The sequence below is a fragment of the Dipodomys merriami genome, unplaced genomic scaffold, assembly GCF_024711535.1.
Source record: "Dipodomys merriami isolate MVZ:Mamm:240054 unplaced genomic scaffold, mDipMer1.0.p SCAF_200, whole genome shotgun sequence".
Classification (NCBI taxonomy): Eukaryota; Metazoa; Chordata; class Mammalia; order Rodentia; family Heteromyidae; genus Dipodomys; species Dipodomys merriami.
Genome location: NW_027203383.1, coordinates 143,986 through 432,343, shown reverse-complemented (window position 1 = coordinate 432,343; position 288,358 = coordinate 143,986). Strand labels below are relative to the sequence as shown.

Sequence of the window (288,358 nt, the reverse complement as noted above, 5' to 3'; positions counted from 1 at the left end):
AAAGTCAAGGTTAAGTGAAGAAGTGGCTAAGCCACAGTCCTGCATAGAGGCTGCCCCAGGAGACCTTCTCCTGATGCCTACTCCCATAAGAAAGCTTTCAAAAAGTGAGCCAACACTGTTAGCTCATGCCTAGAATCCCAGCTACACTACTCGGGGGACTGAGATCTGAGGATCATGGTTTAGGACTAACCCAAGAAGACAAATCTTTGTGATTCCAACTCCAGCCAGACTTGGGGAGAGCCAGGGCTCCTTTCAACAGCCCAGTGTCACCAGAGGCCACAGGCCCAGGAACACACAGTTCCCAGGTACACATAGTGCTCAGGTACACGCAGGATTCCAGGTGTACACAGGGACTAAGTACATTCAGGACCTGGGTGTACACAGGACCCAAGTATACATAGGGCCTGGGTATACACAGGACCCGGGTACACACAGGATGCAGGTGCACATAGGTGCACACAGGACCCAGGTACATACTGAGTCTGGGTACATGTAGTACTTGGGTACACACTGGGCCTAGGTATACACTGAGCCCAGGTGCGCACAGAGCCCAGGTACACACAGGACCCAGTGGGTGCGCTAAGGGTCTGTGCTTCCCCTGCAGGAGAAGCAGGAACAGCTGGTACCCAGCATGGTACAGCATTGTAGCAGATGAGCAGAGGCCAGGAAGGAGCTGGAGCTTGGCGCATCCTAGCATGGTGCTGGCCTTGCGCCCCAGCAGGTCATCTTTCCTTGGCCCAGTCTCTGTGACCTGCAGAGGACATGGAAATGACCCTTGCACCTGGCTTGAGGAGCTCAGCTCAGCTCCACCTGTATAGGGCAGCAGGTTTGAATCCAAGCCCCAAGACCAGATGTGGTACTTGAGAGCAAGCGCACTGGGGAGGCAGCGGTCCGGAGGTGCAGAGGATCTGGAGCCTTCTTCTCAGGATGTCAGCCTGGAGCTGCCTCGGAGCACTGTTTAAAGTCCGCTAACCTCGGACGCCTTGCTGGTGATTTGTTGACCATCACAACATCCTCTCGGGTCCTTCCTAGGCTCCGAGTGAATTACCTGCATGGTGATGGTACCTCTCTCCATCTCTGCAGAGAGGGTCTGGCATTCTAGCTTGTCTTTGGGACTCATGTGGACTCCACAAGTTCAGTGACACACATAGGGCCAGGGACATACAAGTTCTGGGTACACACAGGGTCCGGGTACACACAGGCACCTTCCTCCTATAATCCAGGGCATAGAGGCACACGGGGTTCGGTGGTATGACCGAGGCTGCACCGTAGCAGCTGGCAGGCCAGGGACTTGGGCCCGTGCTCTGAGAAATCCCATCCCAGGAGCTGATGGAGATGAAGAGATGGGATTGTGGTGCTCACAGCTCTGTGAGGGTCAAAGGACTCAAGTCAGAGGAGTTCCTGGGGGGTAATTTCCTGGGGGCACATAAACCCCAGTGACATCTTGTGACCAAGCTGGCCAGGGGCTGTCCCCTCTGCCCAAGGATCCTTGTCCTACTCAAAAATCTTCCACCACGAAGCCTGTGACTGGTCCCACCATGGCCTGAGAACACCAAATACATTGGGGCAAGTGTGGCTGATGCCCAGATCCTGGGCTCCAACAGAGCAGCTCTATCTAAGCCGGTGTCAGCATGTGGTTTATGTTGCACTGAACTAAGATTCTGGGGCCTCGAGGAGAAAGGGTAAAGTTTCTTCAGGGCCACAGCCAACCTTGAGCCTCTGTTTTTTCCCTGAGGATTCAGGCGCAGCAAAGATAACGCTTGGGGTTTTGCCAGGTGGCCTCACCCAACATGACACAGCCTACTGGCTGCTCCCCAGCTCATGGATACTCAGGCCTGCTTCAGCCTAGGGCTCCATAGCTGCAGAAGCTGGGGAGTCAGGGGCCAGGGTGCACAGAAGGCTGAACATGGGAGCTCGGGGTCCTGGGAGGGACCAGCAGCAGTGACCCCAGGAAATGGATTCCTATTTTCCCTGACTGCTTAGCTGCCTGGACAATGTAGAGCACCGTAATTTCAAGAAACTCCCTGGATCTGTGAGCTGAATCACCACTCAGAAATGGGCAAGTTTTGATCCTCAGAACCTGTGACTAGGAGAGGTCATATGTAAGAGAGATGTTCCAGATGTGATTTAGTCAAACCTCTTGAGATGGGAGACTGGCCTGGGTGACCCAATGGGCCCAGCATACGCACAAGGATCTTATGAGCCTTGTGGGAGAGGAGGAGATGTGGAGACAGACAAGGTGTCCTGCTGACTTCAAAAACAGGATGGGGCCACTAGCCAAGAAATGCTAGAGACCAACCAAATGGGCAAAGAGATGGGCCCTGCCCCAAAGCCACCAGAAGGAACTTGTCCTCGACCTGAGGACTTCTTGGAAGAGGAAGACTGTGTTGAATGTGTGTGGTTAGGGTAATGTGTCACCACATCATGAATTTATATAACGACACCGAGTTCAACTCTAGCTGCCTGCAGCTCCTACCATCCGTCCTGACCAGGCACTTCTGTCCCAGGGCCACCAGAGCAAACGTAAACTCGTCTATGATCAGGACTGGAGGAGTGTCAGGCCTCAATCACCACAGACCAACTAAGGTTTTATTCAGAGAGCCTTCTACTGGCTTTCATGCATGAATCTCTTTCTTTCCTTCCTACCTTCCTTCCCCACTTCCTTCCTTCCTTCTCATTTCTTTCTTTCTTCCCTTCTTTCCTTCCTTCCTTCTTCCTTTCTTCCTTTTCTTCCTCCTTCTTTCCTCCCTTTCTTCCTTCTTTCCTTCCTTCCTTCTCCTTCCTTCTTTTCTTCCTTCCTCCTTCATTTTTTCTCTTTAATTCCTTCCTTCCTTTACTTTCTTCTTTTCTTTTTTCCTTCTTTTTTCTCCTTCCTTCTTTCCTCCCTTCCTTTTTCTTCTATCATTACTTCCTCCCTCTCTTCTCTTTACTTCCTGCCTTCTCCTTCCTTCTTCATCATTTCTTTCCTTTCTTACTTGCTTTTTCCTTCTTCCTTCCTTCCTTTCCTCACACCCTTCTTCCACTCCCAATCCTCTTTCCCAGCCCCTTTTTCTGCTTCTCTTTTTCTTTCCCTTCTTCTCCTGCACCAGATATGCCACATTCCAGCTGCAGAATTCAGCAGAACTAAGTCAAAGCCTAGGCCCCGACTCCCCCTATGAGCCCCTAGATGTGGGTAGCAAACCCAGGGCTCAGGCAGCATCACAAAGGTCAAAGACCCTAAACATGGAAGTTCCAGTTTGTGATGGTCTCACCACACAAGCATGGGGCCTGTGCAGCCACACTCACTGCCAATACCACACATTTGCCCCTTACCATGCACCATGCTAGTTCTAAGTCTGTCAAGGACCTTCTAGAAGCTTCTACAGATGAAGTTATTATAAATAAATATGACTTTGGAATAACAGAGTGACACAAAAATTGCACAGAAAAAATTGTAGAGAACATTCCACCCCCAGGTCCCCCATCAGCATATTACATTACCCAGAACAAGACTCAGAAAGCCGCATGGCTGGCTGGTCTCCTGGCTTCCTCCAGATTCTCCTGGGTCCCCATGAATGTTCCTTTCTCCTCCAGAAAAACCACACTCTGCATCTGCCAGGCCTCCCAAGGCCCCTAGGGTCTGTGCCCATGGCTCGGGCTTCCACGGGACCCTCATGAGGACCCCTGCAGGGCCTCTCCCAGAACCCCTCAATTTGGGTTAGTTGGAGACGTTACTCAGAGTAAGCAGATGATGCTCTTGGGGATGATTACCACAGAACAAAGTGCCCCTGTCACATGCAATCAAGATCTGGGCCACTAACATTCAGAACCACCAAGGGCTCAGGCACCACGCCTGGCCCAGGGCCTGTCGGGAAGCTCTCTTCCCACATCCAGGCTTCACATTTGGGAAGTAGGCAAAGGCTGGTGGGGAGTGACCCTCTCTCCTGCCTCTGGCATGGGCTAGACTCACTGCCTTCTTACCGTAGACCTTCCCTCCCTCCCTTCCTCCCTCCCTCCCTCCCTCCCTCCCTCACTTCCTCCCTCCCTCCCTTCCTTCCTCCCTCCCTCCCTCCCTCTCTCTTTCTCTCTCTCTCTCCCTCCCCCCTTCCCTCTCCCTCTCCCTCTCCTGCTCCCCCCTCCTCTCTTTCTCCTATCCTGCTTGCTTATTCAATGATCTCTATCAGTCTAGACTCTTGTGTACCTCTTTTATCCTTTGGGCTTTAATACAATGGTAGATGCATTGAAGGATTTATCCAATCCAATCCATTTAATGATTAAATGAATTCTGTTGCTCAGCTTGCTCCAGCTCTGGCACTGCTCAGGTCTGTTCCAAGAGGTATGGTTTTGGTGAAGGATTACATAGGGGGACTGACCATCTCTACAGTGCACATCCTGAGGAGGGTAGACTTGGGCACTAACAAGCTGTACTCAGCTTTCTTACCTGTTATCTACCACTTAAGCCATACCTCCAGTTTGATATTTTGCTGGTTAATTGGAGATGGAATCTCACAGATTTTTCTGCCCAGGCTGACTGTGAATCACAATCCTTCAGGTCACAGTTTCCGGAATATCAGGTATTACAGGCATGAGGTACCAGGACCTGGCATCTCTCAAATCAGCTCTATTCAATAGAGCAGAGGGGTTGACCAGATGGCCTTTGAATTCTTCTTGAGTCTTTCCCATTTATAGTTCTATGTATGATATCGGTATATTAACATTTAATAGTAGAAATAAGACATGCCTTCATATAGAAACATTTTGTCTTTCTTGTGGCAACCTCACCATCTCTCTAGAAAGGCTGGCATGACTGCATCATCTCTACCCCATGGTGCAAGATTCCCACACACTATCTATCACACTTAGTACCTGACATTTCTACATCTAGAGTCCTGCTCACCACCAGAGGTAGATCCTGCTGTCTTCCCATAAGGCACAGGAGCACCAGGCTTGCCCCAAGCTCACCCCACACACCCCCAGAGCAGGAGCTGGTGGATCACTGTTTAACAGTCTTCTCATTTCTATGTACCTCTTGGCCATGGGATCTGTACCCCCTCTCCCCCTCCCCGATTCAGCACAGGCTGGTGTTCAACACAATCCAGATGGACTAATAGACAGCAGAGAAGAAAGCTGTCTAAAATTAACCAAAGATCCAAATGTGTACAAAGAGTACAGGAAGGGAAATGGAGGCAGCTGGCATAGAGGGAGAAGCTGTCCCCTACTGTGCAAATTCTGCTTCTGAGGTCATCTTGACCCTGCCTGGCCTCTGTGACCCTCAGTCCCCTCCTCCATAAAAATCACATGCCCTGTCCCCTATCAGGGAGCTGTGAGCAATAGAGGGAAGGGACACTACGGTCAGTCTGTGTCTAGCTCCTCACAGGCGCCAGGCTATTGTGAGATTGAGCTGTCCTTGTTGCCCTGGCTTTTAGCAAGGGAGGTGAGCAAGTGTCCATGGATTCATTCAGAAAGACAGACAGATCCGACCTCCATCAGTCCTGGCCCCTGCTAGGATTCTAGCCACACCTGTCTGTGATCTCTTCACTCTCAACACACCCTCACATCGATGTCAAAACTTCCAGCAGCCAGTTCAATCCATCACATCTCTTGTGCCAAAGACACAACAGCACAATGTTTTAACTCAGCAGCCCGCCATCAGACTCTGTTAGGATGGGCTTAGTTGTAGACCCTAGGTTGTGGCAGTGCCCAGCCCCCGCAAACTGGACAGGGTGTTCCTTTTCTAGCCTCAGTGTCACCTGCCACTCTCCCTTCCCACCCTCCTTCCCGAAGCTGCACTTCACCTGACTCTTGAATAAGAGGGAGCGGATCCACTCTCTGAGTGTGTGTGTGTGTGTGTGTGTGTGTGTGTGTGTGTGTGTGTGTGTGTGTGTGCCGTAGTGGAGCTTAACCTCAGAGCCTGGACACTGTACCTTAGCTTTTTTGCTCAAGGGTAGTGCTGTCCCATTTGAGCTACACATCCACTTCTGACTTTATTTTAGTGGTTAATTTGAGATAAGAGTCTCCTCACAGACTTTCTATCCAGGTTGCTTTTGAACCACCATCCTCAAACCTCAGCCTACTGAGTAACTAGGATTACAGGCTGAGCTACCAGTGCCAGGCTCCTTCTCTGATTGGTGTTGAACCGAGTCAAGAACTCTCAGACACTGGGGTTGCAGACAAACCTGGGTGCTTTTCCAGCATCTGCCACTCACTGGCTGTGTGGACTTGGGTGGTTACATAACCTCTCTGTGTTTCCTTTTCCTATGTGTCCAATGATTCAAGCTCTCCAGAAGCTTGATGAGCAGATGACATGAGCTGCCAGGAAGGTGTTGTCACCACCACTTCCTCAAGGGTGCTGTGAACAGGGCTAGGGACGTGGCCCTGGCAAGGTAGGTGCTCACACAATGAGTTTGAGATGAACACGGGTCCATGTGAAGGAATGCATGAGTGAATGAATGATGTTCACAGCTTCCCTCCTTCTGAGGACCTCGGGCCCATGGATCTCAGAAGGCCCCACCACACCCCTTGCCCTCTTACTCACCCATCCTGAGCACAGACCGCTGCTCGGTGTCCCTGCGGTGCTGTCTGAGCCTTGCCCCGTCTCCCCCCAGCGCCTTCCCCAGTGGCTATGCTGATCCAGGGCAGGACTCCTCCCAGCCCGTCCCCATGCCCCTGCTGGGGGCCTGGAGATCACCTCAGGGTTGAACTGGAAGGCAAGGGAGGTATTCAACACTGTCACGTGGGCTGGAGATACGGCCTCGGATCGTGGCTGGAGCACGAGGAAACGGGGCCGTGACAGGGAGGCGCTTCCTGCCAGACGGATGTCCAGACGTGTCCGCGACGGGTGTGGTGACAGGCAGAAGGCTGGGCGAGGCGGCCCTGCTTATGCACTGCAGGCTGCGCAGAGTGCGGCTGAGGAGGCTGTCGGGGGAGGCAGATAACCGGGAGCCGGCCCGGGCACTCACAGCCGTGCCCACCCTGTGGAGGCCAGCAGGGACGCCCTGCCACCAGGGACCAGTATTCTGGGGGTGGGGGGGGCTCTCTGAAGCTCTTCAGCCTACTCTGCCCTCCCCTTACCAGGAACAACTCAGGGGGCTTCCAAAGTCCAAGGCCAGTGGAGCCTTTCTGGAAACCTCTGGGCTCTGAGCCATGGTCTCTCACCAAATGCCAACCTCCTCACCGAGTCAGCAACCATCCATTTGTGCAAGAAATTTCTCAGGACATAGGCTCCATTTCCCCCAGGGATCTTGGCACTCCAGAAGATTCCAGAGACCATCTCACAGCTCTGAGGTCAGGCCCTGCAGCCTTTCAACCGTGAGCCAGCCGAACTTCTCCTATGGTCAGTGTTTTGCAGGAACAAAAAGCTAGGTTTCCTAGATATTTCCAAATGCAAACACCATTGAATACATTTCCAATTTCTTTTCTTTTCTTTTCTTTTCTTGGTCAGTCATGGGGCCTGAACCCTGGGCCTGGGCTCTGTCTCTCAGCTCTTCAGCTCAAGGCGAGTGCTCTACCACTTGAGCCACAGCACCACTTCCAGTTTTCTGGTTGTTTATTGGAGATGAGAGTCTCACAGACTTTCCTGCCTGGGCTGTCTTTGAACTGAGATCCTCAGATCTCAGCTTCCTGAGTAGCTAAGATGACAGGCTTGAGCCACTGGAACCTGGCCATTTCCTTTTTTTTTTTCCACAAAGAAGATTATTGAGATGTATTTTGGCCCCATTTCTTAGCCATATAATAATGTTCATGTATATATATATTTATATGCATAAATATATGATGTGTGTACAATTTATATCTATAATATATAACACATGCACACTATATGCACACACACAGGCAGTACTGGGATCAAATGAACCCAGGCCTTGCACTCTCCCTAGGCAGGCACTCTACCACCTGAGCCATGCTTCTGGTCCTTTTTGCTCTGGTTATTTTTTAGATAAGTTTGTGCTTTTTCTCTAGGCCCTCCTGGACTGTGATTCTCCTATTTACACTTCCCACATGTGTCCAGGATTCCGGACACATGTCACCAACCCAGTTTTCTACTGGTTGAGATGGAGTCTTGAGAACTTTTTGCCTTGGCTGGCCTTGAACCTCAATCTTTCTGACCTGGGTCCCTGAAGTCACTGGAATTACAAACCTGAGCCACCACACCCAGCTACCTTGTCTATTTCTTTATCTCATGGGGTAACTGAGCACCCAGCAGGTATGCTCGGTCCACAGAGTCTGTGATCGTATCCAGATTGAGTGAGTACCTTGTCTAAGGCTGAGTCTTAGTATCCCCAAGCCTGAGCTCTCCAAGCTGGAAATGTGTTCTTGCTTCTGTCTCTCTCTCTCTTGACACATTGTGGATAAAACAGGGCGTAGGGAGTCGGGCCAGGATTCCCATCCCCCCTCCTCCTCCAACCTTGCAGAGTGACTGAGGGGCAGGCATCCAACTTCAGCAAGCCTCAACTTTTCTACCTGGATGTCAGGAGCTTCAGACCTACTATGTGTCATCAGGAGAAGGAAATGATCTGCCCCTTCTCCAATTCCTGCATCTGAGTATTCTGAGCCCTACTTATACTACACTTTGTGCAAAGGGCTGGGACTATGAGAGTAGCCGGGGCACACAGCCCCATGTTGCCGGGTTCAGAGCTGCCAGCCCGCCACCTGCTACTGCCCCTGCAGGAGAGCTTGGAAACCCCCAACAGAGTTTTCCACATCTTTTGCAGGAAAGAGCGAGGCTGGGGCCCAGCTCTGGGTTTGGGGCCAGAGCGCTCCTGTAGCCCCTAGGGAAGAGCATCTGGGCTCACCCATTTCTCTCTGTATTTCCTGGGGTTAAACACACCTCTCAGAGCAGAGGCTCTTATAAACACATGGGGCAGAGAGAGCAAGTCCCTAGCCCACTGGGATTGGCTGGAACTCAGCATATGCTTTGCCAAGCGAGATTTTCACCATCCATCTTGGAGCCATCACCTCCATGCATTTTGGGTTCGCAGATACCTGACCCAGCTAAACATGGCAGGGAAGCAGGTGGGCCCCCAGCAGCTTCTGCACCCTAGGAACCAAGGGGTTCCTAGGTGTGCCCAGGGCCCTGGCAGAGTGGGTAAGGGTGCTGGACCCCACACGGGCTGTGCTTTGTCACAGGGTACTGCAGACAACAGCTGTGTCCACTGACCCCAATCGCCCAGGGTGGCCCTACATCGCCTGTGTCTGCCTGTCTGTCAGGCTCCAGGAGATCTTCAGGGAGCTCCGCAGAGGCTGAAAGAAACAGACAGCCTGGCACCAAGCGTTCAAGGTCACACTCCAAACTGTTAATGCTGTGCAGCCAGCAATAACACCAAAACAAGAAGCTGATTGGTGTATCTTTCATTCTGACATCTTTGGGGCTTGGAATTTTTGTTGTTGGTGGTGGTGGTGGTACAGGTTGTAGGGTTTGAACTTAGGGCCTGGGATGCTGTCCCTTTGCTATTTCTCTCAAGGATGGCACTCTACCACTTGAGCCACAGCTCCCTGTCCATCTTTTTGGCTGTTAATTGGAGATAAAAGTCTCGTGGACTTTTCTGCCTAGGCTGGCTTCAAACCATGATCCTCAGATTTCAGCCTTCTGAGTAGCTAGGATTACAGGTGGGAGCCATCGGTGACCAGCCTGCAGTTTGGATATGAGAGAAGTTACTGTTTACTAGGTTCATACTCGTGAAATTAAACAAAAATAAAATATACTAAATGAGTCAAGTCACAATCACAAGATGGCTGCCATAGCTCCTGTGGCCGTATCCTCCATCGACATGGATATCTAACGGAGTAGGAAAGGGGAGAAGTCAGTATCTTCCCCTTTTCCCCAAAATGGCCGCCTTCTCTAAGGCCCAGCGTTGAGCTAGCTGTGAGAGTCCCAGACTTGACTCAAGTATGTGAACAGCTCCACCATGGAGCGGCAATTACATCAAACATTCTTTCCTGAATCAAGAATGTTTGCTTCATTAGTTGCCAGGGGCACAGGGGCCCCAAGCAGAGTATGTCAGGAATTCTGCATTTTCACCTTGGCCCAAGCTTCCCAATCTATCTTGTAATTTCATTAAGTCCTGTGTCACCTCTGCAGACCGACTTCTCATCTAGTCACACACGGGGGACGTGGACGCTGCAAACTCGGTCTATCCTAGTTTCCTTTCTTCAAATCAAAGACCGGCCCAGCCCCGCCCCCGAGTCTCACACGGTTCACTTGGATTAATAGCATTTGAGGTTCTGCCTCTTGAGCGAGTGGGGGTCTTGCAGCCAATTCAATTCCAATTCCAGAGTCTGCGTGGAAACTATTCTTGCCTCCCCTCCACCGCCAGCAGCCAGCTCTGCTCCAACAGCTTAATTAGGATTCAAGATTGCACCCAGGGGCCCCAGCCTCAGAAGGAGCCTGGATGCCTGCACACCAGCCCAGGTCAGCGTCTTCCTGCTCAGGAGAGGAAGAGGAAGACAGACAGACAGACAGACAGACAGACAGACAGACAGACAGACAGACAGACAGACAGACAGACAGACAGATGGCTGCAGGCTTGCAGACAGGAGGGAAACACCCAATCACCTTGCAGATGGAGGTGAGCAGGCAGCCAGGTAGCAGAGGGGATGGGGGAAGGGAGGGCAGAGAGGCAGAACAGGGAAACAGCTGGAAGGGTTCAGGCAGAAGCTTCTGGTACCACAGGGTCCCACATCTGCCCCCCTCTGACACTCCTGCCGGCTTGCGTATGAACTCACATTAATCCTGCTCTTTGCTGTCTAGCTGTGTGTGTGTGTGTGTGTGTGTGTGTGTGTGTGTGTGTGTGTGTGTGTGTGTGTGTGTGTGTGTGTGTGTGTGTGTGTGTGTGTGTGTGTGTGTGTGTGTGTGTGTGTGTGTGTGTGTGTGTGTGTGTGTGTGTGTGTGTGTGTGTGTGTGTACACAGCCCATGGCCTCTCTACCTGAGGGGATCCAAGCCCTTTGGTAAAACCATGGTGGGGTTTATAAAAGAAGCACCAGAAAGCATTGGTAGTGGGGCACTAGTGGCTCACACCTGTAATCCTAGCTAGTCAGGAGGCTGAGATCTGAGGATTGAGGTTCAAAGCTAGCCAAGGCAGGAAAGTCAGTGAGACTCTTATCTCCAATAAACCACTAGAAAACTGGAAGTGGTGCTGTGGCTCAAGTGGTAGAGCACTAGCCTTGAGCTGAAGAGTGCAGGGACAGCGCCTAAGCCCAGAGTTCAAGCCCCAAGACCAAAAGAAAGAAAGAAAGAAAGAAGGAAAGAAAGAAAGAAAGAAAGAAAGAAAGAAAGAAAGAAAGAAAGGAAGGAAGGAAGGAAGGAAGGAAGGAAGGAAGGAAGGAAGAAAGGAAGGAAGGAAGGAAGGAAGGAAGGAAGGAAGCAAGCATTTGGAGATGGCAAAGCATTTGGTGATGTTAAGCAGGGCTGAGCTGATCCAAACCAGGACTCTGTCTCCCAGAGACACAGTCCAAACCTTCCAGCTGGGAGGCAGCCTCTAAAGACAAGCTCTCCAGGCCTTAGTCTTCTTGTCTGTAGAATGGGTTGATAGCCCTGTGGATTTAAAGGCAGATACATCTACTGCTCTCACTCAGTGCCCAGCATGTGGTAGGTGGGCCACCTGGCCCCTGAGATGAGCAGTGCGGTCTGGTCAAAGCCCCGCCTTGGCTGGTTGGGGAGTCTGAGCCCCCCAGGGGAAGGTCTGAATGCCTGCCTGGCCAGTTCATTTCCTCTACCAAGTTGACTTCAGGTACATCGGAGACTGATGGAAGTCAGAGTAGGCCCCAAGTCCAGAAAGCCAGCAGACAGCTGGTGAGACCCAGTGAGATTCAAAGTACACAATACACAAAGAGGAGGCACCAGGAGAGCAATCCTCTCTCCCCGGGCCTCCACTCCCCATCAGTCTTATTACAGGTTGGGTTTGTCATTTGTATCTTTTTCCTAATCAGTATCTGAAAATGTCACTTTACACCTGACCTAGCAGATCTCTCCAGCCAGAGCAGCAAGCGTCTATCCTGGGTATCGCTTACAGTACAGGTCATTCATTGTTGAAGGACACCGCAAGCAGGTGAGCTGGCCGGGTCAAGTGTCATGATCCAAAGGCTCATATCCCAGGCAGCTCCGAAAGCGGAACTGAGGAAGCCTTTGTAATGAAACCGAAGAAATGCTTGTGAGACAACCGTATACCCGTAATCACGTCGACTGTGTGGTGTGAGCACATGTGCATGTGTGTGAGCATGGGTGGAGCACTGGCCGCTTTACCTATCCCAGATAATAGAATGAGACGGGTCCCTTGTCCTATTTACAGTGCTCTCAGTGAGCATAAGCTACTTGGCACCGAGAGAATGCCCTGGAAGCGTTAGGTCATGTTAAGGAAGCACAGCAAAGCCCCAGCCCTTGGGAGACCACCACCACACGGGCAGCCTCTCCAGCCTAATCAGAGACTTGCCCCTGTAAGAGCTCAGATCTTCTTCTCCATGTGTATTCATGTCCAAAAAAGGCTCAGAGACGGATGCTGTAAAGGAAGGAAGGGGACCTCTTCGCCCCTTTGAGTCAAGCTTTGGATGGATTGAGCAGGAGAAGTCAATCCAGCCTCTCTGGTCCTCAGTTCCCCACCTGTAAAACGGGCACAATCACATCTGCTTCTTAGGTTACTTGTGAGATTTACATGAAAGCAAGGTGCCAATAAATGACTTGCTCTTCCTCCTCCTCTTTATTCTGACGGTAAGATTGGGTCAGTAGGAAAAAGAGTCTTTCTGTGTTTGGATGTCTAGGATCACAGGGGTTTGGAGCACACACAAGGTGGAAATGAAGGTGCAAAGGAAGGTGCAACTTTCTTATCTTTCTTCTCCCCCCAGGCAGGGTGGGCATGTGACCAAGGCCTGACCAATCACAGTGCTTCTTCTCTTTGAGCCCAATGATTGGCTCAAAAGAGCACATGGGACTCCAGTGCAACCAATCAGAGTGCTGCCCTGAGATTTCTGAGTCTGTTGCTAGGGAAGGAGTAGCCCTGTTTTCTGGAGTCCAAGAATTAGAAGAACAGATGTTAGGGCTGCTGTCTACTGTCCCTGACTGTCTCTGTTGCCAAGGAATAATAAAGCTGAGAAGAGGGAAAGTCAAAGAAGGAGAGATAAAGAGAAAGAGAGATAGACAAACAGACAGAGAGAGACAGAGGAGTCATAGTGGTCTAATTCCAGTGGCAGCCTCTGCTTCAGGGCTGGGTGTCAGACATCTGCTCCCAGAAGCCTGACCAATTCAATGCTCAAGACAAGGACCCAGCCAGGCGCTGGTGGCTCATGTGTGTAATCCTAGCTACTCAAGAGGCTGAACTCTGAGGATCACAGTTCAAAACCAGCGTGGTTTTGAAAGAAAATCTGTGAGACTCTTATATTAACCACTACAAACAAACAAATAAAAACTGGAAGTGGAGGTATGGATCAAGTAGTAGAACACCACCCTTGACTGAAAAGAAAAAAACTCAGGCCCTGAATTATAGCCCCATGACTGGCAAAACAAACAAACAAAGACAAAGACACCAGTCCAGTGGTGGCACATGCACAGAGAGGAAGAGGAGGGAGCAGCTGGAATTGATGGCACCTGGGCTCAGCCGGATCAGAGCACAGACCAGGGGTTGCTGCTGCTCGCCCTCACTTGTGCTGGAAAACACACATTTTTCACTGTTGGAGACAAAAGCAGGACTGCACATCATATGTAGCATTACCTGGAAACGTGGAAAATAAACAGGTCAAATGCAGCCAGCATCCGCAGTGCTAATTCCACTGGCCTTCCGACCAGCATCTGAAAGTGCAGGGCACTGGAGGCCTTGCAGCCTTTCATCAGATCCCTAACCGGTCATTTCGCCCTTGTAATCACTGTGAAGTTATACATTCTAAAGAGGCAGGGCTCAGACTGGTGCCTGCACCCCCAAGCCTCTTCCTTTGATCTAGGTGTGCTCTGCTGTTGTCTTTTAAAGGGCATGTGTATTTCTCTCTTCCCACAAGGAGGCAAGTGAATGGGGTCTTGTAGACACGCGGGCACCCTGTGCCCCCAAATATTAGGGAAGAAGCAGTATCCTACAGGAAGTAGGGGAACTGGCCGGATTCCATGATGTTAGGGTTCTAGCCAGTGAGGAATACAATATAAGAAACAAGAGGAAATGCAAAACTCCTGGAAATTATCCAACTCTTCCACAGACGCATGCTCAGTATGTGTAGGATGGTGGGGAAGTGTGTAGACAGAGCAGCAAGCTCTTGTGAGGCCATCTTTTATCCTTACACCCATCTATGTCCCACGAAGATTACCAAGCCCCAGGTGATCACTCGTTACCAGAAGCTGAGATTGTAAAAAATAAAAAACGCCATTATGGAAATTGGGGCTGCCCTCCACGAAGGGCCACAGTCCAGTATTGTTGTCCCTGTCTTAGAAATGAGGAATCTGTGGCTCCCGACTTCTGGCCTGGACTTGGGAAGTAGTAGAGGAATCAAGTGGCCTGTACTGCTGATGTTCTGGTGTGGCCCTGGCCCACAGGTGGCTCCTAGAACATCTGAGGCTCCATGCCACTGTATTCTGCTCATTGGTAAGATGGCTCGTTGTATTCTATGCCTGGCTAGGGTGACTGAATCCTTAATGCAGCTACTGTAGAATGTATGAAGTGGGATTAGGACGTAGCCGCCAGTCACACACTACCCCGCATGTAGGTATAATTATTTTGTGTCCAAGACAAAGTGGGCCAAGCACATACCAATGATCTCAACTTTCTGGAGATGAAGATAGAAAGACGGTGAGTTCAAGGCCAGCCAAGGTTGGAAGTAGAGATCAGTGCTAGAGAGCTTGTTTAGACATGCACAAAGTCCTGGGATTCAATCCCCGGTACCACAGAACGAATAATCAAGCAGGGTGCCAGTGGGTCACATCTGTAATCCTAGCTATGCAGGAGGCTGAGATCTAGGGGATTGAGATTTGAAGCCAGCCCAGGCAGAAAAGTCTCGATTTACAAAATAACCAGCAAAAATAACCTGGGTTAGAGGCATGGCTCAAATGATGAGTGCCAACCAAGTAAGCGTGAGGTCCCAAGTTTAAACCCTAGTACCACCAAACAATAAAATGGAACATTTAAAAAAATCAGCAATCAAACAAAATCCAGTAGAAGAGAAAGAAAAAAATAATATAAAAATCCAGGGATTGGCAAAATAGACTAAGTGTTTGCAGATAATTACAAAGTAATTATTTAAAATGTTAAGAATAACTGAATTATTGCCAGTAATAAGAAATAATGACACAGGAAGATCTCTGATGTCGGGTCTTCATCCGTCCCACGAAAGACCGACGAGGTCCCAGGAAAGGTAAGCGCTCGCCCGTTCCCCAGCCTCCCTCAGCCCAGGAGACGATCAGACACAGCAGGGAGCCAAATCCAGCAGGTAGAAAACTCATTTATTAACAGAGAGCAGCCCTTTTTAAAGCCAAAAAGGGCAGGTGGCATGGCAAGGGAGGAAGAGGAACCAATCACTGTCAAAGTCACCCTGTCATGCACCTAAGCCTTCACGGGCTGGTTAGGCAATGATCATAAGGCAAATTGGGCTCTACCCACTCTACTCTCTCCCAACGCCATCTTTGCTGCCCATGTGCTCTGCACTCTAGGGCAGAGAGTATAGAATAATAAACAAAACCCAAAGCACCCCAGCATCCACGTGGAGAGCTGAGGTGTACAGTGCCCTGGTGGCGTGAACTCACGGACAAGCCGATTAGAGCTTTCTCTGGGGAGAAGGACCAGGGCCTGGGCGGCAGCTAGAGATACTCAGGATAGACTTCAGTCTGCTCTACAGCTTGTCCATAGCCACAGGGGCCTCATGTTATTTGTGTAATTAATAACATTCACCTAAAGGAACCACCATGAACAGCCCTGGGGATTGAGACGATGTAACTTGGGGCTCACAGACTCCACATCTTTAACTTCTGAAGAAAGACTCAGAGAGAAGCGGCAGTTCCTACCTGAACTGGAGGCAGGGAAGAGGAGGGAGAGGGAAGTTCGAATCTATCCCCAGGAATTCTACTCAACACCTTGACTGTGGTGAACACATCCTGACACCTCAGCCCCAGTGCAAGTGTTCAGAGAAAGGACATTTAGAAGTGGTTAGAAGGGGGATTAATGCTATTATCACTGGAATGGGTCAATTATCATGAGAGGGGGTTCTTTTTTATTTTTACTTTTACTTTTTTAATGCTGTTCACAGGACTTGAATTCAGGCACTGAGACTGGCCCTGTGCATTTTTGTTGGTTTGGTTTGGTTTTTGCTCAAAGCTAATGCTCTATTAATTGAGCCACAGCTCCACTTTTGGTTTTTTGCTGATTAACTGGTGATAAAAGTCTCACAGACGTCTGCCTCAGCTGACTTTGAACCACAATCCTCAGATCTCAGCCTTCTGAGTAGCTAGGATTGATTCCAGGCGTGAGCCACCAGCACCTGGCTAGAGAGTGGATACTTGACTAAATGATGTTTTTCTTCCTCTCTGTCTCTTCTCTTTCCCTTTCCTTCTTTTCTTCCTTTTTCTTTCCTCTTTCTTTTCTTTTCTCTTTCCTCTTTCCTTCCTTTTTCTTTCCTCTTTCTTTTCTTTTCTCTTTCCTCTTTCCTTTTTTCTTTGTCTTCCACATGCAGCCTCTCTGTCTTAGACTTCTCAGACTCCAGTACTTGGAGCCAAACAAAACGCTATGAGAAGTGGCCGGTGCACAGACTTACTTCGTAACCTGAAGAAACAGACCCGTGTGCCCACCACAGTACTGGACTCTGCCAAGCTGCAGTCTGGGTGTTGGAGCCACGCGTGGAGATGGGAGCCCAGGCCACAGTGTCTGCACCTCAGCTTTGTGGCCATGGTGGCTGTCATGGACCTCCTTCCTATGTGGTCGCCCGGCCTTCCTTTCAGCTGGGGGCGGGGCAGAGCTGCGGAGCTGTCCCCCTGTGTGCATCCGCATACAACGTACCCTCCGCCTGACCCTGGAGTTTCCTCCTGTTCACAATTAGAGACCCACGTGAGCCTCGTGCATCCACAGGGCGGTGCAATCTCTTTTTTCATTATGTCAACTATTTTGGCCTCATTCTCTAAGGTTTTCTTTTTTTCGTTCTTTCTTTCTCTCCCCCCCACCCCGCCCATAAAAAGAATGGCTAATATTTCATGGGTAGAGATAAGATCTGACTTTTAATATAGTTAGCTTCAATTGACCTTGAACTGAATCTACAAATTTCTTAGAGGTGACCTCTTCATCGACGCTTGATACACAGTCACCACGCAATGAACTGGGAAGATGGTGATTTAGATAACTTCGCCAATAGAGGATCCAAAATAGAGGCAGATGTCGAGGGTGGGAGGGCAGAGGTGGAGTCATAGAATCTTAGACTAATCTTAGAATAACACCTACTTTGAACAGGACAGCGCTACGGAATCTTAGAGTTGCCCAATCTGAATCTAGACAACTCCCCCCAAAAAAACAAAATGTGAGCCACAACTTCCCCCTTGGGTCCTCAGGGAAGGGGCTCGGTCTTGGCCACCCTAGGACCCGGGCTGCACATGGAAGGGACCTTATAAATACTTCCCAATAGGTAAATGAGTGGGTAACTAAGTGACACACAGTCCAGAGAAGGCCTCGTTCATCCATCCATTTCCTCTTCCCAGCACCTGCTGTGTGTCAGGGCCTCTATCCCCTGATGGTGACTGGAAGACCAAGGAGGATGCTGGGAAGAGATCTTTCTGTCTTTCCTCTTCCCAGGCCCCAGCTGCTTCTTGGGAGGAGGGGCAGGGGGAGGACATGGTCCCCTGGCCTTTGACCTGGCAGCAGAGGCTGCCCCAAGGTGAGCTGTACACATTGGTTTGTCACTAAGATACCAGCTAAGCTTTCAGCAGCAATGGGGTAGAAAGAAAAACCTCAGAGGAAACAGTCCATCCGTGAGCAGTCCATATCGAGTTCCTTCCATGTCTCGTTTGGGTCGGAGGAAAAATTAGCGTCAATATTTGCTACTCAGGATGGTCTAGATGTTTGGGGTTGTTTTATGATGGTACTTCTAACAATTGGTTATTTATTTATTTATTTTTGGTTCTGGTCCTAACACTTGACCTCATGGCCAGCATTGTCCCAGAGCTTCTGAGCTCAAGGCTAGCCCTGTACCACATTGAGCTAAAGCTCCATTTCTGGCTTTTTGGTAGTTAATTGGAGATTAGAGTCTTGAAGGCTTTCCTGCCTGGCCTGGCTTTAAATCAGGATCCTCAGATCTCAGCCTCCTGAATAGTTAGGATTACAGGTGTGAGCCACCCAGCTAACAGTTAAAATCTAAAACAGAGTTGCGGTTAGCAGGGTTCCAGCCCCACCACCACACTGAGGGGCTTGCAGTGAGAGAGATGGTGACAGAGACAGACAGACAGAGATAGAGACAGACTCTGAGAGAGACCAATAGACACAGAAAGAGACAGAGACAGACATTGTATTGAGAGAGCCAGAGACAGGCACAGAGAGAGAGAGAGAAAGGGAAAGAGACAGTGAGGGAGAAAGACATTAAGAGACACTGGCACAGCCTGTGGATGGCGCCCGAGGTGTTCTTTCCTGATCTCATGTGTCTTCCAAGACAGTCAAGTTAGAGTCAAGGACAACCTTCAGAGCTACTATCCCCACAATTTCAGACATGATGCTCTTCAGGTCTCCCAGCTTATTTCCTGCTGTGTGTCCTCTTTTTTCACATTTCCCTTTACCTCCTTGAGTTTATAATGGCTGCTATAAAAACCCCGGTCTGCCACATTGGGACTATGCTTTGTCCTGTTCCCCTGTTTGTGTGTGTGTCAAGTAATTTTGGACTGTATTCTAGACAGCATGCCTGTCATGTGTTATAACTGAACTCTGTGCTGATTTCCTGTTTGGCTTATCAGGTCATTTTCACAGAGTCAGATACAAACTGAAAACTGTCTTTTAGGCGGCAGCTCAAGTCTCAGTTCATTTCTTTTATCTTTTAGCAAGACTCTGGCAGCCAGGCCTGTGCAGAAATGGCCCAGTGGCCCATGAGAGATTTCAGATAACAGATTTGAGCCTCCTTCTTTCTAAGTTACCTCATTCTAAGGTCCCTCCCTTCACTTCCCAGCAACCAGGGATTCTGTAAACTCTGTGCTCTGGTCTTCAGGACAGAGCTGTTGTGCTGCTGGCATTTCTGTGCCTCTGTGGTAAATTCTGAGGCTTCAGTGCCTGTCTTCAGGTTAAAGACACAATACCTACATGCATCAGATCATATAAAATAATATTGATCATTGGGTACCAGTGGCTCATACCTGTAATCCTAACTATTCAGGAGGCTGAGATCTGAGGACTGGGGTTCCAAGCCAGCCCAGGCAGAAAACTCCCCGTGAGATGCTTACCTCCAATTAACCACTCAAAGACCAGGAGTGGAGCTGTGGCTCAAAGTGGTAGAGCGCTAGCCTTGAGCTAAAGAGTTCAGGGACAGCACCCAGGACCTGAGTTCAAGCCCCACAACCATTATTATTTTTTTTTTTTATCAAAATGAACCTCAGGAAATGGAAACAAGAGGTTTTTTCTTTGTTGCTGTTTTTGTGTTAGTTTTGTCTTTGTTTTTCTGACTTTGGGAGGGCCAGGGGGAACACAGAAATGAAGGGACAAAGGGTGAACAAATGAAGCAGTGGGACTCATTAGGCACTATGTTGAAAATAAACCATACAACGTGTGGGTGGGGACGGGAGGGAGAAACTGGGAGAGAATGAGGGAAGGAGTGACTGTCCAAAAAGAAATGTACTCTTCACCTGGATTACGTAACTGTAACCCCTCTGTATACCACTTTTATAATAATTTTAAATAGTAAAAATAAAGATTCAAATGTCTTAGCTTGACACCAATGGCTCATGCCTATATTCCTAGCTTCTCAGGAGGTTGAATATCTAGTTCAAAACCAGACTAGGCAGAAATGTCTATGAGACTCTCATCTCCAATTAACCACAAAAAGTCAAAAATAGAGGTGTAGCTCAAGTGGTAGAGTACTAGCCTTAAGTACAAAAGCTCAGAGGAGCACCAGAGCCCAGGCCCTGAGACCAAACCCCAGGACTGGCAGAAAGGAAGGAAGGAAGGAAGGGAGGGAGGGAGGGATGGAAGGACATTTAAATGTCTTGTTTGTTTCAGGGAGATGTGGGGGCTGGTTGGGTCAGTCCTGGGGCCTCAACTCAGGGCCTGTGTGCTGCCTGTCCCTCAGGTTTTTACTCAAGGCTGGTGCTCTACCACTTGAGCCATACCTCCACTTTTGGCTTTTTGATAATTAAATGGGGATAAGAGACTCACAGATTTTCCTACCCTGGCTGTCTTTGAACTGTAATTCTCAGGCCTCTACCTCCTAGGATTATAGGTAGATCTACATTTTTTAAATCCAAGGGATATTCATACTTGTCATTAAAGTCCCTTCTAGCCAGAATTTTCTATGATCTATTGATTTATTCAGCATTTATGTACTGGTCACGTGGCTTGAATTCAGGTCCCAGGTGCAGTTTACTCTACCACTTTAAGCCACAACACCACTTCCAGCTTTTTCTGAGTGGTTTATTGGCGATAAGAATCGCACAGACTTTCCCTCCCAGGCTGGCTACAAACAGCAATCCTCAGATCTCAGCCTCCTGAGTAGCTAGAATTACAGATGTGAACCACCAGTGCACCTGGCTAGAATGTATTTATTGAGCGCCTACTGCATACCAACCCCTCTGCTAGGCACTCAGAAGTCAGCAGTGACTGGGGATCCTAGAATTCACAGCTTACCGCATAGCGGGGAGCAGAACACTGCGTACTCATGGCTACAACTCCACTGCTTGGCTCTGTGCCTTGAACACTGGCCAGTAGTGAGTATAATGACTTGGCTCAAAAGCAAAGCAGAGTAAGAAGGGGAAACATGGAGGGGATGCCAGGTGTCCAGAAGGGAAATGGGAGTGAGGGGTATGGCCTGCCCTCCTCTCCGCCAGGCTAGCATCTTCCTGTGGTGCCCAAGGGGCCCCAAGGAGACCAGAGGAGGTGAAGGAATCAGGCCTGTCCCTGTCACCTGTGTGGCAGTCTCTGACTTACCGTGAGGGTCAGGGACTAAAGGAGTCACTGCGGAGGCTCCTTCCACCAGCAGAGGCCTTCCCTGGCCCCCCTGACTCCACTGTGGTGCCTGGCAAGGGGAAGACTCGCACCCCTTAATTAACAACCGGAGCCCAATTGGAAACAGCTGTAAATAATTAGACAATTACAAGCACTGTGAAGGTGGAATAATTTCTGTAGCCTTCGTCATAAATCTTATGCTGTCTCAGTCCCTACACTGGACTTGAACTTTTGCTTTTTTTTTCTTTTTCAGGGCTGAGTTAGTACATTACTCATAAAAGAAACAGTGTCCCTTTTGTTTGGGGCTGGCCTGTTTAATAACAAAGAGCCCATGGCAATTACAGGGGAGAGTGACAGCAAGTGCCCTCCTCCTCCTCCATCCTCCCCTCCTCCTCCTCTTCCTCCTCCTCCTCTGCCAGGCTCGCTGGTCTGTGAGGTGGCCAGCAGTTCCTGGATGGCTGCTCTGTCCAGTGCACCCCAAGATCTGCCCTCTACCATCTGTGCTTTTGATCGGCTCCAGATTCAGAAGACTGGTGGGTGTCTGCCCTGTTCACATCAAGGAGCTAGAGTCCATGCCAGGCCCAGTTCCTGAATGCTCCAGGAGGCTGGGTCTTACCCCACCATATTCTTACAGATCTGGAAGAGAATAGGGGGAGAGGAAAGACTACTTGTATAGAGGGAAATCAAGGCCTACCAAGAGGACCTGACTTGACTGAAGCTACTGTTAACTCTGCAGCCAAATTAGAGACAGAATCAGACAGCCTGGGTTAGATACCACACAGCAGTTCCCCGCTGAATATACGTAAGAATGTAAGAATCGCGTTTGAGCTCCCTAAACAGGCCTGCAGCAGTCATCAGAGTATCCTAGAAGGATTAAAGGTACGCTTTGGGGCCAGTCTTGGCTTCTGCTCCTGGATGCCCTGCTTTCTAACCATGATCCTGGATAAGCTATTTCCCTCTGTGAAATGGGAATTCGCTTCTATAGTCTGTCACCAGGACAGATGACACATGCATATTAAGATTTCATGAACTGTAACCGCCTATGACACACAGACAGGCACTTGTGTGTTGGCTGAGTCCATGACCCCAGCCCTCAGGCAGGCTCCTTTGCCACCCTGCTATCGCTCCTTTCTTCAATTCTCCTATCCCGGAAGGCCTTTCTGTCACTCCCATCTCCTCAAACACCCCCTCCCTCTCCCTCTCCTCCCTGATTGCTGTTCTTAGCGTGCAAATGTTCCCACCCCTCCCCTCCCCCTCGGGCCCTCCCCCGACCCACATGAAATCCACTAACCTACCCAGGGCCCACAGTCTCTGCATTTCCTTTGGGAAATCACACACATGCCCCACCATCATACTTATGCTATATCTCACCTTGTGCTGGCTCATAGTTCAGAGAGGCTAAATAATTTCTGCAAAGTCACCAGCATGGAGCCAGATGCTGGCCACTCATACTTGTAATCCTAGCTGCTACTCAGGAGGCTGGGATCAGAGGATCACAGTTCACAGCCAGTCTGGATAGGAAAGTCCATGAAATTCTTATCTCCCATTAACCAATTCTTATCTCCAATTAAACTAGAAGTGGCTCAAGTGGTAGAGTACCAGCCTTGTGCATAAAAGCTAAGGGATAGTCTTCTGGTTTTGGGTTCAAGCCCTAATACTGGAATACTGGGGCATAGGGGCAAACACACACACACACACACACACACACACACACACACACTCACACTCCTAGTACAAAAGCAAACAAACTTTCAAAGAGCATGTGCAGAAATGACAGCAATCAGGAATGCAGGGCAGACCTATAAATGATGACTTCTGTGAGAGATTCATTTGCAATTAAAAAAATTACAAAGCCCGTGAACAGACATGCCTCCTTGAAGAGTTCTCAAGAGAACTATGTCCACCCTGACCCACGGGGGTCGCTGCACATCTGCACAACTTCTATTGGTTAGCTGTGCTTGGTGTAAAATGTCTTCCTCTAAAATTTGACATTAACTTTTTAAAACAGTTTTTGCAGCATCATTTATTCCTGTGCAAGTTTCCCACAAATAGCATTCATTATTCACTTACTCTAGAAGTTCCCTCCTTTTAAAATTTGTGGCACTCGGCTCCACTTCTGGCTTTAAACCACGATCCTCAGATCTCAGCCTTCTGAGTGGCTAGGATGACAGGCGTGAGCCACCAGTGCCAGGCTATTTATTGCCATTTGCAAAATACTTGTCCATGGACTAAAAAAAAAAAAAAAAAAAAAACTCGTATCCCACTAGCATGGCATAACCAAATGTTGGAAAGCACTAGACTGGAGCAACTGCTCATCTCAAGTATAAGAAAAACCAGACTTGGCCTTCTTGGAGATCAAGTGTGTGGCAGAGCTGTGTCTGGAACCCAGACATGGCGTCTTGTGCTGTTTGCAGCCCTGCCCTGGCACCTCCCCACTGCTTCACGTTTTCCCCGCATGAGTATTCAATCTTGTTTGCAAAAGTCAGAACTCCTCAGGCATTGTCCAATACCAGCGCCTATCAACAGCCTTCCACAGAGCTCTGCTTCCCCAGCCATTCACCCTCTCCCTGGAAATGAAACCCATGTTTCTGCACACCAATGGGGAGGAGTGAACCACACACACACACACACACACACACACACACACACACACACACACACACACACACACACACCAGGGCATGGTGAGCATGCCTCAAGGTGGCATCTGACGTGAGCCATGGCTCCACTTCCAGCTTTTTGGTAGTTAATTGGAGATAAGAGTCTCATAGATTTTCCTGCCCTGGCTGGCTTTGAACCATGATCCTCCTCAGTAGCTAGGAATATAGGTGTGAGCTCCTAGTGACCAGTGTGTTTTGTTTTGGCTTTGTTTTAATTCAGCATTGAATGTCTTGCCCCCAGGTGACTGTCATGCGTGCAGTGTGCTGGCTGGATGCCACCCTGTGTGACAGGTGTCCGTGTGTCTGGGTCTCCAGGGTCCCTTCTGCCTAACGGCGGTCACTGTGAACCCTCTTTCCCCCTCAGAGTCTCTGCTGTGCCCTGCAGTGTCAGGGTGGGTGGTGAGCCTCTCCCCACAATCCTTGGAAACAAGGGAAGTACTGGTTTTGTTGAATTATACCAGGTTTCCTGGTAATTCTTTGATGATAGGTTTGCGCAGATCAACAGTAGGAATAACTGTGTGTGGGGACAGGGAGATGAGGGGCAGGGAGCGGGGAGGGAGCGGGGAGGGAGGAGGGCAGGGAGACAGCTAGGTCTGCCTGTCACACTGGCATAGCCCACATGGTGGGAGGGGCGTGGGGGGACAGAGGAAGGGATGGAGGGAGGGAGGGAGGGGGATGGGGGATGGAAGAAGGGGTATGGGGAACGGTAGGAGGGATGTGGGAGAACGGTGGTCTGGCAGTGAAGCAATGAAATTCAGAAGAGACCTCATTGAAGCCCAGCAGCAAATTTTGGGGCCACAGACACAGAGCTGGGGACCCCGTAGTCATGGGCTTCATTTCCTAGGACTGCTGTGTAGCACAGGACAGCAAACTTGGCATCTTAAAACCACACCGGTGGCTCACGACTATCATCCTAGCTACTCAGGAGGCTGAGATCTGAGGATAGAGGTTCAGATCAGCTTGGTCCCTGCCTCCTTAGTAGCCTGGCCTCCTCTGTCCCCACCTTCTCTCCTGTCCCGGGCCTTATAAACATGCTGGTCACTGGACTTGGGGGTCACCCAGGCTGACACAATGTAGTATTCTTAATTATACCAGCAGGTGACCCCTTTTCCAAATAAGCTCTCATCCATAGGGCCTAGAGTCAGCGCAGCCCTAGGATGGAGACCACGGTCTGCCAGACTGACGTTCACACAGTCATGGGCCGATCACAGTCTTCATACTCTGCCACACCCAGCTGGGACTTCCAATGCCCTGCTTAGGAGGGAGGGACCATGAAGAGCCAGAAGGAGGAAACCAGATCCTGCGGGGCAGAAGGTGCATCGGGTTCCCCACACAATAAAATCCCAGAGACTCCAGGCTGCTGACCCCGCCCTTGCCCCTTTCAGGAGACTCCACCCATGGCCTTTGACCTTGCACCTGCTCTCTGGGTGGCCCCTCCCCAGCACTGACTGGCGTCCATTGCTCCTTCTTCCTAGGAAGCATCCTGGAAGAAGCCTGCCGCTGGGACCTCCCGCCCCCCCCCCCAGCTGAGTTGGTTGTTTCCTGTCCTAGTCCCCAGAGTTCTCCATTGCAGGGAGGTGGGGTTGGCATGCAGGAAATTGGGGGTAGGAAACCAAAGGCCCAAGATGACATTTCGGAAGTGGCTCCACCTACTGAAACATCCCTAGCAACTTTGTAAGATGACTGCTCGGGAGAGAGGCCGGTTTCCAAGCCCTCTTCTAGAAGCCTTCCAATCCACGTGCTCCTGCGCAGTCTCCTCCGTGGGAGAGGCCAAGGAAAACATCACACACCCCAAGGGCTCTTTCCTTTTCCTTTCTAATAAGCAAGCAATGCCCTCTGCAAGCCATTGAAGTTAGTGATTATATAAAACCACGACAATGCCGTTTCTATACATGCTTAAGTCACAGCTCTGACGTCTGAAGCCGCTCAGTACCCGGCTGTGAGGCAGAGGCCCCCGACTTGCAGTGAGGCACAGCCCAAGGCTCAGTAGCTGCAACCATTGGCTCAAGTGGTAGAGTGGCAGCCCTGAGCAAAAAAAGCCAAGGGATAGCATCCAGGTTCCAAGTTCAAGCCCCAGTACCAGCACACATGCACGCATACGCATGTGCACACATATAAACACACACACACACACACACACACACACACACACACACACACACACACACACATCTCAAGATTCTATACAGAGCTCCGAGGAAGCGGCCATCAGACCTCTGCCTTCAGTTTCCATAATCTAAGGCAGAGACTTTGTGGCTTTGTTATGACACCTAGGAAAGCAGCTTGCATGCCCACTGCAGCTGGAGTACTTGGCTTAGCACCCCACTCTGCTGTGGACTTTCTGACTTTTCCAATTTCTCTGAGCCTCTCTGTTCTCATCTTACAAATACCAGTAACAGTAGAACATATATCTGAAAAGCTTTAACCAGAGTCTGGTACTCAGAATGCAATGATATCTGTTATTCTGTTATTAAACGCATGTAGATGCATTGTATTTTTTTTGCCAGTCGTGGGATTTGAACTCAGGGCCTGGGCACTGCCCCTGAGCTTCTTGTACTCAAGGATATCACTCTAGCTCTTGAACTACAGTGTCACTTCCAGCTTTTTCTGTTTATGTGGTACTGAGGAATTGAACCCAGGTTTCATGCATGCTAGGCAAGCACTCTATCACTAAGCCACTATCCCAGCCTGATGTATTGTATTTATTTGTAATAGCATGTATAATTGTAAAAGGGGAGTTTAATCTTGACATTTCCAACCTCATCTATCACTTTACACTAGTCTACTCCCCATTCTTAAAGCAATTCTAACAGGCTTCATTGTACAAATAGATATGTTAGAACAAGAGATAATAGAACAAGAGATAATCCTCAAATTCAGGAAGATACCAGGCAAGCCTTGAAAAAAAGCCTTTAGAGATGGGGCACTGTTGGCTCTCACCTATAATACCAGCTACTAGGGGGGGCTGAGACCCAGAGAATTACAGTTTCAGACCAGCCTGGTCTGGGGGGGGGGGAGGAGAGGGGGAAGGGCTTCAAGGCCCCATCTCAAAACAGAGGAAACAAGAAGCTGGGTGTTGGAGCGTGTAGCAAGGAGGATCTTAATCCAGGCAAGGCTGGGCAAAGATCAAGACCCTATCTCAAAATAACCAGAGCCAACGGGGCCAGGGGTGTGGCTAACTGGTAACTGACTGTCCCTATGGGGCCTGTGGAGCTCAGGATAGAGGGGAAGAGTAGACATCTTTTCACACAAGCTCTGTAATCTTCAACCTATGAGTTCTGAGCAAGTAGAAGGCACATGTTTGAGAGCATACTCTTTGGGTTTTCTAGGCCTGTGAGGGTTGTTTTCCACTCTGGCTCATGAGACAAGTGTTCCCTGTCCACTGTGGTGTTCTAGAAAGGAAATTCAGTTGAGAGAAAACTGGATATGTCTCTGAGTCCTGCCACTTCTGAACATGTGTGTGTGTGTGTGTGTGTATGTGTGTGTGTGTGTGTGTGTGTGTGTGTGTGTGTGTGTGTGTGTGTGTGTGTGTGTGTGTGTGTGTTGGTACTAGAGCATAAACTCAAGGCCTGGGTAATGTCTCTGAGCTTTTTCACTCAAGGCTGGTTCTTTACCACTTGAGCCACAGCTTCACTTCTGGCTTCTTAGAGGTTAACCGGAGATAAGAGTCTCATAGACTTTCTTACCTAGGCTGGTTTTGAACCATGATCCTCAGAGCTCAGCCTTCTGAGTAACTAGAATTACAGGCATGAGCCACTGGAGCCGGGCTCTGACTTCCTTTTTAAATGAAGTTCTAGAGACTGAAAAGCCAACAGTGTGGATTGCTGGGACCATGACTACACAAATGTGCACCGCAATTGCTATTTCTCCCAGTATTTCCTATGGATAAGTAAGCAGGCTTTTTTTTTCCCCCCTGGTCCTTCAGCTTGAACTCAGGACCTGGGCTCTGTCCCTGAGCCTCTTTGTGCTCAAGGCTAGAGCTCTACCACTTGAACCACAGCACCACTTCCAGCTTTTTCTGAGTAGGTTTATTGAAGATAAAAGTCTCATTTACATTTCTGCCCAGGCTGGCATCAAGCCACAATCCTTAGATCTCAGCCTCCTGAGTAGCTAGGATTAGAGGCGTGAGCCACCAGCACCCAGCTAGTAGGCTTACTTTTAAATCTGTTTTTGTTACAGTGAAAATAGAAGTTGGCTTTTGCTTCTGTAAAAGGAATCCTTTGGATTCCAAATAGAGAAGCTCTGGAATTCAGGGACTTGCTTGAAATTGGCAGACCCCACGAGCCTCAAACTATTGCCAGCACAAGGAGTCAGGAAGCCTCCCAGTGACTGGGGTTCCTTCCCCCAACAATGGCCAGGAGCGTCAGCTGACCCCCAGGGCAGCGGCCAAGAAGCCAGGGACAACCAGTTGTAGGAGTTGACTAACCTCACACATTCCCATAGATAAGCAGCCCCATACTAAAACTTGACTGACTGAGTGCTGGTGGCTCATGCCTGTAATTCTAGCTACTCGAGCGGCTGAGATCTGAGGATCACAGTTCAAAGCCAGCCTGGGCAAGAAAGGCCATGAGATTCTTATCTCCAAGAAACCAACCAAAAAAGCCAGGAGTGGATGCTCAAGTGGTAGATCATCAGCCTTGAGGCAGAAAAACCAAAGGGAGAGTGCAGGCCCTGAGTTCAAGACCCAGTAACTGGCAAGAAAGAAAGAAAGAAAAAGGAAGGAAGGAAGGAAGGAAGGAAGGAAGGAAGGAAGGAAGGAAGGAAGGAAGGAAGGAAGGAAGGAAGGAAGAGAAAAGAAAGAAAGAGAGAGAGAGAGAAAAGCTTTAAGGATTTTGTCACCTAGAATTTCAACTTCAGCTACCAAGGCAGTAGTGGCATGATTCCCAGTTCATAGATGAGACCAATGAGGCTCAGACAAGTTAAGTGATAGGTCCAAAGTCACACAGCAGGGTGTCAGGATTAGAACTCAGTTCTTCTTGAGCCCTCTCATAGTACCACCACCATGGGAAGGGACAGGAGGTCTAGGGACAGCCCCACCATGCCTCCCTGCTTCTGAACACATGGAACCCAATGACCAATTTGCCTGGAATGAAGAGGTCCTGATAAAATGCTCCTGTGACCTCTCTCAAGCATCATGGCGGCCCATTTCTCCATGTGGGTCCGTAGAATGCCAGGCAGCTTCCTCAGGAAGCAAGAGACATAGAAGCAGCACTGTGAGGGAGTTTGGGAAACTGCACGTGCCACACCTGTGTTCAGGAAACTGGTGGCACACACTAGTGTCAAGACTCTAAGAAGGTCTGCAGACTTAAAGCAACATGCCCCCATCTCATCCCAACCAGGGTCCCCGAAGCCAGGTCCCTGGGGAGCCACCAGCTCAAGCCACTGCCCAAACCCTTCCTGAGTCACAGAGGAGGTGGCCCCCACACATCCAGCGCTCTGGGGTAATCCAGAAGGACTAGGGGAGCTGGCTGTAGAAGTGGGGTGAGCCAGACACCATCTAGCCTCAGAGTCCATGAGCTACACATGGGAATAGCTGTGATTTCTCAGCAGCAGGTCCCTGTGCTGACAAGTTACATCACATCTCTCCCTTGTCACAGCATGGTTGCAATGATGATAATTTATTCATAGGGGGGAAATTGCAAGAGCCAGATGCCAGCGGCTCACGCCTGTCATCCTAGCTACTCAGGAGGCTGAGACCTGAGGATCTAGGCTCAAAGCCAGCCCCGGCGGAAAGTCTGAGATTCTTACCTCCAATTAATCACAGAAAAAGGCAGAAGTGTCACTGTAGCTCAAGTGGTAGAGCACTAACCTTGAACAAAAAGGAGCTCAGGCATAGTACCTAGGCCCTGAGTTCAAGCTCCAGGAATGAAAAAATAATTGTGTGTGTACCAGTACTAAAGCTTGAACTCAAGAGCCTTAAGCGGTTGCCTAACTTTTTCACTTAAGGCTGATGCTCTACCACTTCAACCACAGCTCCACTTCCAGATTTTTAATGGTTAATTGGAAATAAGAGTCTCACAGACTTTCCTGCCTGGACTGGCTTCAAACTGCAATCCTCAGACCTCAGCCTCCTGAGTAGCTAGGATGACAGGTGTGAGTCATCAGTGCCTGGCAGGTCTTGGATTTTTCTTCTCTTGAAAACATGAAGGTGGGCTGGGCATTTTGTTTATTAATGTATGGATTTAGTTATTCATTCATGATTGATGGCACTGGGGTTTGAAGACTTGCTTATTGTGCTGATGTTCTACCACTTGAGCCACACCTCCAGTACTACTCTTGGCTGGTAATTTTAGAGATGGAGTCTCATGGAATTTTCTGCCTGAGTTGGCCGTGAACTACAATCCTCCAAATCTCGGCCTCCTGATTTGCTAGGATTACAAGCATGAGCCACTAGTGCCCAGCTGTGCATAACCAGCCATTCTTACTTTATTTTATTGCTGTGCGGAACACTGATACTTCCTAGCCACACAGAAAACCATTTCTTCCTGTCACTCCAGCTGGGCTCGTGGAACAGCGCCCCCTGGAGTCAGAGTGGAGTGAGTCATGGGCTTGACTAGCAACTCCATTCACAATTATGTGAGCACAACTCACCGAGCATCCAGCCACCTCGAAGCTCTGCTGGCTTCCAGAGACTAAAAGAGAATAGAACAGGATTGCCTGCACTTTACAACTGCCCTAGTGAGCGCTGTGCACACACCTAGGTTTCAGAGCCCCGCTGCCCTGCAGGAAAGACTGCAGATGGACACTCACATGGCCTGAGAATCTGCCTGTCTGCCAGGATCCACCTCTCCCCTGCCTGGTGCACTCCCCGAGCTCCTATCAAAGAGACAGAATGATTTTGCTTCTGTGAAACTCAGAAGGAACAGGGAAAGTAGCTCCTGAAATGACACGGTCAACCAAGGACCTTCTGCTCTAAGCTGAGGGTCTAAGAAAGGCTGCAGGAACACAGGTAATAAAGACCATGTGGTTCTGGGTGGGTCCTGGGATAACTGCCCCCCTGGGGGACGCTGCTCCTATACTAACCTGGCCTGTGCTCCCCGGGTCCTGATGATACCTGTAAGATACAGGTGAGCAGGTCCATCACCGAAAGACTGAAGGTGGCCAGGCTCTCAATCTCTCTCCCTCCCCCTCCCCTCTCCTCCCACCCCTACTTCTGACCTTGGAAATGGCAAGAGAGAAAGAAGGCTGCGAGTCAGGAATTAACGCAGAAGGCTGTTTCAAGAGAAATCTGGAAATACTGAAGCCAGAAATAGATCAAAGCCAGGCCCAGGCTGGGTCTCTGGGGAGTCCAGGATTGGGCAATCAAACCCCAGGACCACGGTGACATGAGGGTGACAGGGTCTCCAAGGCCCTGCTCAGCTCTGTCATCACGGTTCTCTGGTCCTGACTCTTCGTGGGGTTCTGGGAGCGCAGTTATGGGACAAGGACACCAAGGTTTCTCTTCTGCACTTCCACTGCCATCACTGTAGCTGCTCAACTTTTCCAGAGTCGTTGCCTGGCTGGTGCCAGACTCTGGTTTCTTTCCTCTGATGCTTGCCCGCAGGGTGAGGAGTTGGGATCATATCAGAGCCAGTGGGGCCAGCCCGAGGTTCAGGAAGCCACAAAGAAGGGCCCTCAAGAACTCAAGTGGGGACCATGCTTCTGCCCATGCTGGTCCACATGGCTTCTGCCCCAAGCAGGGAGCTCAGCTCAGTCTCACAGATGAGTATATTCACAGAACTCCAGCTCTGCAGCGCAAGTGGAAAAGCAGGAAAGAAAAGAGAAGAAATCCACCTACATCTCCTCCTTCAAGTCTACATTCTTTCAGTTGCTTTTAATGGGAGGCACCATTAATAAATAGAGCTAACTGCCAGCGAAGATTTGTCTTTGCTTTTCAATTTTTCCTCTCTCTCTTTCTTTCTCTCTCTCTCTCTCTTTTTTTTTTTGTTAAATCTGGTGTTTATAATTCCAATTGGTGTAAAATTTCCTGATGGTTAACACATCACATTACCGACACTTTTGAATGAATGACTCATTCCTGAGTAATTGACTAGCTTTGTAATTTGGGAAGTAAAATCACATTTATGAGTCTCTGGAGTGCAGGGTCTATATTGTCGTGCATAAAAAGTAGATAAATCATAAAAGCAAAGTCTGCAAACATTCCCATTAGCCTTCATCCCGCCACGAAAGCAGTGCTTCTTAAAAGCACACAGCTGCCTAGAATCACCCCATTGCTTTCAGATCGCACCCCGGTCCTCTTGATGGTAAAATTACATGTTAGCTGCTTTAATCCTGTCTGCATCCAATGGGCGGGCATGCTCCTCGCCACCCCCTAGCTTTTTTTTTTTTTAATTCCCAGCCCAGCTTCTCATTCCATCTCAAACCATCCAGACCACATTGGCTCAATATGGGAACCCCATCAAGAAGAAAGAACCCCCCAATTAAGACAGATTCGATTACAGGCAGCATCCACAAATAATAAATAGGCGTGTTGCCGATTTAAGGTTCAACAAACCCACAACGTGATCTTAATAAGACTTGACAAGGTTTTTTTTGTTTTGTTTTGTTTTGTTTTTCCCCAAGTGGTTAGGAGTCAACTATTATCACTATATTCTAACTACTTGCACGCATGCATTTTGGGGGCTTTAAAAAAAAGCATATCTATTTTTAAGGGCAAAAAAAAAAAGTACACACACAAAACCCAAAGTGTAGTAGTAGTCCTCCTGTGTGCTATTTTGTCCCAATCTCTAATTGTATTTTTATGTGCTATGGATTTGAAATCTAGAAGTCCCGGGATTTTTTTTTCTTTCTTTTTCTTTTCCCTCTTCTTCTTCTTTTTTTTTTTTTTTTAAAGCCCCGGGTCCTTTTCCCACTTTTGCAGAGTACTGTAAATTAGTTTAGTATGCTTGAAAGAATCCCTAATTGTAACTATTCCTGTGGACGTAGCAACTCGAGGCCTTGCAGAGCTGGCTTCAGGCGTACTGCCCTTGGTATTAGAGTTTCAGTGTGTTTCAAGGGCCTGACAGGTCCAGTGCTAAGATGTTCTGAATTAGATTTGAATTACAACCGCTAAATGCCCTTGTCAAAGGTTGTTAGTCCTGACACTAGCCATGTACCTTGAGTTGACTATTCCCAGGCAGGGCCCACGGCTTAAACAAAGACATGCCCCCAAGTTTCATTCCGAATTGTCAAAACGTAATTGAGTTAAAAAGAGCAACTACAGCAGAAGAATTGCAATCGTGGCTGCTTCTTTTTTTTTTTTTTTGCTTTGAAAGAAATCCAGCAGACAATTTAGCCATACCAAAGACACAAAATGAGAAGAGCACATTTTCCACTAAGATGTGATATTCTTAAATATATTAACAATTAAAATTTAAAAAGATACCCAAGACCTGATCCTGTAGTTCAGGATTAGAATCATCAAAGATCTTCAGTTTGAGGCTTTGTCCAAGTGAAAGAAGTTTAAAAAAAAAAAATCACCAGCTAGGTAACTGACCCAGAACAGCAACATGGAGGGCGCCCGGCAAATATTGCTCATGGAAATAAACAAGGTTATTTTAAGTCAGACTCCTGGTGGGTAGAAAGATGAGACACTGGAGCCAGGCGACCTGGCTCAGAGCACTGCAGCCAGATCTGTGATCCCACCAATTGCTCATCTTTCCTGGACCTCCTTGACCTCAGCAGAAAAGGTGGGGATGGCCACACCTACTTCCCAGGTGCTGGGATGGAATGGTGTGTGTGTGTGTGTGTGTGTGTGTGTGTGTGTGTGTGTGTGTGTGTGTGTGTGTGTGTGTGTGTGTGTGTGTGTGTGTGTGTGTGTGTGTGTGTGTGTGTGTGTGTGTGTGTGTGTGTGTGTGTGTGTGTGTGTGTGTGTGTGTGTGTGTGTGTGCCTTGCAGGTAGAGGTGTGTGTGTGTGTGTGGTGTGTGTGTGTGTGTGTGTGTGTTTTCAAGTCCTGGGGTTTGAACTCATGGCAGGGCACTGTCCCTGGGCTTCTTTTCTTTTTTTTTTTTTTTTTGTGCTCAAGGCTAGTGCTCTACCACTGGAGCCACAGCTCCACTTTCAGCTTTTTGGGTAGATGATTGGAGGTAAGCTTCACAGACTTTCCTCCTCTACCTGGCTTTGAATTACAATCCTCAGATCTCAGCCTCCTGAGTAGCTAAGATTACAAACATGAGTGTCACCAGCACCTGGTTTATCCCTGAGCTTTTATGCTCAGGGCTAGTGCTCTACCACTTGAGCCACAGCTCCACTTCCAACTTTTTGGTGGCTCATTGGAGATAAGAATGTCATGGCCTTTCCTGCCTGGGCTGGCTTTCTCCAGCCTCCTGAGTAGCTAGAATCATAGGCATGAGCCACTGGCGCTGACTTTACAGTGTCGTCCTGGCCACATTTTCTTTGCTTCTTCAAGAGCTCACTGACAACAGGGCTTCAGGAAACTTCTACGGGATCATCCAGCCCTAGTCCACTGGGGAACAACATTCACCATAGTGACCCAGGAGGGTTCACAACTCAGAGGCTGGGGGGTAGGAGGCGAGGGAAGACCCGGCAGTCACCCTCGAAGCCACCAGCATCATATATGGAGTGGCAGGGGCCATGGAGGCCGCAGAGCGCATGCTCCGTTAAAAAAAATCCCCCAATTCAAATTCCAAGCCCATCATCCAAAACAAACTTTGCTGCTGGCGGATTGAGCCAGAGCCGCCAGTTTGTACCTGGAGGATTTACACCTTGATGAAGCCGGATAAGCTACAGGAGGCCCAGTTAAATTTGAATTTCAGACAGACACAACGCTTTTATTTTTTAGTATACGTGTGCCCCAAATATTGTGCAGATATTCTTAACAATTACTCTTTTGTGCCTCTACATTTAAATGTTAACTAAGTCCCCCCACCCCAATAGATCTGGCTATCCTCACGGGAAGAAATCTTGAGCGGGGAGTCAAGAGAGTCCCAAGGGAGAACCCCAGCCATGTGCTGGGCCTTCCTGAGCCCACTCCAGCCCTATGACCCCTCCTCAGGGAAGGTGGTGACCCCTGGTGACCCTGCATTGCCCACTGCAAAGGCACGGTCACCCGAGGCAAACAACGCTCCGTCGCGCTCCACCAAAGACCCGTGCCTCGGTCTCCTCGGCGGCCAGCACTTCTGCTCGGGATGGAAATCGCAAGGAATCAAATTGCAGCCTTGGATTCTTGGACTTTGGAACAAGGAGCACAAAATCCAGGCAGCTTAACATGAAAAAGCACCCAGAGAAGACTTTCCAATGGCTTGTTTGGGGGGAATCCCTGCTCAGGGCCGAAGGGGCCAGGATGAAAGATGAAGCGCTGGGCCACATCTGGAAAGGTGATCTCCAGCCCCATTTGGGAAAAGCCTGAAGAATGTGCGCCCTAGCAGAAGCGGAGAGTGGAGAGAAGGGGCAGGTAGCAGACAGAGACGCAGGGAGAAGTCACTGCAGCTGGGGAAATTTTCAGCTTGGGCCTGGAGGGCCGAGAGCAGCTATTTCCCCTTCCAGACAGTACAAAGTCGTTTCCATGCTCTCAAACAAAATGTGAGAGGAAAAACAACAAAAATGCTGTGGGGTGTACATTGGATAGAGCCCAAAGCAAAATGTCAGCAAAATATCATCCTAGCTACTCAGGAGGTGGAGATCTGAGGATCATGGTACAAAGCCAGCCTGGGCAGGAAAGTCCACAAGACTCTTAACTCCAATTAATCAGCAAAAAGCTGGACGTGGAGCTGTGGGTCAAGTTGTAGAGCCCTAAGCTTGAGTAAAAAAAGCTAAGGCACAGTGCCCGGGCTCTGAGTTCAAACCCCAGTACTAGCCCAGAAAAAAACAAAACACCACAGGTTGTAGAGTTGAATTCCAAGTCTCATTTTCTCTACCAGGGCACCCGAGACAAACAGGATTTGCCGAAGAACATTAGAAGATTCAAGATGATTGTCTCCTGGCCTATCATTTCCAGCATATGAGCCACAGGTTGGGGGAAAAGCAGGGCGGGGAGATTAGCTCCACCACGCCCCTTCACCCCCCACAGCCCTCCATCGCATTGATTTCCGATTCCATTAAACCCCCACAGCTCCTGGCGGCCCCTCTCTCCTCTGCCTGATTCCTATGCAAAGCACAGCCTGGGCATTTGAGCCGCTGCTGTGTGTAAGGGAGCCGATTTTGACACAGTAATTACAGGGCTTGAACGATGCTTTACATTAGAGTATAAAACACTCATTAAATTAAAATTCTTCCATGAAATCATGAAAATAAACAGTCTGTCCAAATGGCATCAAGAAATTCACAGGGCGCCTCTGCGTTTCCTCAGGCCCCGGCCAGCTCTGGCGGCCCTGCCTTTAACCACGAAGTGTGAACGGCTCACATCCCTTTGAAGGTCTCACTCTGCTTCTTTTTAAGATTATTGCTCTAATTGTTTTTACAACTTGTAAGATTTTAAGGCTATTAAGCTTCAAAAGTTGGAGGGGTGGGAGAATTTGAAATGGGGACCCTTGTACCCTGCCCAGGTTAGGGGTGAAGAAGGTTTGCACTCCCAGGCCCTAGACCCTTCTGAGACAATTAAAATGCGGGGGCAAGAGGGGATGGGCAATTCTGTGCGAGACAGAAAATAAACCCGCCCTTCCCAAGGTTCAGGCTGGAAAGGGATAGCTTGGCTTCCTGAGAAGTAGTTTAGAGGCTCACACCTGTAATCCTGGAGACTCTAGAGACTGAGATCTGAGGATCGAGGTTCAAAGACAGCTGGGCAGGAAAAAAATCAATGACGCTTTTTATCTCTAATTACACACACACACACACACACACACACACACACACACACACAGCCAGAAGTACAGCTGTGGCTTAAGTGGTAGAGCACCAGCCTTGAGCACAAAAGTTCAGGGTCAGTGCCCAGGCCCTGAGTTCAAGCCCCAGGACCAGCCCTCCCCCCCAAAAATATATATATAAATAAACCACACCCATAATAATGTGTAGGAAGTGACTGCATGACTTCTCTGTGCTCAGTTCCTCCAAGATCACAGCAAGAAGCACCAGCTAGCAGCGGTGCCCCTTACCTGTGGGGTCCCCTCTACGGAGCTCCCTGGAGAGACAGGTTAGCTTCCTCTGCTCACAGTTTTGCTGAAGAGTCAGTAGGCAATCTGGTTTTAGGGGAGCTCCTGCTTCCAGACACTTTATTGAAAATGTGCCGTGGCTTTATCCATGTAAGAGGCAACGGAAAAGATGCTTTCGCTGGGCCCTGTGAATAAACTAAACGTTTCCCTTCCGGTCAGACGATCTGAGCCGTTCTCTGCTACCTTCCCTGTACAACCAGCTCGGGCTCCAGGAAAGACCAGGTTCCTATGGTCATCTCGTGTGGGCGCGCCTCGTGTGGACGGCCCCTCCAATGGGCAAGGCTCTCTTCTTCTCATCTTTAAGGAAACAGCCAAAGCCTCAGGAGACTAGTTCGTTCCTGTTCTGTTCAGTAATACAGTGAGAACAGCTCTTCAGAACTCCTCCAAGGACAGGCCTCACCTGTGATGCTGTTCTAACTCTGCCTGTTTGCAGCCCGTCCCCAGCTCTCCCTGTTTAACCGGAACCCAATGTCTGCACCCCTGAACACAGCTGAAGATGCACTCAAACACTGCTTTCCCATGGCTGCCCTGTTCAGACACAGCACACTAGCCAGCATCTCAGCACTGTGCTGTGGGGGAGGGGGAGGGCTGGGGGGGCGTCTGGATGTGGGTGTGTGCTAGTTTTGAACTCAGGGCTTTGTGCTTCCACTCAGCTCTTTTGCACTCACAGGCTAATGTTCTTCCACTTGAGCCATGCCTTTACTTCAGGCTTTTTGCTAACTAATTAGAGAGGGAGTCCCACAGACTTCCATGCCCAAGCCGCTTTCCTCACTCAGAGCTCAGCCTCCTGAGTAGTGAGGATTACAGGTGTGAGCCACCAGTACCCCCATGCGTGGCATATTTTAAAATGGTAACATCATCCACAAAATGAAAAAAAAAATGAAGCCAGGCACAGTGGCTCACATCTGTAATCTAGCTTCTCTGGAAGCAATGATCGGGAGAATTGGTCAAAGCTAGCCTGGGCAAAAAGTTCATGAAGCCTCATCTCAATCTCAAAGGCTTAGCATGGCACATGTGCCTGTCATTCCAGCCAGGTGGAAGGTGTAAATAGGAGGATCACAATCCAGGCTGGGCCAACGATAAATTTGAGACCCTACTTGGAAAAAGGGATGGAGGTATGGCTCAAGTGGAAAAGTACCTGCTTAGGAATTGAAAGGCTCTGAGTTTCAACCCTAGTAAAGAAAAAGGGAGGTAGGAAGGGGAAAGAAGGGAGGCAGGGAAAAGGAGGGAGGCAGGAAGGGAGAGAGGGAGAGAGAGAGGGAGGGAGGGAGGCAGGGAGAGGCACATACACTGTGCCAGCTGAGGGAAAATAAATGACCTGAAAGATGGGTCTTGGGAAACTCTAGAAGGTGAATCCTTGGGCTCATGTTAGCTACTGGGATGAGTCAAGCGCTCAGCACGTTGAGTGCTCCATGATTGGTCCTGTGATGGATAGGAGTGTTCTCATGACAACGTGTGTTTCCACTAATTCTCACTGCAGGCAGACTCGTCAGAACAGGAGCTGATTTATCCACCTTAGGTCCCCAGCACCCAGAACAAAGCCTCGCACAGAGTGGGGTCCCCAGAAGAAGAGAGCAAGCATGGATTCAGTGACATCAGCCACCTGCCTTCTGTTTCAGGATTTGAACTCAGGACCTGACACTAGGCCCTTCCCTGCACTCTCCTTCCTTCTTCCCTCCTTCCCTCCTTCTTTCCTTCCTTCTTTCATCCCCTCCTCCCTTTCTTCTTCTTTCCTTCCTCCTCCTATCCTCTTTCCTTCCTCTCCTTCCTACCCCCTGACATTTGCTTTTCTTCCTTTTTGTTCTCCTTCCTTCTCCCTTCTTTCCTCTTCCTCCTTCTTTCCTTCCTTTTTCCTTCCTTCTCTTCCTTTCATCATTTCTGCTAGCCTGTATGTATGGGAGGGCTTCACAGTGCTGTTTCCCAAGAGCATCAGGGTCCCTCATCCTCTCCTGTTCTTGAGGGAGGGAAGGAAGGGAGAGAAGACAGACAGACAGACAGACAGAGTCAGACAGACAGACAGACAGAGAGCTCTGACCACACTGGCCCTCCCTCCCCTCGCTGCCCTCCCCCCCATCTGCCCTCCCCCGGCCCAGCCTGTTGTACCTTCCTGTCATCCATTGCCTTCCGTGTGTGATCATTGTAGAAAGGGGGTGCACCCTGTTTTCCCCAGATGAGCCCCTCCCCTGCTTTGTCTCCCTCACTGCGCCATTATTCAACAGCTCTCAGTGACCGCCCTTCTGTCATCCTCACACACAGACACGAGGCATTGTAATACTGCTCACTCTCTGCCATTCTCTGTCCCCTCTTCCCTCCACAACCCCCCACAGTAGTCTCACAGTTACAGTCATGTGTTATATAGTCACATGTATATACATGTGTAAATATCCACATATATGCATGAGTGTATGGACGTGTACTTATGTGTATTCATTTGCACGTATAGATCTGTGTATGTATTTTTTTAGGACAAGATTTCACATGAGGAAAAAGATGTGCCCTCTGATGGAATTTGCTTAATATGATGATATCCCGTTCCATCCATTTCCCTGCAAAGAACAAAGTTTCGTTCTTCTTTATGGCTGAGTACTATTCCGCTGTACACAGGCACCCATTTTCATCATCAGCAGGGCGTCGGGCTGCTTCGATCGCTTGGCTCCTGTGGATACTGCTGCAGTGTGCCTCTATCGCATCTTGATTGCATTCCTTCAGATACATGTCCCAGAAGGCTGGTACTGGGGATTGAACCCGGAATGTTACCACTGTGCTGCATGCTGGCCCTAGTTTCAGTTTCTCGAGGAGCCTCTGCACTGACTTCCAGGGCGTGAGCACCAGCTTCCAATCCCATCAGCAGCACAAGCACCAGCATCTCTTGTTTGTGTTCTGCCTGCATTCCCCTGATAGACAGGATTGCTGAATTCTCTTCCTGAGTTACTTAGCCAGGGTTCTTTTTTGTTGTTGTTGTTGTCAGTCATAGAGCTTGAACTCTGGGCCAAGGCCCTGTCCCTGAGCTCTTCAGCTCTACCACTTCAGCCCTAGCACCACTTCCAGTTTTCGGGTGGGTAATTGGAGATGAGAGTCTCACTGACTTTCCTGCCCGGGCTGGCTTTGAACTGTGATCCTCAGATCTCAGCCTCCTAAGTAGCTAGGATGACAGGCGTGAGCCACCGGTGCCTGGCTTGAAACAATCACAGAGCTTTTGGTTGAAGAGATCAGGACTTGAGCCCTAGCCCTGAAGCTTAACACCCAGAAAACCTGGGGACACCGTGGGGGCTTCCCACACCCCACTCCCTGATCTACAAAGTGATGAGAACAATGTCTACCATGGAGATGCCCGGCACAGGTGCCACAGGGGATTTACAGACTGGATCATTTAGACACAACTCAGGTTTCTACTTCACAGTCCTGGAAGCTGAGAAGTCCAAGTCAGAACCTTCCAGAAGCTTCTTCCCCAGACATGGGGCCCTGGCAGAGTTGATGTCTGGGAGGGCTCATGCTGTGCATCCCACCAGATGCCTTTTAGCTTCCCCTCCTAGGGTGGGAAGGTAAACAGCTTCCCCAGGGCTCTGAGCTGGTTCACAAGGGTTCTGCTCTTCCTGAAGTCCCACCACACAGGAGTCTTGGGTCAAGTTGGAGAAAGCCCAAACACATTCAGCCACAGCCACAGGGCGCCAGGCACCTGACGCAACTGTGAGGGAGGCTCAGCATGGCCGTGCCCTCCCCAGAGCAGCCTCCAGGCTCCTCTCCCTCTGGGAAACAGAAGGGTTATGATATGCTGCTCTAGAAGAGCTTAAAGAAGAGCGGACTACATAGAGATATTCCAGGAACCCAGAGGTCCCGGGCTGGCGTGCAGCCCCAAGATGACCTCAGTGACGCAGTGCTCTCTGTTTTTCCAGGCCCTGCTCTCAAGCTCACTCCTTTGGAAATCTGCAAGCAGCAGTTTTCCTGGTCCTAGAGTTACAGGCGCTGTTGGCTTCTCCAACCACAGGGAGATGTGGGAAGGTAACTTTAAACTAAGGACGCCCCTCCTCTGGAGTCTGAGGAAGAAGAGAGCAACTGTGTCTGTCTCCTGGGAATTGGAGGCTTTCTACCAGGAATGTAACTCTGGGATTCTGCTATAAAGAAGTACACCGACAAGACTTTCTGTGTAAAACATAACAGCGAGAAATGGAAAGCAGCACAAGCAGACAAAAATAAGGTGTAGTCAATAAGCCATAGGTATGTAGTACATCCATTCACTCTGTGAAATATTATACAGCCATCAAAAGTATTCTTAAGAAGGCTGAGGCGCCGGGCGCCAGTGGCTCACGCCTGTCATCCTAGCTACTCAGGAGGCTGAGATCTGAGGATCACCGTTCAAAGCCATCCCGGGCAGGAAAGTCCATGAGACTCTTATCTCCAATAAACCACTAGAAAACAGGAAGTGGCACTGTGGCTCAAGCAGTAGAGCACTCACCTTGAGCTGAAGAGTTCAGGGACAGCGCCCAAGCCCAGAGTTCAAGCTCCACAACTGACCAAAAAAAAAAAAAAAAAAGAAGGCTGAGGCAGTGTGGGAAATGCTTGTGCTAGTATGTTAAGGGAAAAGTAGACTGAGAAGTCATTTCTGCTTGTGAGTAAACTATAGTAAAATATATAAGCTGTTGGAAAAAACAATGAAAGGGACTAACAAAAAATAATAGCTCTGATGGGGGGGGGCGGTGTATATGAACCTTTTTTTCCTTCTTCCAGTATTTTCTACAATGTTGAATATGACCTAACAGGATGATTTCTTCCAATTAAAAAAAAAAAAAAGCTGTGCACAAACAAATTAAAAGATCCGTCAAAGCTTAGTTTAAAAAAAATAGAACTAAATATCTGAGAAGGCGATTATTTTTAAAACTTTGAAGCCAAAGAGAAAATTTCAAAATAAAAGGCATTCAAGCCTGATAAAATACAAACATGGCAGCCAAATGCGATCCGCGGCCGCTCTGCTGCACGTAGCAAGAGAAACTGTGTTAACAGCAGATGCGGTAGAAGCACTCACAGCGGAATAGGTGCGCTAAGGACAATCCAACAGCAGATAGAGCCGTGTGCACACACATGTCACCTTCAGGGAATCCATTGGACGGATCCTCCTCACCAGCCTACGGCTGAGCAGAGCAGGCTCCCCTCCCCAGGGACAGCTGCTCAGCCTCTAGGTAATGCTACCAGCATTGATTAAGTCACCACTCAGTCAAGACTATTGAGCATTGACTCCAGCAGGTAATGCTACAAACTGGAAACATGTAGCTTGCTCTGTTTCTTAGTGTGTGTGCTTGTTTGGGACGGCATTGGAGTCTGAACTCAAAGCCTTATGATCACCTGGTTTACCTATTCTGCTGGTGCTCTACCACTTGAGCCATGCTGCCAGGATAACTTTTCACTGGTGAATTGGAGATAAGGGCCGAGAAACTTTCTTTCCAGCCTGGCCTCAAATGATGATCATCCAGATCTCAGACTCCTGACTCTGAGGATTACAGGCATGCACCACGGGTGCCAGTTGCATATGCTACTTTTATGCCTAGTGTATTGGAGTTTGAATACCGCTGCCCCCAGAGGCTTAAACGGAGGAAATGTCTTGCTTTGTTTTGTTCTTCTCATGGTCCTGGGGAGAGAAGGCTCCCAGTTTGCTCCTGGTGAGGCCTTGTGTCCTGTAACCCCAACAATCTCCTCCAAGGCCCCGTTCCCAAGTACCATCCCACTGGAAGTCACAGGAAGGGGGACCGCGGGGGCGGGGCACACACAATGGGGACTGCGCATGTGGCCCCCTGCTCAACTGTTCATTCTGATGAACTCAGACATCCTGCCATCAAGGATGCCATGTGTAGATAACCGTGCTCCTGTTTCTGCCTTCCCGATAGTTCCAATCTCTAGTTCTTTTTCTTACATTCTTGTCCAGGATCTCCAGTTAAATGGAAACTAGAAGCCCTGGCAGCAAACATTTTTGTCATATTATTGATTGTATGTGTGGGTGTGTATGCATGTACATACCACTCCTGGGATTTGAACTCAGGGCTTGGGTGCAGTCCCTGAGTTTTTCGTGCTCAAGGCTAGCACTCTACCCCTTGAGCCACAGCTCTACATCCAGCTTTTTGTGGTTAGAGATAAGAGCCTCACAGACTTTCCTGCCTGGACTGGCTTCAAACTGTGATCCTTGGATCTCAGCCTCCTCAATAGCTCTGATTACATTTTTAACATTTTTAACACTTGATCAGAAAATTCAGTGCCAGGTTTAGCAAGGCTCTTCATCAACTTCAGGAAATTCCCTTCAGAGTTGCCAGGGGCTTCTGCCGCGCCTGGAACTTAACACAGGGATTTTCTCTGTAAGTACTAGACTTCCCTTCTCCACACAGATGTATTCCAAAACCCCCAAAGACACACTTGCCCTGGTCAGTGCTGACCCCTTCCCACGGATACTGCTACCTGACCTCTACACACATATGTGTGTGACGAAGTTAATTTATCAATCCACCCAGTCGAGAGATTACCAACAGCAGCAGGCAGGAAACGAGAGCAATTTTACCCACATACAGTCATACAGTTACATGGATGCTTTCTCTCTCCTCCTGTTGGAAAATAATCTTGTTGGGTGCTGAGGAGGGCAGTTCACACCTGTAACGAAAGCTACTCTTGAGGGCTTGGTGAGACCCTCCGTGTGATGGGCCACACCTGTGTAATTCTGACGACAATGGAGACATGGGTAGGAGGACTGAGGTCCCAGGCCCACTCTGGGAAAAAAGTACAAGGCCCTATCAGAAAAATGACTGAAAGCAAAGAGGTTGGGGGGATCACTGTGTCTCCTTCTCTTCTCTTCCTCTTAGTGCTTACTAAGTGGGAGTTTAAAGACCTATACCACACACAAACACACACACACACACACACACACACACACACACAGTGATGTAAATATCCTGCTGTAGTATTATACTACTATTCACTTTTTTTTTTTCAGTAATGGGTTTGAACTTAGGGTCTTGTCCCTGAGCGCTTTTATACTCTACCACTTTGAGCCACAGCTCCACTTCCAGATTTTTGGTGATTAATTGGAGATAACAGTCTCAGGGACTTTCCTGCCCAGGCTGGCATCAAACCACAATCCTTAGATCTCAGCTTCCTGAGTAGCTGGGATTACAGGTGTGAATCACTGGCACAGCTACTATTGACATTTTGAGGAAAGAGGATCATCTTCTTGGGGCTCCTGGATCACCCCTTTGGGGCCATAGTGAAATAAAATAAGGGGTATGTGCACACAACCACAGTAGTACTAGTAACAAGAAAGACTACAGAGTGATGACTACTAACTGATTAGAACTAAGTGATGAGCACTGAGTAATGATCACTAAGTGATGAGTACCACGTGATTACAACCAAGTGATGAGCACTGAGTGATGACTACTGAGCGATTACAGGGTGGGTACTACATACTTTATGGACACACTGACAAATTTGCTTCTCAGGAGGAACAGAGCAGGGCGATACAAGGTATCATCACACTTCCCAGAAATAAAATTTTACTTAACACTTCTGAACTGGTTCTTTCTGGATTTTTCTGTTTCACAGTTGGGACCTCATTTGCCACAGGTACTTGGCCCCGTAACCAGCCTCTCCAAGGCTAAGGGCAGCAGTACTGATTGCACCATTATTTGTCTCCTTCAAGCTATTAATAGGGCACATTTTCCTAGTAGACTCTCTTCTCAGGTTTGAACTTGGGACCTTGGCTTGCTAGGCAGGCAATCTACCATTTGAACCATGCTTCTAATCCTTTGTGCTTTGCTTATGATTCAGGTAAGGCCTTGTTCTGTTTTTTTGTTGTTGTTGGTCCTGGGGTCTCAACTTGGGGCCTCGGTGCTGTCCCTCAGCTCTTCAGCTCAAGGCTAGCACTCTACCACTTGAGCCACAGTGCCACTTCCAGCTTTTTCTGCTGATTTGTTGCTGAGGAATTGAACCCAGGGCTTCATGCATATGAGGCAAGCACTCTACCACTGAGCCACCTTCCCAGCCCCAAGGCCTAGTTCTTATGCTTGGGCTAGCCTAGAACACAGGCCTTCTATTTCTTCTTTCCAAAGATCTGGGATGACAGGCATGTGCCACTGCACTTAGGTGTTTGTTGATTGAGATGGATTCTTGCATATATTTCTCCCAGGACCCCTCAAACCTCCATCTTTGCCTTCTGAGTAGCTCTGGTTACAAGGCATGAGCCACCACACCCGGACTTCCCAGAACATTTCCTAATGTTGACTCTGCCCTAGATATCTGGAATCCATCTACATTTAATCATGTATTAATATATTTCTGGATTTCACTACCATTTTGTTTAGTATGTCTACAGTTCAGCTTCTGAACTGCAGAAACTGGCCTACAATTAAAAAAAAATCTCTAGCATGTTAGAGTAAACATTTATTGCATCAGTTTTTGTAGTCAGGAATCCACACGTGACCACAGTTGCTGTCCTGTGTGGAGGCTCAAATGTGGGGGGCGGGGCATCACTGGCAAAGCCCCCATGCAGGCTGGGCTCTCCCTGGTCTCTTAATTCTCAGCCTCTGCACAGAGAAGTCATACAACATGGCAGCCAGCTTTCCTGATCCGAAAGAGCAAGGGAGAGCGTGTCTAGGCTGGGACGGAAGCCAGGCCTTCTGTAAGAGTCTGGTTTCAGTGCTGGCAGTGTTCTAGCCCCACTTGGGGAAGGAAGTTTACTACAGCATCGACACCAGCCAGTACTGGACGCATTTGAGGGGACTGGAGACACAACCCACTCTCCACTAACTGGTTTCCCCCAACAGGGAGCCCGCCTCCCCGTCAGACATCACCACAAAGCCGGGCACCTGGGCTCGGGTACCCTGGTGGCATTCACAAGCCACGTGACTGGAAAACTCACTGAAACCCACTCTCTTTCCCAGGGGCAAACCACTATAAAGTACTTGGAAGAAAGTTCTTGAATGTTTCCCTAGCCCCTCCACCCAGAACGGGTGTGTTCCCCAAGCTTTGTCACAAGAGTGAAACCCTGCAGACAATGAACTCATTGCATGTTTTGTTTAGCTCTTGTTTCTGGAGCTTCCTTCCCAGATTGAGCGGCCTCTATGCCTTAGGCCTCTGGGGAATTGGGGGGGGGGGGAAACAAATGGTAACCAAAGCACTTAAGTCAGGGGCCAGGAAGCAGAGGGAGAATAAAAAATAAAGGGTGAACAAATGCTGCAGTGGTACTCATGAACACTGAATTGAAAAATTAACTATACAACTTACAAATGAGGTGGGAGGGAAAAACTGGGAAAGAGCGAGGGAAGGGGTGACATTGCCAACAAGAAGCGCACTCATTACCTGACTTATGTAACTGCAATTCCTCTGCACATCACCTTTCTTTATTTTTTTAATTTATTTATTTTTTGTCTGTCGTGGGGCTTGAACTCTGGGCCTGGGCACTGTCCCTGAGCTCTTCCGCTCAAGGCTGGAGCGCTACCACTTGAGCCACAGCACTACTTCTGGCTTTCTAGTGATTTCTTGGAGATAAGAGTCTCACAGACTTTCCTGCCTAGGCTGGCTTTGAACCAGGATCCTCAGATCTCAGCCTCCTGAGAAGCTAGGATTACAGGCTGAGCCACTGGCGCCTGAATTGCTTATCACCTTTATGATCACACAGCTCAGCCATCCTCTGGGAGGCCACGCCCCCAATGACCTTCACTCCTCCCAGGCCCCGCCTCCCTGGCCCGCCTCCCCCAGGCCCCGCCTCCCCCAGGTGCCAGCCTGGAACCAAGCCCCTAACACGTGCACCACAGAAGGTCTGGAAAGAAAGCGCAGAGCCAATGGACACGCCGTGGCTGCATAAAGAAAGAAGCGGCAGAGAGGACGAGGAGGGAACAATTCATACGTAATTTTCATGCATAACTGCTATCTGATAAAGTCGGACATGAAGAGTGTGTGTGCATGTGTACATTGCGTGCAATGCACGTGTGCATGCATGTACATGCGTTTGTGCACGTGCATGTATGAATGAGCATGCGTGTGTGCATTCATGCATATGTTCGTGTGTGCATGTGTGTGTGTGTGCACGTGCGTGCATGTGGAGGAACAGAGCTGAGGTCTATGAGGGCTCTCGGAGGTCTGTGACAATCACAGAGACGTCTTCACCCGCGGGTCAGGTCTACCCGGACGCAGCGCAGCGGGATGCAAGCGTAGGGCCAGGCGGGCGCGGGGTCGGCCTCCACGCCGGCGCAGGCGCCCCTCTCCGGGCGCGCCTCGGTGGGTGATGACGGAGGCGGAGGGGCAGGCACCCGGGGCAGCCCAGGGAGCGCGCCCTCCCCGGGGAGCCGCACCCAGCAGCACCCAGGGGGGGCCCCAGTCCCCCAACTCCACGCCCGCCGCTGGCGCCTCCTCTCCTCTCTCCAGCCCCGGCCGCGTGAGGGGGGGCAGGGACACCCCTGTGCTGGCCCACGGGCCGAGCTCTGGATGCCAGCTGCCTGGGCAATCACCGCCCCGCGGCAGGAAGCCGGGCCAGGCCCGTGGCCAGGGCTGATGCAACCCCTGCGGTCCAGAACATTCCTTGGCTCTGCTCTGCCGGTCCACAGTGGCGGCGGCCGGGCCGTCTGAAGCCGCTCCAGGATGTGGCCTGCCTCGGTCACCACACCATGAAGCAGTGGGGCCTGAGCCGCGCCACCCACAGCACAGCTTCCACCCGCGCAGAACAAATCCGAGCGCACGCGCGTGCGTGCACCCGAGCCTGGGACCCGGCATGTGTCTGAGCCACCCCAGGCCTGCCTACCAGCTGTGGGAGGGCCTCAAGTTTAGGATTGGGGGTTCCCTCTGCCGGGGGGGGGGACACTTGTCCTGGGGTCACAGCCGGCGGGTCCCAGCACAAGGCTCGCCCAATCCCAGGACACTCAACAAGCTCCATTTCCGTGCCAGGCCCGGCGCGCACCAGTGGGCAGTGCAGGGTTCAGGGAGCCATCCTGTCCTCCAGAAACTTCCAAGGAAGAGAGTGGGACAGACCCACAGCAATCCCCCCACCAGCGCACCCCAGGTGCCTAACACTGCGTCTGGGTCTCAGGGTGGTGTTGGGCACCACGACTTCATTCTGTCTGGATCCTGCATGCCCCTTGATGCACAAGGGCACCGCCATGCAGAAGTGAGCATGGAAGCTCACAGCCAGGTATGTTGTAGAACTGTGTGTGTGTGTCTGTGTCTGTCTTTCTCTGACTCTCTCCCTCCTCCCTCCACAGCACTACCAAAGCTATTCCACATTGCAACAGGCGCCAGCATGTCATTCCTTTTGGCTACCTACTAATATTCCTGTGTGGCTAGAACACATTTTCTTCATCCATGCATGGGTTGACGGGTGCTTTTTGGCTACTTGGGGTCATTATGCTTTACCATGTGTAAGTTTCTAAATAGGGCACATGTCTTCATTCTTTGTGCCAGTCCTGGGGCTTGAATTCTGGGCCTGGGTGCTGTCCTTGAGTACTTTTGTGAAGGCTAGCACTCTACCACTTGAGCCACAGCTACACTTCTGGATTTTGGGGGGGATAGTTTATTGAGATAAGAGTCTCAAGGACCTTCCTGCTCAGGCTGACTTTGAACAGCGATCCTCAAATCTCAGTCTCCTGAGTATCTAGGATTACAGGCAGGAGCCACCCATGCCTAGTGAAGACACCTGTTTTTCTCCTCTCGGGATTACCAGTGACTCTGTGGGTAACTGTTTAACCACATGTTGCCAGGCTGTTTCCAAAGGGCCAGGCACGAAGGCTTCCCTGGGAAGCACTGGGATTCTGCTTCCCGTTTTCCAGAAGAGAAGTAGGCTCAGCACCTTCCACACACCTACTGACTGCAGATGCATGTATCTTCTTTGGAGCGATGTATTTAAATTCTTCATTTAAAAAAACGATTTGTCTTTTGTTATTGTGTTTATTACAAGCAAATCCTCTGTATACTTTAAATTGTTTCTCCATTACTAAGAATACCTACACAGACAAGCACTGGCTCTCACACCTGTAATCCTAGCTACTCAGGAGGCTAAGAACTGAGGATCACAGTTCAAAGCCTGCCTGAGCAGGAAAGTCTCCAACTAACCACCAAAAAATAAACAAACAAACAAAAAGCTAGGAGTGAAGCTGTGACTCAAATGGTAGTGTTAGCCTTGAACAACAAAGCTAAGAGACAACTTTGAGACAACTTGAACTCAGGCCCTGAGTTCAAGCCTTCCAACCAGTAGAAGAAAAAAGAATAATGTAATGCAAATGAGATTCTAGGTAAATACTGTACTAGTTTGCTTGGAATAATGACAAGAAAGAAATCTGTGCATGTTCAGAACAAATGCAAATGTTTTAAATACTTTCGATCTGCGGTTGGTTGAGTCTATGAATGTAAAACCCGCAGACAAGGACAGATGACTGTAGACAGACCTACACATAGACCTAGTCAGGAATGTAGATGCATAGTTGGTTCTAGAAAATTCTAACCAGCAAGATTAAAGGTCAGTCTTGTTTGGGGATGAGCGAGTGTTTGGAATGCAGGAGCAATCCCCATCTCCCCTGTCTCTGTGTGTGTCCCATCCCCTAGTGACGTTTGAGACACTGGAAGGCCTACAGGATCCCTAGGGATTTCTCTTGGCCTCCTGCACTCTCCTCCCTTTCCCAGGGGGCACCAGAGGGAGTGTGTGTGTTGGGGGAGAAGGGGGAGGGAACCTATCTGTGCCCCAGGTTTCCAATCTGTTTCCTTTAAAAATCAATGAAGTTTATATTCTAACAGTGAGCTTTATCCTATTGAAATTGAGTCTGTAAATGCAAACATTAAAAAAAAACGAATTGGTATTTGATATTCCTATATTTCAATATTCCTTTGATATTCCAATATGAAACTTAAACTGCTGGGGTTTTATGCATTCTTCGTCTTCTCTTTGATTTGGCTGAACGCATTGCTTTGAATAGGCTTGCTTTAATCAATGGGCATGGAGCAGGAGGGACCCACATCTTGCTGGGGGAGGGGATCTGGGGTGTAGCCATCTGGGCCAGAAAATGACTGCCTTCTGCGAATCTCTGGCTCTTCCCGAGGGGACCTGCCTGCTGGTGGGATGGCCCGGCCCCCAGGGAGGAGCTGCCTCTCCTGGACTTGCTCCCGAGGGGACACTGGAGCCTCCACCTCCCAGTTCAAAGACAGAAAAGCAGCTGCAGCCGCAGGGGCCCCTGGCAGGTGTGAGGGACTGAGGACAGATTCTCAAGACATCTGATGGGCAGCTGATTGGGGACATGAATATACAGAGCGCCTGCTGGCCACGTTCTGAGCAGGAGAAGCAGAGGGACGGATGGATAAGATCTGGCATCCAGTGAGGCCCTAAAGGGAAGACACAACCTTGATCATGATGACCTGCCTGGGCGAGGACCACGCTAATGGGGACTTCTGTGTCAGGGAGGCTGCTAAACTCTTTAGAGGGACTGTCTAGTTTTACCCTCCAGATTCTATTTACATTCCTCCAAACTGACTCTTGGGTGTAGAATTTGGGTGCAATCGTTTATTTAGATTGCCCCCAGGAAGAATAAGGAGACTGGGGAGCTAATGCTAATGAGCTGGTCAACTCTGCAGGCAGCTGAGCTCTGCCTGGAGGAGGCGCTCTGGAGGGGCAGGGCACTCTGGGAAACTTGCAAGGAATTCAACATTGACCCAATACAGACTTCTGCCTTTCTCACTGATGGGGGAGCGGGATGCCATGGGCCCCCTGCGATGGGGCTTTGCCCCAGGTAGGAACAAGTCTGTAGTCCTGAGTGGCGATTACCAGCTGGGAACAACATCTCAAAATAACCTCAGGCAGAGCAGCAGAGCTACCAGGGCCTGAGACGGACCCTGGCCCACTGAGGCTACAGGTGGAGCTCAGGTAGGAAGACAACAGTAGGGGAGGAAGACAACAGGTAGGAAGACAATGTGGGAGTGTTTCTGTGAACCGCATTGGCCACAGGTGAAACTAGGGGTACAGGGAAAGGACAATGGATCTGCCATGGTACCAGTGTGGGCAGCTGGAGGGGCGGAGACAGAAATAACTACACAGTCTCTGTCCCTGGGGGAGTTATGACTTCATAAGTATGCATGCTCCCAGCACACGATATCAACAGTACGTAGAACTGAGCACAGGAATATGGGGCGGGATGGGGGGAGACCCCTGAGGCAACCTGGAGGATCAGGAAATGCTCCCTGGTGGAGGTGGCAGCCCTATAGACTGAGATGGGGGAGGGGGTGGGGGCAGGTTCTCCAAAGGAACTCCTGATGCCAGGAGGGGACAAAGGTATGCTCCTCAAGGCCCTCGGCCCTCGCAGGGAGGTAAGCCAAGGCAGCCTGGGTTCTGAGGGACAGAAACCAACACGAGGCTTTACTATGTTGTAGGATAGATTTCCAACTATGGTAGGAAAGAGAATACCAAGTCACAAGAATTTTCTCATTTCACAGGACATACACAATTCGTTAGCACTATACTATAGTCTGTTAGATATGCATAACATCTGACAGACAGACCTTAATTTATTTTTGTGATTTTATTATTGCTATTACAAAGGTGATGTACAGAGGGGTTACAGTTAGACAGGTCAGGTAATGAGTCCATTTCTTTTTGTACAATGACAGATCTTAATTTACAAATATGTTATGGTCATCCAGGCACTGGTAGCTAAGCCTGTAATCTCAGTTACTCAGGAAGCTGAGATCTGAGGATCACAATTCCAAGCCAGCCCAGACAGACAAGTCTGAAAGACTTATCTCTAGTTAATCAGCAAAAAGCTAGAAGTGATGGTGTGGGTTAAGTGGTAGAACAACATTTTAAGCCAAGCAAAAGCCCTGAGTTCAAGTCCCAGTACTGGCACAAAGAAAGAAGAAGAAAAAAAGAACTTTAAGGCAAGAGAAAAGCTGGTTCTGGCCTGAGCCTTCATTGAGTGGAACTACTGGTTTTGCTGGGGTAGGGCTGGCCTAGATGCTGTCTGGTTAGAGGTGGTAGCTGCTCAAGGTTGCTGTGTAGTTTCCTAAAATAAGAATAAAGTTTGCCTGCTGGCTGATTTCCTTTCTGACTGCACTTGTGATGCAGTCTCATAGCATCTTCCCTGCAGTAGAATGTTCCGTGCTGGAGTCCCGCTCAGCTTGCCGACAGCCCAAGTCCTTTGTGTCTTTCCACAGACTCCCGCACTGGGAACAGGCGCTATCTCAAGAGGCCGTGTTCCTTGTCCTGCCATCCAGGCAGGTGTTCTCAGGAACGAGAACCAGGTCCTTGACTTCACCTCTAATTCTCCATCTGCCAATTCTGCCATCTCTACAATGGCTTCCTCTGCTGAAGGCTGCCCCCCACCTCCAAACTCCACCCCCTTCTCCAAACTCCACCCCTTCCCCAAACTCTACCCCCTTCCCTGAACTTCACCCCTTCCCCACCCCCACCTCCCAGCTCCACCCCTTAGCCAACCCCCACCCCCACCTCCAAGCCCCACCCATTCTCCAAACCCCATCACCTTCCCTAAGCCCCACCCTCACCTCCAAACCTCACCCCTTCCTGAAACTCCACCCCCTTCCCCAAACCCCACCCCTTCCCCAAGCCCCACCCTCACCTCCAAACCCCACCCCTTCCCCAAGCCCCACCCTCACCTCCAAACCCCACCCCTTCTCCAAACCCCACCCCTTCCCCAAACTCCACCCCTTCTCCAAACTCCACCCCTTCCCCAAACTCCACCCCTTCTCCAAACTGCACCCCTTCCCCAAACTCCACCCCTTCTCCAAACTGCACCCCTTCCCCAAACTGCACCCCTTCCCCAAACTCCACCCCTTCCCCAAACTCCACCCCTTCCCCAAACTCCACCCCTTCTCCAAACTGCACCCCTTCCCCAAGCTCCACCCCTTCCCCAAACTCCACCCCTTCCCCAAACTCCACCCCTTCTCCAAACTGCACCCCTTCCCCAAGCTCCACCCCTTCCCCAAACTGCACCCCTTCCCCAAACTCTACCCCTTCCCCCAAGCCCCACCCCTTTCCCAAGCCCCACCCCTTCCCCAAACTCCGCCCCTTCCCAAACCTCACCCCCCCCCCCAGGATTCATAAATGTTTTTAGTGGAATCTAGAACAGGGAAACCTTTCCATAAAGTTCTCAAATTGCTTTGCCCAGATCCACCGAGGAAAGCACCGCCTACGGCAGCTGTCAGCGCGTGGATCTCTCCTGGAGCCTGGCTGCAGCGCGGGGCTGCGTCTCTGGTCCCTCGTCCTCCAGGGGTCCTGGTCCCTGGGGGCAGCCTCCCACGGAAGCCTTGTTCTGAGCAGTCGGTCTCAACACGGACATTAACATGTCAGTAACCAGGCTGTGCACAGACGTGCGGTCGCCAGGCTGCTTTTCCGTCCACAGGACACCAGCAAAGCCCAGGACCTTCCGAACTGTAAGCGCGCACTTGCTCCGCTTCAAGTCCCCGGACGCCCTGGCCCTGGCCTTGACTTCGGCATGGTCAGCCGCAGATGCTGCGTCCTCCTCACCTGTGACCTTAGCTGGAGTCTCGGGTAAGTTGTCACGCTTCTCCATCTGCTCCTCTTTTTCCATGTGTACCTCCTGTTCCTCCTGAACTTTCGTGCTAGGGAGTCGGCGTCTAGTCTTAAAATTCATGAGTCAATCTCTGCTGACTTCACACTTTTTCTGTAGCTGCATTGCCTCTTCCAGACTTCCAGGATTGAAAACAGCTAGAGTCTTGGTCTTGGTAAGCTTTGGGCTAAAGGAGTTGTGGTGGGTTTCATCTCTCAAAATCACTAACTTTCTCCATATCCACAGGAAGGCTCTTCCATTTTCTTGTCATTTGTGTTTACTGGGATGACACTTCCAAGTTCCTTTAAGAACCTTCCCTTTGCATTCACAGATTAGCTAACTATTTGCAACAAGAGGCCTAGCTTTGGGGGGTGGGGGGGAGTAGCCCAGTAGAATTATTCAACAAAGGTTGCTGCAAGCCTTCCATCTGTAGAAAACACTATATCTGCAAAGTGCAGACTGGCTCAAGTAGTAGAGCACCAGCTGTCAGCAAGACAGTAATCTAAGCATAGATGGCTTGATTAGGGAAAAATGGCTTTGGCAACTCTGGAGGCTAGGAAGACCTACCATTTGCAATCTGCAGTCTGGAGAGCAAGTAGAGTCTGTGCTATAATTCAGCCCAAGGACCTAAGTCCTGGAAACAGAAGCAGAGGCACCAAGGTAAGTCCTGAAGTGTGAAGGCTTAAGGACCAGGTACTGCAATGTCAGAGCATGAGAAGGAAGGTATCCTGGCCCACGGAGAGAGACAATTCTCCTTTCTTCTGCCTTTTTGTACTGTCTTGGCCCTCCATATATTGGGCAGTGCCCACATACCTGTGGGAGAGTGGATCTTCTTAGTCAGTCTGCTGACCCAAATGCCAATCTCTTCCTGAAACAATGTTTGACCAACAACCTGGGCACCCCCTAACCCAGTTAAGTCAGCACATAAAATTAACTGTCACAGATGCCCACACTTCCAGGAAAGAAAAAAGTGTTAGCGAAGGTGTGTGTGTGTGTGTGTGTGTGTGTGTGTGTGTGTGTGTGTGTGTGTGTGTGTGTGTGTGTGTGTGTGTGTGTGTGTGTGTGTGTGTGTGTGTGTGTGTGTGTGTGTGTGTGTGTGTGTGTGTGTGTGTGTGTGTGTGTGTGTGTGTGTGTGTGTGTGTGTGTGTGTGTGTCTGTCACAGATGCCCACACTTCCAGGAAAGAAAAAAGTGTTAGCGAAGGTGTGTGTGTGTGTGTGTGTGTGTGTGTGTGTGTGTGTGTGTGTGTGTGTTCATGCAAGTGCACACAAGTACTGAAACTGTGCTTGGGTGGCCTGGGATGTGTGGATACGATATATGTCCAGACATATATCGTTGGTATGGTTGGTATGGGCACATGAATACCTACCAGAAGGAAACATGGGAGAGGATCTGGTTTGGAGCTCAAGGTCATGTCTAGTAGACAGGATCCAGCAGAGACGTAGACACATGCAGGCAAGTTCTACTTCTGTCCCCACCTTTCCCTGATACCCCTGAGAGGTCTTGGGAGGGAGAGCAGTGTGGGGACCAACAGGCCAACCAAGGGCCCTCTCCTTAAACACTGCATCCAGGAAGGAGCTGTGGGCTGCTTGGGGAAGCACAGGTCCACTCCTGCCTTTTGCCACCACATCCTGGGAAGGAGAAGGGGCTGTCCAGCATCCTTAGGAGAATCCTGGGTGCAGAGCTGGGTCTCCGGCCTGCACTCAGCGCCCCCTCATCAACTGCACCATCACTCTGCTAAGCCCAGCCCTGCCTTTCCTCCAAGGGCAATAGACTCTGTCAGGAAAACAATCCCCAGCCTAAATCTCCAGTTCTCAGAACAAACTCTTTGCTTCTCTCTAGATGGTGCCTTCCATGTCCCACGGCTCCTCCAGTGTTTACAGGGCAAAGTTAAAAATCAAACAAACATTCTAAGAAAGAAAATCTGGCCCAGCCTGGGGCAGGAATTCAGAAGGGGGGGGAGGGTAAGAACAAGGATGTACAGTGGGTGGGGCATTGCCTGGGATGGTGTGTGGTCAGGACACAGGACAGAATTTAGCATGAAGGGCCACGGAGGACATGGGGCAGGGAGAAGATGGAGGTTACCCCACCCTATGTCTACCTGGCCCTAGTTCTTGCAACCTGGGGCCTGTACACTGCACACCGAGTGACAGAGGGAAGGCACAACCACTGGGTGTGAGTTAGGCAATCGATTTACCCTGCCTGGCTTAAAATCAGAGAGGATCAGGGGGTGTGAAAATACATAGAAAATGTAATCCACAAACACCAGCCAGAGGGCACACAGAGAGTAGCAAGATGAAGCCTGAAGCCAGGGCAGGTGAGCAGATAGTGGCCAACACTGTCCTGTCAGTGTCAATACCATGGGAGCAGCCAACGGGACCATGGGATGGAAAACAGATGAAAATGGGCTACAGGGAGGAGCGCCCACCGCCTGCGTGCCATTCCCCCAGAACCCCCACCCTGTGGCCGTCCCAAGCTGCCTTTCAGACCCCAGGCTCCTGACTCCAGAGTCTACAACCCTGCATGCACAGTCTGGAAGGCTCTCCACTGCACAGTTCAATGCCTTGTGTGCTGACAGCAATCCCAGCAGGGCCTGAGGAAGCTAAGCTCTGCTGAGGCCGGGGCAGAAGTCCTTGTCCTGGGTTCTCACAGAATAAGCAGCAATGTAGCAGACAGTGTCTCTCAGACCCTGACTACCTGTACCCAGCGTTCCTTTCCTGTCCTGTGGGTCTGCATGGGGCTGGGTTCCCCAGCACCTGTGTCCTCCATGTTAGCTCTCAACTCCACCCCAGGACAATGTCCTGAGGTCAATGCAGGTCCCAGAGGAGAGCACAGAGAAGGACAGCCCGGGACACAGACCCACATCGGGCCCTGCTGTCCTTGGGGAAAAGAAAGGGCTAGTGTCCCCAACCACAAACACAAGGCCAGGGCATCAGCACATGGTGAGTTCGTGGCTACTTGGGGTATGCCACACAGCTGACCTGAGTGGCACATGGAGGGGTCCAGACGGGAGGCCCCCACCCACCCCAAACCCTCCATGCTAGTCAAAGTGCTGATCACTCGACGAGCACTCAGTCCTGTTCTCTGCATTCTTGTTTTCCCTTTATTTCTTTTGTTTCTTGTGCCAGTACTAGGGCTTGAACTCGGGACCTGGTGCTGTCTCTTTGTGTTTTCACTCAAGGCTACAACTCTATCCCTTGAGCCACAGCTCTACTTCCATGTTTTGGTGATTGTTTGGAAGATAAGAGACTTGCAGGTTTCCTTGCCAGGCTGCCTTGGAACCATGATCCTCAGATCTTAGCCTCCTCCATAGCCAGGGTTACAGGTGCGAGCCACCAGCACTAGGCTTTGGCACTCTTTAAGAGTGTTGTCAGGCTGGGTACCAGTGGCTCATGCCTGTAATCCTAGCTACTCAGGAGGCTGAGATCTGAGGATCGTGGTTCAAAGCCAGCCTAGGCAAGAAAGTCTATGAGACTCTTAAATCCAATGAACCATCAGAAAAGAAGACGTGGAACTGTGGCTCAATGTGGTATAGCACTAGTCTTGAGTGAAAAAGCTCAGGGACCATACTTGGGCCCTGATTTCAAACCCCATGACCAACAACAAAAAAAAGTGCTCTCAGTCACCAGCCTACCTGTGAGCACTCCTAGACCTACTAGTGCCTGGAACAGCGACCGGAAGTGACCGTGGCCACAGCAAGGTGGGGGGACATGCCTCCCTTGGACATCTCACTTCTGCCTCCTTTCCACCATCCACAGCCTTGATTACAACGCACATGCTGGCTGAGTGATTTGCCTTGTCAGAGGATAATATCTGACGTGCAATGAATGTCTGAGTTCACCAGTAATCACCCCCCACGGGGCCGCGCAGAGGAAGTTACACGCTACCAAATAATAAAATACCTCCACCTACTTTCAGAAGCTCTGGACTGCCAAGAAAGACCACAGGGAACCCCAGGAACCCTCAGACAGCCTGGCTCATCCAACCTCATCCACCATGACTTAATCCATCACAGCCCAAGACTGACGGGGACCAGAAGCCGGGGACCGGAAACCGGGGCAGCCAGCTTCTCCTAGGGACAAAAACACCATCAATCGAACGATTTAACAACAGCTTTTGGAGCCAAAGCCTAGGCTGCCAAAATACACGCAGATGGACTACGTTGCTTGACTTTGACAATGTTAATGGGCAGAAGGAAAAGAGAAAGAATGTCCAACTCAAAGGAAGGGCATAGGTAGGTCTCTGCTCCTGGAGGGCTCAGAGTCATCTGTTCCAACCCCCTTCTTTGGAGATCCCTCCTTTTAACTTTCCAAAGTAAACTCTGAGAATCCGGTCCCAGCAAATCTACAGGCCCTGGGAGCATCTCAGCATGAACCACCCCACAGCACAGCCATCACCCTGCGCCATTGGCCACACCTTACAACACAGCCCCACAGTTACCCAGCCCCACCACATAGCTCTAGGAAACTCCATGACATCCAAAGGAAGAACTTCACAAGCCTGCTCAGAGCACCAACCCTGTGCCTGGTGCTGGTTTGACCAAGCTAGATAAAACTCCGTTCACCCCCCATGAGAGGACTCAGATGCTGTGAACATCAAGCCCTCAGTGTCCTCTTAGGTCCCTGCGGCTCTCCCCCAGGTCCTGAGGAAGAAGCAAAGTGGGGTGAAGCTGGGTAGAGTCAGAACTTGAACTCAGCTTTCTCCCCAGAGTCTGGGCCCTGGTGATTTACTCCTATAACCCTAGCTGCTCTGAAGGCTTGAGAATCTGAGGATGATGGTTCAAAGCCAGCCTAGGCAAGAAAGTCTGTAGGACTCTTATCTCCAATTAACTACCAAGAAGCCGGAAGTGGTAGAGCACCAGCCTTGAGTGAAAAAAAGCTCAGGGACAGTGCCCAGGCCCTGCCGTCAAGTACTTGTACTGGCACACATGTACATGTGCACGCACACATACGCATACGTGCACACACACATACACATACGCACACACACACACACACACACACACACACACACAGACAGAGAACAAACCATGGATTTGTGTAGCCACGTGAATGAATAGCGAGGAAATTCCACCAATGGACTAACTCGATGTCAAGGGGTGACTTTGAGTTTTTCCATTTATTTAACATTATCCAACTCACCCAGTTTTAGCACTGGAGAAAAGCTAAGCAGTTCAGGGTTAGGCCTGAGGGCAGGGAGTGACCGGGTGGAGGAGCACTCTGAGCCCTCATCTTGACCAGAGGGTCTGTGTCTTGGTGGTGGTGGTTACCCAAATCTATACATGGGATAGAATGTCAGAGAACGATACACAAAGATGCACAAACATGAAACCACATGGACGCGTGTAGAAACTGCTGAAATCCAAGTCAAGGCTGCAGTCGGTTAATTACAGGCTATGGCACTGGATAAGGCTCTGATTTAGGGGATATGCTGGGTTACATAAGGTGTCACCCCTGGGAGATGCTGGGGGGGGAGGGGAGGACACACAGCTCTGCCCTGTGCTATTTTTGCAACTCCTTCTGAGCCTATCATTATTTCAAAAGAACCAGCAAGGCAGAATCCACATGCCACCCAGGCTCAGCCCATCTGCCTCCCCCTTCCCTTCCTCCATCAGTGCTGCACCAGGCAATGTCTGCTCGACCCTCTGCAGTGTCTCTCAGCCTTGCCCCAGGTGACCACTTCGATGGCCAGAGCCTCCATCCAGTCCCATAAACTCCTGGAGACAGGAGTCTCCTGCACCAGATTTTGAGGGGGAAAACTTGTATGCAAGAAGAGAAAAATCTTCCTGTGATCAGGTGCGATTCACACCCCAGGCCTGGCACCCCGGCTCTCGGTCTCCAGAGGTACTAGGGAAAGGACCAGATGGGAATCTCTCCTTGCAGACCCACCCCAGTCACCCTGGGGATGAAGAACCTTCCATTGAACCACTTTGTCCCAGAGAGGCTGAGCTTTTCACCCATCAATAGGGCCGCAGGCCACAGCAATGCTGGCTCTTGTTGCAGGTGGAAACGTTGCCAGCCGGGGCTTGCGTTAGACCAGTTCAATGCACAGGATGCCTGTTTGGTTTCGGGGCTCCGGGATAAGATGGCAAGTCTGGCTTGGGTCTGGGCCAGGTTCTGGCTCGGCAAACAAAAAAGAAGAAAATCCCTCCCAGCCTGTGGCCACACAGCGAGCAGCAACTGTCTACACTCCAGCAGGCTCCGTGTTGTTTTAACCCTTGGCTAGACCCTGAGAACCAGCTGCCTACACTGGCCAGGGCTGGCAGACAAAGGGGGACATCCAGAGTGAACTGCGTAATTGATCACCAATTGGTAATTCATCATCAATAATCAATACAGAGGAACAAGTGCTGGATGAGGAGTCAGTAGAGTACTAGTCTGGGCTCTGACCTGGATTCATTGTGTGATTCTAAGGTTCCTTTGCTCGGCCTCAGTTTCCCTGACTTCATAAGTGCCCTGACCTCTGATGACACCCGGCCCTCTGACCTTGACATTAACCACTACAGACACTTCCAGCCAGAGAATGCTCTCATGTAGTGTCGGTGCTGTGTTCTGTAGGACATTTATCAGCCAACCCCAGCCATGCCCTGAGCAATGGCCCCCTTACCCCATAGCAAGCTTGCCCAAGGTCTCCACCCTGATGGGTGGGAAGATAAAAAGACCCCCAGACTCCCAGACCCTCCAGCCCTGGCCCGGCGGCAGAGGCCATCACCCTACCTTCCCTTTCAGACGTCTCCCGAGGCCTCCTGCATTCGCTGCTCTTGACCAGTCCTTCCTCCAGGGCACGGCTCCTGCTCCGAAGGTCTGTCTGGGTTGAGTTGAGGTTCACTTTGCTGTTGGGACCTACCAGAAGCCATCTGCGCCCCCACCCCTCCCTGCCCTGTGCCCCAGGCCAGCAGCCACAAGACCCTTCTCTTCTCCAAGTGCACTCTGGGTAAGGCCAGGTATAAGCCTGAGAGAAGGGAGGCCCCTCCCCTCCCCACACCTGCCCAGAGCCCAGGCCTGGCCCGTGGAAGGCGCTGCACCTGGAGCATCTCCCAACTCTGGGCTCAGTGTCTTCAGCTGTGCGGTGCCCTGCGGCCCTCACAGCCACGGCAGGAGGCCCAGGTGCAGTGGTAATAAACACAAGGCTGAGGTTGGGGTGATGCCCTCAGGTCTGCTGTTCATCTCATACACATTTTGTATTGGAGGTACAAAATGATTGTAAGTCTCCAGGATGGAGGCCCAGGAACTTCCAGGTTGGAGGCTGAGGAAGTGTCCCCCTTTCCCTCCAGTGGGGGGAGGAGGGGAATGCCGTCCCAGGAAAGGGGCCCTGCACAGCCTGCATGGAGGAAGCACTCTTGCTGCCCTACTTCCTCCATGGCTCATGATCACAGGTAATGTCTGCCAACCACACATCGCTCTCTCTTTATTCAGTCTGTCTCTTTCCACACGGGGCTGGCTCTGTTCCCAGCTGTGGACATAGCAACTCACAGGGCTGCCCTCAGAGGGCAGAGATGAAAAGCAAATCTTCACTTCAGTGTTGGGAGACAGCAAAGTTAAAGTGTATGGAGGTGGGGGGAGGGGTATGAGAAGGGGGAGAGAGGAGCCAGCTGGGCGCAGCTGGCTCACGAGTATAACCCTAGCTAATCAGGAGGCTGAGACTTGACAGTTTCCATCTGAAGCCAGCCTGGGCAGACAAATCTGAGAGACTCTTATCTCTTAGCACCAAAAAGGCAGAAGTGATGCTGTGGCTCAATGGTAGAGCACCAGACTTGAGCAAAAAAAGCTAAGCAAAAGCACAAGGCCCTGTGTTCAAGTCCCAGTACTGGCACAAAGAAAGGAGGGCAGGGAGCCATCCTCTGAAGCTGAGAATGCCATGACTGACGACATGAGGATAGAGGGGAATAGAGCAGGAGTTCAGAGCTCTGCTTGGGACTTGAGACCACAGGGCGGGAGGACAGCACCCCCAAAGCTGGACTTGGCCGTGAACTTAGAGGTCACATCAGCCAGGCTTGCTCAGGAAGCATCAACACTATATTTATCAACACCTATGGAAAAGGAAGTTAGCTATTAATTGACTAGTCTAAAACTATGTAATGTGTTCTTGTTTTTGTGTATGTGTATGTGTGTTTGTGTGTCCACACACAAGATGATATTAATTGCTGTTGAAAATGTCTTAGTAAGGGCTGGGAAGGTGGCTCACTGGTAGAGCGCTTGCCCTGCATGCATGAGGCCTTGGGTTCGATTCCTCAGTACCACATAAGCAAAAAGAAAAAAAAGCCGGAAGTGGCGCAGTTGCTCAAGTGGTAGAGCGCTAGCCTTGAGCTGAAGAGCTGAGGGACAGCGCCCAGGCCCAGAGTTTAGGCCCCACGACTGGACCCTCCCCCCCCAAAAAAAAAGAAAAGATAATGTCTTAGTAAGCCAGGTGCCAGTGGCTCATGCTTGTGATTTTAGCTTCTGAGGTGGTTTGAAGCCAGCTTAGGCAAGAATGTCCCCATGAGACTCATCTCCAATTAATCACAGAAAAAAGCTGGAAATGGTGCTGTAAATCAAGTGGCAGAGCACTCCCCTTCAATATAAGAAGCTCAGGGACAGCACCCAGGCCAAGAGTTCAAGCCCCAGGTCTCCACATCACTTTGCCACATGGAAATAAGAACACCAACTGGAAAGGAACTCAGCAAGGCAAAGTTTATTTCTGCAGAAGGACATGCCACTGACAAGAAGCCCAGTAAGCAAGTGCTGCTGGCCAGGTGATCCACCAGGTTTTATCCCTAACACGGTACTGCCCTTTGTTCTGATTGGTCAGAACTTGGCTTCACAATCTTGTGTGATTGGCTAGTTTGAATAGTTTATCTGAGCAATCAGCCACTACCCACACCCAGCCGAAGCAGGAAATGGTCAGAAATGGGGCACTTACTCAGCAGGTACTACCACTTGAGCCATCCCCAGGCCCTAGAAAAACCATGAATTAAAGCGGTTTTCTTACAAAATGGTGTCCACCTTTAAAATGAAGGTGCTGATGGCAAGCAACCACTTCGACAGGAACAATTCTAACTTCTAAATTGACTAACAAGCCCTTCGTTTTTAACGAGTTCCCAGTAGAAGTTTGGTTTTTGATTTTTTTTGTTGTTGCCATTTCTAGGTGATCCTAGGACATGGCTGATACGCGTGTCACTGCCACGCTGCCAGAGCCAGAATCTGCTGTGGGAACCACAGACTCTCCCAGCTTCCCTTGCCTGGAGAGCCATCGGAGTCTAGGGACATAAACAAACCACATCCCACCAGGACACACAGGTCTCCATGGAGCAGCCTGTGCTGTGAGAGAAGGGGGACTGTGAGGCCCACCACCAGGAAACTGCCATCGAATCCAAAAGAACAGGGGGGACTGAGAAGGAGCTTTCCCCAATCATCTAGCCCTCAGTGAAACGAATGACCCAGGTGGTCCCCTCCCCCACCCCAGAGGTGAAAGCCAAGGAAGGGTCAGGGGGGGAGAGGTGGGGGGGGAGAGGTGGGGGGGGGGCTGTTGCTCAGGGTGCCCAGGAGCTGAAGAACCAGGGACAATTTACATCTGGCTTCTCTAAAACCCACCCAGGCCCCTGCCTGGAAGAACAGAAGCACTAGACAGAAAACCCATTGCTCCTGGCAGGAGCCTTCTCGTTAGTTCGTGTCTACCCATAGTCTGGATCCCAGAGCACTGGAAGGAGGTTGGCAGCAGAGCCTGGCATTCTGGGGTTGAAGGCAGAGGCTCCCCCAATGGACAGGAGCATAGGGCCATACCCCAAGCCCCACCGGTCCAAGCTGTCTGCTCCCATCAGGACAGGGCCTTTGACGTACAAACCCCAGGCCCTGGCTGGGGCTGGTTTCGAGTTTCCACAGCACAGTAAATGGAAGTGTTTTTACTTCTCCATCCGTAAACATCTCTCCATCTAATATGGTAACTGCTGTTTATACAGAGCTATAAAAACAGAGGTCAGAGCACAATACGATTATAGTCTTACTTCAATACACCCAACCCATAATAAAATAAAATCTTACAAACGATCCAGAGGTCCCGTTTAGGGGTTCTTTAAGAATTAATGTCTGTCATATGTAAGGATTCTATTTGGGCATAATATTTTCCACGGCTGTCAGGACCTATTTAAAAGGCAATCCCCTTTCCCTGGCACTTGATTGAGACTGTTTATACCATGCGGAGGGCTGTTAATTCTGCCATGTCTGACTCAGAAGTGTTGGATTACAGGAGGCTACCACCAGCAGGGTGACACACGATGTGGCTGGGGCCGGGTCTCGGAACAGGCCCCTGTCACGGAGAAGGTGCCTGCGGGGATTGGAGCTCACACCAAGAAAGGAAAATGCTCTGTTTTCCAGGCTGATGGAGAGGAGCGTTTGGGGCTGAGATGGAGCGTGAGCCCGCCATGCACTGAGAGGTGACTAAGTTAGTAAGTGGAGACCGAGTTCTGTGTGTTATCTGTCGCATTGCCTCCCTCATCCTTGCATGTGGAAGGCTACCTGGCTCCTTAGAATGTGACAGTTACAGGGTGACTTGTGTAAGCCGAGGTCATTAGGGTGGGCTCCTAATCCAGTGGAACTAGTGTCCTTCTAAGGAGAGCAGACTTGGGGGTGTGGGAGTTCTGCACTCAGGAGGCTGAGGTAGGAGGATCACAGTGTCTACTGTATCTCTGTCTCACAAAGAGGATGTGTGTGTGTGGAAGGGGGGGGAGTAAGAACTATGGTACAAACACACACAGAGAAGACCACAGGAAAATGGGGAGAGGAGACAGCTTCCCACGAGCCAAGGATAGACACTCAGAGAAAACCAGGCTTGCCAATAACCTTGATCTTGGACTTACAAACTCACACCTGTGCTGTTTGAGTCACGCAGCCTGTGGTGCTTGTGAAGGACAGCCTCACACATTGGGGGGTAGGAGGAGGGATGTGGGAGCTCACAGCACCACAGATGGCCACATGGTGGATGCTCAAGAGAACATCCCCCCATTCCTGGGAGCAGGGACCTCCCATTCTCCTCAGAGACTTTTGGATTTCCATCCTCATCTCCCCCTGTGCCTCCATGCCTCCCCCCCCCACCCCCCTGAGGTCCCTGAAACATCTGACTCCAGCCAGGCCCTCTCCCTGCATCGGGTCCCTCTGCCTGAAGCCCCCACCATGGTCCCAAGGCCCATGTCCATGTCCCCAGGGGCTGGCCAGCGGGGAGAAAGCAGCATTTTGCCTGTGAAAACATTTTGGTGTCTGACCTTCTGAGTGGCAAAGATAATTTGTCACAGTGAGCATGCCCATGCACCTTGGAGCTGCTCCATCTCACCGGCCGGTTTAGCCACTCAGAGCCGCTCCCCCTCCCCCCTCCCAGCAAAGACCCCACTCCCACCCACTAGGATGGCAGGACCTAAACCAGGGGGCAATCACCACCTCAGAGCCTACAGCTCCTGCCCACCTCCTGCAGAGGAGGGAGGGAAGGCCACACCAGGCCTGCAGAGGAGGGAGGGAAGGCCACACCAGGCCTGCCTTTCATTGCTCACTCTCTAGTGATATTTATTAAGAATGCATTAATCTTCATGGAGCCTGTCCCATCCCCTTGGAGGGGAGAAAGCCGGGATTAGGTCTGGAGAAGTTGCTGGATGTACTGGAGTCGTCCAGGCCCCGTTCCTCCTCTGACTCGGAGGTCCTCCCCCTTCTAGCTCTATTCTCCAATCAGCTGGTGGCGGGAACTAAACAAGCCTGGCTTGCTGGAGTCACCGTTTAATATGCACGCAACCCTGGACATGTCCATCATCCACTGCTGTCCTCTGTAAGATGACAGGTCCGGGTGATGGAAGAGGAGCCCTACCTGGTACCTTCTGAGGCTCTCATGGACCTCATACAGAGAAAGAATGACATCAGGCAGAGGAGCACCTCTGAGAGAGTCCACTTCTGTGCAGCTCGAGAATGGGCAAAAGTCTTGGGGTGACAGAGGCCGGGGGGCGGCTGCCCTGGGTGGGATGGGGGCTAGGAGGAGTCACTGGGGGGCTGGAAACATCCGGCATCTCAAGCTGGTCATGGTTACCTGAGTGTTTACAGATGTAAAAATTCATCCAGCTGTCTCTCAAAGATGCGTGAACCTTAATATCTGTAATGATCATAACAAGTAATTGTAATAAAATAAAGCAACAGAGAGAAAGTGGCTGTATTACAGAGGAGTGGACATGCTGAAATTCAGAAAGCACCAAAGTCAGGCACCAGTGGCTCACTTCTGTAATCTCTGCTACTCAGGAAACTGAGACCTGAGGATCACAGTTTGACACCAGCCCTAGCAGGAAAGTCTATAAGAACCTTTTCTCCAATAAACCACCAGAAGTAGAGCTGTAGCTCAAGTGGTAGAACACCAGCCTTGAGTGAAAAAGCTAAGGGACAGCACTCAGGCCCTGAGTTCATGCCCCAGTACTGGCACAAAGAAAAAAGAAAAGAACAGTAACACTTGTATTGTCTTTATCAGCATGCAAAACCACACCTCTTGAACCCATAAAGACTGACTGGTAAGTGGCATTTGTCCCTGTAGACAGAGAGACCAGCAGATACTTCAACAGCAGCCTTCTGGCCAGAGAGCAGAAAACAAGCTTGGGAATGGTCACCGATGCACACAGATAAGGCTGCAGTTCACCCACCAGAAGTTCCACAGAAGGCCACACTGGTCGGTGCTCAGAGATGTCCACTCACGGAGACATCACACCGCCTGAGACCTCCACCCTCAGGTCTTCCCAGCCCTAGGCCTTCCTTCTGGGCCTCCAGATGTGTGAACATTTGGATGAACCACAAAGACAATTCTGGGACACGGGGCCCTGGCTCACGGCCTGTCTGGCCCTCACCAGGCACAGCCTCAGAAAAGAACAGAGGTGGAGGGGTGGGTGGAGAACAGGGAAGGCATCTTGGTGGGTAGGGAGGGGTTCCAATCTCACTCCAGGACATCACGGAGAGGAACAGTGAAGGATCAAGCAGAAGCTGAGATGGTGAGAGCTGAGAAGATGGAGTTCTGCCTCTGGTGGGCAGTAGGAGCCCGTGTGAAGCTTCCGGTGTGATAAGAGGACAGGGGAGGGTGGGGGGCTTTGTCCTTCTCTGGTGGCGGTCCCTGGGGCTTGGTAACCGGAATCAAGAGAGAAGGGTTCAAGAGGGTATCACAGCTTTTGCGCGGCATGGCTGGCTGCAATGGAAACAGTGCAGGAGAATGAGCTTTGGGCCTCCCAAAGCCCCCGTGTCCTCTCCTCTTACTTAACACAAAACGCCCACACACCTGCTCAGACACCCAGCTCCTGTGGAAACCCCAGCTGAGGGCCCGAGGTGTAGAAGAAGCAGGTCCTGAGTGACAGGTGCCAGTCCTGTAGTGGCAAGGAACAAGCCCCGCCCTCAGCTGTTTCCCCCTGGCTGCCTCCACCTGGGGGGTGAGGCAGCTTTCCTCTCCCAGCCGCTCATCACCAGGTCTCTGGATCACCAGGCATGTCTACCTACCCTGGTCCCACGGGATGGGAACGTGGAATCTTCTAGGCCATCAGGTCCCCACAGGAGCTCACAGACCCTGCACCAGTGATGAGGGGGAGTCCCAGAGGGACATTCAGGTGGCAGGGAATACGGGGGTGAGTAGGGTGTGGCTGGAGAGCCCTGGGTGAGATGTGAACCACCCCATCCAGGTACAGCCCCGGGCTAGAAGAAGCACCGTGGTGCTCACCATCCTGGAGAATAGAAGTTTAACCTGCAGCCGTGTGCTGGACCAGGCCAGTCCCGAGGGAGGGGCTCTGTCCTCTTCTCACTTCTTCAGGCCTCAAACCAAGGCACTGTTTAGCTGGGTCTTTCTCCTCCTGTCTAGGTTCTGTCTGCATCTTCTTGCTGTGTCTCTGCCTAAGTGTGCCTTTGTGTGTGTGTGTGAGTGTGCGTGCATGCATGCGTGTATGTGCACACATGCAGGCCCAACTACCTGCCTGCCAGTACTGGGGCTTGAACTCAGGGCCTACACACTGTCCCTGAGTTTTTTTGCTCAAGAATGGCACTCTACCCCTTGAGCCAAAGGTCCACTTCCAGCTTTTTGGTGGTTAACTGGAGAGAAGAGTTTCATAAACTTTCCAGCCCAGGCTGGCTTCAAACCCCAATCATCAGATCTTACCCTTCTAAGTAGCTAGGATTCCAAGTGTGAGCCACCGGTGCTCAGCTTCAAGGGCCTTTTAATAAGGACACCAGCCCGACACAGTTGAGTTTCGGCTTGATGAGGGGCTGATCTCATATGAATTGACTGTATCTGAAAGAACCTCACTCCAAATTCATACTCTCAGGGGTCCAGGGTGAGGACTTGGCATAGTTTTTGTGAGGGGAGATAATCCAACTCACCATGGAACGGCCCCAAGGAAGGGCCAGCACCCCCCCACACATCCCACCACCCCCGAGTGACTACAGGCTGCCAGGGGGCCAGCCTCCCTGCGGCCTCAGGCCCATCCAGGGTGAATTCCCGGCCTGTAAACCATGGTCCATTGGCTGTAAACTGTTTGTAAGGTTTTAAATAAACACTCGAAGCCTTCTGAAGTCTGGTGACTCACCACTTACCCGGGACTTTGGCAGTTCTCAGCAAACCCACAGCCCCAGACCCTAAAAACAAAGCCGTGGGCTGAGCCACCCACAGCGGCTAGAGAGAATTCCTACAGCGGCGGCCTGGCTGAGCCCCCCAGGACACGGCCGGAGCCAGGACGGGGTAGGCACCGGCTGAGGTAGTGGGCAGGGGTGTGTTCTCTTCTGGTTCGGACACTGTCTGTGGAGGAGGAGGACCCTGGCATCCTGCCCTTGTCGGCCTCAGTTTCCCCACATTGCACAAGGAGGTACATACAACCCTAACAGGGTCACTCCCTGAGCACTTTAATCTTGCTGTAATGGAAGCTACAGCATCTCAGATTTCCAGTCAGAAAGACAACAATAAATCCATCCTTAAAGCTTCTGGCTTAGCTGAACACTGGTGGATCACTCTTGTCATCCTAGCTACTCAGGAGGCTCAGATCTGAGGATCGCGGTTCAAAGCCAGCCTGAGCAGGAAAGTCTGTGAAATTCTTGTCTCCAATAAATCACCAGAAAACTGGCACTGTGGCTCAAGTGGTAGAGCACTAGCCTTGAGCTGATGAACTCAGGGACAGCACCCAGGCCCAGAGTTCAAACCCCATGACCGACAAGGTTTCTGCTGGTTTTCCTTACAGCCAGTTAGCAAATGGACACCTGTGGGGGGGAAAAATCCAGCCTCCCAATGGATTTTTTAAATATATACATGTATATGCATATACACACAAATATGGTGCTGCTACTGGGACTTGAACACAGGGCCTGGGCACTGTCTCTTAGCTTTTATGTCACAGCTCTACTTCCAGCTTCGTGCTGGTGGAAGGGAGATAAGTTTCACAGACTTTCCTACCTGGGCTGGCTTCCAAATGTAATCCTCAGATCTCAGCCCCCTGAGCAGCTAGGGTTACAGGCATGAGCCTCTGGCACACGCCAATAATCAATATTTTAAAATGGAATACTTTATGTAAAGTCTAGATTGTAAGCTTTCCTTATAAGCTCTGATCTGGTCATGGAGTACATTCATTGTCTCCTGGAAGACCACAGTAGCCAAGCCGAGTTTGGTATTGCTTCACTGTGGGGGGTGATCTGGCCCCCTCCCCAGGTGACCCCTTGTCCTGGGACAAGGACCATTTAGGCTCCTCCTTGAGTTTCTGCTCTGTTTCTTATCAGCTGAGGAGGGGCTGGAGTGGAGCCCTGCATCTTGCAAGTGAGAAGACACAAGATCAGCTGTTTGGGCAGAGTGCTTTCTAAACAGCGGTGGGATGAGGGAACCAAGCTGACACCCACGATGCCTTAGCAGCCCCAGCCACGGACGCCAGGGCGGCAGCCTGCCCTGTGCTTTTCCTCTCCCTGTGCTAAAGCAGCTGATTTGCTGAGCGGTCCCTCGGGAGCTGGCACACAGCCTGCACCCTGGTTGGCTGCAAGGCCGCCAACAAATGGTGGAACCTCTCTCCACCTCCATCCTCCATCATCTGTAAATTTCTCCTGCTGTTTGGGGGAAGTGATGGGATGGGAGAAGACAAAGCATGAAAAATGATTCGTGTGCCGTGCTGGGCTGATGGGCAGCTATTTTTATTTTTTTATTGTCATCATGTTTGTTTTCCCTGTTGCTTCTGGCTTCTGATGGTTCAGCCCCTGCTTTTGACCCTCCAGGAGCTGACTTTAAAACCAGGCTTTGGTGTGAACAAGTTGGGGAGGGGCAGGGTCCCAGGAAATGCCATCAAGGGTGCAGGGAGGCCAATCAGGGAAGAGCAAGTAGCATAGGCCCTATCTTGAGCCTGGCCTTTCCATCTAGCATGGGTGCAGGTGGACACCTGAAGCCAGAGGAAACGCTGCTGCTACTGCTGCTGCTGCTGCTACATCTGAGAACCAGCTCTAAGTCCCAGAGGCTCATTGTAAGGAGACTCTGCAGGGTCCCCAGGCTCACGTTCATCGGTGCCAAATCTGCACTCCATTCCTACGTCCACACATGGGCCTTCCCTCCCCACTGAGAGAGAGGATGGCCTAGGAAGCAGCCTCGGATCTCTGTCCTTCCTACCCCCTGCCGTTCACATCTTTGTCCCTGCAGGGAGCACCCTCCCCCATGCGTGTCCCCTGGAGGGAGCCAGCCGGAGCGCCAGGGACGTCCTGGGAGTGAGGCGCTGACCTGCATCTTGGAAAGATGTCTAGCAGCTGAGTGAGGCAGGCGCTGGAGTGAAAGCGCCCCAGTGAAAGGAAGAAAAGCACCCCAGGTGTGAGCCCAGGTGCCAGCCCAGGTGTGAGCCCAGGTGAGCTGGGAGGAAGCAGACCCAACCAGAGCTCAGAGGGTGAGGAATGAGAAAGAACCTGATGGAAGAGGAAGGGAAGATGAGTGGGGAAACAAGCACAGCCTTCCGGCCTTTGGCTTTGCACTCAAGGCTGGTGCTCTGTCTATCACCAGAATCACAGCTCTACTTCCAAGGCGCAGCTTTAAGCTGGCTTTGGAGAACACAAGGCTCTAAAAGCCTTTGGGAACCAGGCACCGGTGGCTCACACCTGTCATCCTAGCTACTTGGGAGGCTGCCATCTGAGGATCACAGTTCACAGCCAACCCAGGCAGCAAAGTCCATGAGACTCTTCTCTCCAATTAACCACCAAATAGCTGGAAGTAGAGCTGTGGCTCAAGTGATAGAGTGAAAAAGCTCAGTGATACCACCCAGGCCCTGAGTTCAACCCCATAATGAACACACACACACACACACACACACACACACACACACACACACACACACACACACACGACTCTCAATCAGAAAAATGCATGAATGTGTTGCATTTTCTTAATGCTTTGCTGCCTGCAAAGTCATATCATAATGACCGTCCATTTGATTCCTGCCCCAGCTAGGCAAAAATCTCATTCAGAAGCTGTAGCAGACGGTGTAGTCTGAACTTGTAGTGCTGTGCAGCATAATTTCTCTGGCCCTAATCCTGCCCCAACAGTTGGGGTCTCCCCCAGGTCCCCACTGCTCTGTCTGGCTCTAGGAGCCAAACAGGGCAACTAATTGGTGCCCCCAAGGTTAAGCTCTTTCCCAGAGCCCTGCTCTGCCCCTCCCACAGTGCCCACCCCCTCCACACCCGCTGGTCCTGACCTGATGGTGCTGGGCCTCTCCTTAGCACCTTCTCATCCTCCAGGGGCCTGGAAACCTGATACTTAATGATTTGCTCCCGACCCTTGGGGGGGGGGGAGGTTCAAGGAGCAAATTCTGGGTGGAGCCAGGCTAGATGTGATTAGCAGGTGAGAGTTCCCAGGCTGGAAGTCAGGGCTGTGGAAGAAGGCAGACTCACTCCACCCATGGCTGCTGAGGGACAGAAAGGAGAGAGACTGTCAGGAGGTGGCAGGTGTCCCCACGGCCACCGCCTTCTCTGTCATGGCCCCCAATGCTCCTCTGACCCAGGATTGAATCAGCTTTTCCTTTCTGCCCATGTGTCTCAACGCACCATGTCCCTGCTTTACCTGTACCACTCTGATCCTTTCTCTGGCTGTAGAAGAGTGAAGAGATGAAAACCTTTTTAGTCTACAAATGAAGAAACTGATGGGGTGAAAATAAAGCGTTTGGGCTGGGAAGGTGGCTCAGTGGTAGAGCGCTTGCCTTGATGCATGAGGCCCTGGTTCCATTCCTCAGCACCACATAAGCAGAAAAAGCCGGAAGTGGCGCTGTGGCTCAAGCGGTAGAGTGCTAGCCTTGAGCTGAAGAACTGAGGGACTGCGCTCAGGCCCAGAGTTCAAGCCCCACAACTGACCAAAAAGCAAAAAAGAAAAGAAAGGGCTTCTTCAAGGCCACACCATAAGTTAACATGATGATGTTATGCTACTTTCACCATGGTATTACCATTACCACCATGATCACCACCACCAGCACCATCTTAATTACCAATATCACCAACATCATCATCACCAACACCACCTCCAGCTCCATAATCACCACCATCATTACTACAGTAATCACCGCCACCACCACACCATCACTTACATCTCTATGATCACCACCACCTCCATCAGCACCATTAACATCACCATGATCACCATACCACTGTCATCATGATCACTATCACCACCACAGCCAACCTCATCATCATCATCATCATCATCATCATCATCATCATCATCATCATCATTTATTTGTTTGTATCATTCTTCTGTTTGTTTTGAAAAGATTTAGGTCACCCAAGCCACTACAAGACCACAGATCTCAGGTTCTTAGAGACTTCCTTTCTTGTCCTCCCCTGTAGACTCCCTCTCTTTATGCTCCCTTCTCCACCACACAGGCTATCTCCCACCACTAATCACCTCTCATGCACACACACTGCATTTCTTATATCCTTTGGAGCCAGTAGCAGAGCTTGAACTCAGAGCCTTGTGTTCTTGCTTGGCTTTTTTCCTCAGAGATGATCCTCGACACTTGAGCCACACTTCCAGTCCAGCTTTTTTGGCTGGCTAATTGAAGACAGAGTCTTGTGGACTTTTTGTCTGGTGTGGCTTCGAACCTCGATCCTCAGACCTCAGCCTCCTAAGTAGCTAGGGTTACACAGGCCATGGGTGCACAGTTGTCACAGCTTTTCAATTCCCCTCTGTCCTTACTTCATTTTGCTTGGAGGATGATTTCAGTGAAGTTCCTGGAGAAGAAAACTATGGATGTGGAAGGTGAGGAGAAAGTGGACAGGGGGAAGATCTCAGGGTCTGCGGTGGGCCTGGGTGGGTAGCTGCTATCCCATCCCTGCCACCAGGGGGTACACAGCCGGCGTCCCCTCTCTGGGCCTCAGTCTCCAGGTGGGCCCAATGGCCTGGGAGGGCAGGATGGCTTTGTGCAGGATCATTCCCAGTCTTGAGTAAGAGGCAGGCGGTGACCCTCGGGAGGGGGGGTGGAAAGGGGGACTGGCAGGTAAGGTCCTTCCTGAAGTCTAGCCTGCATCCCCATCCACTGTAGGAGGAGGGCTCTGCCCCTGACTGGCCTGATAGTTACTCCCTTTTCTATATGCTTCTCTGGAAAAGCTGAGGGCGGGGTGTGTGCACGGGGTGCACTAAGACCTGATGCCTGCAGGGACAGACCCAACACAGGGCCCCCCACAGCCCTACCCCTGTTCACACACCCCTGTACCCCACTTATCTCTTTCCCAGCCAGCTCCCTGCCCCCTACACACCCAGGGTGGCAGAGGTGCAGGGGTAACCCAAAGAACCCCACTTCCCAGCATGTGGGAGCAGCTGGAAATTCAGACCTGCTCCTCAGCAAGCTTCCCAACAGGAAGGAAGACCTGTCCCTCCTTCCCTCCTCTCCAGGGTGAGGAGGTAGGAAGATGACCTCCAGCCACCAAAGGGCCTGGGTTTGGGTCCCAGGCCCCCACCCAGCCAGCCCTTCTTCCCCCTGAGGCCCAGTGAAGCTGTGTGGAGCCCCTGGGGGGAAGGTGGGCCAAAGGTGGGGCGGCCAGCAGCCCGGTGCAGTCATGGAGTGAGTGGCCCAGCCAGGCCTCGGCCCAGCTGTCATTTCCCAGCCTGCCTGGTGGCTTGGGGGCTGCCTGGTGGCCTGGTTCCCTAGGGTAGGCTTTCAGGAAGAGCTCATCCAAGGCTGACCCCAATAAAAGGGGGGTACAGCCTGAGATGCACCCTTCATCTCGCTTTGGGCTGAGGCACAGCTGGCGGGGCCACATGCACACTGCCCCTCTTGGGGTCTTCTTTGTGATCAGGACCCCCCAAAACCCAGGCACAGGCCCCCACTCATGCTCACTCGCACAGTCAGATCCCAGGCCAGTTTTCCATCTCCAAAGCTTGGTGCACCTGCGTCGGGTACATGCCTGCCACCCTGTCCTTCTGCCCACAAAGTTCCTCAGCCGCTCAAGAACAAAGGGCCCTGAGGCCATGACGCAGGGATCACCCAGGAGCCCCGGGCAGCAGACCGGGGCTGTCTGCACAGGCTCTTGTGCACAAGCCCTGACAGCTGGACAGAGGGAGGGGCAGCCTGACCGGCCATGGAGCCACCACGCAAGACCCCAGGAAAGGCTCAGGTGGCTACAGGAAGGGCAGAAGCCACACAGGGCTGCGGGGCAAGCGGGGAGCCATTGCTGAGCGATGGGAGGGGGCGTGAGGTTGGCTGGGATGTGAGGGCAGGGCGGGACGCGTGGGCTTAGGATGAGCTTCGTGCATTGCCAAGCCCCATCATTCCATACTTAACATCCGCCATCTCCTCTCAGGTCCTGGGCCTGGCCAAGGGGGAGGGGAAGAGCACTTTATAAGGGTCCCTGTGCCATGGGCATCCTGATGGCTCTGGACAGCCAGGAACACTGCAAGTCTTCATGTCCTTCCTCTCATAAAAAATACCCAAATCCAAGTGCCGGTGGCTCACGCCTGTCATCCTAGCTACCCAGGAGGCCGAGATCTGAGGATCGAGGTTCAAAACCAGCCAGGGCAGGAAAGTCTGTGAGAGTTGTATCTCCAGTAAACCACCAGAAAACCAGAAGTGGCACCGTGGCAACGGTGAGGCAGTTCCAAGCATCAAACAAATCACTTCCCCGGTGTCCACACACCTCTGTGGTGCTGTCATTCAGTCAGTCAGCCATCCTGGGTAATGCTGAGCAAGCGCTGGCCCAGAACCTGCCTCAGTGGCTCACCCCGGGAACATGAAAAAATGCCTGAGAAGACCAACATGCAGAATCCAGGAGGGCTTCCCAGGAAGGCACTGGACAGCCAAGAGGAAGGAGGAGGCCATCTGGAGATAAGAGGCAGAGCCCAAAGCCATGATCTTGGGAGGATTTGCTCATTTCTGGGTTTTGTTTTATATGCAGACAGGGTCTTAAACTCAGGGCCTGAATGCTTTCCGGTTTTCTTTGCTTGTTTGTTTCTGCTCAAGACTGGCATTCTACCACTTGAACCACAGTTCCACTTTTGCCTTTTTTCTTGGTCTGAGATCCAGACTTGAACTCGATACCTGACGCTTTCACTCATTGGCTAGAGGGCTATCAACTGAGCCATGCCTCCACCCCCCATTTCTGGCTTTTTTGGTGGTTCATTGTAGAGAAGAGTCTCATGGGCTCTGGCTAGCTTTGAACTGTGATCCTCAGATCTCAGCCTCCAGAGTAGAGTAGCTAGGGACTGCTGCACAGACGTGAGCTACGGATGTTCGGCTTCATTTCCAGGTTTGAACCATCTGCCCACCATGGGCACCGTGGGACCTGGGCGAGGCTGTTAGGCTGAGGGGAGCTGGCTGAGCCTCCCTGTCCCAAAGCAGCAGTGCTGGGCAACATGCCCAGCCCTTACACCATCCATCTCCCCCAGTACTGGGCTGGATTCCAGAGTCTGAGCTCTGCATGGAACAGCCCGAGGGTCCTGCCCACCTCCGTGTCCACCTGCCTCTCCACTGCCGCCCCCCCCCCCTTCAGAATCATCACTCTCCATCAATGACTTTCTTGGGATTCAGCTGTGTTCTGGAGGCCATGCAGAATAGCCAAGCATCGCTTTGCAGATGAATGAGAGCGGGGTTCTGAGATCAGAATGTCTAAGGGATTGCGGGGAGATGGGAGGAGGAAGAACTGGAAAACTTCCTGGAGGAGGAGACCAAACAGAATCTTAAAGGATGGATAGGGAGGAGTTGGAAGCAAGGAAGTACTATGATGTGGTCATGTTTGGATAACGGTGAGAAACTGGGTGAGCTGGGAGAGTCAGTGGTGCCGCATCAAGCAAGAAGGAGAGAGGACACAGTCTCTCCCCAGCCCTAGCACCGAGCTCACATCAGGATCCCCAGCAAACACTGGCTGCCCCGGTCACCTAGATGACACCCCTCCTGCAGCCTGCTCAGTCCTCCAAAGACAATGGTCTCCTGGGAAGTTTCCTAACTGAGCCTAACAGTGGGGAACTTTGTGGCCAGACTCAGCTTCACCCTCCTCCTTTCGGGGGCTCAAGTCTGTGATCCTATCTGCTTTTTATTTTTCATTCACTCGCTCGCTGATCATTATCCACCAACCCTTCGGCCGCTTCAGACAGGCTGTCCATTGGATTTTTGTAAAACTAAACAGCACGCTCAGCTCTCTCAGGATATACTCGAGCATGCTGGGTTCTGCAGAATGTTTGTCTGAGCAGTGAAAAATTTAATTTTTCCCCCCAGCATCAAGATGTGTCAAACATAATTTATGCCTGGACATAATTCATCCCTAAAGATAAATATTGAAACCCAAGAGAGGGTAGACGGCTGCAGATTCCAGGGGTGGAGAGGTGGAGTGGGGGTAGGAGAGGGGGTCTCCCTCTTGATCCACCCCTGAAGGGGTGAAAAACAGAAAGGAAAGGAAAGTAGTTCAGCGCAGGCCCGTCTATGGCTCCTTCTAGAACTGCCATGGAATTTTCTTTTTTTTGAAACAAGCCTTTTTTTTTTTTTTTTGCCCACTAGACCGTTAGTCTGTCTTGCATAAAATCTCTTGCCATAGAAGTCCGCAATTAAAGTCACCTGCTGGTCTTTGTCACTGAGCCTCGATGCTGTCAAATCCTACTGAGTTCCTTAAGCCAATACAAGTCATTACGGCCGAGGTGAATTAGAGACTCGACATAGCAGGCAGGAGCCATCCATAATCGATTGATATCTTCCTCTGGGAAGGGGGTGGAGCAGAGTCCCAGGAAGCCTGCTTCTCCACCCCCCCTCATCCCATCCCACCCCTGGATCCAATTAAGCTGCAGCTCGGCAGGTCTGAGCGAGTGCTGATAGGCCATCAGTAGGCGAGCCCATTAATAACTCGCCAGTGCCCTGTGTATTGTAATTGTCAGGCTGCAATTTACAGTAATCCTCCAATGCAAACGCTTAAATCGCTGCAGCTGATTGGAAATTCATACGGCCGTTTGAAAGAGGTTGGGGGAGAAAAAGAGGGAAAAAAAAGAAAAGAAAAAAAACCCCTAAGCTGAGTGGGTTAAGAGGCCAGAGCCTGCAAGTGTGTGTGTTGAGTGACAGACATTTTAGTACTAGCCTGGGACCATATTTTAAAAGGTCACTGAAAACTCTTGGCTTGGGCCCTCTGACAAACAATGAACCTTCCATATATTTATTTGCCATCTCTTTGTTTTTACAGCATTCAGAATAAATGAGTTAAATGACGTTGTGCGGGGTCTGCAGATTGTCAGCACAGGTTATAAGTCATTATTAAACTCCATCAAATCAAACCAAACCCGGTCAAGGCAATGAGACCAAAAGTTATTTGCATTCCTTCTGTCATAAAAAATCATATCCCCTTACTCAAGACTTTCGTTTCTTTATTAAATGCAGCCACAAGAGTATTGCAGGTCTGGCAATATAAGCTCAGGAAAAACCTGCTTGCTCTAACTCAGTGTAACAGCTTAGACCTGATTTCGGTAAAAAAAAAAAAAAAAAAAAAAAAGAAGAAGAAGAAGAAGAAAAAAAAAGAAAGAAAGAAAAAAAAAGGGGGGGAAGTCCCAATTGAGTGTATCTGGGCACTCAATCAAGACATACATATTACTTTTAAATAAGATTAGCCTCTATATTTTGCTGCTTAAGTTAAAACTTTTCATGTCATTTCTCTACTTTTATATAAACTCCAACATAATTCTGTTTTAGCAAAATACTTCAAACAAATTAAAAACCTCAAGTTGAATGTGTCCTTCCTCCCCCAAACTTGCTTCAGGACAGCACAATGTGTTTGGTGACGCTAAAACACTTTTAAATAAGATGGATTCCCCCCCACCCCCACCCCCACATTATGACCACCACCCCCCTTCTCTGCATTTGTAATCAGGACGGTGCGCTCACCAGGTTCGCCTACAGTCGCAATGGCAAAAGCAGCTATCTGGGCTCCAAGTGCTGTTTGACCAATAAACTTCTCAGTGACCTGCAGCATCTGTTTAAAAAATTGTCCCTGTCTGTCTGCACGGAGGCTCTGTATTAATTGTGAAATGGGAGGGAACCACTGGGGAATCACTGAGGGAGGGAGGAGAGAGAAAACTCCCTTCCCCCAGAGTGGAACTCCTCATATGGCAGGGGGCAAGCAGGGTGTGTGTGTGGCTTCTCTGGTCTTTGTGATCCTGAAGGACAGAGGAAGAAATAAGCAAGGTCAAAGGTCAGACGCAGTGTGTCCTGCTCCCCTGCTAAAGCATGGGCCCATGGAGAAGCCATTACCCTGAAAAGTCTCCTGGAAGTGACTTTGACTGTGGGATGGATGGAGAATTGGGCCTTGCACGCGCCATATAGTCTGTGGGAGGCCCTCGCATCTTACTCATCCATCCAGATGCAGCCTGCCTGCCCAGGACACATACCACATCTCCCAGGTGCAGACTTCTAACCACAACCACAACCCTCTCAGACAGGCCGCAATTAGAATGGTCATCAAGAGTAATGTTTGTCCAGTGCTGGTGGCTCATGCCTATAATCCAAGCTACTTAGGTGACTGAGATCTGAGAATTGCCAGGGCCGGAAAGTGCATGAGACACTTATCTCCAATTAATCAGCAAGAAAGCCAGACATGGAGCTGTGGTTCAAGAGCTAGAGTGGCAGCCTTGAGTGGAAAAATAAAGAGGCAGTGCCAAGGTCCTGAGTTCAAGCCCCAGGACCTACATTAAAAAAAAAAAAAAGTGAAGCAGGCAGATCCTAAAAATGCCTCAGTCACAGACACAGTGCAAAACACTCTGCCCTTGAGTTGAATGCAACCTGGGGCTGGGCACACACCCAGGCTTTCTCCCTGGGCAAAGGTGGGAGGAGTCAGCAGACCGTGCATTCATGGGGGTGAGGAGAGAGTGAGCATTGCAGGGAGCTCTTGAGCAGGCCTGGAAACTGCAGGCTTGGGGAGGGGGTCCTTCCCCACAGGACCCCCAAGCCCCATGAAGTTTCAGCCCTGGGGACACTTGCAGGGAAGACCCCCGCAAGGCTGCGCCCAGACTCAACATCCCATAGAGGCTCGGCAAGCCCACGCATGTGTGTTCTAAGCCGTTACTGGTGCTAGATCATTACAGAACAACAGCAACTGAATTCCCCCGCCAGCAATGGAGTTGCATCCCTTGACTCCCCAAATAAACGTACCCCAATATCCACATGGTAACGATTTCTCAGCCAGGTGCGTGGAGTCTTTCCGAAGGCGGATGGTTTAAACATCACATCCAAGCTCGCTTTTATCCAGCCTCTCTCTCTCTCATCCTCAAAGTTATTCTTGGAGTCTGCCCGCTCACGTGTCGGCTGTCAGGGTCACGTCTGCGTTTCAGGATGGGACACGCACTTTTGTAAAGTCCCCAAGCAGAAGGGGTGCTCCAGCAGCCTGACTTTCTCTCCTTAAGCCTGTCAAAATTAGCACCTTAGGAGAAAAGCTGAACCTTTCAAAACACCTGACTAAATACTTCGCCCGTGCAACGCCCAGCGAATTCCTGCAGTAGATTCACTGGATTTACAACCATCAAATTATATTAAATGTACACGACCAAGATTTATCCCCTATGAAATGGAGCCTCGTTTGAGTCATAGCTCATATTTGATTCCAGAGGCTCTCAAATACCAGGGCACCCCGTCATAATTCACAACGAGGTTCTCAAAACCTTGGCTGGAATGAGTCCCTTAAGAGGGAGGGGAGCCGGGCTGGGCCTGGCTTGGGGGTGTGGCCCCGGCTGGCTCCTGGCCCAGCTGTTTCAAATGTGTCTTGGTGGCCAAGCTCTATGGCCCAACACAGGGCCATCTGAAAGCTCATGGAAGATGGGGACCCTCTCTCCCTGGCCACCGTGGTATGTGCTGCCCAGCTGGGGGGTGCTGCTTCCACCAGGGGTCCCCAGCCGGGGCCCCATCCTCTACTCCCATGAATGACAGCTCTAAAAGGCACAGCCCCCATTCTTACCTTAGAGATCCTGCTCCATTGTGACTCACTGATAACTGAACCCCTCTTCCCTTCCAGGCAGCCAGATGCCAAAAGCTAATACTGTAAAAGCTTCATGGAAGAATAATGCACTATTCTTATGCATCTGGGCCTGACTCTTTCGCCTAACCCTTCGTTTCTTCTTTCCTTCAGGGATAATCAGATCAATTCAACATCTGCTGACCCAGGACCGTGAGTCACCAAGTGACTACTAGAGTGCGAGCTCCCGTAAGAACTCCTACTTGTCACACGAAACCCAGCTCAACTCATCCCTCGTGCAAAGGCTCCTTTCATGTTCTAACCTCCCGCTTGTGTGTGGTCAAGTCCTTACGGTCATCCAGTGGCGTCTCCCTGGTGTATTGTCTTGACAGCACGTATCCATCTCCAAACCCCAGTCTTGCTGATGGAGGTCTGCCTCTCGGGGAACACAGGTGCCCTGAACCAAATCTCACCCCCTCCACGCCCCCCCGGGGAGAGGCCTTGCCAGAGCAGGTGAGTGGGTGAACACTGCGAACCCAGCTTTAGGACGCGAAGCCTTGGCCAGACACAGTCCGCACGGCCGTGACTTCCACCCTCACTTGTCACGTGCTGTGGCGTGGTGAGTTATCCGTGTTCGTGGATCCTCGGGGTCAACTCCACTGTGGGTACGGACGCTGAGCAGGTTATGGGGGTGAAGAGCGAGCAGCTCTCCCAAACATGCGGGATCGCCCTGGGGACATGCCTGGGACTCCCCCCCCCCCGGGGACCCGCTGTCCCCAGGGCCTGGGCCAATCCCTGGGGCCCAGTGGTCCCGACGCCCGAGGAGGCCTTGACAAAGCCTCCCTTCTGTCAACAAAACTGCTCTCTTTCAGCTTCCGCTGTGCCAAGTAGAGAGGTTCTATCTGTAACACAGCCTCCAGCTGGCCCCGTGGCCCGTCTGGTGGACGTAGGCCCGACCCTTCCCTCCACGGGGAGGGAATATAAGCTCCAAAGAAAAACGCATCCAAGATCTAACCCGGCACACCAAACCCAACGCGCAGGCCTTGCAGCCCTTGCTCAGGACACTCAGCCCCACCACTGACCCGCAGCGCAGCCTTCGCCGCTGGCCCCTGCACGCCCGCCCCGGGCCCGGCCCGAACGAACCCAGGGAAGCAGGCTGCTGTCTCGGTGCTCAGCACAAGGCGGTGTGTGACCCGGGCTGGACCCCCGTGTCCCCCTCCTGCCTGGAGCAGCCAAATCAAGGGCAAAGAGCAGCGCGGCTGTGCGTGCACCCAGGCCTTGGGCAGCCTTCTGGAGCAACATAGCTGCTGTTTCCTAAGCACCTTCTGGACCGAGGAACAGTGCTGAGCTGGTCTGAGGTCTACCCCATGTTTCCAAGGAGCCTGTTGGGGAGAGGGCGAAGTCACGGGACAGCACAAGGTGAAAACTCCTCCTGCTATAAAACTTGGTTTTAATCTCGTGATCGGGCCGAGGCCTGACTTCCCCGTGGGATACTGTCTGCCTATAAAGATCAGGATCATGTGTTATTCACCTGGTGTCCCCAGCACCCACAGGGCCTGCACACAGAGGTGGAAGACGGACTGAGCTGCCTAGCAGCCAAAGCAAAAAGGGGAACTGTCAACTACAAGATGTAGAATCTATTCTAACCAAATCTCTAAGAAAGACTTTGCTGCACTAGGTCCTCTCAATTCTGCTCATCATGTCCCAGTGGTGTCAGACTTGCCGTGCACCCCCACCTCTCCCCCCAAATCTGAAACACCCTAATATTCAGAAGAGGGGCTCCACCCCCACTCCCCTTATAGAATCCACTGGGATTTTTCTTAAAGCAAAATCGGGACTTGATTTGCCCACCAGTCTGTTGGCTGTCCTGGCCCTCCCCCAGCCCTCCCCGCCCCCCCCACCCCCTCAGGAGCCATCAGCACCAGACGCATCAGGGTCCACACAGAGCACTGAGGTCAATGCAGGCCGAGGCTCTGGTGCAGCCACTTCTACCGGGGTCCTGGACACACAAAGATGGTGGTGAGGGAGACACATCCTTCCCGTCCCAGCTGCTCAGACGTAGAAAGGCACAGCGGTGGCGGCCAGGTGAGCTGTTGAGAAGGCTGGGTGTCTGCCGTCTGCCGTGGCGGGGCCACACATCGCAGCAGATGCTGCATGTTGCGTGGAGGTAAAGGCTTTGGCTTTTCCTTCCACGGGGGCTGTGGGAGCAGGAAGCGGGAGCAGATATTAAAGAGAACGCTTGCTTTTTGCTGAACCCAGCAGGGTGTTTAGTCTAGGCTTACCTTAGCAAGACCGGCCTTGAGCTGGCGGCTCTGAGTGGCCACTGGGTGCACCCTACCTTTCCAGACCGGGGTGAGCTGGGTGCTGAGACCGTGGGTTCCACCTCCAGCTCTCCTGTAGTGAAGAACTGAGAAGTGGCCTTCAGCAGAAAAGCTCAGGAACACTGCCCAGGCCCTGCGTTCAAGTCCCATGACAGACAACAACAATCATCATAAAATAAAAATAAAACCCTCAAACTTCAGAGTAGTGGCCTGGAGGTCAGGCCCCGCCCCGCCCCGCTTTGTGGTCTCCACCTGCCACGCCCCTTCTCCCTGCCTCCCACAACCTCCCCCAAAGTGAGCACCTGGAGCCAGTCTACTGGAGAGATCCTTAGAGGGGTGCCATTGTGCCCAGCCTTTCTTCCCCCAACTGACTTGAACACCTCCCCCACCCCCGCCCTCCAGAAGCAACCAGTCTGTACTGCGCACGAGAGTCAATGACATGTGACACAAGGACCACAGACCTGGCTCCTCCCCCACGAAGAAGTCTGGACTATCCGTGGCCCACAGGTGCACGCCTGCGATCCTTGAGGCCAGGGTTTTCCAGGCCCGATTTCCAAGTTCTACTGCCGCCATGTGTCCCACTCATAGGCAGCCCGGGCAGGACTGGTGTGAGCAGGCGCAGTTCAGTTGAGGTCTGGTTTTGTGTCAATAAAGCTCCAGAAAAACTGACTTTTCAGTGTTGTTGCAACCTGAGAATTCACACCTGTGCCCCAGGCAGAGGGCAAGGACTGCAAGCATGCCTTCGATTCTGATACCCAATAATGGAACAACACAAACACCTGATGGGGGCCGCTGGGATGCCGTGACCACGCCTGTAATCTCAGCTACTCGGAAGGCTGAGATCTGAGGATTACGCCAGTTCAAGTCTGCTCCAATTAACTAGCAAAAAGCTAGACATGGAGCTGTGGCTCAAGTGGCAGCTAGCCTTGAGCAAAAGATGCTCAGAGCCAGTGCCCAGGCCAGGATCAGATCAGTGGGCATGTGCGCACACACACAACCACACACACATACACACACACACACACACACACACACACAGAGTTTACTTCCTGAACTATGGAGATTGAGCTTTAATTCTTCAAGTCCTTTCTCCCTGCCTCAGGAACATACAAGGTTGATTTGAACAGTGCAAAGGTTGGGACTGCTCCCCAAGGGGCAAGAGACATGGGTTTGGGAACATGCAGAAAGAGCCAAGGAGTCATTGGCTCACGACTAGCTAATAACTACTCAGGAGGCTGAGATCTGAGGATCACAGTTCAAAGCCAGCAGGAAAGTCCATGAGATTCTCATCTCTAATTAACCACCAGAAAGCTAGAAGTGTTGCTGTGGCTCAAAATGGTAGAGTGTTAGTTTTGAGCAAAAGAGCTCAGAGACAGCACTCGGCCCTAGTTCAAGCCCCATCACACACACACACACACACACACACACACACACACACACACAAACACACACACACAGAGAGCTGAGGATGCAGATCTGCTAACCACATTCAAGGCCCTGGGTTCTAGTTCCGGCCCCCAAAAGACAAAAACCTAATGCACAGGGAAGCATCCAGACAGGACCATGAGGACCGGAGTGCGAGGCACAGAGGGTCATCCAACGTGACCACAGGCACCGCCTGGGCCAGGGAGTGTGTCAGGCAGAAGAGAGCTCAGCTATGTTTTGGAGAAATGTGTAAAAGGGACGATGGGCACATGAGCACCCCAAAAGTGAATGCTGACTCTCGGCCGACACCCACCCTTGGCTGGGTCAGGTCCCAGGCACACACGGAACCCACAGGAATGCTTTTCAGCCTCTTGCTCCAGGCCGGCTTGGCCATGGCGGACAAACATCTGAAATGTGACCGGGGCCCAGAGCCCCGACTCACAGCAGGAGCCAGGCCCAGGTCCGCAGCCAGAGCATTCCTCCAGCCTGGGTAAACGCCATACACAGCGTGCTAGCGCTGAGGCCACAGACGCTGACCGCTAAGGGTGGTGCTCAGAGGTCACCAGCAAGGAACCTTGCATGCCAGGCCCAAGCTCGACGCCCTCCCTCATTCCCTCAGACCGTCCTCACGGCCCCAGGACTGCCACTCTCCCGACGGCAAGTCACGCTCAGGGGCAAGGCAGTGATGAGCAGACTTTGGGTGCAGAAGAGTCCGCAGCGTGAACCCCGAGCTGAGGAGCCTCCAGCACACGAGGAAGGCCGGGGGACATGTGGGCCAAGACCACACCTATGAGATCTATTTTACAGATCATTCTGGCTACAGAGTACAGACCAAGCAAGGACAGACTGGCAGCAGGAAAGCCCGGAGGCCGTGACATGGCCCCATAGGGGTGCACCGCTTCCCCCATCTGGGTGGTAGCAGCCATGATGGCTGATCACACCCAATGTTGACCCTGAGGAAGCTGTTTGCTTGGGTAGAGGCTGTTGAACAGGAGAATGTTATAAAGATGAGAAGGTCTAGCTGGGCACCAGTGGCTCACGTCTGTAATCCTAGAGGCTGAGATTGGAGAGCCATGGCTCAAAGCCAGAATGGGCAGGAAAGTATATGAGACTCTTATCTCCAATTAATCACCATTTTTTAAAAAAAGCCATAAGAGGAGTTGTGGCTCAAGTGGTAGAGCACTGGCCTTGAGTAAAAAGACCTCAGGGACACTCATGCCCAGGCTCTGAGTTCCAACCCAAGTCTAGCACAGAAAAAAAAAAAAAAAAATGGCCCAAAAACTAGTTTAGGGAGAACGGGATACTGAAGTTTAAAGAATGAGTATTGGGCTGTTAGCTTTTCCCATACACAAAATCAACTCCAAATGAATTAGTGGCCCAAAAGAAGTGGAAACTAACTCTCAGAAGAAAACATTGGAAAAGTTTCAAAACACTGGATGTAGCAATGATTTCTGGGGGGGGAAATACAGATAAAATGATAAGCGAGTCTTTATCAAAATTAAAACTTGTGGACGTCAAATGTCATTATCAAGAGACTATGAAGGCTAGCGGGGCACAGGTGGTTAACTGCTGTAACCCTAGCTACTCAGGAGGCTGAGATCTGAGGATCATGGTTCAAAGCCAGCCTGGGCAGGTAAACCCATGAGACTCATCTCCAATCAACCACCCAAAAATAAAACCCCACACAAACAAAAACAAAAACAGAAGTAGAGCCATGGCTTAAGTGGCAGTGGCTGAGTGCCAGTCTTGGATGAAAAAGCTAAAGGGCAGTACCAGTCCTTGAGTTCAAGCCCCAGTACTGGCACCAAAAAATAAATTATTAAAGGCTACCCAAAGAATGAGAAAATACTTACAAATGATGCATCTGATAAATGTTTATCTAGAACAGTAAATATAAGACCATATAAAGAACTCTTAAAACTAGCCAGGCATGGTGGTGCACACCTGTAATCCCTGCACTCCAGAAGCTGAAATACGAGGATTGCAGGTGCAAGGTCAGTTAGGGCTACAGAATGAGTTCCAGTTCAGCTGGAGTGCCAAATAAGATCTTACATTCAATTCAGAAATGAGTAAAAGACTAGGCAGTTTTCAAAACAAAAAACAACAACAAAAAAAGACTCATGTTTGGAAAGGAGAAACCCTCAGCATTCCTCATCCTTAGAGAATGCGAATCGAAGTCAGCAAGATGGGACACAACATCTATTAGGATGCTGCCACCAAAGCCTCGCAGTGCACGTGAAGTCAGCGGAAGTGTTACATTGTGCAGCAGAAGGAAAATTATATGGCAGCCCCTCTAAAAATCAAAGACAGCCAGTTGCTGGTAGCTCACGCCTGTAATCCTAGCTACTAAGAAGGCTGAGATCTGAGGATCATGGTTCAAAGCCAGCAGGAAAGTCTGTGAGACTCTTATCTCTAATTAACTGGAAGTGGTGCTGTGGCTCAAGTGGTAGAGCTCTTGCTTTGACTGAAGAGCTCAGAGACAGTGGCCAGGCCCAGAGTTCAAGCCCAGGACTGCAAAAAAAGAAAAAGAAAAGAAAAGAAAATCAAAGGCAACTGGGTACCGGTGGTTCACACCTATAATCCTACTCAGGAATCTGAGAGCTGAGCATCACAATTCAAAGCCAGCCCAAAAGTCTGTGAGACTCTTATTTCCAATTAACTACCAAAAAGCTGTGAGTTGTGGTTCAAGTGGTAGAGCAGTAGCCTTGAACAAAAAAGCTCAGGAATAGCACTTCAGGCCCTGAGTTCGCACACGTGCGCATGCACGTGTACACACACAAATCAAAGGTGGAATCATCATGTGACCCAGCAATTCGACTTCTGGCTGGGCAGACAGGCCCAAGAACTGAAAGCAGGGAATGGGACAGCTTCTGCACATGGAAGCCCAGAGCAGCGTCCAACTCAATGGTCAAAATGCAGAAGCAACCTTAACATCCGGGGACAGATGGACAAACAGATGGATCCTCCTACAGTGGAATATCACTCAGCCTTGAAAAGTGAACTCTGACAAAAGCTACAACATGGGTGAACCTTGAAGATGGTTGTATGAAAGAAACCAGACATGAAGAAATAGACGCGGACGGGCCGCACGTCCACAGGTACACGGGGAAGCGGAAGAGACACCAGCGGGGGGGGGGGGGGGGGGGAAGGGGGGGTGGAGAGGGAATGACAGAGGGCGGGCAGGGATGAGCAGTTCAGAGTTTAAGACCACTGAGTTTCAGCTTAAGATACAGATCCTGGAGCTGGAGGGTAGCAACGTTGTACAATAATGCAAGTATACTTAATTTGCTGCAGAATGGTTAAATCGGTCATTTTTATGTACATCTACCACAAACCAAAATAGAAAGAGATCTACAAGTCACTGGTAGCAGCGCAGAGGTCAGAACTTCTGCGGCCGTCTCTGCAGAGACCACTGACAGCACACACCTGAGCTGGCATTAATTATCACAAGCCGTAGCTTGCTGCATTTGTGGAACTTTCCAGTTCCGTCTGGACTCTTCAGGTATACCCCAAGCCAATCTGAAAACTGATTCCAGACCAGGCTACGCTGGTCACTGCTGGCCTTGGAGGTGGGGGTCAATGGTAGTATCAAGAGGCCATGGCCCCAAGGCCTGGCCTAGACTAGGCAGTGACACAAAGGCATGCAGCCCTTGCCCAGATATGCAGTATTAAAAGGCATGCCCATTTCCCCACTTTCATTAGAAACAACCGCGGGGAAAGGAAGGGATTTGCTCTCACTTACGAAGAATTAGCATTTCTTTCCTTCTAAAAGTTCAGTGGAGTGATTCCTCTGAGTGCTCTGTTGAAAAGAAGGGTGGATGAAAAACTTGAAAGAGTAGAATTCTTTCTTAAGCAGCAATACTGGAACTGTGTCCTGAAAGTCTTCAAACAAACGTTCTGTCCACAGATTCAAAATAAGCACATCATCCACCGCCCAGGGAGCTGGCGCCCGGCGCTGGGCCGCGGTGGCACCCTGGTGCTGCCTGAGTCTGGAGAAAGATGGCTGCTCCCGTGCGACTCCACAGGTGGACGGGAGGCAGAACTGGGGAACAAAATGTTATTAAAATAATGCGCTGGTGGCTCACACCTGGAATCCTAGCTACTCAGGAAGCAGAGACTTGAGGATCTCCATCAGAACCAGCCAAGGCAGGCAAGTCTGTGAGATTCTTAGCCCCAATTAACTACCAAAAGGTTGGAAGTGGAGCTAAGGTTCTAGTGGTAGAGAGCCAAAAAAGCTCAGGGGAAAAAAAGCATTCAGCCAAAAAGCACTCATGCTACATCCAGACACCAATACCAGCCCCTCCCCTCCCCCCACACAAAACATCCATTCTCACACACCTCCCCGCGGAATGAAAGCATTGTAGAGACAGTTCTTGCTGTCATGATTTAAATGTTACCGCCCACTTGGTTAAAGACAAAACAAGATAAAAGTACATATCAAGTGAACAGACCATACTTTATTGGAGATTTGCTTGGCTACAGTTATTACAAAACAAAAACCAAAACCCAAGAAGCCCCCCAGCTTAGGGGGCTGAGACCCCTAAGGTGCAGGCTGCAGCTTGCCCGTGTGCTGGCTGGGTGAGCTGCGGCCGTGACAATGAGGGAGCAGTGCTGCGCGGGTTTCGTGATCTGAGTCACTTTCCTTCCCCGCGCAGAGCAGAGCAGAGCAGAGCAGGGCAGAGCAGAGCAGAGCAGAGCAGAGCAGAGCAGAGAGCCCCTCCTCCCTGCCCATCTCCATCTGCACTTTTGCTGTGCAACCTGCGACCGCCCCGAACCAAGTGCATCTGCAGAATTTCAATCGTCAAGAACAAACAGTGGTTAGAAAATACTCACAAGCTAGCTTGGGAAAAAAAATCACCTTCACGGCTGGTGGACAAGACAATGGCCCCAATGCAAATTCCTACATCTTATTACTCGCAGAAAAATCATCTCACTATTCTTGGTCTTAAACGTATCTTTAAAACTTCTCATGTACAATAGAAAATAAAGGAATTTATTTAGAAATAATTCAACTCCAGAAAAGCAGTTGGAAAAATATACCTAAGTAGATGTCATTAAAATAACCAGAGGTGACACTCGCGGCCTGAGTTCCTCCTCCACAGACAACGCCAGCTGGCCTAGGACTCAAACACAGCTTTAGCTACATGAGGATGCCGAAGTCCTGGCTTGCTGGCTCAAGTTCTATGCAGAAGGATTAGATGCCCTAGCCCAGCAAGGGGAGTTTAAATCAACAAGGCCCGGAGGAGAGCCGTGGCTGGGCTGGTCGTCCTCACCGCTGACCTCCCTTGACTTTCAGGCAGCCAGGGGAGTGGTTGTTAGAAAGGAACCAACGGAACGAAGGGGCGGCCCTCACATCACCACTCAGGGCAGGGCGTCTGCCGTCTGCCCGTCTCTGAGGACAAGCTATTGTTGAGAAAGTAAAAGGATCAGTATTTAGAGGATAATTACAGGAGTGTGAGAGGTCATTCTAAATTTAATCACTTCACATAAAGTAAAAGAAATGTTAACATTTTAAAAACATAATTAAGAATTCAGTTAACAAATCTCTGCCATATTTTCACAAACAGTATAAATGCCACAGACAAAAATGACCTACTTAAGTTGTGCAAGTATATGACACACATTGCAGGCATGACAATTATCTTTTTCAAATTCGGTAAATCAAAACAGCAGCAAGGCCAAACCACATTTTTCCCCTCTCTCAGGTATAAGAATTTTTTTTTTCTTGAAATGAGGTAAAGCGTGGTACAAGTGCAACAATGCCGACCTGTGCTACATGAACAGAACAGAGGGGAAAGGCGGTTTCAAATGCAGCATAGTTAGGACTGCGGAAAAGTAGGTTATCAAAGAAACAAAAGACATTTACAATGAAGGTTCATGCCAAGTAAGCTGCACACGACCATCACAAGGAATTTCTGCAATTGCTTTTCCACGTTGTGCCTCACCAGTCCTTACACACCGGCGGGGGCTCAGCCACGCCACCAGCTGGCCCCCGTGTTACATTCTGCCTCACACTGGGAAAGCGGGCAAGCCGAGCAGGAGAGGGAGAGGGTCACACACAGTCCTAAAGGAGGGCTACAGAGAAGGGCATTTTTTTTCTTGACAGATGCAAAACATTGCAACAAACAAACCCAGGGAAAACTCCACAGCATTAACACTCAGCACGACCGACCGACGTGCTCAGAACCATTTCCTATGTCTAACTGCAACTTGTTATTTTTTAACTTGGTCACTAGGGGATCAGAGAATGTTTCAAACTGTGAGTCAAATTAGTATCAGCTATTTTTCTCTGACAAAATAAAAACAACGAAATAACTAAAACGTGAGGCTGATAAGACATTGTGAATGGTTGCAAGAAATTTGCACCACTGAGAATGGATAATCTAACCATATCCAAGTCTGAACTTCTTAATATTAACAACAACAACAACAACAACAAAATACATCTTCTTAAAGGTTACAAAATATATTGAGGCATTTTCCTCATGCTGGAAATCATAATTGTGAAACAATCTGATTTTGGTGCCAAGAAGCAAGAGACTCCCTAACCAGTGAGATAAACGTATGGACACAATGCCAAGCCCTTGGCTCCTGGCCTCCAGGGGCTTCTAAATCGAGACCTGTGATGGGACCACAAGCCCCCCCTCAGCAGCAAAACCAAGGATGTCCGGCCACTGTGCAATTAGACAGTTATGCAGGTTAAGAATCGCTTGGTTTTCACTTGCTGTGATCTCTCATGTTAATGTTGCTTAAAAAAATTTCAGACAGACATCTAAAGTTCAAAATTAGAGTATTTTAAAAATGAGTCACTTATTAATTTGCTTAAAAAATCATTCAGTAATTGAGATCTCCAAACAACCAGCGAGAAGCTCCATCTCCCCCTCCTTCAGGGTGCGGGGGAGGGGGGTGTGTATGGGGGGAGGGTGGAGCTGGCAGCCTCGAGTCTGCATCCACATAGGCATTTCTCTGCAGGTGCACAGAGGCCACTTGTAGATGAAAACAGAAATGCAGCATTCATCTCAACTCCAGAAGGACATGCAGGCAAAGAAGGCCTCGTGTGCTCAGCCCCTGCACTCGCTCCTGGGCTCAGCTTTCTTACACTTCAAGCATAATTAACCGGGCAAATTGCAGCAAACCTCCACTGGTATGCTGGGAGTGCAAGACCAACCCATAGCTTTTTAAAAGGTAAATTAAGAGGTATTATAGTTACAGTGCAAAAAATAAAATAAAATTTCAAGCATAATACATAAACATAGCACCAAACAGGGGGAAAAAATGCATGCAAAAAGGAAAGAAAAACTGAGGTATTTAAGTGAAGAGTGCCTATGAGTCTAATTAAAGAAACTTAGGCAAAAGCCTAATTTTTGTTTCCTTTTTCCCAAGATGGAAATAATGAGCTAGTTTAAGTTAGTGACTAAAATCACAGATGTATCAAAACGATGGCAGTTTATGGCAAAGGTTAAAGTTTGTGTCGCTGACAGCATGGCCTGGCTAGGGGAGGTACGCATGCAACCTGGCGGGAGCCTGGGGAGGGGCTCCCAGAGCAGGCAGGAGCAGGCTCCCTGCTTCCAAGTGAGCAGCGGTCCATAGAAAGTCTGCAGCATTCTGAGGGGTCATATGTCTACGGGTACTTGTTAGAGCAACAGCCTACAGGCAAAATTCTTTGCCACAGAAATTCCACCAGTGGAATTCTCTAGCAGGAGGGTTTTATTTTATTTTTTTGTAAAATAGAATATTTACCCCAGATTAATTTTTTATTACGCTATCTGCTTTTTAAAATGTCTTCGGTACACGTGACAGATTCTAGCATGATCCTGCAATATGTTACAAGTGTACGGTGAGCTGTCCATCTCGGTCTCAGCATCTCACACCTAATCAAATCAAGGAGATACAAAACAACTGGTTCCAAAGATAATAAGAATTAAAGAAGAATAGCCATGAAGTTTTCACTTTTAAGGCAAGAACCTTTTTAGGACTATGTGGCATCGGAAACAGCGTTGATTCACCAACGCGCCAGCCAATGGTGGCTAAACTGTCCCTTATTATTACTAAGTGCCACAGCAACCGGCCGAGCACAGCTGGTGGACAGAGGCGGCCCGGGCACGGTCTTGCTCCTGATGGTTCAGTGGCCACCGCTGCACAAGCTCAGCATGGTTGGGGCTCTGTGGGACTGGAGGATAGAGGAGCGTTGAGCTCCATGGTCTTCTAACACTAAGCAAAGCTGACAGAAACAGATGCAACACACACACACACACACAAAAACACACAAAAAAAAAACCCAACCCAAAACAACGAAAAAAAAACAACAACAACAAAGAAACCTGTCTATCAGTACTTAGAACACTAGCTAAATGTCATCATTAAAGCACTCTTGTGATTTAAACAAAGCAGAAGTGAGGAAAGAAGACAAGATTGTGTTTGCGCAAAAAACTAAAACTACAATTAGTTCCAAAAATTTTATACATTACGTTAAATGTTTTTATTCTGTTATCTATCTTGTTATCAAACAAACTTTAGATTCTGCCTTCGATTCATTCTGCTCAGGACCAATGCGCAATCATCCCTGGGGTGCGGACCCCTCCCCTCAGTCCTGCTTCTTGCTCCGAAGCTCACGACGGGTCAGCTGCCGGGAAGCTGGGGCTGGCTAGCTTTGAGGCTGCGGAGGGCTCTTCTCGCTGCAGCAGATTTGGCGATCCTGTAACTCCGGCCGACACCTTTAAATTTCCCCTTTCCTACGACTTCCACGGTGACTCTGACCTTCCCGTCGTAAGTTCTCTCCGCCGGGCTGTAAAAAGTCCAGACAGCTTGAATTAGCAGGCAGAAGTATTTATTATTATTGTCAGTCAGCGTGGTGCGGGCACTCTTGGGCCGAGAGTCCCAAGTTTGAGCAGACACGGCACAAAGGAAGCGGGCCTTGGGACTAAAGCACGTTGCCCACAGGGCCGCCGTTTCGTCCCAAACTCAGCTTTCCTTTATGAAAACAAAACGAAGAAAAAGAGCAGTCAATCTGACTGAGGGGTGGAAATTGGATAAGAGTGCACCCCAGTGTAAATATTTCTCAGGATAACTGCTTGGTGGTACCTTTGAGAATTTCTTGCTTTTAGGTAGCTCGTCCCTCCCCTCCCCCACATTTTCTCCTTACCTAAATTTGGCGGTTTCTGGTTCCATTTCAAGCAATTCTCTCACCGGAGAACGAGGCACATTTGCAGAAAACTTTTCTGTAATCAAAATGGAAGAGGGACTTGAGTCACAGGCTTGGGGTATTTTTGCAGGCTGGTCTGGCCTCACCCGAGCAGAGCCGGCCATACCTATGAGCGGGCGCATCATGGGATAGTACACCTGCCACACGGTCTCCAGAGACATGCCGCTGTCCATGTAGATGGCGCCAGCGAGGGATTCGAAGATATCCCCCATGGCCTTTGGAACTTCAATGTCTTCTTCTTTCTCCTCGTCCTCCTCGGACCTCCTGAGCTGTTACAGAGAGCGTGACATGTAAGCACAGAGCCCATTTGTAATGATTTTTTAAAAGAATCATTTCTTCAACAAGAGCAACAACACAAAGAATCCAGGGCATATCTGCTATTCACAAAGAAGAAAAAATCTCCACCTCCATTTAGTAGTCTACATCTAGCAAAGGGGAAAAAATTTGCTACTAAATTAAAACATAAGCCAGTACAACACCATTGGAGATAGTCAATGTGTGGAAAACCACTTCTTCAAATGTACTCGACACGGGGGCAGAGGCTCCCCAGAACAGCACGGCACTGTTCTGTCACTTTGACAGGGAAGTTCGTTCTGGAAGGGTTTCCCTCCAGGCTTCCTTTTCATTAAATCACTTAACACAAGTTCACTATAATAAAGTTCCTGATGCACAGGCTAAAATCTTATGTGTTTATCTATATATATGAAAACACTTTTTTAAATCCACAATTCTTTGATACTGAAATTCTGTCCCTAGAAACTTCTCTTAGAAAGGTAACTGGGTATATCAATCTATTCAGCGCACCTATATTTACTAAAAGCCCTAATCAAAGACATCCATAAAGGGCATTTACAGAAACGAGGCCCACGATACTAGCGACCGTATGCCAGCAGTCATGCCTGTCGGCCCAGCACACACAGGAAGAGGACAGACCCACCGTCTGACACAACAGTTCCCCTCCATGCCTCACAGTGGTACGGTGCATCGCAAATGCTCACTGTGCTTATTTCTGAGGAAGCATAATTTGACAACTTCAATTAATGTTCTGGTTTACCTGTATTTTCTAATTTAATAAGCAGTCTTTGGGAAAAAGGATACCAAACATAGAGGGACATATTAACTTTAAATGAATTGCTTAGCCACACCAAGCTCTATAGATTTGCAATACTGACTTAGTGCTCGCATCTCACGGTTGGGGAACAGAAAGGAATTCTAGAACTTAGCAAGTGTTATTCTTACTTCACAGCTGAGGACATGAAGGCCTGCAAGAGAGAGAGAGACTTCCTCAAGATCAAATACTGAACTAGAAAAGCCAGACCACGACATTCCCATACGTTTTTGTAACTTCTACACATATGTTTATACAAACAAAGAGAAGAAATGAACAAAAGCTAGCAGGATCAGTATGCTCCCTGGTATCCAAAGAGAACTTAAATTGTAACACGTCCCTCCCATCTAGAGCTTGGGTGTCTGTGTCCCAAAGCCTGACCCCAGGAGTGGAAGACGTGTAGGTGGAGTTTCCCCGGGGCTTGACCGCTGGCTGTGGAGAAGAGCACAAGACAAGTGGGAACATGAGCTGTGCACAGACTTCCTTCAGTGTTATCTGCCCCACAGCTGAAGTCCCAGACCCACAAAAGCCAAAGGACTCTACTACTCCCAACAACACTTGGAGATAATTAGAGAGACGGTACAAAGGAAAGCAAGAACAATCAGGAACAAATCCTTTGACTCTTTGAAAAAAATCTACAGAAACAAGCAAACAACATGAGTGCTCTCCTAGTGCCTCCAAGGCAGATGAGCGCTGAGGTGGAGGAGATGAGGGCCTGAGCAACACCTTCCCTGTGAAGCTGGGGGCACACATGTCGGCACTCGCTGGTCACCAGAGAACCTCCGGCCAAAGTCTCAAGAGATGCCTCTCGAGTGCCAGTGTCTAGAAGAAGTTTGGTTTCAAAACGAGATCTCCCCACTTCAATTAAAGCAGAACACACTCTTGTGAGGCTTACCTGTGACACCAGCCAGTGTTCGAACCCACTAAAACACACAGAGATGGAGGAGTGACCTATCCAGGGGTGGAAAGGAGGTGCACTTGTGTGGCTTGCTGACTCAACCCTAGGATCTTACCAAGGGCCAAGAACAGGAAGTAACTGGAAAGCCCACTCCTCCTCCTGCCTGAAGGGCCTCGTGGTCATGGAGAGGGCAGGCAGGTCTCAGGGCCACCTGAGTTCCTGAAGGGCCTTTCTGTTCTCTAGAGAAAGCGTGTGACTTGCAGCCACCTGGCCCTGGCCTTCAGTGGTCCCTCGGGTCAGTCATGAAGCCAGAGCTCAAGTGACTGGGACTTCTGGCTGGATGGCTTCCTTGATGTATTTTCAAACAGTACTAACCTCAGAATCCATGCCCTGCATCTCATTCTTCTCCAACTGGAACTGCACGAAGTCATCGATGACGTGGAAGAGCTCGGGGGAGACAGCTTTGAAGTACTTGTGGTAGTCATACTTCACAGCCAGCGACGCGAAGATGGTGTTGTTGACCAGAGCGGAGCGCAGGTCAGTCAGGACCCCTGGGGAGTGCTGTCGAGGGTCTTCATAAAGGTGCTTGGTTATGAGGTAGTCCAAAATCGCATCTCCCAGGAATTCTAAGCGCTGGTAACAATCTGCACGAGGAGCAGAGAGGAAGCAGCGGCTGCGTGACACCACTCACCCTCGGCACCCTGGCCTCACTCTAGAGACGCTGCCTCGGGTCATCATCAAACACCCCATCTTCCTCCATGAGATTACACTCAACGGCTTACTAAAGCCTCTGGAAATTAGGTTTTAATGTCAACTTAAGGCACATACACACATATTATACACATACACATGCGTACAAACGAGGGTCAAAAGTTTCAAATGCCTGTCAGGAAAAAAATGATTTTCCAGGTGCCATCTCGAGCACACTGTCTCTGGTCACTGCTGGCCGGGCAGGCTCTGGGCCCCATGGGCACTGTCACCTGAGTTACGCCATGTGTGGCACACACTGCTCTGCTGCCCTCACTGCACACTGTCATACTCTGGAATGTGTGGATAAGTGACACCTCTTCTCACCACACCTGGCCACACAGGTTACACAGTGACAGCTGGAAAAAGAGGACCCTCTTCTCAACATAAGCTGGAAATACTGACTCTGATCCAAGCCAAGACACTGAGAAAGAAGAGTTGCAGAACTGAACAAGGACCTCGGCAAAAATGGCTGTCAAGATGTGAGAGACTCTCAGAGCTAGGCAACATCTTAGTTTTCTCACCATGATTAGAAGAGGAAACTGAGGCAGACAGGCAGGCAGAGGCTGGCCTTCAGGGCTCCAGCAGAGGGTATAAAGCAGTATGGAAGCCGGGTGCCTGTTCACTTCCCCACAAAGAAAGGCAGCCTTTACTCAGTAAGCCAGTTTCCTAACCAGAATCAGTCATTCTCTTTTGGTTTTAAACTTTACAGATCGTCTTAGCCTACACTGCTTTTATTCCAGAAACTACAACTCTGGACTTGTTTGGGCACTCTAGATTCAAGCATGTACCATCCATGTAGAGAAAACAAAACTGAGTCACAAGGTGAAGCTAATCTTCTTGCAATCCTTATGGGTTAAGAGCATACTAAATAAAAGAATTGAACAGAGCACAACAAACACCTAAACATGACAGCAGAGCCAGCTTTCCTGTGAAACCGTGTCTACTAACTTTCCTGTCTTTAGGTTTAAAAAACTCAAGAGGGCCTCTGACACATCTAGGAGGGAAAGGAAAGCCGAGGATCAATTAAGATCCCTACGCAGCACTGAATGTGCAGGAAGAAAGCATGAGTGGAAGCAGACGGTAAATACACGAAATGCTATAGCTTAAATCTCTCCATGCAGCACATAAAATGAAATCAGGGAAAGTGTGCAAGATCACCACTGTCCAAGTTTCTAAGCAGTTCTTCCTCCCCCAAAAGATAGGAAAACAAAGATCTTTCTCTTTTCTCTAGCTCTCGCCCAACCGCACATATTAAGCACTCAGACTGCCCGTGCATAGATCATTTTTTATAAGACCCAAATTATGCACCAGGCAGCGTTTCCGGGTCAGGGCCGGCATGGTGTGGGCTCCTTACCTGTGATGGTGTTGTAGTGGTAGGAGGCGTGTGTGAAGGCCTGCAGAAGGTAAGCCTTGTTCTTGAATCTGTAGCTGATCTTCTTCTCGAAGTTCTCAAAGCCCGATATCAGGTGGTTGAGGGTTTTATCTGCATCTGGGTGGTCAAACATACACCTGGGTGGGATCTTCAGGGAGCCGTATTCCAGGCCGGTCCGTCCTGCAGAGCGGGGGCCGGCCGCTGGGGCTGTGGCGGAGCTCCCTAAAGGGCTCCTTTGTTGGCTGCCGCCGAGGTCCCGGGCAGTCCTTTTCATTAGCGGGAGCACCTTCAGCCCCAGCGAGCAGAGGAAAAGCTGTGCTGCCCTCTCCCCGCAGCTGGTCAGGTAGCAGCCCAGCAGGGCCTCCACGCAGTCTGCTATGCTCTTGTCGGCAATGCACTGCTCTGTGTGCAGGTCGTAGGAGAGTGACTGCTTCCCCGTGTCAACCCCACAGTTCTCTTCGGACGGATTCCAGAACCCCACCACGAAGTCGTCCTCTTCAACAACTTTGCTGGGGTCCAGATAGCACATTGCATCCCAGGAGCTATAGTCGAAATCCTCCAAGTCCGGTGCAAATGGCATATTACCTAAGGAGGATTTTTTGGGCATTTTCCATTCATATGCAGAATCAGTGGTGGAAAAGGGAGAGAGAGAAATTTTCTTTACAAAAGCTCCTGACCCCATCAACATGTTGTCTATAAACTGAATGTGCTCTTGATCGTACTCCAGGAAGTCATCTTCATACTCGGCCTCTTCCTTGGGAGCCCTCCAAGGCAAATCCTCCTCCTCCTCCTCTTCTTCTTCCTCCTCCTCTTCTTCCTCCTCCTCACAGTCCTCATCCAGTTTGCCATTTGCCAGCAGGCGGTCTTTTGTCTGAAACGGGGGATGAAGAAGGAGGGGAAACATAGCTGCTGTTTTTAAAAGGGTTTGAAACTCAATAAAAGCAAGGGTTATGGATAATTTCAAATGACAACCACAAATACTGAAAGGCAACTTTAAAATCATGGCCATTTGTTTTCAATTAACATAAAATAAGTTATTTAATCATATAAACAAAGTAAAACATGTTCTTTGAATGTTCATTTTCTAGGTTATAAAATGACCTTTACGCAATAGAAAGCTGTAAGTTACGAGTCCTGAACAAGGACATAAAGTTCAAATGAACGTCCACGAGGGCAAGTCTCCGGGGAAGGCTGACTGAGGGCCTTGCACCGAGGGCCGCACAAGCCCCCACCCACGATCTCTAAAACACGTGAACTGACTTCCAAAAAGATTTCCAAGTGAATAGAATGAAATTCCAGGTAAAAGAGCATTGTATTTTCAATTAAGAATATAATATAAAAACAGATGAAATTATCTTCAAAACTTTATAACACTAAGATTGTGCAGAAGGATTTTATGATGCTTTATCTCTCTATTTCCATTGCAAATCACAAGACATTTGCTACAACCTAAGATTAAACTGTTTTGCTTAAAAATAAAAATGAGCATTGAACTGAGAAATCACTCTTTCCCTCTGCTTTGAGCTGTAGTGATCAGGGTAACACATTACAGCATAACTGACAAAAATAGCAGAAAACTTACACTAACATGAAACACAACAACTCAATTTCTGTCAAAAGATCTTTGCTAATTCCAATTACTTTGGCAAAAGCTTATTTGTGAATGACAACCTTAATAATGGAGGAAGTTACAATAAAGGTAGAATTTTTGTGCAATGCTAAAAGAAGCCCAATTCCTGTTACACAGTAAACATATCAGCACACATGGGTACACACACACACACACACACACACACACACACACACACACACACACACACACACACATACACACACACAAACAGAACACACAATACCACTTTACTTTTGGAGCAAAGCAGGAGGGTATGCTTCAATTTTAACTGTATATAACAACTTTCTGGAGTACTCAGAAAAAAATATTTTCAAACTTTTTGTCAAGCATTTTAAAAGTAGAAAAACAGCTAATTTTAAACCAGATTCAAAAGAGATTGAAACACTGTATTTGTTTAAAAAGGAAAAGAAATCACAGCAGAGAGGCTAAACATATAACTGTATTGCTCACTGTTTTTTAATTAAAAAATGAAACTTTTGACAAATAAGGAGGAATACTAAAAAAAAACTCCAGTGGCAGACCTCAAGGAACTATTTCCTGTCAACCTCTGTATTTTTCCAAGGTAACATGAGATGGTTTTGACTATTGTTTGGTTCTTAAGACCAAACAGGACAAGTTGCAATTTAAAACCTCAGGCTGAATAATTTATAAAAATTTGTTTTAAATCCTTGTAAAAAAATCTCTAGTAAGGTGCTACCAAAAGCTAATGCTAACACAAAAGAATAGTTATATCACAAATAAACAGCCTGACGATGAGCAAAAAGACTAATAAAGCCTGATTTTCAGCATCTTCATCCACCAAGGAGTAGGTTCAATCTCACAAAATGAGGTTCTATGGAGTTACCACCACCCTTTCTCCCAGGAGACCTTCACATGCCAAGGTGCCACCACCGATACCAGTCTGCTAAAGGGACAAGCCAGGTGGGAGAACAGGAAGGGCAGATCAAAAGCACCATGGCAGGGGCTGGGAAGGTGGCTCAGTGGTAGAGTGCTTGCCTCGCATGCATGAGGTTTGATTCCTCAGCACCATCATAAACAGAAAAGCTAAAAGTGGTGCTGTGGCTCAAGTGGTAGAGCGCTAGCCTTTAGTACAGAGAGGCTCAGAGACAGTGCCCAGGCTGAGTTCAAGCCCCAGGACCAACAACAACAACAAAAAGTCATCATGGTTTCAAACAGAATGCAAATGGCTACTGCAGAACCTGTGACTCCCTAAGTTAAAGTCTGAGCAGTGTTTTCAATGTGTCCCAAGAACCAAAGTGCCAAGCTGCAGGAACACTAAGGAAAACAAGAACTCTTTACAAATCCAAACCAAATCAACATGGTAATATCACTTTTATGTGATATTTTTGAAGAGTCAATAATATCATGAAACGACATTAATAGAGGATTATTTTTTTTTCTTTTTTATTCTTTGCCAGTCCTGGGGCTGGAACTCAGAGCCTAGGCACTGTCCCTGAGCTTCCTTTGACTCAAGGCTAGCACTCTACCACTTGAGCCACACCGCCACTTATGGCTTTGTTTATGTGGTACCGAGGAATTGAGCTAGGGGTTCATGCATGCTGGGCAAGCACTCTACCACTAGACCACTTTCCCAGCCAGGATTATTATTATTGTTATTGGAGCTTTTCTTCAGAAAAAATACAGCATGTTTCCTAATGTTCAAAATTGACCTGCTTTCGGAGATTCTATGTATTCTAAATCAGTAGGTAATGTCAGTTTTCCAACCTAACTTGCCTTTAACTGTTATCTTAATGTTTTTCCAGGTAAGTTCCATTTATGTGATAAGTCAAATGCTATAAGAATTATATGTCCAACAAGCCAGGAGTGGTAGAGCACAACTATAATCCACTCAGGAGACTGAGGCAGGAGGATCTCGAGTTCAACATCAGTCAGAGTTACACGATAGAACTCAGTCTCAAATAACAACAACAGAAAAGGACTAGAGGTAAGGCTCAAGTAGTACAGGCCCCCAAGTTCAAACCCAAGCACTGTCAAACAAGTACAAAAAAGCAAAGACACAAAACAAACAAGAACAAGGGAAAACACTCGACAAGCAGAAATCAGCATAGTTGTGGAGTAAGTTAACCCTGTAAATATTTAAGATTTATCTAGGATAGGCATGTCAGAAACAAAAGAAATACTATTTTGAAAATACAACATTTCTTTGGAAATGAAGTATCACAAGCCAGTTACTCATGAGTGAGAAGTGAGCCCAGGAAAGAAAGCTGCCAGGATAGCTGTGGCGGTGAGGAGGGAGGGGCTCAGGAGCTCGCAGCCTCAGCCAGAGTTGGTCAGCTATGCTGAGGCCTCCCAGCTGCCCCCTGGTGGCCTCCAAACAAGACAAAGGGAAGCAGGGCTGCTAATACTCGAAGTCTTCCAAAGCCATTATTAGCAAGGCTGAAGTTATTTCCACCAGATTACAACCTTAGGGACGGTGGCATTTCTTTAGATCACAGGAGAAGAAAACAGTCCTGAGAAAGCCCTGAGCTAGCAAAGCTAGCTGGTACTGAAATGAATTATTTCACCCATGGCATGGCAATCACAGGTCAAGGAAAGTCATTTTGTTCAAAAGAATAGGAAAAAGAAAGGAAACTGGGAGAGGTTAGTTAGCTTTTCTTTTTAAATCAAAACATAAAATCTTCTGCCTCTGAAAAAGGAAGGTAACAAAATCATCCTCTAAATACAAAGAAAAGATAGTCAATTTAAAGAAATTATTCAATATATCAACTATCTTCTGTATTGTAAACATACCATGGAAGGGAAACAAACCACCACCAACAACAACAACAAAAAACCAACCAAAATTCTTCAGCTCCCCCAAAAACCTACCATTTCATCTTTCCCCCACTTATCTGTATTCCTTTTGTCTTGACTTACAAGGCAACCAGGGAAAACCTACCATTTCATCTCTCCCCCACTTATCGGAGTTGCTTCTGTCTTGATTTACCACATAGCCAGGGGGAAGCCAATTCACGGGGGGGTCAAATATGGATACCACCATGCGGCTGGGCAGGCCCTTCTTCTTGCCAAGGCGATACAGGTTACAGTTGCTGACCTTCAGCAGAAAAAAATGCACAAGACACTTAGCCATAAATGGTCTAGCAAACCACGCATGGGCCACTTAGCACAGTCTAAATGTTCTTCATTATAACGGCCATGCATGATGGGATAAGAATTTCAAATTCCCGTGTTCTATATTCTCTGGTGTTTCTGAATATAAAATGCAGTCTATTAAAATCTATTATACACAAACATACAATAAATGAGTTAAAAGGAACAATTCCATTTCAGAGCTTGCAAACAACTTGATGATGTATGATACAAACTGCTAACTAGAACTATCAAAGAAGACAAGAAGAGTCCACACCAATAAAATCGAGATGTCACAATATTCTCAATGAAAGGGATAATCTCTACTTACAAATTTCTAGTTATAAATGCTATCAATGCTAGTTACAGATTTTCTAGTAAAAATTGGCAATGCACAGAGCTAAAACAATTTTGATTTCCCTAGAATCTAAGACAGAAATGTAATTTAATTATAACATTCTCTCAAAAATTATCTTTTGTTTTGGATAACTTTTTATGACATTGTTGTCCAACCATTTTTAAATGGAACAAAAGCTAACAAAAAGCATTTGTTTATTCACATCAATGAAACAGTCTTATTATTTACCCTCTGGTCAATTTCAATTTTCTTTTCTATCCCCTCCCTAATTTGCTCCAATCTTTGTAGTTCTCTCTAGTTTTTTTCTTGGAGACTCTGGTCTAGAACTGTTGACCTCAATTCCATTTTCTCAGACTTGCTATTGAAGAATTCATGAGCTCTGTCCCTGTGACTCAGCAGCTACAGACCAAGTACCTGCCTGGGGGAGGCCCTTGGCTAGGAAGCCCAGCAGGAACCAGTCCGAGGCCAGAAGAACAGTTCTCGTGGAGTACATAGTAGACTGTTGGAAAAAGAGCCTGTAGGAACCAGCATTCAGGGTTAAAGCAATCTCCTAGCTGCCTACAGAGGAACCGATACAAGTAAGTGCTGGGCTCCCTTGTGCTATGAGAACAAAGTACCCTAAGGAAGGAAAGCATGTCCAGAGCTGGTGGAAATGGAGCAGAACAGAGTGAAGGGTCTTGGTAACAGGCAGAGAGGGTCTTGGTAACAGGCAAAACTCACAGGAGGCAGAAAGAATCCAACAGGTGAGCAGGTGAGAGAAGAGTATCAGCGGAGGCAGAGGGATGAGTGTGGACAGGGCTGGGCAAGGGCAAAGCATGGAGTAAGGGAAGCAGGCAGCGTGTGGCCAGAGCCCTCCAAGGAGGAGCCCTCTGAACAGGCCTTCTCAGCAATGAAGGCAGGGACAGGTGTTCTGCAGAAACACAGGGGGGGCTGATCCGATGAGTGGACACACTTTGCCAGTGGAAGTTACTGCCTTTCTAACCAAATGGGCTATTCTTACTGAACAGTGCTGCTTCTTTCTTTGTACTCCTGCTCAGCCTTGTACTTCCTTCCTGCAACCATCCCTGTGAAAACTCATTTACTTAAGTTAAGGAGACCTATCTTCCAAAACCAAACTGGACTCCTAAATTCACAATTACCTGAACTTCTCCACATGATATTCCCAGAGGTCTACAACCCCCAACCTTAAATAACTCCCTGCATTCCCACTCCTGCTGCGGTCCCCAGCCTTCCAGCCCACACAGATTCGTGGGCATTCCCAGTCTGTCTCAGGTTCTCTGGGATGAGAGCGCCTGCCCTCCCACGGGCTGAGCACACTTAGTGCAAAATGGGACTGTGGTAGCTGCCCCACAGAGCCCAGCGGGGAGAAAGACTTGAGAGGACATTTGTACAGGGCCCGAGCTATGCCTGGGGCTGGGCAGAATCAGAAGGGAACAGTGAAAACCAAGTTCCTCAAAGCAGCTCTGTGTGGGCTCAATCTCAGCTCTGCCCCTGGCTTGCCACGTGCCCTGGGGCAAGGCAAGGCCAGCCTCCACCCTGGTGCCCTATCTCTGCTCTGGGATAATGAAAGCATACACCTCTCCAAACAGTTAGCTCAAGGGTGTCTGCTGCGGTCACACACAGAACTCACATTCAGCTTCTGCCTTTGGTTGGGGTGTTCTGATGGCTAGTCTGCTACCAGACTAGTATTTTAAGAGATCATCTCACTAATATTTACAGTTCTGTGCTCAAACATCCTTCAAGAGTTCCAGAGCATTCGCACTAGGTGCAAGTCCTCAGCCTGGCTCCGGCTCAGCCCCACCGGCACAAGCCTCTGCCCAGCTATCTTCTATCTCCACACGGCCCTGTGTGGCCCCACTCAGAGCCTATGTTCAGCTCCCTTTGCTCAGTTCCAGTGGGGTGGGGGGTAGGGGACACAGAAGACTCTAAGCTTCCTTCCTTCATGAGCGCCCTCTCTGACTCTCGGGTGATGCTCCTTCCTCTGTGTGCTGGGAGGGTAGTGTTGGCTAAGGGAGCTCCAGCACCTCTTTTATTCATTATTCTCCCACACAAGGTATAGGAGCACACCCTTCCTTGGAACCATCAGCAACTGCTCTCAATGTGGCTTCTTCTGCTCAACACTGGAGGGTACCTGTAGTCTCTGAAGCCCGGGACTCTGCCCTGCAGGAATCCTGGAATGTGGCAGAGTTCTGCCAGAAAAGATGGCATCTCACTACTGTGTCTACCTGTTCCTCCTCCTTGCTCCCCCAATTAACTTCTGTGCCTAGGATTTGGGCCACAAGTGCTTGTACCATGAGGTTTATTCGAACTTATCTGTTGATAAGTAAGCTGAAAATAAACATTCACAAATACTTACAGTGAGACAAGAATACTTGTAAATATATCAGCTAACCCCCAAACCTGAGCTGTCATCAGCAGAAAGCACCTGACCCCTGCTGGCGGCTTAATTCTAGCTGGTCTGGTAGAAGGGTGGGGCAGCCCGAGTGGCCTGAGCAATCTCTGTCCAGAGCGGCACTTGCCCCCCATCTTCTGAAGTTTCTCCACCCTTCCAACCACTTTCAGGCCCACGGACCAATTCCCTGCTCAAGCAGAGAGCATTGCATCTTACCTTTTTGCTTCTCATGTATGAAAGGCGGCCCTCGTGAGCGTCAGGGTAAGTGCAAAAGAGATAGGTGGTGATGGCGTGCTTTAAGAAGGAGTCACCAAGCATTTCAAGCCGCTCCAGGTTGAATCCATCACTGGCATTTGACAGAGTCAAAGCCTGAAGAATGAGCCCAGGATTAGGGCCAAGCGTCCTCGAGGACAGCCCAGCAGGTGGGCCCTGCTCTCGGTCCATCCTGTCCTTGAGTGTATCAACAGCACTGGCCGTAGCAGTGCCAGGCCTCGTGGCCACTGCGGGACTTCCATCTGAGGTAGATTTGTTAGCATTTCCACCAAGGTATTTATTACTCAGTAGAGGACATTCATCGCTGGGCTTGGGCTGGTTCTCATAATTGTATAAATTCTGAATGGGATATGAGGTAGTTGGTTGTACAGGTATTTCCTGCTTGTAGTAATTCAGCTGATTTCCTTGGCAAAAGTCTCTGTTAGCTAAATCGTAACTGCCATTGGCAAGGTTTTTATTGTAAGAAAGACCATTAATTGCTGTCAGATCTGTGGAGACTTCAATCTGGAGCTTACCAGGGGACCCGCCGAGTAGCGTTCTGCAGGGCACAGACATTTGGTCGTGGTTTTCTAAGGAGGTTCTATTAGCACCTTGATGTGCAGCATTTCCAGGGACTATAATTGTGCTGTGCTTACAGTAATGATCATTTTCAGCCGAAGAGGAGTTAGAAATTGAGATGAAGGATTTGCTGTCGATCGATTTTTTCCACCCAAAATCTAAGTTGGGATACCTGCAAAGACATTTTTTTACAATTTTGCAAAAGGACTAGTGATAGCATTTTGAACTAAAAAGCAACGATATGAGAAATACTCCCTAGTTTAGAAGAGAAACAAGTTCTAAGTCAGAATAGGACATAATGTGAAATTCTACACTAGGTCAATTATAATAAGCAGGATGTTGCTGCTTTAATGACTGCCCCAGAGCACAGCACAGTGGTTCAGCAGATCAGGCACGAAAGTGGCCTGCAGGACTCGGAGGCACAGACTTTATGGTGGAACCCAGACCTCTGATCAATCAGCCAAGCAATTCTGGACAACTTTCATTGCTGCTTGGCCTCAGCCTCTGCTTTTGTAATGCAGCCAACAGCAACTACCACACCAGAGTATCCTGAGAAGTAATGAGTTAATACAGGAATATCACTGGAATATCATTTGAACTGATGTTTCACACTGTATTAAGTACAAATAACAGTATTCACATTGTGCTTAAAGTCCTTTCAATCCTGAGAGCCATCTGGTTTTTCTATTGGGTAAATGAAATTAATTTCAATGGATGAGCAAAAAAACTTCCCAGAATAGTCTACTAATGGGAAGAAAACAGTGAAGACAAAAGTACACACAATATACTTTTATGTTTTTTTAACTTTTTTTTTTTTTTGCTTTTTCTTTTTTGGTACTTGGAATCGAACCCAGGATGTTGTATTTGCTAAGCAAGTGCATTGCCACTGAGCTATATCCCAGCCTGCCCTGCCCTGGGTTTGATTCCTCAATATCACATACACAGAAAAAGCCAGAAGTGGCTCTGTGGCTCAAGTGGTAGAGTGTTAGGTTTGAACAAAAGAAACTCAGGGACAGTGCCCAGGCCTTGAGTTCAAGCCCCAGGACTAGCAAAAAAAAAAAAAAAGAAGAGAAAGGCAGTCTTAACTGTTTGCACTCCCATTTCAATGTCACCACTGAAAAAAGGACATTAATTCTGCCTACCTCTCACCTTCAAGAACGGAGGGCCTGGTGACCCAGAGTGCTGGTGATTTACCTACCATGCCAGACAATGCATTAAACATCTATGTTTTCCTTCAGTCATTTAAGTCAACAGAAAAATAAAATTTTAAGTTGATTCCATTCTGTTGCACGTAGGACTTCACAACCTATGCTCTTTCTGACTACAGCATCTGGCATACCTAAAATCCGCAGGAAGGGATCTGACACCCACGCCAGCATCGCTGGCTGTCTGCGCTCTTAGCTCCTCTGCAGTCAGAAGGCAGTGAAGGCGGTAAAGGATGCTGGGGAGACAAACTGCTTTTCTCCACAGTGATGCTGGAATTGGATGTATAGCACAGAGTTCTGGAACCAGGATCTGTTAGTAAGGAAACAACTGAGTAGATCAATACAAAATGTAAACATACATGATCAAGTGTGCAGGCACAGAATAAAAAAAAAGAAAATTAAGGTTATTTCACACTCATGGATGAGGATAAAAATAAAAAATGCTATAAAAGCTAATTTTAGAAAGTATTTGAAAACAGTAATCTTTCAAGTCTAAGTGGAATCCTTCAAGTCTAAATAGGATTTATGAGGAAGATTTCACAATGTAATTACAACAATGGTCCACAGATAAAGCAAAACTCTCAAAATTTACTGAAGATGGCATGAAATAAAGTCTAAGGGCTGGGTGGCTTCCCCAAAATTATAAATCACCCAGATAATCTGATAATGTATCATTGAAACAGTCTTCAATTAATAAGTAAGCTGAGCACCAGTGGCTCTCACTATAATCCTAGCTACTTGGGAAGCTGACATGGAGAGGATCATAGTTCGAGGCTAACCTAGGCAGAGAAGTTTCTGAGACCCTTCCTCAACCAAGCACTGGGCCCAATGGCATGCATCTTTTGTTCTAGCTATGGAAAGCAGCTGAAAATAGATCACCACCACCTAGCCTGCATTGGACATAAAAATAACCAGCACAAAAAGGGCTGGACATGTGGCTCAGCAGGACAGTGCCTGAGCCCCAGTACCAGCACCAAAAAAAAAAAAAAAAGTATGCCAGTAATAATTCATTACCTGTTTATTCTGCAGACTTTCCCATTTGGCTTTCCTCTTTTCAGCACTGCTTAGAGGAAGTGCTTTTCCCTTCTGATTCAAATGTCGAGGTGTCAAAAGATTAAGTCTACAAAATTCAAAAGGAATTCATCAAACAGATGGAAATATATATGTCATGGTAGTTTTCCAGCTGTGCCTACAAATCACATCTATGGTACTGGCTGACTCCCTCGGCTAGGTTTTGTGCCAATGCCTTCTAATGTCACTGGTGCACAGGGGCACAGAGTAACACTTCTGCAAAGAACACTTCAAGTACAGTGGAAATGGCACTCCTGGAGCTCTTACCTGGAAGATGTGTGGTCTACATCTAGCAGTGGCTGGTTGAGATTGGTCAGGTCAAGGTTATACTTTGTTTTATAATATTCTGCAAATGTTTCATATTCAGGGGAAGGAAATTTACTGAGAGGGGTAAGATCAGTGTAGACATCAGCTACATAAAATCGGTGAGGCTGATCAAAATTGCGGTATCTGAAAGAGAAAATCAATTGGTTGCTTTTTCCTTTAAATCAGCTATTCCTAAAACAACTGGTTTAAAATGGAAATACAAATTATGATTGAGAATTTAACAAGAGGTTAAATATAAATAGCATTAATAAAAACTTTAATTCCAAAGGTGGTATTTTAAATGTATCTGAGACAATAAAAATTGTATTTATCAGGTAAAAACTAACTCACCATTCTCCCCTACTCTGTTATTCTTCTAAAAACTTACACTTTACTAACACATGAAAGCTAATTAGTATTTTAACATGTCTGATCATCAAAACAATACAGAAGACCAGGAATTTCCAAATATTTGAATAAACACTTTGAATGTTACTAATGCAAAACACGAGATGCTGAATACTTGCCACGTAAAATATGTTAAAGCATCTGTGACAATGATAGTCTAGTGATAAATAATGTCTGAAATAACTGAAGAAATATCTAACTGTACCCAGCACTCTAATTCTTGGAAAAGTGCTTTATTTTTTATGGCTCAAAACTCAATAATTTTATTGTGTATTTTTTTCAAAATAAAAAAGTATTATTATCCCCATTGAGCTCAATAACATTATTCCTTATAGAAACTTCAAGAAACAAAATTATTATTCATGAGTGAATTCTGTAATAATATTTTGGGGATTAAAAGGAAGAGATTTTAAGAGGAAAGACTGAGTATAATTTAGCTGATCTGACCTTTATCTTCAGGGTGCTGGGTCTGTTTCTTAGGTGAGTGAACCGCAGAGAACAGCCCAATGGAAAAGACACCTATGTTTCCTATCCACACTATCAACGCTGACATCACTGCTCATACGGCCCCACATCAACAAAGTAGCTTTGAAAACAGAATGTCAGCACCATGTTCCTTCCTATTTAAATGCCTACCTGGAGTGGGTGGCTAGAGGTGTGGCTCAAGTGGTAGAGCACCTGTCTAGCAAGCACTGAAGCCTCAATAGCACCAACATAATCTTGGTAATCATGGTAATAAATACTTACCTTGGAATGATAACTGCATCTTGGTAATCTTCCAATTTAAAAACAAAAGGTGTCTCTTTTGAATACTTTGTACTGGGAATGCCTATTCGAGCTTCAGATTTCTCAATATCTTCCATGAATTTAAAGTCAATATCCAAAGTGCTGGAGTCATTAACTTAGGGGGGAAAAAAAGACTCTTTAACTTGTTAAAATATAATACAGATAAGATTCCTATTTGGGGTACATTGACACATGTCTGATTTAGTTATCATAGTTGGAGGCTTTCCTAGTAAACACCGTAAAATGACTTCTGCTCTGTAGCTACTGTGAAGGGACATTGTACTGCCAGATCCTTCTTACCGACATTGAGAGGTAGAACACAGTATGCTGAGTCGGCATCTGTAGGCTTAAATTCGAGTGCAGGTTTTTCAAGCCGAAGAATATGTGAGAATATATACTGGTGAAGTCTTGTGATAAGCTCAAGCATTTGGAGAGACAGAGTGAAACCAGACTTCTTCAGCTCGATTGATATGGTCACCTCTCCAGAGCGTGTATACACAGGAAAGTGAGGAATCTGGGTCAAAAGAAAAATAAAGCAGATGTCAGTCAACAGGCATCTTATTCCAACACAGTAAACTTCAGAAGACAAGGATGATCACTCCTTGGCCTTTTGGCTGAGATCAAATGCACAGAGTAAGCTGTTTTCTACTACTGATTCAGGTGACAGACTAAGGTGAGAGGCCCCTGTGAGCAGGCAAGGCCTACCTGAGGTATAGGCTTGGCAGTCAGTATCCCAAAACATCTTGTGGTGTCTTCCGGAGGGTAGAGCTTCCGCCTTCTGAAGTTGAGCTCATCGGGTAACGGGGTAGTTAACACCATTCCAATCACATACAGATAGCAGGGCTCATCAGGTTTAGGGTAACTATCCCTCAAACACTCAGGAATCTAGAGTTGGAAAGAAACAATGAAGCATTGTGCTCAAATACAAATAGCCTCGATATATTCCCAGGCACATAAAAGGTTAGAAAGTACTCAGGGAAGAACTCTCGATTACATCACTCTGCCACCTGCTGCTGAAGTCAGAGTTTCTCACCTTCACTTCACCTATTTCTTCTGACTAGGAAATTCTTCTGCTTGGACTTCTAACTTACTTACTCACTATAAAATAACAGACTTTATATAAAGATAGACAATTTAAAAAATCACAGCACTCAAAGAGAACCTCACTATCATTTGTAATATATTGTATAATCTCTTCACCTTTTCATATATGTGGACATTACATATATTTTCCAGCACATACACAATCCCACCAGACAGACTGGTGTGTGTCTGTGCATGTCTCTGTATCTGGGATAAGTGGAATTTTATCTCTGGTTACTTCAATGAAACTATCTTTCATTGAACCGAAACCATCAGTATTACTGTCTCATTATCTGAGTAGTTAAATGGTCTTGAATGGTTTCTAAGCTCTCAATACTAATACACCCTACAGATTAGGGACTTGCAGTTTCTGAAAGGCAATGATAAATCACAGCATCCAGAACTCTGGGCCTGAGGCAGCTTTGATTAGCAGTCTACCAGCACAGCCAGAATGCATGAGCAGGAGGTGGGCAGAGTGGGCTTCTCCCAACACTGGCTAGCATCAGTGGTGCTGGTCCCTTAAAAATCAGTCTAATAGGAACCCTGGATAGGAAGGAAACAAGCATTTCACACAAAAATTAATACATATATATTTTTAACAAAGAGCTTGGGACTCAGCTCAAATGGTAGAGCACCTGGCCAAGCAGGTACAAGGTCATAAATTCAAACCCAACACTGCAATGAGAGAGAGAGAGAGAGAGAGACAGACAGACAGACAGACAGACAGAAAGGAAGAAAGGAAGGAGGGAAAGAGGGAATGAGGGTGGGAGGGAGGGAGGGAGGGAGGGAGGGAAGGGAAGGGAAGGTGAGAGAGAAAGAGAGAAGGATTTGAATACTGAAAATGCTTGGCCTGGTGCATTATTTTAAAAGAGAAACTGAAAAAGACAAAAACTCCACATTTATGCTAAGTACACAGCAAAATCTTGCCTTTGGGGTTCTTATTGGTAGAAAATATTAACAAATAATTTAAAAATAAATTCTTTAGCCAAGCATGACTGGAACTGAAGTGAGATTCAGAGGTGTTGTTCTGACCTGCAGCCCATGCCTATCTCCTGCTGAAGGGGGATGGTGCGTGCTCTACCTACCATGCCCACCACCCGGGGCACCTTCCACACCCACACAAGTGCTCCTGCCCTAGCCACTGCTAAAATGAATGGAAGAAGGAATATCTGCTCAAGTGAAATAAATCTATTTTGTGTAGAACTGATACACGAGTCCAAGACTCCCTTTGCCAGGCTGGGGGTTGGGGAGAGATTTGACATGTGAGTAAAAGGGCAGATGTGGGAGGGGCTGTGAACTGGAGAGCTGACTGAGGGCCCAGGCAGGAATCTGGAAAGCACCAGGCAGAAAGAAAGGCTGGACTTGCACTCAGTTCTAAGCAATACTAACGGCTTTGGGGTAGCACTGTCTCCGCTTGGTGGAGCCTGGTCTTCCAGGAACACTCGTTTCTTCCTCATCGTGCAAATCGAGCTCTTCTTCATACTTAACAGTCTCTTTCCCAACTGGCATTAAATGTTCATCCAGCTCGCCTAACAAACATAGAATGACAATTAACATAAACAACCCTATTTTGCCTTTCAGATTAGTAAGTACTCTACAGAGCATCAAGTTATGAAGCAGGGAAGAGTCATGCAAGCTACAGCACCTCTGCCTGCAATACTGCAAACACATTCACAATGCAACACCACACACTCTTCTCTGGCATTCATATTGTCAATAGGAGCAAGAATGCAATTTTTTTTTCTTCTTTTTGTCAGTCATGGGGCTTGAACTCAGGGCTTGAGTACTGTCCCTGAGGTCTTTTTGCTCAACACTGGTGCTCTGCCACTTTGAACCACAGCACCAATTCCAGTTTTCTGGTGGTTAATTGGAGTCTCACAGACTTTCCTGCCTGAGCTGGCTTCAAACCACGATCCTTAGATCTTAGCCTCCTGAGTAGCTAGATTATAAGCGCGAGCTACCAGTGCCCAGTGGAATGCAAATTCTAAGATTCAAAAATTAAAAAAAAAACAAAACAAACAACTGGAGAGCATATCAGCATACATCCCTTCTAAATAGGAGGTCAGAAAAAAAGCCACACACACACACACACACACACACTACACACACACTACACACACTACACACACTACACACAAATACACTGAAGGGAAATGGAAATATTTAAGACCTGACCCAACACTTATACAGCAACAACAGCAGTTCCCAGGTCCACAAAACCCCTTAGAACCTGGGAAGTCCTTGAGATACTTTTTGTTTTACATTTCCAATTTAGTTCTATCACAAATGTTTCCCAAACCCATTTACTTACCAATTTTGTGAAGTTTTTCACAGCAGATCAGAGCCACAACTCTTTCAGCCAATCGTACACAGCTCATTGGTGGGCCCTGAAAACGACAAAGCCTTCCATCACATACCTGCAGCTTATGACCACAGCATGCACTCTCTGAGCCTCTACTTCTGAGTTTTTAAAGCTCAATTTACTAAGACCAAGATTCTGATTTTGAAAAATGACAGCAGCAAAGGGTTTTAAAAAGCCTAACTTCCATATCTGAAATAGTCTTCCTTCTTTTTTGTGGTGGTGCTGGGGTGGAAGTCAGGTTTCAAACCTGCTAGGTAAGTGTTCAATCAATGAGCTATATCCTCAGCCCTGAGATATCATCTTTAAAAATCCTGCCCAGAAGCTGGGCATCAGTGGCTCATGCTGCTGAAATCTGAGGATCAAGGTTCAAAACCAGTCCAGGCAAGAAAGTCATGAGAATCTTATCTCTAATTAACCACCAAAAAGATAAAGTGAAGGTATGGCTCAATGGGAGAGCATTAGCCTTGAGCAAAAGAAGTGCAGGGATAGTGTGCCCAGGCCCTGAGCTCAAGCCACAGGTCCAGCATACACACACAAAAATCCAGCCCAGTAAAGAACTAAACTATAAACAAGAGTTTACAATTTTGATAAATATTTCAGTACGATTTTAAAGAATTTTATTCTCATGAATCCACAGACATACAACAAAAGATGATGCTACACTGATATGTAATTATAACTCAGACTCAAGTACTGAGCAGCTTTCTATGAACAGAAACTGCTCATCTATAGAACCTGCAGGTTGGTGCTGGGATCAAAGAAAGGATAAGAGCTACAAAAAGAATGTTATTTGAGTTGTCAGTAACACAGTGAGAACAGTTCAACTACATGTAATGATTTTATGTCACTGTATGTGTTAAAGCCACAACTCAGTAAGGGAAGGTCAGAGGTCATGCAGCCCCATTCCAAGAGGGGGACAACTATATAGTTCATTAAAAATCTGAACATGGGGGCTGGGAAGGTGGCTCAGTGGCAGAGCGCTTGCCTTGCATGCTCAAGGCCCTGGGTTCGATTCCTCAGCACCACATAAGAAAAAAGCCGGAAGTGGCGCTGTGGCTCAAGTGGTAGAGTGCTAGCCTTGAGCTGAAGAGCTGAGGGACAGCGCCCAGGCCCAGAGTTCAGGCTCCACGACTGGACCCCCCCCCAAAAAAAAAAAAATCTGAACATGTAGCTGATTACAAGATAAAAATCTAGTTTTCAAAGTGGATGTCACAATCAATTTTATAACTTGCATGTACTAGAAAAATGAGAACAAGCTAGAAGTGACAAACTAAGATGCACAACTGTTTCTTTTCCACACTTACAACAATGGAGGCGCGAAGGGGCGAGTTAATGGGCAGATAAAGGGTTGAGCAGAATGTACCATCGAGCAACTCCTGGGTTCTACATTTGGGAGCTAGGTGAGTGAATGGATCACTTGGTAGTCTAGCACAGTATCTATGAAGAAAAAAAAGAAAAATATGGGATCCAAGTGAAGGGGAGACAGTGTCCAAAAAAAATAAATGTACTCATTACTTAACGATTGAAATGGTAACCCCTTTGTACAACACCTTAATAATTATATATACACACATATATATATACATATACATACATACATACATATATATATATATATATATATATATATATATAGAATAGTCATCAGTTAGGTAAGAACCACCAAACCACCAATGGCTACATGGCCAGCGAGTCACCCTGGGAAACAATAAATCTTATACAGTCCCAGTCTTTGCTTAAAGCGTAAGGAAATGGTCACTTCACAACAGCATATTTTTGGACCTCACTTAAGTGACATGTAAGGGCGTAAGTCCCACGGTAAGACAGGATAAGAACACAGCATCACTCAGCCAGGTAATGGCCCAAACTATACAACCTGGACTTACATAATGTGGACAACATCCTATAGACTCCAGTGGAGAGGCAGACTACAAAATAACTAGACCACAGCCAAGTTTCAAGTCAGAGCCAAATGAGTCTGGTGATTCATTCTTGTGAACTTGGCACTCAGGAGGAGGTAGGAAGATCACAAGTTTGAGGCCAGCTTGGTCCACATAGCAAGATTCCATCTCAAAATAACCAATTAAAACAAACAATTAAAAAAAAAAAACTTTCAAGGTCAAGGCTGAAGAGTGGCTCCTGGCTAAAGGAAACCAGGGAGATGGAAAGCAAGGAGCCCTGGTTTTAGATTGGCTGCACTGGCTACAAAAAATGTGCCTGTGAAAGCTGAATGGCAACTCTGGGTAAGGGGAGACAAGGTTAAAGAAAATCCATGAGTTTGCCCATGAATGAAATCCATCCTGATAGGGAAACTAAATAGGTAAACGTACTTTCTTATGTCTGAGAAATGTTACGTTAGAACAAAATAAATTAGAACATAATCAAAAATACAAAATAATTTATAATAAGAGTATTTCTAATAAAAGACCAAAAGTTCATTTGCTAATGAAAATTGTAGTATTATCTAAATTTTATGGAGCAAATAAAAAAACTAACATGGGGGTGGGAAATCAGAAAAAAAGTTATTTATAAAAATAACTCTAAAAGGAGGAGGAGTACATTGTGTCAGCTTTGTCAGTACTGACAAAGTACTGTACATACTGAACACTGGCTATACACAAAGGCTGTGTTTCATAAAAAATGCCACTTTTCTTTCATCAAAATACTGTGAGCCATAAATGAAAAGACTGGTGACAGTGTAATGTAAGCAACAATGACAAATTTTGCAATACCAGTATTTCCACACCAATTCCAGCTACCTTACCTATTGATATGCCCAATGGCTGTATTGATTGTGACCCTTGGGCCCCCATCATCAGGCCTCAGCACATATGGTGGGAAAATGTCATCATCATCCACAATGGGGTCCACGTCATTCTCGCCAGTATCCACTGACTTGGAACACTTGTTTCTCAAAATCTGGAAGTGTGAAAACAGAACTTTGGATGGGAATAAATCCCTGCTTTGCCATACATTAGCTGTACCTATTTTTAAAAATCTCTTTCAGCTAGGGGTGGTGGTGCACACCTGTAATCTCAGCACTGGGAAGACTGAGGCAGGAGGATGGTAAGTTCAAGTCTACATGGTGAGACCAGCCCCACAAAAATGAAGGTTCTTTTGATATGACATATCAACCTCTCCTGAACACACTTTTGGAACTCCAAAGTCACCTGCTGCAGAAAACTGCAACCACAGAATCCTCCCAGCTCCCATCATGTGGAGACACCTCCCATACAGTCCAAGGTCTACAATGCCACACACACACACACACACACACACACACACACACACACACACACACACACACACACACACACACACACACACATATACACCTCAAGTATAACGACATCACCATACTCCCTCTACAATACAATCCCACCAACAGACACTCTACTGTCCACACTTGAGGGTCCCTTCCCCAGCAATCTCTCTGTGCACTAGTGTTCCAATGGTGTAAGCACTTTGCTAACTGGTGCTGGGCTCTGTGACATACTTCAGTGTCCTGATAAAAGTCTGTGATGCACACTTGTTGGGATTCCTTTGTAGGGAAAGTGCTCCTATCTATTTCCGTGCACACAAACAACAATGAAGATCTTACCTTTTCAATTGCTTTGTAGGTTTTCAGGTCTTCTTCAAAACTTTTGATTTTGTCTGTGTCTGCTAACATTATGTAATTAGAGATTGGGGCCCTTGCCCTTCCTTTAGACTGAACATAGGATCGATACTCTGTGGGCAAATCAAAACGAACCACCAAGTTGCATTTTGGTATATCAACACCCTCTTCTACAATACTTGTTGCAATAAGCAGGTTGGTCTCATGTGCTCGAAACTTCCTAAGTACCTGAAAAATATTAATCAAGAATAGCAATCCTAAAAAAATCTGCCAAAGAAAACAAATCATTATAAAAATTATTAACAATGGTCATTTCTGGCTCATACCCTGGGCTGTATTTCTAAGGTCAGCCTAGAGAAGATTGAGAGCATCACCAAAACACAGGCGCATAGCCACAAGGGCAAAGAAACTGATGTAATGACAGCAATCTTCAACTCAACAGGTGTGGGAAACCCTAGTACCTCTACTTTACAGAGCAATCATGTCCCACCCCACATCACAGAAAGCCACATGCCTCAAAGGGCTGTACAACATCCAACCAACTAAGTGAGCAAACAGCCACTCACTCCTGGGGGTCTGTTCCCCAGTGATGCCAAACTCTGTCACTAGCATCCCGAAGGCACGTGGAATTAAAAATAAAAAAATAAGCTTTGCTTACTCCTGGAACCTTGGGAAATTCTCAAGGAGCCAGAATTCAAACAAAATGAAAGCTTTTACACAAAATTGTGGAGTAATGTCCCATTACTCCACAATACAGAATACTTCTTCAGATAGTCAGATCTATTAGAGCAGTTCACCCCAAATCTGGGCTATTATCAAAACACTGTGGAAAATTCCTTTACCAAGAATTAATTTTGCCAATTTTAAGGTAAATAACAAACTTTCAGTGAAAGTTTTTATTTGCAAGTAAGAACATTATTTTACCTTTCAGCATCTTTATAATGCTATGATGTATAAAACCTTAAAAAGCCAATGGCAAAATAAGGCTAGGTGTTGTGGCACACACCTTTAATCCTAGCCACTTGGGAGGCAGAGATTGGGAATATTGAAGGTCAACACTAGCCTAATACAAAAAGAAAAAGAAAAACTCAACCAATAAGCCAGGTGTGGGGTACACATCTATAATCTCAGCTACTTAGAAGACAAGGACAGAAGGACTAAACAAAAATATGAGACACCTCATTGGAAAAATAAAGAAAAAAAAGGCTGATGGCATGGCGCAAGTGGTAGAGTATCTGTCTAGGAAGAACAGGACTCTGAGTTTCAATTCTAATTCTGCTACCTGACCCCCTGGGGCAAAAAACAAAGACAATACATAGTATTTTTAAAAAGTACCCAACCAATGAGGACCTTTAAAGAAAAAGAAAAGAATACTCTAAGAGATTTCAGCTTGTTGATCTGTAGCCACAAAGTCCTGTTTTTTTCCATGAGATATAGTTGTGTGTGACACAGGGAAATCAATTGTTTACACACCAAATTCATTTACTTAATAGCCACTTTAATTCTGAGCTAATATAACTGCAGTCACCTCATGAGACAGTCAATCTATACATGAACAAGTACCTTATATGGAGGGAGGAAAGGATGAAGGGAGGGAGAGGGGAGGGACAGGAGGAAAAGAAAGAAGGGAGGGGAGGGGAGGAGAGAGGAGGGCTGAGGAGGAGATTAACTGCTAGGGCCCTGGGAGTAGAGTCCAGTCCCTCTGGGCAGCTAGTCAGTTCATGTTCAGAAGACTGATATCCCAGTCGCTGCGAATTGAGTTACCTCTTCCTGTTTTCTGAACTCTGCTTCCATCTGTTTGTTACGAGGCTGATTCTTTCCAATGCCATGTCCAGTTATAAAGTTGCTGCTGATATAAGCCAGCTCTGGATCCTGTTTGCCAGCTTCCTTTATCAATCTAAGAAAATCATACACATTGGGAAGTTAAATACTGTGAAGGGAAACACATTTAAACTTCTGTTTTTAAGGTCTCTATTAAAATTCAAATACATGTACAGTGTAGGGTTTTTTTTATTGGTTTTATTTTGATTTTACCTATATCTACATACCTAACAAAAGTCTTGGTCTTTTTTTTTTTTTTTTTTCCGGTTGTTGGGCTTGATTCTGGGCCTGGCCACTGTCCCTGAGTGCTTCAGCTCAAGGCAAGCACTCTACCGCTTGAGCCACAGCACCACTTCTGGTTTTCTAGTAATTTATTAGAGATAAGAGTCTCACAGACTTTCCTGCCAGGGCTGGCTTAGAACTGTAATCCTCAGACCTCAGCCTCCTGAGTAGCTAGGATTAGTGGTGTGAGCCACTGGAGCCTGGCTCTTTTTTATTTTTTTATTTTAATCCTATCACGCTCCACCAGAAATTGCAGCCCTGTTTTGGCAAACAGATCTTACCCTGCCAAATATAAGGCTGACTGACACTGAGCAGTGAAATGTTTGCATTATCTCCAACTCTTGAGGTGGCAATGGTGACCTAGGAATGTGGCCCAAGATGGGACCATGTTATGAGCTAAAAGCACAGTCCTCACTCGCCTTGGCCTCGGCAGCTACCACAATCTCTCACATGGTCACAGTGACACAGAGAAAGGAGGGATGATCCTGATACTCCAGAGAACAACTCCCACCCTCCACAGGGAAGAAAGCAGGCCAGCTGCTTCCAACAAAAAACAGCTGTTTCTCTCATCTCACCCAGCACCTTGTATCATGGGATACAAACAGAGCTCTTGGGAAAGAAGTGCAGTACTAATACTTTCTGCTCCCCAGGCTGCTAACCAGAGTTCAGCAGAGTATAGATTTCAGCACAACAGTGTCACAAAATTCCCACCAATCCAGTCATGAGAAAAGCTACCCAGGGCTGCAGCCCCTTCCTGCCTGCTCCTCTGTATTAACCCAGGGTGCCAGAAAACCAAACATGGCCTTCTGGCTGAGACATGGAAAAGAGCTACAGGACAGGATCACATTACACGGAGGCCGAAGGGTAACAGTTAGTGCTGCCATTACAGCTATTTTGGAAAGCCCCTCAGTGGAGAACTCAGCACACAGGATAAATGGTTCCACACCTGACTTAAATGATCCCACATGGTTTCTCTGAAGTCACGCCACACCGTATAAATTCCTAATGGAAAATTGCATTCTTAAGTCAAACCACTTTTTCCTTTTGAATACATGAAACAGGCTAATATCAAAGCACCAGGTCTCTGCTGCCCTTAATCGGTAGAACACTGGTGTGTCCAGGCTAGCTGGCGAGTACTCACCCTGTCAGAATCAGAAAGTTCCTCATGTCCCAGGTCTGTTTCATTATCACAGTGGATGTGTGGTGTCAATAGCAGATGACAGAATTATGTGCAAACAAATAATATACCCTAATGCTTAAAACCTGTAACACATCACCTTAGAAACATCATGGACTTCCAAATTTGAATGTAACAGAGGTTCTTTTGGTTGTTTTGGTTGTTTTTTTTTTTTAAACAGATTTCAAATTACTTGTAACTGAAGCAAAGACTTCACCAAAATGTTCAATCTTGTCATTCCAACTAGCTGAGAAATGGAAGGGCGCTCTAGTGCTGGCGTGTCTCTCCTGAACAACACGGGTCCCGCGTGAAAACTGCAGGACTGAAGAGACACCACAGAGGTGCTGACGTCAAATGCTGCCCATCCCGCTAGCACTTAGAGGAAAGCCGTCTCCCTACTGGATGGATTAGGGGATGCCCAGCCATGCCCCAAGACAAAGCCATGGGCTTTGAGAGAGTAAAACCTGCACCCGCCACCCACAAGGAGTTTCACAAAACAAATACAAATCGGCACCTTCTTGCCACCATGGAATGGCTCAAAGAAAATCTCATCTCTTGATATGAGTTGTTCCACAACAAGCCATTTGGTAAATTATCCTGTTTTCTAGTGCACAGTGCTTCTTATCCTATCTATAGACAACCAAGTTAAAAAACAAGAAAGTTCCCATGCATCAGAAATCAATATTTTTGTAAAATTTTATAAAAATGTGAAATGCTCAGATCAGTGCTCATCAAAACCAAGCAAAGACCAACAACTTCTTACAGATAAGAGGAAATGGAGGACAGGAGAGCAAGGAGCTATGATCCCTGGGATGAAAGAGCAGACAGGAAAAACAAAAGAGGAAGGCAGTGGAGTCAGGCACGGTAATCCTAGCACAAGGGAGCTGTAGCAGGAGGATCGTGAGTTCAAGACCAGCCTGGGCTACATAGCAAGACTCTTGTTTCCAAAACAACTAGAAAACAGGAAGGGAAAAAAATGGCAGATCAACATAAGGTCTGAAGTGTAGTCCCTGCATTAAACAATGTTGAGTTTTCTTAGCTGACACATAGAGTGACATGATATAAGCCAAGGAGGCTGGGGGAGGACATGTGACAATGCTAGGCTATCTTACTAGCTTTCCAAAAGTCTCCAGTTATTCCAGAAGAAAATGCTATTAGGAGAAGACTATCTTTTAGATAGAGACAGGAAGTGAACTTGGGCTAGCTCAACATCGGTATCATACGCCACTAATAAATCACCCAGTGATAAAACAAAGTGTCTGGGAGTCTTTTCTGATGCCTGACATCTGCAAATCTGGCTGGGTCACAGACTTTACATGTCTCATTCTGTCTGTAATAGGCAGTGCTGAAGCATTGCTGAGCAACCAATAACTCCTTGAGGTGAATGGTGTGGCAAACAAAAGCAGACAATCCATACTACACACATGCACGCACGCACGCACGCACGCAGCCAATCCTTTATTTCATCAGGAGAGAACAGCCATGCACTGTACAGCTTACACCCACCCACCCACCCCCCCACCCCCCCCCCACACACACTCCACACACACTCCACACACACACACACACACACACACACACGCAGCCAATCCTTTATTTCATCAGGAGAGAAGAGAACAGCCATGCACTGTACAGCTTACACCCTCAAAAAACTGCCCCCTTAACTGAGGGAAGGAAAGGAAAGAATGTGGATTTCAGGAAGTTTTTCTAAGCTTATTAGAAAGCTTACTGGAACAGGACTTCTATTGTATGTCTAATTAGCTGCCCATAAAGTCAACCCTCAGACCGCTCTAGATTCGTTCTGGAACACTAAATGCCAGACACATTTATGAAAGCTGATCACAATTAATCTGATCCTTAGAGTCAATAGGAAGTAGCTGATTGATTTTAGATAAACCTTTTTGGGCTAATAACCCTGCTATGAAAACTGACACGACTCTCCATCCACATGCATAAAGATCAATCCCCAGAATGGCGGGGAGCATTCAGAAACCTGGAGGAAAGAAAGAAAACCAACTCTCATCCTTCCCAAACCCCTGAACATTTGAGTATTTGTGCCATCCTTTATGCCTATAACTGGGCTTAGAAATGTGCAGTTTTAAAAAAAATTTGTTATTATGTGATGTACAAAGTGTGCCAAGATTTCCAACCCCTGAAATGCCTTTCCCCGTTCTAAGAAACAATGCATCTGCTGCCCTGAGCTACTGGCCTCCGCTTGGTGCTTCCCAATGCAAAGCACTGCCTTTGGCACTCAGAGATGCCCAGGGGGCACTGTGAGAACAGAAGGTGGACGCTGGGGGTTAGGATGTTGTTGGAATACTAGAATTATCCCTGCCACTCACTACTAGTTTAACTCAGAGCAAACCATTTTTTTTTTTTTGTCCATGGCATTTCCTTTTTAAAAATAAAAATTAAGTGGCTTGGACGAGACAGTCATTGGGGTCCCCTTCCAACCTCAAATTTGATTTGAAGGTCATTCCGCACCTGACGTTATTTTATATCATAGTCGTCGGAAGGTTCAGGCTCAATGACTATGAAAATTACCAGACTGAAAACTGCCAGACGACTACCCTTGAGTCTAATTTCCATTTATTAAAAAAAAAAAAATTAAAACGACTAAACATTCAGAAGCAGTTAAGGAAAAAGAAATTACCTCAGGAAACAAAGCTTAATTTCCTCAGAGATCACTATTTTCAGAAAAGGCACTTAGAGATCAACTTTGGCCAATTAATGGATCTCACTGAAAAGTACATCGTCTTTAAATATAAAATATGGACTCTTTCTTGGCAGAAAGTAATAGAGCATCCAACCCACAAACCCAAAGGACCATACATTAAGTGATCATTTGCCACAAACTGAAAGTGTAGCTCTTTGGATGGGACTACAATCAGAGAAAAATAAGCCTTCACTGAAGATGGAACCCACAATCAATGTGGACTCACTGTCACTGCTGCAAACGTTCTCCCTTCCCATTCAGTAAATGGTAGTACACAGTCTGAACCAAGGCCAACTGCAAGCCTTGTTGCTCCTAATTTTTTCCAATTCAGCCTTGACGACATGAAGCCAACAATAAGTATGCTGGAAATTCTTTCCTCTGCACTTGAACCACAACAATCACCTCAGAAGACTTGTGACTTGGAAAGGTCTCAGGATTTTCCTGCTGCTGGCAAGCAAACAAGCCTATATCTGGTGGGTGTTTGCTAGCTTAAACAATTCTAATGCTATCTACATGGAGAGATTATGAGATCTCAAAGGCCACAAGGCTCAGTCACTAAGACGTTTAATCTACTACACCTTGAGTCAACTGCTACATGGGCCACTCATCCTGGACATGCTTGTTCATCAGATACCAATGGCAAACCCCAAGTGAAATCAGGCCTCCCACACCCACTTCTCAGGTTTCATGAAGTTGCCAGAGTGACCCCCCACCCCAGTCCTATGGGGTAATTTATGGGGGCTTCCTTAGTAAGCATGACTGATTAAGACAAGATTGGCTTCTGACGCTCAACTCACCTCAGCCTCCTCCCCTCCACTAATTCTGTCCTGTTATTCCCAGTGACCAAATGATCCAGAAGCAATCCAGTAGTTGCTAGCCAAAAACTGACTCATTAACATACAAAAGACATCACTTAAAAGATTCTAAGGATTTTAGGACCTTGCTGCCAGGAGCCCAACAATAAAAACATATAGATAACTCAGTATCACAAAACAGAAAAAAATGAGCTGCAATACTCAGATAAAATGTACCTAATAAGGAAAAAGCTTTGTGTAGAACGCTTAATAGCACAAGCCTAAAATATAAAGGCCAATAAATACTTGACTTGAATCTAGTGATAGAATAAAAAGCAAGCAATGCTTCACTAGAATGTAACTTAATTTTTCTATACTTGTTCTCTATTTTAGAGGAATTAAAATGTCAGTCATGTCAAAATAAGCCTTTAGGGAGAGTACCTGTTTCAATAAGCCTCCCTGACATAAGCCTCCGTGCTCAGCCTCACCTGTTCACTGAGGAAGGAACTGTGTAAATGACACTGACGTGGGCACATGCCCCCCTACAGCGACTTTTATGACCTACTGCTTCACAACACAAAAGCTCCCTTATTTCCAGTGCAAACAGACATTAACCTCGGACATTTACCTGTTTAAGACAACTGCTGTATATCTTCTCTCCACAAAAATAATTCCACAGAGAATATTGGTAAATGGAGAAGGAAAATTTGTCTCTGGCTTTTCTTTTTCTTCAATTTCTTCATCTTCATCGTCATCCTCAGAGTCACTCCAAGAAACGTAATTATCCTGATTCCTATTATTATACCACTCAACACTTTCAAACTGCTGCCGCTCATATGGTTTGTATTTGCGCAAGATCTCAAGCAGTTTTATTACTTTAGGGGTTACGAATTTCAGGTCAAGGGAAGCAGGTGAGAAGCTCTCTTCACACAGTGCATGGATTTTCCTCAGGAAAGTGTCTGTAAACAGCAAGAATTTCCGGTGCAGCTCCTCCTGTTCATGTTTGATATACTTCTGAAGCTCTCTTACCATCATCCCAGCCACTTTATCAGCACACCAGGGTCCCAGCACCACCAGCACTTCCCGGCAGTCTGACAGTATCTACAAAGAAAAGTGGAGGAAAGCCAGGTGCTAGCTGATGGTCCAGCTCACTCCATATGCTTTAGCTCCTACTCCAGCTATATTCTAAATGCCCCTTCCAAATCAACTCCACCACCAATAACTACCAACAGTGAGGTCCAGTCTCCAGCTTTGCAGGAAAAAATTCAGATTTTCTCTACAGTTCCATGGATCTATACTTGGAACTAGGTCTTTTTCTAACAAAAATAATGAAATAGTCATTACAAGATGCAAGGCTAATAAGGCTAATAAAATCTAGTAAAGTTAATGTTAGATCTCTGATTTAGTTAGAACCACAACTGAATCCTACCCTTCCTGTCAAATTACTCAAAGAACTGGGCAGGCAGTTTTTACTTTAGAAGTTCTAGGCCTTCAAAAAGAGCACCGCATGGTGCTGGGAATGTGGCTTACTGGTAGAATACTTGTCTCGCAGGCAAGAGGCACTGGGTTTGACTCCTCATAAACAAATATAACAATAATAAAACTTCTTTTTAAAGACACCACAATTTTCCTTGCACTATCTGGTCTTAAATGTTCTATCACAGTGAGTGCTATGAGTGCTGGATGAATGCTGGAAGGATACCTGCCAGCAGTTGCAAAGGTAACTGGAGTACCCCAAACCCACCATAGCACTGTCCTCTGCCTACCCCAAGGGTGGGGCTCATCCTTAAAGATCAGCTAAACCAGATTCTGAGCCTGGAGCTTACCCAGAGTGCCCTACCCCCTATACACATACAACTTTAGATCAGAGCCAAGTTTTAACAGGGGAATTGCATAGCAATGAAAGATACAGTAAGTTAAGTATGGAACAAGCAAGAAACAATAGGGTGAAAAAGTCCAGCCATGCTGCTCTAGGAATAAGCAGCATGGGAGAAATGAAGACTGTATAGAACATCAGCCTTCAGCATGGATGCACACCCACAGAGTGAGGTTCAGGATGAGTCCTGAAGTGCCTTCAAGATCACTGAGGGCTCCTTAGACCCCACCCCAGAACTTCTGACTCATCAGGTCTGAGTGGGCCCCATGATTAGCATTTCTAACAAGCTGAGAGGGTGGGACCCTGCTGCCCTAAAGGATTTCTTCTAAGCCATACCACAGGGACAACAGGCTCACGTCCAGTTAAACACACCAGAAAAGAGCAAAAGGCTCATTTATTCCAAGTGTCTGGACAAGAACTAATTTAGTTGGCCAAAAACAAGCCAGTAAACACCAGGCCTACTCTTCACACTTATATAACCATGACTGACCCCTATATCTTATGTCCTTAAGTCCTGCAAAGAGGCCTATTCTTAACAATGTAAGATCAAACAGGTAAACCCAACCTTCAACCTAATATGATCTTCTCAATGAAAGATGTTCAAGGAGACAATCAGATGTATAAAAAATAGCATCACTAGAAGCATATTTCATTTCAGTATTAAAAAGAAACAATTTTGTTGACATTTTGTATTGCTTACCTGTTTTGAAATTAAAGTAGAATCTCTTTCTTTTGAATGTACAGATATATTACAGTCATTGATAAAATTAAGTGCTTCTTCTAGTTCCTTGAGCAGTCTGTCATAGAGCCCACTTCGATCGGTGAATGGTCCGCAATCTACCACGATCTCACATGGCTGGGAAGTGTACCTGCAAGTGTTGTCAGGAACACAATGGTGAAAAAACAAAGAACAGGAAAAGAAAATAGAATCAAGTATATTCCAAAATATTACCAATTTTAGAGTTTTCTTTATTACTTTTCTGCACTATTAAATTTCTCCACAGAAAATATGTTGTTGTTTTCCATAAGCCAGTAAAGTACTATTTAGGAGAGAAAGGGCAAAGAGGAGAATACAACCAGGCACTGATGGCTCATACATGTAATCCTAGCTGGTCAAGAGGCTGAGATCTGAAGATCGCAGTTCAAAGCCAGTCTGGACAGGAAAATCCATGAGAGTCTTCTATTTCCAATTAACCACCAACAGGCCAGAAATGGAGCTTTGGCTCAAGAGAGAACACTAACCAGGGCAAGCAGGAGAGGGAGGTGTGAATACAAATTGGGCATCTACTACACTGCAAGAACCACAGCAGCAACCTCACATGGCCTCAAACTTTAATCCTCACACAGGGAGGCTTCTGAAGGAAATGAGAGTCCAAACATACTAAGTGGTTCTGTCTACCAAAGCTTAGGACTATCTTTTTCGGAAGGCGCTTTCAGCTAACTCCACTGTACCCACTGCCTCCTCTGCCCCCGACACCTCGTTTTTGTTTTTTAAGTTCACAGCAGGGAGCTGGGCATCCATCACTCATGCCTATAATCCTAACTACTCAGGAGGCTGAGATCTGAAGACTGGGGTTCATAGCCAGACCCGACAGACAACTCCAAGACTGTTATCTCCAAATAACCAGCAAAGAGCTGTAACTGGAGACATGAGTCAAATAGAATGCCAGCCCTGAGTGGGAAAGCTGAATGAAGGTGCCAGGTCCTGAATTTAAGCCCCAATAACCTATCCACACACACTACAACATTCTGATCCCTTTACAGTTCTACCTAGTTTCAATGTGTATCTCCATTTGAGCCAAAAGGCAGAGTCAGCCCATGGCTTCCTAGAACAGTTTACTTGTTTTTATTAATACCATGTTCACCTGTTAGGTTGCAAGGAATAAAAGCTTATCATGAGGCTGATGTTCAAAGAACTGCCTGTGTGGACAGGTTTCATTACTCTCCCAGTTTTATCATAAAGCATATCTACTTCCATACTATCTGAAGTTTTAACACCTGCAAATGTATACTTTATTTTCATTACCCTTGTAAGGAAAACTGCCACAGAATTCGTTCATTTGTGATATCACTCCTTGGATCACATCACATGACTACCAGAATGGCACATCAATATCCTAAAAACACAGTGATGATTTTAAAGAACTACAGCGATGATATTTAATACTACAGTGCTCACTTTTCTCAACCCTGATCAGAATTTACATTTAACTAGAGAATGTTTTTCTCTAAAACATTGGAGAATTAGATAATGCTAAGCCACGAGTTATTAACATACTCTAATAACTACTTCTCCCCAAGGCTCCTGTTCATATAAGCCAAACCACAATCTTGGATCAGATAAAAGCCCAAGCTTAACTTTCTAAAAACCATGTAAGATGTATGTGTGTAGATCACAGCTAGTAGAGGCTTGGCAAAATCAAAACTCATATACCCAAGAGTCACAGATTTGGATTTTGGAAACTGGTAGAGCCCAAAATGTTATCTTTTTCTTGCTCTACAAAGACCATTTCCCAAATTCCTACTAAATGCCAGAACACTATAAAGTATTTTCCATAGCTCCAATGCAACTAGTATCACGGTATCTTATGAAACCACTGTCAGTACCACTTTCCAGGCCTAGGGAAGTGATTCACCATGGTCACACACCTAATTATTAGTGATCATTAATTAGCTGATTATTAAGTTTGATTATTAATATAAAATGCATGCCTTATTAAACTCCCTAAAGCAGTCAGTTTTTTTTCTACTTACTCCAGCGGTCCTGAGAACCACCACAGTGGGAAACAATTAAAGTTGTTTAAACTCATACTAGAATAACGATTATTTTGATATGAGCTGAATTAGTCACATTTACTTAAATTTTTTGTTGTTGTTGTTGTTGGTCATGGGGCCTGAACTCTAGGCCCAGGTGCTGTCGCTCAGCTCTCCAGCTCAAGGCTAGGGGTCTACCACTTGAGCCATAGCTCCACTTCTGGTTTTTTCTGCTTACGTGGTGCTAAGGAATCGAACCCAGGGCCTCATGCATGCAAGGCAAGCACTCTACCACTGAACTACCTTCCCAGCCCCTGCTTAAAAATTTAACTAGATTCCCTGGGTGCCGGTGGCTCACACCTATAATCCTAGCTACTCAGAGGCTGAGATCTGAGGATCGCAGTTTGAAGCCAGCCGGGGCAGGAAAGTCCATGGGACTCTATTCTCCAATAAACTACTCAGAAAAAGCTGGACGTGGCTCTGTGGCTCAAGTGGTAGAGCATTAGCCTTGAGCACAGGGAGGCTCAGGGACAGAGCTCAGGCCCTGAGTTAAAGCCATAGGACTGGCAAAAAAAAGTAACTAGCTATTTCCTTATATAGGTTCCCCTCCACCAACTTTAGCAAATCAAGAAGGTTGTATGCATGTTTTTCTCTAAATTACTGAAGGTCAAAAACATAACCTCCAAAAGAGCCAAACCTACAAATCAGAAGAACCTACTTCTCAGAAGTCTACAACCTGTATTATAATAGTGTTTCAAAAAATTTCCAAGTAAGTTAGCATAGTGTGAGACATCTAGGTCATAATAACAAAACACACAAACACACATCAGCAGAAAAGAAAAGTGCAAAAAAGTGTGGGGTCTCAGCAGCACCAGGAACAAGGAAGAACTGACTGACTGTGAGGCGATACAAGGGTTCATGGTGAGATGCCTCTACAAGGGGCAACCTAAGAGATGCTTTTGCTGGGTCTGTGAATTCACTGAAAGCTGAGTGCCCAGTCCACCCCTCCTTAGCATCTGTGGCTCTGAACCTTGACCACACTCCCTGCTGCTTCACAAAGCAACCATCTAGGAACTGGAGGGGTAGCTCAAGTGGAGAATGCATGCCTTGATCAAAAGGGCTCAGGGACAGTGCCCAGGCCCTGTCCCATTACTAGCATCCATGTATGCACGCGTGTGTGCACACACACGCACGTGCACACAGGCGTGCGTGCGCGCGCGCGCACACACACACACACACACACACACACACACACACACACACACAGAGCTAATACTTAGAGCAGGGACACAGCTCCATGGCAGTGCTTGCCTAGCAAGTGCAACATCCTAGGTTCAATCCCCAGTACCAAAAAATAAAAAATAAAAATAAAAATACAACCATCCAGGGGTTTAGGAACACCTGAGATTCACCAGAAGCATCTGTGCCACTCAAGGGCAATGACTTCTTTTTATCTTGTTTAAGAAGCCAGTCAGAGGTGGCTCAGTGGTAGAGCGCTTGCCTTGCATGCCTGAGGCCCTGGGTTCGATTCCTCACCACCACATAAGCAAAAAGAAAAAAAAGCCGGAAGTGGCGCTGTGGCTCAAGTGGTAGAGCGCTAGCCTTGAGCTGAAGAGCTGAGGGATAGTGCCCAGGCCCAGAGTTCAGGTCCCACGACCGGACCCAAAAAAAAACAAGAAGCTAGCCAGAAGGCCACAGACCACCCGCCAGGCCTTCAGAGTCAAAGGCAAAGCTAGCAGTCCACTGCCATCCTGTGACGGAAACCATGCTAACACTGAACATCTTTCCCAGCCCCAGACTCCGTCCCCATGATTTAACCTGAAGCCAATGTCAGTACCTCAGAAGACAGCTAGAAGTGTATTAAAAGTGCTGTCTTCACATCACTGCTGTGTAGTAACTTTCCTTCCTCTGCCCTTCACCTTGTCTCTATATGGGGGTAAGTGCTGGACCTAACGTGGGACTCCTGAGGTCTACAGACCCGGTTTCGTCTCCATCTGTTCTCTATGGAATTGTCTCAATCCTTCAATTCAATTCAACCAGCCTCCCCGCAAGGCACTAGGGCAGACACCTCAGACGGGGTAACCTGGGCACAAGCAGGCTCAGAAAGCCAGCAATCAGAAACACTTACCTGTCTAAGACCACTAGGTCAGTTGCAGTCTCAGCATTACTCTTAAGAATTTTCTCCAGTTTCTGAATCTTTTCTTCCAGTTCCTCTGGGTCACATTTCCCATTTAAAATGGAGGCGGTCAGCCCCAAAATGCGAGGGCATGATGGACAACTGTCACAGAGCTAACATAATAAAACACTGACAGTGAACACTTCATTCTGAAAGTCATACTAGAAATGCTAACATGTTAAAAAATACCACAACCACTGACAAACACTAAAAATCAGCTTCTTCAGTGGAAACATCAGTACAAGCAAGGGCAGTAAAATATAACAGAATTCTGTAGTCTGTTTAAAAGATCTGCTTTTCAAATGGACATATTTAGATATTCTAAAACATTATTATATGCAAATTCATTTATATTACAATGCTTAAAAACAATGTACATTTAAATAAATATTTACTTAACTAAATTAAAATTCATTCATTCATTCATATTCTGGAATTAGGTTTCTAACAGTGGTAACTAATATTATTTTTCTTATCTTTGGGGTTTTTTTTGCTGGTCCTAAGGCTTGGACTCTGAGCCTAGGTGCTGTCTCTGAGCCTCTTTGTGCTCAAGGCTAGTGCTCTACAATTTGAGCCACAGTGCCATTTTCAGCTTTTTCTGAGTAATGGAGATAAGAATCTCATGGACTTTTCTGCCTGGGGTGGCTTTGAATCATGATCCTAAAATCTCAGCCTCCTGAGTAGCTAGGATTACAGGCATGAGCCACCAGTGCCTGGCTTATTTTTCATATTTTAAAGAAAATCTGTATATATTCAGTCATTTGATCATGAAATATTAAATCTGAAAATGTCTAAAAAACCTACCTTCATGATTTCTCGGTACGGATGATCTAGAATTGCAAGATGACACTCATCAAACACCAAGAGGTTAATGTCTGACAGTGACAAGTAACCATTTTTCAAAACATTCAAAGCCACATAGCATGTCATTATGAGAACCTAAAAAAAAGTAGGCATCAGTATACAAACAAGCTGTGCCCCTGCCTGGATATACTTAGATGAGAACAGATAATTAAGCCAACATATCAAAGGTGAGATTAAGAAATTCACCAGACACAATGAAAACAAAGACTTCATATGCGTACAACTTCACACAATTTGAACCAAGAAATAAATTAAGAAACCACGAGAAAAGATTATAAGAAAAAAACTCTTGATAAAGGAGACCATATCTTTATGATAAAGCTACTAAAATGACTTCAGGTTTTTCAATAGCTGTATTTTGACCGATGGGACCTGCCAACTTAGCCAAATCATGAAACAATTCACACAGTTTTGAATTATTCCCCTCTACTGAATAGACAAGCTTTTCTAGAAGACAACGTGTTCTTTTCCCAGCCTGTCATTCTATGGACATTTAGGTGCTTTATTTACAGGGGCTCATCTCAGCATGTGAGAAGCATGGTGTAGTACGGGTAGGCAAAAGTGAGTTAAGAAGCAGCTTTTAACCACTTTCTGTTTCCCAGCACCATACACATGCTGGCTACAGGAAAACACGGAGGTAACAGGGAGCCAGGAACTCAACTAACAAACTTCTCCTTTGGTACATTATCTGAAGAATAAACTTTCTAAAAGCAGATTATTGCAAGTTGGAAATATGTTTAGTTTTTGTTTTTGAGACACTGTCTCATTGTGGATCACAGGCTGCCCTGGAACTTGAGATCTGCACCTGTCAATGGTTCCTAAGTGCTGGGATTATAGGCGTTTACACCATACCAGCAACTCTACATGCAAATAAATATCAATGAAAGCCATTTCTTCCTAATGACTAACTATTCATTTTCAGATGTACCTTACAGTAAGAGAGTACAGAAAGGCTACTCCTTAGACTGAGAAAGACCAAGAAAAGAAAATCTTCAAACCTAACTCAGATAACTGAGTCAAGGACTTGTAGAAGTTACAGAGCAGAATTTCTCTCCAAGTCTTACCTGGTGCTTAGCAAACTCTTGGTTCCATTTCTCTTTTGTCCAAGATGCATTTACTTCTAGGTTTGAATATTCCCCAACCTTGAGATCTGAGTGAGTTCTGACAGCTGACACTTGCTGAGCAACCTGGTTTGCTGATTACAAATACAATATTTCATGTAAATGAGAAATCTTACCTCGTTGGCTCTGCACTATGAATGATTAAATACAGCTATGAACATCTTTATTACTATTGTATCTAACCACCAGTTCTTTAAATAGCAATTAAAGTCACAGTTCCAATGTCACCCTCCAAGATGTACTTAAGACTTGCCACTGTGCCTTCTGTCACTCATTCCAGAGACCCTCATATTACCTAGCCCCCTTCCAGTAGGCTTGCTCCAACTAAGACCGTCCCTTCTGGGTGAATGCTCTCAGTCCAGATCCACCCCTCCTGATCCCTTCAATAAAACCACACCATCCACCATGAAATCAGATAGTCTCATATAACAAAGCACAGAGCCATGCTGAGAAAATCTTTAAGGAAAGGAGAAGAGACCATGGTTATTTGAGAATCATACAGCTTAGGCTCACAGCTTGTTTTTTTATTTTTTAATATAATACTAAATCTATAAAAAAATCAGTAAACTTTCACTCAGCATCTAACATCTAAGAAATGTCTAACTTCCTTTTAACAAATGAAGCAGCACAATCATAAATCCAAAAGGCATCTATCTCAAAATCAAGTACCTTCTGACAATGTGAAGCTATAGAATCAAATAAACTTGACTCTTAACTCAGGTCAACATAACTCATTTGAGAGAAATACAGAATCAGAACGATGGGAAGAAGTACTATAAGGAAATAAAATGGTACTTAAAATAGCAGAGCTTCAACTCTCTTTACGTTCCATGATTTAATATAAAAAAAAAACCAATCTGCTTAAGTGTAAAGTCACATCCAATTTCCTCCACAGAATTTGATAAAATAATTTTTTATTACCAGAGTTGACCAAGAACACAGTCCTTTTTCCTTTTCGGTTGAAGTCTCCCCTGATCTGATAGGACAGCTCTTTAGTAAGTAGTACTGCAATGAATGTCTTCCCTGAGCCAGTGTTTAGACACACGATGGTATTGTGGTCCAGAGCTGCTTCGAGCAGTTCAACCTAGAGATAGAGTGAAGACACATACGTCTTACCTAAGTAGACACCAAGGACATGGGATTTGGTTTAAATTAGGAAATTACAATGTTTTCTAAAATGTTTAGCCAGTAACAGACAAGAAACAGACAAAGAACAACTTTCTACACCTACAGGAGAATAACACTCGGAGGAATAAATACCTGCTGTGGCAGCTATGCAGTTATTTTGAAACAGCATTTCTAAGTTTTTCTTCTTAAGAATGACTTCCCGCTGTAGCAGGAGGAACTAAACTCACATCAACTGTGGTTCTACCAGATCATGTCTGAACAGTTTCAAAGCAAACCCAAGTCCTACCCGACTCACTGCGACTGACACACCCAAACGCACGTTAAGACGGCCAGGTTTACAGTGAAGGATAAAAATAAGGAGCATCACAATACACCTAATAAATCAATTACCCAGCAGATGTTAGGAAAGACAAGGGCTATTAAGACTAAGATTTTGAAGGAGAAAACCGAAGAGGGAGGCTGGAAAGAGTAAATGAGTTTTATAAGCCGAGTCAACTATACGCTTATTTATTCTGTTTTAGTGAAAAATGCTCCGGTATTAGTATTTTCATTAGTACCTGATATTTTCTTGGCGTATAAATGTTATCATGAATTGCTTCTTGTTGCCAGGGCAGTCCAAAGAAAGGACCCATTGGTGAGGAAGCAGGGGTCATGAGCTGCAGGCCTGCCATGCTGAGGGGTTGCAAAGCAGGGCTTTTCATTCATCCAGTGTTTCTTTCATTGCATTTTTGTTCTAGCACAGCTTACTACAAAGGGAAAAAGAATACCATTACAAAACCATGCAGGGTTAAAACAAAAGAAAGCACAGAAATAAGAAAAACATCAGAATATCATTCCTAGGGGTTTTTCAAATGCTTCACAGTTGCTCTAGCTTTCTCTTGATTTAAAAGGATTGCTTTAAAAGCCAAAATACGGTATCTAGCCAGTCATTGTGCACCTGAAATCTTGCCTACAAAAATGAATCAGACAATTGCACAAAGATGAATGTACATGAAACATGTTGCTGCATTATTACTCAGAAACAACTAAAAAAAAATCTATGAAGAAAAATCAGCTGAATAGATTATGGTATACTTTAAATAGATTATGGGATATTTAAAATCTACTAAGATTATAATACCTATCTATATTTTCTGACAGAAGTGTCCATAAAACACCTTTAAAAACCTGTATAAGATGCCTTCCTAAATATGCATGTGTATATAAGTATACAAAATATATATATACATATATTTTTGTTAATTCTATATTATTGATAATGACACAACACATAAAAGCACTTAACATGGTACCTATACATAATGAAAGATTGGAGCACCTAACCTATAAAATTTCATCAAAAGCCATATGAACATTGACAATCCACCAAATTGTACAACTCACCAATTATTTTGACATGAAAATTTGATATGTAAATTGTTGTGTAATTATGTAAGTTATTATTTTGATTGTAAAATATACAAAATAGGTTGTTCAGAAAATAAAATTTGGGGACTGGGAATGTGGCTTAGTGGTCGAGAGTTGGCCTAGCATGCAAAAAGCCCTGGGTTCAATTCTCTAGTACCACATAAACAGAAAAAGCCAGAAGTGGTGCCATGGCTCAAGTAGTAGAATGGCAGCCTGGAGCAAAAGAAGCTCAGAGACAGGTCCCAGGCCTGAGTTCAAGCCCCAAGACTGATTTTAAAAAATAAAAAAAGGAATTTTTCATATTATCTAAGCATTTCTCTGTAGTTCACAGGTTTCCCCCCCACACAAATGAATTTCATTTTGCAAAAGAGTAAAATAAAAATTGAGTCTTTCAATTTAAAATGCCTAATCAGAACAGAGGACTAGGGCTTCAAGTTTGAGTAGAAAGTTAGTTACCAGCTTCCCTTACTTGCCTCTCTCAGATGTACATTTTCTCCCTTCAAAGCTTGGCAGTGCATACAGCCATTATTCTGGAAAAAATCCAGCTCTTTGTTGCCTGAAAACCAAAAGATCTGACTCTTCCTGACATGTTAAATTTACAACCAGACACAAAATGGGGTTAAGTTGCTGTATCTAATCCATCAAGCAGTCTCAAGGAGTTTCTTCATGCACAGATCCACCACCAATTCCAGAGCTCACTTCACTGAAGCAGAATCCAGCAAGTGCTGTAGCAAGGCGATCATCTCAGACTCTTCCACCCCCCAACTGAGCATCTCGGCCAGACAGCCAACGGTTATTCTTGTGGCCCTCCTCAGAGGAAGAAAGGATATACACAAAGTCTGGCAGAATACTTCATGAGAAATGAGCCATTATTTTCCCTGGATCAAAGAACCTATGTTCCTCATGAGAAGTAATCTGCTCATTTCAACAGAACCAAAGCCTTTCACCCCACACCTGGCACCCACATTTCCCAGGTTCTCAGGACTGGTGGGCTCATGGCACTGGCTACTTTTTCTCTCAGCACAGCTGCCAGGAAGCTCTGTGGAGAAGTCTAGTTCATGTGGACTTCAGGTTCAGTCAACAGGCTGTCCTGAAAGTCCAGGACTAAGGGGGTCAGCCATTCACTGACTTGGGCACCCCGCACCATTCTCAAGGTGCTGATCTACTTCTTCACAACCACAGCTGCTCGCTGACGGGAACTGTTCACCCTCAGGCCTGAGACCCCCTCATTTCTCACTCAGCACACATGCTTAAGCCAGATCTATGATGGAGTAGAAGCCTGAGCCCTGAGGAATGAGCACAGAAAGGAGAGAAGACAGGGCTGGCAGCACATCTGCCCACTTCCTATGCCCCAGTATATCCAGGGGCCAGCAGCAACCCCCTCCTACAACTGTCTCCTGTTCTTCTCAGGTTAGGATAAGAATTAATTTCAGAAAAATAGTCTACAACATCAAAGAGAAGAAAATACTATTGTTTTAAAGAGGAGGGACTGTCTTTGTTATAATTTCCCTATCATAAAGTGCAAACAAACAAAAAAGGATGAAAATGTTCCAAATTTAAAAAGGCCTTAAGAAACATGAGCATGAGAACTAAACCTAATACTTGACCTCAGTCTGGATTTTGCAGGAAAAGAGAACAACATCATATAGGACTGTTTTCAAGGTGACATTGACTGTCTTAAAGGTGAAGAGAGCAGTGTTTTGATGTAAACATGCACAGGAAACATCTCTGTATATAGCTTCCATTGTCTGGTGTGGTGTGAGCAATGAATCCACATATCTGACACATACAGCATTAGTAAGCTGGGCCCACACGTTATATGGTAGACCTCTGGAGTTAACTCATCTGTAACTCAAATTTTGTACCTTTGATCAACATCGCCCCACATCCCCACCTCCTGCCCTTGTAACTGTCACTCTACTCTGTCGGTAGGAATGCTCATTTTAGATTCCACATGGGAGTGAGACCTTACAGTATTTGTCTTTCTGTGTCTGGCTTATCTCACTTCCATGCTAATCTATGTCCTTCCTTTTCAGGACCAATATTCCAGAGTGTGTTCATCTGTCTATTGACAAAAACTTTAGTTGTTTCGTTATCTTGGCTACTGTGAATAATGCTACATTATACATGCAAACTCAAGTACTTCTTAGATACCAATCTCATTCATAAAGGATATTATTGAAAGCATTTTTAAAACTAGGTCTGGGGTATGGGTCTAATGGTAGGGCAGCTACCTAGCAAAACCCTGAATTTGAATCCCAGTACAGGGGGGGGGGGGGGGGGGGAATGTTCAAACAAAAATCCCTGTTGGTAAGAGCAGTGTTGGTAATGGAACTGAAGCTAAGTCAAAGAATACACTTATTCTTAGGAGATATACCCTAGAATGTTTGGAAATAAAGGGCCATAATTATGGAACTTACTCTCAAATGATTCGGAAAAAAACCTATATGAAGAATTACTAAGAAGGGCCTGGGAAGGTGGCTCAGTGGTAGAGCGCTTGCCTTGCATGCCTGAGACCCTGAGTTCAATTTCTCAGCACCACATAAGCAAAAAGAAAAAGCCAGAAGTGGCGCTGTGGCTCAAGTGGTAGAGTGCTAGCCTTGGGCTGAAGAGCTGAGGGACAGCGCCCAGGCCCAGAGTTCAATCCCCACGACCGGACCCCCCCACAAAAAAAAAAGAATTACTAAGAGCAAGAGAGAAAAGTGGAGGCAGAAGAGAAGGGAAGGAAGGAATAAGCCAGGAGAGGAAGAGAAAAGGGGAGGGAAGAGGAAGATAGGGAGACAGACACTGGAAAAGCACATTAGGCTGATGGGTAAAGCACACATTTGTTGTCCTTTTCTAATTCTTGCAACATATTTTTTTCACTTTTATTCCTGTGCTTGTCTGCTGATAAGATATGCTATTATTTCAATGTCCTGGCTATTATGAATAATGCTGAACTAAACCTCCAAGTAACAGTATTCCTTTGAGATCTGATCTTATTCACAAAGAATTAGTTAGTCCCTTGTTCAAATCCATATTATCACTGAAATAACTACTCGTCACTGGGCACTGGTGGCTCACACCTGTAATCCTACCTATTCATAAAACTGAGATCTGAGGATTGTGGTTCAAAGCCATTGCTGGCAGAAAAGTCTGTGAGACTCCAATTAACTACCAAAAAGCTGGAAGTGGAGAGGCAACTCAAGTGGTAGAGTGCAAGCCTTGAGCACAAAAACTCAGGGACAGCACTCAGGCCCTAAGTTCAAGTCCCAGGACCAGCACAAAAAAAAAAAAAAAAAAAAAGGAAGGGGGGGGGGGAAGGGAAAGGGAAAGGAAGAAAGAGAGAAGAAGAACTCATGTCTTACATATCCACAGGCACTACATCAGTTGATTTTGTGGCTTCCTCAAACACTCACTTTGTACTTCTTCCAAAGTAACAGTAATTCCCCACTCTGTGTATTCTCAGTCCGACAGCAACCCACTAGACCCAGTTTCTAGCTTTCTGCTATCTGCCAGTCACCCAGACCCAAGCCCCTGGGTACATGACTCTCCCTTGGCTTGAGGAACTGGCTGATGCTAATCCAATGGCCAAATGCTCAGGATTTTCATTTGATAGTTGAGAAAAAAAAAAAAAACTCTTTCTTTCCTTATGAACATGGGTCAGGAAATAGCTCCATTTGCTGTTGAAATTACCATCATGAAAGGACCCAGGCTTAGGACGAAACTAGCACAGTAGATAGAACACATAAATAAAGAAACTGGGTTACTGGATCTATCAACCTGCAAGTCCAGCATAACATTGGTCTTGAAAATGACATGAGCTCATAAATTCCCTTATTACCAAAGCTAACTGAAGATGAAATTTCTGCAACTCAAGAACAAATGTATTCCAACTGATACTTTGTCATTATCACTTCCTGTAAAAGGTTTTAGGAAGAAAAGGAGAAAAAGAGAAAAGAGGCAAATAGGAAAAAGAAAGAAAGAAAAGAGGGACAGAGAAAAAGAAAAAGAAGCCAGGGATAAGACAAAAACAAAAGCTACCAGAACAGAAAAAAAAAAAAAAAAGAAAAGAAAGAGATAACATGCAAGCCCCACAGCATGACCCTAAGAGCTAGCGCCGTACAGCTGGAAGCCCATTCGGCGGATGAGGGATGAGGGTTGTTCCTCCCCTTCCCCCCACCCCCGACTTTCTGCGTTAGGTGAATCATTTTTTAAACTGCAAAGGAGCAAAGGCTTATTTCAGAAATAAATGGGGGAAATCTAGAAAGTTTTCCCTTGCTAGTGAAACAAGAGAAAAAAGACTCTAATTTGAAAACAAAATAAGAGCACAAAGGAAAACAGGATGGCCCAGGCAAGCTGGTCCACATTCTAAAAGCAAACAACAAGCCTTTAGCCCCACTGCTCCTCAGGCCCAGCAGAACCCAAACACCAACTTCACCCACGCAGGATCGTCCTGGTGCGGGCCTGCAGGCCAGCAGGGACAGGACCTAAGATCAGAATAGTGAGGGTTATCTTACTGAGGCACATAGCCTGAGAAAAGAACGGGTGCAAATTAACTCACTGACTGCCCAGATTATACTACTTGTCTCTCAAAACATGCAAGTCATTCCCCCCACGCTCCCCCTTAGGAACATGACATTTCACATACATTTCCTTAGTCCACAATCAGCAGAGTTTGATGGAAAGTGCAGGTGGCTGGCTATTAAAAATCAATTTGAAAATCAACATGTTGGAAAGAAACATCAAACAACAATGGAAGTATACATTTATCAGCATTTAGATTCTACATAAAGGAAATAGAAACAATGTTGTAAAAGGAAATATCAATGTAGCAAAACAGAAAGGAAACATGTAAATTACAATAAAAAGTCCATGAAGATGGCTCTGGTGGTTTGCACCTGTAATCCTAGCTACTCAGGAGGCTGCAATCTGAAGATCACAGTTCAAAGCCAGCCCAGGCAGGAAGTTCATGAGATTCTTATCTCCAATAAACCACCAGAAAACCAGAAGTGGCGCTGTGGCTCAAGCAGTAGAGTGCTTGACTTGAGTTGAAGAACTCAGGGACAGCCCCTGGGCCGAGTTCAAACCCCACGACCAGCCAAAAAAAAAAAAAAAAGGCAATGATTCTATCAGGTTTTCAAAAAATGCATAAGCAGTAAAAAAAACTATTACAAGGTAATTTATTAAACAGAATGCTATTAAAATTGGGAACTCAAACACATTCATCTGTGATCATATGGCCTGGCACCAGTGGCTCACACCTGTAACCCTAGCTACTCGGGAGGCTGAGATCTGAGGATCGCAGTTCAAAGCCAACCTGGGCAGGAAAGTCTGTGAGACTCTTATCTTCAATAAACCACTAGAAAACCGGAAGTGGCGCTGTGGCTCAAGCAGTAGAGCGCTCGCCTTGGGCTGAAGAGCACAGGGACAGCGCCCAAGCCCAGAGTTCAAGCCCCACAACCAACAAAAAAAGGAAGCTTTAAACATTATCATGTCCTGCTCACAATTATGTAATCCTGCAATGTCTATCCTCTCCTGACTGAGATCATCTGCCCAGCTTACCAGACCATCCTTCCTACAGCGCCATTCATCTCTACATCACACATCATCTCTGCCAGGTACAGGCCTAATACTCCCTAAATGATCACTTAAACATATTCATGCCTATATTTTATTTTTTTTTTACTTTTTTTATTTTTTGGTCGGTCATGGGGCTTAAACTCTGGGCTTGGGCGCTGACCCTTGGCTCTTAGCTCAAGCTGAGTGCTCTACTGCTTGAGCCACAGAGCCACTTTCCGGTTTTCTAGTGGTTTATTGGAGATAAGAATCTCATGGACTTTCCTGCCTGGGCTGACTTTGAACCACTATCCTCATATCTCAGCCTCCTGAGTAGCTAGGATTACAGGCATGAGCCACCAGCGCCCGGATTTTTTTTTTTTTGGATGCCTATATTTTAAATCCTATGTGCTCAATCCCATTCACCAATCTGTAAACCCAAGTATACATCTGCAATTTTACAATTCTTACTCAGATAATTTCTTTTAAATCTCTACTCTTGCTTTAAAACAATCCATTACACTAGGATATCCTTGAATACAGGAGCTAGTCTTGTATTTAGCCTATCACCCATTATACTGAACCAGTCAGAATATGATAAACAAAAAATGCAGGTTTAGGCTGAGTGCAGTGGTTCATGAAGCCAACCCAACCTTGTTGGAAGATGGAGATAGGAAGACCATGGTTTGAGGTGGGTCTGGGCAAAAAAATGTCAGCAAAACCTCTCAAATAACAAGCTAGTTATAGTGGTGCACACCTGTAATCCCAGCTAAATAGGAGATATAGGTAGGAGGATCAATCTGAGGCTGACTTCCAGTAAAATGCACAGGACTTTATTTAAATATACCTAAACTATACCTGGAGGCATGGTAACTCAAACTCCAGTACTAGGGGAGGGGGGAAGCAGGTATGTGGAAAGAAAACATCACCTGAATGACAGAAATAGCTTCTAGTTGTCTTCCATAATTTACATCATTTTACATATACTCACACAGACCCACATACATACATGCTTTATTGGAACACAGACTCCCAGAGAAAAAGACATATATCTCATTCTTCTATCTCAAACTTCCCATTGTAATGTTCAATATATACATATAAATGAAACCAATAAGTGAATATCTACACAGTAATGTACTGTGCAGACTCACTAGACAGCTCAATATGTATTTCTAATTGGTCTGGAAATACACTTTTACTTCCCTCCTACCAGTCCTGACAGGTAGGTAGAGCAAAGAAGATTCTTTATAAGGAAATGAAAGACAACAGTTTAACCCTCCCAATTTTATTTTCCATAAGGTTGTAATATTTAAATTAATTTTCAGTATACATACTTTCTCAGTATACATACATACTTTCTATGAAGAGAAAGCAAACTCAAAATGTTTAAATCAATAGGTAATCTAATAATGTAAAAACAGAAGCTCATGATATTTCCAATTCCACATTCTTTTGGAACTTTTAACAGATCTCTTTTAACATGGCCTTAGTGAAAAGCTCTGAATTCCTGCTGGTAGTAAAAGTTCTACAGTTTCACAGATGAACTGACTGTCGTTAACTGCTCTGGCAGTCGTTCCTGGTGACTGTTTTTCCATTGCAGGTTTTAAGTTTCTGGTCAAGTAATTTATAGTCATGAAACTGATGAAGCTGTCTCACAGCTTCCACAGAATGTCCACTCAGAAATACATGACAGAGCAACTGTCTAGCATGTGCAAGGCCCTGGTTTGCATCCTGGGTACCACAAAAACAAGACAAAACAAACAAAAAGAGAAATAAGACACATGAATAAACTCTCTTTCTCCTTCTACACATGGTAAAACGCAGCTTTACCGTTTTAGTGTTTGAGGGCTCTGTGTTGCTGTTGTCTGAACTGCATTTTGACATTGTGATAGCAGATTATTGGAAAATCACAGCATGCCCACGCTTCTGCTCTAAAAATAAATGCAAAAATAGTCAAGTATAAGACTCCTGTAAACTCAATACACACACCAAAGAACCCACTGAGATGCATAGCTGAATAAAAGGCCATTATTTTGTATCAAATTTTAAACAAAAGACACCATATCTTACACTAACACAAAGAACAAGAGAATAAGCAGCGACAATAGCATGCCTAACTTCCAGAGAAGGCCGGACAAGCCATCAAGGGAGGATTTCAAACGGAATACAAAGAACTCAAAATAGTACATTTTCAAAGATCACACTTTATTGAGCTTTAGAAATAGAAAAAGTTTAAAGCATTATGCATTATTCCTTTATTTACACTTACAGATAAAATAAAGAAGGTAACCAGTAGGGGTACTTGGCTGAAAATCCAAATAATCTTGTAATAATCTCATACATGCATGAAATCTACCAGCAATCCCAATTTCCCAAAACAAAGTTAAAAACAAATTAGGCTCTCTTATAGAATTATTAGTTTATGAATTAACGAAGTTCAAGAACACAGTTAACAATGTTAGTGTTGGGGAGAAATTCCAATTGGGAGTGCCTCTCCTAGGTGAGATCATAGAATATTCCTATGGAAAAGTAGTGGTCTGTTAGCCATGAGGCAGACTTGTGTCCCTGCTCACTGGAAGTTCATGAGGACACACGCATCGGTAGTGGTTTCCTCTCACCTGGCTACTCCCAGACCTTTACATCATTACAGATGGATGATTCTCACTTCACACACCAAGTATTCTCCTATGAGCTAAACAGCTCAGACTGGCATACCCTTCACACTACTTTAGTATATACATATTTACCTCAAAATGCTGATTCTAAGTTCTTTCAGAGTTTCCAAGTCTGTATTAATTCATACCCTAGGTAACCTAAAAACAATCAGAGAGAATATTTTAGAAGAGATAATTCATTCTTTAAAAACCAATCTTCAGAAATTGACTACTTAATCAAACTTTCATATTCACCTTATCAGGATTAAGATCTCATAAAATAATTTAGCAACTGGGGACAAGAAGATAGTACATTTCTGAAAGGGCTGTTGTTTAAAACTAGTACTGCATCATAATACACTGAGGGAAAAACTTGTTAGTACAATCCAGTTAGATACACAGGAGAACTCTTGGCATTAAACACTCTTGGCTTTAAAAATACTCAGCAAACACTGTAGTACATAAGCCGCCATGCTTCACAGGACACATCTTCCCATATCCCAGCATGTCCGTGTGCATCTCCTAAATTAGCTACCTCATCAAGTGACTTAAATCCATTTCGTATTGTCCTTTGGTAAGAACAAAGAACATGGCCTAGAGTGTCTTACTCTGGATTATCCAATAACTATTGCAAAATTATCCAATTGTTTCCCTAGGCAATAAAGTTTATATCTCAGAAAGATAACACAGTAACTATAACAGTGGCTTATTTATGTTGGTAATACAAAGCCAATAAATGACTTTGTAACTTTTATTCATAACCATGCCTTAAATTACAAATCTGAGAGATCCTGTTTCATATCCTTTAAGATAACTCTGAAATAGACAAGCTACCTACCAGATGTTAAGTTTTAGGCTAAGTTTCGATACAAGCCATCAGACAACTCCTTTACCATGTAAATGAAGTAGTATTGTATATCTTTTAAAGACCAGTAACAAGAACCCTCCAGTGTGGAGGTGAAAAGCAGACAGCTTCCTAGTATGAATGTTCAAAATGAATGAGCAGAAACTTCTAACCTCATCCATTTCAGCATGTGACAGATTCTGACATAATTAATTTCCAGGTAATATGATCAATTTCAGCCTATCCTCAAAAAGTCCCATGGTAAGAGAGAAACACATATGCGCGCACGTGTGCGCGCACACACGTACGTACACACACACACACACACACACACACACACACACACACACACACACACACACACACACACACACACACACACACACCATGAACACTCTGCTTTAACTCCAACAAACATCCTACTAAGGAAAACTAAAAATCTAACTCCAACAAACATCCTACTAAGGAAAACTAAAAATCTTTGAAGGGCTTAAGTTCCTAACACCAAAAGTGTCCTGGGAGATCCAAAGCGTTATTTTAACTGTGACTAAGCCTAGGTCACTGAAGGCACCATGGCTATGGACAGGTTATATGGCAGAAGGGCAAATACAAAGTAAAAATAAAAATATAATTCTCCCTATTGGAAATAAGGGGAAGAAAACTCCCTTTTCCTTTTCCAGAATTTATTTTTTCTTCCCTGACTTCAGTATGCAGAACTGTAAAGCTCTGATCTCACAATTCTAGAAGGAAGGTATCTTCAAGTACCAGGAAGGTGATACACATTTCCCACTTTACTAGCACAGGAGGGGCCTAATTTGTCACCTGAGTCCAAACCGTAAAACATGCCACTGGAGAAAGTCAGCAATTGTATCTTGACAATGGGGATGTAATGATTACAACCACAGCAAGAGTTAATTGAAAGAGCCTTTCAAAATGAAGTGGAAAGGCCATCAAGGGAGGACTTAGCCCCAGTGCCAGCTTGCTGCTATAGAATGAAAAGAGCAGGATGCTTTTTGTTACAGTGAGACCATGACAGTATCTAAGTTCACTTCTAAAGAAAAGGTCAGTAATAGAGGAAGTAGAGGAATATTCACCCGATTTATGTCTGATTCCTGTGTTGAATATTTCATTTTCCTTAAACCTTTCTGCATTTTAAATTATCCTACAATTCAGAAATGTATTAGTTTTCGAACTGAGGAATAAAAATCCAAGCTATGAGTGACCTTTGTGAAGACAACGGTTTATAGAGATATGATTCTGGGTTAATAAAAAAAACTTCCTGAGGTTGGTAGAGTGGCTCAAGTGGTATAGTGCCTGCTAAGCAAGTATGAGTTCAAATCCATATAGCCAAAAAAGAAAATTTAAAAAGAAGGCTCCCCTCCTAAACCTTTAAATGATAAGTTATTCAATATCTGTCATGTAAACCACCGATTCAAAGCCCTTCTGTCCACACATTCCTCTATGAACTCAACAAACTTCTGGGGTTTTCCAAATCTGTAACATAAATGTTATTATGTTTAGACTTCAACATAATCATGCCTAAAATTAGATTTATTCCAAAAGTGAAAACGAACATAAGTCAAATACCATTTTAACAAATTCCATCCATCAAAATCTCCACATGGAAAAGATCTCCATATGGAGATACTTTATTTTATCAAAATAAATAAAAATTTACTTTATAAAAAAAATGGGCCCAGCACTAATGGCTCACACCTGTAATCTTAGCTACTCAGGAGGCTGAGATTTGAGGATCACAGTTCAAAGCCAGCCCAGGCAGGAAAGTCTATGAGACTCTTATCTCCAACAAACCACCAGAAAACCAGAAGTGGTGCTGTGGCTCAAGTGGTAGAGTGCTTGCCTTGAACAAAAGAGCTCGGGGACAGTGCCCAGGCCTTGAGTTTGAGGCCCATGACCAACAACAACAAAAAAATGTCCCAACAGGAAAACAGCACCAACACCCTCCTCCTTCCTCTAGTGACCCACAATGACACAGACTGGCCAGTTTTGTTTTGAGATAGGTTAAGTACTTAACACATCACCAGCTTTCATGGTAGGTTTTAGGGTTAACACAATTCCAAGTCTCTGTACCTCACTCTTCAGCAACAAGTTGTAGAATTTTTATTCAAGTTGTGATTATCCTTTGCTCATCTTTTACACCAAACAAATATCTACATGAAAAAGGAATTCCATTTTCTGTACATTAAGACAGTGTAATAAGAAAAATACTAACAAAGGACTGATCATCCAAGAACCACCTAGAGACCACCTAAACATTCCAAGTCCAGGCAAAGGGGCCAGCAGAGCCTCACAACTGCTGTGCCACACTCCCTATGTCTGCCCTCCTCAGGACACCACAGTGCCCCCAAGAGAGACTGAAACTGGGAGGAACTGGGGTCAGGCCAGTCCAGTAGAACGTATGAAAGATTCTCCATAGAAGAGAAGCTAGAGGTAGTGGCTCCCACCTGTGATCCCTTTTAGAACAGGAGGCCTAAAGCAGGCTGATCACAGCTCATGCACCTATCCCCTAAAAGTAACCAGCAGAACCAGCATAGCTCAATGGGATCACCCCAGCCTAGCAGGCTCAAGACCCTGAGTTCAAATCCTAGTACTGCCAAATCAATTATTTCTGGTAAAACATTCAATGTGTAATAAATGTAACCAGAATGACAGAAAAAAATCACCATCACACTAGTAACTAAGGTAAGTGTCATTAACAGATACCAAAACTATTGAATAACGATGACAAAAAGCTTACACACCTCTGAAAGATTACTTGAATAGTTAAAATTGGTGTTTTTCCACTGTTTTACACAGTAGAAAATCCTGGAAACTCTAAGATCAAAGTAACAAAGATCATCTGTATTAAGACAAACTGGCATGTATCTCATGTAACCTTCCTGCCACAGGAAGCATAAAAAACAAATTTGAAGGTTCATTTTACAAAACAGTTGGCTTGAATGCTTTCAAAATGTCAGCATTATAAAAGACACAAGCTGAGAAATTTCCAGAGTAAGAGAATAAGGTGACCTGACAGCTAAATCTATGCACAATCCTGAACTCAGTCTGTATAACAACTTCTTCTTCCTCCAGTGAAATAACAAGTATTATTTTAAGAGAAATTGTTATTATATACACAGTGAAATAACATAGATAAACAAATACAGCTGAAACTACAATAGACTGTTCATAAGCATTTTTGCCAGAGCATTTGTTACTTAGACAAAGCACAACTTGTATAGTGTGTGTGTGTATGTGTGTTTGTGTGCACGCGCGCGTGTTCTCTAGGGCTAAAAGTTGAGAACATTTCTTTGTCATCTGAAAATACATCACATATCAAATTCGGTTTTTTGTTTTTTTGTATTTTTTTGACAGTCGTGGGGCCTGAACTCTGGGCCTGGACCCTGTCCCTCAGCTCTTCAACTCAAGGCTAGAGCTCTACCACTTGAGCCACAGCGCCACTTCCAGCTTTTTTCTTTTTGCTTATGTGGTGCTGAGGAATCGAACCCAGGGCCTCATGAATGCAAGGCAAGCGCTCTACCACTGAGCCACCTTCCCAACCCTCATGTCCAAGTTCTTAACCCAAGAATGGTCTCATTAGGTCCTAGAACCCTCAAATATTCAGCAACAGAAAGCTAGGGGTTTACATAAACTTGGTAAACTCTCCTTCAGAGGCCTGTCATATGTCAGTGGAATTTCAGTCTTCTAAACATATGGCAAAAGAAAGCACTCTTCTGCAATGCCTTCACATAGTTGATTGAAGAGGATTGGACTAAGAGCAAGTATTAAATAGCAGTACAAAATCAGTTCTACTCATTCTATTGGTCAGACATTCCCCCTGCTCAAAATCCAACTCAGTGTTACTTCTCTCTCCACATGGCACTTCTTTGCCACCTTAGGGTGTTCTGTTATTTTTATCCAAGAATTCTGCCTTGTCCTTAAAGTTCTCCAATTCTGATTGGGCTAAGATTACTTGAGAATTCTAAAACACACATAAATGAAGAATTAGAATTTAGAGTCTCCTTTTTTTAATTCCCCCTTTTAATGTATAGGTATACAATAGGCATAACCCTGAAAAAATGGGTGGTAGCAGTACAGTAGTATACACATTCCCAGGCTGGGAATGTGGCTTAGTGGTAGAATGCTTGTTTAGCAAGCATGAAGCCCTGGGTTTGACTCCCCAGTACCACATACACAGAAAAAGCCAGAAGTAGCACTATGGCTCAAGTGGTAGAGTGCAAGCCTTGAGCAAAAGAAGCTCAGACAGTGCCCAGACCCTGAGTTCAAGCCGCAGGACTGGCAAAATAAAATAGACAACCCTAGGTGCCTACTCGATGCATCGCTCTGTGGGTTCCTGTCCCTCTGTCATACAGACCAGGTAGAAAGTTTTGAAGGATTCTGTCAGATTTTCCTAAGCCAACAAACACTACACTGATCTAGTGGGGGAGACAGAAAATTCACCTGTTGCTCCCAGATCTGATCGCCCCATGCAAGCCTTACTTCCCAGGGGTCTTACCCCCATTTCCTGCCCAGAACAAGTTAGGTCTCCACCCTGCTCACTATTTTCAAACCTCAGTGCTTGAAAGGCATTGACATCTGCACGTTTCCACACTCAGACTGTCCACACTCAGGTGTCCCTGGACTATATGGGCATTCCAGAAATTTTGACCGTAAGATATATAAGACTTCCTACATTTTCTCATTATACTTCTGAGAAAATTAAAACCAAGTCTAGAAAAGTCCAGGGCAAGTTGTCCTTAATCATAAATTGAGTTTACTGAAATTCAAACTAAAATAAAACATAGATTTCTTTTCAGGGGGAGGGACAAGTCAGAATCTCACTACATAACCTAAGTTGGTCTTGAACTAGTGATCCTCCAGCTTCAGCCTCCTAAGTGCTAGGAGTATCAATGGACACAACTAGGCCCGACTTGAATGGAAGTATCTTAATCCTGGCTCATTTTATGCTATTGATTCCATTCCATCAGTAACCTCCACCTCTGGATTATCTGGAATCGTAATTTTTTTTGCAGTGCTAGGATCCAAATCTGGGGTTAGGCAAGGATCTACCACGAAACTACGTGAGCTCCTTCTTATTATAAGTCAAAGATAGCATTTTCCAAAATTCTAGATGAATTAACTGACTTTTCTAACCACAAAAGAACTTTTTCAGATACGCTTTTGTGACATAATTGCTTTTGTAATATATTTAAGTGATATTGAGCTGTCACTTAAGAAGAAACCGGAAGCCAGGAGCCAGTGACTCTCGCCTGTAATCCTAGCTACTCAGGAGGCTGAGATCTGAGGATCACAGTTCAAAGCCAGCCTGGGCAAGAAAGTCTCTGAGACTTTTATCTCCAATTAACTACCAAAAGGCCAAAAATGGTGCTGTGACTCAAAGTGGCGGAACACTAGCCTATCCCTCAGGGATACTGATAGCTCAGGGACAGTGCCCAGGCCCTGAGTTCAAGCCCCAGGACTGGCACCAAAAAAAAAAAAAGATTGGGGTAGGCCATATGAACAACAGGAAAGTCTACAATACCAATACATCTCCAATTGTTACAGCAACTGTGCCCTGTGATTCTTACCACCTCTTTCTTTGTAACATTTCTATGCAGTCATATGTACATCCCAAATGAAGAAGGACCAGGTGGCTACTTAAGAATAGTAATACTCTTTCTAAAAATGTTAATATGAAGGCAATTTTATTCCACCCAACTGTGTTAAGACTCCAAAAACTTCAAAAAGCATTATAAAGTTAACTAATGTACTTGCCCAACAATACTAGGCCCCTCCTGTAGGCCAGGCACTGTCCTGGCGGTGGATACGCAGGAACACTACTCTCATTCTTCTATCCTGTCCCAGCCAAGAGCACTAATGTCACTGCAAACCTCGAAACCCAAAACCCTGAGGCCCAACTGGAGCCTGTCACATTTTATTTCTGGTAACAGTCATGCTGACATTCTCAGACAATGTTTTGTGGCAAACACTCTAATAGTATATAAGTGGTGGTTAGCTGAGTACCGACAACTTTAGGTAAATGGGAAAGCAGATTTGTACTTGGAATTTATTTTAACAATGGCTTTCTTACATGACTCCCAAACTTCCATTTCATTTGCTATACTTCAAAAATAATGTCTCCTCTCTGTCTTCTCTCATTTACAGGATTACCAGCCCCACCAAGCAGTCCTGCTGTTTAGACCAACACATAAGGCACCCATTACCTGAAAGAGCCCACGCGGTCTACACAGGAGTTCACTGCTGAATAGATGGTTATTCTGGCATCACAGCTTGGCTGAGCAGTGCCTACTTGTGGCTCATCTTGACTGCGCCTTGACTGGATCCCTCTGCCCCCAAACCCCAGTGATTTGAGCTGGGCTGCTCTGCCCCACCCTCCCCTGTATGGACTAAAACCCTAACTGAAATAAACCCTTCTCCCTTAAGTTGTTTTGCTCAAGTATTTCTTCTCATAGGCCATTTGAAAGACTTTACCCCATTATGTTTTTTCATTATGCCTATGGCTTTTATCCAGTTTCTTTACAACTGTATGTGAAAAGCATTTCTGTCATCTATAAGATGACCATACATTTTCCACATTGCTATTATTTTAAGCACACTACATCAATTATTCTTAACAAAGAAATGTTTCCTCTTAATTGGTACACTTCCTTTCATTAATCAATGCCAATTAGAATTAGTCTCATTTCCTCTTTCACTTTGGCAAATTAAAACAAAAGGGAGTTTAATTACATGTGGGCCCTGAGTTATCCTTGCCCTAAGCTCCTCATCTAATTTTCAACCTCCACACCTCATGCCACCAACCTTCACTGGTATTTTTGTGGTCTTCTAAAACATGATTCTCTCAGGTTATAAAGTATTAAACACTTGTCTCTGCAGAGGAGATTCTAATGTTAACCAGAGATTGTTAAGAAGTGAAAATTGGGTTTGGTAAACGTCAGTGAATCAAAAAATAAATAGGAAAAGGTCCAAGCCCCGCAGGCTTAGGAAGGAGGATATTAAGGAAGTAATGCTACCAACTGAAGATTGCACTGTACATGAGAAGACCTACAGAGAGCCCTGTCCATCAGGTAGAATAGTACACATGCTGGCATATGGAGAAGCTAAACTCTGGACTGCCCTTATCAGAGGAAAAGGTAAAATAAATCATGTGGCTCCAACCTCCTATTTAAAAAAAAAGAGAGAGAGACCTTCCTATGGCATTCACCAGAGCACATCACTCTACATTTAAGCGGCTGAATGAATTCAGTCATATGCATAGCAAGACAGGTGATAGAAACCAAGACCAATTTTTTTAAAGAGAAATTCCTAGTTTTCAAAAGGGTTTAGCCTTTTTTTTTAAACATATAGGAACTATTTGTAGCACTAAAGTCCAGAAGAATCCTGAGAAAACTTAACATTCCAGTGTTTTGATAATCAAGAAACAATCTGACCACTTTGGGCTTATCACCAAAGAAGAGAAGCAGGGACTAGAATGGATACTATTTGTGTATCTACATTCCCAGTAGTACTGTTCAAAGGAGTCAAGACCAACTCATGAATGAATGACAAACACAGAAGGCATGTACAGGAGCTCCTCCCTCTCCATCCAGTCAGGAGTCAAGAAGCCCACAATATACTAAGTAGAAAATGTATGTGATAAATTTATCCTACCAAACTCCCTAGCTTACAAGTATACCCTACAGTATTGTTTGTAGACCCTTGTGATCATGTGACTGGTGAGGACATACCATTCCTCACAGTGGTAGGCCAGGAAAGGATCAAATCTGAAGTTCGCTTTCTACAGAATATGTATTGCTAAAAATTCTTAAGTCATCCTACACTGGTGATCAGATGGAATATCATTCAGTCTTCAAAAGAGGGAAAGTAACACGCTATGAACCAACGAACCCTAAAGGCAAGTTGGGCAGGAAAGGACAATTACTGTATGATTCCATTTAGATGAAATTGCCAGAGCAGTAAGATTCATGGAGAAGTAGAATGGAGGTTGCCTAGGGGTGGAGCAGTGACAGAGGAGTTTAATGTTAATGGGTAGACTTTTGATTAGGGAAGAAGAAAAAGGATGTCAATTTACTCCATTTTAAGTGTACTGTATTATAGCTAAAATGGCTGAAGTCATAGCTTATATTTTACTATACTAAAAAGAACGTGAAGTATTCAGATAAGACACAATGAGAACACCTGAGGCTGGACAGGGAAGTGAGCACTCACATACGGCACAGTTTGCCCTGGAACACCGCGCAGTGCAAAGACCATGCTGGAAGACTCTGAAATCAAGCCATGCTTCAGTCTGGCTCTGCCACTACACATTCCCAACTCAGGGCCATGAGCCCTGTGTCCTACTTCACTTGTATGTCACATTTAGAAGACAATGGATTAAGAATGCATATAAAGAGCCTGACACATCTTGGCACACAATAATGAAGCGCTCAACTGTTTCTCTTATCTCTCTGCTCAGGTGACCACATTAAGATCACAGAGAGACTGTCTACGAATACCTGCTTCCAAAACAGACAAAAGCAGAGAATAAAATATCCTAATGCAGTGTTATGCTCCCTAGAAAGTAATGCTCCACTGCCTATCACATAATGTACTACCTATCACATAATGCCACAAATATAAACCAAGATCAAGTCAATCAAAATCAACAACAGCAGAACCACAGGCACAATCCACTCCTGAGACCTGATCTACAACAATGATGGTGGCATGGGAAGGAAATTCTTACAAAAACCATTTCAAGAACAAGTCTCTTATTAAAATGGACTAATTCAGCTTTTCCTAAAACATGTCAGTGCCACAAGTAAATCTATAAACAGCATTACTGGCAACCACATTAAAAGCAACGTTGTTATTGAGTTTTACATAATGTGCTCTAAATGAAGTATAAAAGTAATTATATGTATGGATATATGTATCTGTATACTGTATCTATAACATACAGAGTGCCAAAGGGAGCAAAACAGACTATTCCAGGACCCAGTTTCCAAACACTAATAATGTCGGGCTGGGAAGGTGGCTCAGTGGTAGAGCGCTTGCCTTGCATGTATGAGGCCCTGGGTTCGATTCCTCAGCACCACATAAGCAAAAAGAAAAAAGCTGGAAGTGGTGCTGTGGCTCAAGTGGTAGAACGCTAGCGTTGAGCTGAAGAGCTGAGGGACAGCACCCAGGCCCAGAGTTCAGGCCCCACGACAGGACCCAAATAATAATAATAATAATAATAATAATGTCAAAAGTTACTATATGTTAGGAGAATTGATCTTTCAGTGTTATGTGAGCTCTTTTTACTTACAGAATTTAATATTTATACCAATACATTTCCAGCTTACTTAATCCTTTTTTAGAGAAAGCACTTTGGGGTGGCTCAAGTGGTGGGCCATCTGACTAGCAGGCAAGAGGCCCTGAGTTCAAATCCTAGCACCATTCCCCCCTAAAAGGCTCGTTTTTCTGAAACCTTTTTTCTTTTTCGAAGTTGCCAGACTCTTAATTGAGCCCCTCTTCATGGTCTCCTGCACCTGAAAACGAGCTCCAAGAAGACAACTACCAACCACAACTGTAAAGATTCAGAAATACACTGTAATCAGATGAAGGTTTTCAAAGTCGGACCATCCAGAGAACTGTAACTTATCCCTTGAACCACCACAGACGGGAGCTCCCCAACTCATCCAATTTTCGCAAATCTTCAAGATACGAGCTCAGTCCTGCAGGCACAAATGATTGCGGCTCCGCTCTGACAGTCCACATTCTCCTAACGTGCTAATCTAGAACGCACTGACTTTTTATCCCCCCCCCCCCCCCCCAAGATTCAAAAGCATGGGAAAGGCTTCTTTCTCAAGCTCCCTCCCCCCCCGCCCCCGCCGGCACAAAAACATCCGAGGGGAGGGGCAAAGATGGCCTCGGCCACCCGCCCCCCCTGGGGCCAGATCTGGTCACCTGCCCATAAACACACGGTCCTTCCAGGGAGGGACCTGAGGCCAGCGCCGTGCCGCCTGCCCCGGGCCCGCCGCGGCCTTCCATAGGTGTCCACTGGGTCCCCCGGATCAGGGGTCCGACCCAGGCCCGGATCGCTCTCGGGACTCCGGTCCAGCGCGGGCACGCCGGGTGTTCGGCACCAGCTTCGCGCGCAGAGCCCGATCTGTCAAAACCCTGGGTCCGGTCGGGGTGGGGTGGCAGTGCGGACGCGGCTCCCTCGGTGCGGGAGGCACCGGCGCCCGCTCCGGGAACGGCGGGACCGGAGGAGCCGGGGTCGGCCAGCCCCGGTCCGCAGGCCGCGCGGCGCTGCCCCGGCCCGCAGGCCGCGCCATCCGCGCTCCGGGGCTCTGGGACTCCGCGAGTGCGAGGTCCGCGTCGCGGCCTGCGGCGGGCCCCGCGCAGCCCGACCCCGGGCGCCCACGCGGGCCTCTCGCGGAGACGGAGGCGGAGCCGCCCCCGCCCCGGACACAAAGCCGGCCCCGCGGGGAGCCCATCTCACCTGCAGCACGGGCGCCGCGGGCCTTCCAGAACCATCCGGACCCCGCTCCGGCGCGCGCGTCACAGCCCAGGCCTCCCGGTGCCGCCCGGCGCCGCCGCCGCCGCCGCCATTTCCTGCCGCTCGCCGTCGCCACGCTCCCGCTGTCAGGTTACTCCATTCACCTGGGCCCGGGAGCAGCCCGCGCCGCGCCGCGCCGCGCCTCGACCCCTCCCGCCGGCGCCTGCGGAGTCTGCGCAGCGCCCGGCTCGCCCGCAGCCCGCGCTCGGCCCGCGGCGACGGCGCACACGCGCTTGGAGAATCCTACCGAGCCGCAACGCCGCTCCGCGCCCCCACGCTCCGCTCGCCCCGCGGCCGTATGAGAGCGGGCCTGCGATTGGACAGCGCGCCGCGGTGAAAGGTTAACCCCCGGCCGCTGGCCACTGAGAAGCCGGGACACAGCGGGCGTGGGCTGGAGGCTGAGGCGGTGTTTGCGGCCCAGCGCGGAGACCCGGCGGCCCGCGACCCGGCGTCCTGGCGGCGGCGCCGGCTCGCCCTGGCGCATTCTGCCGGCTCTTGGAGCTCGCCCGCCTCCATTACGGCACCTCTTGGCGCCCAGCCCTGGTCGTAATCGTTCTCCGCGGACTTGGGCCCCGTGTCGCCTCTCCCGGGGCCTCGCCGTCCCCTGGGTTCGCCGCGCGGGCCCTCCGTCCGCGGGGAGGCGAGAACCGGAGACTGAGAGCGCAGCTGCGGCCTGGCCGTGCCGATCGGACCCGGCCGCCACGGCCTGGGGGCCGCAGAATAAGGGATCGGTGGATAGGAAGTGGCGGGCTCGATTTATCGCAGGGCGTAGGCGTCTTTTCCAGAAGGATCTGGGAGGTGAAGGACGGTAACAGGTGTCGGCTTCGTTCCGAGAAAGTCCGCCCCAAGGACCACTTGCTTGCTTGTTCTTTTCTTTTTCTCCAGGGGAGGCAAAATATCTCCCTGATGATCGCTTCCCGGGGTTGGGGTGGAAGGTCTTCCCATACATTGGGATCGATACTGGTTTCATTCGTTTACTTTTATTTTACCAAGGAATACTTGAAGACTGTAGGCTTCATGTGGCTGGCACGTTACAACTGGCCAGGCCCTGCCCATCACGGGGCCTGCCATCTCTACGTGCCCTTCTCCCCCAGATGGATGCTGAAACGGCTCTCCATTTTAACCCAAGAAACTGGAGAACTTGGAAAACGACAACAGCTGATGAGTAAATAACTGACATTTGAAGCCTAATCTGACTTTGGGGGTGGTGTGCTCAATTGCTTGGATTTGGGTCATATATTTATCATAATATAGGATAAGGTTCATCTAAGTAGAACCATCACGAGCTAAAGTAGGAAAGAAGCCAGGCACCCGTGGCTCACGCCTGTAAGCCTACCTACTCAGGAGACTGAGATCTGAGGATCAAGGTTCGAAGCCAACCTAGGCAGGAAAGACCTTGAGACTCCTATCTCCAGTAAACTCATGAAACGCCGGAAGTGGCACTGTAGCTCAAGTGATAGAGCACAAAGAGCACAAAGCCCAGGACCGGCAAACATAACGTAGGAAAGAATGAGAATGCTTTTGACCTATCTCTTGATATCAAGCACAGGTGAGCAATGGTTCTTCTCAGGAAATATGTAAAGGATCTTTGGTAATGATTCTTTTAAGAGCAGAGTAATGTCTCATAAAGAGTGGAGGTGCATTGGGGTACACTGGCAGTGGGAATGCAAACTGTCAGCCCTTCCCCTTATCCTTCTATAATCTGTCAAGAACTAGGCTTCTCCATTAGCAGGTTTGTCTGATCTTCATTGATTACTTTCAAAATTAGTAATATGTAAATATTAAAGAGTATAAAAGATAGTTTCAGTCATCATCCCAAAAGACACAATCACTAATGCCATAATCCTTAATGTTAAAATGACAAAAGAGCAAAATCACCTAATGTCCAAAATCCCCAAAGATCAAAAATCTCAGAAATAAAATTTCAGGAAGGATTTTTTTAATATAAAGGCATTTCTTACTTTTCAAAGGATATTTGGTAAACATGAGAACCCAGGCACACATGGAAGGCCACTGTGCACAACAAAATAGGCAATAATCACATATTTCTGAAGCATAAACCCTCAGAAATACTGGTAGCACTTGCATAGCTTAACATTTTATGAACCAACCGTATTCATAAAGAAGACAAAAAGTAAAGTGTATAAAATGAACATTATACTGGTTGGTAAATGTGTGCACATAACCATTTATGTGATCCACCAAGAGCCAACCTAAGTCTCTTGATTTAGGGCCAGTCAAAAGCTGTAGCACACAGCATGGTGGTTTATACCTGAATCCCAACACTAAGGAGGCTGAAGCAGGAGATCACAAGGTAGAGGCCAGTCAGAAACAATGAGGCTGAGGCCAACCTGAGCTACATAAGGAGACCCTGTCAGAAAGAAAGAGCCCAGTGATGGTGGCTGGTGGCTATAATCCATGCCTTTAATCCTAGGTACCTTCTTAGTAAAATATATCCAGAAAATACATCTATATGTGTTCAGAGTATCTCACTGATTTGTGTGTGTGTGTGTGTGAGCACATGCGCGCGCACACACACACACACACAGTTATGGATCCTGGGCCTGGACTCTGTCCCTGAGCTTTTATCCTCAAGGATAGCACTCTGTGAGTTGAACTCAGCTCAGCTTCTGGCTTTTTTTGGTAGTTTAGTGGAGAAAAGGTCTCAGAGACTTTCTTGCCCAGGCTGGCTTTGAGCTACAACCATCAGATCTCAGCCTTCTGAGTACCTGGGATTATAGGTATGAGCCACTGGTGCCTGACTTCCTTACTGACTTTTGTTCAACCCTCATTTTATTGTAAGGAGATGCCATAATTTTCCAATTCTTTATTGATAGTAATGTAGACTTTCAGTCCTTTAAAGAAAATTTGAAACTTGTTTGAAATTGATTCAGTGTACAGGATAAGGCATGGTGCCAGATAATTTTCTTTCCAGACTCCCAAAGAGTTTCCCTTTCACTACCCATTTGTTTGATAGTTCACTTCTAGACTCTGTTCCAACAGTGTATCTGCATCAGCTCCAGCTACTGGTTTAAGTCTGGACATATAAAATCTTGTAAGAGAGCTTTACACATTGTTTGGATCACAATGCTGTGTGGTATACATTTTCCTTGAGCTAATTTTCATTTTCTCTTAAAAAGTCACAAGTCTATATTGACATAAAAATAAATATGCAGGCACCAATGGCTCACGCCTGTAGTCCTTATTACTCAAGAGGCTAAGAATGGATGATCACAGTTTGAAGCCAGCTTGGACAGGAAAGTCTGTGAGACTTGTATCTCCAATAACCTGCCAAAAAAGCTGGAAATGTGGTTCAAGTGATAGAGCACTAACCTTGAGCAAAAGAAGCTCAGGGACAGTGCCTATGCCCTGAGTTCAAGCCCCAAGACTGGCAAAAAAAAAAAAAAGAATAGGAAGAAAAAGCTAATCCCTAGAATAGAATGTTTGTAATTTTTAAAGGAGTAATAGAATAATAAAAATCATAATTTGGCAATCATCAGACAAGAAATATCAGTGAGAGATGGAGGAGAAAATGGAAGGGATGACATTGATCAAGATGCATTTTATTCAGAAACTGACATGTTAAAACCCCTTTGCACAACTACTTAAAGATCATAAAAAGTTAAGACTTAAATTTTAAAAGTATTAGGAAAAAAGTTGGACAAAAAATGAGATCAAACCAGAAATGATTCTGCCCATAAAATTCTTTGAGTGATGTTAGCATTGCAGCTATTATGTGGCTCTATTAGAAGGAAACTTACATGCAGTAGAATGGCAGATGCATGCTACATTATTACACAGCATTGGTTGTGCACAGACGTGTGTGCATCGTGGCCAAGGTTCTAGTGGAACCAAGGTTCTGCTTCAGCCAGCAGCCAGAGGTACATCAGAAAGAGCCAAAGCCTGAGACAGAAAATAAGTTCTACCCCCACACTGTGTTATATATTGGCCTAACTGGTTAAGAAATTCCTAGTTTATCTAAGTAATAAGAAATACATCAAGGGAACCTGTATGTCCAGTTCTGAGGACAGATATACCAAAGGCCATGGTAGATTTGGAGAGGGCCCTGGGAACAGACTTGGCCACAGGAATGTATACTTGGACTCAAGGTCTTGTCTCTCCACAGATCTGCTTGTCATATGTGAATACTATGTTTTATAACCTAATATAGCTATTCCAAATTGACCAGTGGATTCGAATTATCAGAAGTTTTCAATACAAAGGTAAAGGGAAGGCAAAAACTGGCTTCAGGATAATGGAAACTAAAAATTTATGGCAACTAAGTGAAATGCAAAATCCTGATTTGAATCTTTTGTCCTAAAACATAGTCTTAACTGGCAAAAATGAATAGGATTTGGGGCTGAAAGGCTTCACGGGAGTTCTTTATTCTTTACTCTTTTTTTTTTTTTGCAGCTTTTGTGTTTGCATTTATTTTCAAATAAAATAAAGTATTATCCACAGTAGCTCCAGCACCTAGCACAAATGGTACCTGCTAGCTACAGGATAAAGGTGTCCCAGTGTGGCAATAGCTATAGAATTCCAGACTCAGCTCATAGGGTTACTATCTGTCCTGGTCCTTGAATGCCTGGAGCGCTCAGAGGAGGTGACACAATGAAGTGGCATTGTAGTAGGATGTCGAAGAACAAGTAACTGCAGACAGAACTGACATTTTTGCTCCATGAAGATGGTATATCTCTTCATTTAAGTCTTCATTGTTTTCTCTTACCATCTGCCTGTGTTGGTGGTTTTGTATGCTGGGGAATGATGTTATAAATACAGAAATGGCCCTTGGTGGGAAAAGGTTCCCAACCTTTGTAATAATTACAGTACTAATTATAATAGCACTAATGATAGCTGATATAAGCAGAGCATTTGTGTTCTGTGTGCCATTTACTCTATCAGCACTCCTCTCAAATGTCCTGGCTTGTTAAAGGTGCCACCCAAGTTCATCTAGGGGCTCAGAGCTATGCATGCCATAGGTGAACTTGAACTCTCTTGTGCCATTCTGTTTCCTCTTCTGTAAGCTATCACTACTTTGAGCTCTACACTATCCTAACCAGCATCTGTAACCCTGCCGGGACCCACCAGCCCACTAGGCTACACTGTTTTTTTAAAACTGATGTAACTTCCTACCTCTAGGCCGTGATTCATGCTGGTCCTCTTGCCTGAGATGCCCTTCTTCTCTTTCTGTGCCCTGGCTGTTCAGAAATTTTCAGTGCTTATCTCAACCATCCTCTTCCTTGGTGAGGTTGCTCCATTCTGCCACCTGATGCCTGCTGCTCCAGACCCTGCTCTCCACAGTTAGACAGAACTCTTCCTTCCCACAACCTACAGGGAACACTGCAGATACTTTTATTCTAGCCCTTCCCATGGGGGGCTGGTTTTCACTTGAGTGACCTCTATATTTGTCTACTAGAGAATAGTTGAGTGAGGGTTCTCCCAGTTCAGAATGTGATCTAGCCTATGCCGGGCACAACTGCCACACATGGACAACCTGGTTCTCCGGGGAAGCCTCGCCTGGTAGGTCCTTTCATTGCCTGGAAACACTGGTCAGCCTAGGATTACTGGAAGCATCGTTGGCCTCTCTTTCCCCTCCCCGTGCATTTCCATTTCCCCTCGCCTCTCTCCAGCACTTTGCTACAGTTCACACCTCACTGAGTATCACCCTATTACAATATCATGGTTCTAGGTAAAGTAGATCACCTCCTTTTATTTCCTAATCTCTTGGTTTTACTGAGGTAGCATAGTGGAGCTCAACCAAGATCAACTTGAAAATGGCATCTTCAAGTCTTGGAAAAAGACTAGATGGGAAAGGTTATGCCACGCCACCTCCTGCGGAGTCTATATGAGATCGCGCCAGACAAAGCATAAGCTTCAAGGAAGCATGCCTGCAGGAAGGAGGTGTTGGTTCAAGGCTTCCCATACACTTGGCTGCACCTTTATAGCCTCTACCTTTATTCTTATTTCTTTTTGGCTGTACATTCGTTGCCTTTATTCTCGTTTTGGCTATTTTTCTATTGATCCGCAAACAGAGCATGTTGTTTCTTTCCAGTTCAATAGAGACTGCTTCTCTGAAGAATAAAGACTCGGACCAAAGATTAAATGTGGGCAATACCCCAATCAATCTATCATCTGATGTGACGCTGCCTCCAGAAACTCCTGCAACTTCACAAGCAGTTTTGAGGCTCACTCATAGTAAATATAGAAATTTAAAATTTTCAGATATGTTACAACAGACAGAATTAATGAATTAAACTAAGCTAGAAGGAGTTATCCCAGAAGCACAGAGAGTTCTAGAAAAAGGGACCCCTGATAATAAAAGGAAAAGAAATATTCCCCCAACAGTTATGACTAAGTTTAGTCCAGCTTACATTATAGGGAATAGATGGTGGTTTCCCACAAAATATAAAGTTAGTGACATCACATTTCTGAGCTGACCGATGAACCATTGCCTTATACAGGAGTTTATAAAGATGAAAATAGATAGATTAATGTAAAAGGAAAAAAGGTATTTTGGAACTCATTAGATTTTATGCAAAGATTAGGTAGATCTAGACTATTATGGTATTTATTATCAAAACAACAAGATAGTTTAAAATAATTAAAAATTTATGTGAACAAATATTGGGATTAAAATTATAGAAAACAGAGAATGCCTGACTCAACCTGGAAGTGGTTTTTAGGATGGTTTCAAAGGGACTTAAAAATATATGGAAAAAATAAAGAGTACAAAATAAGTATAGCCCTGACTTAGGTTTGTTAATTATTAAACATAAGAAGGCTGAATAGATGACGCATTCTATTAAACAATATGCTAGACTTGTTTCGCACCACTTAGCTTAAACAGTTGGTGGGATAGTCATCAATTTTCATGTAATCCATCAATGCTTTGCTTTTCTTAAAAATTAATTGTGTGCTTAAATAAACAAAGAATCTATGTCACAGTCACACACTGTATAAAAATGTTAATTCTCCTCAATAAAGATACACTCAGATGTAACTCTTTTGAGTCTGTGTCTGTTTGTCACTTTGCCGACTCCTTGCCCAGCTATCCCGAGATCCCTGTCCCGCCGGTCCCAGTGCTCCGGCCGAGCTGGTCCGTCGAAGGTTAGGCATGACTTATAAACCTTCTAAATTCCTTAGGAAAATTGATCCATCAAGACAAAACATGGAGATAGCCCCTTCAAAGTACTTCAGTAGATAAGAGCTGTCCATTTCACTGACAGCTACTTACTTCATAGATCATATGACATTATTACCACCAGCAGTTAGTAACCAATTCACACTTTTTGACTGAGTGTATTAAAAGCCACAGTATCTAATTGCCCTGTTTATTCTTGTTAGCTATACATTACCAGAAAATATTGCTGAACGAGTTTCCCTAAACACTGCACTGATAAAAAGCAATTGATAAAAATAAAAGAGAACATGATTAAAAGCTACAGATACAATGGAATCTTCAAGATCCCAGTAGATAAGATGTACAAGGGACATTAGCATGTCACATAGGATAGCAAATGCACAAATAAAAAGAAGGGAATAAAGTATCTTTTTGATGGGCATTGTCTCTGAGCTTTTTTTGTGCTCCAGGATTGTGCTCTACCACTTGAGCCACAGCTCCACTTCTGGCTTTTTGGTGGTTAATTGGAGAAAAGAGTCTCATGATTGTTCCTGTCTGGGCTAGCTTTGAACCATGATCCTCAGATCTCAGCTTCCTGAGTAGCTAGGATTACAGGAATGAGCCACCAGCACTCAGCTATAGGTACATTTTCTAAATTAGCCAAAAACTGTAACTTATACCTGAAGCTGGCAAAGTTCAACAGGAAGGTTTACATTCACAGTAATGATCATTGGTATTTTTTTTAAATCAATTTGGTAGGGAAGATGAAAAATAATTCATCTTTTGAATGGGTGATTATGCTCCTGAGTTCTTTTGTCAATAAATAACCCAAAAAAAGATAAATTCATAAAACTGTTTGTTGTAGAATTTCCATTATAAACAAACATGTAATCTTAGCTATTCAGGAGTTTGAGATCTGAAGTTCATAGCTTGACACCAATACAGCAGGAAAGTTTAATCTCCAATTAACCACCAAAAAGCTGGAAGTGGATCTGTGGTTTAAATGGTAGAATGCTAGCCTTGAGCAAAAAAGCTCAGGAACAGTGCCTTGATTTTAAGCCCCAGGACTGGAAGGCGGGGGAGAGGGGGAGATCTAAATAGTAAAGATCAAATGACTAAACAGAATAGTAGAATAGTGGAATATCATATAAAAATTAAAATACAAAAGCAGCCTATATAGAGATACTGAAAAAATGCTCAAGGTGAAGGTTAGACTTTAGAATACAGTAACTGTTCTCTGGTTAGATTTTTATAACACTTGTACATAAATATAGAAAAAGACCCAAACAGAAAAATTGAAGTATGTTAAATGACACTAGTGGAATTTTTATTTAAAATATTAGCATTGTTAAAATGTTTCTGCAGTTAAAAATTAGAATATTTACTCCACCCCTTTGAGTTGTTCATTAAACTAAAAAAGAACTACATCAAAATTCTATATAGCCTTGGTCTCAAGCAGCTCTGCTATTTTTCCATCACCAATGCACAAATTGCTGTCTTCAGTCGGGTATAAATTAAATGACTACACTACAAGATCTTTAAAAGGGGGGGAAACAATACCCTACTCATCTGTTTTCTCCAGCCCCAGGACAGAGTTTGGCACATAGTAGATGCCCAATATCAACTTCTGTAATCCACTTTAAGGGACCAGCTGACTAAAAAAGTCCTAAAACAGCCATTGCCAAAAGCTCCTGGTTTGTGTCGTGAAATTTACAGATTGCTTCTGATGGCCAGACTTAAACTCAGGAGAGACCTGTGCAAGGAGTATTTGATAAACAGCTTTGAAATTAGCACTTGTAGTCATAAAAATTGGCCCTAAAATAGGACAAGAGGCATGCAGTATGTTTCAGTCTAACTTTGATGCAGTAAGAACAAACTTCAGGGTCCAGAGCATTGAAGGGGTGAGAGTATCTTGGTTGCTTTCCCAGCGTGTCTGACCCCAGCAGAATAGAGGTGGGAAGACAGCAAGAACCAATGGATCCTACCTATACTGACTTCACTGAGAAGAACCATGAGTGTTTGCACATCATCTTTACCTGAATCTTATTGGTCAGAGTTTGGTCACATGACTGCACTTTAGGTGCAAGGAATGCTGGGAATGCAAGCAACTAGGGCAGAGCTGAACTACGGTAGATAGTCAGGCACAGTGAGTAGGCTGCTATAAGATGTTTTACATTTTTATTATGTGTTTCAAGTCTATCAGAACAGAAGATGAACTGCACCTCTACCCATCAAAATGTCTCTGATAATGACTTTTAGAGCACAGTCATCTGCCATTTACACAAATGACATAATTAGTTATTAATATAATCTAACTTCCAGGCCAGAGAAACATTAATTCCATGTCCAAAGGCAGTTTTCTACAGTTACTCCTCCATATTAGATCTATCTAGAATCTAAATATTGCATTTAGCTTTTACTAAACATGCCTCTTTTGGCTTGTTATACCTCTTTAGCTCTGCTTTTAAAATATCATCAATTTATTAGACACATGGGAAACTGTTTTTTTTCCTGCGCAATACTTCACAGTAGGTTTTAACTTCTGTCCATTTAGCTCCTCAGAAACTTCTTTGGTTTCATTTTGTTTTTCAGACCTGGTCTGGTTGTGGAGCCTGGAGTGGCTTTGACTCCACTGTCCCCCTGTCTCAGCCTTCCAAGTACCAGGAGTGCATGTGAACTGCTACAATCAGCTTCTCAGGAGCCTGGTATAAGATTATCTGGACAAAGAATACAAGCTGTGGCTCTCGTTCACCACACTGACAGAGGCGTTTGTCACGTCTGCTGCCACCACCAGCTGGTGCCATCGCACCTCATCCTCATGGCTTCGGGAGTGCCAGATGGCAGGCTCTTCAGCGGGGTGCTAATTTGGCATGTGTGGAAACACTTCTTCACTCTATGTTTTGTTAATTGAAGATGTGTAAAGTGGTATCGCTGACTTCCGCTTCCTCAGCTGCCTCTGTCACCCTCATGTTTATCCAATTCTTTCCTTTCTTTCTTTTTCTTTTCTTTTTTTTTTTGTCATTTTGGGCCTGAACTCTGGGCCTGGGTGCTGTCCCTCAGCTCTTTAGCTCAAGGCAAGTGCTCTACCACCACTTGAGCCACAGCACCACTTCCGGCTATTTCTGCTTATGTAGTGCTGAGGAATCAAACCCAGGGCTTTATGCATGCAAGGCAAGCACTCTACCACTGAACCACCTTCCCAGCCCATGTGTATATATTTCTGACATGACTAGCTGCTCATAACTCCTCACTAGACACAAGTGCAGCCCTTGAACTTCTAGATCCTGTACTCATGTCCTGTTACAATCATGATTCTGTTTCAAAAACATGAAACTCAACCAGGCAGAGTAATGCCACCTGTGGTTCAGGAGGCTGAGGTAAGAGGATCACTTAAGCCCCAGATTTCAAGGCCAGCAGCCTAGGCTACAAAAAAAAAAAAAAGAATTCATTTTAGAGTTAACAAAAATTGGATCCTGAAGTGTCAAGTTCTAATGTACTTTCCCTACTCTTACTTAAAAATTCCTCTATTGTTAACACGTTTTGTTTTCATTTGTTTTTGCAATACTAGGAATTCAATCCTTTTACCTGCCTTTCTGTTCTCCTAAAAGTGTCATTCATGGTTAAACTTTTTATCTGAGATGGCTGGAGATTTATATTTCTCTTAAGTCATTCAGAGACCTGGGAAATCATTTATCCACCATCAGCATCCTCTGAAGCTTGTCTTGAGTAGTCTTCCTGTAGCAATTCCTGCACATGGGACCCTAATGCAAAGATGAAAACTTGAACTGAAGCTAGAACATAGGCCTGCAAGGTAGATTTGGAAGGAAGCTCTTGCATTTTTGCTGGGTTGGTGGTGGCAGAGACATGTATCTTTGGAAATGGCAGCAGGGTGGGAGCGCCTTTAAGAATGTGCCAGGTTGAGTTCCTGGCACTGAAGGGGCAGTGGAGAAGCTGCCTTTGACAGCATAGTGGGCAGGCCCTCTGCACGGCTTGTCTCATCTGACTTGGCAGTTGTTCTCAAAGCAAGTGTGTTAGCCTAATCTCTTCCATCTTCCTACCCAGTCTGCCACCTTAGACCTTCGGCAGAAACAAAACTATCTTTCCCTGAAATCAGGTGACACAGGCTCTCCTTCCTGGCTGTCCCCCCTCCCCGAAAAACAGGTGACACAGGTATCTGCATCTCTAATGGCAGCTCCCCCACTCCTGCAATTTCCCTCTCCTTGTTTGTACAGCTGCAACTGTGTTAACCCCTTCTGCAACGTAGTTTCCCCTTGTCACATGAACCTGCCCTTAGAAAAGTCATGCTTGTGACCCAGCCCTGCTGCTGCTCTCCACCCAAGAGGTAGCCTGTTAGGTTACTGACATTAACTTCTTTTTCCTGTAATTCTTCTAGCACTCTTCAGTCCTTGTATTTACTTCTTCAGAGGATAATTTATAACTGATGAGTATATTAACAAGAGGAGCAAACAAACCCATGACATTAAGTATCTCACCCATATCTCTCTACTCTCTTCACTGTACGATCGTCCAGTGTACATTTCGAGGGCTCGGAACTAGACATTTTGTCAAAGCAATTTCCTGAAGATTCAAGTTTCAACTGGATCCCAAGATAGAGAAAAAGATGTGTCTCAGTCCTTTCACTTCTAGTGTTGCTATTATAAAATTTCTAGAATCTGAAGCCAAGCTGAGGGGCATCTAAGGTCAGTCACAAGGATCTCGCCCAGATTTCAGCTTCTTGGGGCTCTAACTACGATTCATGCCCACTCAGAGAAAGAACCCAAGGACAGATAGGAGAGGAGACTTCTCTGGGAGTGTTTTTTTGTTGTTGTTGTTTTGTTTTTGTTGGTCATGGAGCTTGAACTCTGGGCCTGAGTGGTGTCCCTCAGCTCTTCAGCTCGAGGCAAGTGCTCTACCACTTGAGCCACAGCGCCACTTCCTGTTTTCCGAGGGGTTTATTGGAGATAAGAGTCTCACGGATGAAAGGATCCATCACATACATCCCAGGGGACCATGCAGAGGCAGGCACAGGAGAAAGATTATTACAAGCTTTCTTAGGAGCCATATTCCCCCTGGAGAGAGAGCACATGGCACCTCTGCTATCTAGGTAGCAGCAGGGTCTGGGGGCAGTGAGGTAGATGGGAGCTCAGCTGCGTCTGGGCAGAGAGATGGAGGGGCCAGCTGTATGGCGGGAACTCCAGGGCTGAGAGGAGCTCAGATCTGGGTGGATCCGAGGACCAAAAGTTGGTCTAATGCTTACAATGGAATTTCCTGCCCAGGCTGGCTTTGAACCTCAGATCTCAGCCTTATGAGTAGCTAGCATTACAGGCATGAGCCATCAACACCCGGCTTGGGAGTGGGTTTATAAATGCAAAGCAAAGTGAAAGCTGAGCAAAAGGTTCCCTCTACACAGACTCCAAAAGGAAGGCGCATTGCTAATCCCTGGATCTTGAGCTATGATTGGGGCCTGGTGGACGGACATGGGGGTGATGAGTCCTGGAGAACTGGGAAATGTGTCCCTCACTTTGGAGACTGGGTTACGTGTCATCAACTCCTCCCATGTGTTGGGCAGGACATGGACAGTCAGAACAGAGCTGCCATGTTCCACAGGCTGTGGGTCCTGTGGTGAGCCGGCCTCTGCTGTACATCACAGGTCATTCCATGCACATTAACAGTCCAGGTTGAGATTCCTTAGCAACAGCCCAGCCACCCCTCAACCACATTTCCCTAACTCTTCCTGATTCCTGATTCCAGAATCCCAGTGAGATAACCATTCTCCCCACATTCTTCTCTTTTCTGCTTCATGAATCCATTCTCATTCTTAGAGGGCAGCAATATTCCTAATAGGACCCTGTTTCCCAGTATCCCTTGCTGCCCATGTGGCCCTGTTCCTGGCAAGTGGGACTTGTAGGAGTGTACTGGACTTCATTCTGGCTTCTCTCCTCTAGCTTCCTATACTCTCCCAGCCCAGCACTGTGGAGATCGGCTGCGGAGGTTATCTTTCTACCACAAGAGACCCTAAAGGATGGGCTGGGAAGGTGGCTCAGTGGTAGAGCACTTGCCTTGCATGCCTGAGGCTCTGGGTTCGATTCCTCAGCACCACATAAGCAAAAAGAAAAAAGCTGGAAGTGGTGCTGTGGCTCAAGTGGTAGCGCGCTAGCCTTGAGCTGAAGAGCTGAGGGACAGTGCCCAGGCCCAGAGTTCAAGCCCCACGACGGAACCCAAAAAACAACAACAAAAAAAAGAGACCCTGAAGGAGAAAGAAGATAGAAAATCACAGAAATCTGGGGTACTGTGGCAGAGCCACTGGCCCCCAGAACTATGAACTGCAGTTGCTCGGTTAGAAACTGATCCCATATGTGCTGAGGTGCTTTGGTCCCATTTCTATCACCTGCAGCCAAGTCTGCTAAGCCGGTGCACCCAGGGCTGAAGTAACTTTTGATCATGACCTTGTAATATGAAGGGTAGCATGTATTGGGGAAGGAGAAGGCAGCCTTGACTTTCACCCCATTTTATCACAGGAGCAGTAAAGTGAAAATGCAGATTCAGAGAAGCAAAGTGTCTCCCCATAGTTCCTTTGGAATGGGTATCTGCCCTGGATCTGAAGGGTACAATGCAAACAATGTGAATGTGAAGTGTACAAAGAGAACAATGTGAGGCCCCAGCACATGTGCTACGGCCGGGGTGGAGGTTAGGGATTCCACTTCCTAATGTGTGCCCAGGGCTCCTGGCGCATTGACAGAGTTGGGACAGGTCTGACTTCTGTCCTGTCTATGCCCTGGCAATGCTGGAGGATGCCAGCTGGGGAAGCCTGGCACTCCCATATCCCCATTCTAACAGCTTGACACAGTCTCCTGCATCCTCAGATACTTAATGTGGCTCTCGCCAGAGTGAAGCTCCTAAGGCGTTTTCACTAATGACTTCTCTGGACACTTGGTGAGGCCTGAGGCGGGGAAGGGTCTGTGTGAGCCAGCCTGCCAGTGCATGCTGCACATGCTGCACGGAGAATGTCCTGTCTCATGCCTCCTCTTCCCCACTGCCATCATTAGCGTAATCAGCCTACTTCTGACTGCTAGTTAAAGGCATAGCACATGCCTTTGCTATCATCAAAACATAGACTATGTTTGTTTGCAAGTATTTTGCACCTTTTGAGTGGGAACAAAATTAGAAAACAAGCCAGTGAGCTAAGACATGGATGATCAATAAATAACTGATCTGTAATATGTAATCTAATTCATATCTGCTCTAGTGGCCTTAAAACAGAAATAGTTTCCTTTAGAAGGTAGAAACTATAGATGGTTCCAGACCAGACCTTCAAAAATATGGCTTCTCCCCTACTGTTCTCTAAGCCTCTAGGAGAGGTTTGGCAAGTGAGAACAGCATTAAGAAGCCCTCCTGGGAGGTTAAGGGTGTGATTTGAGGTCCACGGAGGTCATAGCTGCCAACCATAAAATGAGTGAGACTCACGATTGTGTAAATCGCTTCCCTGGCACCTAGGAGACGGCTCATCAGTTTGGGTCCATGTGCACCTTCCCAGGTGCTCACTGAGCTCCTGCCCTGGAGGCACTGCCCCTCCTTTCCACCTGTCACCAGGGCCAGAGCTCCAGCACACAGCAGGCCTTCCAGACAGGTATGCTGAGTGAACACCAGCCCAATCCAACAAGCAGGACATAGTCAAGGGTCACCCAGGTGGCTAACTGCTGTCCCCACCGACATCCCCTCCTCATGTGTGATCCACTCAGCACCATATCCCACCAAAGTTCATTTCCATGCTCACAGCCGTGGCTGGTGGCTTAGCTCAGATAATGAGTGCTTTCAGGTTGGGTGGTAATCTCTGGATCTTTCCCAAGGCAGAGGTGGCCCGTTACTGCCGCCTCCTCCATTCCACACACAACATGGCACCCAAATGATCCAAACAGGAATTTGCATCATTGCACCAAGCCCAAGTGTCTCTCTCTGTCTCTCTGTCTCTCTCTCTCTGTCTGTCTCTGTCTCTGTCTCTCTCTCTCTCCCTCTCATGAGAGAAAAACAGAATTCTATCATGTTTAAGCCACAGCTCTTCTGGGGCTTCTGTCATGTGCAATTGAAATTAATCCTAAACATTACAGAGATCAATAAACAAGAAAACATCACCCTATCTTCTACCTGAAGTTGTTTTTTTAATGACCCTTCCTCCCTTTCCAACATAAGACTCACCCCTACCAAGCTGAGACGTGATGAACACATCTGCCTGCCGGCTCTGGAAACCTAAGAGCAGGGTCCATCTTCCTATGACGTCATCCGTATCCCTCCCTTTGTAAGGTACCAGATGTTCTGATGTGTTCTCTGTCCCTTTCCTTTTTTCTCCATCCACCAAAGCAATGTGCAGGTTCAGAATGGGCCTACGGCAGCTTTATGAGAAGCGCCTGGTACTGTGTTAAGAAGACTGAAATGTGGACCCTTTCAAGGTAGGGCTCACAGATCAGATGGGAACAATGTCCCCCCTGGTTGGTATAAACACACACACACACAAGGAAATAAAAAGTTACCACTGAGATGGTAAGTTCAAGAAATTTGTATTCCAAAATTTTCTTACGAATGCATGTCCTTTTACAAGCTCATTCATCATAGCACCAAGCCCAATAGAAAACAGTCAGAATAACAAATACTCCAGTGAGCTTCCCACAGGTATAAATTATGCAAATAGCCATTTATATCTTCATTTATAATAATCAATAAATAAGAGTGCACAGTCATACAATATATTTTACAAAGATCCCTTTTGAACAAAGCTACAGACCTATTAAATAGACAAAATAGTCCTTGTACTACAAAATAACATTTCATTTCATTTTTCCCTCAGTAATTCTCCTGGTATGCTCAGTTAGAAAAAAAATCAGACATAGTTAATTATGTCCTGCCATGACATTAAAGAAACATAAAATCTGCTAAATATATCAGAGGCTCTAAAAAATGAAACACCTATTACCATCCAATATACTCTGAACAAACTCCTGTCTTTAGGTTTAATAACTTGTCCCAAGAGCATACATGAGGAATAACCATTTTCTCATTTGTTTTTGGTTGATATTCTCAGGAACAAAGTCGGCAATGCAAGCAGCATCCTGTGACCCACTATCTCTCCCTCCCCAGGGATGGGCCACACCAATCTACCAGCCTTTGGCTTAAGGAGAAATTCTTTTTTTGTTGTTGTTGGTCATGGGGCTTGAACTCTGGGCCTGGGCACTGTTCCTCAGCTCTTAAGCTCAAGGAGAGTGCTCTACCACCTGAGCCACAGCGCCACTTCCAGTTTTCCAGTAGTTTATTGGAGATAAGAGTCTCACTGATTTTCCTGCCCCGGCTGGCTTTGGCCTCCTGAGTAGCTAGGATTACAGGTGTGAGCCACTGGCGCCTGGCTATGTCTCTGAATCACTGCCAAGGGTAGGGGAAAAGGTGGAGGAGAAGGAAGGGCCAGTCCAGTATAACTCTATCTTCTGCAGCTAAACTTTTTGAGTTGTAAGGAAATCCCTCGGTAAACTGTCTCCCTCCGATGCTGACTTAAGAAGACCAGCTTAGTTCATGGGGCCCTAAAAGTGGGTCTACCAGACTTCTCCCAGTGGGACTCCATCTCAGCTGACTCCTTTTGAAGTCACCTTTCTCATTCACTAAGCAGGAAGCAGTGCATTGAGTTTAAGCAATAGGCCACTTACTAAGATCAACAGAAACACATGATGAACCATCTTGTTAACATTTGGATGTTTAAACCCAGAAAGGATTTTTTTCCCTAAGAGGTTTTCCATCTTCCACCTCAGAATGATAAAAGAAAAAAAAAAAAAAGCCTTATCTGAGCTGAGGCCGGTCTCCAGTGCCCAGGCCAGCGCTGTCCTACTTTAGCAATGTCTAGCTCTGTAGATTGCATGCAATTCCCAGTTTCCTTCCAAAAAGTGTCTCAATGCTCACATGACCTCCAGCAATTTCTGCACTCTTTGTCTGTCCTTCCTCACACATGGTCTTCCAGGCAATATGCTCCTGTTGATTTTTTTGGTGATGCTTTAAAAGTAGCTGTTACAAATGAAATAATCTAGCAAATACTATTTTTCTATTTTTTTATAACAATGCAAATATCATGACTCAAAGAAAAAATAATGTTCCCTATCCGAAAGACAAAATCAATTACAACTCCATGCAAGTAATTCATGATTTCCAGCCCCCTTTTTGCAAGACTGAGGTTTGAACTAAGGGCTCTTTGTAGCTGCCAGCCAGGAGCTCTCCTGCTTGAGCCATACTTCAGCTCTTTTGTTCAGGCTGTTGTGCCCAGGGTCTGTAATCCCCCATTTATGCTTTTGGTGTAGCTGGGATAAACAGGCATACACGACCACACCCCGTCTTTTCTGTGGAGATGGAGCCTGGAGAACGTTTTGCTCAGGCTGACCTCAAATCACAGTTCTCCTATCTCTGCCTCCCAAGTAAGTAGGATATGTACCACCATTGTTTAGCTGTTGTTCCCATTTTCATTATGTGCTTCGCAAGCTTTCTCAGTATGCCTTTAGCAAAGGGAAAGCCAGAATCCTACTCTGTGAGAAGCTTGTGTGGGAGATGGAGAGAAAAGAGCTAGAGTTAATCATGTTACAGAAGAACAATGCTTGATATTAGACATTGAGATGCAAACTGGTGAAATCCTTTTATTATTTTATTTTTGTGCTAGTACTGAGGCTTGAACTCAGGGCTTGGGCACTGTCCCTTAGATTTTCACTCAAGGTTGATGCTCTACCACTTGGTGGTTAATTGGAGATAGGCGTCTCACAGACTTTCCTGATTAGGCTGGCTTTGAATAGCAGTCCTCAGATCTCAGCCTCCTGAGTAGCTAAGATTAAGGGGTGAGCCTCCGACATCCAGCCTAAAGTCCTTTGAAAGGCAGAATTTTTTTTTAAAGATTTTCAACTGTAGGCTAAACACAAATTACTTGTTTTTAGGAAGGAGAAACTTAAGTAGTTTTGATAATGGGTTTGGGAGTCAAGGGGTGCAGCATTGAGGAGGGTGGTGAGAAGATGCAAGGAAATAGCTTAGAATGTGACTCAAAACTCTGCCCCCCTCCCTTTCCAGCCCACAGAATTGCTCCCCATAACTTGTCAACCAGGCCAGGGCAAGCTGGCATCAGAATATCAGCGGGGGATCCCTATACTTCTAAATAGAGAAAGTCTAGAGAAGAAGTCCAAGTCTAGAAGTCAAGAAGCCCTGGGTTCTACCACTGGAGAAGCTGTAGGACGTGACCTTGTAATCTTTCAGGCCTGTGCTTTCATTTCCTCCCGGAAGTAAACACCTCCACCATTGTTGCAGGGGTACAGTGAGTTAAAAAGCACACAAGCATCCTGTTAAAAAAGGCTTGTGTGTTTGTGACAGGGTAGCTGGCACTGAGTGGCAGAGGAAGGGACCAGAACACCAAGTCACAAGAAGTCACAAGCAGGTATTTTAGTTTGCCAAATGTGAGCTGAGTGTCTACGCTACCAAGAAGCTTAGAAAACTTCATCTGCCCAAGATGGCAACCAGGTGTTAGAAAGAGGCTGGAGCCTAGAAGTAGAGACCCCTACCCTACAATTCTGCTGAAGGGAACCCCTGCAGGAGGGAGCTGTATGTGACATCAGTGCCACAGGTGTAAACAAGTGAGCGGTGGATCGGGGTCCTAGATTGGAATCTAAAACCCTGGTTCTCTTTCTTCCCATAGATGAGGTGGTGTCTGGCCTGGTGCTGCTCTAGCCAGCGTGCTTGGGAAGGCCAGTTTGCCTGCTCTTGTCACTTGCTCTCAGAGTCCACTGTGTACTAAACACAGCCAGGCCAGTCTTCCTAACACCACAGACTCTGGCAACCCTACAAGAGCTGGCCCAGGAACTCCTACCAACCATGAGTTGCAGGGCCGTGCCATTCCGGAGCAAGCTCACCACAAGCCCGATCTTGCACACAGTGAGACACAGTGAGGCCCAAGATCACTCTGGGGTTCTTACAAATCAGAACAGGTAGAGCTGAGGAACCTGAGGACACAGGCCTCAGAGTAGGAAGAAAGCGGAAGAGCAAGCGTGCAACTGGTGCAAAGCCCAGGCCCCTTGTGCTATGGGCTTACTTCCCCGAGTGCTGGCTGTGGTCCCAGACAGTGCCTGAGGAGAGGCAGAGGCACAGAGCCTTGTGCCCTGGGAAGACATAGGTACTGCCTTCCCCATACCCTCTCTGTCAAGGAAACGTAGCAGTAGTTTTTAAGCAAATCTGAATGATGATAACACTAGCACCAATTCTCTGCCTTTAGCTTCCTAGCCTGTCTTAGATATTTCACCTTCTCTTGCAGCTGGCATACTACAGCTTGACAACATTCATGTTGCTCTTACTCCAGCTGGACTCAGGGCAGGTTCATAAGTGAGACACCCACCCAAAGGAAACTCAAGGGGATTTATGGGTCAAGATGGTCTATGGAAGCTGGTGGCTCACCCCTGTAATCCTAGCTATTCACAAGGCTCAGATCTGAGGACTGCAGTTAAAGTCAGCCCAGGCAGGAAAGTCTCTAAGACTCTTATCCCCACTTAACCAACCAAAAAGCTGGAAGTAGAGTTATGGCTCAAGTAGTAGAGCGAGCATTAGCTTTGAGAAAAAGAGCTTGGAGGCAGTGTCTAAGCCCCAAGTTCAAGCCTCAGAACTGGCGCACACACACACAGACACACACACACACACACACACACACACACACACACAGACACACACACACACACACACACACACACACACACACACACACCACAAACACAATGGTCTATGAAAGCTGGGATTGGTGAAACATGCCTATAAATCCAGGACTGTGATGCCTAAGACAGAGGAATCACAAGTTCAAGCCCATCCTGGCCACTTGTGAGTTTGAGGCAGTTCAAAAACTGATGGTATATAGAACACAAGAGGCTCCAGGCACTCCATACTGCCATCACAAACCCACATGGAAATAAGAGCAAAGGAATGAAAGTTATACAACCACGTAGATGGAGAAAAGGCAACAGCAGGCTAGGGATCCCATTCCATTTGTACCAGGAACAGAGAAATGAGCAGGGTCAAGCAGGGTAGGAAGGAGCCTGGTGCCAGGTGCCTGCAGGGGGCAGCACTGAGACATCTCGGGCTGTAGCATCCAAGACAGACTTGGGAATAGGGATGGGGAAGGTTGGATAAGAGCTAGAAACATGGGCATTTGTCCATTCTCAGGCCTCTTTCCCTTCCTATGAAGTCAGATGACTACACTGCCCCTACTCCATGAAGGACGATGGAGAAGCACCAATCCAGAGACGACACACACGGCAAGGCAGGAGCTACCTCAGGAGAGACTGGATTCACTGGTGATGACACTGGCCTGTCCAGCTGCCAAAATTCTGCACCAGGGTCTCTGGTCCTGTCATATAGTCTGTACACTGCACAAAGGCACCCGGACAAGATGGCAAGTGGGAGTTCAGATCTGGCATCTGCTCTGTTCTTCCAGCTTTGCCCGAGTTCTCGGATGTATGTGCCCGGAATGGGGGCAGTTGGCGATCAAACCAAGTGCCCAGGAGTGGATTCTGCCCAGAAGGAATAGTTTCATTGAAATCACACAAGGACAGTGCATAAACAGTGCATATCCCTTTTCTAGGGCAAGGAGTAATGGAAAGATGTCACAGGTCACAGCAATTGAAGGAACTCCAGAGAAAAGATGTGCAAATGTTGACAGACAAATCCAAAAATTTCATTAGCTGACACCTCCTCACTCCCGGTTAGCTTTGAGTCTTAACTCTTAAACATGAACAGATACACACAACCACCCAGTACTTGAGAAAAGCTTGTAACAAGGAAGAGTTCAGACCAACCAAGAGAAATGAAAACTGGAGGAGACAAAGACAACACAGGGAGTGATTTCTTCAAACCCCCCTCAAGTATATCCACAGAGAGGCAAGACCTGAAAATCCCAGAATCAGCAGCAGGACACAGTTCTGGGGATTAAATAAAACATTCATATTGGGAAAACATAACCCAATAAGTTTCCTGAAAGCAGATAAAGAGAGATGAGAAATTTAAAAAGAGATTTAAAAAGATATTAGGGGATTAGCCAGAGAAGTCCAACATTGGAACAGTGGTCCACAAGAAAGAATGTAAATAATTACAAGAAAACAGAAAAAATTTCCCATGAGACAAAGGACACCACCACCAAGGGTAAAGACAGGAAGTTCTTTCAAGGAAGGGAGAGAAACCCAGGTCACACACAAAGGCACTGGAAGCTGAACAGTGACAGAAATCTCAACTACCACCATTGGGGAAAGTGTAATTTCCACCTGCTTCTATGTCAGCCATACTGGGTAAGGGCAGAAGACCTTTTCTTCTGTTTTTTTTTTTTTTTTTTTGGTGGTACTGGAAATTGAACCCAAGGCCTTCACTTGCTAGGCAAGACTCTACTAGCTTAAGCTACTCTGTCAGACCCTTTGTGCTGGTTATTTTCTAGGTAGGGTCATATTTTATGCCTGTGTCAGCCTGGACTGCGATCCTCCTATTTGTGCCTCTCCATACGTAGGAGGATCACAGTTGTTGGGGATGAATGTACAAGCCACTGGGACCTACCATTATGCTTACCCTGGGATAATAGGCACATAGCACCGTGCCCAGCCATGGGTTGAGATGAAGTCTCCCAAATTTTTCTGCTCACACTGTCCTGAAATTGTTCTCCTAACCGCCACCTCCTAGGATGCTAGGATTATAGGCTTGAACCATAGTACCCAACCTGAGAGACATTTTAAGACATTCAAAAGAAAAAATCTCAAAATATTTATACTACTACTTATATCCAATGCTGCCTCTCAGAATGTTTCTAAAGAATGTGGAGAGAAAAAAGGGGGACAACAGTACACGACTTAGCTAAGACATGCGCAAGGCAGCATCCACAAGGAATAGGGACTGAGTTTTGGGGTCTCACGTAGGGTACCTTCATCTATGACTAGAAAGCCAGTGGATGTTTGGAAACTAACTGAAAAGCATGTCACGTAGAAACACAATGGGAAATAGAAGAAACAGCTAATGAATTGCTTCTTAGTAAGACTTGGGGTTGGCTAGTTCTCATTAACATCATGTGTGTTAAAAAGACACCAAGCAATAGGGGTGTTCACCCAAGCAGCCTTCTTCTATATCCAGTCTCTTCTAGCTAAGCCTGCATTCAAATGAGACTTACTTTTTCCTTTTAAAAAGAGTCCATTTTCTGAACCAAATGACTCTTCGGCACCTTGCCAATAGATGTTTTTAAAAGTGTTACAAATTATATAAAATAGAGAAGAGAGGGCCACCAGATTTTTTTTGGAGAAGGTCTAGACCTGTAAAATGAAGGCACTGCTCTTGGGTCAAGTCTTCTTTGGTCTCTAATTTGGGTGAGGACTGCACCGTGTCCAGGGTTTCAAAGTGTCACATGGATAATCTCTATGATCTGTACCCTGGCGCTTCCGGTCCTGCCCTCAAGCTCAGCAATTAGCACATTTTCCCTGGGGTCCTTGGTGTTTGGGATGGACTCACTCCAAGTTCCCTCGGCCTTGGGAGGCTGAGATTTTATCAGGGAGGGGAAGGCAGCCTAGAATCAGAATGGCTTAAAGGGACAATACACTAGCTAGGCTGTAATCCCGTTAAGTTTGCTCAAAATTAACAAGGCCTTGGTTTACTGCTAGGAAGGAGTGATAATGTCCAGGACTGAGAACAATGCAAATGTCAAATCATAAGCTCTACAGCTGTCAATGATATTCCAGAAGGAGTAGGAGGAGAGGCTGAAAGTAAATAAAACTTCTGCATGGAGAGGGAAAACAAAACTATAAAACCTCACACGTAAGCCAGAACCAGGGGTTGAAGGCTGGCCTAACATTTTTGGTTTTGTTTGAGGAGGTCATTTTAACCTTTTTGTTTCTGTTTTGGATGCACGTACAGCTAGTGGAAGATGTTTCTCACAGCAAGTGACAGCTTTGGGCTGGGTATCAGATGGCTTGAAGGGTCATTGGCATCCTGCCTCTCTGGGATGCCATAAGCAAGATGCTCCCAGAGCCTCTGCTCATGTTTATTGGTATATAAGGGCTGCCTGCTACATGCTTTGGGGAAGCGGAGGGAAAGAGCCAATCCACAGTCTTCTTTATGTGAGTCTTTACAGAGAAGAGGGTATAGCATGCATGAGGCCCTGGGTTCAATTCCTCAGCACCACATAAGCAAAAAGAAAAAAGCCGGAAGTGGCACTGTGGCTCAAGTGGTAGAGTGCTAGCCTTGAGCTGAAGAGCTGAGGGACAGTGCCCAGGCCGAGTTCAGGCCCCACGACCAGACCCCCCCCCCAAAAAGAAAGATCTGGGGTTGAGGAAGGTGGGAGAGTGGGAGATATACTTCTTTCTTCTCTCAGAAACCTTCTGCTCTGGTCTGCTCACCAGGCTATGCTTTCAGAAAGCCTCTGTAAGAAATCCACTACAACCCACTGCAAAGGATGCTGGTGCCAACGGGCATCCTGAGACCCCAGTGCCTGAGCAGCAGCCGGTGGACCCCGCCCAGCTCCAGCACCAGCACCTTGTTCCTCATCCAGCCCCTTCTTCTAGGGGCTCATCTCAGTGCTCTGTGGGGCTTTCCAGGTCTGCATAGAAAGCTCAGAAAAGTGAGAGTGTCTTGGGCCTACTCTATCCATCCAGAGCTCTGATTTATTATTATTATTATTATTATTATTATTATTATTATTATTATTATTATTGTTTGCCAGTACCAGCAATTGAACTCAGGGTCTGGACACTGTCGCTTAGCTTTTTCACTCAAAACTGGCACTGTACCACTTAAGCCACTTCCAGTTTTGCAGGTTAATTGGAAGTCTCAACCGACTTTCCTTTCCACAGCTGGCTTGGAACCTTGATCCTGAATAGCTAGGATTACAGGCACCAACCCCTCTCAGGTTTCATTTGACAGGAGAAACCCACCGGTAGAAAAGGCTAGACAATCAGAGCCTTACCTCAATCCAATCAGAGCAAAAGGGAATTAAATATGCAATCCACATCCCCAAGACAAAAACGAAGATCTGTGACATACAACAAAGCCTCCCCGCTCTTCCCTGGAATCACCAATTCCTGCCAATTCCCAAATATGCTGTCTGGGAGTCACAAAGCTAGGATTTGGATTCCCCCCAGATAATCAACTCCTTGCTAGGCTTTAAGCACATCCCCTTTCCACCCATCCCTTCCCTACCCACCTCTAGTCCTTCACAGACCTGCTTCTGAGGATACTATGACAGCTTTCTCAGTGATGGGGACTGGGCATGGGTAACCACATTTTCTCATCAGGGAGAATCCACCCCCCCCCCACCTGAAACACAAGTCTCTCCGGTTCCTCCAGAACCTTCAAGAACTACATGGTTCATGAGCTAAGATCTAAGCATAGACTGCATATTAATAAGAATGATAACCGCCTAACTGAGCAAGGCACACAGAGGCAAAACCCACCTAAGGGTCCAGTTGCAAACCTGAGTTCAGAGTACATAGCCAACAAAGGAAAGCACACTCCCCAGTCTTCGGGAAGAGAAGGAGGAAATGGAGATAAAGCAAGATCCAAAAGGGGATGGGTGGAGGGGGGTCACCGGGAGAGCTTCAACTGTCCACAACCCTGAACAGAAAATAAAATGAAGTTTAAAAAAAAAAGACCCCACCCCTGCTTGGGGTCCTGTCTTTTTATTCTCCAGACACGCACATCAGAGCCGGTTCATATCAAGCTGTGGGAAGAGCAGCAGGCAGTAAACCAGGAGCCAGAGGAAGAGAATGAAATACATCACATCTGGCTGCTGGACAAGCTGGGTCAGAGAGTCACTCTGCGGGCTCTGGCTCCCCTGCAGCATGGCTTCTCCAGAGTGGTTGGCCTTCCTGCAGAGAGGAAGGAAAGACAGACACTGCAGTTACCAGCATGGTCCACAGATGGACAGTGGACCATACCCTACACCACTGGACAGCTCCGCCCACATCCCACCGGCAGAGTGGAGAGCTTCCCATGATGCACTGGGGGGAGGAAAAGAGGCCTCCCCCCACCTCCCTAGCCCCAGGCCATCTTAGGCTGAGGAGCAGCACAAGCTGCCAGCCCCATTGCAGAGATGGGGCATCCTGACATTCACGGCACCTGAGTCAGTCCCCAAGGACGCCCCCTTTATAACCCAAAGCTCACCATAAGGAGAAATTAGGCCCTGAGAGCTCTCAGTCATCCTGGGATCATGGAGAGTACTTTGCAAGCCATTGGGAGGAACACAGAGCACCCCAATGACAGGTAAGGCACATTTCAAAACAGCCACTGGAAACAGAGCCATCCTTTCCGGTCTGGTCTATGTGAATTGGGCCGATTTACCTTATATTTCACAGGAAGCACCTGACTTTAAAAGGATATTTTTGCTTTTGCCTTGGTAGGTAACAAGAGTGCTGGCTGAAGAGTTTGGAATGGGGTAGGGTGGGAAACCAACCTCAGACCCAAAAGTCTAAGAGGAGAAAGGGGGAGGGGGAAGAGAAAGGGAAGGGACTACTGTAGCAAAGCCTGGAGTGTTAGCATCTTAGGGCCAACTTCTGGACCACACTCTCCCTGAACCATCTCCTGCCCACTGAGGGGTGAGAAGGGGGCTTCAGCATTTGCCACTATCTACAAATAGAGGAATACACGCATGTACCAGCCAACCAATACGACTTTCCTGTCTTAAAAAATGCCTTTAGGGGGCTGGGAAGGTGGCTCAGTGGTAGAGCGCTTGCCTTGCATGCCTGAGGCCCTGGGTTCAATTCCTCAGCACCATATAAGCAAAAAGAAAAATCTGGAAGTGGCACTGTGGCTCAAGTGGTAGAGTGCTAGCCTTGAGCTGAAAAGCTGAGGGACAGTGCCCAGGCCCAGAGTTCAGGCCCCACGACCGGACCCCCCCCAAAAAAAATGCCTATAGGTAGTATCATGTTTTATTTCCAAAGTGATATATACTCAGTGCAGAAAACATGCCCACACTGATAAAGGTCACAGGTTCAACTGTCAACATGTCTCATAAAAGCTAAACATACGATTTGCCAAAAATTATGTCCTGCTTAGCTGAAAACTTGAATTTTCACTTGCATTTGGAGCAGGGAAGGAAAGTTATATTGCTTCTTTTTTGTGTGCCAGTCCTGGGGCTTGAACTCAGGGCCTGGGTGCTGCCCCTTTTACCCAAGGCTGGTGCTCTACCACTTAGGCCACAGCTCCAAGTGTAATCCTTTGGTAGTTAATTGGAGATGAGAGGCTCATGGTCCTGCCCAGGCTTCAAACCACAATCCTCAGATCTGTCTCATGAGTAACTAGGAGTATAGGCAGGAGTCATGGGCATCTTGCTTTATCTTGGTTCTTATTTAAGGAGTCAGAGTGGGTAAAATTCTAAGGCCCACACTCCTGGGTCCTGAGCAATACTCAGAAATGGGCCTCTAATTCCAGAAATCAAAATCCTTCCAAGCCAATTGGAGTCTATGGCAAAGGATGGGAGGAAGAAAAGGAGGGAGAGGAAGGCAGAAGAAAGAAAGGGAGGGAGGGAGGAAGGAAGGAAGGGAAGGAAAGGAAAAACTAAGCAACACATGATTTTGGCAGGGACGGGAACTTGTGTGTATGTGAGATACTTTTCTGGTTTCCTATGTTCTAAACAGGCTGTTTTACGGCAACTCAGCCAGCTAGTTCTCCAACGGTAAGAAATACTTTCATAGATATCCTGGTATGTTTGCATTCCCTCTTCATGTCTGCTCTGATGCCATAGAACTGTAAAATGAGCTCAGTGAGCTTCTGAGTATTGTACCTGCAGTGGGACAGAAGAGACATGGTCATCAGGGACTACAGGAAACTACCACAAGACTTCCCCTCTCCTGCCTGGCTCTATGTTTCCTAAGTCTGCAGCTGTGATATGGCGGCAAGCTCCAAAACCCAGACCCCTGGCACACCCACTCTGTGGGTAGGTGCTGGCACACCCTCTTGCCCCTTCCCCATCCCCCACACTGAGTTGCTATTCATTTTCCCTGCCACCCCTTTCATTCTCCCAAATCATTAATCATGACACCCACAAAGCCTAGCTGACAACCATCCAAGTAGGCAGGCCCAAGTCACCAACCTGTTTAACATTCGATTCCTTCTGTCATCCACATCTGCTGCATTCCTCAATTGGACATAGCTAAAATGGTCCTACAGTGAAATTTATAAACAAAACCCCGCAACCCAATTAGTAAAGATGAAATCTCTGAAACAGAAAACAAGATGATTTTAAACACACAAAGCCGAACATGCCATGCTTTTCTTGATACTGTAAACAGCTAGTTCCAAAATTAAAACACTAAACAATTGAAATTCACTACCCTCCTACCCACTGGTGATTGGGACAGGCCCACCCCCACCCCCCCACCAAGCCCTGACCAGTGCTGGCATGCCAGCAGTTCCCAAGCACACATCTGGGGCCTAGACACTTGTAACTGTCAAGAGGACCCTCTCAATGCAGTCCGTCTAGGCACAAGTGTGGGAGTAGAGGGAGGTGTCTTGCGCTCATTTATATAATGAAGAGGCTTTGGGGCTTTAAAATCAACACTTTATTTACATCCCTTATTGCCCGAAACTGGGATATCCAAGTGGACTGAACTTAATGACAAGGTTTCAATGTGTTTGTCTTCTATCCAAAAGTACAGGTGCTGCACTTCAGCTCTAGGCTGGGGAGGAGGAAGGATGGAAAGGCATTGATTAGCAGGGCCCAAAAAGGAGGAGAAATTCACCTACTAACCGTTTCCAAAGACCTATTACTGTGCCGCCGAATGTAAATGCTGGAATCACTGTGGCTAGTCCTGAAAGACAAAGATACACATCCTGTTAGTACCAGCCGGGGCTTCCTCGGGGCTCCATGATGCAGTTACACTGACTTGAGCCACTGACATCAGACCCAGAAACTTGCACCCAATGTGTCCCACTTTGTTGGAATGCACCTGGAGATGAAGTGGGCCCTCATCTACACGAAAGCACTGGATTCTGGATGGATTTTTAATTTCCAGTATGTGCTTCCTGGGGTCTGGGTTTGACCAAACATCTATTCCCAGGATTTGGTCTTCTTCAATCCCAAAATATGCTGATTGCTCCTAGCTGCAATCACAGCATCTACTTGAAGCAACATTGTCCCCAAGAGACGGTGCCTTAAAGGAGTTCACCTTCTTCCCACACTTCTGTGATGTTTCCTAACAAAGCAGCGCTTCCTGCTGGGCAGGGACCCTGCTCTTCCCTCTCTGTCCTCCACAGGAAATTTGATTCTTTTAGCATGAGTCTGGCTGTGCATTCATCTTGACTATCAAGAGTCTCCTGTGTGTCAGGAACCAGGCGAGGTGCCCAGGCCATCTCCTGCCATCATGCATTCATTCCTTCCTGCATTCCTCTACCCAGAGAGTAGCCACTGAATGCCAGCTGCCAGCCAGGGCTGTGCTAAAGGCTGGGCTATGTTGGAGAGCCCTCCATTCAGACCCTGCCTTCACAGGATTGGTTCAGCCAGGGTAAGGCCGGTGATACACAAGGCAGGTCTATGCACAAATGATTACAGGAATGACGGCTGTGAGGGGTGGTAAGGAGGCACAGAGGAGAGTGTAGGATGGATATACAGGCTATAGAAAGAAGGCTCAAACAGCCTTGGGAGATCCCAGACTGCCTGGAGGAATGGGCAGTGGAGCTGACACCAAAGGCTGAGAAGGACTGAGCCAGGGGACAGTGTTCCAGTTGGAGAATCGTCCTCAAGTGTGAAGGAGCCTGGAGCAGTGCACAGGTGGAGTTTCCTGACCCTCAGCGGAGGCTGGGGTACCTGGCTCAGGCATGCAGGAAGGAGAGGCCCAGGGGGGCAGAAAGCACATGGGCTCCTGGAGCCTCCCAAAAGGCGGGAGCCAAGAGGGGAGGTGGGATTGGGACGTGAAGGCTGGCAGGCGGGATGAGTAGACACCAGAGGGCCCAGGATGGCTTCTTGGCATTAATGAGCACACCTCCAAGCTGCCTGCACCCTCCCCAGTGTTGAGGCACCCGCCTTCAGACACCTTATCACACTGCCTGTAGCCAGACAGGGAGGAGGAGTTGCTCTGCACCAAGACCTCAGACTTGAGTTGATCATCACCCAGGGAGGGGCTTGCTTAGGCAGAACCGAGCACGTGACTGTGGCTCCTCCCCACGTGTGGTGGGCAGGGCAGCCACTCCCCCGGGTCAGGGTTCTCTGTGTCTTGCTTACACAATAGTCCCACACAGACAGGCACCAGGGTACCAGGAGTCAAGGCCAAAGCTGCAACCAATTTCCACAGTGGGGACCCCCCCCCAATAGCCTAGGCAGAGAAGACAGAGAAGAGACAGACACCGGGGCTCTGCTCACGCTTCCTCTGCCTCTTTCTACCTGGAGCCTCTCTGCCTACTCTCAGGACACACCTCAGCCATTTCTCTTTGTGACCAGTGTAGTCCGCTGCAGGCCAAGAGGGGCCAGAGAAAGAATGGAGACTGTGGAGTCAGCCAGACCTGAGTGTGAAACTCTGCACTGCATGTCCTGAGCTGGGAGAACTTGAGGCCATGGCCTAGGCCCCCGACCCTCCCATCAGTCATCATGAGGCAGAGTGCCAGCTCCGTGCCTCTGGAGTGAGCATGGACATGGGTGAGAAAATGGTGAAGGGTGGTTACTGGAGGACTCGTGAGGATGGGGCCACCAGGGTCTTGAGACACTCAGTGGCTCCATACTTTCCCCATGACACAGGTGGCTCCTTTGGTGGTTTTGGAGTAGCCCACATGGCATGAGCTACAGACTTCCAAGCAAGCCAATGCCCCCCACCTCCTGGGAGCCAGGTCCAGTTTCCGAGTCACACCTATCTCCAGGGATGAGAGTCATACCTTCGCTCAAAGTCAGCGAGATGCTTACTGACCACCACGCCTGCCTCCTCCTGGCTCAATCCACAGTGCTCTGGAACCAGGGGGCTGAGTGCAAGTCTATCAATCTCCCTTTCCCACCTGCTTCCATTTAGGTCTGCCATCTGGTGCTCCCTGAGGACTCCCACCCACCAGCCCACAGGGGGAGATGGGGGGGCGGGGGTGGGGAGGCAAGTTCCAGATCCTTCCAGGTTTGGTCAGGTGACTGTGACATCAGAGAATGAGGACACATATGACTCTTGTCTTCTCTCCATCATCCCGCTCCCCTCCACTCCTCCCCCCGCCCACTCTGACCACATCAGAAAGCGTAGCAGGGCCAAGGTCAGAGCTACTCTGGCACCACCTCCAGGGCGAAAGCCATTGTCACGAACCCCTACCTGGAAGGGACTCTGTGGTCTCCAGAGTCATCTTCGAGGTCTTCCGAGGACCGAACAGTCCCAGGCGCTACAAAGAAGGAGGTTTCTACATGGTCCACATGCTTTCTTTTCTCTTTCTTTTTACTGCTGGTTGACTCGCCCGCTATTTTCGTTTCTAATGGGTTCGCTATGTTTTCAGACTTGGTGGAGTCTTGGGTCTAGAAGATAAAAACAGACAAAGAAAAGTCAAATGTCCTGCTGGCAGAGGCCACAGAGCCCAGCAGAGCTCCAACCACAGCCTAGCCAGGGCGGCTCATGGACTCCAGCACAGCTCACCCCGATGACCCCCACCCCCATTGTGAAGAACTCAGAGGCCACAGAAGAAGGCAGGCTTTAGGGTCAGGAAGCTCTGGTTTCAACTCCAGACTGACTCAGCTATGGGCCCCTGAGCAGCTGACCTTCAATGTCCTTGCTTGACAAATGTGTACAACCATTTCTGGCCCTCTTCCTATGACATCCCAGACAGGGTGACCCTCCAGTGCTCTACCTGTGGTGGGGGGGGCGGTGGGAATCCGAGAAACCTAAGGGGTTCAAAGGTGGCACACACAGGCAAGTGGCCAAGAACAACCTTGACAATCACCCCAGTTGTCCTCAGCCTCCACCTTGGAGACAGCAAGGCCTGATCTCACCAAAGGCCCCTTCCAACCATGCTGGCTGAGGGTCTCCTTTGGGAAGTACCAGTGTGGCAGGCCTGGCTTCTGATAAGTCAGTCTACAATGTGTGTGTGTGCGTGCGTGCGTGTGTGTGTGTATGTGTGTGTGTGTGTGTGTGTGTGTGTGTGTGTGTGTGTGTGGTGGGGGTGACAGGTAGACCCCTAGGATCTGTGGGACTACCAACCCTCTTTTCTCTGCCCCACAGATGGTGGCTGTGCCCTCCCGCCCTGCCACCTCAGCCGCCATTCCCGCCTCTCCACCTGAGAATCCTGCCCCTCCCCCCATGCAGTCCTGAACCAGCACACACACAAAAAAGCCACCTCCTTTGTGGCGGTTTTCCAACTAAATCTTAAGTGGCTCTTAAGGACCCTTGAGCCCCCTTTTTTCTGCAGCCATGGAGAGTTTGCCTTCCTGTGTCTCCCTGATCCACCTGGGATGCAGAAGCCTGAGCCATTTATCTCCGTGTTTCCCTCCTGGCCTCACCCTGCACCCACTGTGGGCAGGGGGACTATGCGGCCCTGCCAGGCACCAGGCTGGTCTCTAGGACCCTGCACACCTGACTCCCTCATGTATCTCTCCAATCCCTCTTGAACTGCTGGCTCCATAGATGGAGTGGGCAAACAAGTGGCAGACAAGTGTGTATCCAGCAGCTCAAGCTCACAGTGAGTGGCCCCTTGTGTTTGCACAGCCATTGGATGCCATAGGATGAAGTGTGGAGCATGACAAAAGCCTTGCAGAATTACTGCGGCCAGTGAGCTGGTGCCAGTGAGCTGGCTGTCAGCCACCATTCCCGTGCCTGGCCAACCCGCACAGGCTACATCTTGTGGACTGAGGTAGGGCCTGGGACGTATCTGGCCACATTTCAGGAGGAGCTCTATTTTGAGAGCCCACCCTGCGTTACCTGTGTCTCATAAAGGGCATCTGAAGTCTGGGTTTTGAGGTGCCTGAGAGGAAAGCTTTTTCTCACCTCTGTCTTTTTTTTTTTTGCCAATCCTGGGTCTTGAACTCAGGGCCTGGGTGCTGTCCCTCAACTTCTTTTGCTCAAGACTAGCACTCCACCACTTGAGCTACAACACCACATCCGGCTTTTTTCTGTGTATGTGGTACTGAGGAATCAAACCCAGGGCTTCATGCATGCTAGGCAAGCACTCTACCACTGAGCCAAATTCCCAGCCCTTCAGCCCTGTCTTATCAAGAGGGATTTCCCCAGGAGAGAGAGAAAGGAGAGAGAGACAGAGACAGAGACAGAGACAGAGAGACAGAGAGAGGCCTCATACTCTTGCCTGGCTTTTTCGCTCAAGGCCAGTGCTCTACCACTTGAGCCATACCTCCACTACTTCTGGCTTCTAGGTGGCTAATGGGAGATAAGAATCTCATGGACTTTTCTGTCTGGGCTGGCTTCAAACCATGATCCTCAGATCTCAGCCTCCTGAGTAGCTAGGATTACAGGCGTGAATCACTAGTACCCAGCAACCCAGGATTCTTGAGCCCCACCATCAAGTACCTGCTGGCTGTCCTCAGGGCCACTCTCTTTGGTCTCTTTGTGGGGAGCTTGGGGAGTGGGTGGGGTGGCCCCAGTGGTGGCTCCAGTAGGAGCCCCGGTAGCAGCCCCAGTAGCAGCCCCGGTAGCAGCCCCGGTGACACAGGGTGCGAGGCGGCTGGCGCTGGGGTGGCCCTCATCAGGCGATGAGAAGCTGCAGCTGCTCTGGGAGCTGTAGGCCTCCTCCCTGGAGTCCAGGCCATGGAGAAACCCTTCGGGCTCATCCAGATCTACGTCGTCTTCGTTCTTCAGCTCCTCCGCACCTTCCACGTATGCTTCCAGCACAGCCGCGAGGGGTACCTCATAGTGCGGGTAATAGAAGAGATCGTGAGGAATGACGGAGATCTTCGAGAGCGGTGGGGAGGGCTTGAAATCCAGGCCTTCTTCGCTGTGGCTCCTGAGGGTCTCCAGACTGATGTTGGCACTCGGGGGATTGGAAAGCAATTCTGCGCTGATTCCCACAAGGGCTTCGGCTTCCGTGTCATCCTCACTCCCACGCCGCGTGGACTTCTTCTTGGCCTTTTCATACACCTCCGGCTTTTTATCTGCGGGGGCCTGATCCAGAGCTGCGCCATGGTGGTCCTGAGCTTCCAGGCCAGGGTTCTCGGGGGGTTCACCCTCATGGCTGTCTTCCTGGGGTGCTGGTGACTCAAACTTGATGCGGGCAGATTTAGCTCTCCTCTTCCTCAGCTTTTCAGCATAACTGTCAGTCCCTTCCTCCTCCTCTTCCTCCTCTCTCTCGCCAGGTGTCTTGTCCTGGGGTGAAGGAAGCTCACTGAAAGCCTGGCTGGTGGAAGCGAAGTCCACCAGGTCGCTGTTAAATTTCGAAGCCTTTAATGGAATGCCTTCAAAGTAATCGTCCTTGTTCATAGCCTCTACCGTCAACAGCTTCACCTTGATCTCTAACGACTCGGCCATGATCACATCAAGGGGTGGATGAGACGTTTCTTCACCATAGCTGGGTGGGCTTTCTAAGGTGCCGTTACAAAATGGGGAGCCCTGGGGAGCTGGAGCCGGAGGGGTCGGGGTGTCTGGCCGGGCTGCATCCCCGGGGGCTTTGTCACAGGGGGCCTCCAGGATCGGACTGGCTTCCGGGTCTGGCTTTTTCTCCTGGGTCAGCCCAACGGAGCAGACATGCCCGTCTGGTTTCAGCAGCTCCTTGGTGGCTCTCCGGCTCCCTTCAAAGCGGAGGTCTGGGTTGTAGTTGCTGCAGGACGCGTCCTTGTAAGTGTCGGCCTCGAAGTGGACACTCTTCTTGATGGGCAAGGAGGTGGCTCTCCGGCTCTCCTTCCTGGTGGACAGGATGGAGGAATCTGGCGCTGGCTCGTTGATGGGATCTACCTGCCCCGGGACATCCTGGAGGACTTGGTCAATGATCTGGTGCATGAATTCGTTGTTGCTGTCAGCATGGGCCGGGTGGGACACGGTGCCCAGGCTGAAGCCCTTCACACTCTCAGGCTGCTCGCAGACAAACACTTTAGCAGGTGGTGGGTGGCTAGACTCGTGGTTGACAGTGCACGCTCGCTCGCCATTCTCAGGCAGGAGGAGGATTCTGCGCTCCTGTTCAGAAGGGGTCTCTTTGATGCGGACAAAGGTGGACTCAATGGGAGCTTCTTTATCGGGATCCACAAAATCTTCCTGTTGAAAAACACAAGACATCAGAAAATAACAGGTACAGCCACTGAATACATTCCCTGATCAAAACTCACACAAGAGGGAGGGGTAGCAGCTCGCTCCTGTAATCCTGGCTGCTGGGGAGGTAGAGACAGAAGGATCGAGGTTCAAGGTGAACCCAGGCTGGGGAGCTAAGAAGACCCAGTCTCAAAGAATAAGCTGAGAGTGGTAGAACACAACTGTAATCCCCAGATACTTAGGAAGAGGGATAGAAGGAACAAGATCCAAGGCCAGCCTCTGACAAAAAAAACACCCTTTCTTAAATAAATAACTGTAAACAAAGGGCTGGGGGCATGGATGAAGTAGTAGAATGAAAGAGTAACTCCCTAGTGTGTGTGAAGCAATGAGTTCAAATCCCAGCACCACCAAAATAGCAAAAGAAAACTACACACAAAGGCCACTTAAAAACAAACACGTAGCTGGGTGCTGGTGGCTCACACCTGTAATTCTAGCTACTCAGGAAGCTGAGATCTGAGGACCATGGTTCAAAGCCAGCCCAGTCAGGAATGTCTATGAGACTCATCTCCAATAAACTACCTTAAAACTGGAAGTGGTGCTGTGGCTCAAGTGGTAGAACACTAGCCTTGAGCTGAAGAGCTGAGGGACAGCGCCCAAGCCCAGAGTTCAAGACCCATGACCAACCCTCTCCCCCAAACCCCACAATATTCCACTTAGTAAATGATTATGAAAGTTTTACATTCCTGCAGCGATATAAAAATACCAGATACATAATACAAAACACTAAGTTGGGTTTTTTCCCCCCAAAAAAACTGGATGTCGGGCTGGGAAGGTGGCTCAGCAATAAAGTGCTTGTCTCACATGCACAAGACCCTGGGTTTGATTCCTCAGCACCACATAAGCAGAAAAAGTCAGAAGTGGTGCTGTGGCTCAAGTGGTAGAGCGCTAGCCTTGAGCTGAAGAGCTGAGGGACAGTGCCCAGGCCCAGAGTTCAGGCCCCATGACTGGCAAAAACAACAACAACAACAACAACAACAAACTGTGGATGCAAAATCAAGTACTCTGTGTCCTTGACGGAGGAGAGATTCTCAGCCAGAGATTCTCTGCCTCCCTTTCTGTCTGGTTGGCTTGGGCTAAACCACCTGAGAAGCCCATCCTGGCTCCCTGCATCACTGCCATCCGGGGGCTGAGCATGGGTGTGTGTGCCGGTGCCAGGGCAAGTTCTAAGAGGTCTGGTCCCTTCCACTGTGCCCCAACAAGAGCCTGCGATTCTAACACCAAAAGCAAGCTTCACACGGCCACTGATGGAATCCGGCAGGTTGGTAAAATTGTTCCATTGGCTAACTAAAGAATCAAGAAGCCAACAGCCATGTCAGATGCGGCTCCATGTCTATGCGGCTCCAGACATTCTAATGGGGCAAGGCTTGTGATGGCCCCTGCCGTCCACCCGGGGGCCCAGCCCGAGCCCCGCCATGTCCGGAGGCTGGCCAGTTTGTGAGTGGAAGGTAAGAAAAGGCAAACATACGGGTTCCAGCTCTGGAAAGCGCTCTAGGAACTGGGCCACATAAGTCACCACAGACTGCTCGTCCGGCGTGTCGACCATGACGTCTGTGGAGAGATAGGGGAGTTAGCAGGCCACGGGACACACAATTCCTCAACAGGGACGCAGGGTGTGACGCAAAGGAGCCCCACACTGCTGAGAGGGTCTCCTTCTTCGTTCCTACTTGAGGAAATTTAGGCTCTAAGAGCTCTCGAGGTCTGGGGAACCAAACCCCAAGGTGGAGAATCTAGTTCTCCTCCTCCCCAGGATCCCATCCATCCTTCCCCATGTCCTAATCTCTCCCATTATGGACAGTCAGGTCCTGCTGGCTCCCGCTGTGTGTCTAGAAGGCCCCACACCCCATCCTACCACAGACTAGCTGGACAGACGCACGCGGAAAGCAATGGGCCAGGTGCCGGGGTGCCAACCTCGCAGACACGCTGTCACTCTAACATGCGCTGCCTCTGCTCAGTGAGACGCCCACCGCATGGCTGTAGACAGAAGCAATCGCTTCTAAAACAAGCTCGAGGAGGCCAGTATGGAAAAGCTGAGTAACTCTCAGTCCATCCTACCAGATGGACTATTACACAGCCAAGAAAAATATATAGCGAGGATATCATTGCCATGTAAAACCCTTATGTGTTCAGTAAAAATGTGGTGTACGTTATACATACACAGGATGATGCTAACTCTGTACAAAGGTTGTAACTGGATGCACAGGGATATACACGATAGAAAACTCGCTTCATTATTTTTTTTTCTGATTTCTAAATTTCTACCTGAAATGGAAGGTGACCCATTTATCATGAAAGAAAAGACAGGGAGGGGGGAGTCAGCTCACCTTCTGGCTCCAGGAGCCTGGGGATGTGCAGGGCATCATGGGCGATGCTAAATGCCTTCTCAAGATTTTCCCGCATGGGATCCTCCAGAGCCTGCTTCATGTCCACCAGGCTGGGGTCGATGGCCTTGATCACAGCTAGGAAAGCCAGCCCGCTTCTCCAGCTGCCAGCGAAGTCCTGCACCGCCACGCCGTACCTGAGGGAAACAAACGGACAGCAGCCACGTGAGGTTGAGGAAGCCAGGCACTCCAGACGGGAGGTCAGCGTGGGGGGGGGGGGTGGCTGGGGACCGCAGGGGGCTGGGCACCCTGGCTAGAGAAGACATCCCAAGCGCTGTGCTCCAATGAATGGTCACATTTCCACTTCCGGGTAAATGGTCACACTTCCGGATGAAGGGGTCAGGAGGCATACATCCCAGGTTTATAGAGGCCCAGCTGAACACTGGGTTCACCTGCCGGGATGTGTGAAAAGCGAGGCCAGGATGGCATCTCAGCTGCCTCCTCTGTATTCTGCCACCCGAGCCTCAGGCAGACCACACACCCTCTCTGAGCTTCAACCCTTCAGCTGCTAAGATACAGATTACCACATGGGCATCTCGCTGGTCCCCACCAGAATGGCTGTTTACTGTCAACCCAACATACAAGGCAAGAGGCACCCAGAAATCACTTGCTCAGAGACAGCCACTCTTGGTATCATGAAACAGGGTTATAATTTTCTCTTTTTTCTGTCGTGCAACTTAAACTCAGGGCCTGGATGCTGTCTCTAAGCTTTTTTTTTTTTTTTTGGTTGGTTGTAGGGCTTGAATTCTGGGCCTGGGCACTGTCCTTCAGCTCTTCAGCTCAAGGCTAGCACTCTACCACTTGAGCCACAGTGCTACTTCTGGTTTTCTGAGTGGTTTATTGGAGATAAGAGTCTCACAGACTTTCCTACTCAGGCTGGCTTTGAACCACAATCCTCAGATCTCAGCCTCCTGAGTACCTAGGATGACAGGCGTGAGTCACCAGTGCTCGGCTTGAGCTCTTTTGTACAAGGCTAGCACTCTACCACTCTGAGCCACAGCTCCACTCCCAGTTTTTGGTGGCTAATTGGAGATAAGAGTCTCATAGACTTCCCTGCCTGGTCTGGCTTTGAACTATGATTCTCAGATCTCAGCTTCCTGAGTAGCTAGGATTACAGGCATGAGCCACCGGCACCCAGCTAAGGGTTATAAGTCTTAAAGAAAGGGACAAAGAGGGAGAATTCCACCAGGCCCAAGTCCTGACCCCACAAGAGTCCCATTTTCTCAACTGTCATCACAATTGACCTTTCAAAATAAAAACCCCAGACAACTTTTTATTTCAAAATCCCATCAGAGTACCAAAACATTGCAGGGGCTGGTGAATGGCCTGGCAAGATTGCCGAAGCTTGCCCTCGGTGGCTGGCACTGATGCACAAGGGGACAGGACTCAGAGCTGAGACTGGGACAGCCTTGATTACGACATATTATTTTGTGTACGTAGGTCCTGTGGCTTGAACTCAGGGCCAGAGTGTTTTCCCTTAGCCTTTTCACTCAAGGCTGGTGCTCTACCACTTGAGCCACAACTCTACTTCCAGTGTTTTTTTTGGTGGTTAATTAGAAACAAGAGTCTCACAGACTTTGCTACCTTGGCTAGCCTTAAATTGCAACCCTTAGCTCTCAGCCTCCTGAATAGCTTGGATTACAGGAGTGAGCCACCGGCAGTCAGCTCCTTGATTACTATTTGAAAGGTGCAGATTGCGAAAGACTCTGAGGTCTAGTTATCAATGTGCACACACTCGTAGCATGTGGGGTCTATGGAAAGGTACACCCAACAGAGCCCCCTGGCTCCTGTTCATCTCTCATCAGCTTCCTGCCAACAAAGTCTCCACTAGGAATATGCCATCTGGCCGCAAAGACTGTGAGGGACCTGCATCTGGCCTCTGATCATCTCCACGTAGCACTGGGCACGTGGGCAGGTGGTCCCTTCCCTCCCATCCACCATCCCTGCAAACCACGCACCACGCCAGGCCTGCACTTACTTCCTGGTCTTCCTCTGCACCCATGCCAGCAGGGTCTTGATGGCCTTCCTCTGATCTTTCACCGACAGTGCCGCATTCCTCTCGGTGGTGGGGGTGGGTGGATAGGAGGAGTCTGAATCTGCGCCCGCAGAGCCGGGTGACAGGCTGGAAGATGGGGAGCTTCTGCTGAGGTTGCCCGTGAGCTCCTTGATCTGGAAGGAGAAGGGGGCTTCAGATCCCAGAGGCAGAGCCGGGCCTTCCAGCTCACGTCTGGAATCCTAGTGACTCGGGAGGCTGAGATCTGAGGATTTTTATCTGAGGCCAGCCCAGGCAGGAAAGTCTGTGAGACTCTTATCTCCAATGAAGCAACAAAAAGCCACAAGAGGAGCTGTGGCCCATGTGGTAGAGTGCTAGACTTGAGTGAAAAAGCAAATAGAAAGCACTCAGGCCCTGAGTTCAAGCCCCAACACAGGCACACAGGCACACAGGCATGTGTGCGCATGCACAGTCACATGACCATGTCAGGAGAACCATCCTCTGAGCGGAGAGAACCCCTGCCTGGTGCCACATGGGCATTTTGCAGCTCTCCCTGACCCAACTCCTCTACCCATTTCTCTACCTATACTGCCGGGATGCTGATGAAAACTGCAGAAGCCCAGGCCCTCCCTGGGGCCTCCATTCACTCAGAATCTGCATCTCAACCCCTTCCCAGTTGACTGCACAGTAGGGTTGAGAAGCTCCTATTCATCCTGCAACACTCAACTCTGCTCACCCCCTCTCCACCCCATCTGTGTTAGAAGCCTGGCTCCCACCTCAATCCCAGCCTGCACTGTGGACCCTCTGTGGTCCCAGAGGGTCAAGAGGACAGGGCTTGGTCTGTCCAGGGCCTGCCATATTGGAGAAATTCAGCAGACATTTCTCAGGTGAATGAAGGCACGTGTGTGATGGAGGGCCTGGACACATACCCGGATGCGCCCAGCATCCTTCCCTGCCTGCCAGCACCCGGATCCTTCCCAGCCCCCGTGTGACGCGGACCTAGCTCACACGGCTTTGCTGTCTATCATTTCTTATTATACCCACGGCTCCCATTTCACAGCTAGGCTCGCAGAATGAGACCGAGAGGGAGCAGAAAGACACACAGAGACAGACAGAGAGACAGATGGTTAAAGTTCAGGGCTCAGACAGAACGAGATCCACGGGGGAAAATCTGATGCCGTGAGGAGGCGATGGACGAGCGGACCTCAGTGCTGTGTTTGCAGATCCCCGTTCAGCGGGTAGGAAAACCAGCAGTGCAGCCCCGGGTCTCTCTCTCACTGGAGCCTGGCCCGCGGCCCGGCTCTCCTGACCCACGGTCCTTACTGTGCGCCCTGGAGGGGGAAAATTCACCTGGAAGAAGAGGATGATGTTCCATATGAGCCCGAGCACCAGGGAGGGGTTGCCGTCGGCGATCTCCGCTGCATCAATGCTGACCAGCCTCACCTGTGGAGAAGCGAGCTGAGCGTGCAGGCCTGGGGGCCACCCGGCCCGGCCCCCACCTCCCAGCCTGCGTGTCCGGCTCACCTCGTGCCCGCCAGCACCTCTCAGGGACACCCGTGCACACACGCATATGCACCACACACACAGAGTGCGCTCAAGCCCTGACTCAGCTTATCCTCACATCACACCTACAGCGGGGGACATTCAGAGAGGTTTCAACTTGTGCCCAGGACCACACGGGGCCATGATTTCTGCCACTGTCACCCAAGGAGAGGCTGCGGTGACAGCCCGGTAGGCCTGTCTGCATGCTACACTAACACCAACCAACTCCAAGGTTAGCACCTCCACGACCCAGCGGCCATGGACAGTGGGAGGGGAAACGCTTGGCTGACCAGAACCCTGAGTTGGGGTAAGGCTATCCCAGAGACGGTGTCGTGACAAAATATCCTCCAACGGGTTACAATGTGCCCAGTGTAGAGACCCCTGGAAGCTCATCGAACTATTCTCTGCCCACAGAAGCATGTTCTTGAATCCACCTGTGGCCCCTGGACCAGCAGCACGCCCATCACATGGCCACTATACTTATATATTACCGAAGACAAGGATTCGGGTGTTGGCTGGGGTGCAGGGATGTTGTGGGGGGGTGGTCACTGGCCAAACCATAACTGCTCTTACAAATGAGACCGAAAAGGGCCAGAGGCCACATCAGGCCACATGGCCCTGCTACACACTTTCTTCTCATTGTCAAACTACACTTTATATGTGTAAACCCCAGTTTTCAGGGGGAGGAGAGGAAAGAGAAGGTCCTCCAAAACAGACGTGGAATTCCACCCTGGAACATTTGGCCTGGGCCATGGCGGGGGGCAGGGGGCAGTGAAGAGGCTATTTCCTCCTTCACCTCGCCCCTCCTCTCCATCACGGCTCTCTCTGAATCGTTGGACTCTGGCCTCTGATCCTATCGGCTGTCAGTTTCTGACAACACCAGTTAGGCTCCCGTGAACCTAACTGAGGCAGACGTGGAACTCTCTGGGCGAAGTCAGTTTGAGCTGGTGCCAAGAACCTAATTCAGACAACACTGGCTCATCACCGACGAGAGCGGAGGCCAGGAAGGAAGTTGTCAATACTGTGAATAACATGGCCGATCAAATTCAGGTCCAATATTCCATCCACATTCCTCACGGGCGCTCAGCCCCTATGACAAATCACATGTGAGATTTCCCTGTGTGTTTGGAGGCCCTGGACTGACAGCTCCACCCCAGCCCTGCTCTGCGGCTCTCGGAACACATCCTGGGTCACCCTGCGAAGGAGGCAGGGAAGCATTCAATCCCCACAGAAAGGAGGAGGGGGGAGGGCCCGCAGGCCGGCCCCCCACCAAGAGCTCCAGGCTCCCCTGCATCTTCTGCCTCCTTCCTCAGAATCCTGCCAGACTGAAAACTAAGGGAGCAATGTTGGCACATCCCCTCTGAGCAGTCACCTGCAGGATGATAACAAGAGGACCAACAGGAAAATGGCTTCTCTGTGGAGCACTGAGCACCCCGCACGGCTTTCCTGGGTTAGTTCCTTTAGCGTTCACCCATTTCACAGATGAGAACACTAAGGCTCTAAGAGGCTTCCATTCTGATGGGCAGCCCCGTCTCTGTGGCATACAGTTATGGGGGAGAAGGCAGCAGCCAGCATAGCCCCCAGTGGCAGCCTCCACCTGGAACAGCAAGGTCTGTCTGCTGGTACCCACTCCAGCTCGGGCACTGTCTTTCCTGGAGGTGAGGTCCTCTGTGCAGCCCCTGGCTTTGTGTGGCTCTGTCAGGTGGGCACTGCCTTTGCTACCTCTCTGTGGACAGTTGTGTCATTGTCCCACAGTTCCTTGGATTGAATGGGGAGGCAAGGATTGGAAATGGAGTCACACTCCAGGACCTGGGCTGGTCCAGTGGACCACTGTGGTGTGGCTGACACAGTATCGGCCTTCACAGTGTGTATATGTGTGTGTGGTGGTGGTGGGGTGTCTCTGAAGACATCAAGGATGCGCTTGCTATTTAAGGGGCTTCACTGGGAACTAAGTCACATTCCATTCAATTCTCCATCCAGAGTAAACAGTCGGGTTTGTGAGTGAACTCACCGACACGTGCGAGCGTCAGTAGTCAATTCTACTACATTTTCATCACTTCTAAAAGAAGCCCAGACCCTTTGCTTCCCAGCCCCAAGCTACCGTTATCTACTTTCTGTTTCTAGAGATTTTTCTGTCCTGAATCACACTTCTGGGTCTGCCCTCGGGTCACCTGGCCTAGAATTTTTAAGGCTTATCCATGATGTAGCACACATCGGTGTCTCATTCTTTTTCATGGCTGTATAACATTCCGCAGCATGCAGGGACAGGTAAGGTTGGATTGACAACACAGAGGATAACTTGCTCCCTTGGGGGTGGGGGGTGGGGGCTCCTCACAGGGAGCAGGGCCGCAGGCCCACACCGTATGTCCTAGAGGCCGGATGAGTCTGGTGTCCCTGGGCTCTATTGAGGCTTCCAGGTCATTCCTGGAGTATCAACCATTGTTCTTAACAAATGCTTTTTCTGCTAAAAGATCAGGCAATGTCAGCCCCTATCACTGACCACGATGCCCCTCAAGAGACTCTCACATTAGGGGAGCATTTCATCAGGGAAGCTGAAGACGTCTCTCCACCCAGATTGACCCCTGAAACCTAACAGAAGTGGGGTCCTGGAATCTCACCCCCTCCCCACAGACCGGAAGCCGAGTTGCAAACACAAAACACCCACATCAGCATCAGGAAGTCGTCGCCAAGCAGAGAGAATGCTGCCCTCTTTCCCGCTGCTGCTGCTTTGCTTCTCATTTACTGAATTCTAACACAAAGTTTCACACTCCGACAAACTCACTACACTCAGACTCAGAGGAATCAGAGGAGGAAAACATACAAGATCAACAAACTTCAAGGACCCAAGGGTCAGCTAGCTGTTCAGCTCTTCGCTGGAGAGTTCTAGCAAGTGGGCAGGTGCCAGGCGGCCGCACTGTACCCCCAGAGGACAGATGCCATTGAGCTGAAGCTTGTCTAGCCTGGCAGTGCAGCGGGGTGCCCTCTTGAGGGTTTCTTGTGACCGGCACTGACCGTTATGACAATATAGTTTGTGACGGGGCAAGCTCATGTTACCGAGATGGGCCTCGAACACTTACATTGCTATCTTCCAAAAACTTCAGCGCTTTCGCTATGTTGTTCAAACGAAAAATACGATGCGATGAGGATTTGTACTCGTGCAGCTGTAAAAGAAGGCAGAAGGAGATTGGCTGAGCAGATTGCCTGCAAACGCCCAGGGGCAACACAGGTGTCGTCGATATTTTTCTTTACCTCCATTTCTGCAGAAAGTCAAGGGCTTGTGGCTAAAACCCACCTGGACTACATTCAAACCAGAACACGTGCCTCTCGCGCCACACAGCTCTAGCACCAAGAGTCCTCAGAGAGGCCAGCCTCCTAGTTCCTGGACTCAGCTCAGTGGAGCCGGGGGGAAGGGTGAGCCCCAGTGGTCCACAGGGAAAGGGGGGCGGTTTTGTCCATCTTTTGTGTCTCCTGGCTTGTTAGCCTCTCCTCCCTCCTCCCTCCATGTGCAGCAACATGCTCTCCTTGCTAACTAACACTTGAGTTAGAGCAATGTGCACTAGCTGTCCTATGGCCACTGAGCTTCAGAGCTACCCAGCAGAAGCTGTCTGGAGTGGCACCATAGACAGTTATCTCCATGAGGAACAGAGGGGAGGGGCTTGGTTGTCTGGTGTTACTGGAAGGTGGGGCCTTGGGGGAAGAAGTTAGGCCTTTGGGGACGTGCCCTTGAGGGGGAGACTAGAATGCTGACCTTTCCTACTTGCTCTTTCCTTTTCTTTTCCTCTCTTTTCCTTTCCTTTCTCTTTCCTTCCTTCTCTCTTTTCTTTTTTCCTTTCTCTTCTTTTTCTCTTTCTCTCCTTCCTTCCTTTTTCTTTCTCCCTTTCTTTCTCTCGCCTTCCTTTCCTTCCTTCCTGCCTTTTCTTTCTCTCCTTTCTTTCTCCTTTCTTTCTTTCTCTCCTTCCTTCCTTCATCCTTCCTTCCTGTCTCTTTCTTTTTTCTTTTCCTCCTTCCTTCCTTCCTTCCTTCCTTCCTTCCTTCCTTCCTTCCTTCCTTCCTTCCTTCCTTCCTTCTTTCCATTCTTCCTTCCTTCCATCCATTCTTCCTTTCTTCCTTTCATCCTGGGGGTTAAGCTCAAGACTTGGGCACTGTTCCTGAGAATTAGCCCTCTACCATTTGAATTCCTGCTCCACTTCTGGCTTTTCACTGGTTAACTGGAGGTAAAAGTCTCATGGACCTTACTGATCTGGTTGGATCCGAACCTGGATCCTTGGCTTTTAGCCTTCTAAGTGGCTAGGATTGTAGGTGTGAGCCACCAGCACCAGCTTCTCTTGCTTCTTTGTTGCTGTTCAGTGAGCTGCTCCACTGATCCGTTGTTCCTGCCTCACCTCAGGCTCAAACAACATAGCTAAGCAATCATGGATTGAAATCCTCATCTAAAAAAACTATGAGCCAAAAATGAACCTTTCTTCCTTGATCTTTGTTGGCTTCAGGTTTTCTGTCACAGTGGCAGAAGCTAACCTCTCTATACACAAGAGAAACTCTCAGTGATTCTTCCCTTCCCCTTTCTTCCTAACCCTCCAGGGATGTACATACCAGATTTTGCCCAGACAGGACTTCTAACAATGCCATTAGGATTTTGCCATCTTGTATATCAACAAATAGGTCTGTAACTTCTAGAGGTGGGTCACACTGTAGGAACAGGAGGAAAGAGGCAACCATCACAAAACCATTTCAAAGATGCAAGTTTCAGCTCTAGAGAGAATATTCAGATGACAGCTTGGTCCACATGCAGAAAGACCATCCAAAGAGACAGAAGTCATCACCCTGAGGTAACCCGTTGGGTGGCAGGACAATTGTGCATAGAGACCCAGCACAGGGAACTGATCGAATATGTGACCTTGGGAACCCTCCTAACCCAAGATCTTATACATGTGGGCCACAGCCATATTTCTGCTTTATGAGGAAATAGAGAATCTCCACAGAACTCTGCAGAATTTTATTGGGACCTACAGGAAATGATGATGCCCAGGCCTTCCTATCCAATTTGGGGGAACTGAAGCCCATCCGGGCTGGATGCTAGTTCTAGAGCTGAATCAGGAAGCCCTTTGCATCAGGCCATCCAGGGGAACCCAGTTCATACGAATCATCTTGTGACAGCGGACCTGCGTCTGTTATTCTTGGCTCAGTCTGGGCATTGGTGAGGTTCCCCATCTCCAGCCTTGAATGTGCCTGAGCTTCTGTTGACCAACCATGCTTGCTGACAGTCCCTGTCCTGAATGCATCCCGGCTGAGGCTTGCTGCAGTTCAACCTCTGGGCCTTGGAATCTCAGTGAGGAATTCCCTCCAGCTTGGGGGCTGGGCTGTGGCAGCTGGGCCTGGCTGGCGTGCCCTGCCCCAAGCCCAGTGGAAGGCAGGCCTTCACACAGGAGCCGGGATTCTTGCATCTCAGTGTTCCAGGTCAGACACAGCCCTAACCAGCCAGAGACCCAGGGGTGAGGGGAAGTCTCAGAACCCAGTGCCGGCCTTGGCCAGCTGTTGTTTCCTCTGGGAAAGCCTTCTTCCTTCCCCCTGAGAGCCTGAGTCTGATTTTATTAAGGAAGGGAGCATTTCCTTACCCTTGAAACAAGCCCCCGAACTCCCTTTAGTCCAAATCCAGGGCGAGTAGGCCCCCAGGTTCAGAGAAAAGGGCTTTGCTTCAAGGACAACAGAGACTTGGAACCAAAGGGCAAATGATTTTCTTGGCAAACCCTGCTGCTCCCTGGGCCGGGTCCAGGCCTGTGGCATGGTGGCATCGGGTTACCAGGCTCTTACAGAGATGTTATTTCTGCTAATCCCAGACAGAAAACGAGAGGCCGGAACGAAACAGCCCCTGAGAAGTGTTCTAACAAGATTTCCAGCCCCCAGCCTGACCGGGGCCCAGCCTGACTCCGCAGTTAGACCTGAAGAATAATTTCCACTGTCAGTTCCTGTAAGAGCCTCTCCCAGCCAGCTCCAAACTAGGCTTTGGCTGGGGTCCATCCTGCGGGAATGGGGGGGGGGTTGAGGGGCGGGGAGGCGGCGGGATAGGGGAGGTTGAAACAGCTCCAGCCCAAACACTGCCCGCCAGAATATTCCATGGACTTCAGGCGATTGGTATGACCGAGTCAACAGCACCCCTAGGGCTTTCTGCATGATCTAACTCCTTTGGTCAATTAGGGAATTTTTCCAGAAGCCAGAGGCTCAGTAAATATTCCTGACAACCTTCAAATTGCAGTTAAGCCCAATTCACCAAGGAGTTCCTGGGTTTCCTTCTCATGAAAGGCTGCTCTTGAAAGTCTCAGAGCTGGAAACGCGGCTGTTAATTTTGCCGTTTTATTCCATATCGGTTTCAGGTGCTGTCTGATTTATCCTGGGAGCAGGCGCTACCCACCTGCCCCCCCTTGCTCCCCCAAAAAGGGCCAGGAGCTCCACCAACAGAGAAGAGAAGAATGCAGTTCATGGGTGGTGGGCAAAGGTGGGGGGGGGATACTTGCTCCCCAACCCTCTGTTCTTTTCTCAATTAAAAAAAAAAAAAGACAGAAAGACAGACGTCCTGGTTCTACTGGGTCCACAAGGAACCACCCGCCGCTCAGAGGCACCTGAGGTATTCATTTAGGAGTGCATGAACCGTTCAGGTTTGGGGACCAGTTTCCTTTTTTTCCAACATGTAATATTTCACATATGAACAATTCTGAAGATACAGCCAACATCAAAGCAACTGGGATGGATTTACAGTGGTCCCTGGGTGACGCCATCTTTCGCAAAAAGGGTACTCGCACGAAACTAATGACAGCACTGCGTCACCCATCCTGCAGCAGGGACTGGTACCCAATCAAAGAGAATAGTAGCATTTCCCCCTGCAGCCCCAGGACTGTGGGCGGCCCCGGGGGTCCAACCTGTGGGTAAGAGGGTGTGGATTCCTCCTTCTCTGACTGCTGCTCCTTTGTTCCAAAGCTGGTTGCACACTTTGGTAGGGAGAGTGCGTCAGCGCCTCACAGATGTGAGGCAAACCAAAAAGGCATGGGTGCAAGAAAGAAAATAAACAGGGGGAGAGAAGGGCCACCAAGTTAAATACACAGGAAAAACCACAGAGTGCAGGGAAGTCTACGTCCTGTGGGCGCCATTGCTTCCTCATTCTAACAGAAGAGGGGATCTGGGCTGTTGGAAGGACTCGGGAGCCCGTGCATGTGCGTGGTGCTAAGCAGGCTGGGTAGAGCGGGATACAGCACATTGGAGGGGCTGGTAACATTCTCATCAGTAGCCATGTGATCAGATTAGCAAGGAAATGTGGCTTTGTTTTAAAAAAAAATTCTATAAGCCAGGTGCTGGTGGCTCCTACCTGTAATCCTAGCTACTCTGGAGGCTGAGATCTGAGGATCATGATTTGAAGCCAGCCCAGGCAGGAAAGTCTGTGAGAGACTCTTATCTCCAATCAACTATTCAGAAAAAGCCAGAAGTGATACAATAGCTCAAGGAGTAGAGTGCTCACCTTGAGCAAAAGAAGCCTAGGGATAGCATCCAAGGCCTGAGATCAAGCCCCAGGACCAAACCTTGCCCTCCCCCCACCCCCCAACACACACATTCTATAGTTCCAGCATCAATCAGTGCAAATATCTACAGATGGCTCTTCATAGAGCCCCAAAACGGTCAGCAGTGATGGAGGCATGGGGGAATGTACCCTATCGATGGAAACATGGCATTGGTCAACATGGAATGCCTTGTAGCATCTGCTCACGGATTCTATTAAAGACAGGAGTTCCCCTGGCAATCCCAGGACAGGTGACTGTTGGGCTCCATGCTTTCCACAATCAGGTGAGAGCAGCAGTAAGAATGCAAAGAACACACAAGAAGAAAGAACACAGAGCTGCTGACTCCTTCCCGTGACAGATGAGTCTTACCTCTTACCAACCCCAACCAGGCTGCCACTTACCTTTTCCAGATGTAGATTTATCCACCGAGTAAAAGTCCTCTTCTGTACATTCTCCCTCTCAACTGAAAACAAAGAAATGCCATTAGCAGAAAGGACAATCCTGCCACTCCCCATCCAGGAAGATTCCACATGGAACAAGGTGCGACTGGAGCCCAGGGGGGCTGGGGGCGGTTCCCGTGTAAGAGCATTGCCCTTCCCCAAGGGAGGCTGGCAGGGGCTTGTGTGCCATCCTTAACCCAGTTTCCCCCAGCCCAGGCCTGAGCCTCTGTGCGATCCATGAATTTAGAGCCTCAGAACAAATTATTCTAGACACTTATTCTAGACTACGATTCTAGACAGTTCCGGAGAAGCGCTGGTGGGCTGGGAATGAGAGCTTAAACCTAGTTACTTGGAAGGCAGAGATGGGAGGATCACAATTTAAGGCCAGTTCCAGCAAAAAGACGTTCAAGAGACTCTATCTTAATCAATGGCTGAGCATCATGACACCTACCTGGCATCCCAGCTGCAGGGAAACACAAGTAGGTAGGTCACAGCCCATGTTAGTGGGGCATAAAGTGAGAATTTACCTTGCAAAAAGGGCTGGAGACATGGCTCAAGTGGTAGATCGCCTGCCTAGCGAGTGTGAGGCCCTGAGTTCAATCCACACTATTGCCAGGGGTGGGGCTGGGGGACACAGAGGGCAGCTCTGCTAGTTGTTTCTCAGTAGCTTGATGGTAGAGATAGGTAGGAGCTGGGATGGGGGGAGGCAGGCTAGGGAGATCAATGATTAGGGGCTAGAATGTTCAGAGCATGAGGGAAAAGAATCTGACAGCCTTCGGTCAGCTTTAACTCTTACCTATCAGTTTTGTTTTGAGGCTTGAACTCACGGCCTGGGCGCTGTCCCTGAGCTTTGTCACTCAAGGCTGGTGCTCTACCACTTGAGTCACATCTCTACCTCTGGCTTTTGAGTCTCTCAGGCTTCTCTGCCTGGCCTCGCTTCAAACCCTGATCCTCAGATCTCAGCATCTTGAGCAGCTAGAATTATAGGCATGAGCACTGGCACCCAGCATTCCCTATCAGTTTTATGGGCATCCGACCTGCCTAGGCTAAGAAAGGAAACTGTGTACTCCATATGCCAAGTGCAATAGAGCCCCTAGCGCTAAAGTTGCCTTTGTCCCCTTCTCTAAATGGGCATCAGGAGCACAGGAAGATGTTCCGCTTGCCCAAGTCACAAATCCATGAGGACGGTTGAGGGACAGGGGTCAGTATGCTGCCAAACTGGAATTCTCTGAATTCTGTGCTCAGGTACACACACACACACACACACACACACACACACACACACACACACACACACACACACACACACACACACACACACACACACACACACACACACACACACACACACACACACACACACACACACACACACACACACACACCATGGCCTGGGCCATCTCTGTATCCTCAAGGATACGGATGAAGTGCCCATGGAGGTTCACCAGGCGAGCATGTGGTTCTTGGCACAGAGTAACCTGTGGTGGGCTCTGTGGCATGGAACTGTGGAGCCCTGGTTGGACAACCCCCACATGCCTAAAACCATTTCACATGTCTTTAGCAATAATTTTTTTTTAATTAGAGCCAATTTTACTTCCAGAGTAGACAAAAGGGAGAGGGGCGCCTAGGGTTTTCTGTAGCGACCATGGCACGTTTTCCCCTTGGCCTCATTATTAGGTAGACAGTGGCATCATAGATCAAATTTTAATTCTTTCAAAATCTTTTCAACTTCAAAGCCAGCAGACAGTAAGTGTACACATAACAGCTTTGCTCTTATTTTCCTCCTTTTTTCTAATGTCACTGGCAAGTAGGCAGGAGGATTAAAGTTCTAATTCTAGTATAATACCATGCTTCACAGGGAAGGGAGTGGGAGAAAGGAAAGGAAGTTGGCAGAAATGAGAGGCAGGTAGAGGGGGCTATTGCTAAGGTGGGTGAGTCTGAGTCCCGGGGACTTCTGGGAGCTTGGAGAGGGTCCGGTCCCAAGAACCAGCTGAGCTCTTTCCCTCTACCCACATAGATCTACCTCACCCTCCATGACTGTCATTTCCCACAGCTTCATCATGATCTCCTGCTCCATGGACATGAAGGCTACTTCTGATTTCCCACTGTCACAAGCCACCAGGCAGTGGGCGTCCCACACCAGCATCCTGGCACGTGGTTCTCTGTGCTCAAACCTACGAATGTATTTCTTGCCCTTGACAGCTAGAAGTGGAGCTGCTGGGTCTTAGCGGTGGGCACATTTAAAATTTTAATAGCCACTTCCAAATTGCCCTCCCCAAAGGCTGCCCAAGTTTATACATTCACCCTCACTCGTCTTTAAACAAGTTTATGGGGACTGTAAAATATTTACACACACATTCAAGCACGCAGCCTGGTTTCTCCATCTGGCCTCAAGGAAAGCAGAGTAGAGCCCCTGAAACAGAAGTGCATTTAGAAAAAGTCTTTGAGAACCTGGGCCAGGCTGCTAGTTTAACTGCACTCCAGGGTGTAAATGCAGAGGTGCGTGTCTGCTGGTCTAAATATACTTCATCCACCCATCTACCCCGTCCATCTACCACTTGCCCGTCTATTCATCCATCATCCATCCATCCATGCTTCCATCCATCCACTCAACTATCCATGCCATTTACTTACTCATCCATTCATTCAACCATTCACTCACCTATCCATTCTTTCATCCATCCATCCACCCACCCATTTACCCATTCATCCATTTACTCATTCACCCATCCATCTACCCAACCAACCATCCATCTACTCAGCCAACCAACCATCCATCCACCTATCCATATATACAATACATATATAATTGATCCAACCCATCCATCCATCCATCTGTCATCCATCCACCTATCCATTTACCCAGCCGGCCAGCCACCCTCCCAGTTAATATTTATGCAGTGATTACTACATACTGGGAACTATGCCAGGCTCTGTGGGCAAAATCAGCAGTGAAGAATTAAGCACTCATGGAATCTGCACTCCAAGAATTCACAGCCAAGCAGCCAAGTAGGGGAGAGAAAACATAGATGTCACAGGGCACATATGCAAGAAGAAATGAACTCAAAATGCCAACGATGACAGGGACGGGAGGGGTGATTTCACTCCCCGTGGCATCCTCCTCCAAGGCCCTAAGAGGAACCCACAGGAGATGCTCCTGAACACAAAGACCATGTGCTGAGAGCCCACCCTGGCTCAGAGCCAGTCACAGGGGGCCTTACCTTCTCTTCCCCCTGGACCACTGGGCACACCTGTGTGCAAGTCAGCTCTGACAGCAAAGCCGGCCAACCCACAGCAAAGAAGAGAGGATGGCTGAGGGTTACAAGGCAAGGTGAGACTCAGCCACAAGTAGCAAAGTCCCTAATGGCTAGGGTCTTTCTCATCACTTAAAACTAAAAAGTGTAGCTCAACACTCAATATATACCAGGGGGAGGGGGAGGGGGGAGAGAGAGAGAGAGAGAGAGAGAGAGAGAGAGATTGTGAGAAGGCATGGCTGGCATTTCAGAGCCACACTGTATTGACCTTGGTCAGTTGAAATACTTTTGCCTCAGTATCCCTTTACAACATGAGAATAGCCAGGCCCCTTCACAGAAACACTGCCGAGACCGCAGGAGGTTACCCACAGCTGCTCCCTCCAGGCGGCTTTCCCCAGCCCCCAGGTCACCTCGGGCTAGGAGAGTTTGTCTGGGGTCTCCACAGAGGCCTGCTGCTCTTGCAGGGCCTTCCACCATTTGAAATACCCACCCCTACCCCGCAGACCTTCCAACTCCTGCCTGCCAAGACTCCATAAATGTTATATAGTTTCCATAAACCGAACGGCCCTTTTTTTCCTATCACATTGTAAAGGTGTAGGAAACCATTTCTCTGGAAGGGTCTGGCCTTCACATGAAGTGGCTGCAGGACCCCACGACGGGCAATATAACAGAATTCTAACAGTGCAGTAAAATCGCCATCGCTGTTCTGCCTGGCCAGCAGGGCTGGAAGAGAACTGGGTAAAGGGTGGGGGAAGGGGGCAGTACTGGGATGTGGTGGTGGTGGTGGGGTGCTGAGGAGTTAGCCAAATCCAGGACCCCAAGAATAGAGGTAGACAGGAGGGGAGACCCTGCCTTCCAGCGCCACATGGCCTGCCCAACTTCCTGCTCTGGCCTTCCAACAACAGACTATTTAAAAGCGAGAGGTTTCTCTCTTCCGCAAGCTGCCACCTCAGACCCTGGAGGCCACAGAGAAAGGGCCACTGGCTCCAAGTGTAAGTAGATTCATTCCCTTTTGTGGCCTTGTAGGTATCTATGACCACGCCTCCCATACCTACCTTCCTAGGGGGCAAATACTACAGAGCACTAATGCTTCTATAATGCTTCTTGCCTAGCACTGATAGATTTTTGCGGCTTATACAAACACTATATGCCCATTATTTTTTTAAAATTGAAAGAAAATAGAAACATACAGAGAATATGGTCTAAAGTCTCTTGAAATTGCAAACACACATACACAAGACACATTTGGACATACACACACACCTAACATGTGTATTCATGCATACAAATTTTGCACAGATTTTGTATGTACATGTGTGCTGCTACTGGGATTTGAACTTATAGCCTTATGTTCTTACTTGTTTTTTTTTTCATTCATGGCTGGCACTCTACCACTTGAATTATGCCTCTACTTCTGGCATTTTGCTGCTTAACTGGAGAGAAGAGTCTCTCAGGTTTGCCTGTCTAGGCTGGCTTTGAACCACAATCCTTAGATCTCTGCCTCCTGTGTAACTAGGATTACAGATATGAGCCATTGGCATCCAGCATGATTTTGTTTTAGTATTTCTATCATGTAAAACTGTTAATTGTGTAAAACTGTTTTTTTCCCATACAAATATCTATTATGCACTTTGATAACGTTCACTCTATTATTCCTTCTCATATCCTGTCCCCTAATCCTCCTCTTTTCTAAACTCCCTTGCAAAATTTGTAATGGGTTTCACTAGAACCTTCTTCTCAAGCATCATGCACATACTTTGCATGTGATCAGTGAAGATTCAGTTTCTCAGTGTGGCCACTGTGGGGATGGCTGACATCACAGCAAAAAGCTAGTTACTGGGCTCCATCTGAGACCACTGATTCACTAGTGACTCAAAGGTGGGTCCCCGGAATCGTCACATACTTGTCTCAGATAGATGATAGATCCAGAATCTGCATCTCTCAGGAGGAGATTAGCATGATTTCTTGTTCATCTCCAGGTAGAGCAGAATGCCCATGGGCATGTGGGCCTGCCATGGGAGAAAGACATGGCTGTCTGCAGCCAGACTAGAGCACCACTTATAGTCCCAAAGGCTGTCAGCTGTCAGGTTTGTTACTTAAGCTAATTCAGAGACAACTCCCCCTGACCCCAGGCTTCCATGTATCATCCTAGTCTTTTCCTGGCCTTGTCCATTCTCTGGGAAAATTCCTCTTCCTCTTCTCCCTGTCTCAGACCCCTTCCTGGGCCACAGGGCACTTGGTTGACCTGCCTGCCACCGGATCACACAATGGCCCCTCCCACCCGTGGAAGGGCACGAGACATTGACCACCAGTGCCTGCCCTTTCAACCTCATAGAGAAAGGCCTGGGCCCTGATGGGGGACACCCAGCCCTGCTCACTCGCTCACTCACTCGCTCATTCCCTTGCTTGGTGGTTTTCCTCCTCTCTCCATCTTTCAACACCTCCCAGAAACACAGCCTCATTACATGGCCCCATGCTGGTTCACTTGAGAAATAAAACTCAGAAACAAATTAAATGGCAATTTCTATTTTAAACAGGAGAGGGACCAGGCTTCAGGAATACCAATCCAACACTCCTTTGGTTCCACCTCCTGGGGGCCCACTTCCCCCCGTGGCTCTGGTGGTATTAAAGCCAAGGCCTCTGTGTGGTTTTCACCAGCCATGATTTTGCATTTAATTTCCTTTGTTTTTCCTCCCTGAATAGTTACTCTGACCCAAGTCCCTTTTATCGAGACTTTGGTAATAAAACGTAAAACCCTCCTTGGGACCGCAGGCCTGAACAGTGTGTGACTACCTCAGATCAGGGTCCAGGGCTAGGCCAGCCTTGGTGGGATTCTGTCAGCCTCACGGGGGGCTCCTCTGCACCTCTTTCTCTGCCTCTGGTGTAGGCTTGGGCTGGGGGGGAGCCCATAGCATGAAAGCAAAAAGTAAGGAAAAGGCTTGAGCTGGGACAAAGCGGTGGTCTCCCCCATACATGCCCACAGAGACTCAAATAAAACTGCCAAGCTCCTTCTAACTGGGGACTTAGATCCAATTCTCTCACAGGTCCCAGAGGCCACCAATTAACATACCATGTCCTGCCCCACTGCGACCCTTCTTCTAGGCTGCTCCAAAACACATAACCCAGGGCTCCAAAGAGCTAGTTCCAATTACACACCAAATTAAGTTTTAAGATACATATACATATATGTGTATATGTATATATATACATATATATGTATATATATATATATATATATATATATATATATATGGCTGGTGCCTATAATTCAAATAAAAAAATAAACCTGCTCTACTTTTTCCTGAGAGTAATCCTATCAAACCTTAGTGCTTAAACCTCAGCCCACTGTGATTTATGGCCGATGACGCCAGCAGGCCATAAAAACCTAAGCTGAGGAACAGAGAGCTTTCACATTTGCCCAGATGGTCAGGCCAAGGCAACAGGCCCAATGCAGGCTGACTACCCTGAAGTGTCCAACTTCAGTCAGGACAGGACTAGACAAACCCCTCACTGTTAGTCAGTGACTACACTCAATCATAAATAATATGATACAGGCATCGCCCTCATGGGCATGAAGTCTGAAACGGAAGGATGGGTAGATGGAAAGGGAGATGGAAACAAAAGGGAGGCCCGGGAAGGGGGAAGGACAAAGAAAGGGAAGGGAGATAGAAAAGAATTCCTTCTTCACAATCCAGGAAGACTCCCTTTCCAGGCCTCTGCCGACCCTGACTAACATTCACAAAGGTTTGTGATCTTTCTCATTTTTTAATAAAAGTCCACTGGCTTCAACTTTTGAAGCAATGTTTTCCCAACTATACACCAGATCTACAAAGGAGTAGGTGATCTGCAGAGCACTCTCTCCCCTTGCATAGATGTTTGTGATCAGTGTGTTTAAGACCTTGATAAGTCCTGCAATAAGGAAATTGATTTAACTTTATTTGAACAAAAATTCATTTGAAGTCAGAGCCCTTTTCTATATAAAATAAACCACAACATTCTTGGGGGGAAAAATCCTGCTTTAGAACCGTAGAGAGGTGTTCATTAACTGGGAAGGGAAATGACTACACTGGGTCTGCACAGATGGCCAAGGGCATCCACAGTCTGGTGACAGACATACTGTGTGTGGGCCAGACCCAGGTACCCTTCCCTCTTGAACACACAGCCATACTACAACTCCCAGCCTCCCTTGCAGGTAGGTGGGGTCATGTGGCTGATCTCTGCCCAATGGCATGTAGGGGAGTCCCAGACGTGTCAAACAAAGCTCCTCCCCCATCCTCAGGTCCTGTGACCACTCTGTAGTGAAGACCCACAGTAGGGCAGAACCACAAAATTAAGGATTCTAGACTTTCCACTTTCTCCTTGGCTTCCCCCAGGGGAGCCACCAAAGAGAAGTCACTGTGGGGTTATTGAATGAGCAGGGAATTTTCATATCAAATTCCAGGACCAGGAGGAGGAGGGCAAAGGAGGGAGCCAGAATCTATGAGGCCTGCCTATCCATCCAACCACCACCACAGGGCAGGTCTGGTGCTCCCGTGTGGATGAGGACACGGTTCTCAGAGCTGAGAGGTGATACCCAGCAGAGGGCAGCCTTGTTACTAGGAGCCAGCTGCTCCTGGGCACCCTCCTAGCTGATGGGAACCCTTCAAAGCAGGCATCTCTGTAAAGGCCTTCCCAATGAGTCTGTTTCCCACAGGTCACATCAAAGGCTGACACTGAGCTGTCCCTCACAGAACAGACCCCCACAGACCCAACAAGAACAAGCCCCATCTCCTGCATGCAGGTACTTTGAAGAGGATTTAACATCTAAAACTTTACATGCCCAACCTTGATTTGCATCTGTCGTGTGTGTGTGTGTGTGTGTGTGTGTGTGTGTGTGTGTGTGTGTGTGTGTATGTGTGTGGGGGGAGGGGAAATGTGTGTGTACTGGAGCTTGAACTCAGGGCTTGAGTGTTATCCCTTAGATTTTCACACAAGGCTGGCATTGTACCTCTTCAGCCACAGCTCTGCTTCGGGCTTTTTGCTGGTTAATTGGAGATAAGTCTCACAGACTTTCCTGCTCAGGCTGGCTTCAAACCATGATCCTCAGACCTTAGCCTCCAGAGTAGCTAGGATTACAACTGTGAGCCACCAGTGCCCTGCTGCACAGCTGTCTTTACTAAAAACCCTCAGGCCCCCTTTCAAGCAACAGTGTTCTAATGTATGGAAGACCAATCAGCTGCAAGGTTCTCCCGCTGTGAGGCCACCCACTGCTCCTGGCCCAGGACTAAGGGGATTTCCTTCAGACAGTGCTAAATCTGGGGATGTCCTGGAACACTAGGAAGAGTCTGGGGTCAGGTGCTGTCTCCAGGCAAACAGGCCCCAGGGACAGCAGGTTGAACACACAGAACAGGACCACCTGGTCTCCCAGGTGGTCAGAAGACAAAGAAGGCTAGTATCTGCTTCCAAGGAAAGGGGCACGTGAAGCCTGCAATTCCCACTTGCAGCTTCTGCCTGCCAACAAAAAGTGTCACAAGTGAGACTTTAAAGATACAACCTGTGATGGGGAAAGGCGGAGGTGTCCCATTCCCCCCTGGCTGCAAGTGTCACCTAGACTTCCTGTTAGTCCAAGAACCATGAAGCTGTCTGAAGCGTGGTGGGGGAGAGGGGGGACAGACTGTGACAGAGGAGGAACCCACAGGCTCTCACACATCTGGATCCTTTCTGCCAGGAGGTCCCCTCCCCCTGGTGCTCCCACACTGCTTCTAGGGCTGGTGACCACATGGGCGGGGCTCCCAGCCCTGTGTGAGAGTGGATGTATAGACACCCGGGAATTGGCAGGGGTCCAGCTCAGCATTACAGTTCCCCAGGGGGGTGGGGGTGGGGGGTTGGCCTCTGATCATCGTTCTGAGGGGGGGGGATCACTGTGGCTACATCAGGGAGAGCCTGACCCAGCACCAAAGTCTGTTCAGCCCGGCTCCCTCCCCAGTTAGCCACAACTCCACCTCAGCAACCAGGAGCTCTGGGGTGCCACCCAAGTACAGGCCTGGCCCAGGCTCATGGGCCTGCTCCTGGCTTAAATAAATGGGTGCTCCTCTCTGCCCACTGTGCATGAAGCAAGCCCCCTGACTCCAAAGAGATGGTGGGTGTGCTGGGTAGCTAAAGCTGCCATGTGCTTGGGGTTGGCTCTGGGCGCTGCATCCACTGGTAAGGGTGCTCCTCCCCGGCTGGGGCCACTCCTTCCCCGGTGCTGGGGCCCCTCAGGAACTCAGATGGGACTGTGATTCAGCCTCAGGCAGGCTGGTCCTGAACCCTGCTTTTCCAGCATCGGCTAATCAAGGCAGGAAGAAAGGAGGAACCCCTTTGTAGTGAGTGACAGAGCTCATTTTCAAACCCAGCTGGAGCCCCTAAGCTCCCTGGGCCCCCAAATATAACCTTTCAGCCTTCAGCCTCACCCTCCCCTATACCCAGACACCAGGCCCACACAGCTCCACCTCCAGTTCCCCCAGCACAACAGCACGGAAATCATTAGCAGAACAATTCTAAGTCCTGCCAAATTAGGTCACCACCCCCTGCCAGGCTTCCTGCTGTCCCAGCTGGACCCTCGGCAGGTGCAAGCCTGCGTGCCATGGCTGTGGTCAGCAAGTTTAGATACTTTAGTCAGTTCGGGACCACAGCATCTACAAGGGAGGGCCCTGCCTTCAGAGGCTACAAGCTAACCAAGGACCCAGCAAGCAGACCTGAGGCAGGAGCTACATTACGGTAGAGGACAACTGCCTTTGTACCAGCTTGTTTTACCTGTTTCATTTCAACCATGTGCACATATTTGACAGAAACTTATTTTTCAAGAAATAGGGATTGAACCCAGGGCTTCCTCACACAGGCCAGGTAAGGATTCTACTGCTTAAGTCACAGTCCAAATATTTTTGGTTTTGTTTTTATTTCATGTTTGAGATAAAGTCTGGCTAACTCAGTCCAGGCTGGCCTGGAACTCAGAATCCTCTTTGCCTCTACTGCCTCAAAACCTGGGATTTCACATGAAAGCCACCACACCCAAATTCTATTTGAAAAAAAGTTTTCTTGCATAGTCAGTTTTATTCTTGTTGACCAATCTCTTTTGTCATCTTTGGGAAACTATCTGCCTAGGTAATATCTGACAAAGGAATTTTCTCTTAATAAAACTGCTTGACATCTATGATAGAAAATACTGGAAAAATGGGGGGGGGGAACCACATATATTAAGTTATACTATACTGCCTATTCTCTTCATTTCTTCCTTCAATATGGCATTAATTTAGTTTTTTGCTAGCTTTCATTTGTAAGGTATGTGTGTGTGTGTGTGCACGCACGCGTGTGCATGCACGCACCTATATTAGAGCTTGAACTCACTAGCCTGTTTTGCTCTGCCACTTGAACCACACCTCCAGTTCCAGCTTTTCTTTTTGTCTGTTGTGGAACTTGAACTCAGGGCCTGCGTTCTGTCCCTGACCCTCTTTGTGCTCAAGGCTAGTGCTTGACCACTTGAGCCATAGCACCACTTCCAGGCTTGGAGTGGTTAATTGGAAATAAGAGTCTCTCAAGGACTTTTCTGCCTGGGCCAGCTTCAAACCGCAATCCTCAGATCTCAGCCTGCTGAGTAGCCAGGATTCCAGGCGTGAGCCATCAGCGCCTGGCTCAGTTGTAGCTTTTTGCTGGTTAATTGAAGATTGGAGTCTCTTGGACTTGTCTGGCTTCAAACCAGGAGCCTCAGATCTCAGCCTCTGTGTAGCTAGGATTACAGGCGTGGATTACCAGCACTAACTTTTGTAAGATTTGAGTATATTCTGACCACATGATATAGAAGGTGGTATTCTGTGTCTCAGCTTGATGGTTGCCAACTCTGTACCTTTCTTCATCCTCCCTGAATGGCAGTTGTTGACCTGGCTGTCAAAACTGTGAGGTGATGGTGCTAGAACCTGTCCTTTGCATTGTGAGCACAATTGATGGATCAGTTCTCGACCTTTTAGCTAAAACCAAGTTCACAAACACGAGGGATCAGACATTCCAGCATGGTGGGAAGCTAGCAAAGTCCTTCCTGATCCCGGGCAGAACCTTGGTAGCGGCAGCAGAACAAGGCCTTGAGCTTTTCTCCCCTGAGTGGGGAGAAGCCAATGTGTCTGTCTGTGTTCAGGATGTTGGGGAGTGGGGCACCCTCCAGATTGCCGCCCTGATACTAGTTTCTGCTTTCTAACGACCGCAATTTTGAGGCAGCCAATCTTCCTAGTTTAAGAACAAGCATTTCCCAGCCTTCCTTGTGGTGAGGTGGGGATGTGTGAAAGAGCTGGACCAATGAAGTCAAGAGAAATCTAAGGGGTGGGGCTTCCCAGAAGGTAGTAGAGAAGCCTGGTGTGGCTCCATCCTCGAATCCTCTGCTGTAAGGCTGGATGGCAGTCATGAGAAGAACTGAGCAGGGAGAAGCAACCATCATCCAAAACAGCCGGGCTGCCAGTTTCTGAGTGTGTACTGTATGCAATAAATAAATCCTCTTTGAAGAAGGCGCTGCAAGTGGGCTCTTGTTGCTTATGTTTGAACACAACCTTATGGAAGAGAAACTGTCTTGATTACAAACCCATCCTTTGTGACAGAGAACAGAACACTAACCAACATGTTTCTGATGCTGCATACTTTAAGACTAGCTCCAATTATTTCCTGCTGCTGTAAATACTGCAGAAAGAAGTATTTTATCCGTTTCCCTAACATTTCATAATCCACAAGTCTGTGTGTGTCTGTGTGTCTGTGTGTGTGTGTCTGTCTGTGTGTGTCTGTGTGTGTATACACAAGCATGCACATGCTGTCTCATACACATGCTGGCCCTCAGACAGGGCCAAGGCGCTGTCTGAGGTTTTTTGCTCAAGGCTAACTAATGCTTTACCACTTGAGCCACAGTTCCACTTCTGGCTTTTTGGTGATTAACAGGACATAAAGAGTCTCACAGACATTGCTATTCTAGCTGATCACCAGGATCTCAACTTCCTGAATAGCTAGGATACAGTCATGGGACACCTGCACCAGACAGAATCCGCAATTCCTTTCCCTTCACTCTCTCATAAAACCAGAGAAAAACAACCCAGGGTAGCTCAGAAGCTCAACTACAGGCACCACCAGGCAGGTGGTGACATTCTCTCCCTCCTTTTATCTCCCACAACACCAAAGTTATGCTAACACATAAACAACAAACCCCCAAGTTCGGTGAACAGTGAAAGTCAGAAGTAGAAACCACAGCATCACTCTGGAGAGCGAGGCAGTGTATCATCGGGGCTCCAAATGCACAGATCAAGTCTGTTGGCCAACTCCCTGTTAAGCCCAGACGCCTGTCTCTAAGCTCAGGGGCCAAAGAACAACGAATTCAGGAGATTAAGCTCACACAAGGGCTCATAATGTTCCATATTGCTTTGGGCCTGGAGAAACATGGAGGGACTGGACACAAGTCTAGCCATGTGGAGCCCATGCTGGCGTGTGGCATGGGGCTGAGCAGGTGCGGGGTGGGATGGAAAGCGCAGGGGCCTGGGAAAGGTGGCAAGCATCCAGAGATCTTGAAAAGGCATTAGGAGGAGCTGGGCCTTAACAACAGAACAGGAAATCTGTTTCAGGGAACCCCAGGGAGCCAAGCGACACCTCTAACCTCTGGATTCTTGCCTGTGTCCTTATTTCCCATGTGGTGAGGTACAAGTACTTGGCGTCTGCGCTCAGTGGACGCCTTGGGATTAAAGACAATGTGTTCTTTAGTCCTTTTCCAGACAAGGGAACTGAGGCTTAGAGACTTCAGGAGGGGACTTAGTGCTCAGGGCCACGGTTTTGGGGGGTGTGGGGTATTCCTGCACCCCTTCGACTCCTTAGGCACGTGGGGTCTGGGACATGCGGAGGATGTTTGGTCTTGGTTAAAAGACAGCTTCTCCCTCCCACTCCTCAGTCCCTTCTTGCAGACAGAGCAGGCCCAGAGCAGCTGTGCCTGCTGTATCTTCTGAGACAGTCATTCTCAACTCAAGCTCAAGGCCGGCCCCAGGCCTGGACTATCTTCCTACTGGGGAGAGAGCTTTCTGCTCCAAGCTCCTGCAGAGGAGAGGGATTAGCAAAACCAAGCCGAACTTGATTGAAAAATAACTTCCCTCCAGGTTGCCATCTGCTTTTGTGTCTCTTCGCCCCAGCCTTCACCAAGTCTGGCCCCAAGACCCACAGACTCAGGGTGGTCCTTCCTTCTTCAAGAAGCCGGAAATTGCCAAAGGAACTCCGGGAGGTACTGAGCACGCCATGCGAAGTAGGTGAGCCACTAATTAATGTTTTGAAACGTTTACAAAGCAAGGCAAAGTGTGAGGAAGGGGTCGAGAGCAGGCATTCCAGAGCCAGGCGGCCTGGCCCACGCCCTCTTCTCACTCTAGGGATGAAGGACAAGCAAGCTGCCCTCACTCACTCCCCGTCCGTGCCTACCAGGTGGCTCAGCAGCAGCGCTCAGGATCACAGGGGACCAAACAACACTGCTGTCTGCCAAGTCTTAGAAAGAGCACCTTGGCGGGGGACCCGGCTCATGCCTGTAATCCTAGCTACTCAGCATGAGATACAAGGATCTCAGTTCGAAGTCAGTCCAAGCAGAGGTCTTGAGACTCTTAACTCCAATGAATGAGCAAAAAGCCAGAAGTGGAGGTGTGGTGCAAGTGGTAGAGTATTAGTGCTGAGTTCAAGCCCCAGTACCAAAAAACAAAAAGGAGGATGTGAAGGGTAAACCAAAGGAGGAGGCTGCAATGCTTGGTAAGAAATGTACGCATTAAATTAAAAAAAAAACAAAAGAAATGTAAAAAAAAAAAAAAAAAAAAAAAAAAGAAATGTACGCATTATCCTGCCCATGTAATTGTAACCCCTTTGTACAGTATGTTCACAAATAAAATAAAATTAAATTTAAAAAAAGGAAACAAGGAAGAAAAGAAGGAAAGAAGGAAAGAAGGAAGGAAGAGAGAGAAAAAGAAAAAGCAAACAAGAGAGAGAGAGAGAGGAGAGAGAGAGAAAAAGAAGAAGCAAGCACTCAGTAGAGCAGGCGAGCAGCAGCCTGTCCTGGTCATCTACCAATTTCCTCAATTATCAGATAGTCAAAAGCCAGTCCTGCCAGCACCTCGAAGCAGCAGACAAGTCACCCTTGCCTTACGAGAGGTCTGGCCTCTCTCTGCCCTTGGCTTCTCGAAGCTAATCTGTGTATCATCCACACCTGACATTCCTAAAATGAACAGCACCCCCTGCCAAATCTACACAGTGAAGTTCACTGCTTAGAGGACATGACTATTTGACAACAGGGCCTTTATTGACAACAGGCGGTCCTGAATCCAAGGTGACCCATGCTATACACAGAGACACCAGGCTTGTGTACACATAGCAGCAGCCAGAACAGCAAGGGCAAGGCCATCTTCAGGGGCATGCCTGGGGGATACCAGCCCTGCAAGGCACCTTGTGCTCAGACTTGCGGCCTCCAGGCCATGAGCAAACCCATTTTGTTGTCTATGCCCCAGTACAGTGTCAGCACAGCAAGCTACTCATCTTCCCTGGTTTCCAGATCAGGCTCCTCCCACCACCTCTCCTCACATATAAGCCACACCCCATCCAGGCCTAGGCTCCTCCCTCTCACAAGCATCACTCACAAGCCACACCCCATCCAAGCCCCGCCCACAAGGGAGTCCCTGTACTCGGGGCAACCAGTTCAATCAAGGCTAAGAAATGGACCACACATGTCAAACCAGGCATCTTTAAACCAAAGCACAAAGACAACAAGGGCACGTATTAATCAATGAACAAAAACACGTGGCTTCAAGTTTACAGACACACCTGTGTATTCCCCTTACGCCGTGCACCACCACCCCCAGCCAGTGGTTCAGAATTCACTAATTCAACATCCATGATGGCTTTATAGAACCTAAGTATCACAAACAGCAAGGGTCAACTGGGTTAAAGGTATCAACTAGGCCCTGAGTCCCTGGAGACAGACTCAAAGCCAGCTACCTCCTCCAGGAAGCCTCCCAGAGTCACACCAGCCTTCCTGTGCCTTTCTCCCCTCTTAAATATTTGTTAGTCATTGATCACATGATTAATGATCGCATGAGCAAATGAATGCAGAACTGTCAGTGAGTGAATGAATGAATGACACACACTGAACACCTGCTGTGTGTCAAGGCACCGAGGCCAATGAGGCTGTCATGATGTGACATGTGAACATGGGTTGCTGCAGTGCTGGGGGAAAAGGCATTTGTCTGGGGGGAATTTGGCAGTAAGTAGAATGGGGGTGAATCAGTGTGTGAAAGCAAGTGCAAAGGCCCAGAGTCCCAGGCAAGGCAGAGTTGGCGCAGTGCTGGGCCCCGGGGAGGAGGTCCTCGGGGGATCAGGTCCTCCAGATGCTAGGGGAGCCGTGTATATAAGTCAACTCCTTTCCGGACCCCAGCGCAGCACAAAAGCAGAGCCATAGTACGGCAGGATTGTGTTTCCTGGCCTGCGCCCAGAAGCTCCGTGGGAACCTCGGCCCATTTCCTCCCTATGGTTTCTGGAAACTCCAGGAGGGGTCCAGCCTGGACGGAGGTGAGGAGGGTGGGGGTGAGCTGGCGGGCCTTGTGCACCCCTGCACTGGGAGAGCTGTGCACCTGCATTTCCCCCTCTGCCCTGTGTGTGGGGAGCTGGTGGCGGCACAGCTCCGCCATCTTGTTGGGGTTACAGCCAGGGTGCCCTTGCCCTTGGGTGAAAGGAGGTGGAGTCTGTACTGTGGTCAGAGGGGAGCAGCTTCCTCTCCTTCCCTAAGCCCATTGGCCGGCCCAGCCCGCTGCTGCATACACATGCACACGCTAACGCACAGGAATGCATGCACATACACAACCTGGTGTTCATGTGTTTCCACCACACTGGCCTGCCCTTGTGCTCTCCTGACCTGCACACATCTGTGCCCTCTTCTCTCTAGACACAGCAGGCCCTCCACCCCCAACCAGGGACCAGAGCCCCTTACAACTGCAGAGTACACAGTGCTGGCAGCGATGGCACTGTGGCCTCCCGCGACTCATTTCTCAGGCTGAGGGCGCTCTCCTGTGGCTTTTCCCCTGAAGGCTGGGGCTCAAACATGGGAAAATAAATTGGGTGCTGGTGGCTCATGCCTTGTAATCCTAGCTGCTTGGTGGCGGGGGGGGGGGGGGGCGTGGAGGGGGTAGGGGAGGCTGAGATCAGAGGAAGGATCACACTTCACAGCCAGCAGATTCTTATCTCCAATTAAGCAGCAAAAAGCTGGAGCTAGAGACACAGCTCAAGTGGTTGAGTGCCAGTCTTGAATCTTAAAAAAGCTTGGTGGCTCACACCTGTCAGCTACTCAGGAGGCTGAGATCTAAAATGGCAGTTCAAAGCCAGCCTGGGCAGGGAAGTCCATGAGACTCTTATCTCCAATGAACCACTAGAAAACCAGAAGTGGAGCTGTGGCCTAAAGTGGTAGAACGCTAGCCTTGAATGAAGAGGGCTCAGGGACAGTGCCCCAGGGAAAACCAACAAATGTTTTTAAAAAGCCAGCACACACACACACACATACACACACACACACACACACACACACACACACACACACACACACACACAGGTGCAAGGCTGGGGAGCCCTGTGTCTCAGGGCCGGCCCCTCTCAGCCTGGGCTGTACTAAGTGGCCAGGCATCTGGCTCCTTAGTAGGCCAGACATGCGCGTGGCAGAACCTGGGCACCATCACCGGCTTCTTCCCAGCACACCCATCAACCTCGATCAGAGAAGAATGGGTACTGACAGGAGCAGACTCCAGGGCAGGAGCCAGGGCAGCTGGGCTGGGCTCTGCAGGGCTGCTGCCCGGCGGGAGGCATGGAAGGCTGGATGATAGGCGTTAAGGCCTGGCCAGCATCTAGTTGTGTTCCCCAAAGCTCCCATGTCCTGGCAAATTCATCTGACCCCTCCTTGTGTCTCCCACGGCGCATGGACAGACAGCCACACAATGTCATCACCTGCTCCAGAGCTTCACAGAGGTCCTCAGAGCCCGGCAGCAGGGGGGGGGTGTTCTGTTCAGCGGGGTTTTCTCTCATCCCTGCACCTGCCCTGGGCTTTACCCACTTACTGACCTGGCTACTGAAAACATAACTTTCCCCCAGCTGTTCTGCTCAACAGAAGACAACAACCTCATGCACAAAAGTCAAATAAAAATCAACACTTCGCCAGAGACCAGCGCACACGACAGCGAGTGAAGAGCCTGGAAAGTAATCCAGAATCTCAGAGCTGGACGAAGAGACCCACCTGGCTGAGATTTGATGCATAGCTAGGATTACAGGTGTGAGCCACTGGTGTTCATTCAGAGAGGGTGTGAAGGCTTCCAGACCCAGTGCCTCACCCACTCTCCTACGCTCACGGTAGGCACTCTCTTCCCTACTTTGTGGACGAGCAGTAGAAGGAGTCGGTGATAGGCCCAAGGCCACACAGCTTGTCCTTCCAGGAAGAAAGCAAATCTGGGCTGGTTCTCAGTGTCCAGCTCAGAACAGCCATGTGGTGTGGTGACTGCCACTTCAGGCTCAGCCTGTGACATCACCATCTGTTGCTCCCTGGGACCAGGTAGCCGGCCAGTCTGTGTGAGCTCATTACTAATGAGAGGACAGAGTCAGGAAAAAATACTCATCATGTCAGCCCAAGGCCAGCCTCAGATGGCGATCCTCCTGCCTATGCCTCCCGTGGCAGGGATGACAGGCATGTGTCACTGTCTTTCACACCCTGAATTTAATCTTTGGAGAGCCACAAATCTCTACAGAGAGCTCACAAGGCCCTGGAGGTTCACAGAGTTCCAGGTCCCATCGCTAGACGCTGAGAGGGAGAGACTGACGCCCAGCCTCCCAAGTACTACCCGGGACATCTACCACCACCATGAACACACTTGAGAACAAACACAGGGTGACAATTCATGTCACAAGGACATGGCCCCCACAAACTTAGCCAGATGTTGCTCTCGACGTTTCTGTGAGGCCATTTTCTAAGAGATTAACAATGAAACCCACAGACTTTGAGTAAAATGGATTGCTTTCCCTAATGGAGATAGGCCTTATCTAATGAGTTGAAGGAATGAGAAGGCCAAATATTGAGCTCCTGGGCAAGAAGGAATCTGTCCAGCAGGTGGCCTTCACATTGAACCTTTCAGCCTGCTGACCTGCCCAGCAAAGTTTAAACTCTCCATGCCTCCACATTTGCATAAGTCAATCCCTCTCTCTATCCAAGCCCAGTCACCAGGTTTGGCAGAGGGAGCGCCCTGACTCCTCCCTGCAGGTGAGGGCAGGGAAGGGGAGGAGGGAGCTCTCCTGTGAATCAGACTTTCTGTCCGTGAAGGTTTGCCGTCACCCAAGCGAGTATATCAATTTTTCATTTTGGATTCCTTAGTGAATCAGACTTTGAGCAGCTGGCTGCAATCGGGAGGAACAAAGAATTCTTTCCCTGATCCCACAGAACTGTTTAATATTTACCTCCAAGCAGCTGAAGTGGTGGGAGGGACTCCCTGTGACACATGCCTGGAGGAGGTGCACAGCCATCCTCCTGAGCTTCCGTCTCAGTGCACCCCAACTTCCCCACACAGGTCCCCAGCAGGTGCAGCCCTCTCCTGGGACAGCTGACATCTCCCCCCTCTTCCACCCCTACCCCCACCCCCAGTGCGGAATCCACAGGGCCTTGCCTTCCAGGGACCATCACATCTGGTCCTCAGCTTCAGCCCAGAGCTTAATGGCAGTGAGCCAGGGGCCCCTGGATCTGGGGAAGTTCTGGTCATCGTAGGGTTGCTTGTTCACATCCTGACTTCTGAAGACCACACCTGAGCCCCTGCTGCGGTCCCTCCTGCATCTCTATGTGGAGGCCCGCCCCCAGCCTGTACAAGGCATCAGGTGACAACATCCAGCCAGCAGATTGGTGGACGAGATGCCTATCAACTTCCCACAGCCAAGCTCCTGCCCCACCTGGTCCTACAGACTGGCTAGAGGCCCAGGTGCTCTCTGCAGGCCCAGCAGTGTCTCTACACCGGGGAGAAATGGACTTGCATATGTTTACCAATGCGACTCTGAGGCAGTTAGCCTCCCCCTAACACGCTTGCCTCTGATGAGCCCTGAGTCCAGTGGGCTGGGCCTATGGAAAGTGACATTTGGGTCCAGACCTGGGAGGACAGAAGGGACAGAGGCAGACTGATCTCATTATGCACACACAGATACACTTACAAATGCTCAGATACATACAATACACAAGAGGACACACACACACACACACACACACAGGTAAACACAGGTGCTGGCAGAAGGCAACAACATACAGACGGTCCCTAGCTTACCACCAATATGTGGTTTCTCAACCTTACCAATTCAATAGCAACCACAGTTTTAATTTTGGATTTTCCAGGCTATCAGCATGCAGCCTGGTGCTCTCAGGGGGCTGAGCCTGTGTCCAGCAGATCCTAAGTCATGGAGCGTCGGTGAGACCCACGTGGCACCGTCATGCCCACACAGCTGAGGATACAACAGCATCAACGCAGGAACGAGGAGGTGGAAGGACGGACAGACGCAGAGCGAGTGTCGCAGGACAGGACAGGTCCCTAAGCCTGCATTGGAGCAGCGGCCAGTGGGTGGGGACGCGTGCTCCAGAAGCTTCCACAGCTGAGACAGAGGGAGCTCAGAGCTCTGCTGGGTGATCGCTAGCAGGAGAGATGGATGAGTTGATGTTTCTGGATCACGAGGCACAGGCAGAAGTCTGAGCTCAACTTGAGGCTCTGCTGCAGGCGTGTGAATTGGTACTGATGAGAAATCTGTCACGCAGTGTCCACAAACATTAAACATACTAGCCCTTGGGTTTAGTACGCTCAAGTGTAAGCCAAAAGATACACATGCTAATGTCCACCAAAGTACCCAGGTCCTTTTTTGTTGTTGTTGTTGGTCGTGGGGCCTGAACTCTGGTCCTGGGCGCTGTCCCTCAGCTCTTCAGCGCAAGGCTAGTGCTCTACCACTTTGAACCACAACACCATTTCTGGTTTTCTGGTGGATAACTAGAGATAAGAATCTCATGGACTTCCCTGCGCAGGCTGGCTTTGAACCATGATCCCCAGATATCAGTCTCTTGAGTAGCTAGGATTACCGGCATGAGCCAGCGGCACCATGTTTCCAAGTTCTTAATTGCAGCACAATTCACAACAGCCCCCAAATGGAAACAATCCCATTACCCATCAATAGAACAGACCAATCACAGTTTTACAGTCGCATGGGGGAACACTACACGGCAATGCAAAGGAATGAACACCTCTCAACTTGAATGCATCTCATAGACATTCTGTCATGCAAAAGAATCCAAGACATGAATGAACCTACACAGCAGAAACCCATGTATAACAAGTTCCAAAGTAAACAGCCACAGGAATCAGAGCAGCTATGATCGCTGATGGTGGGTTTTCACTGAGATGGATGAGGGAGCAGCTGGGCTTCCAGAAGTGCCTTCCACCTGGACCGAGGCGAGGGTGCTTGGTGCACACATGTTGACACTGACTGAGCTGTGGGCTGAAGGTCACAGCACTTGGCATACATTACTATACTTACATTGCACTCAATAAAACCCAGTCTCCTTGTGATAAGGGCACTCAGTGTGCACTCATTACACCTCAAGTGCAAAGATGCTAAAAATAGGCAATGCCTGGGGCTCAGAGAGCCAGCAATGAAGCACCACCAAAGGCTCTGGCGAGTATCAGACCACGGTGCTCCGGCCGCAGTGACTCTACAGCCAGCTGGAGTTCCATAAGCCACAGCTGCTTGTGCTTTGAGGCCCTTCTACCTGCTGCAGCTCCCCCATGATGCCCAGAATCCTGGAGATCTGTGAACGTCACCTCTAGTGACAGAGGGGACTCTGCGAATATAATGAGGTCAAAGATCTGAGATGGAGGCATGTTCCTCCTTCCCGGTAGGCTTTATAAGACATCATAGGGGCCTTTGCAGGGGGTGGGGGTGGGGGAGGCAGAGGAAAAGCAGGCCACCATGGTGAGGGCCTGTGGCAGCAGCAGGGACAGAAGACAAGATGCCACTAGCTATGGAGATGGAAGACTGGGCCAGGTCCAAGAAAGACCTCTGCCTGCTGAAGAATGCAAAGAAGCATTTCCTTCCTTGACCTGCAGGGGGCAGCAGACGGCTGAACTCCAGCACTTAGGGTCACAAGGAGGGTGATTTGTTATAGCAGCCACAGGGAACTCATACCCACAGCTGCCAGCCACCCAGGGTTGGAACAGCCTCTTGCTTGGCACGTCCCACCCTATCCTGGTACTTGGCATGCAGTAGATGTTGGGCTGGAGCTGGACCAGTGCTGGCAGCAGTATAGGTCTAAGGGCTTGGGGGAACCAGAAGCAGGTAGCTCACGACTACACAGATACACTGAAGCACACACGGTGAGGCCGGTGCCCCTGAAACTCCAGCTGGTGTCATCAAACTCAGGTCCTCGAGACTCCAACCTGAGCTAGCTCTTCTCTCCAATTCTCAATTCCTTCCAGGGAACAGAAAACTATTTAAAAAGAAGCCATGCTGGCAAAGGCTTGGGCTGGCCAGGAAGATGGGGGCATTGTACCGCATCCCTGGTCCTTGCTCCTTGGTGACAACAACCCCTGGCCGAGCACAGGCATGGTGCTTCCTGTCTGCCAGGAAACCACCTGTTACGAGCTGCTATAAAATGGGAGCCAAGATCCTGGCGATGGCTCTGGCAACAACAGACTCCTCCACCCCCGCCACTCCGCCTGCTCCAGGCTCCTGTCCTTCTCAGAGCTGACTAATATCTGAGATGGTGTGATGGCTGTGGGGAGAGAGGGGGTGGCATCTTTCTTGGCGCTGTCATTGGCCAGTAGCTGTCCCCTTACCCCCTCCCCAGGGCAGGAGGTGCTGGTGAGACTCACTTCTGCAAACACCAACTGGACCAGGATGCCGCTTGGGGGTGGGGCTGGCCTGATCTAACTTGATTTGCCCGGATGCCTACCACACCCTTCCACCCCCTGAATGCAGCCTGGCCGTGGCCCAGAGCCCCAGAAACCAATTCCCATAGCCTGTGGCCCAGTATCTCTCCATCTAGGTATGCATCCTGAGAGATCACCAGAAACGGGGACAAGAGTAGGTGTGCAGGGAGCTGGCCTCACAAGAGAACCGGGGGCCGAGCGGCCAGAGCCAGCCACAACGCCCATCACCAGGAGGACAGGAGCGCGGCGTGATGTGGGCTGAGTGTGAACAACACAGGGACACGCGGAGGGCAGGGCACAAAGGGAAGAAGCAGGGCCCAACAGATACAGATGACAGATGAAAAGGGCTAAAGGGACAGACATAGATCCAACGCCCACTATGTGGGTGTGTTGCACGTGCCCGTGGCCTAGTCATGTCTCACCCGATGCAAGCTGGTGGGGCAGGGCTGACTGGAGGCCAGGAGAGAATGAGGATCTGGAGCAAAGTCACCCAGCAGGTCCTTAAACCATATCTGGGGGTAGGGCATGTTTTGTTTTTTTCCCCCTACCAAGGGTCATTTGCATATTCATGACATCATTCACATGCCATACAAAGTGATTGGTACAGATACGTGTAGACAGCCAATGAGAAGCACGCTTATCCCTGTCACTGACAAAATGATGTTGAGGGCCTTAACCCACGGTTCAGAGGCTAAAATCCCACAGCAGAGAAGAGCTGAGCCACCTCCCCGCTGGGGTTGAGTTTTATGTCTGCCTTGCTAGTTTTGATATTTTCCCATAGTTTGGGCAGTGGACGTGCTCTACTTTCCAAAGCAGAAAGTAGGCTATTTTTAGAAGTCTCCAGGGAGTTCACAACCTCCCCTAGAAAGCTTTAAAATACCACCACCACGAGCCAGCCCCGTGACGCCAGGAGCCGTGGCCAGGTGAGGTGGGGGTAAACGCATGCTCCCCCCCAGCCACCTCCCCTTCCTCTTACCAACTGGCTTCAGGACAAAGCCCAAAGACAGCTTGCTCCTCACCATTCTTGGGGGGGTTATCGGGAGACCCCCAAACTCCACCTGCTCTCAGATTCCCAGACTGGCATAGGGAAGGCTGCAAATGGTTGGGCTTGTGTGTGATCATCTCCCAAGCCAGCATCAAGGGGCCGGGCGGGGTCTGGTGTCAACCTTCATCTCCATCTTTCCCTCCTGCCTCCCTCTTACAAGGTCCCTGGAGCACACTCAGCCCTTCTGGGCAGGGCAGACTCATCTCAATAGCTTCAACCTGCCTTCAAAGTCCCTCTGCTGTGAAGGCCGGGCGTGGATGTCTGTGGGGACCAGGGTCTGCGCCCCTGGCTCCATTCGCCTGCAGCAGCATCCTACAACACCTGGATGTGAGCTCCCTGGGTACCTGCCCTCTTGGGTCCAGCACCCAGCTAGGCAGCTAGCACACAGTAGGTGCTCAAGAAACGTTGGAAGGACAGACTATGGGGACTTAAATGACTGCTCACCTCAGGTCACCTCCACCTGTTCCTGGGAGGCAGCAGTTAGGGTTTTTTGGGGTTATTTTTATTTTTTATTTTTTGGCTTTTGTGTGCTGGTACTGGGGCTTGAACTCAGGGTCTTGCACTTTTTCGCTCAAGACTGACACTGTACCACTTGAACCACAACACCTCCCTCTCCAGCTTTTTGGTGACTAATTGGAGGGCGATTTCTCTGCCTAGGCTGGCTTTGAACCCAGATCCTTAGATCTCAGCCTCCTGAGGAGCCAGGATGACAAGTGTGAGCCACCAGCGCCCAGCTGGCCATTGGTCACAGGCAGCCTGAAGCAGGGCCCCTGCAGCCTTAACCAGCCCTGGAGCCGCCACACCCCCATCAGCGGCAGGGAGCTGTGACACAGGGGAGCTAGCACCCAGGCAAGAAAGGGCACAGAGGGGTCCTTCTGTGACCAGGAGTGGGAATTGGCCATACCCTGGGCCCCAGGGAACCTCCATCCTTCCCAAATGATGGGGCAGCAAGCCCCTGGGGAGGAGAGGCTACCCCTCCAGCCCTGCAGCCAGCGCAGGCACGAAGGTGGATCACCACAGGCTCTGAAAGCCTCATCTGGGCCACTCCCAGCTGTGGCTGGGGAGCCACGGCTTAAGGAAGCAGCCTCCCCGGGCCTCCACTGTGCAGGTGCACAGGGTATCAGGGTACACACGGCCGATGCCATGCCGAGGCTCATGGCTCGGCCCCGCAGCTGAGCAGCTCTGATTTTCTGGGCAGACTGCAGCCTTTGGAAAGGTGAAGCAGACACGGCATTGACTTCCCCAATTGCATAAGTGATGGTGAGTGTGGCGGAGTGTATCCCGCCTTGCAGGGAACATTGTAATGCAGGCAGAACACTCTGGCTAGTGGCCATGTCCTTGGGGACAGAACGAGCCGGCTCCGAAGGACAGCCAAACGCTGCCCCTGTGCCACGGACAACGTGGCACACCTCCCAACCGTTTTTTAGACAGGATCTCTCTGTGACGTCAGGTTGTCCTGGGCACAAGCCAGTCTCTCACCTCAGCCTCGTGAGTAGCTGGGGCTACAGGCATGCACCACTACACCCAGCATAGAAACCTCCCTCAGTGAGTGATGCTGGGCTGGATGGAACCCCGGCCCTGTGCTTTCTAGGCAAGCCTTCTCCCACGGAGCCCCACCCTCCGCTCCTGGAAATCCATTCTTCAAGACACTGACGGTGTTTGCTATTATAACAACTCAGCATGTTGTTTACGGAAAAGTTAGAGAAGACACAGAAGTGAGAACAAGACGGTAGCAGTCGCCCACCGATCCACAGCATGCGCCCTCCCAGCAGCCGGGAAGGTGAAGGAGCGGAGGCACCGATGCCATCAAGCAGGCATGAATGGGGTGCTGGGGGGTCCCCACCCCAAGTACCTGGCTCAAGAGCCTCCAGGAGAGAGGGCCGTGTGCTGACGCCGGGCTATGGGCGTGGGGTGGGGGTCGGGCTGGCTCGGACCGTGACACAGGGGTGGAGAACATGAAGGAAGCCAAAGGAGGGTATGCAGCCGGCAGGGCTGAGACTCAACACGGCGTCACTCCTGTGCAATCCCCAAGTGCAGAGACAGTCTCCAAGACCAACAGCACGGACAAAAAGAAACAGAATAAATCAGCAGACGCCATGGCTCGTGCCTGAACTGTAGCCACCAGGAAGCGGAGATCTGGGGACTGGAGTTTTGAAGCCAGCTTGGTCAGAAATATCTTCGAGACTCCAAAATGATCAGCCAAAAGCTAGGATGGAAGCATGGCTCAAGGGGTAAGATGCAAGCAAGCAGAGCAAGAGTGTGAGGCCTTGAGTTCAAATCCCAGTACCACTACCACCAAAAGAAGGAGGAGGAGAAGGGGGAAGAGGAAGAGAAAGAAGAAAGAGAAGGAGGAGGAGGAGGAGGACAACAAAGACTGTACATGCTGTTGTCCCTGTACAAAGCCACAGACATCTGGGAACAATGCCCAGGCGCTGTCCTGGACAAGCCCCTTGTCCTCAAGTGCTACAGATTCCCCTCCGCCCGGCATGGCGAATGGCATCACGGCGGGGAGCCCAACTGAGCACCAAGCCCAGAGCATGAGTGGAGGAAGCCCAGACAGCGACCGTGCTTGCTTTACTACAACAAAGGAGATCTAATGAGGTCAGAAACTATCCAAGGCCCCTCTAGGGAAAGCCCTGCAAATCTGGGTGCAGTCGGGGAGACACTACTTGGCTCCCCCACCCCAAATAGCCATCTTTTCTTCTTGCACAGAGAACCTCTCATTCCTACGTGGGCCCCACAGGTCCTCTCTGCATTTACTTTAACCAGTTTCTGGCCAATGAGAGGAGCGCATCATGAGATCATGAGTGACACGGGGCAGGGGGCTGGGGGAGGGAGGGAGGAAAACGGTAATGAACTAGGAGGAGGCTGAGTCCCTGAAGAGCTACAGTCCACAATCAGCACACAGCTTTGGACTGCTGCTGTTTTTGTTTTGTTTTATTTTGCCAGTCCTAGGGCTTGAACTCAGGGCGTAGGCACAGTCCCTGAACTTCATTTTTTTTCTTCTCTCTCTCTCTCTCTCTCTCTTTCTCTCTCAAAGCTAGTGCTCTACCACTTGAGCCACAGTACCACTGCCGGCTTTTTCTGAGTAATTTATTGGAGATAAAATCTCATGGATTTCTCTGGCTTCAAACCACAATCCTCAGATCTCAGCCCCCTGAGTAGCTAGGATTATAGGCATGAGCCACCAGCGCCACAAAAATGCACTTCAATTTACAACAGTTATTTGGGGGTTTCTGTATCTTACGGCCAAACCTTTGTGTGACTGAGCCAGAGTTATCCCCAGAGCCCATGCTCCTGAGTCTCATCTCCCACCAGCAGTGATGACAGAACACATGGCATTTTCTAAGAAATGGCAAGAGCAAAGGGGTGGCAGCTAGCGTCCTGTGTTTCGGACAGCTCTTGGCTGGGACGGCTGGAACGGTGCGGGACTAGCCAGCAGGAAGGTCTCACTTTCCCGGGCATGAAAGAACTCTGTGTAGTCTCATTTACAAAGTAAACCTACAGTCGGAGCCCAGTGGGCTTCCTGGAAAAGATGGTAGAGATCAGCTTACTGATTACATCAGTGGTCCCAGAAGCACAAAGGAGCGGCCTCTCCTCCTGTGTGGACCCTGGACACCAAATCAGTGCAAAGATCTATGAAACCCCAAACACACAATCTTTATAAGGAAGGAAGCAACTCCCCCTCCCCGCTCCCCCCACAAACCTTGGGCCTGTGTGAGGGGCAGCTCAGCGCATCCTGCCAGGTGGAGCCCGAGCAGGTGTCCGCAGCCCTGTGGGGAGCAGAGGATAGCTCAGCTACCTGCAGAGCGCACAGCCAGCTGCCACCGACGGCCACCACATCCGCTGGAAGGGGCACGTGGATGTGTGGCCCGTGCACAAGCCACCTAGCCAGGGTGATACATGGGTGACATCGCAATTCTGCTAACTCTGAGGCATACTTCAAGGAAACACTTAAACAACTTCTGTGTTATACCATGTTATTCTGATGCCTCTCAGAAAACCACTCCCAGCATTTTCCACATCTACTCATCCACTGACCCATCCATTCATCCATCCTTCATCTACCCATTTACCCATCCATCCACCTAGCCACCCATCCATCTATCCACCTATCCTCTGGTCCATCTATCCACCCAGCCATCCACCTATCTACCTATCCACTCATCCTTCTTTTTATCCACCCATCCATCTACTTACCTACTCATCCATCTATTTACTCACACACCTACCCATGCATCTACACATCCATCCATCCATCCATCCACCCACCCACCCATCATCCATCTATCCACACAACCAGCCACCCATCCACCCACCCATCTATACATCCATCCATCCACCCACCCATCCATCCATCCAACCATCTATCCACCCATTCATTCCTACATCCATCCATCCATCCATCCATCTCTCCACCCATTCACCCACCCACAGATACACATAAATGCTATTTCTGAGTCTAACCCTGTCTCTGATACTGGGGCTGAGTCAGTGAAGAAATCTCTCCTCCCCTCCCTTCTTCTCTTCCTCCTTCACTGAAGCTGAGAGGTGGGACTGGACTTCCGGCAAGAGTAGGTCAGGGCAGCCCAGCCCCCTGCCAGGAGAGGATACTCAGGGGGACTCATACTCCTAGAGTCTCAGCTTCTCCCTAGGGAAGATGTATAAAAGCACCCTTCCCCCAGCGAGGGCCCTGACCAAAGGGTCTGGCACAAGTAACCCTGTGCAGCTGTGTCCCTTGGATCCTTGCCGCCTCCTCCCTGCAGCTGCTGCAGGCTCACAGGGGACTTACAACCCGACATGCAAATCCTCAGGTCCTACCTAGACCTACAACAGAACCAGAGCCACAGGGTGAGCCAGACATCAGCAGCGGCCATGACTTGCCCTGCAGGGGGAAGCTTCTCAGTGTGTGTGTGTATGGGGGGGAACTGGGGCATTTGGGACAGGGCAGCTCTCAACTGTGAGTCATTGCCCACCCCTCACCCACCAGGGTAAGAAAGCACCACCTGCTCACTACTATGGACACCACCAAACACTCCCTGGGGCCCAATCCCCTGAGTGAAACCCCACAGCCACCAAGAGACTGTAGCTGGTTGGTCCTAGACTGGCTCTGCATTCCATTCTAAGGCCATGTCTCAGGTCTGCCTCTCCCTGCCTCTCTACCACAGCCATCCCTTGTCCTCACAAAACTGGCCCACTGGCTTCTTCAAATTGGGCTGCCATGGGCCTCCTGATCAAAGCAGAGCTAAGAGGAACCCGAACTTGACTGTTCTGGTTTTCTGGGTGTTTTTGTCAGTTGTAGGGCTTGAACTGAGGCCTTGGCGCTGTCCATGAGCTTTGTGTTCAAGGTGAGTACTCTACCACTTGGAGCCACAGCACCACATCTAGTTTTCTGGTGGTCAATTAGAGATAAGAGTCACCTGGCCTTTCTTGCCCAGGCTGGCTTTGAACCACAATCTTCAGATCTCAGCCTCCTGAGTTGTTAGGATTACAGGTGTGGGCCACCAGCGCCTGGCTTGTATGATTTTTGTTCTTGGTTTTTACCCCTTCCTGTGGGAGATGTTCTAACTGTTCATTTTCTTCTTGCTCTTAAGCAAGTGAAGGGAATTTGAAGCCTAGCGCCCGCCCCCCCAAACTAAGTGGAATTGTAACCCTAAGTATAAAATTCACCCTGCATGTTTTAAGCAACAGCTATCATCAATATTCTGGGAACTTGAACACAATAGCACCCCAAATGGGAGACAAACCCTAACCCTAACCATAGCACGGGGCCCAGGGTGGGGAAAGGAGAATCACCGCACAGCACAAAGATGGCACCGGACAGGACATGATAGGAGTGTTATATGATAGGATGATGAGAACAGACCAGAAGGAACGCCAGGAAGGAAGGGGAGTGCATGGAAGGCAGAGGGCCCCAAAGTGTGGCCATGTGGCTCTCAGAACACGAAAGCAAAAGAAGAAATAGCCACGGATGACTAATGGAGGGGACGAGTCCCTGGTGACTGGGCCACCAGACCCTGGCACACCTACACCAGGACTGGCAAACCTGGAAGCCACCCAGGAGGCCCAGGCCGGCTCTCTGCATGACTGGGTACACTCGAGGACTCTATTTTAAGATGGGATAGTGTCCCTCTGTCTGTCCCTCCCTCCTGCCTGTAACTTCTGTGTGACAAACAGCCCCACAGAGCTTCTAAGCAGAAGCCCAATCATGGCTCCACCCACACTCAAACCCTCCTGGGGCAGGACAGACAGCAGCACCTGCCAGCTCCTCCTGGGAGTTGACTAAAGAAGTGACATTGCACTGGGGACAATGCCAAGCAGCAGGCTGAGCGTCGGGGCTTTACATATACATCATGCCATCTTAACCACCTGGGAAAAGGAGAGTGAACACCCCACTTGCAGATGGGGCCATGCTGCCTCCAGGGTGGCAGTTGGCCCCTGGCACAAGTAGGCCATCTAAAGATGGCCTCAGAGGGCCAGACGTAAGGGCACTAGCCCTGGGGGCAGAGCAACAGGGATAAATGTGGGCAGGTACTCAGGGCTCAAATCCACTGCACAGAGAGGGGTAGAGAAAATGAGCATGGTAGGCTACAAAATTAAGCAGTACAAGGTCCTCAGAAATTACAGATGGCCCTCCACGTCCTAAAGATTCATCTGCACTTGAACATGCATACACTTTCTTGTCGTTAATCCCCAAATGGTGCAACTGTAAATTACATCACGTTTACATTCAATTAGATCCTGTGCTGGTGGCTCACACCTGTGATCCTAACTACTAAGAAGGCTGAGATCAGAAGATGGCGATTGGAAGCCAGCCTGGGAAGGAAAGGCCATGAGACTCTTACCTCCAATTAATCACCAAAGGGCCAGAATTAGAGGCGTAGGAAGGGACTCTAGGCAATCTTGCTGTCATTATGGCCATCACTGCTCCCACCTGACCCTGGCAGGACCATGTTCTCTCCTTCTTCTGCCAGTCTAGGGCCAAGCACCTGGCACACATGGGTGGATATCACCAGGCATGAGGTCAACTCAAAAGCTGGAAGGACTCTAGCCAGCTTGATTATAAAATAGATCCTATTTTGGAAAATAGACAGAGGTTACAGAGTCTGCACCCGGCACATGGTGACTTCTGTGACATCAAGGAGGGTCACGAGTTGGGGGGTGGCTGTCTCAGACTCTTCCCCCAACTGAGCAGCACTAGATGATAATGGATGAGATTCACAGGACAGCTGTGACATCTACCCATGACTCTCCAAGAGCCTCAAGCTGGAGCTTGGGGTCAAAGAGCCCTTTGAGTGAGGGCAGCAAGGGGCAACCTCAACACTACATGGCTGCTCCCTCATTTGCATATCACCTGATTTCTTCGCTTTGTGGACTCAATGGTCAATGGGAGAACTCTTACCTCATGTAGGACACCCAGTCCCACATCATTCTGCCCTAAAACCAGTCATGAACTACCCATTTCAGAGCGGGGAAGAGAGAGAGCTGGCTGCAGGGGGAGAAAGACCCCCAAACCATGGCTTTATTCATGAGGCTCTGCTCCCCCATCCCAGGCCCTCTGCCCACCTGGGCACGGCAGCACACTCTTGACTCTTTCCCTGCCTCTTGGCTCATGATCCCTCGCTCACTGGCAGGCCATCCCTGCCAAGCACCTCATGTGTGAGTCCCCGCCCTTCACGAGGTCCAGTCAAGCAGCATCTCCCTAATTCCTCAATCTCTGTAATCTCTCCATCGCCCAAGAACTCCAGGCCTCTACCAGACAACCCCTTGTGCTGTCAGCCACTACCAGGTGGACTACTATCATTGGACCACTGGCCCTGAAGTGTAGATGCCACTAGGATCTGACAACCAGCCTTGGACAGAACCTAGAGTATCAACTCCAAGTCTAATGTGACACATCATGCAGTCCCTACCATGTTCAATGGAATCCCTGCCAAAATATCAATGATAGCCAGGATGCTGATGGTTCATGTCTATAATCCTAGCTAGTTAGGAGGCTGACATGTGAGGATCATGGTTCAAACCAGCTCAGGCAGAAAAGATTCTTATCTCCAATGAACCATGGAAGTAGAGGTTTGGCTCAAGTGGAAGAATGCCAGCCTTGAACAAAAAAGTTAAGAGACAAGCCCCCCCAGGCTCTGAGTTCAAGCCCCAGTACCAGCACACAAACACACAGACAGAACACACACACACACACACACACACACACACACACACAATTGGCCATAATACCAAAAGAAAGGCTTCAAATCCTGTTCCCTTCCCACCAGCGGTGGGCAGGCTGTCCTTGCTCAGGTTTCTAATTGATCAACTGTGTTTATTTGAGGAAAGCTAAAAAAAATTAAAAGCCCTTGAGCCAGCAGCCCTGGAGGGCCCAATATTGATTTGTGCTTTACCTGATACTCCAAAGGTTGTCCCTGTGGTGCTCCTTCTCTAGGGCAACCTGACCCCTCAAAAGTCAGGTCAGCCTGGTGGCAGCTGATGAAGACTCGGGCAGTTAACCATTCATCTCACTATAAGCAAAGCTCACTTTTAAAAGCTTGGCAGCTACAGATTCCCTCCCCCCGCCCCCCAGCCTGTGGCTTCGGGTTCAGGCAGGTTCATAGGAGCAGGCAATGCTCCAACACCAGACAACGCATTAAGCAAACAAGCGCTCCTTCAGCACCTTGGCTCTTTGCCCAGCTGTGCCCATGGACCCCGTGCACAGCACAGGTTGCGGCTTTAGACCACAGCAACAAGCACTCTCTGGGGACCAGCCATCCAATCAAGATGCCTATAGGCCACTGATCACAGGCCTGGGAGGGGCTGGGTGATGAGTCCATTGGTCGAGAGAATAGCTGATTCTACTGGGCACCAGTAGCTCACACCTGTAATTTTAACTACTTAGGCTCTGAGAATCTCAGTTCAAAGCCAACCCAAGCAGAAAAATCTGGAGACTCTTTATCTCCAGTTAATCATCAGGAGCTGTGGCTCAAGGGGTAAAGCACCAGCCCTGCGCAGAAAGAAAAGAAAGAAAGAAAGAAAGAAAAAAGAAAGAAAGAAAGAAAGAAAGAAAGAAAGAAAGAAAGAAAGAAAGAAAGAAAGAAAGAAAGAAAGAAAGAAAGGAAGAAAGGAAGGAAGGAAGGAAGGAAGGAAGGAAGGAAGGAAGGAGAGAAAGAAAGGAAGGAAGGAGAGAAAGAGAGAAAGAGAGAGAGAAAGGAAGGAAGGAAGGAAAGAAGGAAGAGAGAGACAGAGAGGGAGGGAGGGCAGTAGAAGGGGGAAGGAAGGAAGGAAGGAAGGAGGGTATCTCCTGATAACCCATACTCAGCAGCCCAGAATCCAACCAATAGCCCTCATCAAAGCCAAGTAACCATGGCGCCTATCTATTGACTCCCTCCCTGGAGGTTCAGAGACCCTAGAGTCCTCCCACCTCTGTGCAGCTGGAGAACTCAAGGTCTTATTGTTGTGTGAGAGATGTAGATGCCCCCCTCAACACTGGGAAGAAACTTGGGGTGGGAAGAAGATGGACCAGTAGAAACTGACTCAAGAAGTTCATAATCTAAGAAATCCATATCCTAGGACACAGCAGGGAAGATGAAATCCTGTCAAACTAGCAACTTCAGGTAGCAGAAGTTCAGAATTTAGGGGAGTGGGGATGAGGGGTCAGTGGGAACAAGGCCAATGAACAGAGAAGCAGTAAAAGGATTAGATGAAAGAACCAGAAAGCTTAGATTAGGGCAAGGTATGCACAAGTCCTCAGCCGTAAAGAGAAGCCTTCTCTAAGAGTAAGAGATCATGAAAATTAAAGATGCCATGGATTAAAGTATGGAAGGGGACGCTGATGAAATCTCCCAGAAAGTGGAGCAAAAGGCAATAGAGAGAAAATAGAGAAGATAAGGAAATGGGAGAATCAGTACAGAAGGTCAGACAGCCAAGTAGAAGAGTTCTAGAAGGTCAGAGAAAGCCAAAGAATAGAAAATATAGTGGAATAGTTTCCAGGCAGAAAGATCTTACTAAGCATTCAGCATACAGGACAAGAAAGTGAACAACACCAAGGCCAGGGCCCCTTACAGGCCCAGAGCACAGACAAACAGCTGGACTGAACGACACTGTGGGCTAGCAGAGGATGCAGCATAGGCCACACAGAGTAGACTGGAAATGGCTTCACACCTCCAACCACAGCCTTGGAAGGCAGAAGACAGTGGAGTAAGGTCTTGGAAAAGCTGAAGGAAACAGTCCCGAGCCTTAAAAAGGCTCAGCTAACATAACAACCAGGTGCTGGGTTACAGGCAATCGTAGCTACTTAGGAGGCTGAGATCTGAAGATCATGGTTCGAAGCCAACCCTAACAGGAAAGTCCATGAAACTCTAATCTCCAATTAACCAGCAGAAGGCCAGAAATGGAGTGGTGACTCAAGTGGTAGAGTGCTATCCTTGAACACAAAAGCCAAGCACAAGCTCAAGGAGTTGAGTTCAAGTCCCAGAACTGGCATATACAAAAAATAATAAAAGAACTAAAGGAGACTAAATTCATTTTGCTAGGTTCTAGTTCTCAAGAATATGCTTCTGGAAACAGGGGAGGAAGTCTTCCCAGGAAGACAGGAAGAGGTACAAAGATGGAAAGCAGGAAGACAGGAAGTAAGAGATTCAGCCCAGCAGAGGTTCAAAGGGTGGGCACAGGCAAAGGTGAGACCCCAGGGATGTGGATAGTGACAAGCCCCAGCCCCTGAATCACCAAGAAACAGACAGACAGACTAGAATCTCGTTCCATTATCTAGGAACAGAAGTCGCTGGTAACTTCCATGTCTAACCTTGGACTTGCAATCTCCTTGGTGATGTAAACAGACACGAGAACTATCTGAACCAATGTCCCAGCAATGCTCTTGTTCTTTAAACATCTTGTTCTCTGACATTTCACATAAAGTGGAAGACTGATTTCCCAAAACAACCAGGACTTTATACCTGTTCTGCATTTCCAGAGTTCAGGGACTTCTCAACCCAAAAAGAACACAGGGATTATGACAGAGATGCTATCATGGCCAAAGGCCGTGGGTTGTGAGTCTTCCAGCCACGGCCACAGAGCATTAATAGACCACCATGGTTTGACAGCTCCACCATTGCTAGATCCCCAGTGGAGTCTCCGTAGCCCAGGCAGCCTCTTGTCTTGCCCCTCAGGCCTCCGCTCCCACCCGCCTCCCCCTTGCTTGCCTGAGCAGCCTTCCTAGATCCACCACCAGGACAGTGGTGGCCATGTGGCGGGCTCTGCACTCTCAGCTCAGGCTTGCTTTGGTTCCAAATTCACATGGAAGCTTAAGGGACAGTCCAGGGGTGCAAACACCCCCAGAAGTGTCTCTTCCAGGGAGAATCAGATGCTTGAGAGCGACTCATCAGTCACTTGTGAGTTTCTGATTCCCTCTATGGTTTAGCAACAACTCAAGCCCAGTATCTGACAGTCCTAAAGGCCAAAAGCCTGAAACACGTTTTGCAGGCAACTATCAGCAGAAGCAATCTATCTCCATCCCTTCCCCAGCTCCTCAGGCTGCCTGCGCAACTTGGCTCATGGCCCCTCCAGCAATGGTATCACTCTCACCAGCTCTGACCTGCCCGCCTCCCTCCCATACGAAGCTGTGATTGGCTGGGCTCAGTCAGATCACCTAGGGCCATTTCTCCAGCAAGCATCCTTCACTTCATCCCATCTCCCAAGTCCCCACTACCTAGTGAGGGAGCACACAAGTTTGGGGAGCTGAGAAGTATAATGCTTGGGGGGGGGGGCCGTGTGTCAATGTTCTTTCAGTCCACAACAGTTCAGTAAACAGTTCTAAAGATGTGGGAGGCTGGCAGAGCCAAGGTGCACAAAGCTGCTCAAGGGGACTTCCCAGAGGTGGGCTCGGAGGGTATCTTGGGAGCTCCAGGGGGGTTCAGACATGAATGCCAGAAAACCTGCCCAAGAGAGTACGGATGCCATCCCCAGAGGCTATTCAAGAGGGACAATGCAGGCACAGGAAATGGTAAGGCCTGTCAGTGCCCTCAGACACCTGGGACCCAATTCTCTCAAGGAAGGGCACCCGCGGTGCCCCCACCCCAGAAGCACACGACAGAGCTTCTTCCAGAGCAGGAAGAGGAGTCTTGTAGGAGGAGGATGTGGAAAGCAAGAGCTCCAGGTGCAGAGTTGAAGCTGGCTTGGACACGCACTAGAGGCAGGAAAAGTGGGGTGCCAGCAATGAACCAGCAGGATGCTCGAAAAGGCAGGTGTGATGGGAGACCAGAGCAAGGCTGGGGATCAGGAGGGAGGGACGGGGGAAGGGAATGGAAGAGGGCCGCCCCAGTTCGAGTTCTTCTACCCCAACTCCAGGTCATCTCCGAGCCCCTCTCCACCTGCCGCCCCAGTTCTCAGCTGGCAGGGCTCAGAGAGCTGCGATTCAAGTATGTCATTGCACGGAGGAGTAAAAATAGTCTAAAAGAGGAAAGAGAGGGATATAAATATGCAAAGGCTCCAGGCTGCGTGAGAGCCCCCTGGGGCCAGGGGGGATGATGTCACCAGAGCCCTAAAGGTCCTTTCGGTGGGACCCATGCCCTGCACAAGCACTGACGCTGGTCCTCATGGCCAAAATGAGCAAACTCCCAGAATCCTCCCTTCTTACGCTTCCTCATTCTGGTGTAGGTTCTAGACCAGAATCTTCCGCAAGCACCAAAAAATCCCAGCACCAAAAAAACACAGGAAAATCCAAAGGGGATGTTCACTTCATGGGGTGACTCTGGGGCCCCCTCCATCCTCTGCACTCCTGTCTATGCATTTGCAGCTTTGGCGTTGAGCAGGAAAAGCTCATTTTTCCAATAGGCATAGAACATACCCTGGCAGACAGTCTGCCAATAAGGCAGGGCTGTTGCACACACAGCAAGCATTTCCTGCTGCTGTCTCCCCTCGTCCCATGCCCCGAGCCTGGGCTTTGCAAATACAGCCCCTCGTCCTATAGGACATCCTCCTAGATTGACACCAGGAAGCCCCCAATGCTGGAGCCTCTCCTACTCCCCAGCCTAATCCCTGTCTCCCTGGACCCGCAACGGCATACAGGGAAAAAAGGTGCTCCAGAGTCCCACAGATATGGGGAGGCTCTCCGGCCTCACCCAGCCTTCCTTCCCAAGTGACTCTGACATGCCTCCATAGGGACATGGCATGTGTTGCTCACAGGTTTAAAGCCAGCACTCAGCCCTGGAACTTGGGGCATCTTGCTGGCCTCCATCCTAGGCCACTCCCAACACAGAGCTACTAACTTAATAAAATGCTTATCCAACATAGAACAAGTGTCTTAAACATTTATCCAACCAAGGCCATGGCTAGCACCTACATGAAGACAAAGATTGCCTCTGTCTCTCTGTCTGTCTCTCTTTCTCTCTTTCTTTCTCTCTCTCTCTCTCTCTCACACACACACATGTGCGCATGTGGGCACAAACACACACACACACACACACACACACACACAGAGCTGTAACAGGTGAGAACCATGTTTGCAGGTACTTCTGTCTCCACTGCTCACTCAATTCAGTCCTGGAACAGAAGCAACCACAGACCATATGCAAATAATGGGCGTGGTGGCTGTGTGCCAAAAAAACTTTATTTATAATGATGGGCCACATGTCCAATTCAGTGAGCCAAGTTGGACCGAGGACTGCAAACCCCAACTCTGATTAAAGAAAATTCAAAAAAAGGAAACAGTAATCAGAAAGAAAAACTGTCAGATTTCTTAAAGCCTGCTCATGATTTAGGATCAGCTGCCTCTAATACTGACAATCAATGATATAAGAAGGAACAAGAGGAAAAATGGGAGGGGAAGGAAGGGTTTCTATGGGAACGGCAAGTTTACTTCTACTGGTTCAAGTACTTAAGAGACAATCGCTGCATTTTTCTCTCTTCCCCTCAGATACAAGGCAGGCATGACCCATGCCTCACTGGGCAGAAGGACTTTGCCCAGAGCCTTGTCTGTTCCAACACAAACTGAAATGCCAGAGTGTTCCACAGGTCAGGGAGGGCAGTTCATGCAAGCTGGGCCTCTTGAGCAAAATTCTTCCCTGGAGCAGCAGCTCTGGTCCGGTGCTCCGCCTCCCTGCCCGGCTGCCCAGCAGGCTGCAGGGAGTCAGGCCGCCCATGGCTGTGGCCTGTGAGTCTCTGCCTAAGTCTCATCTGCCATCAAAGCAGACGGCTTCCAGGTGGGTTCTGTTTGATCCCCCCCCCCAAACACTCTTGCCCCTCGGTGACAGAGGTGGCCAAGAGCCCCTTGTTTGACTCTGATAGTGGGAAGGTCATGATACCTTCCTGGTATCATGTTCACCTCTACCCACCGGACCAGTCAAAGACCCAGCAAGAAAGCACCTCATTTACCAACACAGCCAAGCCTGGGCCAGCACCCTTTGTGCAGAGACCCACGGCGGAAGGAGCCTCCAGCCCCGCAAGGAGAAAGTCAGGACTGCAGCCGGTGGTGCTGAGTAGAACAAGAGCCACCTCATGCCCACAGGCCAGTGAGCCCAAGGGTGGGGATGCAAACAGCTTCAGGCAGGCATACTCTGCCCAGGCCCTGCCATCCTTCTACCGCCTTTCCAGGGGTGGGGGTGGGTGAGCACCCCTAGGAAGGCAACTCCTGCTTGTCCAATGGGGAAACAAGAAGAGCACATGAAAGCAATTTCCCAGCATGCCACAGCAAGTGAGAGGCAGCACCAGGCCCCAAGCCTTCAGCCTCCTGGTCTAGGCTTCTGTTTCCCCAACTACACAGTGCTCCCAAGAAAACAGGCACTACAGCCTAGCTTTTAGCCTGGCTTTAAAACAGGCAATCTCAGTTACCTCAGAGCCAGTGGCCTGATCCCAGCTGGAGTCCATAAATAAGTATCTACAAGATGGCTCATCCCTAGGGACAGAACACGTGGCCCTGGGGTCAGTGTCCATGCAAGCAGCTCCTGGAGGATATAAAACATCCACATCTGATGTTTGACCCTGCAGTGTCAAAAGCCAAGGGAGGCAGACGCGAGTGGCCCATAATCCCAGCTACTCAGGAGGCTGAGATCTGAGGACTGCCGTTCAAAGCCAGCCTGGGCAGGGAAGTCCGTGCAACTCTTATCACCAAAAGCTGGAAGTGTGGCTATGGCTCAAGTGGTGGAGTGATAGCCTTGAGTAAAAATGCTAAGGGATAGGACCTAAACCCAGAGTTCAGGCCTCAGGACAGGCACCCAGGCACGCACACACACGCACACACTCCCCACTTCACGTGTACTCAAAGGCCAGATCCAAAAAATCCAACCTCTCTCTCCTTCACAGATGATGCTATTGTCCCAGATGGACAGAAAGAACCCGGGTCTCCAGTCTGCCCCTAAGCATAGGTTAGGAAGCTGTTATGGGCCACAGAAGCCACTGAAGGGTTTATTTATTTATGTATTTATTTTTGACCAGTCCTGGGGCTTGCACTCAGGGCCTGGGCGCTGTCCCTCAGCTCTTCAGCTCAAGGCTAGTGCTCTACCACTTGAGCCAGAGCGCCACTTCTGGCTTTTTTCTTTTTGCTTATGTGGTACTGAGGAATCGAACCCAGGGCCTCATGCATGCAAGGCAAGCGCTCTACCAGTGAGCCACCTTCCCAGCCACTTCTGCCTTTTTCTAAGTATGTGGTACTAAGGAATCAAACTCAGGGCTTCATGTATGCTAGGCAAGCACTCTACCACTGAGCCACATTCCCAGTCCCACTAAAGGGTTTAGCAGGGATGGGTTTGGGGGCTGGGTGGCAGGGGGACTGCAGGAAGTGACGAAGGCCCAGAGCCCACAGGAGACACTAGGAAGTCCACACAGGCAACCACAAGGGCCTGGGCTGGACAGCAGGGGAGGAAGGGCTGACAGGTAAGCGCCAATCTGCCTTCAACTCCCAGGCACTGTTCCGCCCCGGAGCTGCCTTCAGGCTAAACCAGAGACTCCTACCCATTCTGCACTGCATCATGAAGAAAGGAGCTGCTAACGCTTACAGTCTGCCTTCCAGTCCAGCTCCAATGCCCCCTTCTCTGGGAGGCCTTCCAAGCTCCCAGCCGTGGGTAGCTGCAGCCCCTTTACCTGTCCACCATGCACGTGACTCAAGATGCTCACAAGTTCAATGCACTTATAAGTCACAGAACCTTGGGCAAGTGCCAACTGAGGGAAGGAAGAACAGCCAGCAGGGACCAGATAGCAGCAGTGGTCCCTCTTCGCTGGGTCCCTCCTACCACCACCACCACCAGAGCAGCCGTAGGGACAGCCTGGTGTCCGCAAAGCCCCCTGACTTCCCTCCATCCAACATGCCCAATTCCAATCTGTCCAATCCAGAACGAGGCGGCTGGATACAGCATCAAACACAGAGGCATGAGAACAGGAAGGAACCCCTATCAGTGCCTACGTGTGCTCCCAGCTACAGGGCTGGACCCCAGTCTGGCTGCCTGACTGCCACCATCTCTCGCTCCGTAAGGAGACAGTGCTTCCCTGGCCAGTGCCCGCAGGCTGTGACGAGCTTAGCACCGGGCTGAGAAATGGAATGGAGAAGGGCTGTGGATTTATTTGGATGGTGGCAAAAGTGACATGCACAGCAGATCCGACTCCGAGCCTCACACCCCTGGCTGTTCAAGAGTAAAACCAGCCCAGAACTTCACTCCGGGACCCTGAGGCAGAGGAAGTACAAGGCAGCCCTGTCCCCTTGTCTTCAGGAGGAGACTTCAGCCCTTGTCTCAAGGCCCATGAACTGGCTGCCTCTACCCCCACCTGTCCCCAAGGAAGTGTGGGAGGCTGCCAACATCCTGCAATTCCATTTTCTCCTCTCTAAAAAGGTCACCAGCGTGGGCTCCCCATTCCCTTGCATGGAGGCAAGGGGCATCTGCGCCCAGAAGGACATCACGCTCTACCAAAGAAGCTGGTTGGTTTGTTTAGAGACAGGGTCTCCCCTGGCTCCGGATGCTCCTGCCTCGGCCTCCAGAGGATGTGTCTGCCTGCAAGCATCATAGCCTGGCATGCACACACGTCTGAGACCCGCTCCTCCTTCCTCGGCTCGGCTCTGGGGCTGGAGGAAGAGGCCATGCTTTTCTGTCCCACCTGGCTGACCTGACCCCAAAGACAGATCCAGAGCTTTCAAAACACATCACAGTCGCAGCCAGATTCCAGAATCCCATAGTTGGGAGTAGGGGTGGGGGGGACAGTGAAGGCCTCAGGTGAGTATGCAAACAGTGGATCCCAGAGGCCCAACCTAACCCCAACGCCAGGAAAAAGACAGAGTCCAGACAGGACTAACCAACCCTGACAGGAGTTGGTTTGCCTACACAGAGGCCAGGAGAGCCTCGAACCCTGAGACTTCAGATCCTTCGCTCCCACTGTCCCCAGCTGCCATCAGCATGACACAGTGGCCCGCGGGGCTGTGGATGGACATGCAGCTCACACACAGCGAGCAGCCGCTAGCCCGGGCTCTGCCTGCCTCCCCTCACCTCGGAGCTCTGACGGAAGACCCTATCTGCTCAGCCCGGCATATCCGGGCGGCTGACACCCAGCAGCTGGCTTTGCAGATGCTCTGAGCTCAGTGTATGGTGCCTTCTGGACTTGAACTTTCAGTTGAGACTTCTTAAGTAACACAGAAACAAAATGAGAATACGTCTGTGAAACACCCAGCCAACCGACGGGGAACATGGGGAAATGGGAAGAAGCCATCCCTGCCTCAACTTCACTCCCATGCTCTGCTCTGCAATGCTGAGCCAGCCTGACTTGGAAACTCCACAGGGCTAATGTCGCCTTAGAACAAGGACCACTCATTTGTTTCTGATAACCCCAAGCTGCAAAGCACACAGTTACTAATCCAGGGCGGTGCAGCCACATCTACACAGTGGAATAGTACTCAGCAACAAAAAGGAGCAACAGCTATGGGCAAGAATGCGGACACAGCCAACTCAACATTGATCAAAAAGGGCCGCAGCAGGGATGGACGCAGAGGACCTGCTTAGCAAGCATGTAGCCCTGAGTTCAAATCCCAATACTGGCCCCAAAGAAAAAAATGCAAACAAAAAGGACGGAACTGTATGATTCCGTTTCCTAACAGGCTGCAGAGGTAAAAAGCATCTTTGGGGGGGGGGGGAAGGCGCGGTGGGGAAGAAAACAAATCAGAATAGAGGTGATAGGGGAGGAGGGGCAGCCATCTAGTGTCTTGGAAATTTACATCTGGTGGCAAGTTACATGGCATATCCATGGGTGCTTACATGGGTTTTCCATACCTAAAATTGGTTGAACTTACACTTAAAATCACCATTCATTATACATATTCATATACACAAAACATGATGCACATACATACATGCAATGTATACATTAATTTGTGTGTGTGTGTGTGTGTGTGTGTGTGTGTGTGTGTGTGTGTGGCAAAGCCCATTGTTACTCAAATTCTAAGTGACACTTGCCTAATTGGTGTGCGGAATGCTGAGAGTGAAAAACCCATAACTCATAAACTCCTACTTCACCTTCAGGACCCATCCCTCATTGACCCCATGGGGTATATCCTCCTCTCTCAATTCTAGCCAAAGGGGCTCATATTGCCCAGCATCCCCTCCTTCATGACTCATCTCTGTTGTGGAAACTGATCCTGGAGGAACTTGTTGCACCAAGCCTCATTCTGTTTGCTCATTAACCTCCCAGTGATTGCTGAACACACACACACACACACACACACACACACACACACACACACACACACACACACACACACACACACACACACACACACACACACAGCCCAAACTACGTGCCATCTTGGCAAATGATCCCTTTTGGTAATAAGCTGAGCTGCCGGAGAAGAGCAGGTATCCTATTGAGGGGCAGGTGCTAAAACTGAGCTTGCCCACCCCCTCCCCCAGGCTCCTCAACTCCTTTTTGGGTCACTTCGGCCTTATGCTGTCCTTGCCCAACCTCGGTGGGTCCACGTGAGTGGCCAGGAGACATTCTATCAGGTGTAATGTTTAAACTCACTGCTCATGGTCTACCCCTCGGCCTGCCAGCTGACCCCCTGCCCTCTGGCTGCACCTGCAGGGGAGAGGGCCCACAGCCTGCCAGCCCTGTCCCCAGACACCTCAACTTTAGACTCTCCAGACCCCAACCCTGCTGGGCAGGGACTAAAAAGACCACCTGCACTGGTCAAGGTGAGAGAAGTGGGTGTCTGCCCAGGTCTGCAAAGCACAGCCCCCAAGCGTTGGTGGGGACAGCCGGCAGTGACTCTCGTGGGGACAGCCGGCAGTCACTCTCCTGCCTCTTCTAATGTCTGTACTTGCAAAGTTTCCACACACGAATACTTCGGAAAGATCTGATAGGCCACCAGTTTCTCTTTCGCCCCAAGGTGAGGGCTTGGTTGGCGGTGTGGCCCTCGGCCCCTGGTGTGCTGGAGTCCCAGGGAGGGGGCCAAAAGGGGGGAAGGAAGAAGGGACCCGGCTGGACAGGACCCGACCCCCCCCCTTCCGCGCACTCCCAGCGGGGCCGCGCCCCACCTGAAGTCCCAGGCCTCCAAGGTGCTGGGGAAGTGTGTGAATACACACACACACACACACACACACACACACACACACACACACACACACACACACACACACAGTTGCATGTTCCCTCCGCCTCCCCGACCCCGGCCGCCGCCCCACACACACCGGGAGTCCACGCACAAACTTCTCCAAACTCGCGGGGCGGTGACGTCCCCTGGCACGCGCACAGCGACACGCGCACCCGGACACGCGCACACCCACACCCACGTGGGCTGCCCCAGGACCAGGGCTGGGGGCGGTTTCCAGCCCCGGCCCCCCTTCCCCCTCCCCCGCCCCGCCAGCGGGTCCCGCGGCGGCCGAGCGCGATCGGGCCGGGGGCGCGGCGTGCGGGGTCCCGGGGCGCGGGGTCCGCGGCGCGGGGCGCTCGTTACCTTGCAGGTTCTGGACTCGGATGTCGCTGATCTGCCCGATGAGCTCCTCGCGCTGGAACCAGTCCCATTCCGGCGCAGCCATGAAGCGCGGGCGGCGGCCGGGGCGCCGGGCGGCGGCGGCGGCGGCGGCGGGCGCGGAGAGCGGGCGCGCGGGCGGCTCGCACCCGGCGAGGGCGCCGCGGGGCGGGGAGGCGGGCGGCGGGGCCGGGCGGGGAGGCGGGCGGCGCGGGCGGGCGGCCCCGGCCGCGAGGCGGGCGGGCAGCGGGGCCGCGGGGCGGGCGCGGGCGGCGGTGCGGGGCGCCCGGCTCGCGCTCACTGCCCCATCCGGGGGCGGAGGCCCCGGGGCCGAGGAGGGGCGGGGCGGGGCGGGGCGGAGGCCGGCCTCCCGCCGCGGTCTTTTTTTTGTTTTTAATCCCCCGAGGGGGGTGGGTGTGGGGGGCTCGGATTGTTTAGTTGCAAGCGCGCGGTTATGAGGTGCGGGGTCCCGGCGCCCCCGGATTGTGATGTCTCGGTGCGGCGGGCGGTGACGCAAGCCGGGCGTGCGCCCGCACGGGGCCCCCGCACCTGTCCCGCCAGCCCGGTCCCTGCCTCCCCGCCGGGGATGGACCTCCACTCCTGGGGCTCTGCACCCCCTCACCCCCGCATCCCACCCCGGCCAGCCGACCCAGGCCCTGCCCATCCCCGACCCCTGGCAGCCCCGGAGAGGGGCAGGGGCTGGATTGGGGGCGCGGGGCGAAGTGGTGTGAAGACAGAGCCTCCAAAATGGGGACCTTGAGAAGGTCTCCTCCCTTGGTGTAGATTAGACCCCACCTCCCATCCCCTGGGACTGGGGGGGGGCATCCCAAGGGTAGTGGTCACTGTGTCTCTATAGAGGGGGGTCACAGGGTACTGGCCACTGTGTCCCCAAGTGATTCACTGGGGGTTCACTGAGAAGGAGCAGGGCAGCCTGGGGCTCTCCTCTTCCCTCCTCCCCCCTTCTTTCTTGTTACTTGAGAATTCCTGGATCTTATCTTGTTTGGGGCCCACTGGGAGTTCTTTATTGGTTGGTTGGCCCTGGAATGACAGAATTTACTCAAGGCTGAGGAATGACTTGGGGCCAGAAAGGCCAGTGCTGTGTTCCTTTCTGGACACCTAAAACCCTAGAGAAAGTGGCTGGCGGTATGGGGGATCCTCAGAGGAACAAAGCCGCGGGAGTTCGCTTTGCCTTCAAACAACTACCATTGGTCAGTGCCCAGTCCCTGAACTGAATCTTGCAAGCCCAGCTACTACCCAATGAATGCAGAGGTAAGGATGGCAGTAGAAGGTCCCACCGACCTGTGTGGGTGCAGCAGGCCCTGAAGAATGATGTGCCCTCAGCCCATACATCTCTCTAGAGGAGGGAAACAGCCACTGGATAGGAAAAAAAAAAAAAAATCACAGCTCCAGAAAGGAGAAAATCAATTTGGGGTAAGGAACTTGGGGGTCAGTAGAGATCACAAAGAGCTGGAGAAGCCCTTCTCTCCCTCCTCCTCAGGGGTCAGCCCAGGGGTAGAGGCCCACTGACACTTAAGAGAGCAAGGTTAGAGTCTCAATTACTCTGTTCCTGCCTTGATTCATCCCTTATGTGAACATTTCACATCCCAGGGAGGAGAGTTGGGGTGAAGGCAGCTTGGCATCGTCTAATTTTGCACCATCTGCTAGCCGTCTCCTCATCTCTGCCTTTCTATCCGCTTTCCCATAATTGCTGCGGGCTGAAGATCATTTTCTTCACATGAAAAAGCACTGAGCGCTGGGTTCTGGTTGGTCACACCTGTTAATCCTAGCTCCTCAGGAGGCTGAGGTATGAGGATCCAAGTTCAAAGCCAGCCCCAGCAGGAAAGTCTGTGAGACTCTTATTTCCAATTAACCAGTTTGTTTGTTTTTAAGTGGGAGTGGAGCTGTGGTTTAAGTGGTAGAGTGCTAGCCTTGAGCAAAATAGCTACAAGACAGTGCCAGGCCCTGTACTGGCATCCACGCATGCATGCACGTAATGGAAGCATCAGCTTCCTGTCCATCCTGAGCTGGTGGCAGAGAATGTGGCTTGGAACATCACCCAGGATGCCAGGCAGTGGGTCTAGGAATGGAAAAGCTATCATTGCCAACATCACCCAGGCAGTAACAGCTCCCTGGCTGGTAAGGGCTAAGATCATCTTTGATTGAGCAACTACTGGATATAAGACATTGTGCCCTCAGCCTAAAGAACTACTTACTTCTCTTTGGTTCAAAATGGAAAGAGTTTTAGGTGTTTTCCCCAATGGCCAGCCCTGATTGGTCTGTTCTCTGGAGAGTACTTAGCTCTACTACCGGGTGTCCACAAATCTATCTGTGATTAGGTCTTTCAGCTGTCAGTCTTAGCCTTCCTTTTTTTGTGATCCAGTGATGTGAGGTCCTGGTCCTGGTCCCTAGGGTAGTTATATGAGAAGGGGGAGCGGGGAAGAACCTTGGAGATTTGGGTGTAGTGGGAGGACTTGAATTTGATGCTCCCCCTCAGGAGAGTTTATGGTAGTTCTTATGAGACCCTGGGTATCACCAGCTACAGAGTCTACTATTACATCAAATGCAAACGGACTGTGGACGTAGTTCAGTGGGAGAGCATACGCAAGGCAGAATCCCCAGCACTGCAGAATAAATACAATGCAATAAAAGAAGCAAAAATGTCTCCCTCCCCCTTACTCGCTTCCAGGCTCACAAAGATTTCTCTCCATCCCCATGTGTTCCTGCAGAGATGTTGTCCTGCAGTGATGACATCACCAGTGATGACATCGCCTGTGATGTGCTACAGACAAGGCGTCCCCACCAGAGCTGACACTGCGACCTAACAATAAAGTCTATTTCTTTATAATTTATCCAGACTGTTAATTGCAGTAACAGAATGAGGGACAACACCTTTGCTTGATTGGTTCCTTTGAAAATCCTGGCACCTGCTCCCTGCACTCCCTTCTCTGGCTTACTGCTTAACATGGAGGACCTTCTCCCACACCGCTGGGCCAGCTGGGGACCTGTCCGGTGCCACTCCCAGAGTATTGTGTGCAGTCGCCCTGAATCCTGTGTCCACATTGCACAGCATTTATGTTTACCTGCTGCTTTTCCCCAAGAACTGAAGTCTTTGAGCACAAGGCTGGGTCTCACTGTCTCTTTCTCTGAGCACTTAGCACAGTGCCTGGCTTAAAGAAAGGTCTCAGTATTGAAGGAGTGGATAAATGAATAACTCATTGTAGGCCCGAACTTAGAAAGCTGGGGCCCAAGTCACCAACTGCTGACCCGCCTGTCCCAGGCCCAAGTAAACTTCTGGGGAGGTGACATATTTACCATGAGCAGAGTGTGGGCTGTCAGGAAGGCACTGCCAGGGCCTGGAGTTGCCTTGCTGGGCTGTGTCCGGCCACCTGGGGCAGTGTACCAACAGTTCTTTTTTTTAACACTGCTCTTTGAGGGAAGAAAAAGTACTCTGCCCGAATGCTTGACTTCCTGAATGTTTCCTGAAACTGATTATAAAGAATTTTCCCAAACTTTCTAGTATCTTTCTCAAAGTTCACAATAATTTCATCGGAGGGAAAGGACCTGGAGTCAGGAAATTGGACTGAACCTCTGAGGTCATTTTCTACATCATCTCCTCCCTCCCCCTCCACCCTACCAACACATACACCTGATCCTAGATCACTTGGTCCAGTGAGCTTCCTGCTCCTGCTTCTGAGGACTGGTAAAGCAAGGCAGGAAGCCAGGCTGAGATTGTATGTCCACACATAGACTTCTATGGCTAGGACATGTGTCCCGGAAAGAACGGAAACAGTAAAGGAACACCAGTGTTCCCTTGAAAGCCCTCCCAGGAGGAATGTGATGGGGTACCAGCCCACAGACCCCGCTTTCTCGGGATGTATCCCGAGTCAGTCAGCTTTTCATTGCTGAGACAAAATACCTGACAACAACTTAAGGGAGAAAAGATTTATTCTGGCTCACGATTTCAGTGTGTGCTTGGCAGGCTCAGTGTCTTTTAGGCCTGTGACAGGGCAGAAGGGTCACCATGGAGGGGCATCAGAGCAAAGCTGCTCTCCTCATCTCAGCCAGGAAGCAGAGAGACAGGAAGTAACCTAGGACAAGGATTATCTTTCCACAACCTCCAGTGACCCACTTCCTTTGGCCAGGCCCCACCTTCTAGTCTTCTGACATCACTAATGTGACTATTTTATGATCAGGGGATGAAACCATGGATTAGGTCAGATACCTCAGGATCTAATCACTTCCTAAAAGCTCATCTTCTGCCTTCAACACATGGTCCTTTGGGAGTGACACTTCATGTCCAAACCACAACTGCTCCTTCCATGGGCACCAGCCCCTCAGGAGTTGTATAGCTCTCCCTCAGCTGTGTTCATCAGACTCCATGGTGGACTGAGGCCAAGGAGGGATTTAAATCTTCCAAGTGTCCTGCTCAGCATCCCAAGCTGAGCCAGTTACTTGTTCTGTAGTCCACGCTGCCCATCCATAGCCCTTTCAAGGTGATAAGGACATGGGCTATGTCAGGCTGCGGCTTAACAATGTGGCATCAGTCGTATGTATTTTAGGCATGTTTATATGATATTTTTCTGTGTTCATTAAAATAATAGTACTCGGTATATAAAAAACTTCAGAAGCATAGCATGGTGGTATATATCTGTAATCCCAACACTCAAAAGTCTGAGGCAGGAGGATCATTAATTTGAGGCCCAGTTGGGCTATATAAAAAGGAAAGGAAGGAAGAAGGAAGGGAGAAAGGAAAACAACTCAAAATTTAAAAATCTGTAAAAATTTCATGTGAAGTCCAGTGAAGAGCTGTAAGGATCCTAGCTAGACTGACTGATGGTAAATCTGACAGGTCCAGGATATCTCCTGGGCAGGAGTCTTCATTATGATGTCACTGGGCATAAAGTCATTTAGATTGTCCCTTTCCTGTGGTATGGAAAAGGCCACAGACGTGTGAGGCGACATGCTGGGAGACAGGCCCAGCCAGGAGGGTGACACAGGTGTGAGACAGTGGTGACCAGGATGGGCTTTCTGGTTGTCAGACAGTGCCAGGTGATTGGCTAAGGACTCAGGGCACCTCTCCCCCTCTTTCTACTTCTGGCCCTCTGTATGTCTGCCACACCCACGGTATTAGTTTTCTGGTGTTATAACAGGTGCCTGCACAAATTCACATTTTTGTGGGGTGAGGGTAACTGAGACTTAATCTCAGAGTCTCAAGCTTGCTTTCAGCTTTCTGGCTCAGCTGGTGCTCTATTACTTGAGCCACGACTCCAGCCAGGTTTACTCTGGAACTGGAGTCTCATCACTTTCTTGACCATGAAGCACAATCCTGCAGGTCTTAGCCTCCTGAGTAGCTAGGATGGCAGGAAGGTGCCCAGCCTGAGCAAATCAACTTTAATGAGCAAAGGTTGATTTGGGGATAGTTCGGGAGGTTTCAGTCCATGATTGTTTGGCCCAGTTGCTTTGGCTGAGGCAGCACATCATGGCAGAAGTGCTGGTAAGAAAAACCATTCCTCTCCTGCCAGAAAGACAGGGGACAGGAAGGAGCCTGAGCCCCACAATCCCTTCAAAAGCAAAGACCCAAATAACTCTCACTAGGCCACACCTCCTAAAAGCTGCACGACCCCCAAGAGTGCCCCACTGGGACCCGGCCTTTACTGTGTGGAACCTGGGGGACATGTAAAATACAGAGCATTGCACCCGCTTTCCACCTAACTCCTGAACAACGCCCTGAAAGCAAGGCTGTTAGTTCATTCTGCATCACCAGACCCTATGCCATGCCAGACACATAGTTGGTGTCTAATAAATGCCAGTTGCCCACGTGAATGAATAAATTACATGTTTGCTCTTCCAAGGAGTAACTATGGCGATACACAGCATCCTGAGTTTCTAGAGCCAGGGTCTGCAGGTGGCAGCCTCTCTGCTGACTTTCTTTCTGCTAAACTTTCCACATCTTCTCCAAGTTTCTGTGACTTGACCTCAGGCTGAGTGACAGAGATACTGAGATACAGGATCCCAGGAGAGCCAAAGGACAGAGGTCATGCACAGTAGACAGAAGAGGAAGTCCTGGTTCTACATTGCCAAGATTGGAACTATGTGTCTTCATGCAAGTTCTTAACCTCTTTGGCCTGTGCACTCAGCTTTGAGGTGGGCTGGGATTGTGCAAAATCAGAGGTTTGAATATAAAGATGGGGATAATGTCTACAGCACAAAATGAACGGCGTTCATGCAAATGGCGGCCTCTGAACTTGGCTTATCTCTAATATGCAAGACTAATGTATCCTCTGAGACTTTATTAAGCAACTTTTTTGCTGTGTAGAGGTGTAGATGGGTGGTTAAAAAAAAAAAAAAGTCTGTGTCCTTAAGTACACGGTACCGGATGTCCCAATTTCCACAAATAAAACCCTTCCCAGGTTTGAACAGTCAAAGGCTGCCTCCCAGGAGATAGGTTGGCTAATTTTTTTTTAGACATTAGGGCTCTATTTAAGGAGTGTACCTCTTCTAGAGAAACAGATGATAAGCCCCTCACTGCCACCATAAAGAGCGGTAACACTGGTAACAAAGACGCAGGGGAGGAGCCTGTGTGAGACAGAACACTTGGATCAGGTGTTTCAGCAACACTGCAGAAATACATTTTCATTCTTTGAAACCAAAAGCAAACTGGGCTGCTGGCAGGTAGATTAAAAGGTAGATTAAAAGGCAGAACAGGGCCTACATACAACCTCTGACTATCCCTGGAGCTGACATTCCCAGCACAAGTAGCCAAGAGCCCATGGTTTTACTGTGCATCATTATCTTCCTGACATGTATAACTCCCTGTCTCAAGGGGGCACAGTCCTACAAAGGATGTCCCCTTTTCATTTTGATAATGAGGAAACTAAGGACAGAAAAATTCAACTGTGTTCCGATGGCTACATGAATTGTAATTTAGCCAAGAAGAGACTACAGAAACCAGTCTGATAATCCTAGCTACTCAGGAAGCTGAGATCTGAGGATCAGGGATCAAAGCCAGCCTGTACAGCAAAGTCTATGAGACTTTTTTTTTTTTTTTTTTTTTTGTCGGTTGTGGGGCTTGAACTCTGGGCCTGAGCACTGTCCCTCAGCTCTTCAGCTCAAGGCGAGCGCTCTACCACTTGAGCTACAGAGCCACTTCCGGTTTTCTGGTGGTTTATTGGAGATAGGAGTCTCACGGTCTCTCCTGCCCGGGCTGGCTTTGAACCGCAATCCTCAGATCTCAGCCTCCTTGAGTAGCTAGGATTACAGGCGTGAGCCACCAGCGCCCGGCTTTTTCTATGAGACTTTTGAACCAGCAAATTGACAGAAGTGGAGATATGGATCAAGTGGTAGAGTGGTAGAGAACCAGCCTTGGGTGAAAAAGCTAAGGGATAGCACACAGGCCCTGAGTTCAGTGGGCATGGACATGCGCGCGCGCGCGCGCGCGCGCACACACACACACACACACACACACACACACACACACACACACACACACACACACACACACACACACACACACACACACACACACCACCAAACTAGTCTGATCTTTGAGCTCCACTTTGGAGTCAAAGTTTCGAATTTAAGACTCACTGGGAAGGGCTGGGATGTAGCTCAGTGGCAAAGCGCTTGCCGAGCAAGTGCAACGTCCTGGGTTCGATCCCCAGTACCAAAAAAGAAAAGACAAAAAAAAAAAGACTCACTGGCAAGAGTTTTCATTGGTTCTTAGCCTTAGATCAATCAACTAAAGGTCAGGAGCAAGTTTGCCCTTCTAGGTCAGGATCAAAAGGACTGTGCGTGACCCTCTGCAGGATGGACTCCATCTGCCCTCCCCGCTGGTCCCCAGGACCCTGACAGAGGCTCTGGGTGAAAGCAGCTAACCATCAGCCTGAGACTTCCTGCCATGAGGAAGCCCAGCTCTACCAATGGGGAGGGGAAGGGAAGGACAGGGAGGGGAAGAGGACAGGGCAGTACCCCCAGGGAACAGCTGCTGCAGGCATCTGGGTGAGAAGCCATCTTGAGCCAGAGCTCATCTGCATTAGGCTCCAGCCTATGATGTTGCAAATTGCCCAATTGCAACTCAACAAGACATCCCCAAAATTGTGGGAGAAGAGATGAGGAGGAGGCAGAATTGGGAAGACATATGGAGGGCAATTGTGACAGCAAGAACACAGGCCTCCATCTGGAGTCCTGGACTGTCCTGCTGAGTTTCCTGACCTTGGAAGGCTCTTCCTCTTCCTGTGAGAATGGGACTCTTTTCTTAGTACAAAATGGCCACTCCCTGTCCACAGGAACGTTGCCTATCTGGGCTGGGCCATTCCAGCAAGCACCTTGGCATCTAGGAGAAGGAAACAGCCTTAGTTGCCTCTAGCTATGAGAGGCAATGGGCATGCTCCCAACCTCCAGCCATATCCCCTACCCAAGAAGCCTCTTTCATCAAAGAGATGATGGAGCCCCTCCCCTCAGAAACACATGGCCCCAATTTGGTGTGGGGATTGTGCTGAACTTGGCTGCTCATCGGTTTGATGGGCAGAGCCATCTACCATTCCTGGATATCTCATGATGATGGACACAGCCAAAGAGCCACTCCCATACCAAGAGGAGGAGGGAATGGAGGGGAACTTGCTCAGTGGGAGGAACCCTGAGCTGTACATTGAACCAACCAATAGCTATGGGACCAAAGAAAGAGAATGGGAGAAGAGCCGACTGGGGAGTGGTAAAATGGGGAGAAGGTTTAAAGGATGCCCAGATGCTCCGAGAGTTCCTGCTTGCTATCCCAAAGAAAGGGCATCCATTTTTCTAGGGCTCCTTCCCTCCCCTCCCCTCTCCTTCCTTCTCTCCCTCCCCTCCTCCCTCCTTCTCTCCCTCCCTCCCTCCCTTTTCCTCTGGCCCCTCTTCTCAGCAGGACACATTAGTACCCTTTCTGCACCAGCCACTGCGCTGGGGTGTTCCACACCAGTCCCTGTCCTGGTACAAGAAAGAAAGAGAAAAAGACAAGGACAAGTCATTGTATGACAAGTTAGTTACAGTAGGTCCAACACAAAAGTCCAGGAGCCACAAGAAAGAACAGCTAATATGGAAAGTGTTTTCTATGGCGATGGGGACCATAAAGGATGGGTACGTTTCCAAGGTATGGCTGTAACAACTCCTCTCCTCTCCTCTCCTCTCACTGGGAAGCAGGCAGAGGTCACTCCATCCGCTTACTAGTTTGAGCTTGGCTAGCTTGGCTTTGGTCAATGGTCATCAGCAAATATGACACATTCAGAGACTTAAAAAACTCTTGTGCAGGCCAGGTGTCTGTGGCTCACGCCTGTAATCCTAGCTACTCAAGAGATCGAGATATTAGAATCACAGTTCAAAGCCAGCCCAGGCAGGAAAGCCCGTGAGACCCTTATTTCCAATAAACTACCCAAACACCAGAAGTGGAGCTGTGGCTCAAGTGGTAGAGCACTAGCTAGCCTTGAGCAGAAAATCTCAGGAGTAGTGCCAGGCCCTGAGTTCAAGCCCCAAAGCCAGCCCAGCTGTCTGATGCAGGTGTATGCATCAGTGTCTTCCTCCCTTGCAGCTTCAACAAACATTTCCACTGGTATTGGTGTTTGAAATCAGGGCTTTGTATACTTGCCAGGTAAATACTGTACCACTTGAGCCACACTCCCCACTCCTTTTTGCTTCAGTTTGTGTGTGTGTGTGTGTGTGTGTGTGTGTGTGTGTGTGTGTGTGTGTGTGTGTGTGTTTCAGAGCACAATGAATTCCACAGGTACCACAGAGGGATGTAGTGCCCCCCCCACACACACAGGGCTCTGGGAGCTGCTCACTGTGATGGGGCCTTGGTCCCCAAAGCTGAGGTGATACTGCAGGGGGAGATGCAGCCAGGGGAGGAGTATCCTGATGCCTGGCTCTCTTACTCATGGAAGGAAAGACTTCTGGTGGTCCGGAACATGGTCACAGAGATCCAGTCCTTATCCAGTTACGACCATAGGACCGATGGCCAGTGAGACACCATCCGCCAGTGAGCGTCTCACTGTACACGGTGAGATCCTGGCAGCCTTGGCAGAGACACAGCTGCTGCCTGCCCTGTACCAGGCGCGCAGCCGCAGTGTGTTCCCAAGAGATGTTGCCTTTTCTATTTTTCCTTTCCTTCTTGGGGGGAAGGGGAGGCAGGGGGCAGGCAGGGGCAGTTCTGGCGATTTGAACTTGGCCTCATGTTTGCTAGGTGGACATCTAGTACTTGAAGCATTTTTGCTTTTAGTTTCTTTCTTCCTTTTTTTTCTTTTTTTTTGGGGGGGGGTTGGTTATGGGGCTTGAACTCGGGGCTTGGGCGCTGTCCCTCAGCTCTTTAGCTCAAGGCTAGTGCTCTACCACTTAAGCCACTGCACCACTTCTGGCTTTTTCTGTTTATGTGGTGCTGAGGAATCTAACCCAGAGCCTCATGCATGCAAGGCAAGCGCTCTACTGCTGAGCCACCTTCCCAGCCCCCTCTTTCTTTCTTTTTTAAAGATAGGGTCTTACTCCTTTACGCAGGCCAGTCCAGACTGCAATCCTTCTATCTCTCCCTTTCCAGTAGCTGGGATGACAGGCCTGAAACACTATGCTAGACTCCAAGATGTTTCTATTTTACAGATGAGGAATCTGAGCCTCTAGTACATAGAGCATAGTATATACATGTTGATTGTTTTCCCTGCTTAACATCTATTCCTACCCCTTCTGAAACAATCTGATCTGTGGGGAGAAGCCCATGCCTTCCAGCCAATGGGTAAATTTGGGATTCACAGCAACCTATCCACGCACTCTCAGTCCCTAGTCTCCCTCTCCAGCAGAGGGAGGAAGCACTAAAAATGGCCGCCTCTGACTTTGTCCCAGCAGGAGAGGGGTGCAGGGTCCCAGCGGGCCTTCCTGCAGGTTCCTACAGCCTGGATAACTCCTGCCTGTCCCCTTTTAACGGCCTCCCCTGCCTTCAGAGCATGCTCTTCTTTTTCTTTTGGTTCTGAGATCCTTTGGGGACTGCCCTTGGCCACATGAGTCAGACAGGCTGGATTCTGGTTTCTCCCCCAAACTCTTGACACAGGAAACGATTCCCCAGAATCTACCAGCTGATGAGTGGGAGTCAAGAGCAGGACTCACATCATCGCCAGGCTCCCAGGCCGGGGCTCTTGTTGGCGTGCTGGCCTGGGGGGTGGCCTGGCACAGTGGGATGACAGCAGCAGGAAGGGCCTGAGTGGGAACATTCTTACAGTCATGGGGCCGACGCACAGGAGCCGGGCTGTGATGGCGTCCAGCAGAGGTAAGATTCAGAAGTCTGAAAGCTGGATACCACCACACACCACCCCCGTCTTTGGATGTCATTAGTGGCATAGCTTGATTGTTCCTGCCACCTACTTGGCTATTCACGCCTTCCATCTAGGGTGTATTTCTTGAATCAAACGTGGAGTCTTCCTGAAACAGCCTTATTCATTTACTTATTAATGACCCACATTGACTAACCCAGAACATTCTGTGAGAACCATTCCCTCACGCCCACCTGCCAGAAACCACAGGAAGAAAGAACACCAGCGTGGCTTGGGGTAAGAGCATGCCCAGCACCCTTGCATTACCCTGGGAGGCGGGGATGAGGGGTCACTTTCTGGCTGCCCATCTTCCTTGTGACTCTCTTTCTGAAGTCACTGGTAGACTAAGCAGGCTCCAACTATTAGCAGGGCTCTTTAGTTTAGCTCAGGCTCCTGCTTTCTATTCAAGGATCTCTTTGCTTTGTTCTCTGGGACACACTGTTCACAGTGGTGACCCAGTCAGGATCTGGAGGGCAAAGAGCTTAGGCTGCCTCTTCCAAGGTGCTGCTAAAGCAGGCGTGACGGACTCCAAAGCCATGTCTCCCCCGCCCCCGGCCCTCCACCTCCCAAGGGGGCTGTCTCAGAGGTCCCTTGGTACATCTCGGAGATGGTGATCCATACCGGAAGTCTGCAGCATGGTAGGCAGAGACCATGTGGGAGGCCCTTAATGGTAGAATCCATAACTATGGCCAATTTTCAGTAATTGGTGTCATTTTCCAGGGAATTCCAACCTATTGTAGCTGCTCCTTTGGGGTGCCTTTGATCTCTACCAGTCTCCTTGAGACACAAAATAATGTTGTCATCTTCAATTACTCCAAAAGACAGGGTGGCCTTGACCGGCCACCAGACGTCATCAGTCCATACCAGACAGGCCCCCATGGAGGAAGGCTGCACCCTGGACAAGGGGAGGGGGCTCGGAGGCTGAAGGCTCCAAAGCCAGCTGATACTCAGTGTGTGGATGGAGCTCAGAGTTGAGGGTTGGTGGGCCCTGTTGGAGCGTATTAAGGGGCTCAGGTTGCCAATCACCTGCTCTGTGCCAGGCATATCTCTGGAATATTCTCTTCTGCTAGGGCCTTCTGTTATCTCCATGTACTCAAGGAGGAAATGGAGGCCTAGAGAAAGTTACACAGCAGGTAAGGGCATGGTTTGGGGTGGGCCCTGGTCATGGATGCACCGAGCAAAGGGTCCTAGATAGATGGCTTCTAGAAGAAAGCTTCATTGGTGCTAAGCTCTGAACCCTGAGTCTGCCTCCCCTGTGGTCTCTGGACTTGCAGATGGTCATATCCCAAGCTGCCCGCTGCCCACTGAGTCAGGTCCACCAGGTGTCCCTTGAGTTCCAGGATCTGTGTGTCTGCCACACAGATCCTTTGTTGCACTCTGGTGAGGGCCCTGGGTGGTTCCCAGGACATCACTTGGGATGTAGCAGCCTCACCATCTGAAAGACCTGTTCCCGCAGGGTGGGTGGACAGTGAAGCGTGAGGATCTGAGAAGGCTCTTCAGCTATGTGGCTGGGATTGATCATGTGACAGGAAGTTACCTGTACCCACTTCTTCATCTAGGGATACAAGCACAGAAGACTCAGATTGTTGTTAGCAATTAGCCTGCACAAAAAAGGTCCCTGTCGATCTACAAGTCCAAGTCCAAAAAATTCAGCTCCTCTCCAGCCCCACTTCCTGGGCTGGGCGGGGGAGGGGGAGGGGGAGAGGGAGGGGGAGGGGCACCTCAGGTGTGGATGTGGGTGCTCATGCTTCTTGCTCCCAGGGTCCTGCAGGTAGGCATAGCTGTCCTGGCTTCACAGACCCAGAGCAGCAAAGCCAGTGGCAATGCCACCGCCAGCTATGGGCAGAGCTAAGATTGGAACCAGGTCTATTTTATCATCCAAGTGATAGCTCTTAGCTGCCACTCCAGGCCACCAGTTTTGCTGAACCCTGAAAGGGGAGGCTGCCACATGCAGATTTCTTTCCTTCTGGGCTGATCCTAATCTGTTAAGTGCCAGCCTGCGGGGCCTGAGCCACAGGTTTACCCCACCCCTCCCCCAGTGCGCTACCATCGCTGCCCTGGGGACCAAGGTGCACCTGCACACTCCCACAGACCTTTGCACTGCAGTTTGGAAACTTGACAAGAACCTTTTTCTATCTTTCTTGTCTTCCTGCCAAAGGCTTCTGTATACATACGTAACTCAGCAGACATCTGGGCTACTTCCTTGTAGAAGTGAAGACGGATTTTCACACTCCTCCTGTGTCAGCTAGCTGCTAGCATTTCTAAGGCCACTTCCTCCTTCCCCTTTAAATTGCTGTTTATAACTCTATCCACGCCTATATTTGCTGGTGTCTGTACCTGCTACTCACCCTCCCTTATCTGAAAATTTCAGGTGGAGGCGGGACTCTGAAACCACAAATCATTAATCCTCTGTTTATGTAGAAAGGAACCCAGAGAAAAGGTCAGACTCCACGGGAAGCCCCCATAAAACCAATCTGCAGACCCAGGAACAGAGCAGGAAGGCAAAGCTGGTTCGAGCGCATGGCCCACCCAGGCCCCATGTGCCCCATGTAAAGGGTGCTGTGTGGAACGAGGTGGGCTCCAGAGTCACTTGGCTCCTGTCTGATTCCAGCTGTGCGGGTTTGAGCAAGCTCCTGACCACTCTGGCTGTTGCTTCATTGGTGAACAATAAGGGTGGTGTTTACCTGGCTGGTTCTCAGGAGGACTGATGTCATATGGACTGTGAAGCTCAGCACAGAGATGCACCTGGCTAGGACTCAATGCCTCTGCGGTCTGTGGCTGGCTCTGGGAGATCCAGTGTGGGAATGGGGGCAGGGGAGTGATGCTAAGCAAAGGCTATCCCTCTCTGCACCGGTGTACTGGCTCACCAGATCTGTTTCCTGCCTGGGGCATGTGAGAGAGAGAGAGAGAGAGAGAGAGAGAGAGAGAGAGAGAGAGAGAGAGAGAGAGAGAGAGAGAGAGAGAAGAAAGGAAGGAGAGGGCGAGAGAGAAGGAGAGACAGCAAGCACAGGATTCTGATATAATCACACCTATAATCCAAGCTACTCGGGAGGCTGACATCTGAGGATCAAGGTTCAAAGCCAGCCAGTCAGGGAAGTCTGTGAGCCTCTTATCTCCAATTAACCACCTAAAAGCCCAAAGTAGAGCTGTTGTTCAAGCATCAGTCTTGAGTGAAAAAGTTCAGGGACAGCATGCAGGCCTGGAGTTCAAGGTCCGGTACTGGCACACATGCATGTGCATGCACACACGCATACGCACATGCATGCGCACACACATGCACGCAGCCAGGGAGGACAAATTCTCCAGTTAAAGGCAGGATAGGGAGGGACAAGCACAGACTGATGAACCTTGTATATCCCAGAGCAGTCCGGAAGGGACCCAGCCGTCTGGCACCCACCCTCCTCGTGTCACACACTCTCCCTTGGGCAGCTGGGGAAGCTCGCAGAGTTTGTTTTTCATCAGGTTTTTTTATTTTCTGCCACCAACTTATGCATGTCTATTCCTGTCCCTGCTCCCTTGGTAAGCAGGAAAGGACATGGCCCGGGGACAAAGTAAAGTGCAGATGAGGAGAGGAGGCTGATGGGCATCAGGACACACATATTGAGCTCCTGGAAAGAACAAGACACCACAGGGTACAAATGAGCAAAGTAGGCTCCATCCCTCACAGATCTACATTCTCTTGTAGAAGGTTGAATACACCCATGTGTAGGTAGTGAGACAGCACGTAGCAGGAAGTCCAATGAAAAATATAAAGCAGGGAAGAGGATGGAAGGGGAAAGAAAAGAGACAGACAAAGGGGTTAGGAAATGGTTCTCCCAAGAAGGGACATTTGAACAGCCTTGGATCAAGATGAGGAAGTAGCTTTTCTGCAGAAGGAATAGCAAATGTAAAGCCCTGGGGGTGGTGTATTAGTCAGCTACTGCTGCATAACAAAACATCCCCAAACTCAATCACTTCCTTATTCTTGATGATGATGATGCCTCTGCAGTCAGTTAGTGATTGGCTGGTGTAAGGGACGTTCAGCTGGCTTAGCTTCAAGCTGCACTTCTGTACCCCTTTTTCTCTTTGGATAAGCAGACTAGGGAGGACACAGTCTCCAAGTGGAGGCAGGACAGGGCTAGGACAAGCACAGACTGACGAGCTATTTTCAAACCAGTCCTGGAACTAGCACATTGTAGTTCTGCCCATCAACCAAACCCCACTCTAGAGTCAAGCTTGGTGTCAGGAGAGCTGCAGGGACAAGAGGAGTGAAGACTCAGATCACCAGCATGCGCCAGCACAGGCAGGGTGCCCACAGCAATTGCTGAAGGAGTAAAATTGATTTTGTTGACATTCGTGGAAGAGGAGCTGCAAATGGCCAAAACATGCATGAGAAAAGGTGTTCATAAGTCATCAGACACACAAAGTCTAGCTACAGGAGCTCTCTCTCATTCACATCCACCAGAATGACTAAAATTTATCAAAAAACACAAAAATCAGAGTGTGTATGAGGATGTGTTGCCTTTCATTTGAATGTACATCAGAACACAACTGTTAGGACACTTTGGTGGCTTTTGCTGGAGTTGAACACACATGAAATGTACAGATCGGGAGGGCCCAGGAGAGGGGCTCATGTGAGAACATGAGAGACAAGGAACTCTAGGTACAGATTGGAGGAGACTGACTGACAGGAATGAGAGCAACATGCCAGTTGATGTTCCTCGTGACCCGAATTCACTGTGACAACTTCCTCTTTTGCAATCTTATTTTTTTTCTTGCCTTATTGCATTGGCTGGGATGTCAACTGGGAGTTTGAAGATGAGGAGAGGCATGATATAATTAGTAGTTTTAAAGGCACATTCTGGCTGCCCTGTGAAGAACAAATGGGACAGGGTGTGGCAACCAGGAGGCCCAGGAGGAGACAATTGCAATAATTCAGGCCCTAGCAATTTGGACCAGGGTGGAGAGATATAGGTGGAGCCCAGAGATATTTTAAAAGTATTGCTAATGGACTTTGTCTGCAATACCAGGAAAGGGAGATAAGGAGATATGGAATAGGCAGCCAGCTGAGGAGGAAGAGATCCCAAAAGTAAATGAAGAACTCATTTCAAAATCCAGGCAGTAGCCATGGACTGAGTTAAATGCTGCCTGGTGGATGGGGTTGAACCGTGGCCTCTCGGTATGACATGTGGGATTTTCAGGAGATGCTGTCTGAGGCAGGGAGGGGGACACAGGTGCTCTGTGACCTGCAGCTCTGAATTGCAGAGGTAGTGACCCCAGGAAACAAAGGAAAGCACCCCAGCCTCCTAACACCACTCACAGTGACCCCAGAGCTGCAGAGTTTGTTGTGAGCCCTGGCCCTAGCCTGCTGTTGTTAGACCTTGCGCCTGCTCAGGTCCAGGTGAGTGGTCTAGAAAACGTTAAGTTTTCATGCAGAGAAAATCCTCTAGCTTGGTGTTAACCACAAACCCCCACTAAAACCACTCAGCAAGAAGGGGAGGTGTGCAGGGTCACTGCCCACCCTCCAGCCCTGGGTCCTCCCTGTTTCTAATACCTGATGACCAATTCACTGGCCAATTCACTCAGGTCCATTCATTGCTCGCACATTCACAGCTCATTTACTCATAAGCTATGGGTCAGAGTCATGTGTGCATATTATTTTGTGCATGTACACATGTGAGCTGCATGTACATGCATAGTGTATGTACATACATGTGTACATTTGAGGGGGGGTCTGACATAGGGGAAGGCTACACAGCAAATGAGCACCAGGGTAATAGCAGGAAGCACAGCAATAGGGAGGGAGAGATGGGCTTCATCCGGGTGGGTGGAACTGGCTGGCGGTACAGCGGGGGCTTGGTTAGAGCTGGGATGAAGAGGTCTAGTTGTCTGTAGCGAATGGGATGGGAAGGCCTCGGAGGCAGCTGGAAAGGACCCTGGGAAGGCAGGGAGCCACAGGGCTTGCAGAGCTCAGAGCAGGAGCAGGGAGGAGGCTGGCAGAAGGGGCACTGCCCACGTATCGATCAGAACTGGCAATCAGCAGGGGCTGCCATCAACTCCCTTGCTTGAATAATGACATTTCCTGGGCATTTGCTTGTGTGCCAGGCCCTTCAGTAGAAAGTGTTAGGTGCAGCTGTTTTGGTTCAGTGTTGGCCATGAGGGAAAGGTTGTACCTGCTGGGAGTGCTGCCAGACCTCCCCTGGTGAATCATGGAGTTGGGCAGGAAACACAGACGTGGTGGCCTTTGTCTGCTGCTGCTGCTCCTCCATAGCAGGACAGTGCAGACCAGGGATTCCTAAGTGAGAAGTTCCTGTGCCCTGCGAGCCCCTCCCCTCCTGCCCGGCCCCCTTCACAGGTAGGGCACGGGGATAGTGCCGTCCTCTCCTCCAGGGCTGGTGAGCAGAGACCTCAGCGTGGGCTGCTGCCTCCTCTCGCTGCAGGGAGGCAGTGGGCTGCTCAGGCGGACTGCTTCTGCAGGCTGCCATTGTCATCGGCCTCCCTGCATGTGTCAGCTCAAGTCGGCCACAGGGGTCACTGTTCCCTGGCTGTCTGCAATGGCAGATTGCTCAAAAGATGTTCCTCCACTGGCAGGTTGGGGGTCTCAGGGTTCTATGCCCTCTAGAATCCAGCAAAGGAAACCATTCGGAACTCAGTCTGGCTGGGTGAGTGGAGGAAAGTTAAAACTGGCTGGGTGGGTAGAGGAAAGTTAAACCGTCCACAAAGGTCAGGGGCTGTCCTCCTGGTTTTCCAGGCAGAGGTCAGCCGGGTCCGGAGCCACCTGAAGGCCTTCCCACACAGGACATGCAAGGTGGCTCACGTCGTGACCAGGCATGGTGGCCAGCAGCCCAGAACACAGTGCAAGATGTCAGCAGTGTTTACCTCTGGCCTCAGCCTGTGGGGCCTTCCTCTAGCCTAGGGATGAGGTTCAGAGAGAGAGAGATCACCCCACTAGCAGCCTAAGGAACCGAGTACACCCTGTGTGGCTGCTTCTGACCTCAATCCTGAAGTCTCAGAGTCTCACTGATGTCATATTCTGTTGATCAAGTAAGACACTAAAGCCAGCCTAGACTGAAGGAGTAGAGAGCAGGGTGGTGGAATTCGATTCTGTGTCCTGATGGGGAGGTAGAGACAGCATGGTACAGAAGATCATGTGGGACTAGAAGGTCTATGGGGGCTTTCTGTCCCACCAGGCTTTCCTTCTAGAACATTCCTTGTGCGCCCCTCCACCCCGAGCATACCTCAAATAGGTAGCCGATGTTTGTTGTGTGATCCTGAGTCTCTCCCAGACATGACCCTGGAAATATCAGTTCCCATGAAGCGTTGTCAAGTGTCAGGTGAAACCTCATAGCTTCCAAGTTCCGGGTTCTCATTCCAGTTCCACCCTGAGCCTATGCTACGTGACCTTGGCATCTTGCTTTACCTTTCAGAGTCTCAGTTTCATGACTATTTAGTTGCACCTTCCCTGCTGGACTCCTGAGATGATTGTGGACAACCAACAGAACAATACAAATGAAGGAGCTTTGCACACTGTGAAGGAGCCCAGGGAGCTGATGGGAAGGACAGCTCCATCTTTGAAGACCCGTGTGCACCAAACATTCTGTCGCATAACTCTCCCAACCTTGCTGGGAGGTAGGCAGCATTACAAGGGAGGTGACGTGTTCCAACATGCTAAATTTCTTATTCAGGCTGCTTGTGGTAAGTTTCCAATCCCGTTGGACCCTAGTGTCTGAGTGGGCTTCCTTGAACCAAGCCTTTCCTGTTGCTATGGAAACAGAGAGCTCTTGTTGAGCTGAGGGGCGGGACTCTACAATTCTGACTTCCAGCAGTGCTCTCTGAAGGTTGAATGATTGAATGAATGATGAATCAGTGACCAGATGGATGAATGAATGAATGAGCTGGCATTTTGCTCAAGGGCCTTCCAGACTACAAAAGCTTAATTGCAACTCTTACTCTTGCATTCTTTACCCCCTTCGGTTTACAGGTGGTTGCCTAGGTGAAATCCAAGTTTATTTCAGATTGCCAGGAGCTACACATCTGTTAGGGACTCTGCCTTGCTCCCAGGCCCCGCCCCCTCCTTCCCTCCCTTCCTTTCTCCTTCCCTCCTTCTCTCCCTCCCTGCCTGCCTCCCTCCCTCCCTCAATCACAGGCTTCAGAGACCCTTTGGGCACCAGGCTTGCCCTGGGAATGCTGCAGCCTGCCATTTGTGTCATCCCAGTGTCCTTCCGCCTTGAACTGTGCTCAGCCTGCAGACACTGGTGAGTGAATAAACAAATGGAGGAGGGTTCTGCGTGCACGATACTTCTGGAAAACACCCAAATCTTGTTCCAGTTCAGTGAAAAGCGAGCATCTGGCTTCAGCTGGGGTTCATTGGGCTCTGGGTCCAGGGTCAGCTCCGTCCAGGGCTCTGTTAAGGAATGCCAGGTTTTTGCCTGAGCGGGGTGTGGGGGAGGGGGGGGGGAGGGGGGAGGGGGAGGGGTGACTATATAAGAAGTCTGAGCTCAGAGTGCTCAGGGTGCCTTTGTGGTGGAGGGGCAGGAAGGGGCTGGAAGCCTTTGTCTTTGCGGGTCCCCAGGACCCTGGCGCTGAGGCTGCAGCTGAGACAACCGGGTGTGTGCTGAGCACACTCCAACACTACGCACAACCTTGATCATAAGACCCTTAGCTGCATCAGACAATGCACAAAGTCTGGCAAGCCTGGAGGGGGGAGGGCACCCTGGAGGGGGAGGAGCGAGGGGAGGGCTCTGAGGCCTCTTTGTTCACCAGGGGGTGGTTGCTTAGCTGCCTACACAAGTATGCAAAGCCTCCCTGACCCCTGAGATGGAAAAAAACCTGTGGCCTCTGTCCACCAGAGGCAGAATCCAAGTTCAAGGCTGAGGATCTTGGGCCAGGGAGCAGAGCTGGGAGGTCCTGGGGCCCAGGAGGGCAGCTGCAGGGTCCCCTTCCTTACTAGAGGGTCCCAGTTTTGTTTTGTTTTTTTTGGTCGGTCATGGGGCTTGAACTCTGGGCCTAGGCGCTGTCCCTGTGCTCTTCAGCTCAAGGCAAGCGCTCTACCACTTGAGACAGAGCATCACTTCCAGTTTTCTAGTGGTTTATTGGAGATGAGTCTCACGGACTTTCCTTTTTTTTGGGGGGGGGGTCCAGTCATGGGGCCTGAACTCTGGGCCTGGGCGCTGTCCCTCAGTTCTTCAACTCAAGGCTAGTGCTTTACCACTTGAGCCACAGCGCCACTTCCGGCTTTTTTCTTTTTGCTTATGTGGTGCTGAGGAATCAAACCCAGGGCCTCAGGCATGCAAGGCAAGCACTCGACCACTGAGCCACCTTCCCAGCCCTCTCATGGACTTTCCTGCCTGGGCTGGCTTTGAACCGTGATCCTCAGATCTCAGCCTCCTGAGTAGCTAGGATTATAGGCTTGAGCCACCGGTGCCCGGCTCCAACTCTTATTTGCAGATAAGGAAGTCCAGGCTTAGAGAGTCCAGAGTGCTTGTATAAAGCTGGTGAACTGGGAACTCTCATAGCCCCTGTCATAGGGTGGCAGGTGACAAGCCGAGAAAGTCCTGGGGATTGTGGAAGGATACTTCTGCTTGTTTTGGAAAGTGAGTTTGCTTGGGTTTTTGTTGGGAACTCTGCAGGAGGCCACCAAGTAATTGAAAGAATGTGGGCCTTGGACCTTCTACACTTGCCTGCTCCAGTTCTAGCTCTGTTTACTTGGAGCAGTCTGTCTGACTTCTCTGTGCTCTCTGCCGGCAAATGTACCTACTTCACAAGTTCATGGAGAGAACAGCAGCACAGCCCACAACCACAGCCAGGCCCCAGCAGCAGGTCTCACACCAGGACCTATGTCAGCTTTGACACAGGTAAGCCTGGTGTCTCCCACTCTATAAAATGTCAGGAGGTCCAGGGCTGGGCCCAGAGTGAGGATCTTACCCCCAGCACCCTGGCCACCTGTGGCCAGGATAGTCCTGGCCCCTCTCCCCCATCCTGCCTTCCATATCAGTAAAATGGAGCTGGCTTACACCTCACACACAGGGGTTCTGTAGAGTTTGACAAGGCCACACTGAGAAACCCCATGGCAGATGCTCTCAGGACCACAGCGGTTACTGTTGACTGCTACAGCCACCCTAAGGGTATCCAAGGACACCCAACCTGCTAGCCAGGCCTGACCTGGGTGGTCTGCAAACAACCAGACTCCCAGGACTATGTTTCAGAGCCCAGAGCAGTCTGGGAAGTGTCTGGGACAGCCACCCGTCAAGAATAGTATTTTCAGCCAGCCAGCATGGGGGATGAGAGAGCCCCCTACTGGAACGCTGGCCACATCCAGGGGGCCTGACTACCTTGGCTTCACTTTGCTTGCCAGGGCCTGGTTGGCAGCTCCACTTGCCATTTGGACAGATCCTTCTGGCCTCTGGGCTGCCCTTAATGAGTGTCTCAGACCTGGCCTCCTCCCTGGTGAATCCTTCTGTACAGCCGAGGAGGCAAGACCTGCCTCTTCAGGTTCAGGCTGTCCATTCTTCCATCTCTCTAACCACCCTCACTCACATCTTCTCTAGAGAACAAAAGCAGAGGGAACCCTGCACAGACCTGCCGTGATTACTGGAGGCTGTTTGTGGAGACAGAGCCACGGCCTCCACCACTGGTACCCGGTCCTCCTGGGGCCTGTGGGAAGGGTCTGCATCTGCACATGTGCTTCCCTCCCTTCTCCCTTCTTCACACTGCCAGCATCTTCTCTTCAGCCAGTTCTCACTGAGCTCTGCAGGGGGCAGACATGAGCATGGGCACCCAGCATGCAAATGAGGCTGGCAAAAGCAGGTGCAACAGGCCCAGCAGATGACTGCCTTTGCCCCCTGGAATTTGCACAGAGGGTGAGGACAGTGGTTGGACTGCTTCTCTGCCCATGCTCATGCGGCTGGCCCCGTGGGGAGTGGCCCTGAATGCTCTCATGATGTTTAATAAAACAAGGGACTTGCTCTGGATGCTGGATTCACAAACCCAACTGTCTCCTCAGGGCCTTTCCTCTTACGGGAAACGCTCCCTCCTCCCCCATTCTTCTTACAGGTAGCCATTGTAGGGTCCAGGTGACCATTCCCTGCTCTAAATTTTTCTTATAAAAATATTCCTGGGAGTCTGATCCCAAGGCCTCATGCCTGTAATCCTAGCTACAGGAAGGCAGAGATTGTAGGGATCACAGTTCAAAGCCAGCTCAAGCCAAAAATCAGTGAGACACTCATCTCAACCAACAAGCTAGGAGTGGTGGTATGCACCTGTGAAGATAGGCTGTGGCCAGAGGCATGGGCAGGAAGATCACAAAAACTCAAAACCCGCCAGGCACCAGGGGCTCACGCCTGTCATCCTAGCTGCTCATGAGGTTGAGATCTGAGGATCGCAGTTCAAAGCCAACTCAGGGGCAGGAAATTCCATGAGACTCTTATCTCTAATTAGCCACCAAAAAAACAGAAGTGGTGCTGTGGCTCAGGTGGTAGAGCACTCGCCTTGAGCTGAAGAGCTCAGAGACAGCGCCCAGGCCCAGAGTTCAAGCCCCACAACTGACAAAAAAAAAAAACCTCAAAACCCTGCCTGAAAAATGAAGCAAAATGGCTGATGTATGACACAAAGGAAGAGTGCCTGCCTAGTAAGTCTAAGTCTTTGAGTTCAAATCCCAGGACTGCCAAAAAGAAAAAGAAAAAAGAAAAAAATAAAAGCTCTTGGCTTGAAGGTCTACTGGACCAACTACATCAACCTAACCTCACTTCCAACACCTTTGGAACTTGTCCCAGAACTGGCTGTTTCCTGGCTGCTAGTTGGGACCCATTAAATAGAACATGTGAAGAGGCTAGGAATGTGGCTTAATGGTAGAGTGCTTGCCTAGCGTGCATGAAGCCCTGAGTTCGATTCCTCAGTACCACATACACAGAAAAAGCTGGAAGTAGTGCTGTGGTTTAAGTGGTAGAGTGCTTGCCTTGAGCAAAAGAAGCTCAGGGACAGTTAGTGCCCAGGCCCTAAGCTCAAGCCCCAGGACTGGCAAAAAAAAAAAAAAAAAAAAAAAAAAAAAGTCTCATGGAGCATTGGGCCTAAGATACCCCCCATACCAAACCCCATAATGTTCCAATCCCTGGTTTAGGACCTGTGCCACCCCCTCCCCCGTGCCCCATCTGTCATCTGTGAATAATAAGTATCACCTACCACCACATAAGGGTGACATAAATCACTCTTGATGGTAGACTACATTGGTTAGGGAGGTCTGACAGGAAATCGTCTGGGCATGGTGAGGGCAGATGCCACCATTGTAGGCCTAATTCCATTTTTTTGGAGGTTTTTGCCTGCAATGGATGAATCCATGGTTGTGTAAACCCACAGACACAAAGCCAACTGTATACATGCAAACAGGCACATATACACATATACATACATATACACATATACACATACACCTGCTGTGTGCATACCTTTTCCCCATTCCATCCTCCCCCTCTGTGGCCAGGCACACTTGGGTCCCCAAGGCATCCTGGGAGTTGAGGGCCATGTCAGCTCCTTGAGGCTGTTCCTTTAGGAGGCTGCTGCTTCCTGGAGTTACAGCCCAGCCTGGGGCGGCCCCCCCCCCCCCGTCCCTCCTAGCCAGGGCCTCCCCTTCCCCACGGTGGCACCTCTGTGACTCTCTGGCCTGTGGGCGGCTGGCTGGTGGTGTTCTGGGGAGCAGGCCTCTTCCCGCCCTGCTCCCAGCTGCTCATTGCCCCATATGCGGTGTGGCCAGGGCCTCCCCTGCAGGCTGGAGGTTAGGAGAGTTTTATTGCTATTTCCATCAAGACAAGGGCCATGAGGGGTCCTTCGGGCCTCCCGGAGTCCCTTTATTGGAAGTGGCCTGCAGACACAGCAGGGGCGGCCATTTCCAGGGGAATCTGGTTTCTCTTGGTGCTCACACCCGGCCTCTTTGTGTTTGACTTGGCACGGCCTCGGCCTGGCCTGTTCTGATCCGCACCTCGTGTTTGGGCTTTTGTGGCCTGTCGGTGGACGAGGTGGCGCAGCGTGGCCATTTTCTCGCAGCCGCAGGGACACAAACAGAGCTTTGTGTCAGGCTGTGGCAGGTGGAAAGGAAAGAGTTCAGGCCTCTCTAGGGCTGGGGGGGTGGGGGGGAAGCTCTGGAGTTTGAAAACATTAAAATGCAAATAAAACCCCATTCCTCCTCATCTGTACCTCAGGAACCCAAGCTGGCCCACGAGAAGACTCCAGGCTGGGGCTCAATTACTGCTGGCTCCTAGGGGACCCAGAATAGGAAAGAGGCGGGTGGGATTAATTTTCTGCAAGGGGATTTAAAATTTTAAAACCCCAAACGGGGGTTAAATTCACGAGCTCTGAACGACAGATGGCCACAGTGGTGCTGGCAGTCCGGGCAGAAGTGGGCATGTGCAGAGAGCTTACCTGTGTGAAGCCCTCCCCCTCCCCCCCCCAATGCGGGGGGGGGGGGGGGAGGAAGGTGCTCCTCCCCAAACTCAATGGGTTATGGCTGAGCAGCTTATTTTAAATGGAAGAGTCAAAGGTTGTGCTGCCAGCTGGATTGTTTTCCCCAAATTCCTGTGTTGAAGTCCTGATCTGGTCCCTAGGCCTCTATATATGATTGTATTTGGATATAAAGCCTTCAAAGAAATAGGTAAAGCTGGGTGCTGGTGGCTCATACCTGTGACCCTAGCTACTCAGGAGGCTGAGATCTGAGGATCACAGTCTGAAGCTACTCTAAGCGGGAAAGCCTGTGAGACTCAGCACTGAGCACCAACCTTGAGCTTTTGAAAAAGCTAAGGGACAGCACCCAGGCCCTAAATTCAAGTCACAGGGCAAAAGGGAAAAAAAAATAAATTAAAACAAGGCCATAGAGCCAGGTGCTGGTGGCTCACGCTTGTAATCCTAGTTACTCAGGAGGCTGAGATCTGAGGAACGCAGTTCAAAACCAGCCCGAGCAGGCAAGTCAATGAGACTCTTACCTCCAAGAAACTACTAGAAAACCAGAAGTGGTGCTGTGGCTCAAGTGGTAGAGCACTAGCCTTGAGCTGAAGAGCTGAGGGACAGTGCCTAGGCCCAGAGTTCAAGCCCCATAAACCAAAGAAAGAAAGAAAGAAAGAAAGAAAGAAAGAAAGAAAGAAAGAAAGAAAGAAAGAAAGAAAGAAAGAAAGAAAGAAAGAAAGAAAGGAAAGAAGGCCAATAGGATGGGCTCTGATGCTCTCTGTCTGTGTCCTGTTAAGAGATGTGGACAAAGATACCTGCAGAAAAAGACCAGGTGAGACGCAGAGGGGATGCAAAGGGGATACAGGAGGGACACAGGGAGACAGTGACAAGACAATGTGGAGAAGAGAGGACTCAGGAAACACAGGGCAACCTGGCCACCCCTGCCCCCTGCATTGCAGGCACCATAGCCTCTGCGGCTGTGCATAAATGCAGCGTTGTTGTTGAAGAGACTCCGTGGCACTTCATCAGAGTAGCCTTGTAAACACAGCCAGCAAGGAAAGGCCAGGTGTCAGAAACGCATGATGCATTTGAGAGACGACCCCCCCCCCACACACACACCGTGTACGGAGCACAGGGGGCTCATTCCACCATCCCTCCAGCTGTGCACTCTGCTTACCATCCTGTCCTCTCCTCTCCTCTCCTCTCCCCATCTCCTCCCTCTCCCCTCCCCTCCCTCTCTCCTTCCTCCCCCACTCCTCTCTTACCTCCCATCCTTTTTCCCTCCCTCTCCCTCTCCCCCTCCTAACTCCCCTCTCTTCCCCTCCTCTTCCCTCTCCCTTCCCTTTCCCCTCTTTCTCCTCTCTCCATCCCCTTCCTCTTCCCCTTCCTCCCTTCCCTTCTTCCTTCCCTCTCCCCTCTTTTCTCTCCCCTTCCCTTCCCTTCCCCTCTCTAATCCTCTTCTCTCTCCCTCCCTCTCCCCTCCCTCCCCTCTTCTCCTCTTCTCCCCTCCTGGAAGCTGAACCGTCTCAAAGCTGACACTGACCTTGGGTGCAAATAGCTAATTTGTGAGGTGACCCCAGGAAGCCACAAGAGGTTGAGCTGTGAGTGGGTTGTGGCAGTAGGGACCCTCACCCTCCACACGTGAGTCTCTACAGCACCCTTCAGGATTGCCTATCACGTGACAGGAAGCTGGCGCTGCCTACAGCCACCCTGTGCATCCGTCACCCCTGGGTACTGACCCCAGGGTACTGCAGGAGAAGGTGGTAGGCACAGGGACCCCAGAGGTGACTGGGAAGGAGTGGCTGAGGCCAGGGTGGGCCCTGGTGGCCTCTTCCTTTGGGGACACTTAGCTTCCAATGGCCATCAGTTCCCTTCAGTAAGATATCGTGATGGACTAATGACCAGCCCGTGATCACACGCAGCTGTGGCGCCATACATTCGGTATTATTTAATTCTTCAGATGCTCTCACTCAGAATAGTTGTCAAGGCACCATTGCAGTTAATTGCCTCACAGCTAGACATTTAATCTAATATTCTCTACCACCATAATAAGGTTCTGTGCTGTTATTTACCCAGCCTTGAAAGACATATTAAAATTTATTACATAATTCACACCTATAAATAAATGACCATTAAACACAAGTATGCAAGAAGTATCATATTAAATAACTAAACTAGCAATACCCTATCCTAGTTCAAGACTAATTAGTTGCACATTTATTCTTGTCAAACTTCAAAACAAGGAATACAAAGCCAGCAGAAGATTCATGTATATATCATATAAACTAGCTTGCCAATTCAGTGATACTTATATAATTTACCCATTATTAATTAACCATTCGTATGTGACATAGAGCATTTACATCACACTTTTCTGTAGATATTACTTAGTCATTTAAACAGTAATTAAATTGATAATAAAGTCACCCCACGAACCTCTAAAACATCACATTTTAACTTCAAAATAATTAAAACCATCTATACTACAGTTTTCTTCTTCACATTTCACTCAACCCCTTTTATCTATTTTCTACAATGAACTTACAAAAATATTGGCAATCTATTTCACCTAATTCATAATCCTATTTTCTCCTGTAACAACTTAAATGCCAGTGGAGATGATTGCTTTTCTACTACGTATTCTTCATCCATATTAGTGAAGCTTATATAGAAAGCAGGACACTTAAAATACCTAGAAGAATTTTATTCATTCCATAAAAACAAAAGGTTTGGTCCTGGCTTTTCTGTCAGCAAATTTAGAAAAGTGAATATCCTTGAACCAGTAAGTGCCCTTACATTCTTAAAGAATACCCCGGCACCAGTGGCTCTTGTCTGTAATCCTACACTCAGGAGGCTAAAATCTGAGGATTCCAGTTCGAAGTCAGACTACAAAGACAAATCCAAGAGACTTTTATCTCTACATAAGCAGCAAAAACCCAGAAGTGGAAATGTGACTCACTAGCCTTGAGTGAAAAAGTTAAGTGTTTGAGGCCCTGAGTTCAAGCCCCAACACTGGCACACTCACACAATTATTAAAGAATAAAAAGAGTGAAAATCAGTCTCACAACGACACCATACAGCTCAGAGCCACACCACTGAGATACAGCAGTGATAAAAGTTAACCAAGTTTGATTAAGTTATTCTGACATAGAAGCTTGGTAAATTTTATGCCAACCAATTCAGTTATACAATTAATCTCAATTCATAAACAAACTACAGCATAAACAGTGTTAGAGATGAAGAATTCATCAAGCTATAAAAAGCTACAGATAAAATACAAATAAACCATAAAGGTAATTTTAATATTCTGATACACAAGAGCTAAGACCCAGCCTGGGATTATACCCCTCTATGCTCAGCGGTCATCACAAACAATTCACAACAAAATGATTCGCCAGAGTACTGCTACCCACGGCTTACAGCTCACAAAAGAATTTAGTCCAGCCAGGCACCAGTGGCTCACTCCTGTCATCCTAGCTACTCAGGAGGCTGAGATCTGATGGTCCCAGCTTCAAGCCAGACAAATCTGAGACTCCAAAAGGCTGAACGTAGGGGTGTGGCTCAAGTGGTAGAGTGCCAGCCTTGAGCAGAAAACCAAGCAAAAACACTAAACCTTGAGTTTAGGCCCCACTATATCAGTATGAGTGCACATGCATGTGCACATATAAAACACACACACACACACACACACACACACACACACGATAAACTCAGAGAGCAACCTGCACCAAAACTCCTTTGTTTACTAAAAACATCACTTCTAGCATAAGCAGTGTTTAGAGACACCTGCCCACTGCCATAAGTTTAAGTCCTGTTGACGCCAGGGCTGGCCAGCAGGTGCTGGGCCTCCGATCTCCTGGCTCCAAGCTCCTCCTTGGGGACCTGCTTTCCCTCCCTCCACACTCGACCCTCTTGTCCGCACTGTCAGGGACCGAAAAACGAGTGCTTTTCCTCCTCTCATCACTCAACCAGCACTTCTGACATGAGACCTGTTCCTGCCTACCCTACCACCACCAAGCAAAGCCTCCACACACTTACCAGCTGGTTGTCCCCGACCCCAGTTCTGACACCTTGTACCCGAGGTGAGCGCTCAGGCCCCAGACCACCCTGGTCCAGGTGCCTGGTCTTCCCTGTGCTCCTCACTGGCTAGAAGCTGGGGGCTTCCTTCACAGGTCCCGTTTCCTAGAGTGGCTCACGGAGCCCAGGCAACACTTAGCCAGGCATGGCACAAGCTGTGAGTCTCCAAGTGCAAGAAGAGGGCACAGGGATGCCTGGGCGGGGCTTGCAGGGGTCGCAGAGCAAGCACAGCTTCATTCAGGAACCCACCTGTGTTCAGTTAACTGAGGCTCCAATGCTGCCCTGGGGATTATGGAGAAGTATGCAGGCACAGGTGTTACTGGCTAAATCATTGGCTGTGAATTCACCTGTCTGCTCTTTACCTTTCCTCTGTGCTGGTGTTGGGGGGGAAACTCACCTTGCCTGAGCTGGTCCAGAGCTGTCCAGGAGTTCAGCCACCAGCCAGCTCAGCATCCAAGTGACAAGGCCCAAAAGCCTCAGAGCTGTGTGCCTGGATCCATGGTAGAGACCAGACACAAATGTCCTACTACGAACCTTTACATCTGCTGACCAGTCACTTCTCTAGCACACCCCCCACCCCGGCCCTCTCATGCTTGGACTTTGCTGCTTGGGAGAGTGGGGGGGGGAGAAGGAGGGCTCACTCTTCCCCTCCCCCAGGGTCTCTGCTTGGCCCCTGACATCTACCTGGAGGCCATGAAGTTACCCCAAGACCTGTCTCTCACAAGGGGCCTTGAATTCTCAATTTGTGATTTTTTTTTCCAATTTGTTTTAAACAATGAGGAAATTCTATTTTTCTAGTATTTCTTTGCTTTTGTTTAAAGCATGTGAAGGGCTTTATTGAAGCAAAGTTTACATTTCACATAATTCACTTATTTTAAGTTCATATTCACGATCATTTTTAATTTAGTTGTGTGTGTGTGTGTGTGCGCGCAGTACTGGGGCTTAAACTCAAGGTCTTGCATTCTCAGTAGGCTTTTTTTTTCCCCTCAAGGTTGGTATTCTGCCCCTTGAGCCATAGTTCCAATTTTTTAAATTTTTAAATCAGGAAGTTGTTTTCATGTAAGGAAGTCCTCTTGGTCAAGTTTTCTTTGATGATTAGTACTTTCTGAATACTAAGACTTTTGTTGGGGGAAGAGGAGAGGGGTCAGTCCCAAGGCTTGAACTTAGGGCCTGAGCACTGTCCCTGAGTTCTCTGCTCTAGGCTAGTGCTCTACCACTTGAGATACAGCTCCACTTCCAGCTTTTTTGATGCGTAATTGGAATCTCACAGACATTTTTGCCCAGGCTGGCTTCCAACTGCAATCCTTAGATCTCAGCTTCCTGAGTAGCTAGGATTATAGGTGTGAGCCACTGGTGCTGGGCCAAGACATTTGTTTTTCTATTTCAAGATCACAAAGATTTTTCTCTGTTTTCTTCTGTGAGTCCCTAGTGTTAACTCTTAGATGTAAGCTAAGTTTGCATGTGTGAGGTAGTGAATCTGGGTTTTTTCAAAAGACAGAGCTAGGATGTCTATAATAGGCATAAATCCTTCTCTAGTTCATAGTGGTGCTTCTAATTCAAATCAGTACTACAGTTACATTTTTTTCCCTATGACTTCTGCATCTACTTTTTTCCATACCAGGCATGCTGATTTTCAAGGACATAAGAACATTAGGATTCAAATCTCCTATCATTAGTCATTAGGAGGACCTCATCTGATATAGACAGTAGTATCATGATAGTATTAATCTACCATCTCCAATTATGATTACTGAAAGTTATAAAAGTGGAGTAAGACAAGGTGAAAATAAATAGTGAGAGTGTCTGCCACACTGATTGCAATGGCCATGGTGGGGTCTGAAGTGATGGCTTGACTCACTTATTAGGCAAATACTGGGTGAACATCTGCTCTGGGCCTGGCCTCTGCTAGCCCTTGTGAGCTGAGTGAACAAGACAGGCAGCTCTGGCTCTTAGAAATTCCAGGCCTCTTTCAGAGAACACATTGTGCATACCAGGAAAATAGTCCCAACTTTGCAAAGTGGCAGTATTTCCTGCTGGGGGGGACAATGGCTCCAGCAGTGAGAAGTTCCACCTTATTTGAAAGTAGCGGTCTTCACAGGAGAACATTTGCATTTCTTGCTTTGACAATGCTCCCACACAGAGAGAAAACACAAACCAAACAAAATATGGTCTCCATGCCTCGGGTTTCTGCTTTTCATTTTCTCCTTTGGGGCCCAAATCAGATTGACATTTCTAAGGAAGTTTATCGGTGGTGGAAATGGAGCTAGCTTTTAAAAGCCAGGAACCCTTCCGTTTGAAGCTCTTGTCTCTTGGCCTGTATCTTCTGTTTTTAAACAGGTGGTACTGTGACCTCTAGGCTGAGCCAGTCACTGAGCCCCAGCCTTATCAGGAAATGCAATAAGGGGGCTGAAAGGTCACCTTTCTTCTTCCATAGAATGCTAAAACTTCACAAGGAAAACATTCATTATCTGATCACTCGTGGGCAGAATTAATAGCAGTCCAGAAAGAGGAGATGGTCTCTAAGTTCAGCAGCACCATTCCCCCTCTGCAACCAGGGAAGAAAATCTCTAAAAACAAGATTAGGCTGTCATCTTGTGCTCTCTGCACAGTTTGTCTCCCAATCCATTTAATTCATCCGCATCTATCTGTTCATCACCTGGGTGCCAGGCACCATCTTTTGAAAGCAACCTGAAAGCCTGGTGCTGGTAGCTGACATCTGTAATGAGGATGCTAAGATCTGAGGATCCTAGTTTAAAGCCAGCCCAGCTAGGAAAGTCCATGAGATTCTTTTTTTTTTTTTTTTTTTGTCGGTCGTGGGGCTTGAACTCTGGGCCTGGGTGCTGTCCCTCAGCTCTTCAGCTCAAGGCGAGCGCTCTACCACTTGAGCTACAGCACCACTTCCGGTTTTCTGGTGGTTTATTGGAGATAGGAGTCTCACGGTCTTTCCTGCCCGGGATGGCTTTGAACCGCGATCCTCAGATCTCAGCCTCCTGAGTAGCTAGGATTACAGGCGTGAGCCACCAGCGCCCGGCTTCCATGAGATTCTTATCTCCAATTAGCCACCAAAAAAATCCGGAAGTGGGACTGTGGCTTAAGTGGTACAACACCAACCTTGAATGAAAAAGGAAAGGTTAGCACCCAGGACATGAGTTCAAGTCCTAGTACCAGCACACATACAAAGAGCAGCCTGTAAGGAAGGTCAATCAAAACTTCTTGCTCACTCTCCACGGGCTGGCATGAGATTTCACATATAGTTCATCACATAGTCTTCATAGCAAAGGGAATCATAGGTGAGGAGACTGAAATGAAGAGAACCTGGCCAGGGCAAATGTGAAGAAGCCAGATCTGTCTGAGTCTATGGCTCCTACCTAGAAAAGCCCTGTGGAGAATGAGCAGAAACGCCTCAAGCCTGAGCAGTGACCAGAACAGTATATGTGCACACATACTTGTGTGTATGCACATGCATGCATGTATCTCTATATACATAGTTCTGTATACCACTACACATGTTCTGGTTCCTTGCTGAGATAGTAAATAGCCTCTGGGACTTTGAAACTGGCCAGAAAGCAGTAAAGTCACCAGCAATGATGACTTTTTCTGACCCTTCTCTCCATAGACAAAAACCACCATGAGGACCCTCAAGAGTTCATTGAATATACCCTTACCACAACCTTAGGCACAAAGGGGTGACATGGGGCTGGAGGTAGACCAGTTGACCCAGTCTACTGAGTCTCTAGGTTTCCAATAATGTGACCTAGTTGGAATCTCTCCCCTCTATTTTCAGTCTATGTTCTCCTAACCCTCAGAACAACTAGAACCATCTGTCCAAAATTGGGTGATTCAGCCATTGAAGCCTAATGACAGAGTGTCTCTTGATTAAGCCAGGCAGACTGGATTCTGCTGCTTGCTGCCCACGTGCCCAGCTGGTCACAGGAAGGTATTTCCATAGCTGAGCTCCAGAGAACATGAACCCCAGTTGATCAATTCAGGCCAAGGACACAGGTTACAGGAGGGACAGCTGGGTCCAACAGGATCTGAAAGGGCACATGGCAGTCCTGCTTTACTTTCTGGGAATATTCCAGATAGAGGCTTCCAGGGTCTCTGGGTCACACAGTAGAGCTGGACATGGCAGATAAGCCAACTAACATTTCCAATAAACTGTAGCTAAATGGAGCAGACAAATCGCAGCCTGGGTGGGGTGGGAGTCTAGGCAGGATGTGTAGAATGCAGGCTAGAGATCTTTTGTACTGGATGGTTAAACAGATCTAGTCTTTCTGGAAAGACTCTACCCTGGAAGCCACTTCAGTGGCAGCCATCCTTTGGCCTGCTCTTGGGCCTGAGGTCATTCTTCCTTCAAGCTCTCCGAACTGCTGGGGTTACCCTGTCCAGTGAGGACCAGATTATCCCAAGGTCTACCATCCTAGGTAGACTTTCTCACTGTGGATGATGAAACTTCAACACAAACTGGCTAAAGTGGAGGGAAAATTAACTTGTCTGCATGGAGACTCATGGATAGAGTGAACTTAAAGGCAGAAATAATGTCCAGACTGGTCACAGAAAGTCTTCCATCGCCACCAGAGAGCTATCAGGCTCTGATTGTCGTGCCCTCCCTCTGGCTAGCAGCAACACTAACCCCACAGCATGAAGGACAAGACAGGTCAGGGAGAGGAGATCTGATTTCAAGAAGATAGGAGAATAGCGTTGTGGCTGAGTCTAAAAGGGTGGTTCAGAATAGTAAGACAGAGATGGGGAAGGATGCTTCAGGCAAGACAAAGAGCTAAAGCCAGCAAAGTGGTGCAGAGAGGCAGTCTGCCTGGCTAGGCGACAAGCCCTTTCCTTCACCTATTAGAACAAGAGGAGCTTGGCTTTGGTTGGGAACCTTAATGAAGGGTTTGTGTGGACTTAGCCTCCAGGTTCCCACTCTGGAGGAAATCCTCTTCTACAGCTGCAGTCTCACGTATGGTTGGTGGCATCCAGAAGATGGTGGAAGTCCAAACACAGGACCAGCTAGTCGGGCACACTGCCCTCTGCTCCCAGATCTGAGCCAACTCATACCCCAGCCCAGAATCCAGAAAGCAGAGCCGAGAAGCCCTCTGTCTCCAGGAGGCGGCCTAGATCCATTCTAATCCACCCAATAAAAGGTTTCCAGTGTGTGTCCGGTTGCCATGGGCCTGCTTTCTGCGTCAGGCGCTCGGCCCATCCAAGCTGACAATTGAATAATATTTGTATTTTTAGGCATGGGTCACATAATCCTTTTTTTTCTTCTGCCAGGTCCGCCTCTGCCCTGGAGCACTAGGGTCTGGACTTGTGTATGGCTTGGAAATGAACACTGCCGCCGGAAGCTGGGTGGGTCGTGTCCTGCCAGGCTGGACACTGTGTCCTGGAGTTAGAAGGCCTTGTGTCTCTGGGGGTCTCTTTTGTCTCTTGGCAGAGCGTGGTCACGGTGGTGGGTGTTGGGACAGGCCTGAGCACAGACATTGCCATGTGGAAACATTGGCACTGTGGCAGGGAGGGGGTCAGGCTGGGGGCAGGGGTGGCATGTGATTGGTGCCATGGGATGAGGGTGACAAGGAACAGGTGACCTTCCAGGCAAGTTTCCAGAATCAATCAGAGCCAGGGATGCTCACTAATACGTTACTGGTATGAAGTGGAGGCCCAATAGCCTAAGTGAAGAAGGGGTTCAGGAATATATGTTCATATTAGTGGCACATAGCTGATCAGGTAAGGATACGGTTGGACCCCAGGCTCAGAGCCTAGGTCCTTAGCCTGGACACCTGGCATTCACACTGGTGGGTTCTCTTGTTCTGAAGAACTCTGCAAGTTGGGCAACAGACTCAGTGCTGAGAGTGAAACATGAACCAGTCCACAGGTGATAGATCTTTTTTTTTTTTTTTTTTTTTTGTCGGTCATGGGTCTTGAATTCTGGACCTGGACGCTGTCCCTCAGCTCAAAGCTAGCGCTCTACCACATGAGCCACAGTGCCACTTCCAGCTTTTTCAGCTTATGTGGTGCTGAGGAATCGAACCCAGGGCCTCATGCATGCAATGCAAGCACTCTACCACTGAGCCACCTTCCCAGCCCCATGATCCAGTCCACAGAACAAACAGCATCTCCTGAGTTTGCCCCGTGGTATTTGTGTGGGACGTTGGGTAGCACCAAGTGGGGCAGTTCTACTCCATGTCCCCAAATGATGCACAGAAAGGATGCGGAAGAGGTGGGGGATAGTCCTCAAAAACTGACAGGAAACCGGAAGATCTGGCTTAGAAATGGCAGATAGCAAGGCAGCCTCCATTTCTCCATTTGTATATTGGGAGTATAATGACGACGTCTGCCTCATAGAGTTTGGGGAACTGAGATCATTTCTGAGCCTGACAGATGGTAACTACCATGTAAGAATGAGCTCACCACTGTTCGCAATAGCTAGGATATGGAAACAACCCAGATGCCCCACCACAGATGAGTGGATCCAAAAACTGTGGTATCTATACACAATGGAATATTATGCAACCATTAGAAATGACAAAATAATGGCATTTGCAGGGAAATGGATGGAGCTAGAAGGAATCATGTTGAGTGAGGTAAGCCAAGAGCAAAGAGACAAACAGTACATGGTCTCCCTGATAAGCGGATGCTAAATCCAAAATGTTAGGTGATATGACAAAACTAACAGGACTTAAAAAACAAAGAACTCCCACTCATCTGGTCAAACCACTACTAAATATCCCCATGCTGCTGATCACATGTATGATGTATATGTACACCATTATATGTTATAGACTGTGATAGACAATTTGCTCCAGGAAAGTTAGAATGAACTTGTGACTTTAAATGAGCATCATTATTCCACAAAATACTGTGAAATTCGGGAAATTATGTAATCACTTAATCACAATTAAAAAAAAAAGAACCTTGGGGAAGGTAGGAAGGGAAGGGATGGTAGGGGGAAAACAATGGAGGGGGTAATAATGCTCAATAGGAAGTGTACTCATTACTTTACTCATGTAACTGTAACCCTCTGTATACATATATATCTTTACAATAAAAAATAAAAAAATTGATTACGTGCTTAAATAAACAAAGAATCTATGTCACAATCACACACTGTATAAAAATGTTAATTCTCCTCAATAAAGATACACTCAGATGCAAAAAAAAAAAAAAGAAAAGAAAAGAATGAGCTCACGTAGCTAATATCACTCATGTACCTTGTGCAGTACTGGAGATGAAACCCAGGGGTATGTGCATACAGACCAACGCTCAGTAGTACTGAGCACTGCCCCCAGCACCTGCTGTTTTTTTGTTGTTTTTTACAACAAAAACAGGATGCAACCTACACACAACACATGGAGATTAGTGTGATACAGGATATTGTGTCTGTCTTGCCTTGAGCATGGATGAGAGAGATGTAGGAAGCAAGTTGTCAGTAAGGAAAAGAAGAGGCGAAAGCTTCTACAAACCCGCAGTTGGGGATCAGCAAATGTCACAGGAAAGTTTGATGCTATGGACAGATACTGGACATCTTTTCCTCTCTGGGAAGTCCTACCCCCGGAGAGGAGATACAAAAGCCTTCTCTCTGGGGAAGACAATAAGAAGCCAGCCTTGGAGGGGAACAGAAGCAGCTGGACCACATCAAAAAGGCAGGAGATTTGTGCACAGGTGTTGTGTTCCTTCGTATTGAATCTAGATATAGAAGTCACTGTGGGAAGTGAAATGGTTATGCTCCTATTTAATGGCCAGTTCTATTTTATCGACCTGCCAACATTTCTAATCTCTACCTGGAGCAGCTCCAGACTCAGGTAGGCCCAGGATCACATCTCCAAAGTCAGGGCTAAGATGCCAGGCTGAAGTAGAGCTGTGTAGAGCCAGCCCTGAGCCATAGGGGGCGCAGTATGACCACTGGCAGAGGAGGAAATGACCTCCCTCCCGGCTACAGGCCTGGGTTGCAAGTTCTGACTCTTCCTCAAGCTAGGAAACCTAATTTCTCTGAGCCTCATTTTCCTCATATGCAAAATTGGCACAAGGAGCTCTGCCTTGTTGGCAGTTGATATAATTATTATTCTAATTATGACAACAAAAATGGTACACAAGCGATTCCAAAATCCAGTGGCTTCAAACAGGAAGCATTAATTAAGGCTGATAAAAATGTGGGTCAATAATTCAGATTTGGCAATTCCAAAATCCAGTGGCTTCAAACAGGAAGCATTAATTAAGGCTGATAAATATGTGGGTCAATAATTCAGATTTGGCTCAGCTAAGCAGTTCTTTTGGTCTTGGGTGTAGTCACTCACAAGTTCAATGTCAGCTGAAAGTGGGGCAGGTGGGCTTCATAACCCTGACTAGTATAGGTGTATGCTGTGGATGCCTCGGAGGTGCCAGTATTTGTAGGCCTCCGCTAATCCTAGTTTGTTTGGTTTTGTTGTTGTTGTTTTGAGCATTTACAATGTGCCAGAATGGATGGATGCAAAATGCTTTTTGTACGTTAGCTCACATGCTCAGTGAAGCTATTAGGTCATGGGTTAGTTTCTTACTGCTACTATAACAAACTACCACATATCTAGAAGCTTAGAAACAAGACAAATGTATGATCTTACAGTTCTAGGGAATCAGACATCTAAAAATGGAGCTAGGGTTAAGGTGTCAGCAGGACACTTCCCTTCTTGAAGATCTATGAGACAATTCCTTGTCTTTTATAGCTTCTTGAGGCTATATACATCCCTTGGCCCATGGCTTCCTTGCAGTAATGAAATTAACTGAATTGATGGATGGAAGGATGGACAGATGGGTAGGTGGGTGGACGGATGATGGATGGATGGATGGAAAGCTGGAAGAATAGGTTGTTGGCTGGCTGGCTGAAGGATGAATGGGTGGATGGATAGAATGATGTGTGGATGGATAGCTGAATGGATAGATGGGTAGACAAGTACGTAGATGGATGAATAGATATGTAGATGGATGGGGACAGAGAGATGAATATATACGTGGATGGATGGACAGATAGGCGGATGAATAAGTGGATGGACAGATGAATAAGTGGATGGTAAATAGGTGACTGGATGAATAAGTGGATAGAAGGACATTTGAGTGTATGGTGAAGGATGGATAGAAGGATAGATGATAGATGAATAGATGGATGGATGAATAGATTGACAGGTGGATGGATAGATGCGTGGATGTGTTTTTGGATGGATGAATGGGTGAGTGGTTGGATGGATGGATGGATGGATGGATGGATGAATGGATGGATGGGTGGGTGGATGGATGAGTGTGTTGGTGAATGAATGGTGTGGGGGTAAATAAATGGATGGCTGGATGGGTAGATGAGTAGATGGATGAATGGATGGATGAGAGAGAGAGAGAGAGAGAGAGAGAGTGTGTGTATGGATGGGTGTAGGGGAGTGGATGGATGGATAGATGGATGGGAGTGTGGGTAGATAGGTGTGTGTGGATGAATGGATGAATGGGTGTATACATGGGTGGCCAGATGGATGGATGGATGGGTAGATAGGGGGGCACTGAAGAAGACTTTATCTTCTCTAGGTTCTCATTTCTACACCTGAGACTATTTCAAAGCCTCTTCCTTCCCATCCCAATCTCTAGACCTGTCTTTTTTTATTCTACCTCCGTCAACATAAAAATGCTTCCCACTCAGCTTTGTGGGTGAGAGCCCGTCCTCTTTCCAAACCTCCCACAGAACTAGTCTGCTATAGTTATGAGAAAATAGGTATGCCACTTAATCACCAGTGATGTCAGTCAGGGAATGTTAAACAAAGAGATTAGTTCTTCTTTTATGTGTTGGTACAATGGTGATCATGAAATATTTAACAGTATCCTAATAGGGAACAGATGGCAGAGACGGTGGTTTTCAGAGCCCCTGTCTCCCTGTCTCCTACTAACAAGCATAGTAGGAGGCCTTTTAGGACAATTTATTGGCTGGATGGCCACCAGAAGACTGTTGACCCAGGGGCTTCGGCCCAATAATGCATGCTGGACAGCCATTCAGCTGTCTTGGGTTCTCAAGGCTAGAGTTTTCCAACTCTGCTCCTGGAACTGTAAGAAAGGCCTTGTTGCTCCTGGGTACCAGGTGGTCTTGGACTGCAGTCAGAAGAAACAAAAAGTGAGCTTGGCTTGCTGTGGTGGAGAGGTCTTCCACCAATTGTACCTTGTTCAGTATGACAGAAAACCTTTGACAGTTGTTGTAAGAGCCACTTGCAAAGCAAGGAAGTGCCCCCTCGGGTTGTGAATATTGCATTATCGCTTTCTTAAGCCTGATTGGTATGCATTCCTATAAAAGGCTCCATCCTGGCCTGCCCCCTAATTCCAGGATAGTTGGAGTTTGACACATGTTAAAATGGAGCTTGTGAGAAGTGTGGTAGGTTTAGCCTCCAGGGCCTTTAGTCAGACTGGAACATGCCTTCGGCAAAAACACAAAGATAAGAAGATGTTTCGTTCATTAAATTCACTCCTGAATGCCATGTATAGCCATGCAAAGGCCACAGTTCCAAGCTACCAGGCCTCAGGCTGCCTGCAAAATGCTCATGAGCTCCACAAGCCTCCCTTTCAAACCCAGAGCTTAAAAAACAAAAAGGAACACAGTCCATTCCCTTTCACCAGCCATGAGGCATCCTTAAATTATGCACAATATCCCAAATGGAGAAAGAACCCCAATATAATCTTCGAGTTTCTGAAGAGCCAATTTAATCAGACTAAACCCCCAATGTGTTATTCAGACTTTGTGTTGTTTTAACAAAAATACTTACCATTAAACAAAGAAAGGGGCCTGGGGGGGGGGGGTCACTTATTTTAGCTCACAGTTTGAGAGGCTCAGGTCTCACATGCTATCACCATCTCATATTGAAAAATGCATTGAGCCCAAGTCCCCAGGGTTCCAGGGTTCCAACAGTTCCAATGTTGGTCAAAAGCCCAAGTTCAAAGTCTCCTCTGAGTTTTAAGCAACTCCTAGCCATGAGCCTTTGTGAAATTCCAAAACAAGTTACCTACATCCAACAGGCAATGGCACAGAGTACACATTCCCATCCACAAAAGAAATAGGGGAATGGCAAGGAAGGATCAGACTAAGACAACCAGCAGAGCAAATATGAAATCTTAGCAGTGCCATGAACAGTATCCAGGACACGTGGTAACGTCATCTGAGTCCCAAAGGGCTGGGCAGTCCCACCCCTCCTTCCTACCCTGTGCAGCCCACATGGCCTCTCCTGAACTGGCTCCACTCATGGCCCATGGCTTTCCTTGGCAGATGCATTTCCAACATCCTGGAGTCTCTACGGCATCTTTGGTTTCACCCTCACAGCTCCAAGCATCAACCATTCAGGGGCTTTCTGCAGATGTCCTCACTTGGCCTCACAAGGCCTCCTTTGGCCACCATGACCTCCAAGACTCTTTAAATTCTGCAAACCCTCAAAAGGAGCATCTCATGGATCATGCCCATATCTGATGCCAAAGTCTGCTGGCAGCTCAAGCACTGTCCAGGCTTCCTTGGACCATAGCTTCTGGGGGCTAGGGCTGCTGAACCCAGGAAATCACCTCCCAAAGACTTTCCACAAAGTAAAGTCTTGCAATGAGTGCACAGTTTTGCATCCTGGAACCGTGGTGAGTGGCACCTGGCCAATTCCTGAGCTGCCCCCAAGGCATTTTTTCTTGTGTCTCAGTGCAAAAGGCTTGGCTTTTTTTTAAGGGTACATTTAAACCCTTTTGTACAACTCCTTATAGATCATAAAAAATATGATTCAAAAAGTGACACATTTACTCTAACAACTCCATATCTACAACTGTCAACTCACTCCTTTTCTGGCCAGACTTTGCATTTTTTTCAAACCCTTATGCTCTGATTTTTGGCCTGAATCCTCACTGTAAATCTAGCCCAAAGTGGCTAGTGATGCCCCTCCTACATACAGCCTGCATGTCAGACTACCTCATAACCTCCTCTGCCAGACTCTATTAGACTGTCATCTGAAATACAGCAAAAGCTCAGGGCTTAGACAAAATGTAGACAAATTCTTTGTCCAAGTGTAACCTGAATGCCCCCTAGTTCTGTTCCCAATAGAGCCCTTTTTCCCACCCAGAACTCCAGGAGTCTGGCCTTCACCGTCTTCATTCCCATTGGCATTCTGAGTTCCCACCAGAACTGCCCATTAAGCTCTGCTGATCCTAGACTTCATCTAGCCCACACTTCCAAACTCTTCCAGATTTCTCCTGAATACCAGATCCAAGAGTGTAAGCATCACTTAGTAGTATGAGTCACGATGATGACTCCCTCACGGGATGTTGCCAGTTTTCTGTGTGAGTCTGATTTTGCATCTTTGTGACCAAATTACCTGACATAAAAAAATAAGAGTTATCTATTTTGTCTCATGGTTTCCAAAAGTTCAGTCCAGCGTTGCTTCCTCTAAGGGCTTAGGGAGAACATGGTGAGCTCATGGAAGACAGGAAGCAGAGACAGACCAGAAGAGGCCTAGGACAAGACATCCCAGGAGTGGGCCAAGTGATCGCTTTTCCCCATTGCCAGCACACACACACAAAATTGTGCTATTCATACTATTTTTGACCCACTAGACACTATGTTGAAAATGAACTATACAACTTGAGGGTGGGAATGGGAGGGAAAAACTAGGAGAGAGCGAGGGAAGGAGTGACATTGTCCAAAAAAGAAATATACTCATTCCCTAACTTAGGTAAATAACCCCTCTGTATATCACCTTTATAATAAAAAATTGTAAATGTATTCTCTTTGACAATATTGAGTGTGAACTCAGATCTTATACATGCTACCACTTGAGTCATGCTCCCAGTCATTTTTGCTTCTGTAATGTTTTTCTTTTTTACAGTTATCTTTAAATAGTTGTACAAAAGGGTTCCAACTCAAAATGTCAATTTATGAGTAGAATGCATCGTGATCACTCCCCTGCTTTTTGTTGGTGGTGGTCATGGAGCTTGAACTCAGGGCCTGGGTGCTATCTTTGAGCTTTTTCACTGAAGGATAGTGCTCTACCACTTTAAACCACTGTACCACTTCTGGCTTTCAAATGGTTACTTGGAGGTAAGAATCTCACAGACTTTCATGCCCAGGTTAGCTTTGAACTGCCATCTTTGGGTCTCAATCTCCTGATTAGCTAGGAATACAGGCATGAGCCATGGGCACCTGGCTGTTTTGACGGAAGAAACTTTGGACTCATGTTTATGTTTGGGTTGGCCTAGACCATGACCTTTCTACTTATGCTTCCTGGGTAGCTAAGATAATGGGTACATACAATTGTACTTAGCTTTTTGTTGAGGTGGTCTCTCTCAAACTATTTGCTATAGCCTTGAACCAAGACCCTCCCCATCTCTGTATCCTGAGAAACTAGGATTATAGTATAAGCCACCACACCCAACCAAAATAATTGTATTTTAAAAAACTAAAATTTGCGTTTAGAATACTTCTAGAAAAGTTTCAAAACCAGCACAAAGTTCCCTTCACCATTTCCCCTGACACCTTATACACCCACTGGACATTGGTTAAAACTGACACAATGTGGAATGCCAATGGCTCATGCCTATAATCCTAGCTGGTCAGGAGGCTGAGATCTGAGGATCACAGTTCAAAGTCAGCTTGGGCAGGCAGGTCCTTGAGATGCTTATCTCCAATGAACCACCAGAAAACCAGAAGTAGAGCTATGGCTCAAAGTGTTATAACACTAGCCTGAAAGAGCTCAGAGACAGCACCCAGGCCCTGAGATCAAGTCCCACAACCAACCAACCAACAAACAAACAAAAACTAAGAGATTAGTTGGGCAATTTTAGCTGAGTAATTAGTTGGATAATTTTAGCTACTTCGGAGGCTGAGATCTGATCATTACAGTTCAAAAACCAGTCCAGGAAAGAAAGTCTGTAAGACTTTTGTCTCCCATTAATCACCAAAAAGTGGGAAGTGGAGCTGTGGCTCAAGTGGTAGGGCACCAGCCTTGAGTTCAAGCCCAAGTACTGGCACAAACACCACCAATAAAAAAATAAAGAAGGCAACACCAGCAGTTATGCAAACGAAACTCTAGACCTTGTCGTTGACTGAGGTTTTCTTCTTCTAATGCCCTTCTACTATTTCATGATACAAGCCAGGATGCCAAGCTGAATTTCACATTTTTTTTAACTTTTTTTTTTTAGCTTTTTTTTTTTGGTAGTTTATTTTTTTTTTATTGTGAAAATACTGTACAGAGGGGTTACAATTACATGGGCAAGATAATGAGTACATTTCTTATCAAGCATTGTAGCCTCCTCCTTTGTTTCCCCTTCCCATCCCTTCCCAGCCTCCCCCCACTCCCCCACCCAATCCTCCCCCCTCCCCACCAAAACTGTAAAGTTCATTTTTGACATGACAACGTGTACTTCTCATTGTTGCAACGGGTCTACCTGTATCCTTATTTAAACGATTTGTTTTGCCCCTTCCCCTCCACAAATTATACCAACATCAAATACAGTGAAAAGCAGGGGTTATACTGTGGGGGAGGGACATACAAAGCAACTAAGAAATAATCTTATA

General features: G+C 48.4%; 2 protein-coding genes and 1 long non-coding RNA gene across 7 annotated transcripts; 1 reads left to right on the top strand and 2 right to left on the bottom strand.

Moving 5' to 3' along the window:
- Positions 1-87,880: 87,880 nt before the first annotated feature.
- Positions 87,881-153,788, bottom strand: LOC138833098 (endoribonuclease Dicer). 3 transcript variants are annotated; one of them, XM_070031418.1, is made up of 29 exons: positions 153,559-153,788; positions 142,319-142,384; positions 141,402-141,502; positions 133,181-133,369; positions 132,417-132,579; positions 131,439-131,569; positions 130,315-130,449; positions 129,463-129,623; positions 125,281-125,449; positions 123,333-123,805; positions 117,679-117,811; positions 115,900-116,142; positions 115,063-115,217; positions 113,603-113,735; positions 112,248-112,323; positions 111,326-111,465; positions 109,559-109,738; positions 109,154-109,367; positions 108,815-108,968; positions 107,621-107,803; positions 107,297-107,402; positions 106,417-106,592; positions 104,463-105,249; positions 101,306-101,461; positions 96,756-97,644; positions 95,027-95,295; positions 92,752-92,914; positions 92,586-92,661; positions 87,881-92,228 (listed from the first exon to the last, which is right to left on the bottom strand). In XM_070031418.1, the coding sequence occupies exons 4-29, from the start codon at positions 133,322-133,324 to the stop codon at positions 92,063-92,065; spliced, it is 5,775 nt and encodes a 1,924-aa protein (XP_069887519.1). In that variant the 5' UTR covers positions 133,325-133,369; positions 141,402-141,502; positions 142,319-142,384; positions 153,559-153,788; the 3' UTR covers positions 87,881-92,062. The 3 variants fall into 3 exon arrangements, with proteins under 3 accessions (XP_069887519.1, XP_069887522.1, XP_069887521.1); XM_070031421.1 differs by lacking the exon at positions 133,181-133,369; XM_070031420.1 differs by lacking the exons at positions 141,402-141,502; positions 142,319-142,384.
- A 15,483-nt stretch (positions 153,789-169,271) lies between these two features.
- LOC138833097 (calmin-like) lies at positions 169,272-245,134 on the bottom strand. 2 transcript variants are annotated; one of them, XM_070031416.1, is made up of 14 exons: positions 245,012-245,134; positions 201,797-201,858; positions 198,442-198,537; positions 196,929-197,012; positions 193,660-193,752; positions 192,295-192,485; positions 190,260-190,453; positions 189,404-189,486; positions 186,211-187,884; positions 184,015-184,211; positions 181,488-181,548; positions 180,831-180,901; positions 180,425-180,521; positions 169,272-178,604 (listed from the first exon to the last, which is right to left on the bottom strand). In XM_070031416.1, exons 1-14 carry the CDS (start codon positions 245,091-245,093, stop codon positions 178,440-178,442), a joined length of 3,150 nt encoding a protein of 1,049 aa, XP_069887517.1. In that variant the 5' UTR covers positions 245,094-245,134; the 3' UTR covers positions 169,272-178,439. The 2 variants fall into 2 exon arrangements, with proteins under 2 accessions (XP_069887517.1, XP_069887518.1); XM_070031417.1 differs by lacking the exon at positions 180,425-180,521 and having other exon boundaries at positions 169,272-178,608; positions 245,012-245,133.
- Positions 245,135-256,531: 11,397 nt separating this feature from the next.
- On the top strand, positions 256,532-278,963 carry LOC138833076 (uncharacterized). Of its 2 annotated transcripts, XR_011373784.1 has the most exons (5): positions 256,532-256,581; positions 263,751-264,018; positions 264,305-264,578; positions 265,953-266,177; positions 278,742-278,963. It is a non-coding gene; the product is annotated as an uncharacterized lncRNA (long non-coding RNA). The 2 variants fall into 2 exon arrangements; XR_011373785.1 differs by lacking the exon at positions 265,953-266,177.
- Positions 278,964-288,358: the final 9,395 nt, after the last annotated feature.

Bases quoted from the DNA above. Each gene is read 5' to 3' on its own strand.
- LOC138833098 (XM_070031418.1), bottom strand. From the start codon at position 133,324: ATGAAAAGCCCTGCTTTGCAACCCCTCAGCATGGCAGGCCTGCAGCTC. The intron at 113,736-115,062 runs GTAAGGTAGCTG...TTTTCTTCATAG, and splicing joins GCCATTGGGCATATCAATAG to ATACTGTGCTAGACTACCAA. The intron at 92,915-95,026 runs GTTAGTACTGTT...TCTCTGTAACAG, and splicing joins TGCAGGGCATGGATTCTGAG to CTCAGGAGGTCCGAGGAGGA.
- LOC138833097 (XM_070031416.1), bottom strand. From the start codon at position 245,093: ATGGCTGCGCCGGAATGGGACTGGTTCCAGCGCGAGGAGCTCATCGGG. The intron at 184,212-186,210 runs GTACTTGATGGT...TTTATCTTCTAG, and splicing joins GCCCTGAGGACAGCCAGCAG to ACCCAAGACTCCACCAAGTC. The intron at 180,522-180,830 runs GTTGGTGACTTG...GTCCCACTGCAG, and splicing joins AGGAATCGAATGTTAAACAG to GTACAATACTCAGAAGCTCA.